The 286145-nt window shown below is 52.3% G+C and overlaps 1 protein-coding gene and 1 long non-coding RNA gene across 2 annotated transcripts; one reads left to right on the plus strand and one right to left on the minus strand.

The window, feature by feature from the left end:
- Window positions 1-9600: 9600 nt before the first annotated feature.
- On the minus strand, window positions 9601-224343 carry TRABD2B (TraB domain containing 2B). Its single transcript, XM_030326609.1, has 7 exons — window positions 224242-224343; window positions 221628-222188; window positions 45824-45970; window positions 39283-39457; window positions 23668-23758; window positions 20306-20575; window positions 9601-11730 (listed from the first exon to the last, which is right to left on the minus strand). Exons 1-7 carry the CDS (start codon window positions 224341-224343, stop codon window positions 11511-11513), a joined length of 1566 nt encoding a protein of 521 aa, XP_030182469.1. The 3' UTR covers window positions 9601-11510.
- A 1085-nt stretch (window positions 224344-225428) lies between these two features.
- On the plus strand, window positions 225429-228210 carry LOC115521402. Its single transcript, XR_003971060.1, has 3 exons — window positions 225429-225548; window positions 227005-227208; window positions 228183-228210. It is a non-coding gene; the product is annotated as an uncharacterized LOC115521402 (long non-coding RNA).
- Window positions 228211-286145: the final 57935 nt, after the last annotated feature.

The raw sequence follows: 286145 nt of genomic DNA on the forward strand, positions 1-286145 counted from the left end.
GTCTGGGGTCTGTAGTACGGCTTGGAAATCCCTACTGCACATTTTGGATTTGATCGATGTGGAGCTGGAGCTCCTGCGCCCTGGAGAAGTCAATGGCCCTTCTACAAGACAGTCAGGCTGCTGGGCTGCAAACTGTTAATGGTGGCAGCAAGTCGGTGAGCTTTAGCATGTGGCCCAAACCAACGCTTTAGAGCAGGTGTTTCAAAGCCGAGGAGCTGAGTTGAGAGGTTGGAGGGTGGAGGAAGATCTTGACGTTCCAGCCTAGAAAAGCTAGGAGACTCTTTAAAGATCATCTGCTCTAAGTTCTGCTTTTTTCACATGGGGAAACTGAACTTCAAGAAGGGGGTGTCATTGGCCTAATGTTACGATCAGGTCCACGACAGAGCAGGACTGAAACCCACTTCGGGGCTTGAATTAGCCATAATCTTCCACTTATACCCCTTGGGGTCCCTGAGTGAAGATTGGGGGATGGTGGAAGTTCAGGGCACACGCCCCTTTCCTCTTTCAACCCTCATAATAATGCGCATTGATGTTGCCTTTGCAGAAATGAAGCACTTCTGAGCCGTCATCTCAGTCACCATTACAAGCTACAAAGTAAGTTATCTTCATCCCCATTTCCTGGACGAGGCAAATAAGAATGAAGGTTAAGGGACATGCCCGATGAAAGGTGACCAGTAAACAGCCAAAGGGAGTCTTGGGTTCAGGCCCGTTGCTCTTTGCAATGTATCACTCTACCTCCCTGCTCCTTGAAGGGTGCTACTCTCTTTTGGAAAATCAGGCAGAAAAGGCTGGAGTAGAAACTAAGGTAAAAGGACGTTAGCTGAAGATCCTAGGATCTGGCACAATCTCTCAGGACTTCTCATTTTTCATGGGTGAAAGAAATACATAGAGCAGGGTTTCTTAGCCCTTCCAGGTTCAATGTCCCATTTTATTACAAATATTTTATAATGTCCCCTTCTATACTGACATATCCTAGGCCCTCATGGTAACTCTGTGGGATCAGGGCTATCCTCTCGCATGCTGCTGATGGGAAAACTGGGACTCAGTGGGAGGATGAGATTAGGCCCAGGGCATCAGGCTTTTACACAACTTCATGCCACTTGGTGCTAAAGCTTCCTGGGCGGCCTGCTGTCCCCAGGGCAAAGTCCAGTGCCACAGCTGGCAGGTGACAGCCTCTCACACCGGACTCCAGCCACCGCCCGAGCCCAGCCTCCTGCCACAACCTTCCCTGCACACTCTAGGTCCGAAGCCAGTGGGTCCCTTCAGTTAGGTCCCCAGGGATGCACTGTTCGTCTCCTCCACCCCCACCTCTCCTGAGAACTCAGGCGCGGGACCAGTCTCAGGCATAGACTGCAGTGTGAGAATCAGCTCCTGAGAGCCGGCCCCCCTCCTTCTCTGCCCCTCTTCCTATCTCGCCCTAGGCCAGGACCCACCCACCCCTACCACCTCACAGGGAAGCCGGGGTGGTTAGCAAGGCCACAGATCCATCAAAGACGATAATGCTGGCATGCCCTGACTTTTTTGTGGCAGACATGGCTCTCAGCACCCTGCATGAGTTAGCTCACCGAATCCTTGGGCGACCGCACACCAGAGAGCTCCAGGGACGTGCTTAGGGTCACACAGCTGACCGCTGGCTCCCGTTGGCTCCCTGATACTGTACCAGTTCCTAGATGCGCACAGCAAGTGGTCCGGGCCTGCCCTGGCTCATCTCTCTGGCCGTATCGTCCCTAGCTGCCGCCTTGCACCCTGCTCCCGGGCACGCCGCAGCATCTGCAGGCCCCCGGCTTCTTGCGGGCTGATCTCTGCTGCCCGCCTGAGTGGCAATCACAGTTAACCTGTGTGCTGGGCCTTGGTTTCCAAAGCATTTTTTCCTGCACCAGCTCATTAAAACCTCACTGTAACCTGTGCCAGAAGCAATTTTAGTATCCTCATTAAAGAGATGGGGAAAAAGACACTGAGAGGGGAAGGCGATGCCTGGAGCCAGGCCCCCCGGCTCCCTGATGACCAGCCATACCCCAGGCTGAGCCTGGACAGTCCTGGTGGGGAGAGGGACAGGGGATGAAGAGCGAGGGGCTGTTCTACTGAGTCTGGGGAGCCAGGCAGGCCCTGGAAGCAGTTCGTGTTGTCAAGTTTCCCTGGGAGGAGTAGAGGGCTTGCTCCCAGGGCCTTCCCCTAGGGGTCCCTACATCCTGCCCCCCAACTCCCGCCCCGTCCCAGCCTCTGTCCCAGGTCCCAGGCTCTTTGGAGAACCTGATGTGTTCCCATTCCGGTGGGCCTGACCCTCCGCCTTGACCTTCTCTCTGACTGCTCGTTCCTTCTCCCCATTCCACCTCTCCAGCACCGTCGGTCTCTCTCTCCTCAGTCCCTGGCTCCTTCTCTGGATCCTCACCCCGTCTTTCTGTGTATTGTTCCTTTTCTTCCCCAGTTCCTCCCTCCCCCCTCCCCCCACCCCTTATTGCCACCCCCTTCAGCCCCTTCCATCCTTCCAGAGTCTTGGGGAAGACAGGAGGATGAGAGTTAAGAAGTGTCCTTCGGGCGCTTGCCTGGGGGCTGGTGTGTCCAGGTCAGAGATGTTATCATTCTTTTCTTGTGACTGATCAGGGAGGAAGAAATGGAAAATATGAAAAAAGAAAACACAAGAATTGTTTGTAGCCCAGAACCAACATGAAAAAGGTTTTATGAATATTTTCTGAAAATAATCTCTTTTTACGGTGCCGTAACAGCGGCCGGCCCAGCTTGCCTGGCCCCACGGAGCCCGGCCCAGCCCCGGTCAGCCAGGTCAGGGTGCGCTCTCCGCTGTGGCAGGCCTGGAAGTAGTGATGTCGGGGAAGCTTTCCTGCCTGGCTCAGGGAACCCTGGAGCTCCCATAGCCCTTGGCCCACGGAAGCCCATGGCCCATCTACGCTTAGTTTTTCTGTCTACCTGTAGCCCGGATGTGGCTCAGGCATTCCTGCTCCAGCATGCCTGGTTAGGATCATCCTGGACACCCAGCTCTGTGGCTGAGGTCCAAGCCCTCCCGGAGTCCCTGAATTCCCGGGGGGCTCTCACTCCTGTGCCCTTCTTGGCCTCCAGCTCCCTGTCGTTGACCTTGCCACATCTGCCTCACACCGTGCCAACCTGGCCATGAAATCAGCCCCCTTCCGTGGTTCTCCCCATCCCAGATCTTTACAAGTGGCGGGGAATGTTCTGGAGATTGGCAGGGCAGATGGAGCTGGGGTTCCCACGGCAGCCAGGAAGACGACCGCCATCTGCAGGTTTTCTCCCCAGTGGGAAGGCCTCGTTCCCACCGCCCTCGGTGCCTCTCCATCCTCTTCACTCCTCGCCCCTCGTCCTTCCTTCTCTCCATTCCTGCTTTCTCTTGCCCTCCTTTTCAGGAACAAAATGATGAAACTCCTCCCTTGAGCATAAGGAGTATCTTCCCTCCCCCTCCTGTGAAAGGGGGAGGCATAGTTTTCCTTTCGACCTCAAACCCCCGTGAGGCAGTCTTCCAGAGGTGTTGCTCTTTCTCAGAGGGATTTAGTGAACACAAGTTGTTCCTCCTTCCATGCAAAAGAGGAGACTGAGGTCCAGAGAGGGGCAGAGCTCGCCTAAGGCCACACAGCAGACCACGGCAGAGCCGAGGCTGTGGTCCTCATTGCAGGGGTGTGGGGGGCGGGCAGGGTACTGTCTGATGGTGCAGCTGAAAGGTTTGGCGGCAGGGCTGTAGACGCGTTTAGGGGTGGGAAGGAGGGCATCAAGGAATAGAAAGATGGATAAGGAGTGAGGGCACAGAGGTAGGTATGAGACAGCAACAGGGACAGGTAGAGGAGAGGGAGATAGAGACGGCCTTGGCCAGCCTCTACGCTGTGGTGGGAATCTCTTCTCCATTGAGAGTTACCCCGTCACACACCTCCCGTGCCAGAGAACTTACTACCTCCTCGGCACTGTGACCTGGTTGTGGGGTGGGGTGTGGGGGCAGGATGTATGGGCCGCTAGGGACAGCTCCTGGGAGCTGGAAACTTCCCGCGGCTTCCCCCACGGGCTCAGCTCTGAGTTTTGTATCTGTACAGAGAAGCCTCCTGTCTGGAGCAGCTCTGCAGAGATTTGGGGCTGAGACAGGGTTCCCCTGCATCCAACGCTCGAATATGAGACCGGGCAGCCTGGCCCTCTCCAGTAGAGCACCTCAGAGGGAGCCAGCTCGGAGCAAGGGACTCAGTCTGTCAGGGCAGGAGGGGGTGTTGGGGCTCCCAGGTTAGGAAGCGCACACCCTCGAGTGTACGGCGTACAAACACTTGAGTGTTCCCTCTTGCCACCTGCTTGTCCCCTTAGTCACCCATTCCATCGTTTCTGAGACCCCGTTCCTGGCCACAGCTTGTCCTGCAGGGAGCACTTCACGTGAGGACTATGTCTCCCAAGGAAGGGCAAGGGCTCACTCTCCCACTGGGCTTCTAGGCAGGTAGAGGCAGGAGCTTCATTTCATGAAAGCAGCTGGTGTGTGAGGGCCAGAGGACACAGGGGTCACAGGCCACAGCAGGACTTCTCAGACCGCTGGTATCAACCCCGCAGACCAGTGTGGCGGCGCGGGGCAGGGAGCAGGCGAGGCCCCTTTGTGCACCTCCATCCAGAGTTGGGTGGGTGGGACGGAGGTCTCGCCGGCCTCCACGATGAGAAAGAGGCTCGTTGCACGGGGCCGCGGATGGGTCCCGACCTAGCCCACCTGGCCTGTGCGATGGGGACGCAGACACCCCCTCGCCCTCCTCACGGGCCGAGCCCACACGTGGCAGCTCAGCACAGCCGAGTGAAAGAGAACACAACAGTCTTGGGGCTTGACTCCTTGGCGCTCCAGTCTGGCTCCAGCATTTACAAGCTATGTGACTGTGGTCAGGTTAAGCTCTCTGCGTCCCAACTCCTTCATCTGTAAAATAGAGACAGCGGGGAGTAGTCGTGAGAAAGAAACGGTTTCGGGCTCGTGAATGTCTAGAACACTGTGCATCACAAATGCGCGCTACGCGTTAGCTCCGGCCGTATGGTCTGTATTACCTTTTTCTGGAGGTGGGTCCCACACGGCCGGTCCGTGTAACTCTTGGTAGGAGCCAGCGAGAATGCGTCGACCACGGCCAGCGAACCACCTCTGGTGAAGGCCCTGTGGTTTCAGAACACGGGGAGGCTTCTCCCGCTCCCAGCGTCTCAGGACCTGCCCCCTCTCCCAAGGCCCGGGGGTGAAGTCTTCCCTCTGGGAACTTGTGCAGGAGCACCATCTGGAGAGCCCAGCCCGCTGACGCTTGAACTATGACGTCGGTTGTGATAGAGAAGGAGGCTTTTAATCGGTTTTCCCTCCCGTTCTTCTTCCTCTCCTTCCTCCTTGACTCCACCGTTCTTCCACGGGTACCCACTAGCTGTCAAGTCCTGTGCTCGGGGCTGAGAACTCAGAGATGAACAGCCACGGTCCTGGCCCAGGAAGGGGAGGGGAAGGGCAGGCACATCGTGTCATTTGAGCACAAGCCAGGTGCACAGGGAGCAGGTGCTGTGGGAACAGGGTGGGGGAGGGGGAGGAGTGGCCACCTCCGCTCAGGAGCCTAGGCTTCCTGGAGCGGACACCACCAGGTCTGGGCCACGCAGGATGTGTAGGAGCTCCACAGAGCAATGAGCAAGGAACGGGGGAGGTGCGGAGGGATGGTCAGTGCTGGGGAACAGCATGTGTGAAGGCGAGGGGCGGTGAAGGCTAGGATGAATTTAGGAAACATGGAGGGAGGCAGTAATGGGAGTGTTGAATACCAGGAAAGGAATCGGAAAACTGAGAACTTCACGGTAGAGATGCTTCATGCCGGGAAGGGGCCAGGTCACAGAGGGCCTGGCGGGAGGGGGAGGGGACTGCGGAGCACAGCTGTAGGTGGCAGTGGTTCAGGAGAGGGCTAAGATGCCTGGGCTGGGGTGGAGCAGTGGGGGTGGAAAGAGGGGGAAGGTGAATAAGGAAGAATTGGTTGGTCTTGGTGAGTGAGGGAGTGAGGGAAAGGGGGCCCTGAGGGTGAACCCCAGATCCCAGCTTTGTGGCTCACGTGGGCAACTCCTTCCCTGGCCCCGTGGGCAGCTCATTCTGGCTGGACAGGGCTATCTGGATCCCACTTGGCCTGAGGCCTCTCCAGTCACTGGACCCCTGCCCACGCCACCCTCCCAGAATCTGCCCAAGTTTTTGTATGGAAAATGGGGCCGTTCCAGCTCCTCCAAACCACTGCCTCCGGTCTTGGACCTCCAGAGGTGATTTCCCCAGATGTTCCCTGGCAGGAGAAGGGGAGCCACCAGCACACAGAGACACCATCCCGCGGAGTTCATAATGTCTTTTATTAATATATTATGCTACAAAAATATTTTTGGCAAAATAACATTAATAGCATCTTTCTTTGTCTTCTGTATTCTTAAAGGACTCTTCATGATAAATCACAGAGGTGAGGGGAAGAGGTGGTTACAAGAACAACATCACCAGTATCTTTCAAATACATTAAGAGCTGAAGCTTGTGTCACATAATGAGTCAGCAGGGGACCTTCTGCAATCTCTTTGAGGCCCGGGAATGGGGCAGGAGCTCTGTCTGCCCCTCCTCTGGGCTGGAACCTCCCTTGGCCAGGAGTCAGGCCCTGCTGCCCCAGCCATTGGGGCCCAAGACGTCCCACAGCCTCGCCGGAAATGTCTGAGACTCGGGTCCCATCCAAAGCCCACTTTGCCCGCAGCGGGTCTGGCGACGGAGCAACCCTTAAGGTACGCTACTCCACCACCTTTCCTGCCTGTGACATAGTCCCAATCCCAAAGTGGCCCGTGGGGCCCGGGAGGAAAGCCGATCGCTGAGCCAAAAGGGCGGTGGCACCTCACCTTCATGGGGCCCTGAGATTGCACACAGCACTCCTGCGTGCTAGAACAGCACAGGCAGGAAACTAGGTCTCCATTTAACAGATGAGGAAATGGAGGCTCAGAAAGGAGCAGAGACTTGCCCAAGGTCACCCAGCAATGTGAAGGAGTATCCAGAGCACCTCTGGAGAGGAAGAGCCAACGTTCGGATAAAGGACGGGGAGATCCGAGGGCGGGTTGATGCTCCCCAGAAAGGGCCAGATAGGGGGTCAATCAGTCCTCACGGCTCATCTCTTCCCTCCCCACATGCTTGAGAGCAGGGAGGGAAGCAGCTCCGGGCTGAGGCCAGGGGCCCTGGGTTCCAGTGCAGCCCTCCCCCACCACCCACAGCCCCCCCCTGCCTTAGGGTAGCAGGCAGGCCTGCCAATTCACGTCAGGCCTGGCTGGGCTGCTGAAGAACGGGGGTGTGAGGCTGGACTGATTCCTGAACCCTACTGGTTTAGACGGCCAGCCCGGGTGATATTTTTGGCTGCTTAGATTAATTTTTGGAAAAATAACAATGTTCAAAGAACCTGAGCGTTACAGAGCCAGGAGGGACCCTCAATGTCATGTACACCAGTCTCTTGCCAAGACTTCAGCTCTCATGCCACATCTCCAGCCAGTGGGCCTACTGCCCTGCTCACACCTCTTCTGACAGGAAACTCACCACCTGCAGGGGACAGCTTTGGCTTTGTAGAGATTATTCCTCTAGCAGAGCTAAGGTCCGTCTCTCTCCTTTCCTCTCTTCATTCCTTTCATCCTCCTTCTCTCTCTACACATCTCCTGAGTGCCCCCTTCATGTCAGGCGAGGATACAAAGATGAATTTACGTGATCCCTGCCATCAAGGAGCTCACAGTCTGATAAGAGAGCAGGTACAGTATTACACAGTTTCAACACTGATCAGTGGGTGTTGTGATAGATGTGAAAAAAGCACAGAAGAATCACAGGGGGCTTCCTGGAGGAAGTGCAATCTCAGTTAATCGTCAAAAAATGAGGATCTGGGGAAAGATAAGGGAGTTTCCAGGTCCAGGAAACATCTGTCTATTCTAGAAATGACAAATAGGATGGCTAGCAGAGTCAGCAGGGTCTGATCACGGAGGGTCTGGAAGGCCAGGCCGAGGGCTTCCGTTCTTATCCCACACTCGCTATCACTGGCCCCAGTTCTGTTCTCACCACACAGGATACCATCAAAGCTGCAATGCCCAGGTGGAACTTCTCTTGGCCTTCCAGGTGGTTTTCACAAACTTTCCTTGTGGTGGAGGACTGTTCTTTGGGATCCATTGTGACAACGGCACCGGGCTGGAGACTGGGCAGGCAGAACAAGGGTCCTGAGCCCTGAGGCTTGCCCAAGTCTAGCTGAGGCTAGGCAGGAGATGACAGAGCATTTCATATGAGAAAAATCAGCTCGTGGTTATTTGGTGCAAAGGTAAACTTTCCAGTCAGTGCAAGTTTCCACGCTTCATAGACTCCGGATCTTTGAATCTCAGTGCTGGAGGGGCCCTTGGTGGCCCTTTGCAGCTCCCGGCAGCCTAACATCTCCATTCTCCCTGCCTTCACCTGGCTGCTGGTGCACCAGAGCAGCCTGGAGGAAAACCAGAAGTGCATGGCCATGCTGACAGCTCCCCGAATGCCCCTGGGTCATTTGGTCAGTTTTCCTGAGACACAGGGGACCTAGGGCCATCACTAACATGCTGCCTAATCCCAGACAGGTCACTTAACCCACTGGGTCTCAGTCCTTCCATCTTCTCTGCCACCTGAAGGTCAAACACAAAAGCCGTAAGAAAGGTACACAGATGCTCTCAGAGCAACAGGGGACTTTACGAGGCTAGACACGTAGAACGTGCCGGAAAAAAATGTCAGCAGTGGTGGACAGATCGTGCAAAGTGTGTAAGTGGCTACTGACGGAGTGGTGGTTCCCTGGCCCGGGATGAGAGAATTCCAGTGCCCCAGCTAAGCGGATTTCCACAGACGCCTCAGGTCTTCTGGGACATAAGTCAGCAAGCTCAGTTCATTTCAAACCCTGGCCGGTGGGTGGGCCTCAGGGATCGGTGAACTTAGGCTGTAGATGTCGGGTCGACATGGACTCTGGCCTGTCCCGTTGGCACATGCCTACCTAATCAGCCCGCCTACCCTTCTGCCGCCATCCATCTTTCTCTAAACACTTGAGTGCTTGCTTGAGGGAAAGTTTGGAATCTCCCAGTCTGTCCAGAGGAGGGATCTGGGGAAGGTGAGGGCTGAGTCTGTCTGTGGTCAGGGGCCTAGATAGGAGAACCTCTAAAGTTGCTTCTAGGAACGTAGGACTGGTCTGCTTGTTCCATCGCGATGATGAGGAGTTCCTCCGGGACAGGCAAGGTGCATAGATTAGGCCCCAGCACAGAGCCTGGCACTGTGTGTGCTCGATAGTCACACACTGTGTTAATTTACCTCTTTGGCCCCATGCCTGGCACAGATCTGGGCATGTAGTCAGGTACCTGGACTGTTTACCCAAATGCTTCATCTTTAATTAACCTCAAGCTCTATCTCGGTGCATCTCATGCCACACTCTGCCCTGAACAGAGGGAAATCTGGCCTATGTATTTCTAATTCCTTTACACTTATCTCATCCAAAGAGTGCTCTGCACGATCTGTCTGATGTCCAACAGGCCTTCTGTGCCTGCTTTATAAGTCAGCTAAACCCTTTCCCGCTCAGAAATAGGAAGTCACATTTCTGCCAAAGATAAACGGACTCCAGCCCTGGTTGGGGTCAAGTTCAGTTTATAGCGTGGTGCCCATGGGGCCGGCTGGACCCTCTGAAGCAGATCTCGGGGCTCCTGCCAGATCTCAAGCTCAAACACGTCCATCCAGGGCTGAGATGAAAAGAATTTAGCTGCTGGCCTAGATGCTCATGGCACTTCTGACCATCCAATAAGCTGCCCAGAATTCCATCTCAGGAGGGAGACAGCTGCTGGACTGGGCATAATGGCATTGGGTCTAATCAGCCCATGCCAGGCCTGCCGGGAAAACCCACGGTGCGGTGATGCTGTGTAGCACGGGGCTCGGAGTCAGCAGACCTGGGACTCCATATTACTCTTACTGGTATTATCTGTCAAATGAGGGGCCCTTTCTGCTCTCAGGTTCCCAAAGTCTGTGAGGAGTTAGGGCTGGAAGGCAGCTAACCTCAGGCCTCTGCTTTCTCAGCTACCGCCTTGGAGGCAGAGGAGGGAGGTCAGTCTCTCTGAGTCTGTTTCCTGCCTGCCCCATTTGGCTGCTCTGCCTCCCCGACTCCCCACACCACAGCCTCTCATTTGATAGGAAAGCCTCTCATTGTCTCCGAGATAAGACAAGTTGGGGCATGAGACACGTGGCACAGGCTGTTGCTAGAGTCCTTTGTTCAGGGGGCCAACATGAGTGACTGTGGCCAAGTGGTCTCTTTGGCTGGAGCAAGAAGCTTGTGCTGGCCCATTTGGGTGAGATCTGCCTTCCCTGAAGCTTCTCTGTGCAGAGAGAACATGGCAAAATATGGCCCAGGGACAAGCATCATTTCTGAATCATGCTGATCTGGGGCCATGTCCCAGCTAAGTGACCTTGTGCAAGTCGGTTGATCTATTTGAGGGGCTCAGTTTCCTCATCTGTGAAATGGGGACAATCACATTTCACAGAACTGGCATGAGGATCAGTGATAAAGTGAGTGTGCAAAGTGCCTGCCACGATGCAGTCTTTGGATAAATGGTGGCCTTCATTAGGGTTATTATTACCATGTGACTCCTAGAGCCCCTGTCCCTACTATGCCCACTCCTGTCCTTTGGCCCAGCTCACTCTGTTTGGCTATGACTTCAACAGGTTCTTCTGTAAGCCAAGCTTACAGAAGATGAATGATGCCAGAACAGAGGGGTCTGGATTCACATCCTGGACCTCCTATTTGCTGCATGACCTTGGGCAACCACCTTCCTCTCTTTGGATCTCAATGTAACCATTTGACACATATGGCTGGGGGATGACCTCCCTCAGCGCCAACATCCCTCCCCTCCTCCTGTGCTTTGGTCAAAACACTTACCAAGAACTCTGGAGGGCCAGTTCACAGACACTCAGGGTTTTCAAAATAGCAGCATTCTTTTCCTAAAGTATCTTCCCACCCTAGGATGCATCCACGGGAGGGAAGGATCGTCGGCGTTCACATCTCTGGCTCCCCAATCCAGCTTCACAAAAGCTAAGCCTGTCTGCCTGCCCCTCTCTCTGAGGACCCCGTGGCGGGAGAAGCCAAACCGAGGCACCGGAGGCTTCTGCCGATCTAGGAGCAAGCCGGTTAAAAGCCACGGTCTGCATGAGGTTGCAGGTGTCCTGGCAGCCTGGGTTCCCTTCCTGGGTTGGTGTTGGGGCTAATTAAAGGGTTAACATAGGCCACATAAAAATAGTTTTATCGGTAGAATAAATACATTTTTCTTTTTTAATATGGACACATATTTTACAAAAGAGCCCCATAGCACTATGGGAAATTAAGATCCTTCTACAAAAAAGAAGATGTAACTCGGGTACGATAAAGCTCTAATGTTCTAACGGATCCCGTCTGGACTGCCCACGAGGTGTCGGGCACCCTGGAGGTGGTGGCACGGGCAGTGGGGTGTGGCCGCAGACCCTCCTGTGGTTTCTCTGGCTTCTCTGCACTGGTGACCAAGGTCAGGAGGGCCCACGGGTGTGCAGAAGGAGGGAGGCTGTGATGCTGGCCAGGATGGCAAGGAGGAGGCCCAGGGCAGGCTGTAGGCGGTGGGGCGCTGAGCTGCCGGTGGGCCCCTGCTCTTCCTGCTGCTGAAGCCGCTCTGAGAGCTGCAAGGGTGGCCCTGCGGTCCCGGAGCTGTGCGTGGGCTGCAGCGGCAGCGGGGGTGGCGAGGCAGCCGTGCTGGAGGGAGACAGAGAGCAGAGAACCATGGAGTCACCTGTCAGTAGCCTCATCCTGGGATCTGGCCTTGGGTTCCGAGGCGACAGTGAATCTGTTTTCTTCTCATGTCATTTATTTATTTATTTATTTATTATTATTGTTTAGTGTTTTTTCATTTGTTTTGAGAGAGAAAGAGAGAGAGAGAGAGAGAGAGAGAGAGAATCCCAAGTAGGCTCTGTGCTGTCAGCACAGAGCCCGATGCGGGACTCAATCTCACAAACCATGAGATCATGACCTGAGCTGAAATCGAGTCGGATGCTTAACCAACTGAGCCACCCAGACGCCCCTCTGTTTTCTTCTCAGAAAATGGAGAAGGAGACAAGGGGCCGGGCAGGGAAAGTGAGTGGCCCAGAGCCACACAGCCAGCCGGCTGGGTTCCCGAGGCCTCACGGGTAACAGCCTGAGATGGGTTCCAGGGCAGAAAGAATTACAGTGCCGTGAAGGAGCTGGGTCTGGGGTCCCACTGGGGCAATCAGCTTCCACACCTGTGTCCTCAGGTGCCGTCCTGCGCCCTCCCCTCCCGCTGGAGATAAACAGGAAACAAAACACCGCCAAACCCCACCATCTCCTGGCCCTGGTGATCACAGCTACCAGTTATGGAGAGTCTCTCTGGCCTCAAAACAAACCTTCACAGTGGGGCTCATCACCCTCTTCACCAGATGAGAAAGCTGGGGCTCAGGGATAGATGACACCAGGTCCCAGGGGGAGGGGGCAGCACCCCCTGGGAAGGAGCCCTGGGTCAGCTGTCTTTTACACAAACACAGGGAGTCTTAGTGAAAGGTGTGATCCTTCATGGACTTATAAACATAGAATCCGGTTTTGGAGGCAATGGGTGAGATTGTTGGCTGAAGAGAACCTATGAAAGAGAGAGGGAGGGAGAGACGGAGAAATAAAGAGAGATTAAGTACAGAACAAACCGGCCGGCTGAGGCCAGGGCCGGGTGTCGCGGGGAAGTGGAGGGAAGGGCAGGGCCAGGTGATCGGCTCAAGTTCTGGAAAGAAAGAGATAGGAGATGATGAACAAAGAGAGGGAGGGGACTGAGTAAGAGAGGGGTCAAGGAAAGATAAGGACAGAGGCATAACAAAGAGAAGCCACCGGGGGGAGAAGCCTCCAGGATGAAGAAAGAGGTGGGGCCCCAGGGGCGTTGGGCCCACACCTGCTCTAGTGGAGCCCTGGCAGGGGAGGCAGAGAGAGGATCCAGCAAGTTCCATCACAGCACAGGGGCCCCATCCAGGGCAGGGCCAGGAAAGCCTCCCGGAGGAGGTGACAGCAGCCAGCTGTGAAGTCAGAGTCGAGCTTGCACGTGGCTAAGGGTGCTCCTGGCGGTCAGAGAAGTACTTACCCTGGCTGGCGGCAGCTCTGTGCCAGCACTTTGCACACATTAACCTCTAATCCTCATGGCAACACTACGAGGCAGGTCCGATCTAATCCCTGCGTTACTTACGAAGAAACCGAGGCACGAAGAGGTTAAGTAGCGTGCTCCAGGACTCACAGCAAGGCTGGGATCTGAACTGGGCACACAGTAGGTGCCCCCCAGCACTTGATGCGCGGGCAGAAGGCTTGCCCCTCCCCGGGTGTCTGTGGTGCGGGCAGCCTCTCCCCTGCGTGACACGGCCCCCTTTCCAGAGCTTACTGCCCCTGCCCAGTACTGGGTGAGCAGGGAGCCCCCTGCCTTGCCGGGGCCTGCGCTTCCATGTGCTAGGACAGGGTCGCTGCATCATGTGAGCTCTGTAATCATCACCACCACGGTCCAGCCCCACTGCCATCCCGGCCGGAAGTCTCTTACACAGCCTGGCTCGGCCTCAGGGCTGGGGCCTCTGCTCTGGGAGCGGGCGTCCACATGCCCTCGGTCGAGGAGGAGGTCCTCGCTCCCCGGCCCGTCCTCCTTCTCCGCTCCTGGTCATGCTCCAGCCACAAGAACATGCCACATCCTCACACGAGGCTCTCCTTGACCTGGTGGCTACAGCCGCCACGTGTGTTCCTCAGTCTTTAGAAACTCCCAGAGCAGCGATCAGAAAAGGAGGGAACAAAAGTGTGTCATATGCCCCACGCACAGAAGGAAGATGCTCCTGGATAGACGGTGTGCCTGTGGAACAGGAGAGGAGGGCAGACCAGGTGGCTCTGAATGTCCCTCATAACCCACAACATCTGGGGTGATGCCCACCCGTAGCAGCCCGCAGAGCCCCCAGACCTCGCGCCATCTGGTGCCGGCCAGCCTCAGCTTTCCGGGCTCTGCCGGCACACACCACCCTCTGCGATCGCATCGACGGTCCCGCTGCCATTTCCGGTCCACCTTCGAAGGCCTGGCCCAGCGGCGCCCCCCAGTGGAGGCCCCGGGGAGAGTGAAGTTGCCCACCAAACGTCGCACGTGTCCCACTGATCCCGCTGTGTCACCCGCAGGTAACTACGTGTGCACGGGAGGCTTGAGCGGGCTTCCGGACGCGAGGCGCTCACAGCAGCGCCTGGCACGCGGTGGGCACGCTACGTGGCGCTGGCCACCTTTGGCGCCGTTATTAGCATGCTTGTGTCTGCCTCTCCCACTACCAGCGTCTTCTGTTTGGGAAGCGCCTCCCCTGAGCCAGCAGACACTGTGATGCTGTACGCGTGTCATCTCATTATCCCCATTTCTAAGGTGAAGAGACAGCCTGAAGGGGATTAGGATACAGAGGTGCCTGGAGGGCACAGGAGCTCGCGTGCTGCCTCCTGCTGAGACCTGGAAAACCTGTGCGTGGAGGCCTGCCAGGGTGGGAGGCGAGGCCTCCCGTGGCCTCGCGCCATTACCTTAGCCCCTTCCCTCCCTTTCTCTTCTAATGCAAAGAAAACCTCTGCGCGCTACGCAAAGCGTCCGTGATGGTCCCTTCCTGGCGGCTGCCCCATCCTTTCAGCTTGAGCAGCCAGGAGGCTAGGAGGCCTGGCCTCAGGAGAGGAGGCTATGTGCCACTTGGGGTGCCTGGAACCGGGGGCCCAGGCTGGCCGCAGGCAGCCCCGCCCTCAGAGGGAAGGCCAAGTGGGAGTTATGAAAACCGTCTCGAAAGGCGCCCAAAGGCATTTGCTTTCACACTTTTAAAACCAAAGATGCACACTCCCCCTTGGAGCCTGAGCGGGGGTTTTATTGCTTGGAAGGAGTCCCAGGGAAACGGAGTTGGGGGGGGGGTGGGGAAAGTCCCTCCAAATGCCCCCGCCTCCCGAGCCCACTCTGCTCACAAAGCTCAGTCCCCCAGTCCAGATCCCCCCACGCCCCCGGGCCCGTGCAGGGGAAGAGCGTCTCATGGCAAAGTGGCCTCGAAGCCAAAGCAAACACCCTGAGAGTGTTCCCAGGCTCCGCAGACGGCTGGCACCAAGGGGCCGAGTCTGCTCTGAGCCGACAGGGCCCCTCATGTGGGGAAGGGCCCCGCTGCTTGGGAGGAAGGCTGAAGCCCTGTACTAGCTTGCCCTATGTCCCTGTGTGCCACGTGGCGTGGGGCAAGTCCTGTCCTCCAGGCCTCAGTTTCCCCGCGTGTACAATGAAGGAGCAGGTACAGACCCACGGACGTTAAAATGTTTTCTAGTAGCAGAAGCTAGAAGTGAGATCTTAGGCAGAAGTTCAGGGTATAAAGCACAGAAAAGGAGGGCCGGTGCCTGCGATGGTGTCAGCTGTCTGCCCACTGAGGCCCCTCCAGAGGCTACCTGGAGTAAGAGGCCAATCCGTGTACTTAGAGGGTCTTGAAGAGCCATCTGGGGCTGGGTTCTGGGGGTCTCAGAGGCTGTGGCTTTCTTTCCAATACTAGGGACTGCTGGCTGTGCCCTAGGTGACCTCCTCAGAGGCTTCCAGGGAGACAGTGTGGAGATGGGCCTTGGGTGAGGGGGACCCACCTGATAGCCTATCCTGCTGCCTGAGGGTGCAGCTCTCCCTGTGGTCCGCCCAGACGGCAACTCCGGTCTGGCCTCAGCCTCTCCGGGCCAAGCAGGTCGGAGACCTGAAGCGACAGGTCTGCCTGCTGCCTGATATCCCAATGTCCGAGGCCCACGCCAGCCTCCACGCCTTTGGCCTCATGGCCCCCTCTGCTGGGAATGCCCTCGTCCTCCCCACAGCCCTGGCGGACCAGTCCCTTCGCAGGTGCAGGAAAACCGACTGGGGCTCCAGGGCTAATTCAGCCACAGCGTGTTAGGGAGCCGTCCCTGCCTGGCCACGACCTGAGACTTTTTCTGTTTTTGTCCCCACCAGCTCTCAACACGGGGCTGGGTAACCGGCACGTGGCCAGTGTGCTCCTGTCAAGCGGGGGAGTGGGCAGCACCCACTTATGCTTGAAACCTAAGACGTGCGAAGGGCCCATGAGCAGCTCCTGTCGGGGAGGGAGGAGAGAGGGAGAGTGGCATCTTAGACCAGACTGAGAGTCCCACCAGCAACTCTGGGGACAACTGTCACCAAGTGTCACCAGGGGTCTGGGGCCAGCTTACCATTCTATAAGCATCATCTTGTTTACTCTCTAATCCTCAAAGCGAGCACAAGGAAGGGCCGGGGTCTGAAGCCTGTTCTGCCTGAATTTGTCTGTGCTTTTATGCACAGAGCGGTCCTGCTTCCCATTTCTCATGGGGGAAGAGAATCCCCCGTGGGTGGGATTCCACCTCGAATCCCATAGCATTCCGTCCCCACACAGAGACACCACCACCCTGGAGCCCCCTGGGAGAAGGCCTGGCTTTGCTAAGAGAAAGTGCAGCCGGGGAACCTCAGGCAGGATGCCCCCCTGGGCGGACCAGAGAGAGGTCTTCCTCTTCCAGGGGGCCCTGGCCATCTGCTCAAAGCTCGGGGAAAGTGAGGCCCAGAAAGACAATGACACGCTCTGTGTGTGTGTGTGTCTTGTACCCCCTGCCCCTGCATGGTGCACCCACAGGACTCTGGGTCAGTACTGATGCCCACCTGCACCTCGCTTCTGGCCATGCCCAACACTTCCCTGCACCCACCTCCTCATGACTGTCCTTCCATCCAGCACTCTGACCCCTTGTTTATCCAGCCCTCTAACCCCATCATATGTGCACATACCCCAGCCATGGGCTGGGGGAGCAGCGGGGCTGCCATGACCATCATGGACCTAGTCAAGGCCCTCACTGCACAAAAAGAGAGACCGAGGGGACGCCTGGGTGGCTCCACTGGTTAAGCATCTGACTCTTGATTTCAGCTCAGGTCGTGATCTCACGATTTGTGGGATGGAGTCCCGTGTAGGTTCCACGCTGACAGTGCAGAGCCTGCTTGGGATTCTCTCTCTCTCTCTGCCCCTCCCCACCCCACGCCCCAAAATAAATAAATAAATAAATAAATAAATAAATAAATAAATATTTAAAAGAGATAGACTGAGGATCGTCACAAGTCTCATTTCTCAGTGGGGCAGTGTGTAGGCACACAGCCAGCATGGGAATGAACCCTGAACTGCTGTCCCCCCTCTTGGCCCTTAGATGTGGGGTTCCTGAGAGTTCTGTGCCCCTGCTGTACAGCTGTCTGCAGACATGCACTTGGCCCCTTCCACAGGGTCCTCATTAATCACCCTGCCAGGGCTGCTGCTTCTCTAAACTTCCTCCTGTGTGTTTACATCTTGGGTAATGAGGGGTGAGTGGAGGGGAGCTCATTCCAGGTGGTGGTCTGGCCAGCCTCTACCCCCAGTTCTCTCCCTCCTTGTCTCACTCAGGCATGCGGTCAACAAACCCTCACGAGGCCCCCGGTGGCCACAGAAGTCCAGCCCAGATCTGGTGCCTCCCGGCCTCCAGGCCTTGGGACACAAGTGAGGATTTGCAGCCTGTGTGACTGTGCTAAGACTGGGGCACCTGCAGGAACTGTGGGTTGTGGGGGAGGAGAGAAGGGACACTTCAGCCAGTGAGGATGGAGAAGATGTTTGCCAGGCAAGGGTGGGGCATTTGTGTGGCCATGGGCAAATGTGACCCTTAGCATTAGACAGACCTGGGTTGTGGGTTCTGACTCCACAGCTCACTTGCTGTGTGGGTTTTGGGCGTTACCTGACCTCATTGGGCCTCAGTTTCCTTGTTTGTCAAACAAAGCTTACTTCCAGGACTACTGACAAGACTGGGGACATGAGGGTTGTAAGAGCCTCGTGCCTCCCCCACCCAGAGAGAAAAGCAACGGCATAGGTGGGAGATGGGCTGGGCACGGCCGACTGAGGGGCAGCACACAGCTCAGTGAGGACAGGGCCCGCAGGAGAGGCAGCTGCAGGCCGGAGGGAGCCCATGCTCTGTGTCCAGGCTGGGCGGCAGAAAGCTCACTGGGCAGTGGCAGGCAGCACTGGAGAATCCCAGGCTGCTGGGGCAGTGCCCTTGGGCAGGGGCCCTGCTGCCAGGTCACGGGTGTAGCATGAGTTGGGAGAGGTGATGGATGGCACCAGCCAGATTTGGGGGCAAGAAAATGAGAGAATTCAGAATGGAATCACAGCTCCAAGGAGAATGGTTTTGTTAGAATGGCCACGAATGGGCTTTAGGTCCCCCCTTGGAGAGCTGTCCTCTGTTCCCTCTCAGAGAGCTGGAAACTTGGAAAGCCTAGGAGGATGGGGTGAGTCCCCTGGGAGTGACAGAAGCTCAGGGCCTGCTTGCCTAAGAAGCATCGAGGAGCTCAAGCAGGGTGCCCTTCCGGGGAAACTTCCTTCTCCAACCCAACAAGATGGAAGAGAGTTATCCAGCCACAATTTACCTGTTAGGTGGGAGAAAGGGCTCCCTCTTGCCAAAGAAAAGCTATTTTCTTATCCTGAAACTGGGCTCTGTGTTTCAGAGCTACATGTTGTGGAAAGGAAACTGCTTGGAGTCGTTTGCCGAAATTTACCTTTCAGAAGTGGTTAGGGCTGGGGGGTCAGTCGCTGGAGCTGACAGCCAGCCTCCTGTCCCCTCCTGGGCTGGGCCCGCCACCGGCTGGGTCTCTCAGTCACCACAGAAGGTTGTCGAGGGCCCGGAGTAACCCTCTGATTGGAGCTTTTTATGTGCTGCCAGCTCCGGTACCGGCCCTGCTCCTTCCTGGCAGCCTGTGAGTGCTCCCCAGCACGGAAGAAGTGGCCCTCTGACGTAACCCCATGCCCCTGCTCCTGGTTTGGAGGGGGCGCCCATGCTGGGCACACGAGCCAAACATGTCACGGCTAATCTAGCCATAGCAATGCCTCTGCCTTCGGTGGGACAGGCTGGCCAGGGCTCTGCAGAAGTACATTTCCCAGTAACCCAAGTCAGACACTTTGAAACCAACGGCCCAAAGGTGCAGTGGCCTCCACTCTTACTTGCTGGAAGTCTTTTCAAAACAGTGTGCATCCTAAACTTTAAGACAGTGGACTGGACATGTCAACCTTTTGTCGATGACTCAGAGACCTGGCTGCAGGAGGACTGTGAAGTAGACAGTGCAGGAGGCAGCCCCCGATTGCTTATGTGACCTTGGACAAGCCCCCCGTCCCCAACCTGGCCTTGGTTCACCATCTGTAAACGCAGAACTGGGTCCAAGTTCCCCAAAGCTGCTGCGAAGACTCTGCGGCGCACATTCAACCAAGTGCAGACTCAACGCTCAGCTTGCCAGCCCATGCCCTGCAGGTGCAGGTTTATGAGGTCTGCAGTGGGGCCTGGGCATTTGTTTGTTTATAAGTAACCCAGATGATTCTGGGCATTCTGGGGAAATCCTGGAGGATGATCTTGAGGGTTCAGGTGAGACTTGGAGTCTGCAAGGGCCCACTGCTGGGGTACGATGTCCAGGGCTGGGCTACCGCGGGGGGTAGGACTCTGACCTTCACTGATGGCCACTCCCTGGGACAGCCGGGGTGTTCTGGTGACACTGCTCATTACATATGGAGATTCCTACCCCAAAGCAGAATCTAGGGAGACTGCTCTATACTGAGTCTATAGGTGGAAATTGGGAGACAGTATCCTGGTTCCATCAGGAGCTTTGGAAACAGACAGGCTGAGAAGGTGGCACAGGGGTGGCAGGAGAACACAGGCAGGGGACAGATACCTATCTGCAGAGCAGGATGATTTCTGCACCTGCCCATATTCGACATCATTTATCACAGATTCCCCTTCCCCTCCTGAGAGACAGCCCACGGCAGTAAGGCTGTCCGTCGTCACCTGCCATCTCTTTCTGGCAGAGTGAGGCCCTCTGCAGCCTTCCTGCCAGGGTGTCGGCCACTAAGACCTTCCAGGCGCAAGGGAGCTTATGACGTTTCGATGTATCTTCTCCCAGTTTCACCTTCTGGCCCATGGGACAAATGGAGCTAAGGGGAAAGCAGGCTTTTGTCTACCGCACCTGAAGGAAGTTTCTATCTCCTTGCCTTTAAAATGCAGACAAGTGTGCTTGTTCTCATTTTGAGAATACAAATGAAAAATCATATGTGAGCATGCTCTGTAAACCCTGACGGATGAACAGGAAGAGACTTTGTGAATCGGGGGGTGAGTCAAGTTATCCCAGAAGTTTCCACCCAAGCACCCACCTGGCTCACTTCCTCCGAGCAGGGCCCGGGATGAGAGGGTGCCCCGGGCTGACCCGGAGAGATGCGCGGCTCCTGACAGGCCTGCCCCTCCCCCCGCTCACCTGTCCTCGATGCGGACCCAGAGGTCATTGAACTGTCGTGGCCGCTGGTGTTTGTTCTGCCTCTTGTGCCACTTCTTCTGCCGCCCAAATTCCTCCAGCTGGCTGAGGCTGTCGGGGAGCAGGAGGTGTGGGGACAGGGCTGGGTCCTCCTCCTCAGGCGGGACGGTGGGGGTCGCCGAGGGTACTGCGGGGAGGGCGGCGGCTGGGGTCACCGGGGCCGGGCTTGCCGAGGTCCCCTCGGGTGGAGGTGCGGGGCTCCGGGCGGCAGGGCTGGAAAGGGGCAACAGCATGTGAGGTGCACGTGTGGGATTGTGTCAGTCACGTGCGACAGGGAGTGCAGCCCAGTGAGAAGGTTGTCACAGCAGGGGAAAGGCTGGGTGCCCCTGCTGGGCCCGGCGAGAGGAACCCAGGGAAACCACTGTCTCATGTCCAGAGATGGAATTTTGACCCATTCTTTCTTTGATCGGCTCAATAAATGTCTCCTGGGCACCCGCCCTGCACCAGGGACCTTTCTAGAAATTGGGCAGAAGCGGTCACCAAATCACGTCCCTGTTCTCTTCGAGCTCACACTGAAGTGAGAGCTGGAGAATAAGGATGTCAGATGGTGGGAGCCGCTGGGGAGGGCAGGAGAGGGAGCTTGAAGGTGGAGGCTGCTAGGCTGGCGGGGGTTGCTTCTGGTCAGTGCAGGGTGACACCTGAGCCCAGGCTAGTAGGAGGTGAGGGAGTGAGCTGTGAGCAGGCCCCGGGGGCCTATCTCGTCTTCTTCGGGGTCTTTCATTCCACAGGCTCTGGCTGAGGGGCTTGGGGCAAGTGACCTGACTTCACTGTGCCTCATCTCCGTCTCTGCAGAATGGGGGCGCTACAGCCTGCGCTTCCGAGCGGCAGCATGAGGATCTCCTAAGTTACCACAGGCAAAGCCTTGCGAACAGTGCCTGGCAAATAGTAAGCCGTGGAACTGTTTTAGTAGTTAACAGTATTAACTAAAAATTATAAAATATTAATGCGGTGGTTTGTATCATTCACACAACCAGCCATCTGTGCATTCAACAGCTATTCCCTGAGCATCTTTCTGGGGAGGCAGGACAGTGTTAAGCAGGTCAGAGCTCCAGCTAGAGGTGGACAGACGTGGGTTCACATGCCGGCTCTTGGCTTACAGGCTGTGTGACCAAGGGCAGGTGACAAAGTCGTCTCAAGCGGCAGGCAGCTGTGAGATGGGAGTAGTCACAACACTCGCTTCGTAAGGTCGTCATGAGGACGAATGAGATGAGGTCCTAACACAGTGCCTGGCACACAACAAGCCGTTCTTTGATATTGGCCTATAAGCACATGAACCTGGCTGTAGCAGGCACTAAAGCACTGATTAGGTGTGTGTGTGTGTGTGTGTGTGTGTGTGTGTGTGGAATTCACTTCCCATGCAGTGCTATATACACAGGTCTCTTAGCCTGGGAACAGCCTCTGCTCCTTTCCCTTTTATTCGTTCCTCTCTGGGGCCCAGGTGGACTCCCTCGGGAGGACCTCAGACCCTGGCAGAAGGCTGGACGTGGTATCGGGAGTAGAAGGGCGAGGCGGCACCCGAGGCGGCGAGAAGCCTGTTCTCTTCTACCCCGCACACACAATGGGGTGAGGGGCTTCTCTCTCCATGGGAGGGGAAGGCCATCAGCTCAGCCTGTCCGTCCCCAGCCCCCACAGCAAGCCCAGATTCCCAGGGCCCAGGAGATGCTGCAGCTGCTGGGGAGATAATTCAAAACAGGCGGACAAAAAGATGGGTCCAGGAAGCACCTGTGGCCGATGATGGCTTTTATTGTTGGGGCCTCCCCAGCATCCCAGCTCCTCGCCCCACCCGCAGGATTTCGGTGTGCGCTGGAGCCTGGGGCTGAGAGCCCTCGGAGCAGGGCCGGGCGGGGAGGCGGGAGAGGCGGGGGACCTTCCTCTGATGCCTGGGCTCTGAGATGAATAGGAGTCGAGGCAGCAGCGCCGGCCCGTTTGCCCGCCCCGCCTGGCCTGGAAAGACACAATGAGCTTCAAGGTGAAGTCCTTGGGCCTGTGAAGGGGAGCATGAGGAGTGCCTTGTCCCCAAGGCTGCCTTGGATGCCTCACTCCTCCAACACACCCCTGCCCTGGCCCAGGGCAGACCAGATTTGTGCCGCACTTAAATGTTCATCAGTCTCGTCCGGTTGACTCAGATGATCAAAAGAGGAAGGAGTCCAACGTGAGCGAGTTTTTAAGTTCCTCTAGAAGGGTCATGGAGACAGGGGAGAGCAGAGAGTGCTGGCCCAGAGCTAGGAGGCCGGAGGCTCAAAGCTCTGGGGGGGCCCCAAGCGTTGTCTGTGCAGAGCAAGGAGGAAAGCCTTCGTTGTTCCAAGCACACCCACCCCCTCCGGCACCCAGGGAGGGGACAGGGAGTAGTTAGGAGCTGAGGGAGGCTCTAGAGCCCGGCTGCAGTGACAGAAGCCGGGTGTTCTGCAAGTGACGTCACCTCTCTGGGCCTCAAGTTCCTCAATTTTAAGATGGGGGTACTCCACGTTCTACCTCATAGAGCTCTTGTGAGGATTTAATGAGCTAAAAGTGCTTAGAGCCCAGTGTATAAAGATTCACTGTGACCATTCAAGCTTCTTTCTGACTCGAGTTCTCGTAATGCCAGAGACTGGGGCTGAAATCGCTCTGTGGTCGCCCTTGGGGGGCCAGCGAAGAAGGTTCCTGTGTAACAGTTGGAGGGCAGGCTGCAGAGAAACACCCTCCTGCCCCGGAGCTGCCCAGAGTGTGCTGACACCCTGTCATGCCCACCCTGGCACCGTGGACCACAAGTGGACCCAGCTGACCCCTGAGCACCTAGTCCCAGCCTAGGGTGGGGACAGGAACCCTTCTGAGGAAAAGGATGGCCACTAATGGCTATTTGAGTGGAGTAGGTGTGCCCTGGTGGGAAAGTCTGGGGTGGGAGGGCCCCCCAAGAGGTGTGGTCAGAAAAAGGTGAGGACCGGGTGTGGGCAGGGCTAGGCATCCCCAGTTCTCTAGGAGTCCCACAGAGTCCTTCCACTCCACCCACTCACCCGGCCCTAAATGCTGAGCAGCTCAGAACCTACCCCTCCTCCTGTTCCCACTGCCCCACCCCTCAACCTCACCTCCCCCAGGTTGCCGAGATTGCACACCAGCTTCCTTCTCGGTCCCCCCACCTCCAGCCCGGCCCCTCCACTCTTGGCTGCCTGGTGAAGGCCGGTCCCTGCAGGGCTTCTTCACAGCTTGCCCCGCAGGCCCGAGCAGAAAGGCTGGGTGCAGGCTGGCCACGCAGCACGGGGTCGGGCATGGTTCATGGATGGTGGCAGCAGGCCAGCCGGGCGCGTGCCCCCGATGCCTCAGCTGCTTACCTGTGGATGGTCTGCCCTGCGGGCGTGTGCTCCACCTCCAGCCCCGCCTGCCGGAGGACGTCAATGACTGTGTTGTTTCCCAGAAAATGACCTGGAACACAAGGGACAGAGTGGGCTCAGCCACCTGCCGAGTCGGCAGCAACCGGGACAGCCTCAGGCCAGTGGCCTACACCAAGGGCAGTGCAGTGTAGCTGGAAGTTGTGCTGGAGCCACCCTGCCTGGGTCCAAATCCTGGCTCTGCTGCCTACCAGTGGTACCTCCCCAGGCCCAGTTTCTGTGCCCCATTCCCAGCTGTAAAGTGGGAATGATGGTGATAGCGGCCTCCAGGGTTGTTGCGAGGCCCACGGGAAGAGTGGCTGGCACAGTAGCGAAGGTTCACAAGTGTTTCACGTTGCATCGTGCCATTAAGCTGACCCCAGCCCCAGGCTGTAACAACACCCACAGCACAGTCTTTGTGCAGAGGACCCACGCCCTGGCTGCAGTCACCGCAAGTTTTATACCAGCAAAATAAAGCCTGTGTCAGCCTACAGTGGTCGTGTAAGGCCCAGCTCTGAGAAAACCTCCTCCAGGAAGCCCTCAAGCCTTCAACAGGTCTGTGGCTCATCTTTGTGAGTTCCACCAGCAACTTGAGGTGCCCTTCCTTAGCACAGGGGTGGGTTCTGCATATTCATGACTGTCTCCTCACCAGGCTCCACTGTTCTCTCAGCGTCGGCTGGACCCGGGCTTTCGTGGATTCATTTGTTCACCTCTGATCCAACATTTAAAGACCACATATTTCAACCCAGGCCCTGGGGTGGCCCCAGAAGACTCACAAGGTGTAAGATGCTGGGGAAGGAGAGAGCAGCAAATGGTTGCAATGGTTACAGGGTCCAGCGGGCAGCGGCAGTGGCACAGAAGAGGTCCAAACAGAGAGCGGAACACCACAGAGGTGGCCCTGCTGTGTGTGTGTGTGTGTGTTGGGGGGCGGGGGAGACGGGGGTCTTCATCTCACGCAACCCACGAATCATTCACTCAACTAAAGTTTATGGTGCATTTGCTCTGTGACCAGCCTTGTGCCGATCGCTCAGAATGCAGAGACCCACAGCCCCAGATGAGCCCAGAAATGGCTCTACTGCAGCAGGACGTGGGCGTGAGGTCTAGGGACACAGTGAAGGCTCTCCTAGGCTCTGGTTAGGAAGAGTCCTCGGGAGGCCGAGTGAGTGGAGGCGGTAACTGCTGGGAGTCGGCACGCTGGCAAGCCCCTCCTCCTCCCCGGGCCTCAGTCTCCCCACCTGTTCAATCCGGGCAGAGTGGCAGTGGCCCCTTGCGGCCTCCTAGCCCGTGTGCCTGCCCTGCAGCCCCACTCACGTGGGCAGCACACTCTCCTCCACTCCCCATTCGCCCCAGAACCTGGGGAGAGATCCCTGTACCATTACTCTAATCGCCTGTGACAGGTGGTGACAGGTGGGGAGCCAGAAGGTCAGCATGTTGACAGCCCCAGGGAGGTCTGAGGAGAACAGACAGTGGACAAGCTGCGCGGGAACGGAGAGGCTCCGGCATGGAGGAAGCGAGGCTGGGAACGCAGAGCGGGTGGACAGAGGGCAGAGCCTGCAGCGCTCTGCCGGACGGCCTTGCACACCTCTGGGCTGCCTTCATGTCCCTCACTGGCCTGCCACGGTGCCTGGAATCCACCTTGGGATCACCGCAAAAGACTACCGGTCTGGGAGTGACAGACCCGGGTTCCAGTCCAGGACCCATCATGCTCACTCTGAGACCTCGGGCAAATCCATTACGCTCGAATGCTCCCAATGTCTCTGTGTACACGGGAGGGATCCGCCGGCACCCCCACTCTCAGACTCTATGGAGAAGGCTTTTGTTTGACTTCGGAGACCCCTCCCTTCTTCCCTCTCTCCCTCCTGTTCTTTACCTGCTCAGTTCATTAATCTGACAAACACTGAGCGAGTGCATATCTAGTGCTAGCCAGTGGTGAACAGACGGGGACCTGTTCCAGCCACTCCGTCTCGAGAATCAAGGTCTTTTGATCTGGGTTAAGTACTAGGCAGAGGGAAGCACAACCTCAAGTCAGGGAAGACTTCCTGGAGGAGGTACTGCTAGCGGAAGGGTGGGATAAGAATTAGCCAGGTGAGGGGCACCTGGGTGGCTCAACCGGTTGACTTTGGCTCAGGTCATGATCTCACGGTCCATGAGTTCAAGCCTCGCGTCGGGCTCCGTGCTGACAGCTCGGAGCCTGGAACTGCTTCAGATTCTGTCACTCCCTCTGTCTCTGCCCCGCCCCACTCACACTGTCTTTCTCTCCCTCTCTAAAATAAGTAAACATAAAAAAAAAGATAATTAGCCAGGTGAGGATGAGAATCGGACACAGGCTGGGGGGCTGTTACAGCCAGGGGGAACAGCATGTGTGAGGCTAGGGGATAAGTGAGGCTCATTTGGGAAGCTGGCTATAGAAGTCACACAGACAACACAGGCATGAATAGCCCCTCCCAGGGCTCCGGCCTTGACCCAGTCCTGTCGAGGACAGAGACCCAAGCTCCTGTCACGTTTGCGAATCTCCTGAGCAAGTGGGCTTCCCTGCCCCCAGCTTCAGTCTTCCTGTGTGTCAAATCGGCATTCATCCATTTGGTGGGGCTGTAAGGTCCCAATGAGGCAGGAGGAGCGAATGCCCTTTGGAAAAGCCCAGCGTGCACTCCGGAGTGAGGAGCTAAGCCAGTCCCTGGTGGGGCCACAGAGTCATCCTCACCCGTGCCTGCCCCCAGAGTGTGACGGAGCTGGAAGGGGGCCTGGGCACGGTGGCCTTTGGCACACGGGTGGCAGGAACCCCTGCCAGCAGTTCTTGGAACTCACTGCTGGCAGCAGAGGCGATTCCTTCCCCACTTCCACGGAGACCCTTTAAAGGCCAGGGCCTCCAGGCCCAGCAGCAGTCCGCCGGAGGATTTCAGGAGCCACCAGGGGAAGCACGACGGCGGCACGGGAGCAGCACTGAGTATTTACTGAGGCCGTGTGGCCACTCTGAAAGGAACGTTCCTGGAGTGGGCGGAGGGGGTGCTTGAAGGCCCCGAGCCTTACAGAACTGTGGCTGGATCCCCAGCACTGCCTGACAGCGTTTCAGTGTCCAGTCAGTGCCCTGTCCGTCCCCTCAACCTCAGCGGTGCTAGCCCTTACTGTGCCACTTAAGACCTTGAGCAGGAGACTTCAGACACTTTGAGAAGTTGGAAGCAATCAGCCATGAGGTTTTTCAAATTCCATCTTTCCTTCTCCAAGCCACGCCCACCTTCACTTCCGTCCCTGCAGGGCAAGGAGACGGTGTCCGTCCCCCTCCTGGACGTGGCTCCCTGCACAGCACCAGGACGCACCCTCCCCATGCAGCCTGCGCCCCAGGACTGTGGGCACAAGCCATCGGTTCCCAAGCCGGGTCCCACCATGGTCCCCACCCCACCCTCTCTGGGCCTAGTTTCACAGGACCCCACGATGACACCGCACTATCCTGCTTCTCTCCGTAGCCTTACCACTGCCCTGTGCCCACCTTCTTGGTGGGTTCCTCTTTCTCCTGCCCAGTAAGTGTGGGGGCCCCATCGCCTTCTTCTCACGCACAATCTGTGGACAAATCACACACCCATATGGTTGCAATTACCATACAACACAGACCACTCTGGAACTACTGCCCTAGCCCAGGCCCGTCTGACCGGCAGCCTGCACGTCTCCACCTGACATCCGCCAGAGCCTACAAAATCCAACTCACCCTCCCCTCCTGGGATGTGTCTCAACTGAGCTCTGTTATCCAAGTTGGATGGGCTGTGTCCCGACTCTTCGTCTCCCTCCTCATCCAGTCACTGAAGTGCCCCTGATCTTTCCTCCTAACCATGCTTGACCAGCCCAGGTCACCAGCAGCTTCTGCCCGGAACCACTGCAGACACAGTCTTCCTTGTTACCTCACTGCAGCTGGAATGATCTTCCCATACCCCAGAGCCGCCCCTGTCAGAATGTGCTCCCAGCAAGCCACTTGGGAGACTGTGAGTTTTTTGAGGGCAGGAGCCATGCCTGATTCATCCTCGACCCCAGCGCTAAGCCCAAGTCTGGCACACAGTGGCGGCTTGGCGAATGTTTGCTGAATGAATGAATGACAAAACCTGTTACTCCACATCCTTGTCGTGATCTCATTCTATCCCCAGAAGACTTGAGCTCACAGATCCCCTCCCCTTGTCGCCACCGCCCGGCCTCTTGGTGATGCTCCTGCAGATTCCGCCAATCCCAGGAGCTTGGGCCTTGCACCAGCCTGAGTCAGGGCCCAGTGCCTTCTGTCCCCAGACGCTGGCAGATGGGGCTTAGGCTTGCCTCCAAGGTCACAAATCCTGAAAAAGTCACCACACCCATCCTGGAACCTGGAGGGAAGGTGTGGAAAGTTTCCAAAGGGGCCCCAAAGCACTGGGGCTTAGCCTGCGTGGCTTGCCCAGGCTCCTGGGGTCTCCTGGCCACTGCTCCGCAGCGACTTCCAGCACTGACAGCTGTTTTCTGGCCAGCTCTCTGCAGGAAGGCACGTTCTATTTCATCTGCAGAGGCTACATGGGTGAGGAGAGGAGGAAAGAGAGGGAGGACAGTGAGGGGGTAGGGCACACAGAGCCACAAAGACAGAGAGTAGGGGAGAAGAGTCTACAGAGGCCGAGAGAGAAGAGAGACACCCTCAGGGAGAGACAGAGAGAGGAAAAGAGCACCAGGACACAAGGAAACAGAGGACAGACAGATGAGAGTGGGGAGAGAGGGGCTGGGAGATAGGCTGTAAGAGACACAGAGACCTCAGGAGGGAGAGAAAAAAGGAGAGACACTGAGACAGAAAGCAAGAGATAGAAGAAGACAAAAACAAGGGCAGAGATACAAAGAGACATAGATTGAGGAGAGAAAGAAAGAGGAAAGAAGAGAAAAAGAACCTAGAAATGAAAACAAGGGGCATGCATGGTAGAGGAGAGACTGATCTGAGGATATCATGGAAGACTTCCTGGAGGAGGAATTCATGTAGCCAAGACTCCCAGGATGAGTAGGATTGAGGAGACATACATGGAGTGGGGAGGGGGCAGGCCAGGGCTAGAGGAGGTGGGGCTGGTGTGGCGATTATCTCTCTAAGCCCACAAGCGAGGGTGCCACTTGAGGGACATTCATAAGCAAACAGGGAAGGTGTCCTGCTCTTCATGGGCACAGCCCCATGACGTTTTAGTGCAGAGAAAAGGCTCCCCTTCTTCCAGGTGTAAGCAGGCCTGTGCCAGGGCACAAGGCTCAGCAAACAGAGCACAGGCTGGATCTAGCCTTTACCCATTGCTGGCCACAGCCTGACAGCCCCCATTTACCAAGAACCAAGAGCCAAGAACCCTGATCTAGGGGTAGGACAGAAAACCTGGCTCAACAGCCCAACTGGCTATGTGACCTCAGGTAGTGTCCTTCCCCTCTCTGTGCCTCAGTTGCCCTACATGGTCCTCTGGGTCTTCCCACCTCTACGATTCCATCATTTGATAACCTGAACACAAAGTCCTACTGAGTGAGTCTCCTGGGTACACAGTGCTTCTCCCGTGTCATCTCACTTCATCCTTTTGGGAACCTGTCGAGGTACCCTCACAGTTTCCAGACAAGGACAGGAGAGCTCAGAGACAGGAAAGGACTCGCCCCAGGTCACACAGCTGGTAAAAGGCCAAGCTCACTTCCATCCGGAGACGTCATAGCTCACGGCACGCTCTCATACATTTGCTCCGAAGCATTAGCATCTGCAAGGGATCCTGAGGTCACATTAGGGGGCAGGGAGCTGTCAACCACATGTGGCCTCTCCAGGGTTCACCAGATCGGAGGGAAAGGCGTGTGAGCACTTAGCAAGAAGAATACACCAATTAACAAGGTGATTTCGAGACAATGTTGGGGGGCCGAGCAGAGGGGAGAACCAGATGTTCCCCCAAAGGTTCCGAAGTAACACGGGCTCCCCTCCACCAGTACACATGTTTTCTCTCCAGTGAGCTCGCTGGGTTTCCAGCATTTTCCTCCTGGAGGAGGGATCCCAAGCTCATATTTATGTTCTGTCTGAAATTAATGCAAGGGAAACTTTCAAATGCTAATCTATCTTCCAGGATTAGCCGGCCGGATGTCAAGTGACAGAGGTGTTTGTTTTCCTGAGGAAGTGTGACAGGAGGGCTGCATGGAGGGACTTTGGGCTGCATGGACACTGGGGGTACCACAGGGCTTCTGATCTCCCAAGGAAGGTCTGCCTGGTAAACTGGCAGAGCTGGGTCCTTTTTCTCCTGTTTCACCAGCCAGCCCAGGGCAGGGCGGGGGCATTTTCTGTTCAGTAAGGGCCAGGATGACGCCTCCCCTGCACCCAGTCTTGTGCTAGGAACTGAGACACATGGTCCCCACCCCGGAGGAGGTCACAGTGCAGGGAGGGGAGGGAGAACAGGCAGGCAAACCCTTACAGGGCAGTGAGAGCGCAGCAGTGAGGGAGGGCCACCAGGGGCTATGGGGCTGAAAAGGAAGGGCTTTCACGACAGAGGACATAGCACATGCACAGGTACAAAGGGAAAAAGGGTGTGGGTGTGCAGGCCACCACCAGTGATTCTGGGTGTTGGAATATAAAGTGAAAGGGGAGGTGGGCGATGGTGAGGGTCGGAGCAGCAGGACAAGACTAAGGGGGCGGGTTTCAGCTGGGCCCGAAGAACACTTTCCCAGGCAACTGTCCAGTTCTGTAAGGGAGCGAGTGTTCCATCCCTGGAGGTATGTAAGCAGAGAGGCAATGAGTGCTTGTCAGGCTTGCACAGAGGGGATTCAGACACCCTCCAGGGTGTCTGGGTGGAACCCGATTCTGCCCCCTTTGCCATCTACTCCTCTCTGGAGGTTGCCAGAACCCAGGATGTTAGCAACAAAGAGCCCTGAGCCTTCAGCTGGTCAGCTCAGCTCTGCTGTTAAATAATGGGAGGATAGATACAAATACCAAGAAAGGCACCCCCGCCTGCCATTTCTCTAAAAGTCAGACTGAATTAGACTCTTTGATTCATAGTCTCACCCGACCTTACTAGGATCCTCCTGAGGCCACCAGAACCTGCCCAGTGTCATACAGACAGAAAGCGGCAGAACCGGGGTTTGCCTAAGCCTGTCCATGGCTTGGAGCGTGTCTGTTTAAAGGGCGCTTTGTGGATGCAGCTGATGAGGCTGGGGCTCCCTGGGCACGGGCAGGCTCCCTCTGGGGTTGGAGCTGCTTCTGGGCCTCTGACACCTGTCTGACAGTTGCCCAGTTTGGGGGTCCCCTTCAGGACGTCCCCCAGTTGTGTACTTCTCTTAGAAGCATGCACTCCCACCCGCCACCAGGCCCATGCCTGCAAGCCAATCCTCTTGGTTCTTTTAAAAGCTCCAGGGTTTGAGCCTTTTCATTCTCTTTGGACCAGATCCTCTTTCAATTAATATTGTTTAGAGGTGAGGAAGCCTGGTGTCTGTACCCCACCCCATCAGTGAGGGCATAACTCCTGGGGGTTTAGGTCAATCTGCACCTTGAGGGGCCTGGAGCCGGCAGCTCCTCCTCTGCAAGCTCTTGCTGGGACCTCTTGGCATGTCCCAGGCCTTGGGAACCCTGAGATGGGTCAGTCAGACATGGAGGCCTTTCCTCCTGGGGTCTGACACGGCCTTAGCCCCAAGCAGTGGCTGTGCAGTGGTTCAAGGTCACCAAGAGGCGCTGGGGGAGAGCCCCAGAGACAGAGCCTGCAATGGGTTCTGTGACTGCAGGGGTGGTGCCCGGCCCAGGGCTCGCTACGGCCAAGGTAACTCTACAACATCCAGAGGCTCCTTTCCTGGAGTTACAGCACCCGGGACCCCAGGAGAACTTCCCGTTGGCCAAGCTGCTCCTGAGCCTCGCTGTTGCTTGGAGCTGAAGCCGGCTCTGGAGGTCTCTGTGTGGTGTCCAATCTGGGTCCTCAGAGGCTCAGAGGCTACTTCTGCCTCCCCCTGCCACCCCCCACCCCATCCCCATGATGGCCCTGCTGTCTCCTGCGGGGAGTCCTGTCCCTGGGGGACTGTGGGCCCCGAGGGGCCAGGACTCAAGTCATAATAACAAGAGGTCACATTATCCAGTGACGGCGCTGCCCCAGGTACTGGCCAGTACAAGTGCAAGCGCACCGACTCTCAGGCTCAATTTAGAGAGGAGGAATCTGACATCAGAGAAGTGAAGTACCTGGTCTGCCCAGGCGACTTCCTCTACAGAGAAGCACTAGCTTTCTAATTTAGGCAGGCTGGCTCTGAAGCCCACGCTCTTTATCTAGGCCATTTCACCTCCTGCCTTCCCCACACGGCCCGGCAAGAGTGCCGAGCCCGTGGCTGATGTTCCGTAGACCCTGGCTCACCGACAGGTCCAGCCTGGGACACAGGTCCTCCAGTCTCCTCTCTCCCCCATTCCAGAGGGCAGGGTTGGCTCCGGTTAGGGACAGGCTAGCAGATGGGATGTTCCTCTGGCTGGCTGGCTGCTCTGGGCTGAAACATGAAGGGTGACTCTGGCCAAGGATCACAGCCCCGAGGAGGCGTGCCAGCTGCCAGATGTGCACATGGTGGGGAGGAGGGCCCTTTGAAGCACCGTTGGAAATTCTGAAACACTTCCGGATGCTGTGGCCTCGTGTTCCAGCGAGGGGAATGTGGCAGGCCGTGGGCGTGCCCCTGGGAGAGGAGAAAGTGGCTGGGCGTGTGCTGCCTGTTCGTTGCATCCTGTGTTTTTAAGGTTTAAAAGGCCCTACACGGGACATGGCTGCTCTCCTATGCTCCGCCACGAGCTCCGAGGAGCTTCTGTTCCTGAGGCTATCGTGTGGAGGACCCAGGTGGGAGGGAGGTGGGTGTGGGTATTGTCCTGACGACTATGGGGATGATGAGGAGCTGGAAGGCAGCTGGAACTGCAGCGGGAAAGTTTTAACTGGTTCCCACCTCCTCCAGGAAGCCTTCTCTGACTTACCTTCCCTTCTAGACTGGGAGATGACAGAGTGCTCAGCACAAGCAGGCCTGTGATAAGGAAATCATGCAGGGCTGTGAGAGCCCAGCTCCGAGGTCGTGGAAAGCCCAGGCAGAAGAGGAAAAGGGCACTCTCAGCAGAGCAGAGGGCCCAAGCAGCAGCTGGAGTTTTCATTTTGAGGGGAGGAGACTGGCCATCAGTAAGAATGACCTATCAACGTGACCAACATTTCAGTCCGCTTCTGTTTCTCTCACTTCCTGTCTGCACCTCGACTCACCCATCTGCCAAATGGAATAATAAATACCACCCTGTCTCCCTCCAAGAGGAATTGAGGACATAGAGGTCATATGATCCTTCAGGCAGGATCGTACCACCCTGCAGACAGCTATTGCTGCTGTTAGTAATAAAAAAGATGTTACTGGTGTTTGATGCGTTGGGATCCCATTCCTTCTCTCAGGCCCGGGGCTTCACGACCAATCAGCTTCTGTGTCCCGGCCCCCCGGCGTGTTTCTGAGTACGGGCCTGAGGGCTGGGGTGAGAAAGGCTGAGTGGCCTGGAGGCCGGGCGAGCTGGGTGTGCGGGCACTGGGGCAGCAGCTACCACGTCTGTCTTCGCTGCTCACACAGCCCGCCCAAGAACTCTTCCAATCTCGCTTTGTGCCTGGACCTCTGCTTCCCGTGGGTGTAGGCGGCAGCCGCCCTACAGGGAGGGATCTCCAGGTGCCGGAAGGCTCTTTGCTCCAAAACCCTCCCAAGGGATCCAAGAGTGACTGAAGCAAATCAAAGCAAAATGTGGGGTTCTTAGGGCCACCAACCTTCCAACAACAGGATCAAAGGGCTTGGAATGTCAGAAGGTAGAACCATACTCAGATCAGAGCACTTTAGGATTCTGGAATGTACGGGTTACCACCGGCTCTAGGGTTTTCAGTGAATGGGCCCTAGCGGTTATCCAGTCTGCCTTTGAGTCTGGCTTGTACTCAACCAAGCTCTGCCAGCTCCTCCATTACTTATTCTATCCCAGATTCCAGGTTAGCCAATAAGTAAACATCTCAAGAAGGACCAGTTTCCTGGAGCTAGGGACAAAATGGTCATTTTCTTTTAGTGCCTGGGACTAAGACCTCCCTATCCCTCTGAGGCCTGGGGGACTAATGGAATGACTAAACATAATGAACTTGATTCTGGGTGATTTGGTCCACTATGTCTTTGCAGAACATCCCCTAGCTGGTGGTGATTCTGAGGAGGTAAGGACCCTGCCCTGGAGTGGTTCACATACCCTGGGATGCCCATGAAGCAGTGGGTACTAGGATAAAGTCTAGGAGAAGGCCTGGGGGACAGCACTGACATTTACACTTCAGCGTTGCTGTAGAAAACCTTGCAACCCATGACTAGAGACCACTGTGGGTTTGTGGGTTCGTGGGTTCGTGGGCCCTCAAATGCCAGCCAGCAGTCTGTGTTCCAGGCAGTCAGAACAGATGTAAGGCAGGCATGTGCCCGACTCCTGGTCAGGCACACATCACTAATCAATCACGACCTCTTCTCTGCTGAGCCCCGATTCGGTTTTATCACCCCTTACACCATCACACTCCGGGTGGCCACGACCACTCAATGCCAGCTGTCCCAGGAGATGAAAGCTATTTGACTCCCTGTCCATGCCAGTTCTTATGGCCAGTCTTGCTTGCGTTCATGTCAAACGTTCTTTCTGGAAACCAAGAACCCTCCACTTTCCTCTTCTTTCTCTGCAGATGCCTGCACCTGCTACCTTACAGAGCGGAGCTCTGATGAGAAAGCCATCAGGTTACTTTTCCACTAGCAAATGATTCGTCTGCCAGCCTCCTCCCTCCTTCCAGTACAGGTAAGGAAGTGCTCTTCTCTACCCAGGCCAGACCCTCTACCTGAGCTCTGCCCCCACCCTTCCTGCCTTCTTGCAAGACTGGGCTAGTAATATTCCCCACTGAGCAGCCTCACCCCTCCTGTGTCTTTCTTTCCATCATGTTTCAGGCATGCTCAATTCTCTCCCATGGTAAGAACAGCTGGGTGGGTAGGGCCAACAATACAGCTACAAATTTTTATTTTGCCAAGTAAGGGCTCTGAAAGGTCCCTTTGCCTTACATCACTATCATTTTTTTTTTTTTAAAGCGAAAGATGTTTAACTTCAAACATGGTAGAAAGGAGATAATTTCAGAGTATTAGATAAGCCTGTAAACTGAATAAATTTAGTTAATAAAAACTCACCACCTAGTACCTATTTTATAAGTTGTTTATAGAGCAGAAGAAATCCAAGAATCTGCACAAGATCTTTGGAGACCCTTCAGCTTGTCCTTGAGGCTGGTAGTCAGGAATAGGACCTTCCCTCCCCCTGGACACTCCTCTCCATGGCAGTGGCCTGGGCCATTCCAGAATGTCTGGGTTTGCACACTGGCCACAACCACCTCCTGGAGGACAGGGCTTCTATCTGATGTCACCCCCAGATGTCCCCCAGGCCTGGTCAGAATTGTCACGCATGTTCACACCCCACCTGCCCCTGAGCCCACCGAGTAACCTCCAGAAGAGGTCAGATCGTGGCTCGCTACAGAAACAACACTAAGGAGAGTACTCTTCTGTGGGATGCGCCACCTAAAACGATACCCTTCCCACAAACCCATCAACATTTCAGGAATTCTAGAGCAAGGGCACCATGTATGGAGGAAACGGCTAGGACTAGGGACCCTAGAAACCAGGATTCCAGTTGAATATCTGCCTGCATGGCCTTGAGGAAGCCACTCTTCCTCTCTGGGATTTAGTTTTCATCTGCAAAATGAGTATAATAAAACCCATCTCGTGGTGTTATTGTGAAGGTCAAAGGTAACGTAGGCTAAGAGCATGGAGTGGTGGTTGGCACACAGGAGGAGTTTTTATTATAAGGATCTCTCCACTATGGCAGAGAATTTTAATCCTGTGATCTAAAATGAACATATTTAGCACAACCTGATGAAGCAGGTGTATTATCCCCATTTTGCAGGTGAGAGACTGAGGCCCTTGGAGGTGAAATGGCTTTCCTAGCATCTCTTAGCTGACGGTGGTAGAGCCACACTTTATACACAAGCATCCTGACACCAAAGCTCTTACTCTTTGTACTGAATCTCTGTAGAACAGAACAGAACAGAACAGAACAGAACAGAACAGAGGAGGGGTAGCCAGACTGCTATCAGCACTGGAAATCCCCGTCTGTACCTGTGGGCTTTCGGGAAGGGAATCTGGAGCAGAGGTGGGCTGAGGAAGGGTCTGGATGGGCACGGGGGTGGGGGAGGGGTGGGGCAGGCAGGTGGAGGCTCTCTTGTGTGCCTTAGCTTACTCCTCTGGAGCCACGGAGCCTGAGGCTGGCCTAGAATGGCAGACCCCAGCAGGGGCCTGGCTCAGACACCAGGCAAGCCCCAGCCGGGGCAGGGGGGGTGGGGCGAGGCAGAGGTGTTTATCATTATGTTTCTGTTTTCTAAGGTATTTCCTAGAGACACCCACTGAGCCTGGAACTGAGAGACCTTTGCGTGAGCAGACACATCTGGGGGACGGCTGGGAATATTTCCAGTGGCATAGGTCCTCCCTCCCTCCCATGGCCTTGGGGACACTGGGCCTTCTTTGATGACCAGACAGAGGATGGTCTGGTGAAGAGTCAGTGCCTGATGGTCTAGGAAGGACTGAGATGCGACTGCAGAGGCCCGCAGACAGAGGTGTGTAGAGGGGAGTGGGGGTATCTGCAGGTTGCACACTGCCCAGGAGTGCCGGTCTTGGCGCTGCACACAACTCTTCAGCTGCCACAGGACGTGGGACTTGGGAGTCACGTGGCCATAAGAACGCAGAGGGAGGCATGGACTCTTCTCGCTCTGGGTTGTGCGCGGACATATTCCATGACAATACAGTGGTCATCACAGGTCTATACAGCTGGCTCCCTGACTGCACATGAGAACAGAGTTCCTGGATCATAGCTCCTGGGCCTGAGGTCCAGCCCTGCCTCTCTCCCTGACTTGCCATGGACTTGACCCGTATCTTGACCTATAGGGACCTCAGTCTATCCAGAGCTCAGATGAGGTGGACAGACTTGAGCCTGGAGGCTGCATCCAGCTTTGAAATTCTCAGGTCGAGGGTGGATGTGCAGTGCGGGTACTGCACATTTGTTTTAGGAGTGGCCGAGCCTCCAGTGCAGCTGCCAGCAAGGTCCGCACATGGCTCTGGGCTTGTTGTTGTTGGATAGCAGGTCCCCGAGAGCTGAGGTGGGGCTCATGTTGCCCTGACGTTCCTGCTGCCCTGTCCACCAGGCCCAGAGGAGACCAGGAAGGGAGGGTCTGGCCAACATTCCCACACTTGTTCGTCCCTTCCCTCATTCTTTCTTCCATACACTCATGACACCTATTACATGTCACTACAAACACAGGATGATTATGTGGTGTGTGCCCTCCTGGAGCTCAAGGCAGGGTGCGTGGGAGACAAGAGCCAGCAGCAGCCACCGGCTATGCTGTGGGGAGCAGTCTGGAGGCGGCAAAGGCCGAGCTGGAGTGAGGAGGCTAGAGCTGATGGAGGCTCGGACTGGGACAGTGGTGATGGGGACGGATGGAGCAGACGGACAGGAGTCGTTTCGGTGGTCTGTCAACAGGACTGACCGGGGACCAGCTGGATCTCAGACATGGGCAAGAAGCTAGAGGAGGGCATGGTGCCTGCATGCTGGCCGAGTGCCTGAGTGGACATTTGGGTCCCCAAGGACTTGCGTTTTAGGAGAAGGCGGCCAGGATCCAGGGCCACCCATGCTGCTGTGATTTTCACCTCCAGGCTTTCTGTCTCCTCACCCACAGGAAAGAGCTAGCCTCAGACCCTGGGTGGTTCTGGTCTGGGGCCTTGGACAGGTGGGGCAGGGAAGCCCTACCACTCAGATGGGCCATGTGGAATGCTGGATCTTTTACTGGACTCCCTCAAGGATCAGGCTTGGTTCCTCCTAGGCCTGGAGAGATGCCTAGAGGTTGGCTTGGTTTGGAATGGTTCCCTTTTGTAGTCACTGGGGGATCATTCTGGAGCAGGAGCACTGCCCAGATGCTCACGGGGAGAGGGCTAGGGTGGCAGCTGGATGGTGAGTGAGAGGGTGTGTTTGGGAGCACTCCCTCCCCTGCACCTGTCCTCAAAGCTGTCCTGACTCATGCCAGGTCCCCAGTAGGTATCTTGCACCTGGAGGCTAGCCTTGCCCTCTCCACGTAGTCAGTCAAGGTCCTACTCCTGCCGGCTTCTCCAGACTCTCCTACAGGAATTCCTCTCTTCTCTGAAAACTGTTTGAACAGCTCCTGGAATCATCAATGGCCCAAGTGCTTTCTGATGACTTCTGTTCAGATGAGGAAACCGAGGCTGTCAGAGGGGAAGGGATCTGCCACAGGCCACACCGGGCCATGGCCGCCCCAACATGAGCCTGGACTCTTTCTGTCCAGCTGCAGGTGTGGCCTCACAGGGGCTGACTCACGAGCCTCTTCCATGCTGGAGGCCACACAGGAGGGAAGACGGGCACAGTCAGAGGACCCTGGCTCTCCCCTTGATGGGTATGGGGTTGCATGGCGGTGCGGGGGGAGGCGGACGTCACACAGGGGTACGTGGACTGCCTGACCCGATCCACGCTGGCCTGAGCAGGCAGGCAGTGCACGGGCAAGGGGCTGGGGAAGGGATGGCGGAGAGGCAGTGGTAGTGAGTTCTCGCCCCCAGGAGTGGCGCCTCTGGCTTATTCTCACAAAGCAGGAGGTGGACTGCACCCACATGAGCAAGAAATACATTTCTGTTGCTGTGGCTCTTGGGCAAAAGCTGACTAATAAAGGAGGCAAATGCAATCCCCTGGTCCCATCGTAGACATCGCTGTTAGCATGGGAGACGGCCGTAGGGAAAGAAAGAAGGAGTCAGGGAGAGGAGGGAGGAACAGAAAGGAGGGACAGTGAGGGAGATGCCAAGCAAGCCCTGAGACTGGGCATCTAGACCTCTCTCTACACAAAGAGGCTAGAGCCCTCAGGAGAAGCACCAAGTTCATGGCCCACAGTGGGATGACAAGCCTTGTATTAAGTCCCATGAAGCTGCTGAGGATGGGGAAGGTCGCTGCCATTCTGAGTTCCCACCGTTAGGTTATTTAAATGTTACCGCTAATCTTTGTAAGTCTTCCATAAGGTAGACATTTTCAATTCATCAAATAGTCATTGCTGTCCTGCCCATTCACAGACCAGGGGCCTGAGACCTTGCTGGTGGTGTGCCAAGGTCACGCGCCTGCAGGGGGCTGGGCTGGGCTGTGGAGCTGGGACATGGGGTGCCGGAGCCTGCCTTCTCCCCAACCAGGCTCCACGGTGCTCACGGGCTTGTCCCTGGGTTCGTGGGAGACGCGGGGCTCAAGAGACTGGGTGGGCAGGGGAGCTGGCTTCGGTTCTGGGCTCTCAACACAGCCTCCTGGGGCAAGAATGAGCGACAGAAGTTGTCCTGGCCTTGGCAAGGTCACTCCGGCCAACCGGGCCTGTTACAGAGGAGCCCTTGGCTAGAAACAGGAGAACGGTGCTGTGTGGCCTCTCCCGCTCCATTCTGGGCCTCTACTTTTTCCTTCCTGAAGTTGAGGTCAGGGGAGGGGCTCACAAATCTCTAAGCCCTTAAAGAGTCTGCAAATAATCCCTTCCCCACTCCGGCCCAAACCTGCTCCGAAGGCAAAGAAGCAGATCTTGTCTTCGTTCTCCCGCAGAAGTGCCATGACCCTCTTCCCCATCCGCTCATTCCTCTTGTAGATGAGCTCGTGGCGGAAATAGCTGTCAATCTCCTGTGCGGTCACCTGCTCGTGCGGTGGGAGGGTGGTGTTGATAAAGCTGGGCAACTGTAAAGGCAAGACAGAGGCTGCCTTCAGTGCTCTCCGGGGCAAGGTGGGCTTTGAGCAAGCACACACAGCCCGGCCAAGCGGGCAACTTACCTTTATTAAGTGGCCCCTACGGGGGGCTATCCATTTTGCGTGTGCTTTTAATCAATCCAAAAATGCTTTGAGAGGAGTTGTCATTCCAGTTTTACGAGTGAAAAAAGCAAGAGTGGAACGTTCCAGAGACAAGTGCAAAGTCACACAGCTAGCAAAGTAACAGCCCAAGGAGGAGAGCCCTGGGCTGCGGCCTCCCACGAATCGCGCCTGTGTCTCTCCCTGGTTGACCCTCAGCTTCCAGAAGCGGAAGGCCTGGGGGGCGGGGCAGCTCTCAGCTCCTTCAGTGTCCTGCCTCCTGCACCCAGCCCGGTGTGCAAGGAACTCAAGTCAGCAAGCGGGGCTGGAGGGTCAGCTCAGTTGCCTGGTGCGGCAGAAAGGCCACAGGGCACGGGATCCGGCTGATCTGGATTCAGGCCTGGTTCTGACACTGTGTGACTTTGGCCAAGTTACTTAACTTTTCTGAGCTCTAGTTTCCTCCTGTGTAAGATGGGGATTCTCTGTGATGGTGGGTGCTGTATGGACTGTGTTCAGCCCAGCCCACCCTCCAGAGATGACAGGAGAGGTCACAGCCTCTGGTTTTCCCCATGCCTGAGCCCCGGTTGGCCACTACCATCTCCCCACTCCCAGCTCCACTATTTCCCAGGGCATAACCAAATCCCTCCATCCGTTCTTGAAAACTTCAACTCCAGGACCGTGGCTTCCTCCCATAATGAGGGTTTATTCAACAGCCTGGCTTGGAACTTTCCACACTTCTCAGCTCTGAGTGCACTATCCGTACCCTGTTATGTGGCCGGGGGTAAGCTTCACTGACATGTTATTAAATGAGGCAGAGAGCTCTCTGAGTCCAGGGACAGACCCTTTGTCATTCCTGGGCCCCCATGCCTGACCCAAAGTAGGTGCCCAGTAAGGTTTCTGGAACCTTGAACATAAAGTTGTTCTGTCCTTCCTCACTGCATTGTCTCCTCCTGGGTTCTTCCATTCCCAACATCTTGTCTTTCCAGCCTGGTTGTTGGGTCCAGGTGTTCCAGGACTGTGGACTCCCGTGGTGGGTGGGGCCTGAGAAGAAGCCAGGGGCCACTGAGGAAACTGAGGCAGTGAGTCAGAATGTACTATTTCCCCATAATCCCTCATTGTCATTCCACCTTCCAAGCTCTGTGCTCAGACTTCCATCTGGAGTCCTCTCTTCTATTTCTCTCTCTTCATCAACTCTGGCTAAAGCACAGGACATGAGGCCTAGCTGACTGATGGGCGAGCTAGATGGAGAGTCTGGCATGAGGAGACTAAATTCCTGCAGGGTTTAGCCCCCAAGGGTCATGCGGCCCAGCTACGTGGCTTTTAGAGCCACTGACAAGTTGTCAACACTCTTTCTGAGGAAAATGGAGACGTCAGCAGAGGCTGAACCTTCAGGGATTTGGACAGGGCTAGGACATCTGTCTCTGATATCTGCTGGGATGTCTGTTTCTGATAGCTACTGGCCAAGGACCAGTGTGCTCCCCAGAGTGGAAAGGGAGGGACTTCTCCACCATTAAGGCCTGATTCGCTGTTCTGGGATGACAAGGCACCAATATGACTAATGTAACCTAAACTTGTTCAGTATACAACCTGCACAACTGTATGCAGCAGTCCTTCCAGGGCCCAATCAGAGTTGGTGCCTGGGGACTGTTTGGCAAATGGATAAATGAAGGCATGGAGCTCTCACCTCCTCCACCAATGATGGAAGGGATGATTGGAAGCCCTGAGAAAGCAGGCCACATTTGGACTTGATGCAGCTAGGAAAGGCTTCTGAGTTGGGGAGGAACTGTGGCTCAGAAGGGTTATTTCTGGAAACATGGCCCTCTTGGTTCCTCAGGTGTGGGAAAGAATGTGGGAGGATGTTATACCAAGAAATAAACATTTGCTCAATCAGTGAACGAATGCATGGTGGTGGTGATGAATGTGGGTCCTGAAGTCAGATAGCCAGGATAACTTGGGTTGGAATCCTTCTTTTGCCACTTACCAGTTGGGCCGCCTCTCTACAACTAGCAAGTTACTCGTGCTGAGACTCGGTGTCCAAGCTGGTAACATGGGAGTAATATATGCTGTGGTAGGAATTAAGTAAGAGCAGCTTTAGAAAGTGCTTATTAGCACAGTGCATAGCACAGAGAGAGTCCTGACTAAATGTCAGCTTTGTGGAAGTAGCCTGGGGACGGATCTGGCTTCATCACTTCACCCCTGTGACGGCAGAGGCTGCGGGGAAGGGTGGCCTTGGGCAGGGGTAGAGATGGAGATGACAAAGAGAAGCCTTCAGAATCATCAGAGAGCCATGAAGGCAGCATTCTGCTTCCCTTCCCCTCTCCCAAGGGTCTCCTCTGCTTCCTGACCATGAATGTGCATTTGTGGAAAGATGAATCTCCATTCATTCCTTAGGGAGCCAAAACAATTTAACAAGGACAAGAACCAGAAAGTGCAATGTCAAAACCACAGAGGAGCTGGGCTAACCACCAGGGTTTCCTGGGCTGTCCGGCAGCTGGCTGACATTTTCTGCATGTTTCGTGCTGATGGGCCCTGGCTCCATGCCAAGGATGGGACTTGGGTTTGGGCCCAGGCTGAGAGGGAAACAAATTAATGATGTCATTAGTTTTGTCAGGAGCCTTAAATCTCCCATGATAAGTTTAAGTGCAGGATGCACCATAGAAGTTTAAAGAGGACATGTTAGGTCCCCAGGGCCTTAGAGCCACGGGTCCGAGGTGGGATGATGAGATAGGCCAGGCAGAGCTGCGGTGGGGCTGTGGGGAGTGCCTTCAGCGTAGGCTCCCCTGGCCTACAACCGGGACAGCGTCAGGTCTGGTGGTCAAGTGCCCAGGTCTACTGATGTCACTGACCTCAGTGGCCTCATTCCGTCTCTTTAGTCCATCTATCCAACAGACATCTTCCAAGAACTTCCATGGGCCTAGGATGCTGCCCTGGATGAGGATCACAGCCCAGTGAGGGAGTCAGGGCATGCTGTGACAGGGATGTGGGAGTCTGGAGTAGACACCTAGCAGATAACCATGAGTCCTTGTTTGTCTAGGGTGGTCTAGGTTCATGGCTAAGGTTGACTTCTCCATGCCTGTTCATGACTCAGCCTCTTAAATATTTTTGACCTTTCACTCTCTAAAGTGTCTGGGTCTGGATTATAAATATATGGCTGCCTCACACCTAACACAGGCTGAGGGCTCAGACAAGGCTTCCGGGGAAGGGGCCTTGGGGTCACCCTGCTGATTGCAGGGCATTGATGGTGTCAGCGACCTGGGAGCTTCGGGAGGCCGAGCCATGAGCCACTTCTGAAGGTGGGACGGTGGGGTGGGGAGGCAAGGTAGATCAAGACTGGGGGGCACCCAGCCCCTGTCTCCCATCCTGAGCCCTGCACCTGTCCCGCCCCAGCCTCTAGAGGCCCCTTCATCATCCTCTGCACTGAGGCCAGAGGCATCTTTTGGACCACATCACTCTCCAGCTCGAGCTCCAGGTCTTCTGCCCCTCAGCAGGCATTTTCACCCCCACCCCCATGATCTGCCCCCCGCTCCGCAGATCTCTCCCCAGGACCCCCCCCACCACATTCCCACACCCCCACCCAGGCAGCCTGCTCTGCCTGCCAGCCCCTCCCATCCTCCCCTCCTGGTCGACTCCATTCTCAAGCCCAGCCCCACTACCACTTCCTCCCTGACTATAGGCAGTGACTGTCCCCCTTCAGCCCGCGTGTCCTCAGCCTCCCACCGCCTTCCTGGCCTCTAGCTACAGATGTAGCCCCATGTCACCTAGACCCTTTCTCCGACAGAACAGGAGCACTGGATGTAGACTTGCTACCCTGACTCTAGGCTTTTCTGCATCTGGGGACGGGGCTGTCTAGTCCCTCCCTGCCTTTGTACCCAGAGGGTACAGGGAATGCAGCATGGGGTGCTATTCTAACTTGGGTGGGCCAATCCAACCACACCCTCTGTCCTACTTCAAGTACGGGCACCACCCAGAGACCCCAGTGTAGTTCACCTGCCAGAGACAAATCAGTGGTTCTGGACACAAGCTCAAAGAAAACCTGAGCTTACTATGCCCTGAAGTCACCCCGTTCCTCCCTCTCTGGGCTCAGCATCAGCCACAGGCATAGCAGGGCCCTGTCCTGCCCAGCCCAGCCCAGCTACTTCATGGCCAGGCTGTCCTGAGTGCTGGCCAGGTCCCCTCGGCCACAGTGCTCACCAGCCTCTCTCTCTCCCAGCAGATGACACAGGGCAGGACTCTGGCTCAGAGCTCTCAGACACCCAGACTCAGAATCGGAGCTCTCAGAGTCCTGAGCCCCCTGTACAAGGTCTCCAGATCCTTCCTTTCACTGTCTACACTGCACAGAGCACAACACAAACCCACCTCCGCTCCCTTGACAGCCATTCCCTGATACTCACTCTGAGCTGTGCCCTGTGCTGGGCACTGGGAGGGAGAGACAGGAGCGGCACACTCTTGCCTCAGGGAGCTCCGGGTCTAGAGGGTGGCCTGCACACACAGAACCTCTTGGCCTGGTCCCTGGCTGCACCTCTGGACCAACCCACGCCCCTCCTTCTGCTCTCTCTAGCCTCTGCTGGAACATTCCTCTTCCTCCTGTCCGTGGCCAAGTCAGGCTCTTCTCTGACCTCTCACCTTGCAGGCATCCTTCCTTCTTGCCCCAAGTCCATTTAACCTCCTGCTCCTGCCAAAGGCCCCGTTTGCACCCTCTACTCTCCCTTGGAGCAAGGATCACACTTAGATGCCATTGCTTGTGGAATGTCCCCATGTCTCCTAGGAGACTGGCAGCCCCACAAGGACAGCTATCTCTGCATCCGCCCTCCTGCCCCATATCTCTTTTCATCGCACTGTTCCTGGTATTTACAGACAATTTCATTCATTCCTTCAGCAACTATTTACTGAGTCCTGCTCTGTGCCAGGAGTTGCTTTAGCTGATCAGAATATACTGATAAACAAAACAGGTGCAAATGCCAATCCTCAGAGAGCACATGCTCTAGGGGGGAAGGACAAACAACACAATCACTTATCAATGAATCAAAAGACGTAAGTATGTGAGAAGATGACAAAGACCATGGCGGGGTGGGGGGAAGAGGAGCATAACAAAGGGGTAGAGAGTGGGGGGGGGGTCAGGCTGCAATTCTATTTCGGGGAGTTGGGGCCCATCTCACTGAGACGGTGATGTTTGAGTTAAGATGGGGGTGAGCTGTGGTGATGGCCAGGGAAGGGCATTCCTGGAGGAGGGAACAGCCAGTGCAAAGGTGAAACATGCCAAGTGTGCTCGTGGAACAGCTTGCAGGCCCATGTGGCTCCAGCGGTGGGTGTGAGCAGAGGGCAGAGGACATGGGGTCGGGGGTGGGGGAAGACCCCGGGGCCACAGAGGCCATTATAGACACTGAGAAAAATGGGGAGCCGCTGCACTGTCCTGAGCAGGGAAGTGGCCTCTTCTTGAATGAATGGTTAGCCAAGCACTGTGACAGAAAGCACACTGGGCCTAGAGGGGCCTAGGGGAATATCTAATTCCATCTAGGCAGTCAGGGAGGGCTTCTCAGAGGAGGTAACAATTGACTGTGGCCAAGCAGGAGGAAAGGAAGAGGGAGGAGCCTGAATAAGGGCACAGGGGCATACACGGGTCAACGGCATGTAGTACAGGTCAGCAGAACAAAGTCTATGTGGTGGGGCACCTGGCTGTGACAAGGTCAACAGAGGGCAGGACCCAGAAGGCCTCGAGTGCTAGATGAAGTATCTTGGAATTTCTACTGAGGGCAATGGGGACACACCTGGAGGAGTCCTGCTCAGCTCCCCAGGGTGCCTCTCACTTTCTGCCCAGCTTGTGGTAGTCTTTCCTCCGGGACTTGACTCAAGACAGAATGCTCCCAGCTGGACTCCAGTGCAAGGTCTCACCATGAGCTGTTCTCCCCCCTGGGCTCTAACTTCCCCAGATTGTGAGCTGAACTTCTCAGAACCTCCCCATTCTTAGAGGTTAAGCTTCTCCCACACACACCAGACTCAAGTGCTGCTCTTGATTACTTGGGAACGCAACAATGAAGTGGTGTGGGTTTGGGCAAATCTCTTTGCTTCCTTGAGCCTCAGTTTTCCCATCTGTAAAATGGAATACCAATAGGTCCTGGTTCCCATGGCAGAAAGAAGATTGCCTGCACCTGGCACATAGTAGGTGTCTAATAAATGCTAGGTAGGTTCATAGGTTCATATGGGCCTGGCCGTTGGAACTGGGGACCTGAAAGCTATCCACGGAGAGGAGAGGTGCCTCACCTGGGATGTGTCGTGGTTGAAGATGACAGCATTGAGATCCCCACAGTTGTAGTGCTTGATGAGGTCCTCCGTGGTGTAGGGTGCCTGCAGGCTCCCTGCTCGCACGCTCTCGTGCTGCAGCAGGGTCTGGTTCAGGGCAAACAGCACCTGTGCAGGGGAAACAGAGACGAATAAGGGCTGTGCTCAGGACCCCTGGCTGAGGGCCTTGACACCTCCAGGCCTGGCCCTTCTCGCTCTGGACTTTGGGGCAACAGGCCTGAGACAGAGAAGGCGTGTGGGGCCTGACACCGGCTGGTGCAGCCTGAACGCTTCCTCTGGCCTCCCACCGTGTTCAGCCTGTTGTCGTCTCCAGTCCTTGGCCCACATGGGTCCCCACTCCTGCTCTGGCTATCAACATCTTATCTAATAACATGGCAAAATGAGACCCTAGTTGTGTCTGGGTTTTGGAATGATGGGTGAATTTTTCTTTTGACTCCTTTCTTTTCCTGTGCTTAGGAAAGTTCTAGAATGAGCACAGACTAAGTTGGTAATCAAGAGCACTGTAAACGAAGCAAGACAAACAAACAAAATAAACCAAAAACCTACTTAGATGTCAAGGCCCAACCCAAATGCCCCTTCCTCCAGAAGTCACCCTCACTCCAGGCAAAGGCCTTAGGAGCTGGGCCTCTCTGAATCAGGACCCTGCTGGCACTCAGCATGTATCCTGAAGCTCCTCTGTGCTCTTGGCCACCATTCCAGGCCCTGGGAATACAGCTGCGCTCTAGCCAGACCTGCCTGGCATCAGGATCACGTGGGGTGCTATGCGAACGTATCAGATACCCCAGTTCTCATGCTCAGAATTAGAATCTCTGAGGTGAAGCCCAGGATGTGTATTTTTAACAGGCTCCATGGGGGTGACATTAGTGTTCTGATTGCTTCTGGCATGGGGACCATGGCTCTAATGGAATACGGCCTGCCCAAGGTAAGAGGGCCCTGAGAAATCTTCTGAAATGTCCCATTTTAGAGGCGCCTGGGTGGCTCGGTCGGCTAAGCGTCTGACTCTTGGTTTCGATTCAGGTCATGATCTCACGGTTTATGGTTTGAGCCCTGCATCGAGCTCTGCACTGACAGTGTAGAGCCTGCTTGGGATTCTCTCTCTCCCTCTCTCTCTGCCCCTGCTCACTCTGTCTCTCTCAAAATAAATAAATACACTTCAATTTTTTTTTTAAAAATAAAATGTCCCATTTTTAGATGGGGGGAACTGAGGCCCCTGAGGGGAAGGGACTGGAGGTAGCTTCATGTGATGGCATATCCCAGACCCCTTTAGCACCGATATAGGGAAATTCCTGTGCAGAAGGTCAGGAGACAGTGTCAGGCCACCTGTCCTTGCTGTTGCCCGGCCCCAGCCTGCCCACCAGTCCTCATTGCTCATTCTGTTTGCACATTATCTGTTTGCCATCTTGGACCACAGTCTCTGGCCTCTCACCACCCCGAGCATCTCTCACTGGGCCCATTGCAACCCATCCCCTCCCTGCAGCCCCCCCCATCACTCCCCCATCCCATAGTCTTCTGCCACAGTCACCTTTCTTTTAAGTATAAATTTTGGTTAGTTAACCTACAGTGCAATATTGGTTTCAGAAGTAGAATTCAGTGATTGATCACTTACATACAACACCCAGTGCTCATCACAAGTACCCTCCTTAATACCCATCACCCATCTGGCCCATCTGCCACTCACCTCCCTCCATCAACCCTCAGTTTGTTCTCTATCAAAGCACAAATCCGGGGGCGCCTGGGTGCCTCAGTTGGTTAAGCATCTGACTTCGGCTCAGGTCATGATCTCATAGTTCGTGAGTTCGAGTCCCGTGTCAGGCTCTGTGCTGACAGCTCAGAGCCTGGAGCCTGCTTCAGATTCTGTGTCTCCCTCTCTCTCAGCCGCTCCCCTGCTCTCATTTTTTTCTCTCTTGTTCTCTCTCAAAAATAAATAAACATAAAAAAATTTTTAAAAATCTGATTGTCTTCCCTTTTTTTTTTTCTCAAAACTTTCACAAGTGCCTCCTGTCCTCAGAATAAGGGCCTACCTCTTCAGCAGAGCCTGCAAGGCAGTGACCTGGACCCTGCTGTGGTCAGTGACCTCATTTCCCACTCAGCCTGCATGTCTCCAAATACCCAACTACTCAGCACTCTCTGTCTCTGCGCTTTATACATGATGCTCTCTGTTCAGGAAAACCTCCTGCCTCTGCTCTCCACTTGCAAATTCACACTTGGCCTTCCAGGCTCTGCTCAAATGTCTTCTCCATGAAGCTTCTTGGACCACTTGGGGGCTGAGTTAGGCCCCTCCCTGGGGCCCCCACAGTCTCCTTGTGTGGCAGACTGATACTGTGATGGCCCCAAATCTTACCCTCTCCATGTATTCATGCCCTTGGCCATGGAACTCTTTGGCTCCCTCCCATTCTGACATTCTGCCCTGGACTTGCTTTATAGCCGATGGGATGAGTAACCACTACGCACAGAGGCCTGAAAAGCACCAATGGCTGCTGTCTCCTCTTGTCCCTCCCCTGCCCTGACAGCGGCCCACGCAAGCCCACTGGAGGCCGGGCAGAGATGAATTGCTTCATTTGTCCCACCAAGGCCATCCCAGTCCAGCCAACGGGCAACGCGAGTAAGCCCGGCTGAGCCCGGCAGGGCCTACCTGCGACCGGATCCGGACACCTGAGCAAATGCTCGGTGCTGTTGCACTGAGAGCAGTGTGGTGGCACATAAGTGACCCGCCGTGCTTCTTTCCACTGCGGCGGGGACATTAGACTGTAACCACCATTTAGCCACCTGGCTCTCTCATTAGGCTCTGAGCTTCGTGAGGATGGGACTTGCATCTTATTCCTTTTGTATCTGCAGATGTCAGCACAGTGCCCGGTAAAGCGAGGATGTCACTCCATCCTTTCCCTAGCACCTTAGTGCCACCTAGTGCCACCTGCTGAGGTCAGCCACTTCATAGTTCAAGGCTACTCATTAAGCCCTCCAGACTAGCCCCTAGAACTCTGGCACTCTGTCTGCGTTTAGAGCATGCTGCTACCCTGTGGCAGAAGTCCCCACCAGTGACATCAGTCACATGATTCCGGAATACATAATCTGAACAGAAAAGCTTATGCAATAAGGTACTTAAAGTACTGACATGGACAATGAGGCCAAGCCCATGCTCAAGAGATCACCTCTGCCAACCCCCTCCCGTCTTTGTTTCTGGCGGGCAAGGAGCTGGATAGTGCTAGGGTTCAGCAGCCCAGGCCGCTACCCTAACGAGCTGGCTGGAGATGAGGTCAGACCCCACCTCCAGGCCTTCTCCAGGCTCTGGCAACCATTCTGAAATTCAATCTGCAGCCACCTGGTGCAGAGTGTCAATGGCAGCACGGTGGCCGTGATGAGTCACAGGAGGCAGTGGCCCTGTTGCCGTGGACATCACTAAGGCAACAGGCACTTCCTCCCACACGGAACATGCCTCCCTTGAAAGTGTCCATGTCAAGCCGGAGTACTCTCCGTCTCTGAACGGGGGGTGGGGGGCCGGGATATGCGGGCTTCCCGTGACCACACCCTGCCCCTGTATACCCCTGCAGCTCTTCAGAGTCGGCACCACCTGGACTGCGGTGAGGTCACCCGTTCGGGTGCCCAGAAGACCTGGCTGGAGGGGAGATGGCTCCCCTGGGCCTCCCTAGACACATGGAGTCACTTCCGCAATCATGTGGCTTTTGTGAAGCTAGGAGGTGTTTCAGTTAAGTGTGGTACAATCTGTAGGGTGCAAAGAACAGGCCTGGTATGTAGTAAGAGCTGGAGAAATGCTTGGTAAATAAAACTCGGAAGAAAATAGTCAGAAGAAAATAGTCAGAACTTTGCCAGATTGGAACTGGAAGGGCCCCTATACGTCATCTGGTCCAGTGGTTTTTAAACCTTTTTTGGCCATGGGATCCCTTTTTATTGTTATTGTTTTCTAAAGGAATCTTACTTGGAACTCAGTATGTGGAGTAGATAAAAATGGAAATTTCCCTGACTGATGTGAGGAGACAAGCTAGAGCCTGAAGTCCTACCAGTTCAATGCTCCACTGTAGGAGGGACCCCCAAGGCTTCTTTGTGGAGGCCGTGGGTTCCCTGGAGCCCAGTCTGAGAACCACTGATCTCTTTCTGTGCCTTCACCATACAGAAGAGGAAAGGAGACAGGGGCCCAAAGTGGGCAAGAGAGAGCTCACCCAAGCCCACACAGGCAGCTGGGGGCAGAGCAGACTCGAAGCCAAGCCTGACGCCCGGCCCAAGACCCTTTGCGGTGCCACAGATTGGGGCTGGATTCTGGATGTTCACTGGCACAGCCCACATTCATCCCACACACGTTACCACACCTGTCTTCTTCCTGGAGCCTTGCGAAATAGCCAGAAATAGCCATGGAGTATTTATTATTAGCATGCTGCATACAGAAAACTGAGATCAGGTCACTGAAGAGGCATTCCCAGTGTGGCCCAGGCAGTGTCGTGGGGTCGGGACTGAAATCCAAACCCATCATTCTGGATTCCCCTGACCCCCAGGCGGGGGTTGGTGCTTCCCTTGGTCTTGGCACTTAGCCCATGTAGCCTCCGTCTCAGGTGATTCCCCGTTTCCTGCCTGTGTAGACCAGGAACTTGGTCAGGGAGGAAGCCTGCCTCTTTGTTCACCGTTTACTGTCGAAGAACAGATTTTCTGGAACTGTTTCAGAAGGAGGACCGCTGACCCGAGTCACATGCCCCTTCCCCACACCTCCCACCTGGCGCCATCCTTTGTTTGCATCTTTCAAAGTTCATTACCAGGGTCGCCATGTTTATCGAGCACTTACTATGTGTCAGGAATCTTCTATGCTTATATTAATTTATTTAAGCTTTATAGCAACTCTGAGTTAAGTTTAGTATTAGCTCCAATGAATAGATTTTAAAAAACCCTACAGCAAAGAGATGTTACATAACTCACTAAAGGTGAGAAAGCTGGTGAGGGATGGGACACACATTCAGGCTTGGGCAGGCCAGCCCTGGAACCCATCCTCTTAGTGGACCACTGCCCTCTGGGGCTTCCCTCTGCTCTCCCTGGGAGACAGCCGGCGGGATGGTGTCCCTATTCATAGACAGGAAGGCAAAGAAACAGAGGGGCCCCAAGGCCCCGTGGCTCGTAAAGGGCAGAGGTGGGCTTTGAAATGACATCTGTCTGGCTCCAGACCAGGTTCCCATGACTAGAACTTCAAAAGAATACGTGCTTCTTCATAAGCATTCTCGGCGCTTCCAAAAGATATAGGGAAGCTACACTTATTCATTCAACGAACATTTACTTTCTGTCGATTCTCTGCAGGGATGGTGGTGGATGAATTGGTTTTGGTTTCCACCTGTGCGGAGCTCATTTCAGAGGCAGGTATCCCAGTTGGCTGTGACAGTGGAGGGTGTGGTAAGTGGGACCTCCAAGACCCTGTGCACAGGCACGGGAGAGCCTTGTCCTGGTTTCTGCCTCCCTCCCATTCACCCTGAATTCCCAAGCCTGGCGCCGCTCACGGACTCCTGGGCCACCACGCCTTCTGCTCCTGGCCACTTTAGAATAACAAACCCTCTTTGCCCAAAGCCTCCGTGTCCCACTCTAGGATAATGTTTATGAGAAAGCTTTGACATGAAATAACAAACACTGGATGGAGGCTAGAGCCGCCTCGCTCCCCCCCGGAGGGCTGCGTGTGGAGACAGAGCCATCAGGAGGACCTGAGCGTCCCAGTGCCGCCCCCCTCGCCAGTGATTGTCCGCCAGGAGCCAGCCTGTGGCGTCTGCTGAGTGTAGGCCCAGAATTTAAACACATCTTCAAACACAGGCTTAGGATGGAGTGAGGCAGGCGCCAGGAGGGTGGGGACAGGTTTATTGTTCCAGATTAGTCTAGTAAACAGTCCTGAGTGGGCTGGGATGGTGAACACTGAGGCCTTGTGCTCACGTGCTGGCCTAGCACTGTCAGTGTGAAGAGAGGCGGCAGGACTCCCTTTGTCAGAGAACATTCTGCAACCCTGGGCTTCCTGGGACAGACCTGGCCTTCAGACTGAGGTTCTGAGGTGGATGATGAGCACTTCTCACCCACGCTGAAGCACCGGGAGATCACAGCCAAGGCCCTGACCCACTCAGCAATGCTTACTGACAACCGGCCATGTGCCAGGCACAGTTCTAGATGCTGGGAATTTCGTTAGGGACAGACCAGACCAAAATCCTGCTCTCATTGGGCTTACCTGCAGGGGGTAAACAGAGAGTAAACAAAATGATCAGTAAAGTATTAGCATCTGGCATGTCAGATGTACAGAACAATGATTCCATTGAACTGGGGATCAAGACTGCCCCCAGGCCACTTTGAGCTCCTCCCGCGTCTGAATCAACAGGTGAAGAAGGGAGTCACTGTGCTCGCTGGCGTGACTGATCCTGACGAGCAGGGAAAATGGCCTGCTACTCCACAGGGAGGTAGAGGAGAACACGTCTGGAGCACAGGAGATCCCTCAGGGCGCCTCTCAGTATCACCCTGCCCTGTGATTAACGAACATCAATGGAAAACTGCAGCAACCCAATCCAGGCAGGACCAGTAAGGGCCCAGAGCCTTCAGGAATGAAGGTCTGGGTCACCCCTCCAAGTGTGAACCAAAACCAGCTGAGGTGCTCGCTCAAGGTAAAGGCATTACAGTGGTGGTAGTGGAAGTAGAAGAAAGTAGTTATAAATACCAGCTATGAGCACATGACAAGTCACAGAAACAAAAGACTCATTGTCGAGAGTATTTCTTCTTTATTTTGTTGAGACTATGTGTGTATGTAGGAAACATTCTCTTCTCTCTCTTCTTTTTCTTTTTTCCACCCTAGCATAAGAAATAGTGACTTTGTACCACAGTATTTAAGTATTGTTAACTTCGCATGATAGTATCGAAGCTTGGTATATCAAGGAGAAGAGTAAACATCACCCAAAGGCTTTGCATCCTCATCTGGAGAAGGCATTAAGGCATTTTGGTTGTACGCAGGATCGCTGTATCACATGAGGTGGAATTATGATCTTGTTATTGTCTTTATCTGTTGTTAAACCGTATGTTATGAGTATGCTTTAAGGAGATGTTTGTGGGTGCCAGATTAACAAGGGATGCACTTATGATGGTGAATTCGGTCAACTTGGCTAGGACGTGGTACCCAGATATCTGGTCAAACATTATGCTAGATGTTTCCATGAAGATGCTTTTGAGATTGACATTTAAATCAGTAGACTTTGAGTAAAGCAGATTATGTTCCATAATAGCTGGATGAGGGTGGGCCTCATCCAATAAGTTGAAGACCTTCATAGGAACAGACCAACTTCCTTTGTCAAGGACAATTCTGCCCGCAGACTGTCTTTGGACTAGAACTGCAGCATCAGGCGTCAGTGCTTCTTCACTAGGTTTCCAGCCTGCCAACTCACCCTGTGGCTTTTGGACTTCCCAGCCTCCACCATGCATAAGCTAAGTCCTTAAAATAAATGTACCTATCTATCCATCCTATTGGTTCTGTTTCTCTGGAAAACCCTGACAAATACAGTACGTGTTGCAGAGAGAAAATAAAGCAGGAAAGGAGGCAGGGAGTGATGAGGTAAGGGGGAACAGCAGGTGCAAAGGCCCTGTGCATATGTGAGGAGCAGCAGAGGCCAGGGTAGCTGGAACTGAGCAAACAAGGAGGACAGCGGATGGGACATGAGGTCAGAATTGATTAGTATGCCGGGCTCAATGGGCCACTGTAAGGATGTTGAGAAACCATCCCTTAACATAATCCTTCCGGAGAATGGATTGTTATTCTCATTCAACATGTGAGGAAACTGAGGCCTTGAGGATGGTGAAGTCACTTGCACGGGGTTCTCAAGTTGCTAGACTGGAACTGGGATTCAAATTCAGGTCCAGGTTCTCTCTGCTACCCCAGGGCCTGACCTGCCAAGCTACCTCCACCCAGTCATTGGGAGGAAGAACAGACATAAACAGACAAGTAGGGATGAGTGTGGGAAGCCTGAAGTCTGAATGGTCAGCTGGGAAGAAGGAGGGGTGCTAGAACCTTGGCCTTGGGCCCTGTCAGAGCTACATATGAGGAGAGGCAGGAGGTCACCCGTGTCAAGGTAACCTACCTGGTACAGGACCTTCCCACGCTATCCCTCTTTGCCCCAGCCTGATGGAGCCTCGTTCAGATTCTCATTTGTGCCGAGTTCTTTCCAGCCTAAGGCCCTTCCCCTTGGTCCTGCTCTACCTGAAACCACCTTTCCACCCATCAGTTCACACTCCCCTTTCACCTGGCTGCAGGGGCTCCTTCCTCAGGAGGACATCCCTGGGCCGTGCACTAGGCGGGTTCCTGTTTATCACCCCCAGGGCACCCAGGATTTCTAGGTTGCTTGCCCTCCTCAGCTTCATGCTCATCCTTCCTGCTCAACAGTGACACGCCAAAGGCAGGCAAATCATCTGACTTGGTCACAGCTATTTCTCCAGCAGAGTGCACAGCGCCCGACAAGCAGTCAATGTCTCAGAAGTACTTGTAGAATAAATGAATAAAAAGCTGAGCAAGTTAACCATCCCAGAATCTCCATCCGGAGCAGCTCCCTGCCGGGCCGCAGTTCCTCCCCAGGGCACAGAGCTGAGAAAGCAGAGACCCGGACCCTTTGCCACATCAGTCTGTCAGTGCCCTGGGCTGGGGGGGGGGGGAGGGCAGCTCAGCCTCATGGGAAGGTTTCCCTAGCCTGGGGAGGATTTTCTCAGAGGTTAGAGCCCACCAGCCTCTGGCTGAGTTTTGTTTGTTTATTCTCCTTGCCCCATCGACAGCACCAAAGCAGTGCCGATGACTTCCCTGCTTCCTGCTTAGTATTCAGGGTCCCCTGGGCCTCCGGCACAGAATCCTGTCTCCGGACACTGGGCTACTGAGCAGCAGGCCTCCAAATAAACACAAGGTTTCCTGGAGCCATGGGCTGGCTCTGGGCTGGCAGGTAGGACCAGAGACCTAGTCTCCATCTGAATCTATACTATTAAGTCCTGGGCTAGTCATTTTCCTTCTCTGGGCCTTGGTTTGCCCATCTGGGAAACGGACCAATTCACACATTCACTGAGGAAGTATTTGTTGAGAAGTTATGTACCGGATGGTGTTCTAGGCCCTGGAAGTACAGCAGTAACACAACAAGTAAAGATCTCTGCCCTAATGGGAACTTTCATCCCAGTGGGAGGAAGAGGACAATAAACAAAAACAATCAGCAAAGCATCTATGTTAGAGAGTGATAGTTGCTAGGGAGAAAATAAGGAGAATAGGAAATTGTGTGTGTGAGTGTGTGTGTGTGTGTGTGTGTGTGTGTGTGTGTTAGGGGTTGACATTTTAGGGATGATGTCCAGTAAAGGCACAAAGAGAAGTGATGTTTGAGAAGAGATCTGAAGGAGTTGAGGGAGGTGGTCCTGAGAGAAGACTGTTGTGGGCAGACGCAACAACAAGTACAAAGGCCCTGAGGCAGAGGTAGGCCTGCTGGGTGTGAGAAACAGGAAGGCCAGTGTGCCTAGAGAGGAGTGAGCAAAGGGGAACAAGTGGACGAGATCCCTGTGTCAGGCAGGGACCTAACAGAAAATAGATGGCGCATGGTCAATGAAGTGAGTTGCAATGAAGTGAGTTCAACTACAAGGGGAATTGAAGCATGTTGAGTGACGGGAACACTGACAAAGGTGTGGACGGGGGATGCTGGGGCACTGAAGAGCAGCAGCGGTGGGAAGCTTTCCTGCCCCTAAGCCTTGAAGGGAAAGGGGCAAGGGGTGAGGGACCTGAACGCTGGAGGACGGCACAGCTACCTCTCCATGGCCTGGGCCACGGAGGCGGGCAGGAAGGCAGGGTGGCAGAGGCACAAAATATCCCAACTCCCTTCCCCTCCCCCCATCTATCTCTTGCCAGTGCTTCCCACTGACATCAGGATAAGGGAGGCCAGGCGATGCCACCTCAGCTCCTGGCTCAAAGCAGGGAGAACAGAGGGTCCATGTGGAAAGGAGAAGGGATTTCCAGGACATGGTCAGAGGCATGGCAGGGTGGGCAGTGGGGAGCACGTCCCTTGAAGGCCTCTGGCCCCCCTGAGAGATGGGCAGGCCCGCAGAGTGTGAGCGGAGGAATGCTGGGGTGGCCGTGCTGGTCTGGAATCCGCGGGGACAGGGGTAAACAAGATCAGATGGAAGACGAAGGCAGCTGTGTTCCTCCTGAAGGCGGGGGGAGGGAGCAGGCTCCTCCCTCCCCCTCACCGTCCCTGTCCCAAACCCCAGCCACAACCCAAAGAACCATGGACTCGGCTTCCAGCACAGAGGTCCGTCCCAGCTCCACAAACGCCCACCAGTCGGACCCCGGCGGTGCCGGCCACATCCTCCACATCCGCACTGCAGCGTGGGCTGGCCTAGCCCTCTGTGCTTTCCTGGGCGGGCAGCAGAGGCTGACTCACCCTAGCTTTCTTTCCTTCTTTTCTCCGAACGCCTAGTTTCTCCACCCAAAGACCACCCTTAAAGATCCCGGAGTTCCTCTTCTGTCCTTTAAGTCATGCCAGGAAATGCTCACAAATCCGGAGCCACCCACACGAGAAGATTAGCACTCCGCTGGGTAGGGAGGCTGACAGCAGGCTGGGTACGGGGGAAGGGGCACACCCAGAGGCTTGGGGTCTGTCCCTGGAGGACAAAGGGGTCCCTCGGCTTTCAGTTTTAGGCACAGATAAGCCTGAAGCAGGCTGGAGACCCAGATTCTGGTGCTGCCAACTCTGACCCACATCACTCGTGGGACCCACTGTCCGGGTCACAGGGTCCCTCTGAAACGAGAGAGTGTGGGAGTACATTTCAGCTCTGGAAGTTATGTTCTATGAGCACAGCATTTTCGAACAGCCATCCCCCCATCATCCCACGATTTAGACAGTCTGTGATTCTAGGCACTTTGCATATGGAAGCTCATTCATTCTTCTTAACAGCCCTGTGAGGCCACCATCGGTGACCCCATTTTACAGACAGGGAAGCCAACCTCAGAAAAATAAGTGACATCCACACTCCCCACGGTCAGGTCGATGTGGCCCAGTGCCTCATCTCTGCCCAGACTTAGTGCCTCAAGCTCTCCCTGTCCTGGGGCCACTCTCTGCTATGACTCTCTTTTGTTCCCCAGTAACCACTTTTGATTTCTTAAATTGAATACACGCTGCATGTGGAGAAAAAAAAGAGCAAAATGTATCAGAAAGACCCAGAGAATCATCTAGGCCAACCTATTCTCATGCATAAAGCTTTGAGAGACACCAAGGTGGTGGAGGAGATGGACAGAGACACTGGTAATTATAAAACTAAGGGGTAAATTAATGATAAACAGAAAACACTGGGGACTTCGGGGTCACGGAGGGAGTTTCTTTTTTTTTTAATTTTTTTTTTAACTTTTTTTTTTTTTTTTTTTTTTTTTGAGACAGAGAGAGACAGAGCATGAACGGGGGAGGGGCAGAGAAAGAGGGAGACACAGAATCAGAAGCAGGCTCCAGGCTCTGAGCCATCAGCCCAGAGCCCGACGCGGGGCTCGAACCCACGGACAGCGAGATCGTGACCTGAGCTGAAGTCAGACGCTCAACCGACTGAGCCACCCAGGCGCCCCACGGAGGGAGTTTCTGACACAGCCGGGATGTCAGTGAAGGAACAGGCTTCAGGCTGGGCTGTGCAGGTCGGCTGGGGCAGGGAGGGAAGCGTGGTCAAGGTGGTGGGCATGGAAGTACGTGGTGTTCTTAAAGACGTGTCAGGTCAGGCCAGGCCAGGAGAGGGTCCGGCGGGGAGGGCCTTCAGTCTCAGCCATGGCTCTGCACTCCAGCCAGCTGGCTTCCTCAGCCCTTCTCTGCCAGATCTTCAGACACGGGCTTGACAGCTGTGAGGCTGGGAACCCCAGATGCGCAGACGGAGACCTGCAGCGGGACAACGGTCCGCATGGTAGGCGGTCAGTCAGCAGTGGCCACGGTTACCGTCGCCACCATTATTACTATGAAGTGGCTGCATCCATTGGTTGAAAGCTGTAGTTTTTCTTTTTCCTGCTGTCTCAGACCTGCCTGCTGACACAGCTGCCTAGACTTCAAAAGGCATGTCTCCATTTTCATTCGCAAAATCAGTATGAAATTCCTCGAGGGCTTGTCTAATTCCTTCTGGTCTGACCGCACGGCAATTACCAATTTGCAGGGCGGAGCGGGGTGTGTGTGTGTGGGGGGGGTGTCTCACAGGCCCTCCAGCTGAGTGAGGACCTCCGCTCTTGGTGCTGGGCAGCGGCCAGGGAGGGTGGCATCAGAGCGGGCACCCCCAGGTGGCCCGGGGTGAGGGGTGCTCAATGCTGACGAGTGAAATCGTTTGTCTGCTACGTCGCAGGCTACCAAGTGCTTCAGAGACCAAGTGTGCATAGCAGCAGAAAGGGCAGGGCTCTGGTCCAGGATCAAACCTGGGTCCTGCTAACATGGCTGTGTGAAGTTCCTGCTGTGGCTTTTCTGGTGACGGGCTGCTATGAGAATGTGGGACAGGCCCTTCTCTCCAAGGCTCAGTTCACCCATCTGCCGAGTGGGGAGAATAAGATTTGTCCTCCCTGGCTAGTGAGCTAACACCCTAAAACCCTTGTAAACATTGCTGTCCTTCCTCAGGGCATTTTAAGAAACTTCTGTTCCCAAAGAGCAGCAGGGTGGCTTTGAGAAGGGGCAGGCGCCAGCACATGTAGACTGGATTCTCATTCACTCCTCAGTGTTCAGTATGGATTAGTGCCAGGCTCTGTGTTGGGTGCTGGGACCACAGAACCAAATCAGCATCATTTCTATCCTCAAAGAGCTCAAGGTCAGGGGTGGGGTGGAGCAAGGAAGGAGGTGCTCAAGGAAGCCTTGCAACATGCTAACACACCTGTGAAAACCAGGTACCGGGATGATTTCAGGGCTGTGGGAGCAGCAGCAGGGGGGACTCATCCTTCGGAGTCGGGGAGGAGTGGGGGCAGGGTCACTTCCGGGATTCAGAGGAGGTGTTCTGCAATGGTGCCTGTGGGGGGAGGTTGCCTTTGTGATGCAGAAGAGAAAGAGAAGGAATTCTGGGTGGTGTCATGTCCATGTAGAGGTGGGGAGAAGCTGGCCACTTTGGGGAAACGTGCGGATGATCCCCTGGGCTGGAGTGCAGGGCCTGGCTGGTGAGGAGTATGAGATGGGAGGGAGCAGGCACAGAGGGGGGATCTGGAGCTAAGACTTCATGCAAGGAAAGGCCAGGAGCCCTCAGGCTTTCCATTGAGAAGCTGTCCTCTGGCTGCTTCCTGGCGGTAGTCTTAGCTGGCTCTGGGCCAGGAGAGGTGAGGAGTCCCCGCCTGGGTCTGGGGCTGTGGGGACTCATGGAGGGAGTAAAGCAGGCTGGGATTCCAAATCCTTCCTGGCTTAGATGCTCTAGAACCCTCCAACTCAGGGCTCTGAGTCTCTTTCCTCACCCACCACTGCCCCCTCTCTCCTGCTGTGAATTTCGGGGACTGGTCCTCCCCCGCCCTCCTCCACTTTAGGAAGTTTCGAGCCGCTCTCAGGGGAGCAGCTGGACAGAGGAGGGGCCTGTGGCCTTGACAGTCAAGGGGGTGGACACTCTTGCTAGCACACATCAAAGGAGACAGCTGCACAGAACCTGGCCTCACAGACAAAACTAAAATGCAGTCCCAACTTCTCCTGCTTTTCACCTGTTTAAAGTCACAGGAGACATTTCTTGGCAACAGGATGGGAAAGCCGAGAAGATCAGGTGAGGGAGGGTTCATTAGGTCCTGCAGGGGCTCCTCACTCCATGAAGAGGGCGCTGAGGCCCAGAGAGGGCAGGAAGGTGCCTAAAGCCACACAGCAAGTAGGGGATGCAGACTGAGGCAGGAGTGAGGCATCTGTCTGTTTTCCTTGGGCAGCTCGGGTCTCCTCTGCCCCCTTATTCCTTCTTCCCCCCACCACAGAAAAGGAAAATGTTTTTAGACCTGAGGCAAAAGAATGTGAAACTGAAATCTGAGCCTTGGGTCTTGGGAAAAGAATACAGAGAAGTCAGACACATTCTGGATGAGCAAAGATCTGCTTATTTTACAGACGGGAAACACTCAGGGCTACCCAAGGCTTCTTTCTGTACCCCTCTGACCCGGGAGGCAGGCCGAGTGTGGGCCGGTGGGGACAGAGGAAGACCCCCAAAAGTGCTGGTTAAAGGGCCAGTCGGCTTCCAGGATCCACTGTGGGCAGAGGGAGGAGTGCTCCAGCCTCTTACTTCGCTGCCTGCCTGCAAGCTTCTCAAGGGGCCTCAGGCCCAAGGCGGCATTCCACTGCCCTTCCTGAACTGGCCGCCAGGGCCCCACCAGATCGGGCGGTGGGGAGGGGGGAGGTCAGGGTGGGGGGCAGGGCTCCTTGTTGGCCCCCATTCGTCCACACCCACTCGTGCATCCTGCCCCAGCTCACCTCCTCAAGGAGGCCTCCCTTCAGCTCCAGCCCGTGTCTGTCTTCTCCTTTTACGAGCTTCTTCAATTGGGAAGGGCAGCAGCAGGCCAGGGGTGTCAGGCACTCTGAGTGACCAGGAGTTGTGTAGGAATGTGTGTGTGCACATGTGTGTGAAGGAGAGAGATGCAGATGGAAAGAAAGATAAATAGATGATAGAATGACAGATAGATGATAGATAGATAGATTATAGATTGATAGATGATAGGTTCAGGACACGAGTATGGTCTTCCCTGTGCACTATTCATGCCGTGAAGAGGCCTAACCACAGACTGACCTTTGAACACGTAACAAAAATTGCCTCTGGGCCAAGAGCCGTGCAGCAGTCCCGGGGAGACTGAAATTAGCATGACTTCAGTTCCCTGCTTCCCAGCACCAAGCGGCTCCATCGATCGTTCTCCATGGTCCAGTCCTAGACCTGGCCCTGCCATGTTTGTGTCTTCAGCCTCATCTCTCTCCACTCAGTCCTTTTTACTATTATTTCTACTTGCTGTTGGAGGGTGCCGCACAGGGTGATCCTGGGCCTTGAGGCCAAGGGTGGGCTGTCTGTTATATATACCCTGAACATGCTTGACCTGACTCAGGCCCCGTTGGTTCTGGGCCTAACAAGGAAAAGAGATGCTGCGTGTGGATGTGAACTTAAAAAAAAAAACATAAATGAGATCATGGCACTCCCAGGCTTAAACCTTCATGGCTCTGCTCTAGGAATAATGAATGACTTCTTCAACACGGCCCTCTCAGCTGTGCTTGGCAGGGCCCCACCTGCTCCTCAGACTCATCTCACTTCCTGACCTCCTTGCTCTGTGTTGTCAACATGTTGCCTTTACAGAGTTTTTCAGAGTATGTTATTTCTTTCCCACTTCAGGGCCTTTGCACAGGCTGGTCCTATTGCCAGGCCTGCCATTTTCATCACCCCTTTCTTTTGCTCCATTAATTCCTATTCATATTTCAGATGGTGGTTCAAGCCTTCATCACCTCCTGAAAACTCCTTCCTTGATGCCTCCAGGGGCCCCCATTCAAGAGTACACCCTGTACTTTTTCTTCAGAGTGCTCAGAGACTGTCTTCATATATTCATGTATGCAACCATTTGTTTAATGTCTGCTTATCCTAATAAGAATTTTAACTACCACTGACTAATCATTTGTTCCATGCCAGACACTGCACAAAACTCTTTTCAAACATCATTTCACTGAATCCCCCAACAGCCCGGTGCAGTAGTTATCATTTCCATCCCATTTTACAGATGAGGCAAAGGAGGCACGGAGTGGCTAAGTGGCTTCAGCTAAGTGGCTGAGGTCACACAGCAAGTAAGCGGTAGATGAATCAAGGTAATTTGGCCATTTTAGCCACGTACCAGGATTCAGCCCACTGCTGTGCAGACACAACGGAGGTGGGGACCATGTCCGCTTTGCTCCCCTTCACGTCCCTAGGACCTACTCCAGGACCTGCCACTCTCAGCTATCCCCTAAAGGGAGGGAAGGACAGAGAGGTGGGGCTGCTCGCTGTAGAAAGACATCCTTGGATAGCCAGGTCTCCAGGACAGGCTCCAGCCCCCTGGTTCCCGAATTGGGAAGACTAGGGTTCAAAACCAGCAAGTATGTTTTTTCAAGTAGGATGGAAGGAGCTGGGGGAACCCAAATGTTGAGCCAGAGCCGGGCAAAAGCCCAAACATGGGCCAGAGCCTCGGGATTAGGTGGGGCCTCAGAAACAGGACAGTCTGAGGGTTTTCAGCTCCAGGATTTTCTTCCAAAGGCCATTCCACTCCAGGTGCCTGCCACATCTCTGTGGGGACACGCCACAGTAACAGAGAGAGGGGTTGTTGGCGCTGTGGCCGGGAGCTCATCGTCCACTACCGCAGGACCATGCCATCTCGGGGCATGGATTGGGCTGTGGAGGGGGCCTTCCTTATGTGGCCCTAATGTCTGCCTCCTGGAAGCTTCATCTCCCACTGAGGCACTGACTTGCTCCTGAGACTGGCATCTGTGCTGGAGATGAGGGCCCGGTCCCTTCACGGGACCCCAAGGGGGCCCCTGGCCTCCCTCCCCGCTGGCTGCACCCGGGCCCGAGCAGCCTATGGCCAGCCCTGTGGTCCGGGCCCTGGAGCAGGCCTGGGAGTCAGCAAGCCTGGGATGCTTCCCCCCAGCTCCCTGGCCCCCCTTTGAAGGGGATCAGGTTCCCCCACAAAACATAATTGAAACGAAAATATGAGAGAGAAAAGGTCTTTGTTCTCCCATTTACAGCGTCAGAAAATATGTAACAAATTAGCCGTTTATGAGGTAAGAGAACAGGGCTGCGCGCTGCGGCGGGGAGGCACGGCGGCCGCACAAGGGGGCCTTTCAGCATGCCGGGTGTGGGGGGGCAGCCCAGCCAGGGGAAGGACGGGCTCTGCCCCGGGCCTGCCTGCCTGCAAGCATGGCCTGGCACCAGCAGGACGGAGGCGGGCCCCGTCTGACCCTCCGGCTTGGTCTGGGTGAAGCCTGGAGAATGGAAATGCAGCGCCAACCAGGCAATGACCAATACAGCCCTTGGAGGGGTCGGGCGGCTGGACAGCGGGAGCGGGGACCGGAGGCCTGACTTCCAAACACCTCTGACAGCTTCCCTGGAGTGACCCTGAGAGATCTCCTCTCCTACTGGGACCTGCTTTTGCAGGAGGGTGTTGTTCACAGGGATGTCTCAGGGCACACACATCTTGCTGCAGAAAGGCCCTCCTAATTTCCCTGAACCTTAGGACTGGGGAGGTGGTTCTTGGCGTTGCATAGGGCTTTTCTCTCAAATACCTTTGATTTTTCTTCCGGGGTTTGATCAAAACTAGCAGCTGATGCACTGCACAGAGGATGTCGTTAAGGCTGAGGGGGGGGGCGTAGTGGGAACCAGGGGGGGCGGCTGGCTGGGCAGGAGCAGCCCCCTCCGCAGGGAGAAGGGGGAGCAATGCTGGTGCTTTTATTTGCTCCCCGGTGTGTCCAGAATAGCGAGGGGGTGGGCGGAGAGCACTCCGAAAGAGGTTCTCTGGGCTGCCCAGCCTGGTGATTCTCTGAGTTGGGATTTAACGCCCTGACTTGGCCCTCTGCAGTTCTGACGCCTGAGGACCTGACAGTCCCCAGTGTGGTACTCCCATTCTAGGGCTTGGCCTCCTACAATTGGAATTTCTGATTCCGGGTTACACCATGTGTCTCTAGGCCTCTGCTCTCCTGACTTTCACACCGCTGTCACTGCAGGCCACGAAATGCCCTGCAGTCGTTCAGGGCTGAAGTCTCCCCTCCTGTAAGCCAAGGGCCTGGGACTCTCCTCTGGGTCACACTGTGCTCAAGCCCTGCACTTTCCTCTCCCGTCACACAGGGGCAGGACGCTCCCGAAGGCCCCAGGCCTCAGAGAACACATGCCGGTGAGATCATGGGTTCGTGCCAGTCTAGTGTAAGGAATCCCTGCAAAAAAGCGGGGTGCTGGGCTTCAGCATGAATATCCTGAGTGTTTCGTTTGCAGTCACAAACACATCGCTTTCCTGGATCTGATTTATTTATTTTGATTGGATCTTAACGCTCTTTACAAGGCTGAAACTGAAGCCCGCCCGGGGTCCCCGGGAGACTTGCGAAAACTTCAACTGCACCCAGTTTAGCAGAGCAACTTGAAAGTCAATCAGCGGCGAGGGACAATTTGCCTCATTATTTCCAGCCCTGGAATTTGGCAGCAGATGGAATTCTGGGCCTGGTGTGGACGCGGTGCTGGGCAATCAACACAGCAGGGTCTGTCGCCCCTGGGTGTGTCGTCCAGGCCAGGGCCTGATGGACTGGCATTCCCTCTGAGGGCGGGCTGTGCCGGGAAGGATTTCCCATTCCGGGGGAACACGGGTGACAAGGCCCCCCTGATCCCAGGTTCAAGCCTGCTGCTCCAGACACATCTGAGCCCCTATGTGGGCTGAGCCCTGGCTGGGTTCTGAGGAAGCAGAGGTGGAATCAGACATAGTTGCTGCCCTCCAGGAAGCAGACCAGAGACACTGGGCTACCCTGTCCCAGGAAAGAGCCAAGGGAGTGCACAGGAGGGAATAGCTGTGCCTGACACCCTCGCGTTAACCTCGCTTTCTCAGTGGGGTCCACGCCGCTCCTTGGATTGAAAATGGTAACCCCTTCCCAGGCATTCCCAGGGCCATTTACTCTGCTGTATGTATGTCCATTCACCACCTTCTAACACACGATGCTAGTTGCTCACTGATTACATCTCCTCCCACTAGAAAGTAAGACACTCCACGAGGGCCAGGATATTTGTTTTGTTCACAAATACCTCTCCAGCCCCGGCACGTGAAATACACTCAGTAAATATTACACACGAATGACTGAATGAACCTGGTGGCATTTTATTACCAATGACCATTTCCAGGTCCTCCTGTGCAAGTCCAGTGACCCGGGGCCTCTATCCTTTCAGCCTCAAGGTGCTGGTGCTGGGGAGAAGGGCTCACATACCACCAGGCCCAAGTCACTTGGCAAACAAAGCTCAGGACAGGGCAAAGGTCTGCCCAAAATCACACGGTGCAGGAGCACGTGTTCGGATAGACCGTAGGATGTGCCCGTGGATCATCTGCTCCTGAGCCAGCCGGTGAGGTCCTGGCCCACTCCAAGCCCATTGGGGCACCTGGCAAGAGCCCCCCCCCCCCCACCCCCAACAGGGAGAGAGGACTGGGAGCTCTGGTGAGGCCCGCGGGGGTGGGCAAGGCCAGGGCCCAGGTCGCTGGGCTATCTTTCCCACCCTGCTTCTTGCCCATCCTATCCGGCCGGTCCCGCCTCCCTCCTTATGCTGGAATGACCACAAGTCAACAGATACTGTTTTGTTGCATCCTGAGAACTTTGTACACACACACACGTATAAGATCTCATTTCCTCCTCACCCAGTCCTGCAACTATGAATATTTCAGCTTTAAACACAACACAACTAGGGCTCAGGGAGGTCAAATACCTTGCCAAGGTCATGTAGGTAGGGGCGGGAGGGTTTTCTTTGCTCCAGGTCTTTGTGCCCCACCCTCCAGGTGTGTGTTGTGTTGTGTTGTGTTGTGTTGTGCAGTGCTGGTGCCTGGGATTCCTTCCCCTCCTCCCATTGCTCCCCTCCTGCCCGAAGTCCCCCTGATGGGCACAGACTCTCGCCCTCAGACCTGGCAGGGCCCCAGTGAGAGAGGCGCCAGGGCGACGCCACCACACATCCATGCTAATCATAGGCATTAACAGCTAATCGTGCTGTTCTGCACGAGGCTCTGTGCTATGGAGCCCTGAACGGTGGACAGAGAATCACATTAGCAGTAGGAGGCTCTGGGTTCAAGTCATGGCAGATCAATTCACCTCTCTGAGTCTTCCGTATCCTTCTCCGAAAAATGGGTATAAGACCGCCCAGGGCCATTTGAGAAGTTGTGGGGGACCCACAGGAGCTCGAGTCAGCTCCAGGGCTTGGCTTTGGAAGCAGGAGCAGGAACTAGAACTGGAAGGAGCCCTCCTATTTCCCCAGACCAAGAGGTACCCTGGTAATGGTCTGCCACGCAGGTATGGGGGGCTATGCCCACACCTGTACACCAGAGTCAGCGCTCCTGAATAGCCTGCTACACACCTCCATCCCCCAGACCACTCCAACTTCTAGAAAGTACTTGTCACATGGAACGGGACCTTGCCTGCCTATCTTAGGCCAGTCTACTGGCCCCCCAGAACTCATCTGTGCTCTGTGATCTTGGAGAGGCTGCAGAGATTCAGGGTGGGTCGGCCCTTCTACAGGTGGACAGCCCCTCTCAAGACCTGGTTCTCAGGGCACCTGGGTGGTTCAGTCAGCTGAGTGTCCGACTCTTGATTTCAGCTCAAGTCATGATCCCAGGGTTGTAAGATCGAGCCATGTGTCAGGCTCGGCACCGAGCATGAAGCCTGCTTAAGATTACGCTCTCTCCCTCTGCTCCTCTCCCATACTCGCACGCTCTCTCTTTCCTAAAATTAAAAAAAAGGGAAAAAAGAGAGCCAGTTCTCTCAGGATTGGCATGATTCTAGATGCCCCCAACCCTGGTCACCCTCTTTGTATACCCTTCAGGCTGTCATTATCCTTCTCATATGCTGATGCGGACATGGGAAGAAGAAAACGTTCTACAGGGCTTGGATCAACGAGGCCCCCGCTGATTAGCTCTCAGCCAACCAGAAAGTGTAAGCAACCTGCCTGCCCAATCCTGAGCACCGGGGTAAGGTGTTCTCTCTCTCACGCAGACTCACACACACGTGCATGCACACATTCTCACTCATTCCATGCTCCAATCACGTCACCGAGACCCTGTGCAGTCTCATGTACAGACACACCTGAATGGACACACACAGTCACACACATAGTTACACACACAGTCACACATACATAGTTACACACACAGAGACACACAAATACACACAGTCACATACATAGTCACACACACACACACACACACACAGCCACAACGCAGTACACACACACACTCTCATCCAGTGGAGATCCTGCTCCTCCTGGGCATAACAACGCACTACGAGTCGCTCTGGGCTCTCTTCCTCTCCCACACATGGCAGGCTCACTCCGGGGAGAGACCTACCTCTCTACTCCAGGCATCTACGAATCCCAGAAACCGGACCATTGCCTGGCTCTGAGGTTCTGGCGTGAAGTGCGGACCCTGCATCCGCCACCTTGGGCTCTATCAGGCTGGTGTCGGTGCACCTCCCACCAGGCTCCCTCATCACAGGTGGTGAGGGGGGTGGGGCACAGACCAAGAATCTGGCTGTGGACTCAAATGTCACTCATTCGGTGACAGGGGCTGGTCCCTTGACCTCTCCAGGGTATCTCCTCATCCGTGAAACAGGGACTTCTTTCTTGCAGGGTTGCTGTGAAAGCTGAAGATAACATACATACTATGCTTTTCATTTGTTAACTCTTTTAATCTCATTAACATCCCTAGAGATAGGTGCTGTTATTGTCACCATTTCAAGATGAGGAAACTGAAGCACAGAGACATTAAGTGGCCAACAGCGTTGTGATCATTATTTGTGGCACTACCTTTCCCCCAGGTGACTTTGCAATTTTGTTCCAGCACTGGAGGGTCAGGAAACCAACAATTAAGAGCACCCTTGTGAGCGTTATTTAACCCCTGATCCAGGTGGTCTTGCAGAAGGCTGTGGCCCCATCAAGATGTCACACAGAGAAAGCGCCATCCTGGATGACAGCCTTGGGTCCTGGAGCCAGCGCCACCCCGGCCCCTGGTTTCCCCGGAGTGGGCCTCGTTTCTGTAAGCTGGTGTTAGGGGCACGTGAAGAATCAGGAGTGTCTGGAAGCAGACAAGCAACCTTGATGATGTCGCCAGGGGCTGCGCTGTCAGCATCTCAGCAGGCAGTCCCTGTGAAGCCAGCCCCTGGGGCACGGGCCTGGGGACGCCTGTGAATTCACAGCCTGGGGGCTGGGACACTCGGCTCTCCGTGAGTATCTCCAGGGTAGCATCTGCCTTGAAGACCCTCCACCGCAGGGGTGGACTTCTCCTCCCCGAGGGAACAGTGACTGAGGAGTCACGATGCCGGAGAGACTTTTAGGGAGTCGAATGCCAAACAGTGCTGGCCCGGCAGAGCCATCAGTGTGATGCAAGTCTTGCTGTTGCTTGTGCATCCCCTGGGACACCGGGGTTCTCCCCGGGGACTGTGCTCTGGAGACCTAGTGCGAGCCAGGAAGGCAGAAGTACCGAACACAGCGCTGTAAGGAGGAAGCTGACGGCGGAAAGCCTGCCACGTTGGTGTAGCGTCAGCACATTCTTGGAGCAAATGCACTGAAAATCATGTCCTCTCAATTCACTTCCAAGTGAGAATTAGGGCCGTGCTGCCCCAGCAAGGTCATGCCTGGGTCACTGCCTGGGGCTGGAGGCTTTGGCAGGGAGGGGACAGGCCTTGGGGGCAGGCGCCTCCTGGCCTGCCTGACCGGGAGCACCTGCCTCCACTCACATCGCCCTGTGATGAGGAGCTGAACGAGGCCCAGGGCTCCAGGGCAGGGCGCTGTCCAGTAGACACGTCTAGTTCCGGAGAACGCAGTGTGCGTTTGCAGGTGCAGAGGGAGTAGGGAGCTGCTGGGCCGGGAGGAGAGGGGAGACATTGCCCCAGACTGAAAACGGGGTGGTGGCAGAGAGGGCTTCAGCCCAGCCTGACAGAAGAGCGGAGGCTCTGCTACAGAACGGCACTGTTAAGGCTGCAGAGGCCCGGCAGGTCTACCCTCCGGGTTTTCACCTGGCCCAGAATCAAAGCCTTTGAGTTCCTGTTTGGAAGTCCCACTGGGAAGCCACGTAAGGGGTGGGACTTGAGGGGCTCCAGTAATCACCCCCACCCTCGGTAGGGTTTCCCGGGGCCCAGCGGAAACAGCACAGCACCCCTCTCTCGGGAGGGTTGCAGGTACAGCTAATGCAGATGGCTGCCTGGCTTCCCTGCCACAGGCCCTGGGGCCGATGCTGGTGATTCCTTCATCCTTCCCGGGCCTGGATTTCCTCACCGTAAAGTAGAGGCTGTTAATGCCTATCTCACCAGGAGGCTCAGTGACGCACAGGGAAATCACCTTGGCCCAGGGCTGGCAGGCAGGGGGCTCAGGCTAGGACCCCTGGTTGGGCGAGGTGTCAAAGACTGTGAGGGAGGGGAGCAGTTGCCCAGGTTTGCTGTAACTGGGAGGGAAGGGGCCCCGGGGCCGGGAGCCTAGCACCCACCAGCCATTCCTCGTGCCCCTCCCCTCACTCCTCTTTTTTCACAGGCCTGGGTGATCGGCCTCCTTAGGCAACACAGACCAGTAAGCCCAATCCCCTCCAAGGCCGCAGAGGCAGGGCCGGAGGGGAATCCTTCAGTGCTGAGGGTTATCAACTCCCCCTCGACGGTCTGAAAATACAACGTTGGATGCTACTGACCACCTACTGACACTCACCCCATGCTCCCATTGATCCTTACAGCATCCTGTGGGTCGATGGGTTGCCCTCCCCATTCCACAGGCGAGGACACTGAGGCCTGGAGAAGTGCAGCCACATGCCCAGGCACACAGCTCACCTAGCAGGTGGAGGAAGTGGCATTGAAACCCTGTCTGCCTGACTTCGAAGTCACTGCGCTTCTGAAGCTTGCTGGATGTAGAGGAGGCAGGTGGGGAAGGGCTGTGGGAGAGAGAGCCCTGAAAGGAACAGGGACGGCACAGGTACAAGAGGCAGCACGAACGACTGAGGGCGACACATCTTTCTAGATGAAAAGGACATTTCCAATTCTACCATTGTTTTTCGGTTGGGTTTAACTCATGATATAACCTATTTAATGTAAAATATATTGAATTCATATCTAATGTATTTTACATACACAACTTATTTCAAAATATATATTTACTTTGAATAGGTAAAGGAGGGTCTGAGATGTTTCTGTTGAGTTAGAAGGAAGGAACCATGCTGTTCAGAGTTGAGAGGCACTGTCCTGGGTGAAGGGATGTTTCTAGGAAGACATTCTATAGAAGACGGTGTTCAGGAAGTATCTGGGCAGGGTCCTGAGTCCCTCCTGTAGTGACCTTATATGCTGGGAGTCTTTGGGAAAGGATGGGGAAAGTTTGGGGCCTCAACATCCAAGCTCCATGAAAGACCAGGTGGGATGAGTGTGTGGCTGCAAAGTGGGGAGGGTGAGGGCACTTCAGGGGCCCTTACCAGGGCTGCTCAGGGTCCACCCAGGTTTGCTTGCCCCCTTTCACACCACCCATCACAGCAGGCTCCCCAGATCTAGCCTCAGGCGGCTGAGAAATGGGAGGCATGTGATGGTGGAGGCAACCAGGGAAAGTTCCAGAAACGTGAATAGATCAGGCGGGCTGCTTGAGTTCTCAAATCAAGAGGCACATTTAGAGCATCTGCACGCATGTGCTCCTCAGCCAGACCCCCTGGGTTTGAACGCTGGTCTCCTCCTCTATGTGGCTCATGGCAAGTGCCTTGGCCTCTGCCCTGCATGTGCGACCCTTAAGTGGCCAAGAAGCATCGGCGTAGAAACGACTGAGCAGACTCCCAGAAGGCCCAGAGCCTGAAAGAAGCAGCTCCTTCTCCTCAGATCCCTGAGGCACCTGACTTGTCTTGTTGTGGCAAGGTCAAGATCTCTCAGAGCCTGGGGAAAACAGAGGGCAAATTGAGAAAGGGCCTCTTTGGGAAAAATAATCCGAACAGCCACTTATCCCTGCTCAGAATAGGAGCTGAGGCCCTGGAGAGGGACAACCACCAACACTTTGGACCACAGTGAGGCCCCTCTTTTTTTAACAGGAGGGATTTAAATACATGATTGACTCAAGCTGGGGCATTACCACGTGGGTGGGACAGCCACTTACAGGTGCCACTGCAAGGCTCGGTCAAGAAGGCTGGGATGCTGGGGATTAAGGAGGTGGGGGTCCCAGGAAGGTCAGACAGGCACTGTGGCCTCAGACCAGGGACCCCTGGCTGTGCCTCAGTCTCCTCATGTTACCTTCTTCAAAAGCTTGCAAACAGGGCCACACACAGCAGGTGCTCCAAGTGAAGATGTTCCCTCCTTCTCTCTCCCAGGCTCAGTTCCCACCCTCTGGACTTGTGGTTCAAGGTGACCACAACGGAGCAGCGCCTTCCCCCACCCTGCTGGCTATTCCCTCGGATTCTGGAGTCTTGCAAACTTCCCTCCTTCCTCCTAAACAGGCCCCTGATGAAGTGAAAATCCCCCACCAAGTCTGGCTGGGGGGCCCTTAGTCAGTAATCTGGTCCCCCAGCAAGGGAGGGGACAGTGTGGGCAGGAGGGCTGGGGAGTGACAAGTCCTCTCCCTCCTCCCTTTTCCACTGCATCAGGGGCTCACTGTGAGTGGCCACTAGGCCAGCAGCTGCTGCAGCCTTTGAAAGGACATATGGCCTCAGTTCACAGAAGAACATTCATCAAATGGTCCCCTTCTGTGGCCAAGCTCGTTGAGGCCAGTGGTGCAAGTCCCCTTCATCAGCACCTCTTTCTAAGTGGCCCCTTGCAGGATGTGGGCTCCCCAATGAGCTCTCCATCCCCAGGCCTCTCCCAGGAGCTGCCTGCGGTCTTTCCTATTCTAGATGGGCTGAATTTATTTTATTTTTTTAACATAATTTATTATCAACTTGGTTTACATACAACACACAGTGCTCATCCCAACAAGTGTAGATGGGCTGAATTTAAACCAGTGACGAAGTGAGTCTCAACATCAAGAACCTCTATCCTAGAAAGTGGGGTTCTTAAAAGATTCAGGAACTGTACCTGCTCACGTGACATGTGCAGCCAACAGTGGTGTCACCGCAAGCAGGCAGCACAGGCAGGGCCAGACCCGACCCGTTTATCACCGGTCCCTCTGCTATAACAGGCCGCGTCCAGCTCGGTGCGCCTCCTTTGTGCATTATTGGGTGACACGCTATCAACAGAACAGCAGGGCTGGTGGGTACTGTGGTCAGAAGATGACGCTCTCATCTGATGCCCAATGGGAGAGGGTCATCTCATCTCTGAGGCCTGGAGAGGACAATAACTGGTCCAAGATGACCCAGAGAAATCTTGTGCCAGCCTTGTCCCTTAGGCTTGGACATTAGAAGGGGCCCAGCCTTAGCTTTTCAAATTCTTACAAGAAGCTAATTTTAAACATCCCAGGGGGCAAGACCCAAGGAATGTGCTGGGTTCTCAGACCTCAGAAGCTGCCCACAGGGCCCTATTTGGCCTGGAGGAGAAGCCTCTGGCTTGTTCCTTCTGGAGCCCTATAGTCACTCACACCCTCTCCCTGCCCCCAAAGAGTCCAGCTGGGGTGGTGCGGGAGGGGGCCAGAGGCACTCAGGAGCTGCTTGCTTAAGGGACAGGGGCTGAGGCTCTGTTCTGACTCTGCAACTATTCACCATGGAAAGCTAGCATGTCACTCCTCTATGACTCGGTTTTCTCAGCAGTCACACAGGGCTCAAAACCCAAATCCACCTGCAGGAGCAGCTGCCCCGGTCCTCAGTCAGCTTGGACCCCACATCCTGGTCACTGCCCTGCATTGGGTCCCCAAGCCTACCTCCCATCTCCTCAACCTGCCACTCCTCTTTGCCCCCACTCCCCTGTTCAGGCTGTCTCTCTGGTCTTCCCTCCCTTATCTCTGTCCTCTTCACTCCATTCTCCATCAACCCTAGGGTCCAAGTCAGAACCAAGCACCCACAGCACCTTCAGTGGATATCCCATGGACAAATTCACACACGGCACTTAAGACACTCCGAAAAACCAGGAACGGCCAAAGGTCCTTTGCCACACCCCATCATTCTTAGGAACAAAGCTGAGTTGTCATTGAGCGTCAGGGCCCATGGCCTCTCCCTTCCCATCTCTCATCACTGCTGACCCCATGGCTATGCCTCAGTTGTTCTTCCAAAACATCTCTGGCCTCTGGTCCTTGAACTTGCTTCTCTCTTCCATCCCCTCTGCCTAACTTCTGTCCACCTTTAGAAATCCCAGCTGAGCATCACTCCTGAGGCCCCTTCCTGCCTGGTCAAGAGTCCTCTTGTGCCCTGGGCACTCTGGTCTCTCTGGGGTCTCACTGCCCTGCCCTGCCCTGGGATGGCCCTGTCACTGGATGGGACCTCCCTGAGAGTGGCAGTCTGACACCCACATTCACTCCTGGCCTTGTTCTCAGCCCCAAGGATGGGCCTGGCCGACAAGATGCCCTCAACATGCCTCAGGTGAACAAGCGAAAGCCAACTCACCTGCAATGACATCAAAGTAGGTGGTCAGGACAGAGGGAGCTCAGGGGTTTCATACACACAGGGCACATGCTTTGCTACTGAGAGATGAAGCAACTCAATACACTCACTTGAATGAGAAAACCCTCCAGGCTGCGAACCAGAAGAAGCTGGGTTCCAGACCTAGTTCTGCCTCAAAGCTCAATCTTTCTCTAGGGCCTCAGTTTCCCCCCTAACATAAAGGACATGACCCCACTTTGCACATCTTTGAGGATCAGACAAGATAAGGGTGGTGAAAGGGGCTTTGACGAGTACAAAGCTCTAGCTAGACGTATAGGATGACGGATATTATTCAGGCACAAAGAGAGGTTTCTTCAAGGCCTTATCTCTTCTTTATTTTCTTTCAAGGAAATGGCTCAGACCAGCCCGCCTGCATTATTGTTGGCACTGTGCGCCAGGGAGAGAGGGAGGCAGAGAGGGAGAAGGAATCTTTAAGAGAGACTCTCTGGGGGACACTAATATTTTTAATAGTTTGTGGGTTATGAAGCAAATCTCTGTTCTCCGTATTATATATCTCGGCCGAGCCTGAAGAATGTTTCCAGAGTCTTTAATGAAACTGAAGCAGTAACCCAGCAGAGAGAGAGAAAGGCAGAAAGAGGAGATTTATTTGCAGAGATGTTTGCTCAGAGAGAGGAGAAAGCAGCTAGAGGCAGGGGGCCGGCTCAGCCACATTCCCCCAGCCATCCAGTGCCCCGATCCTATCCTTGGTGGGGGCCAGACCACCTGTCCTCACCTTTGAAGAGCATAGGCTGCGACCGTGCACATGGCCTCCTCTCCCACGGCTGGGTAGAAGGGGGGAGCCTCTGTTTTCCCCTCTAATGTCTGGAGAGGAGGGTGAACTCGCCAGCAGTTGGGGGGGGGTGGCTTTTACAGCACATAAGAGAGCCGGCTGCAGCCCAGAGCCTTGGTGGGAGAGCGGAATTATTAATAGGTCCTACTGAGGCCTCGGGAAAAATGCAGGACTGCGTGGAGTTTAAAAGGTCAGCGTGAATAACAAAAACAGACTTTCTGGGGAGTCAGAATGGATTTAAAATACACTCCGAGGGGCCTGGGGCTCCTTTGCTGTGGCGGGCGCAGCATGACCGTCTTTGTGTGTTCATGGGTGTGTGCGCACACCTCTGGGTTCTGGAGACATTTGTCGGCTCCCAGGGAGCCAGTACAGGTTTCTGCCTCACAGGGTGTGTGCTCTGGGCGACTTCTGAGCGCCAGGAATGGCAGCTTGGCGGCTGGACTGCCGTGCCGGGGCAATCACTCCCCTCTCTCCATAAATCGAGGAGACTAGGTTACCTGGCCCTCAGGATCTTTTCAACTTCGACAGAGTGCTGGAGGACAGAGAGAGCCTGGCTCCGGCACTGCACTGAGCCGGGTTCAATCCTTAGCTGGTCATGTAACTAGTCAGGTGACTGGGCAAGTCAGGTGCTTCCCCTGGGCCTCCGTGTCTAGTTCCCACCTTGCGGGGTTGCTGTGGGGATGAAGAGAGCAGGGTCTGGAACAGGCCGGTGCTGAAGTGCTGAAGACCCATGGCTCTTTCTTCTCAGACCAGGCCTCTTTGGAGTCTGCCGTCACACATCCTTTACCTGCATTCTAGAAGATTCCTTCATCCTATTAGACCGGTGCTTATTGAACACCTACTATGTGCCAGGTGCTATTCTAGGCATCAGGATACAGTAAAAAAAATTCCTGCCCTCTGAAGCTCATGTTTTATAGGTGTCTCCTGTCCTGGGGTGGAGTGAGTCAGACTCTTACAGGAGAGTCTGGAGGTGGATGCAGTGCGGGGGAACCCTGGGTCTTGGGACCAGTCAGACTGACACTTACTGTGACCACAGAAGAGGCACGGCACATCTCAGAACCTTGTTTTCCTAACCTGCAAAAAGGGGATAGCAACAGCAATCCTCTTTGGGGGGTGATCTTATATGCACAACGCTTAATAAATACCTGTTAGTGAATGGCTAAGAGGTGTGAGAACATTTGTAAACCTTAAAGGGCTATAAATCCTTCCTTCCCTCTCCCCGTTTCATAGTCTTCTGCACACATATTAAGCCTGCGTGTTAACAGATTGTGGTAAGACTATCAGGAAACTCTAGCAAGTCCTGAGAACTTTATAGTGGAGACCAACATTACTTGAGCACCTGTTGTATATAAGCTCTGGTGCTGGGTGCCAGGGACATGGAGGTGAATCTGGGAGGTTCTCACCCTTGTCATATTCAGTGTGGTTGGGGAGACACAGCTGCAAACAGGCACTATGTGTGCTTAGTTATAAGGGACAGAGTGAGGCACTAGAACTCCTGGGAGCCCGGAGAGCCATCTAACCCTGCTTTGAGGAGCTGGGAAGACTTTGTGACCCCTTGGAAAAAAGACCCCCACCCAGCTGGTCACAGTCCTGGGCTCTGAATTTCAAAGGCTTCTTACAGACCCTCCCCCTTATTTTACAGGTTCAGAAATTAGGACCACATAAATCGTATTCTTAGGGCATACATATGGTAAGTGGCAGAACCCACCAGGTGTGACTTCCAGGCTAGTAACCCTTTGGAACTTTCATTTAAGGAAATCAGAATTTATTAAATACAGATGACTGGACAAGGCAATAATTTAGTGATGACGGCAGAACTCCAGGCACTGTGGGAGATGGTGGCAGAGAGGCTCTGAGACGGGGAGTCCTGATCCGAGACCAGATTCATCCGGTCCTGAGCTCAGATCAGCAGGGGAAAGGAAACACCACCAACCAGGAGAAGATGGTGCTAGGTTTTATGGTAAAGGCTTAGGTCTTACCAGGCTGAGTAGGTCAAAAGGTGCAGCCTAGAAGAGAGGCTGCAGTTTTAAAACTACAACCAGGTCTCCCAGAGGGAGCAGTGGCATTTGGTTAAGGTCCTAGTCGGAGGTCTGGCCAGTGAATGACCACTTGTGTAAGAGATTGTCAGGTGATAGAAGATGCTGGGATGAGTGAAGGCACCTTCCCTCTTGGCAATCATGGCAACCCAAGATCTCACCTCCTTCAGTAACATTTACCTATACCTCATTCTACCTTGATCATACCCCCCCCTGAGAATTCCTATGACTTTTGTTATAACCATGCCTTTTGACACTTAGTAGATCCTCAGGATATTGCCTTCTGTGTTCTCTGCCCAACTTTCCTCTTCATGCCCATGTATCCTGCCTCCAGGCAAAAGTGCAAGGAGCTGGATATCAGTGAACCATTTGGTGAAGTAAAAACCTCCAAAAGACTCTCTCTTCTATAAAAGCAAGAAGAACACTTGAAACTCTAGTCAGCATCAACTTTTTCAGAACTCTGGAAGTTAATCAAAGTCTTGCAACAATCCAGGGAACATTTATTCAAGAAAAAACAACTGGATTTCAGTAAAAATAGAAATTTCTGTGGCATTTTAACTTGTCCTGTTGTCAGCCCCTACACTCTTCTGTGGTAGCCTTGAAAACCAACACCTGCAATCACAGTGGAAATCAGCAGCCTGGCAGCCGCTGGAGGGTACAAAACCGTGTCAGAGTTCCTTTAGAGCCTCATTCCTAGACAACAGTCACCTGAGGACCTGCCTGATGATTCCCTGGAAAACCCCACTCTCAAAGCTGTCTGTCTGTATTTGATCTGACTTGGAGATTGCGCAATGCTAACAGATATTTCCTCAGGGGTATTTGTTGAAAACAATCAGAGGTAATAGTTTAGCATCAAAGCAGTCTGAGGCAGTGGATAACAGTTGGGGCAAATGAGCTCATTAGCTGACCATTAAAGCTAACTGAGCAGAAACTTCCAGTGGCTACATGTGACAAAGCATTTGCACTTTACAGAATTGGATTAAAGACATTTTCTTAATGTTTATTACTTTTGAGGGACAGAGAGCATGAGCAGGGGAGGGGCAGAAAGAGGAAGACACAGAACTGGAAGTGGGCTCCAGGCTCCATGCTGTCAGCACAGAGCCCAACGCAGGGCTCAAATCCACAAACTGTGAGATCATGACCCGAGCCAAAGTCAGAGGCTAGACCACCCGAGTCACCCAGGCACCCCCAAAATTGTTTTAGAAAAGCAAACAGTAATAACAACAAACAGCAACAACATACCCTGAAGTGGCAGGAGAATCTGATTTCCAGAGTTGTCAAATTATATTATTTTAAATGCCCAGTCTTCAACAAAAAAATTATAAGACATTCATAGAAATAAGAAACTATGGCCCATAAACAGGGAAAAAAAGCAATCAATAGAAAGTATCTCTGAGGGAGTCCAGAAGTTATACTTATTAGACAAAGACTTTAAATCAGCTATTTTATATATGCCCAAAGAATTAAAGAGATCATGTCTAAAGAAATAAAGTATGGGAAGGATGTCTCATTCAATATAGACTATCAATAGAGAGACTGAAATTATTAAAAAAAAAAAAAACAGAAACAATCACATCTTATAAAGTTGAAGAGTACAATAAATGAAATGAAAAATTCACCAGAATGGCTCAACAGTAGATCTGGGCAGGGAGAAGAAAGCATCTGCAAACTTAAAGATACATCAACTGAGATTAGACAGTCTGAGGAACAGAAAGAAAAAAGACTAAAGACAAATGAACAGAGACCTATGGGACACCATCAAGTGTGTCAATATATGCATAATGGGAATTACAGAAGAGGAGACAGAGAAAGGGGCAGAAAAAAAATATTAAAGAAATAATAGCTGAAAACTTCCCAAACCTGATGAAAAGCATTAATCTATACATCCAAGAAGCTCAATGAATTCTAAGTAGGATCAATTTAATGAGAATCACACCTAGACATATCTTAAGCTGTTGAAAGCCAAAGATAGAGAGCCTTGAAGGCTGCAAGAGAGAAATGACTCATCATACTTCTCAATAAGATTAATAGCTGATTTCTTATCAGAAACCATGGAAGCCAGAGGCAGTTGGATGACATAATCAATGTACTGAAAGAAAAGAATGTCAATGAATTCTATATCCAGCAAAACTATCCTTCAAAATTGAAGAAATTAAATCATTCTCAGATAAACAAAAACGAAAAGAATTTGCTGTCAGCAGACCATCCCTACAAGAAACACTAAACGCAGTCTTTCAGGCTGAGTTGAAAGGACACCAGACAGTAACTTGAATCCACATGGAGAAATCAAGAACAACAGTAAAGGTAACTTACAGGTAACTGTAAAAGACAGTATAAATGATTTTTTTTGTTTGTAACTCTTTTTTTTTCTATTATCTAACTTCAAAGGCAACTTCAGAAAGCAACAATTTTAAATCTGTTTTGATGGGTTTTATACTAAATTACTAAAGGATATAATTTGTAAGACAATAACAGCAAAAAGGAGGGAGAGGAGGGAAAGAACAAAGTTTTATATGCTATTGTAATTAAGTTGATACTAATCTGAACTAGATTGTTATAGGTTAAGATATTAATTATAATCCCCAAGGAAATCACTAAGGAAATAACTCAAAATGCAAGTAGTTCCAGACCTGGGTTCACATGGCAGAGCTGTCACTTCATCCCTAGATGACCTTGGCCAAGCTACTTCCCTCCTTGAGTCTTGGTTTCTTCATTAGTCAAATGGCTATAATTAACCCACAGGTTTACCCATATCCCCGATAATGAAATTAATGTGTTGTGCATGTTGGAGGGAACAGAAGCCACACTGGAAACTTGGTTGTGGATCTTGCTCCTTGGCCTTCTTATGTGTGTGAGTTTGGGCAAGTTATTTAACTTCTCCAAGCCTCAGTTTCTTCTGTGCAATAGTCAAACAACTGTTTATGTGGAATTAAATGGGGCCATATGTGTTGTCCCTATTCATCGGAGTACCTGGCATATAGTAAGTATCCAATAAATGTTGGTGATTATTCTGAACTGTGAACAACCCAAGGGCAGAGACGCACTTTTAATCATTTCTGGGTCCCTGGGGCCTAGTGTAGAGTAGCTGTCCAGTAGATGGAGTGTTTGTTAAACCGAACTGAAGTTTGCTATCTCTTTTGTCATCCAGATGGAAGGCTAAGATCTTGTGAAAGTTCACACCACAGGGGAGGGGCCTGGGGCTCAGGAGGCCAGGACTGGAACTAGAGAAAAAGTTGCTGGTGGGATCCATCTCTGTCCCCTGCTGGGCTCTGGGAGTCCATGGCCAGGCCCACAGTACAGTGGACTTCTTAGCAGGAAATGTCATGACCTCAGCACCAAGACGGGTGGGATTTGCGTTTTTCCCACATTAGGACATCTTGCTAAGAATGGGTTCTTGGCCCTGAAAGATGTTTGGGATTCAAGGGTGACCAGGCCAGTTTAAAATCTCTTAAAGGGACCACCACAGCCTTCTTCAGCCCTGTACCACCTACTTCTCCTCCACAGCCAACCTTCCTGACAGTCTCCACTCCCCTCTTTCCCTGTCCTTCCCAGGCCACTGTATCTTCCTCCCCTGTCACTGTTCTTGTACAAGTCCCCAAGAGTTTCCTCATGATGGAAGCCAAGCCCCGAGCCTTGGACCCACCTCCTGGTTGACTATATCACTTGGGCCATCTGCAGGGCCTGGAGAGAAGCTAACTGGGCTTCTGTGCAACACACCTTCCATGGCTTGAGAGCCCTTCTGAAAGGTCTAAGAGCGAGGAGTGAAAACAATCCAGAGAGCGATTATTGCCCAAGACTCATACTGCAGGCCAGTGAGTAGGGAAGTAGGAATCGCATTGCTCACCAAGAGCCAGGCCCTTCCAGGCTCTTTCCATGGGCTTCCCAATTTAATACTCACAACAGCCCTATGAGGCAGATACTAATACCATCCCTGATTCATCCCATGAGGAAACTGAGGCACAGAGAAATTAAATAATAGGCTCAAGTCACAGAATGAGAGTCAAGGCCAGGAATGGCATTCACGCAGTCTGGGGGCAAAGATCATGTTCTTAACCAGAACCCACTTGGCCTCTCAAGGTGGGACACATGCCTGGGAGGGCAGCAGAGCCCCGGACTTTGCTTAACTTAGGGCTAATTCACAATTTGGGATTAAATTTCAGGAAAGCAATCAGCTTCAATGAAAGTAACACCAGGGGAAAGCAGCATGAGAGAGAAGAGGGTGCAGTTTGCTTGCAATCAGATTTGGCCTTTATCCTCCCTTCTCACCCTGCTGGGGACACTCACTTATCAGACACCCATGGCTAGATTCTGAGCCAGGGCAACCTTCCTAGAGGTCATTCACCCAGGGACCTGGAGACATTCTAGCAAGAAAGAGTGTCAGTTGTCTTGCTTGGGTGATGGGACGTGTGAGGAAGGCTGAGGCCTTTGAGGGAAGCTTCCCGAGGAGGGGTGAGCACTCTATCTCTGGAGGGGGCAGTGGAGTTCATATCCCTAACCAGCAGGGCCACAGACCACCTCTGGGGTGCCTGCTGGCTCTCTGAGGCGCTGGGTACCCACAGCTCCCTAGGTGGCCTTGGGGATTCCATTCACCTCTCCGGACCTCCTGTGTCCTGCTCCTGCTTTGAATGATGCTTTCTAGGGTCAGTTAGGGTCACAGCTGGCAGGTTTAGATATTCACCCCCAAGTTATCCCCTGGGGAAGACTAAATCCCTTCGGTGGCACTACTAAAGAGATGTAGCATAAACCACAAGCCACCAGCGCTGGCAGGAACTCGTCTGGTGCAACCAGATGGGGACAGAGGCCTGGGAGGACAAAGGACTAACAGAGGGCCATGCAGCAGATTCGGCGCATCAGGGCCCTGACCAAGTGCGTGGGAAGGAGACACAGGAATTAGTGTTTCAGGCAGAGTGTCAAGACTGGTCCCCAAGTATTCCCCAAAGGAAACAGGGATGGCAAGCCGGCCAGAGCTGGAAGGGCACGCAGCCTGCTGCCTGGCAGGTTTCTGTCAGCCCCTGACACTCATGTGTGGGGGATGTGGGCGGGGCACACACACAGTCAGGCCTGCTTTGCCCTGAGGAGGTGGCTCTGGGTCTCAGGCCCTGCAGAACGGGGGTCAGGGCAGATCATGGGTGCAAAGCATTCTCATGACAGGACATGCTACACAATGTTGTAGGCGTACCCAAGAGGTCACAACCCCACCACAGACTCTGTTCCCAAAGAGCCTGCTGCCTAAAGCGTGGGGCTCTGGCAGACACAGCCATGACCGATTGCAGGGACAGGCAGGGGACACACAGGATCAGCCTTAATCTGGACCATCCTCCTCATGTGCCAGGAGTCTGGCTTCTCCCGTAGTCCTGTCTCCTTGTTCCCTACTTCACACTCATGCACGTACACACACTCATGTGTGCAGACACACACTCATGCATGCACACACGCTTATACTCACGCATGCGTGCACACACACAATATATACACACACACCCACACACACACATACAACGTGCAGGCTCGCACACACACGCACACATATGCACGTGTTCATCCAACCAGTCTCCTGGTCAAGCCACGCAGGCCTCTTACATATCTCCGGATGCCGTGGCCTTCTCTTTCCCAAGCTGGCAGCACCTGCCTCAAGACCTCATTGTCTTCCACCTGACCCGGCCCATCGACCTGCTCGCTGGATCCCTACGGTCCATGCTCCAGCCTGCAGCCAGAGGGAATTTTATCCAGTGCAAATTACACCTCAGAGGGGAAGGGAAGAGGGAGGAACTAAGGGGTTCAAACCCACCAGCTCCGGAACAGGCTCAGCTCCCACGTGAAGTGCTCGGTGACCCGGCTAATGCTGGCAGCGGCTACCTGTCCCACTACTGCAACATGCCAGCAATGCGACACCTAATACGATAGAGTCAGAGGACCACGTGCTTGCCATCTGCTGCACCCTGACCTCTCTGGGACCGTGAGCTGGGAGGCGGAGGCCCCATCTACCTGGTAAAGGCGAGGATGCTGAGGCAACCGTGGGCAGCAGGCAGCACAGCGTCTGGCCCTCCAGCGATGGCCAAGCTTACTGCCATCACTGCTGTCCCCGTTCCTGTAAATCCCGGTGGGTGTGGGCATCCCCCCATGCGCTGTGGGTTCCTGGAGGGATTTATCTCCTTGAATTCAGTTCTGGGCCCTGGGGTGCAACTGAGGACCTGGCCGGAGCCCATGTTTGCTGAGAATCTTGTTTGACTCTCTATCAGCTGGTTAGAATTCAAAGGGCCAAAGAGAGACCAGAGGGCAGGGTTGGCAAGTCCATTTCACAGATGAGTAAAGTGAGGCTCAGAGCTATTTTAGGATGGGCATGTGCTTTCCATAGCAGTTATTCCTTATGGGGAGTGGCTGCTTTGCCTATCTGTGGGCGCACATCCATGTCGCAGATGAGAAGGTTGAGCAGGCCCATGCTGGGGCTGTCCTTTTCAGAAGCAGAGACTAGACTCCGACAGTTTCAGTAACATGTTCGAGGTCACACCAGTCAAGCCGGTAAGTGGCAGAGCCATGATTCAAACCCAGATCCCCTGAGTCTCATATTTTTTCTCTGCTCAGACAGAACGCACAACCCAGCTCCTTGGCCCTCCCTGAAGCGACGCAGGAACTAAAGCAGGCCTCAGATTCGGTCCCCAACATCCCCTGGAGCACTCATGTTTGAAACAGAATTTGGCAGGCCCACTGGGATTAATTAATTACAGGCCTATCTCCAGGGTGGCCCGGTCGGCTATCGAGGCTGCTGCATACCTGTTGATTGCATAATCCATAAATACATTTGACATCTTTAATTGGAATCAGGCCCCCCAGCCCCTGCCCACAGTTGAGTTACGAGCTCCAAACTCCCAGTTGGCAGTCCTGAGCTTCTGCCTGAATCAGGGCCCGGTGAGGAGGAATCAACTTGGGGCTCGATGTCATTTATCTGGGATTATGAAGCAGAGAAAAAAATCAGTGTTCCACTGTAAGGATGGAGATCTCCCTCTAGCTCTGTGGCTATGGACCACCTCCTAATCTCATCTTCTCAAATCCAGAAAACCTTCCAAGGCCTTGCGATCCCCGGGCTGCCAGATCCAAATGAGAGCAGAACAAGCATACTGGGTTTGACATGGGGGCTTTTGGGGTTCTTTCTCACTGGAATCCCACGGCAATCTGCCTCACCTCTCTCATCTCCCAAGGTAGGCCCAGGCCAACACACACATCCAGATGCTGTAGCAACAAGACAAGACCCCTGTCTGACTGGACACTGCAGGAGTGCCCAGGCTCGACTCTGAAGCCCAGAAGTGTCACCTACCTGGTGGGTAACTTTGCACTAGTCACATAAACCACCGGGTCTCCATGCGCTCATTCATTCCCTCCCTCCCTCGGTATCTCAGATACCGCTTGCCAGGATCTGAGAGGTTCCACGCAGGGATGGAGGGGAGCTGTACCTGCCTTGGAGCACCCTGTCCAAAGGAGTCCACAGCCCAGAGGGAAAAGTGGGCAGAGGGGCCACGGGAGGCACGGGCCAGGGGGCAACTACCTCAGCTTGGGGAAGGGTGAGAAGAGGGGAGAGGTTCCCCAGAGCTAAGGACCCAAGCTGAGCTAGTCTTTCTGGACAGACCCTGCAGGGCCTACCCCACTTTCTCTTCTGCCTTGTTATCTTGATAACAAAGTGGGTGTGGTAAAAATTTAAACGAAAAACTTGTAGAAAGTCCTTGGTACGATGCAGCTATTTGACACTGGGTTCCCTTTTCAGGCCTCTTCCCTCTAGACTCAGATGGAAAATGATGACATTGGGCACACTGGGAGGAAAGGCAGGAGTTCTGGTCACCCCTGACCTTGGGCAACCACCTGAGGGCTCAGGGCTCATAGTTTGGCTCACCTGTCAGGAAGCTCTGTCTCCGGGCATCATATATCCTCAGGCTGCCTCTAAACGTTGGCCACCCTCCACAGAGCAATCCCCAACCTCCTGCTTTGATTTCTCACGCTGCCTGGTCCCTGACTGGGGCTGTGACCTCCCAGAGGGAGGGGACTGGCCCTACCTACTGAAGTCTTCCCTTCCTCCTTCAGCACCAGACCTTGGTAAAGCTTCCAAGTGACACGGTTTGGAAGACCAAACTCTACCAAAAAAAAGAAAGAGCACGTTCTGTGACAGGACACAGCGACCAGAGCTGGGTTTGGTTCCCACGATGGCTGCTCACTAGCTGTGCAAACCCAGGCAAGTGGTTTACTTCCCCGAGCTTCATTTTCTTCCTCGGCAAACCCTTACCAAATGGTGAACTGGATGATTCATTCATATGCATGTGTCTACTCCATTCAGAAATTGTTTCAGATTCCAAGGATACAGCAGTGAACAAAACAAACTCTCTGGCATGCTGAGATTACGTTCTAGCGGAACAGACAGGAATTGACAAGTAAACATATTCGTACGCTGGGTGGTGATCACCACTATGGAGAAACACGAGGCAGGGTAAGGGAAATCAGGAGGGCATGCGCAGGGTGTGCATTTTATGTAGTGTGGTTAGGGAAGGCTTCCCCGAGACGGAGACACTGGGCATAGACCTGAAGGTGGTTTGAGAGCAGCCGTGGGGGAGACCTGGAGAACACTGGAGACAAGCAGGGTCTCCAACAGGAAGAAGGAACATGGCTGGCATGGCTGAGGAACAGCCAGGAGGCCAGCCTGCAGCAAAAGGGGTGAGGGAGGAGAAGGCACCAGGTGAGGTCAGCATGGGAACAGGGTGGGGATGGGGAGTCATTACAGGCCACCGTGAGGACACTGGCTTTCCTCAGAGTGAGGAGGAAGCCATGGAGGATTTTAAGCCAGGACTGGTAAGACCTGACTTGCCCTTTAATTCTTTTTTAATGTTTATTTTTAATTTTTAATGTTTTATTTTATTTTTTGAGAGAGAGAGAGAGAGGGAGGGAGAACACGAGCAGGGGACGGGCAGAGAGAGAGGGGGACAGAGGATACTAAGAGAGCTTTGTGCTGACATCAGCAAGCCCGGCGCGGGGCTCAAACTCACGAACCGCAACATCATGACCTGAGCCACAGTCAGGCACCCCCTGACTTGCCTTTTAGAAGCAGACTCTGCTGTGTGGAGGACAGAATGCAAAGGGACAAAGGCAGAAGGAGGGATCCGGGGAGTGAGGTCACCTCGGTGATGGCGGGTGAGGATGGTGGGTGAGGAGGTGGGTTTGGGGCCAGGGAGGCAGAGGAGAGACGGTGACGCTCTGGATCCACCACGGAGGTAGAGCCAGTAGGACGTGCTGGCCAACTGGATGTAGGGTATGAGGGAAAAGAGGAGCCGGGAGTGAGGCCAGTTGCCGGGGCCTGAGCAGCTATCAGACGGAGGCTCCATCTTCTGAGTCAGAGAAGACCAGGGGAGGAGCAGGTTCGGGGGTAGGGATGACTCGGGGTTTGGTTTGGGGTCTGCTAATTTTGAGGCACCTGCTAGACAAGCAGATGGAGATGTCAGGACACAACCGAACACAACCGTCTGGGACTCAGGAGGGAAGTCCAGGGCCGAGGCAGACTTCTGGGAGGTGGCTTTGACGACGAGGGAGAAGGGAGAAGGGACAGGTCTGAGGAAGGAGCCCCACAGGCCTTGGTGCTTAGGGGTCAGGGACACAAGAAGGAGCCAGCCGGGCGGCTGTAAAGGAGTGGCCAGGCAGGCAGGAGGCAGAGAGAGGGTGGCCTGAAATTCTCACAGACATTTTTTGCAAGAAGAAGAAATTACCAACTTAGTCAAAAGCTGCTGAAAATTAGAGACCCTCGCAGGAGAAGACAGATGAGGTGTGCGTGGGACCTGAAAGCAGAGGGAACGCGACACAAGATCATTTACCTCCCTCTCCTGAGGTGCTAACTCAGAATGGGTCTCTTTGGAAATGGAATGGCCAGAGTTGTTGAATCTCTCTGATGGGCTCCCAGCCCCAGGCCCATAACCTGGGGAAGAAAGCCCCAATAGAAGCCGACTTCAGCACTAGCTCCTGGAATGCCTTTGAACCCCTCATCGAAAAGCGGGAGCTCGGAAGCAGGTAATTTTAGCCAAGTGCACTGTGTTTGCTTAGAGTTTGGGTGCAGCAACCAGTTAATTACGCAGGTAAATCATGTCGCCGTCCCTGCAGCCGCAGAGCAATAACACCGTGCTGACCACACTTTTAAGGGTGATATAAGCCTCTGAGTGCGAGCTAAGAGGTTTTATAGGCTACCCTTTGAATGGGCCTCTTTCTCCCAGAGCCCACAGGAGTTGTGTGTGCCCACGCCTGCTCAGTGGTGGGGCGGGAGGGTGGCTCTTTTCTTAGACAAGGTCCATATGACTTGGGACCGGTCCAGGGCTGGCTGGCGGCCCAGGCGGGAGGTGGGAGAAGTCCATCTTTTGTGTCTGTGCTCATATCATCATGATGTGTTTCTCCCACTGCCCAGACACTGCCCGACCTTCCAACTCAAACCCATGTCAGCATCACAAACATCGACCGGGCCTGGCCCTGTGCTGAGCACTTAGAACCCAGGTGTGCCCAAGTTCATCCTTGCCCTCCAGCCAGACATGAAAGATGGGCTGAAAGTCTGCTCCTAGGGTGCAGCAGAATGAACTTAGTACTTCCTAAGAGTCTGGAGCATAATGCAACGTGAGCACCAAGGAGGGGATGGCGGATTCTGGAACATCTGCTCCTGCCATGCCAACAAGGATAAGATTTCAAGAGGCGGGATCCAGGGATAAAGGCGTTCCAGGCGGTGGAAGCAGCATGAGCAAAGGCCCGGGACTGGAGTGTACTCTACACTGGGACACTCACAGAAGCTTGCGCCCCTTGACTCAAACACTCAGAATCCAAGACCCCCAGGTTGCTGAGTCACAGACTGATGAGACCCCAGAATGCAAGATTTGTGGCTCTTTGAGCAAGCCAGAGATGCACCTGGTCAGGTCTCCCCTCCAGGGCAGGAGATCTTGGCACTAGTCACCAACCGGTGGCATCTTGTGAGATGGGAGGCCCATGGATGTGGGTGAGGATCCATCTTGCAGGGTACTTGCTCAGCCTCTCTGTCCCCATCCGTCAATCTCCAGGCACTGACCAGAGGTGCACATTGTGACCAGCTTTGCCCACCATGTTCCGATGCCTGTGAGGAAGGTTCCCCTTCCCATCAAGATGGAGTTGTCATTGCGGGTGAGGGAAAGTGCCCTGTCCGTTAGCGTGCTAGTGACTGATAACAGTCTGGCATCATGGTTAGGATTTTGGTCTCTGGTCTAAACTTCCCTTCGCATATTTTACTTTCCTAAGCCTCAACTTCCTCTTCTTTAATATTAGGATAACAACAACAGTGAGCAATTATTTTGTTCTCACTAAGTGTCTGGCACTGGGTTAAATGCTCCTTAGGCATGACCTCTGCTAAATGATCTATAATACAGGCACTGCTATTCTCCTTTTTCATACTGGGAGGCTGAGGCACAGAGAGGTAATGTAATTTGCCCACGGTCTCCCAGCTAGTAAATGGTGGAGTTTGAACACGGACCAAAGAAGTCTGACTCCAGCACCTGCTAACAGCAAGGAGAATAATTAACAATACTAATAGTAATAAAGTACTATCCTTTTCCAGGAGAGTGCGTAGCAAATTCATTGTCTGAGTGGGTGTTTAAAGTCTATCTTTAGGGGCTTGGGGTATAAAGTATAGGAGTACGTGGCCCGAGGGGGTGTGGCTGCTGAGAAATTGTTATATTCTTTTTGTGGCGTGGAATATACTTTTATAATCTGAGTAATTTCCTCCTAATGTGTTTAGCCTCCATTAAACTGTGGGCTTCTCCAGGGAAATGAACATGTTTTATTGAACTTGGAAGTCCCCAGAATGATGCCCGGGACATAGTAAGTGCTTAGTGGATGCTAATCTCCGTCCTGGACTCACATGGGGGCGGGGGCTCCTTTCTCCAGGGCTGACCTGCACACTGGGCACATCAGGGATGGAGGGGTGCACCTGTCGTCACGCATTTGCAAAGGGGGGGTGGTCTGGGTGACTGACCAGGCACTATGCATGTCCCATGTCTGACTTTCTGGCAATACTTTAACAGCTGCTGTGCAAAGACTCCTAAAGGCTCTCGATGCAGGGGCAGAAAGAGAAAGAAAGAAAGAAAGCAAGAAAGCAAGAAAGCAAGCAAGCATATAGCTAAGATGTGGTTAATACCTTCAGCATGCTTCCCTTTCCAGTTAATTAGAAAACTTTATTACAGGAAAGTTAAAGTGGCTTTTCTTTCCAAGGCAAACGTACCAACTTCTGAGAAGCAAGAAAGAGGCGTGCCAAGAGCCGCTCCATCACCGTTTCCATCATGCTCTCCTCTGGGTTTGCCGATGCTTGCCCGGCTGCTGTGAGTCCGGCTCACATGTGAGGGGGGGCGGTCAGCTGCACCTGGGCCATGAGAAGGAACCGACCTGGCAGAAAGGGCGTGTGCCCGTGCAAGTATTGGGAGGCCTGAGTTCTGTCCTGTCTCTCCGATCTGCTGCACACCAGGGCATGCAACTGCTCTGGGCTTGGTCTCCTCTCCTGGTCAAAGAATCGGTGACCGCCCTGACCTCTGAGGCGTCTGGGAGGTGAGCGAGACAGGGAGTGAGGCTCGTGACGTATGGAGGCTGGGTCTCAGGGACACCCGCACGGCTGCTCAAGTCAGGGAACAAAGGAAAATAATCCCTGCTGGGGCTCACTAAGTCCTACACAGCAAGCGTCTGGAGGACTTGCCGAGTTTCTGACAGTTCAAACCACTGCGGGGCTGGTACGTGGATAATGGTTGACCATACGGGGCTGCAGCACCCGCCCGGACAGGCGTGATCCACATCCTGTAAGACATTCTGGCTTAACATAATGCAGGCCAGGTGAGGTTAAAGCACACACTCACTCAAAAATGAGGGCTGGGTGCCCTCTGACCCTCAGTTCAATAGCTACCTCCCGGGCAGTGATCCTAGGGAGATAGGAGTGTCCACATCAAAGGATAGAGAGGGACAGATTTATGGGCGTGCAGGGGCTCCTCCCAGGTGTTTCTGCTCCCACCTCCTCCCCACTGGAGCAGCTGGAGAGGAGGCGTTGGCCTTGGAAGGGAGAAAGGGAAGGACTGTTCCTGGAGCCAGCTCCCCTGGAGTGTCTTGGGGGACCTTGAAGGTGGTCTTGCATTCAGGGAAGCTGGGCCCATTGCCAAGGACCCAGATGGAGTTGAAGGGGACATCACCTCCACTGACAAAGTCTGAAGTGGGTCTTTCCTGGCCAGGCAAAATGATTTCTCCTTCACAGTGGTCTTTGTAAGCGCTTCCCCTGTGAAGCCTTCCGTGCTGCCCTCTGAGAGGACCAGTCACTTCTATGTTCTCAAAACATGCAACCACTTTCAGTCAGCTCCTCTTGGAGGGAGGGCTGGTACTGAATTCATCTTCACGCCTGCAGTGCCCAGCACAGTGCCTGACACAGGGTAGGTCTGCACAAGAGAAGCGCGGGGCTGCGATGAACGCAATTGTTCTTGACGTCATTCTGTAGATTGTCTGAATAGTGCCCTCTCACTGGAAAGATGGGGAAACGAAGGCCCAGAGGGAGGACATCACTTGCTCAAGGTGGCTGCCAGGAGTCAGCACCCGACGTGGGACAGATTTCAGGATTCCCTCATGGCCACTACAGTGCCGCGTGGCCCTTGCACACTGATCTGAGCTACAGAGGAAAGTTCTCCCTCCCTGCCTTGCCTTAATCTACTTGACCACGCTGTGCACAGCCCAGCCAGGAGGGGGAAATGTCTACATTACAAAAATCATACGAAAGAAATTATGGATGGAAAAATCATTACCTTATAAATCGGCCGAGCTGTTCAGAACTTGTAGGAAACAGGGCATATAAAATTCATATGGCACGTTGGGGCTTTGATAGCGCCTCATTACAGCCCTCAGACTCCAGTGAAAAATGTCCTCACCCAGAGAGGGCTAATTTTCCTTTATTAATGACATGGGGTGGGGCTGACACCATAAATTCCAGCTACCTGAGGGCCCTGGAGCTTGGGACAAACTCTTCTGAGCAACATATCTCTCAAGGCTGCACTTCTCCAACCCTGCCTAGCCTCTGCTGCACCCAAAGGAAGCAAGACAGGGGAAGATGGCCTCCCCCAGCCCCAGGCCCCCCAGCCTTCAGACGAAACACAAAGGGGCAGAGTGGGTTGGGGCCGTCTCTTCTCTGATGAGGGCCCCACCAGAAATGTTAACTAAATGAGTCCCTCAGTGGGAGATGGAGTGCTGAGGAGAAGGGGATCCACATATTACCCCACATTTTAGGTGTGATTCCCATAATGCAAGTGGCATGCAGTATGAGGTCCATACTCCAGTCTGTGACCAGGGTCAGGATTCAGGCTCTAAGCAGGGTCTGTACTCAGGCTGTGACCAAGGTCAGGGCTCAGGCTGTTTCAAGTGGGCAGGACTGGACCTTGGTCACAGGCCCTTAGAGAATCCAAGAATCTAGAGTCACGGTCATAATACCAGAGAAGAGTCAGCCAAGCCTGGCCCCGGCAAACAAAGCTGGCTCCCAGCCCGTGGTTTTGCCTTTGTTACAAACTGCGGTCAGCACCCAGGCTTGCACAACTCTGAGAGCTTCTAGGTTCAATTCTCTTCTTGCCCGTGACAGAAACGAGGAAACTGAGGGCCCACAAGTATTCCCGGAATGCCAGCAGAGTGACCTGGACAAGGAGGGAAGGTGAGTCCGGGCCACCTGCTTCCTCCTGACGTGATTTCCCAGCCGCCCACACCTCCTCTGCAGCAGAGAATCATGATAAATCATGCCCGTCACAGCCGGGCCCACGGGCCTAGCTCATGACCATGTGCCCCAGGAGAAAAGGGAAGGGAGAGATCGTCTGTCTTCTCAGAGAGTCACATGCCCCCAAGACATCTCCTCTATGGCTTCCCGAGATGCCCCAGTTGCCTTGGTTGTCTGAGTCCACAATTAACATCCCTTCACACCTGCGTGGTGGTTCTGGGGTGCGTGCACGTTGCCTAACCCGAGCTCCACAGCGGCCTTCGGGCTGGGTTACAGATGAGAAATTTGAGCAGAGCAGTTGGTCACACGACCAACCCCTTCAACCTGATATGCTGACGCTCTAACCCAGAACCTCGGAATGGGACTATATTTGGATATAGGGCTTTAAAGGAGCAATTAAGCTAAAATGAGGCCTTTAGAGCGGACCCTAGTCCAATTTGACTGGTGTCCTCACAGGAAGAGATTAGGAGACACAGGCACTGGGCCTTCATGCACAGAGTGAGCAAGAGGATCTGTGAGCCAAAAGAGAGGCCATGGAGGAGGCCAGCCCTGCGGGTACATTGGCCTCAGACCCCCGGCCTCCAGAACTGTGCAGAGTGAATGTTGGTGAGGCTCCCAGTCAGTGATATTTGTTACGGCAGACCAAGCTGACTAAGGCAGTGGTGTGCCCAAGATTTACCAAGATGAGACTTGCATCCACGTATCTGATTCCCAGATCTGATTCTTCCTTACTGACAATAGGCACCTCTCAAAGCCCCGGATAGCTAGAACTCTGAGATGACAGAAATCGCATCTTTGCCTCGATATCTCCATTGCCTGGCTCCCAGCCTGGCAGGCGGCAGGGGTGTTGACTCTTTGCTGTTTTGTTGAACCATGTGTGAGCTTCTGAGGTCGGTTTGCTGGGTGATGGGATGGATGGGGCTGCTCTGGAAGCCGGGGGAGGGGAGGGAGCACAGGGCATGCTGGCCTCTGAAGGCAAACTCGGCCCCCACCCAGCGCTTTTGCCTTTGTTACAGCTGCGGTCAGCACCCGGGGTTACACAACCGCTTTCTTGCTCAGTCCCCACCCACTGTGGCCAAAAGCAGAATCCCCTGATGGGACATTTGGCACAACCGAGGGTTTCACAGGCCTGTTCCTTCCAGAAGAAGCTGCAGACCCAGCCAGCACTGGCCCACAGACTCACAGGAGAATTGCAAAACGAAGGCACTCACCCCAGATCAAATTCCTCCTCCTTGGGTCTTTGAGCTACTTGTGTATGCAGAAGAAAATCTATTTCCCACCCTCAGCAAGGAGACAGCTGGACACAGACAACTGTGTCATTAGGGTACAGCACAAGAGGTGTGCCTTCTGAGGGAATCTTCCACCAGCCACAAGTCCTCAGAGGATACTGCAGACTTCTCTGGCCCAGGCCCTCTCACCCAGGGCAGGGACAAAGCCTGGACACAGAATCAGTGGCCACAGATGACAGTGAAGTCCTTTCTCATAGTCAAAGCTGTCTCATGATGGGGCAGGCTGTCCCCAGCAGTGCTGGGTTTGCTAAGAGGGGTGGTAGGAAAGCTTCTGCACATCATATGAGGAAAGGACCCACAGGTCATATGGAAGGTGGGCCAAAATGACCCAAAGGCCTCCCTCTGCCCTGAAAGAGTAGTAGTCTAAGAATCTAGATTCATCCATTCAATGTACCTGTGAGCCCTGTGTTGTGACGAATGAGATCTGCCCTAAGGAGCTGGAGGGGACAGCAGGAAACAGACGATCACAGTCCAGAACCATGTGTGCAGTGACAGATGGATGTCCAGGATGCTTCCTCGACACTACCCCTGCCCTGCCCATGTCCCCTCCCCTTAAACACTCCCAATCAACTTCCAACTGCCAGCTCCTGCGTTCCTTTGCCTGAGGCCCTCTGTAAGCATGAGATCCCACTCTGCCTGAGCAGGCCAGTGCTGGGGATGAATATTCCCTCTGGACCAATGACAGACAAGAACAGGAATACCGATACATCAGCTCCCCTGACTCTCGGGTGGCTGAGTCTAAGGGGCATGCTTTCATCATTCCCAGCATCCCAGAGGATTGTGCTCCTTCTGCCAAGTTCATTTCCCCAACTCCTAGGTTCAGGTCACCAAAAAACTTCATTTAGGATCTGCAGCGTTGAGTCATAGGTTGGGGTTGGGCAGAGAGACAAGAAAAGAAGGGGAAAGGGGGGAGGGAGAGAGAGTTTTGACGTTATGTTCAGCAAGAAATCTTCCTTTGAGTTACACTTAAGCTGAAGAAGGATCAGATAGTTTTCTAGAGTTGGAGGCTTCTGTTCAAGTCCTTCCTGTGACCTGCCAGGTGAGTGAACTCGGGCAGTGAAATCAGTATCACCAACTACAACAAGAGTGAGAATCTCCTCCTCACAGGTCCAAGATGAAAATTAAATGAGATGACAGTGTGTGTGTGTGTGTGTGTGTGTGTGTGTGTACATGTATCTCACAGCTGCTGAATTAAGTTCTAGACACAAGCAAATCATCCCACATGCATCACTTGCCTAAATCCTTCCACTGACCCTACTAATAGTATTTCCATTTTACTGATGAGGAGACTGAGGCTCAGAGAAGTGAGTATCCTAAGATAACTCAGCTAATATGTGCCAGAGGTGGGATGTGAACCCATGCCATGTGGCTCCAGAATCTGTGCACTTAATCAACGTGATTCACATAGTAGGTCCTTGAAATGACAAAGGAGCATCCAGAAACCAGCACAAGCCAAAGCAGGGGAAGATGGCAAGGGCCCTTTCAGAGCTCTTTGCTAAGGGCTAAGCTGAGAAAGCAAAACAGAAAGGCAGAAACTGTCCAAAAAATAACCCCAAACCCAAACACCCACAAGCCGCAACGGTGGCCGCTGGCACGGCTGAGCTCCCAAGAAATCTCGGGTGCTCTGGAACTAAAACTGGACCCAGAGAGGAGCAAGGGAGGTGATGAGGGCAGAGCTGCTTGGGGAGTCCTGGGGGCTCCCTGCCTCGAGGAGCCCCACTCATAAGGACTCTCAAGCCAGGCCATCTTTGTTGCTGTTGGAGACCAAAATTCCAGGCCACAGTAACAGAACTGACCATGAACAGAATTGAGATTTGGTTTCTCCCCGCCTCCCCACTCACTACAGAATTCATTTTCATGATCCCCTTTGAATGATGGGAGCTGGAGAAAGCTGGAAACAGGCCTTGTGTGGCCACTCAGGGCCAAGGATCTGAACCATCCCTGCAGCCTACAAAGGCCGCCATTGCCAGACAGGTCAGCCAGAAGTCTCTGGGAACTTCAGCTCAGGGCAGAATCAGCGAACTCTCCAGCACACTGTGACTGCCCCTGGCAGGCTCCCACTGAGTCAACCCGTGTCTGCTCATCGAACACCAGCTATGTTCCAGGCACTTACTAGACATTAGGTCTCTCGATCTCGCTGCTGTTGTCTCTACCCGGCAGGTGGGGAGGTGGGGCAGGGGGAGGTGGTGGGGTGGTGAGGATGAGTAATTTGTCCAACTTCACCTTCCCGAGGTCTGACTCAAAAGCTCTTAACAACCATGATACTCACCCCCAAACTGAATGACTCCAAGTGTATTTTTCTTGGTTGTCTCTAAAATGAGGGTGATGGGGACTGATACCTCTGCAGAGGCCTGGCTGCATTCTCATATTCTCCTTGACGTTGAAAAGCCCCTCTTCCATGGGTTCCCAAAGGCAGCCAGCATGGGTGGGGCAAGTAAAGGAGTGTGGGTAGGAGAGCTCCCCCTCCCACCCTGGAAACACGCCCAGCAGAGAAAAGCCTTTTCTAATGAGTGTTAGCTAAGCAGAGCAGCCCCTGTGCAAATAGCCCGAATGGGGGGCTTGGCTGGTACTGGGGCCCAGGGCCACTCACAAGGGGTGGTCGAGCTGGGGAATGTCAAGCTCTGGGGGATGAGCAAACAGATTGCTGTGGAGTCCACATTCCTTGGCCTGCAGCCTAGGGCCCAGAGCCACCGATGCACCCTGGCATTGTCTGGAGGAGGCCTGGCCTGGGTAAAGGGGCAGGGTCAATATTTGCTGGTACATATTGTACCCCACCTCTGGCGGCATCTGTGTTTGGACAGCCCTGCCTCCCACTGCCCAGCATCTCCTTCAAATGCACTCTGGGCCCCGCAGGTCCCCACAGGAGGGTGGTCACTAGACTTGAGCCTCGGGGCTGGGATAACTCCAGAGGGATTTCCTACAGCATCTGAGCTCTAACTTTTCCCCATAGGTCAATACTAGGAAAGTCATGCAAGAAAGAGTCTTAAAGGATGTCAGGGTGCCTAGCACAGGGACTCCTTGCAGACCATGCTAGTTAATATGGGTTATTCTGGAAGTCATCTTTGATCCTTATTCTCTCTTTCCAGATCCCACCATCCATCCGTCCATCCATCCATCCAATATTTATTAAACTCCAAATGGCCCTGAAAGTCTGTCTTCTCAACTGTGATTATCCTTGGCCACACCCAAGCTCCTCCTGCCTGGATACTGTAACAACCTCCCGCCAGGTTACAACCCGAACCCACTTTCTAAACCACAAAGATGATCATGTCTCTGGTGCCTGAACCTTGCCATAGCTCCCACACCTGCAGGACCAGCAACTCAGAAGGCTTCTAGAGACCTTAGTGATCTCACTGCTGCTTCCTTCTCCCTTGGCCTCACTTGGAACGTCCTCCCCCCAACAATAATACGATGTAATGGTTATGAGCAGGGCTTTTGGAGTCAGAAAGAGGGCTTTCAACTCCGCCACTAACTAGCTATGCCATTTTGCGCAACTCTCTTAAATCTGAGCCTGAGAGGTGGGCTCTTGAGCAAGAAATTAGGAAAGTGTATTTTAAATTCTCAGCACAATGCCTGTGACCCCCAGCAGTGGCGGGATGAGTCACACACTACTACCAAGAGAACTAGGAGGGGGCCACAGGAAGATGTCTGAATGCCTCACCTGCTCTCAGTCTCCCCCAAGACTTTCACAGCCTCTGTCCCCTTCCTTCTGCTGAGTTCTCCACTCCAGAGAGTCTACCTCCATTTTGAGCAGAGAAGGAAAATACTGGGGACGATGTCTGGGGAGTCCTTCCTCTGAGGACACACGCGTATCAAGGTGCAAGTGGAGCTGAAATGTTTCAATCGGCAATGAAACCGAGTCACTTTGTTAACTGCCTGGGATAAGCCACAGACCTCTATGATGTGACTGAAGGTGAGGGTCCCAGCAGCGTGTAGGTGCCACAAGCACGTTAGCAAGTATGAGGCGCACAAGGGCATGTGAGACCCCGCTGGGGAAGCCACCCCACAGCTTGCACTGTGCAGTGAGGGCGAGTAAAGCTCGGAGAGGGAAAGGAGCTCAGCCAAGGTCGCTGCCAGTTGGTTGCAGGCCCGAGATTCAAGGTCAGGCTCTAATGTCTCCCCCTTGAGCCGGTGGCTCACATTTCGTTTGGTGTCTGAGTTGGTAACATTTTATGGAGAGAGGCAGTCTGTGCAGGTGGTGAGAAGTAGAGGAGACAGCGTGGCTTTGGGGTCAGAGGCACCAGAGTCTGAAGCTGAGATTTTCTGCCCACTAGCTGTGTGACACTGGGCAAGTTGCCTGCCACCTCTGGGTCTGTTTCCTTATTTGTGAAATGAGGTTCGTAGGCCTTGTTCTTGGAATGAGGGGAAGATTTGATGTAAAAAAAGGTCCAGCAGGGCACCCTGCATAGGCCTGGAATGTCAGAGGCCCTCAGACACGGGGTTCGTGCGGGTTTCCAGTCAGACCGTCTGTTTTGTTTAAACATCTTTTATTTAAGATGAAATATTTCACCAGAGAAACCGAACCAATATGTATGTATATACCACTGAGATGTAACATACACTGATCTTCTGTATCTGCATCACACATTTTTTAAAAGAAATAAAATCGTAGCATCAGCAGTCCCTTTGCCCCCTCCTTGATCCCATTCACCTCTTTTCCCCTCCAGAGGCAACCACTTCTGAGGCTGGTGTGTCTCCTTTTTGTCTGCATTCTTATTCTTTTGTTATACGCATAAGTGTGTGTGCACAATATGGAATACTGTTCTGGTTTTAAATTTGCATAAGTGGTGGAAGACTGCATAGACTGTTCTATGATTTGCCTTTTAAAAATTTTTTGATTTTTTTATTTTGAGAGAGAGTGTGTGAGCAGGGGAGGGGCATAGAGACAGGGTAAGAGAATCCCAGGAAGGCTCCATGCTGTCAGCACAGAGCCCAACGTGGGGCTCGATCTCACACATTGTGAGATCGTGACCTGAGCCAAAATCAAGAGTTGGACACTTAACCAACTGAGCCACCCAAGCGTCCCTATGATTTGCCTTTAAAAAAAATTGTTTTTAATGTTCATTTATTTTTGAGAGAGACAGAGAGACAGAGCATGAGTGGGTAAGGGGCAGAGAAAGGGAGACACAGAATCCAAAGCAGGCTCCAGGCTCTGGGCTGCCAGCACAGAGCCTGACGCGGGGCTTGAACCCATGAACTGCGAGATCATGACCTGAGTGAATGAAGTCAGGCGATTAAACGACTGAGCCACCCAGGTGCCCCCCGCTGCCGTGATTTGCCTTTTTAACCCAATGTTATGTAAGTGAGACTCACCCGTGTTGACACACATAGGTCATTCATTCTGTGTTCCATCATATGAATAGAGTACGCTTTACTTCTTTAAAAAAAAATTTTTTTTTAACGTTTATGTATTATTGAGGACAGAGAGAGAGAGAGCATGAGCATGGGAGGGGCAGAGAGAGGAGGAGACACAGAATCTGAAGGAGGCTCCAGGCTCTGAGGTGTTAGCACAGAGCCTGATGCGGGGCTCGAACTCACAAACCACGAGATCGTGACCTGAGCTGAACCCAACTGAGCCACCCAAGGGCCCCGAGTATGCTTTACTTCTTCATTTAATGGACATCTCCCCAGCCCCCTGCCGTGCTATTCTGACTAAAGCTTGGTGAAGAAGAGAAATGGGAGGAGAGAAGCCACTTTCCCTGAAGGATGGACAAGACATTCTCTGAGCATGAGGCTGGCTCACAAAGCAAAGCCCCTGAAATGCTGTTCAGCCTGGGTGAGTGCTCCTCTGGTAAGCAGGGGCTGAGGCATCCTCCACAGGGGGTAGAGAGAAGATCTGTAGGACTGCTGCCCGCTTCCACACACACTCCCTCCATACCCACTCTGGACTGGCCCCCGCTCTGCTCTGCGGGTCCTTCTGCTTCCCGTGCTCCCCGCAGACCCAGGCTCCCTGCTCTGCCACTGACCCAGGCTCAGTGCTTGGCTCCCAGTAGGTGCTCAGGAAATATTCGTGATGAATGCCTAAGACGATGAAGTGAGCAAAGACGCGTGTGGATGATGAGAGGCCTAAGTGGATGGGTGCAACTAGCTCTCAGGTGTAGAGTAAGTTTGGCCTTCCAGAGCCTTCCCTCTCGACCTCGGGAGGGCAGTTTGGAGAGGCTGAGAGCCTCATCCTTGGTTGTCAGCTCAGCCATGCTGCTGAGAACACGTGCTCCCCCACACTGCCCAGAGGGGCTCCCGAGGTCTTCCCGGCCTGGCCGTGACGCTCCGGTTTTGGGCGATGCGGGGGCCGCCTCACTGCCCCCATGCACCCACCCCCGTGCCCGGGTACACACTGTCCGCACACACCCTCTCATTTTTCAAGAGCACAGTCTGGGATGAATTCCTTGCTCACCAGCAATGGTAAAGGAGATTTATTACCCCCACGAACTCATTTTATCCTCCTCCTTCCCAGAGACTTTGATGGATTTTATCTTGATAAATGATGAGGCCCCGGGCCCTGCAGGCCACAGAGAGGAGGGCGGGGAGCTGGGAGCCTGGAGAGGAGAAGGAAGAGTAGAAAGAACTGGAGGCTCTTGGCTGTTGATGTTCGGGAGGGGCTGTCACTCAGAGTTCTCCTAGGCTGGGAGATGGCACTTGAATAGGACAGTTGGGGACATTTTGGCAGAGTTTCAACAACTTGCTGGGTGAACATGTTGGTACTGCCTTCTTAACGGTGGCTTCTGCGCTCGGACGACTGTCATGAAGGCAACTTCTGCATCTAAGTGGTCAGTCTTGGTGCAAGGCAAGGATTTTCCTGAAGTGGCCTCTCCTTCTCTCAGACCTGCGCCCTTAGCAGGTGCTCCCTAATCTGCGGCCTGTTTGTGTCCTGAGCTTGCTTCCTTCCGGAAGCTACTCCCACAGGTTGCTGCCCAAGTGCTCAGGGCCAGGGCACAGTTGCAGCTTTGGCCCTGCCCTACTGTGTGTACCCACCTGGCACCTTCCTACTCATCTTTCCAGGGCCACACACCTCTCCTTGGGGAAGCTTAAGGGCCCCTTCTCAGTACCTACTCTGGGTGTCCCTCCAAATTCCTCCTGGCACTCTGCCTGAGGCCTGACTGCTCACCTGTCTTTCCTTTAGGTGACCTCCTGGGATACCCGGTCTGATCCACGGCAGTGTCCCAGGGCCCATCCCGGCACAGGCTGTGTACAGGGAAGGCCTCCAAGCATGAAAGAAGGAGTGGGGGAGTGAGAGAACTCTTTGGGGATCCTGCCCTTACCCTGAGTGGCCAGTTGCCTGGACACAGGGACTGTCCTTAAGTTCTCTTAGCATTGTTTCTGCCACACAATGAAAGCTCAGTATGTGCTAACTACTGCTAATGTGCGAGATGCTACAGCAACCGCTTTATATCTCATTTAAATACTCCTAACAGCCTGCAAAGTAAGATTTATCATCCCCCGTGGCAGATAATGAAGACTAACTTGAGTAAAGGAAAGCAACCTCCGAAGCCACACGGCTTGTGCAGATACAGACTCAAACGTGACCATCCTGCCCCAGAAGCCCTTGGTGTTTTCCCTCTGCCTCATCCTGAAATGGCAGACAGCAAGCAGTGCGGCCTCTTCTAGAAGCTGGCCAGACTGGGAGGGTTTGCCTGTGCCCTCTGGAGCGGCTGAGCCAGCAGACTCAGGCCGGGGGGCCTGGTGGGGGACTGCAGGGGTGTCTGGGCACAGTGGGGACTGTGGTGGTGGTCACGGTGGTAGCCTCATCTGGTCTGTGAACCAAACGCAGCCACAAACACCCTCCCCGTAGCGCGCACACATACGTCCACTCACACGGTTCCTGGAGCCTGCTAGGAGGCTATCTTCGTGACCAGGCAAGCAATGGCCTCTGCTCAGCCTGGTAAGGAGCACAGGGGCTCCTGCTCGGAGGTCATCATTTTCTTGAGATACGGGGCTGCCTGTCCTGAGGTTGGCATCATGCTTTGTTTCAGCAGACCCCAGATTTTCAAGGCCTTCCTTCCTTCCTTTTTCCCCCTCCTGCCCTCTGTCTCCCATCTGGCCTGCCCCTCCCACCTCTGGATGCCCTCCTACTGCCAAGGCTGTGGTCCGGTGGTTACCCAGAGCCAGCCACGCACGGCTGAGAAATGGATGTGGCTTACCAGGGGCCCATCCGGCCTGGCTGACCCACATGAGCTCCAGTCAGACCCCAGCCCCTGCATCCAGAATCAGCCCCAGAGCTCAGTTCTGCCTCCTACCCTCCACTTTTACCTCTTCCCAACAACTACATCTGAGAACAGGCTCACGTGCCCGTAGGCATTACCTGTCTTGGCCTTGACTTGTAAAGCTCTGACCATGGAATTCAGAAAAGGCTCTGCAGCGGCCCCTTTCTGGCCTGGCCCTGGGGTCAGGGGAGGCCTCTGCACGCACCAGCAGGCAGGCAGGCGGGCACAACCCGGGTGAGGGCCTGCCTTAACTGCGGCCCACGCTGCTGGGAGAAGAAGAGATCACACCGCCTGGCCCAGAGCGGCACGTGTCCCATCATCCCCACCTGCCCAAATGGGACAAGGCTCAGCCCAGCTGCCCCCTTGAGGGTGAAGTCCTTGGCACCTCCAGCCCTGGCACCTCTATCCCACCCCCTGGGGTCTGGTGAAGCCCATTCCTCACACCGGGCGGCTCCACACAGTTACCCCACCCTCAGGAGCCCACTCAGTTCTCACACAACCTTGTGGGGCGGCTGACGGTGGGGTGCGGGGGAGGCAGCCCAGGTAGGGGCAACCCGGCAGGGGTGTGGGGGAATGAAGACGTGAGTCTGCTTGGTACGAATGCACTGCACCCCCCACCCCCTTGAGATCCGGTCCGACACGGGGGTCCTGAAGCTGACCAAGACAGTTCTTGCTGGTCCTTGCTGTCCTGTGGCCACCGTTCTCCTGAGAGCTAAATGCGGGATGATCTGAACTATCAAATCACTGCTTTGTGCCCTCATTCTTGTTCCTTTGCTTTCCTTAAACTCCCTTTCTAATTCCCAAAGGCTCAGCTTGAGTCTCTTTTCTCCGAGAATTCTTTCCTACTGAGACCCGCATCTCCCTCTGGACTAGCACAGCTGCACAAGCTCCCCCCGGTTGTGTGCACCCAGCCTTATGACCCATGTGAGTAGAACCCACTGGAACAGCCCTGTCTCCTCCTTCCCCTCGTCTCTTAACTAGCACCTCCTGGCACAGCACTGGGCGCCCAGAAAGAATGCCCTATAGACTAGCCAGGGCTTCGAGTCTGTGTGGGAAACGGTGCCAGTCACTGAATCTTTGTTACAGTGACACAGAGAACTGATGAGTCCTGGGTTCCTGAGTGACAGCAGGCACCTTCCTTTTCTCCTCTGGGTCCCAGCATCTTTTAGTCAAATGAGGCTGTCACCGACCAATGGAATGCTAGCCTTGTGAGCATCTCTTTCAACCCCTTGTGCTGCAGGGAGCAGACCAGGCCCAGAGTTGTTTGCTGGTTCTGGAAGAACCAGGGCTACAGCTGGTCTGGCCTAGGTGACCTCAACAATCCCTTCTACATTGAAATTCTTTCATTATCTGTAGCAGTTTAATTGCCTGGGGGAAATTTTGTGTCCCTGCCCGCCCCCCCCCCCCCACACCTAGGAGACATTCAGCCATATCTAGGGGTATTGCTAGTTGTCACAAATAGGGGAGGGTATACTACTGGCATGGAGTTGGTAGAGGCCAGGGATATAAAACGCCCTACAGTGCACAAGATTGGGCAAATAAGTGAGACTCAGTTTCCCCAGTAGCTCCAGGCCTCCCCCTTCCTGTCAAACACTCCTGAACCCTACCCCAGGTATGCAGGGCCCTGACTGCCCTCTGCTCCAGGCATCCCATCTCAGGCTGGATGCCCAGTGTTGGCCTCCTTGCTCTTTGATCATGGGGGGCAGGCTGGATGTATAGGAAGGCCTGACTGCTGGTGGGAGGGAGGGCACAGGGGGTCCTGGGCATATGCTCTAGCAATCTACTCCCTTCTCAGAAGCACCTCTGTTGAGCGACAGTCCTGCCCTCAACATCACGCTCTATCGTGGGCCTCCTCTCCAGTGGGTATCCCCTTAGCTTGCAGCTGGGACCAGGAAGCCAGGAGTGGGGAAAGAGGCCCAGCTTCCTCCTTCCTGGTGGTCTTGCCTCTGCTGCCTGGCCTGCCATCGCTCACTCCTCTCTTTCCATAACTTTACCTATAGGCCTTTCTCCTGCAGTGCAGGTTTATAAGTACTGACCTTTCACCCGACACTGGTGTATGGCCTGTTGGTGGGTTCTTTGTTGACCCAGCCCATCCATGCCTGTGATAAAGTTTCACCTGAGCTTTCACAGTATGGTGGGATTTTGTTACACATTTCATGGTTCACCTTTATAGAGAAGAATACAACTTACTGGCATGGGCAGTGTCCCAGAGAGTCCAGGAAATACAGTTGTGGAAATTGAGAAGAGGAGACACTGGTCCTCCACCCAGCTCCAGGTCCCATCCTCTCTCTGGGCTTCCTTTTCTCATTTGTAAAGTGGTGAGTCCAGACCAGTTGGTTTCCAATGGCCCTCCAGCCTTGCATCCTGGGCTACTGTCACTTCCTTTGAATGGCAGTGATACTTCTGGCCAGACCAATGCTTTGAGTTAAACACATGGACCAGGAGGGAGGCAGGCGCTGTGAGAGGTGGGAGGACTTTGCTATACAGGCAAACAGAGGATCTGGAATCCTGCAGGCTTGGGGGAAGTCTCCACTTTCCACTTGCTAATTGTCCTTCCGTCTCCTCATCTGTGAGGGGCCTAGAACAGCACAGGGGCTATTATCACTATGGCGACTGCTAATCGCCACCACAAGTCAAGGCACTCTTTCCCATTGACCCTGTGCTCGGCCCTGTGTGCCAACAGGAAGGTAAGCCTTGTCCACATGCTAGGGAGCCCCCAGTGTGGCAGGAGAGCATCCTTGACTTATGAAACATCATAGATCAGGGTGCAGTGTGCACACCTAGTTTCTAACAACAGCGTTGCATCCTTCAGAAGTCAGAGTCCCAGGGGGCAGACGCAGGCCAGTCGTCTCAGCTCAGGGCTGGCTGAGATCATCAGGTGCAGAGAGAACAAATTTCTGTTAAAGTCCCCACAGGGGACCTTGAATCCCTAGGAAGTCAGAGAAGCCTCAAGAGATATAATTTGGCTTTGGGAGTCTTGAATATTTCTCTACACCTGACCTCCTTCAGGGCCACTTGAGGCAAAGAGAGAGCCCATACTGCCTGTTCCCCAAGGATGAGGGCCATGCTCTGGAAGAGGGACATTGGCTCGGTTTCCTTGAGGCTTCTAAAAGAGTGAGTGGCCCAGCCAGGACAGCTTGCCAACCCCACTGTCACCAGCACAGACCCCCCAAACCTTTCCTAGTCCAGGAGAGTCCTGGAAAATTCCCAAGGCACGTGCTGGGATGAGGGTGAAGGATAAGCCAGGAGGCCCCTTGGCTGTGTTCCTCCTGTGCTTTAGAACTTGGCTGAGCATGTGATGCAATTCAATGGACCCCTCTCCACCCCAGCCTTCCCGTCCAGGCCTGTTATTCCTTGACTTTCTAACAAGTGCCCAAATGAAGGCAGGCTGAAAGGCCCCGGGGGCCTCTCCGTCCAGGCACGGGCTATTAGTGGATTTCAAAGACCCAGATTTGACTGCAAAGCTGCAGCCAGCTAGACCCTCATTCTCAGGCCCTGTCATAGCTAATCTGCCCCTCACCAGCTGGTAAGAGATTTCCCCGCACTTAGCTATGCGGTCAGACTTCAGAGCCACCTGCCTATCTCCTGCAAGGTAGTAAAATGCGTCATGACAAGTGCATTTACAGAGCTGCCCTGGATTGTGGACGCAGAGGCTCTGAAATCATACTTGGCTGTGACATCTGCAGTGGCACATCCGCTTACAAATGAGAAAACGTGGTCTTCAGCTGAGCCGAGAGGGAAGGCGAAAACATTAGCCCTTTCCTGGCTTGCACGGATACCCAGGCAGTGTCTACATCTTTTCCTGCACGGCAGGGGAGCATGGTGTGGCATCGGGGCGTGACTCTGGGAGGTGCTGGCTGGTAGGGAGGGAGCAGACAGATAAAGATGCAACAAGGTGAAGGCTGCCTCTGGCGTTTCCTAGCTGGGCGACCTGGGTCAAGTTCGTCAGCCTGTCTGAGCTTCAGAAGGGGCTGTTGTGAGGATTAAATAAGATAATGTTTGTAAAGTACTTAGCATGACATACACTGGCTTCCTTCCATTTTTCTGGAAGGAAGGAGGGAAGGACAGAGAGAGTGAAGAAAGAAAACGGTGATCCTTTCCAAGGACAGACAAGCATGCTCAATGGACATCAGAAGTGTAAAATTGTGTTTGTGCAGGCTGCAGAATAGCTTTCCTGTGACATTTTGGGTTTTAATGGATTCCAGAAACCTGCAGTCAGAACAGGATGTTTAACTTTTGTCCTTCATGGAAAAAAAAAAAAACAAAAAACCCAAAAATGATGCACTAACTAATCTCTCCATTCACTGGAACGATGTGGGAAACAACGAGAAATGGGGAGAAAAAAAAGAAAAAGAAAAGCCAATGCAAAAAGGTTTGTTTTTACATATGAGCGACCAACAAGAGTATTGCAAAATGTGGCTGGAATCAATAACAAAACTTTTGGAGATGAACCATTGAAAGTGATGCTTTATCAGGGGCAAAACACTTGGGAGGGTCCAATTTTGGAGGCCTTCAATGGGGTTTGGATTCCTTTAGTACCTCAAGGGCAGGAAGAGGAAATGTTTTTATCAGAAGGGGGTGGGAGGTGAGCTGGCCAAAAAACACCATCTATGAAATGGGGAGAGGAACCATTTTACAGCAAATGTCAATGTGGAAAAACCCAGCAGTCCCCAAGCCCCTCTGGCACTTGGTATCTGCAGGGATAGTATCATTTTTTAGCTTAAAATAACATGAATTCCTGAACTGGATGCTTTACGAAGCCAAGGCCTGTTGACCTTGCACATCGCTGTTCCCGGAGTTGCACAGCACCTGACGTATGGCTGGTGCGAAGGACACACTTCTGAACGAAGGCAGGAAGGACAGACGGAAGAGGAACTGAGATCATGGAATGTAAACTCAAAAGTGTGGCCCAAATCGGGGGATGTCATTCCACTCAGCTGTGATGAGCCTAGAAGCAGATGGGGATTCTGTACTGTGAGGCCTCACCATCCCCAGCTGGGCAGATGTCCTTGGTCATTTTTGTAAAAATCAAGATGTCCTTCTTTATTTGTTGGTAACCAGGGAACTCTTAATCCCAACCATCCTTTCTCCCTGGGGCCTCGCTCTGGACTCTGCCCAGGAGCATCACACAGTAGCCAGGGGAGAGTTCAATGGAAAGATTCCCCAATCGATCCCCCTTTGTCTTTCTTCCTTCTCGCCTTCTCCCAAGTGAGCTAAGTTCATCTTCTGTGTTTTCCCCAAAGAGCCCCACATCACAGAACTATCTCTCTCTTTTTTTAAGTTTATTTATTTATTTTGAGAAAGAGAGGGAGAGAGAGTGATCAAGGGAGGGGCAGAGAGAGTGGAAGAGAGAGAGAATCCCAAGCAGGCTCTGCACTGTCAGCACAGAGCCCAATGGAGGGCTTGAACTCATGAACCTTGAGATCATCACCTGAGCAGAAACCAAAAGCTGGAGGCTTAACCGACTGAGCCACCCAGGGGCCCCAGGAATTGTCTCTTATAAAGTGTCCATTTCTCCACCTGAAGGATGGGAGCTGTTTTATACATATTCATGTTTCCATTGCCTAGAATGTAGTTGGTTCTCAGTAAAAGTTTACTAAACGAATGGGCAGATGTTGCTACGATAAGCTGGGGACAGAAAAGGAAAACTCTCAAGACTTGTTGAACATAACACACGACAAAATATTTTCTGATTCTGAGCAATAGTCCCATCGAGCACTGGAAGTGAACCTGCCATGCCTACAAGGGCAGTTCACCATGACAGGCGGGGTCAGAGACCCAGCAGGGGGCAGCGGGAGCTGTTCTGCCAAGACTTGGGGCTGTCGTGTTGACCCATTCTTGGCCAAGCTGCTTCCTCTTTGTCAAAAGAGAAGCAGAGAGGGCCGGAAAAGAAGCCTTGAAGAACATAGATTTGAGTCTCAAAGGCCATCAGATATCACTCAAAATCACACTGCCTTTGAACACAAGAGAGCTGGATCAGAAACACATGGCGTCTATTCCCTCCCCGTCACACACGGTTTGAGAAATCAAGGCAAACCAAAGAGCCCTTGAAGGCCACAGAGGTAACCAGAGCAGGGTCCCGGTGGCCATTCTAGAGAAGGAGAGCCGGGCTGTGGAAGGGGAGGTTCTCTTTAGATCTAGCCCATCAGAACGATAGGATACTGGAGGCCCTAGTCTATCAGGTCAGGGTCCAGTCAGGAGACTGAATGTTTGTGCCTTTCCCCCCAATTCATATGTTTAAAACTAATTCCCCAGGTGATGGTATTTGGAGGTGGGCTTTTGGGAGGCGATTAGGCCATGAAGTGTAGCTCCCGTGAATGGGATTAGTGTCTATAAAAGAGACTCCAGGGAGCATCCTTGTCCGTTCCACCACCTGAAGACACAGCTAGCAGACAGCCATCTAGGAACCAGAAAGCAGGCCCTCACCAGATGCCGAGACATACACTGAAGGGGAGAAATGGACAGCCCCCGCCCCCAGGCCTTGTGCTCCAGTCAGAGACACAGTCCCTGCCCGCGAGCAGCTCAGAGCCTGGTGGCTGGTGACAGACACACGAGGACATAGCAGACAGCATGATGGACGCCGAGCGTGTCCAAGTGCCACAGGAAGCAGCCTCAGGACACGATCGACCTGCCCACCAAGGGTGTCAGAGAGGACAGATCAGCCTGAACTGAGTCTCGATGAAGGAGTAGGGACCTGTGGGCAGATGAGACAGAGGAGGGTGTTAGGCAGGGAGGACACACGCGTGGAGGCACTGAACTGCAGGGAGCCTGGCCGCCAGTTCCTTAGGGGTAGAGCATCATCACGATCATAACCACAGCAATAATGAGGGCCACACTCACACATTTTCTGTATGGTTTTCTGTATGCTGGACAAGATTCGAAGTGCTTTACACGTGTTAGCTCTTAATCCTCACAAACAAGGCTATGAGGTAGGTGCTATTGTTTCCCTCATACAGTTGAGTAAACTGAGGCACAGCTGCTTACCCAAGGACACCAGCAGTAAGGGGCAGAGAGTTACTAGAGCTGAAATCAGAGAGGGGGGCCCAGGAAGCCCCTGCACACCTGTCAATCAGAAAGGCCCTCCCAAGTCCCTCCTCCGTCCACTCTCCCTGCTCTAACCAGGACCAGACCTGGATCGGATTTGAAATCTGATAAGAGGCAAGATGGCTTAGAGTCAGCAAGGAAATACATTTGCTTTCAAGAAAATTACATTGTTGTTAAAAAAAAAAAAAAAGAAAGGAAAAGCACTCCCTCCCCACCCCCCACATTGATGTGACTAAAGAGAAAACTCTCTAGCCTCCTGGAGGTGAGGACCCTTCACCCTTGGTGGGCTGGTTGCTGCAAGATTCACACAGGCTGCTCAGATGCTGGGGGCAAGAAGGTCAGGGCAGGTGAGAAGATGTATTAGAGGGGCTGGTCCTTCCCCCTTGCTCATTGCTTCACAGATCCCCATGATCCCCATGACCCCCATGGGCCCAAGCAGTTAGTGGTGGGGCCTGATGTCCACTCCATGCTCTCTCTTTTCCTTGTATGTTTCACTTCCTCCTAGGCCCCTGGAAGTCCTTAGCTGTCAGCACCAGCAAGGCCTGGATCGTGGTTCAAAGGCAAAACGGTCTCTGTAGTGATCAGCGGTTTCTCTGAGGACAGGGAGGGACCAAGAGGGCCAACAAGTGCCTGTGTTTCTGTGCACAGCTATGCTCCCAGGGTATCTTGGATTTGAGTTATTCCACGTCTGCCCCTGGGGGAATAAGTGTCTACCCACGACCCATTGGACGGTGGGCTCCTGGGAGGCAAGGCAGCTCTGTGTTCAGGTGCATGTTATACCTATGACACCCAGGTGTGTAAGCCCAAAGCAGCCTGATGCTATGATCACCATAGGGAGGCGGGCAATCTGTAGGAAGTCACAGCAATGCTTTTCCCACACTCCCTGGGGAAACCTGATTCCATCAGCTCATGTCTATTTTGCCACATACTGTCTAGCTCCCGCCCCTCTAGACCTATGTCTGGTCTTCTGGGATGACTTTCCACTCCCCTTCCAGGACATGACTCGGGCTGTTGTAGTTTCAGATGACCTTGACCAGGCTGCTGCATCCCTTGGCCTCATAGACCTCACTCTCTGCCACCATCCCTGCCACCCAGGGATATTTGGAAAGAATAACATCTGGAGGAATGAATGGATGGACGAAGAGATAAACGACAGGCCCAAGGCCCCACTAGGAGCAGGGGCAGAAAGAGCGAGAACCCAAGGGTCCTGACTCCCAGCCCAGGTGGGAGTTTCTGCTCCCCATGTGGGCTCCAGGAGGCAGCTGAGCAGAGATGGGCGGGGAGTCAGTATGGCTGGGGTGAGGTGGAGGGTGGGGTAAAGGAGGGGAAGGCTAAGGGACAAGCAAAGTGAGAGAGTCGGAGGACTGAAGTGTCTGCTAAGAATATTCTTAAAGCCATTTGGCCTGGTGTTAATATCTGACCCAGTGGCCAGACTACCTGCCCAGACTCACTTACTAGTTGGTGATTAGCAAGTTACTTGACCTCTTGGTGCCTCTGCTTCTTCATTTGTAAATTGGGGACAAAGTCACAGCCTACCTTATGAGGTTTCTGCGAGGCTAAGTGTGTCGATACATTTTAAAGTACTTAAGACAGAGCCCAGCACACTGCCGGATGAGCGTTTGCTCTTGGGTTAACTATGAGAGGCTGGGCATCAAATGCCGTGCCTCCTTGAGGCACCAAGTGGGTGAGTACGTATGATGTCAGCCCACGGCTGTTACTCTGGTGCTGACCAGGTCCCACCCAGCACCCCAGCCTTGCCTTTCCCAGGCACCTTCCCTGCGGACTGCTCTCAGAAGGGAGCATGCCTGCTGCGGGCACCAGCCCTAGCATGCAGCCCAGGAGCCCCGGATGTGTCTGCCAACGACCGGCTGTGCTGGTGGCCAGGCCGCCCACAGCTGCCTCCTCTCTAACAACCACCTGCTAGCAACACAAGCGTTTCTGCTCTTTGCCCCATGTGCTTCTCAACAGCCCATGAGGAGGGCGGGATGTAGTGTCATCTTTCACACGAAGAAATTGAGGCTCTGAAAGGTAAGATAACTGTTCAAGGGCAGCAGAGCCATAAAAGCCCAGTGGAGGATGGAGGTGTGGTTTCAAAGGGCCCGGGAAGGTACCACCAAGGTCCTGTGTGAACCAGTCCTTAGAAGCTATTGTCTTTATCTTAAAGGAAAAGATGAGGCTTGAGGAGAACCTGGGCACAGAGAAACCCTTGAGAAGCTTGAAGGCCAGGGGAAGGGGCGCAGGGTTGGGGCCTGAGACATCAAGCCTGGGAGTGGGGGGCCCTCGGGGCTCCCATGCCTGCCAGACTTCGACGCCTCCCACGTTTGAGCTCAGGACCCAGGATGGGGAAGACGAAGGTGTGTGGCCTCCCCAAATGCCACAAAAGGGCTTTCCCAAAGTGCCTGCCGTGGTGATGCCAGGCACAGTCTTTACCCAGTACTCTTCACCGTATTTACTGGGTGGAGGCATCCATTTCTGGCTTACTCTCTAAAGCTATCCAAACACACACCCCTTACCACCAAGACGGGCAGGGTCAGCAGCCAGCACATGGCTGGAGAGAGGGCACTATGCTACAAGGGCAGACCCCCAGGGCCAGGACAAGGGAAGCAGGGAGCCAGCTGGGATTCAGGGCACGGCATCATCTTCCAGGTGTGTCTACACCAGATTTTCCTGTGTAGACCATGCAACTGATTTCCCACTAGAGGTGGAAAACTGGGAAGGTCTGAACACATTTCTAACCACGCAGGGCCTCCATGGCCCCGTGGAGCCTGAGAGAGCGCCACACCAGCCAGCTACCGTGTGCCAGGCCCTGGGGACTAGAAAGCTGCCTGGCATGCTGTTTTACTAGGTCAGAACCTGCAGAATGAGTGCAAGGGGCAGAAGACCAGTGGTGCACCTGGGGGCCATTTTGACACTAAATCAAGTCTGTCTTTGCTTTCTTTCCTTTTTAAGAGAAAGCAGTGGATTTCTACATAAGAACATGGGCTGTGGCGCCTGAATGGCTCAGATGGTTGAGCGTCTCTGGCTCTTGATTTCGACTCAGGTCATGATGACACGTTTGTGAGTTCAAGCCCCACATCGGAATGCTCTGCTTGGGATTCTCTCTCTCTCTCTCTCTCTCTCTCTCTCTCTCTCTCAAGAATAAATAAATAAACTTTAAAAAAAAGAACATGTGCTATGAGGGGATGCTGATGCCAAGGGGACAGGGTGACGGGAAAGCTTGCTGTCACATGCCTCAGAGCAGAGCAGGCCACGGCCAGGCTGTGGCCTTGTCATAGAGAAAGAAGACGGCGTGGCCAATAGAGGTCAGGAGGCAGAGCCCCACTTGCAAAACCAGAAACTTGCCAGAGAGCCCGGTCTAGTGTGGGAGCAGGGGGTACAAGGGCCGAATTCCCAATGGGCAAAATGGGTAATGAGTGAGCCACTCACTGGGCCAAAGGAGATCAGAGGAAGTGGGCCTGCGTGCTGGAGTTTAAAAGAATTTACCAGCAGTTCATGAGGTGGAAGGGGGGACAGACCGTTCACAAGTCGGTGTGCACTTGAATGAGAAACCTCGTGCAGGCTTAAGGCTGGCTGGGTTGAGACAAAACCACAAATTCCCTCCGCTGACGCTGGCCTTCCGGATCTTCCGATTGGTACCTCGGTGGCGTGGCTGAGTGTGGAGCCCAGGAATGGTTAGCAGGCCTGGCACCAAAGCCAGCTGCTATTCAAGGAGCTGTGCCATGGAGGGCAGAGCCTCAGTTTTCCCAACCACAAAGTGAGAACAAAAGTTCTGTCCCTTCCCCCTCATCTCCCTACATAGTAAACAGAGCTCACTGGAGTTTTTTGCAGAAAAAAAACAAGAGACTGGCTATAAACATGGGACAATGGGACATCATGGCCACACATACTCACCTGGCTATTCAGAGTCTACTGAGACATGGAGCAATTGAAAACCAGAGCTGGAAGGGACCCTAGAGATAAAATAGTTATCTCTTCCCTTGCCCTTCCATTTTAGAGATGAGAAGACTGAGGCCCAGAGGTGAGCAGGGGTTATTCTCATCTCCCCACTCACTGTTCCTGAACCCAGGAGCTGCCCCACCTACATCTGTACACAGGCTTTCAGATCCTGAAGGGGTTCTGGTGACAGATTTAGTGCCATCACCCAGGGCTCTGTACGCCGAGGGAAGGTCGGCACTGTAGGCTCATGGGTGCAGACTGAGAGGTTGGGAATGTGTCTCTGGGGTGGGCTGAACCTTAGGTGTTAAAAGGAGGTCAGCCCTGCCTAGATAGGAAATACTCTCTGCTCCAAGTTGTTAAAGGCACGTTAGCACCCCGCTGAGACTTCTTCTGGAATCTAGTGCAAGCCTGAGGCTTTCCCATTACGATGAGGGCAGGGAGCGTTCTTTAGTATTCCCTCCCTTCCTCCCTCTCTCACTCTCTCACACACACACACACACACACACCCAGCTCTGAGTATGCTGCCCATAATGCCTAAAGCTTACAGCTTAGACGCCACCAAGCTTTCTCTTCAGCTAAGAACAATGATTGATCTGTCCCTGGGGAGGCCACTACACTCCCCCAATGTCCCAAGCCCCAGAGAGTTCTGATCTTGACCTCCAGCTGAGGTCTGAAGCCAGCCACAGACCAGTTGCAACTCTGGCCACAGTCGTGGCCTCTCCGTACATTCATGTCCATTCTTATTCGTGCTGCCCACTGACCTTCTACCATACTTTGCACCACACATACACTCCATATATATTTATGAAATAAACATGTGAAAGAATAATGTCACAAATCAAATGCAAGACAGATGGATATGCTTTTCCACAACTGAAAACCAAGACTGATGGAACACCAGAAGGAAATGGACCCCGGCCCGATAGCGTCCCCCGCCTCCTAGAGGTCAGCAGGAACTGAGTTCATCCACTTCGCTATTCCCACCAAAACAGTAATGAAGAGTCTGTGTTCGCACAAGCCTGATTTTGTCACTTAGAAGCTGTGTAGCCTTGAAGCCAGCTGCCCTCTCTAATCCTCAACTGGGCAGAACAGTCCTGAGATCTTAGAGCTGCTAGAAAAATCAAATAAAACGACTCACAGGGAGCCTTAATGCACCCTAACTCAGAAACATGTGATGTCATAATTGCCCAGAGTCTGAGAGCACAGAGCAGAGATCCAGTGAGGGGGACCCCAGCCCAGGTGACCCTGGAACGGTAACTATTCCTGACTCCTGGCTCAGGGCACAGACCCCCAGTTTGGCCAGCCCATCCCAGTTCTGGAGTGCTCAATCATTAAGTCAGCGGGTCAAGCGGTCTCCATGTGGAAGACAGGCTAAAGTGCATGGAAGCTGTGGGTGTGGCAGGACAAGGGCGGAGAAAACCCCTGCGTCTCCAGCATTCAGACCTTCTGCAGACGCAGCCACAGGTCCATGTAGCAGGGGACTGCAGTCCCGTTTCCCAGAAACACCCCAGCCCAGCACTGGCCCACGGTGTCCAGCAGGGCTGGGCTGGTCCTGAGCGTCAGTGCGTGTTGCCTCCTGCCCAGAGATCTCTGATGGTGGTGCTCATTTTTCTACTTTCTCCTTAAATATGCACACACTAAGGGGCGCCTGGGTGGCTCAGTCGGTTGGACGTCCAACTTCAGCTCAAATCATGATCTGATGGTTGGTGGATTCGAGCACCATGCCGGGCTCTGTGCTGACAGCTCAGGGCCTGGAGCCTGCTTCAGATTCTGTGTCTCCCTCTCCCTCTGCTCCTCTGATGCTCACATTCTGTCTCTGTCTCTCTCAAAAACACATAAACATTAAAAAAATTTTTTAACTATGCACACACTAAGCACCAACTGTGTGCTGCGCTACATGCTAGGTCATTCATTCATCCATCCATCCATTCATCGATCATTCTTCCAGTAACAAGTGTTTGTAGAGTTCTTACTCTGTGCCAGGAACCAAGTGGGTGTCGCAGTGGATGAATCACACATGGCCTCTATTCACATTAAGATTACAGGCAGGTGGGGAAGGGAGACAGATATATGTTACAAATTGTGCTGAGTATCACAAAGGGATCTAATTAGAGACAAACAATAATACTGGCGACAGGCAAGAGGCACTACTGAATCAGACATCTGAAAAGCACTCTCTGGTGGAATTCAAGGAAAGGTGCAAAGGCCAGAACTCAGCTCCCAGTGTACTGGGGCAGGCAGATGGGGCAGGGTGGGACGGTGCTCCTGGTGGAGGAGACCCCTGTGAAGGCCACTGAGGCCATAGAGCTCAGGGTGCTGACAGAGCTCACAGAAGGCCAGGGTGGCTGAGGGAGGGTGAAGGTGGCAGGGTCGAGGGCCGGGGTCTCTGGGTCCGCGTTCTACTCTCAGGGCGCATCCAGCTTCAAGTGACATCAGCTGTGGGCCCTTAGAAAGAGACAGACACATGTCGTCTGTCCACCTGTCTCCCCTCCCCATTTCTTTTTTTTAAATATATGTTTATTTTTGAGAAAGAGAGAATGCGTTTATGTGTGCGCATGTGCCCACATGAGTTAGGGAGGGATAGAGATGAGAGAGAGAGGGAGACAGAGAATCTCAAACAGGCTCCAAGCTGTCAACACAGAACCTGATGCAGGGCTTGAACTCATGAACCATGAAATCATTACCTGAGCCGAAGTCGGATGCTGAACTGACCGAGCCACCCAGGCACCTCCTTCCCATTTCTAATAAATGGTGTCCCGAGTTGGCAGGCTTTGAAAAATCAGGGATTAGCAGAAGCTTCCTGGACATTATTTTGCTATCCCTATCAAAACCCTTAAAAACATGCACAGTTTTTGGACGAGCAGTTTTGCAGCTCAGAACTCCCTCTAAGAGAAAGGCCTGAGAAGTTTGCAGAAAACACCAGAAGGGATGTTGTATAGCATCAATGAAAGAATTATACATAATCCAATAATAGGGAAGTGATACAAAGATATGGTCTTCCATAAATAAGATGTTACACAGCTCCTAAGAACAGGTTTGTAAAACGTGTGAAGTGAGTAGGCGAGGATGAGACAATCATTATCATACGGCATATCACGCTGCACGTCCCCAGGCTGGGAAGAAGATGGGCTGCTGGCACAGGCAACATCGGGGCAGCTCTCAGGGCTGTGATACAGAATGAAAAAGCAAGTCCGAGAAGCCTATGCACAGCATCATCCCCTTGGTGATGGAGCTGAAAAACACAGGCAGGAGGAGCCTGGGTGGCTCAGGTGTTAAGCATCTGATTTCGGTTCAGGGCATGATCTCACAGTTCGTGAGTTCGAGTCCCACATCGTGTGAGCTCGAGGCCCACTTCAGGTAAATCTGGAGCCCAGGTGAGCTCCGCTTCTCTCTCTCCCTCTCTCTCTCTCTCTCTCTCTCTCTCTCTCTCTCTCTCTCTCTCTGTGTGTGTGTGTGTGTGTGTGTGTGCCCCTCAATCACTTGTGCCCTTTCTCTCAAAAAAAAAATAAAAATAAAAAAGATAAGATGGGCAGAGGGGCATCTATGTGGCATAGTCAGTTAAGCCTCTGACTCTTGATTTGAGCTCAGGTCATTATCTCACAGCTTGTTAGTTCAAGCCCCACATTGGGCTCTTTGCTGACAGCGCGGAGCCTTCTTGGGATTCTCTCTCTATGCTGCTCTCTGTCCCTCTCCCTGCTTATACACATTTTTTAAAAATAATAAAAAGGCACCTGGATGGCTCAGTTGGTTAAGTGTCTGAATTTGGCTCAGGTGATGATCTCACGGTTCATGAGTTCGAGCCCCACATTGGGCTGTCAACACAGAACCAGCTTCAGATCCTGTCTCCCCTGTCTCTCTGCCCCTCCCCTTCTTGCACTCTCCCTTTCTCTCTCCCTCTGTCAAAAAGTAAACGTTAAAAAATTTTTTTAAAACAATAAAAACACAGAATCAAACAATAAACAGCATCTATATGATACAGATATATTTTTAAAAATGAAAGGAACAAGAAATACACAATTTAAGACAGAGTTATCCCTGGGGTGACAAGGGCCAGGAGAGAAGGGATCACATAGGTAGATGTGCGTCACTAGTAAAATTTAGTTCTTGGGTTGAGTGGCAGGTTCATAGATGTTTATTACATTATTTACAAATGAAGCAAAAATAAAAAAAGGTCAAGCATAGACCAGTGATGACAATGTGGTATAGAACAAGGATTATGATAAAAACTATACTGGAAATTTATCCATGTACTTTTCTAATTCTACAATAAGTTTACATTTTGCAACTAGATTTAAAGAGAGATGGCCAATTCAGACGCTGTCTATAACTTCTCAGGGGGCCCAACAAGGGCCACAGGTGGTCCGGGCCCAGGGCCCAGAAGGTAGCCTCGGCTCAGGGCTGTACTGCTGTGACCGAGATGTGGGTAGAGAAGCATGGCAAGGCCACCCCCATTGCAGGCCAAAGTCCAGGTGCATTTTTTAGCCCCCACTTCAGATACTAGTGTCTATTCCTTGTCTACTGTGTCTCCCCATTCCCTCCCCTGAACATCCAGAGAAGAGGAACTCCTGGAAGAGATGAATACATCTATCAACCAATCTATCAATCACAAAATTCCTTTTGGGTGAAGGTATTTATTTATTTGTTTAGATTTTATTTTTAAGTAATCTCTACAGCCAATGTGGGGCTCAAATTTATAATCCCAAGATCAAGAGTTGTATGCTCTCCCGACTGAGCCAGTCACCCCGATGGTTTTTATTTTTATTTTTTAAATTGGAAAACAATGATTACACAGGGACTATGAGACAATCAGTGTTGTTCTCAGCTGCCAAGTTGCGGTCGTGTTGTTACTCAGCATAAGACAAGGACACGAGGTCAGGATTGGGGCCACGGGAGGACAGGGCAGAGGCGGCAGCTGTTTTGACTTCAAGGAAGGCTTTAAGGTGGAGGTGCGTGAGGAAGGATATGGCAGGGTGGGGGGAGGGGAGACAGCACGTGCACACGTTCTCTGCCCTCCAGGCCCCAAGTCTTACCTGGACAGACCTTCCCATGCAAGGTGCCTGTCCTCTTCCAGCACTGTCTGGAACTGCATGGTTAAGCCTGCCCCATTCTGGGATCTAGCTAGGTGACCTCTTCATCTCTTGCAATAAGTTATGAGCCCCAACCTGAACTTTCTCAGCAAAAACTTTATACTGGGCCCCCATCTGCCATCATTTCCTTTCATTTCACAATGGTTTACAACTCAAGTGGAACTGTTTTGGGGACCCCTTAGGGCAACATGGGGAGGCAGAGGCAGAGCACGGAAGGTCATTAAATTCAGGCTGGGAAGACTGGTTCTTGGCTTGTAGGTCCATGACGTACAGAACAGTCTGTGTGTTTTAGCGGCTAGAAACCACACCACACAGTATGTGCCTCCTTGGCCAAGAATGCCTTTGGTTTGCCTCAGCTCTGCATGGTTCAGTCGTATGCCTGCAATCAGCTTGCGCTGTGGTGGTGGTAGTGGAGAAGGGGGCGTGGGTGCGAGGTCTACACAAGTTCGTTTGTAAACCCCTATGTATATGGATCTGTGGTTCCTCTGTGTCGTGTGGTCCATATGTGTCTTTGTGTGTCTGAATATATCTGAGCGTCCCATTTTCCATATGAGCTCCTGGTGAGAGTGTTGAGAGAAAAGAATATCAGCTAATGTTCTTAGTTAGCACCAAGCACTCTGCTAAGAACTTTTTGTTCTCTTTCTCATTTGCATCTTCATAATGACGCCATGAGATTGGTGCTACTGTCATCCCACTTTACAGCTGAGGAAACATAGGCACAAAGAGGTTAAGACACAAATCCAAGAGAGAGAAGTCAGGCAAAGACAACTACTATATGACATTCCTTATACCTAGAATCTTTTTAAAAAATTTTTTAAATGTTTATTTTTGAGAGAGAGAGAGAGAGCATGAGGGAGGGGTAGAGAGAGAGGGAGACACAGAATCCGAAGCAGGCTCCAGGCTCTGAGCTGTCAGCACAGAGCCCGATGCGAGGCTCAAACTCACAAACTGCGAGATCATGACCTGAGGTGAAGCTGGACACTTAACCGACTAAGCCGCCCAGGAGCCCCTAGAATCTTAAAAAGCCAAACTTGTAAAAACAGAGACTAGAATAGTGATTATCAGAGGTGGGGGGTGGGGCGAGGAATTGGAGAAACATTGTTTAAGGCTATAAACTTGGAACTAGTAGGTAAAGACCACAGCATAGTGATTATAGTCCACAGTACTGTATTATAAACTCCAAAGTCGCTGGGAGACTAGATCTTAATTGTTCCCACCACAAAAAAGAAATTATGTGATAATTATGTGATGTGATAGAGGTGTTCACTAGCTAAGGTAATAATCATATTGGAATATATAAATACACCAATCAACATGTTATGCCTTAAACAATGCTATATGCCAATTATATTTCAATTAAAAAAGAAAGAAACCAAAGTGTGGCTAACCAGGTATATCTGTCCCATTTCCCACCTAGCCCCACCACCATCATGATATAAGAAAGGAAGGGCGAGTGGGGTGCCTGATAGGCTGAACAGGGCAAGTAGCGAAGAGGAAGGGAAGGGGAAGAAAAGAAAAGAACCCGGATGGAAAGCAAGGGGAGGGAAGCGGAGTGGGGGGGGGGGGGGGGAGGGGAGAGGGGGGGAGGGGAAAAGAAATCCCAGGTCACACTTTTAGCAAAAGGTACATCCAGGAGCAGCCTGTGGGGTTCTATTTCTGAAACCCCATCCAAGCATGTCCCTATGAGTTTGGGTGTGTGACCATGTGCCCAGGTCCCGAAAGGCACTTGGGCCAGGCCTATCTGCACATGACCAGGCTATGCTTGTTTGGCCGTGCAGGCCCCACGTGTCCACGTAAAACTGTGTGTGTCCGGGTGGGCCAGTGCTCCCCTGCCTGGATCGGTGTCTTTGCGGTCCTCCCCGGCTATCTGTCTGTGCCGTGCGCCTGCTCAGGGGGAGCCGGCGGGGCTCGGAAAACATCTGGCTCAGACGCGCTGCCTTGTGGGGAGACAGCGGTGGCCACACTAATCCCCGTCGTGGGAGCCGTGTGCCTCCTGCCCTGTGAGGCCGGAGGAGCCCGGCCACCGCCCCACCGCCGCCCCACCGCAGCAAGGCAGGCGGCACGCTGCTGGGGGCCTGGCTGGGTTATTTTCAGCGACCGAGGAGGCCCTGCGGCATTTAATTAATTCCACTCCCTGTGTAAACACCAGCAAACACAGGGTTCCAAAGGCACAAACGTGTCCCGCCTCGCGCCCCCTGTGGCTGCCACCGCGTGGGGACGTCACTGTGGTGACTGCACACGTGTGCTTGAGTGCCTGCGGAGACCATCGCCCCTCTTCTGCCATCAAGTCTCCCCAAGGCCTGCTCCCTGAGTCTGTCTCCACCTGTGGCCCATCTTCACCCTGGGGCATATCCTCTGGCTCCGGCCTCACCAGCTCTAGCCTGGGCCCCTACAAAAGTCTCATGGGGCTGGCAGTGGGGGGCTGCCTATTCTCGGCTCCGCTGCCCCCCGCACCCCAGCACAGGGACCAAACTTTGAAAAGCACAGGCCTGTCCGATGTCTGGTTCAGGTGGAACAGTCTATTGGCCTCGACATGCACACGGCGTGTCTGCACGACACCTACATGAGGGTCCGGGGCTGGTTTCACCAAGGATGAGCTTTGCCGGGTTGCAGACCTCCAATCAGGTCGTGAGGCAATAGCCATAAGTGGGCAGTAATGGGGAAATTTTTCTTTTGTGGAGCCAGGAAGCTGGGAGTGAAGAAACAGGCACCCGGGGAGCCAAAGCTGGAGATGGCTCTTGGGCAGGAGGCTGGGGGGAGGTCCCTAGAGGGAGTTGGGGACCCAGGGATAGGGAGGAGAGTCTCAGAGAGGCTGCTCATTCCCAGAACACCTGCAGGTCCTGCCCCACCTGGTGCTCATGGTGTGACCTGGAACAAGTCACTTAGTGGCCTGGCCTCTCTCCCCAAGTGTGAGTGTGCCTTTACTCGACACACGCGGACCATCACTCCAGGGGCTCCCGCCGTGTAAGACACTGGTGCTTTCTGTGCCTCGCCCGGCTCATGGCATCCCCACCCATTCCACCTCCGTGCCCCAGGCTACGGAGGAGGAAATGGAGGTTCAGGGATGTCACCTACCTTGTCCAAGGCCAGCCTTCCCTAGTCAGGCAGCAGAGTCGGGATGTAACCCCTGGTGTGGCTTCTCCCAGAGCTCTTGCTCTCATACTGCCACAGTTCTGTAGCTCAAAACATGAGTATTCTAGGCTTGATGTTCATGCCCATTTTCAGTCATTTGGAGAATTTTTTTTTAAGTTTATTTATTTATTTTGAGAGAGAGAAAGCATGAGCAGAGGAGGGACAGAGAGAGAGAGAGAGAGAGAGAGAGAGAGAATCCCAAGCAGGCTCCATGCTGTCAGCGCAGAGCCTGACATGGGACTCAATCCCACGAACCCCAAGATCATGACCTGAGGAGAAATCAAGAGTCGGACGCTCAACCAACTGAGCCACCCAGGTGCCCCCTACACTCAGACTTACTGGCAACAAGATAACTAGGGGGTACCTGGAAGGAGAAAAGGGAAGCTGAGGGACGATGGAGTGGAGGAGATTCAGTGATAGAAGAAAGCATGGCCCAGGGTCTGGGAGCCTAACAGGGAGATGGCCTGGAGCCTTCCCTGCAAACCTGGAGGGACCAGGAGCCTGAAGCCCTCAGCCTTGTCACAAAATCAAGACTTGAATTAACAAGACACAGAGTAAATGGAATGCCCCAGGGCGTATGTCACATCTGCGCCAGAGCAGAACACTCTTCCAATCATGTTGTTCGACTCCAGGGAGGCGGGTGCTCCAAGGACTTGGACAGGCGTGGCAAAGGCAGACCCACTGCCCCGTCCCGACCGTGTCTCGCTTAGATGGGGAAATACTGCCGGCTTTCTCTTTATATAGCAAGTTGCTTCCATTGCTCCTTTTACGGAAAGTATCAAACATGCACGGAGCATTTAGGAGGTCCACACCCACCCCATCTTTCCCAAAGTTTCTGAAACAGTAATTCTTTCTCCGTGGGGATTTTAGGGCACTGAGCCCGGCCGCTTGGAAGGGATGGCTGGGCCTGCCTCTCAGGGCTGGTGGGAGGATGGAACGTGCCCAGGTACATGGAAATAAATTCTAAAAGCAGCAGGCCGACCTTTGTGATGGTTATGTAACGAGAAAGCCGCACAGTGCTGGTTGTTAGGAACATCCACAAATAGTCTGGGTCTGCAGTTTTCCCAAATATGGTGGCACTTTCTTACCCTCTTTGAAAACAGAAGTGGCCATTTCTTTGGACACTGAAATGTGAACGGAAATAATGTGTGTCACTTCCAGGTGGAAGCTTTAACATCAGTGTGAAATTGGCTTGTCTTCATTCTCTCTCCATGAGGCTCTGAGGCCCCTGGCTGATTTGTGACTGTCACATAGTATGGCTGAGAAATCAGACGTTGTTGTTTGAAGCTACTCAGATATCCAGAAGCAAACCCTAGCCATCCTGACTCTAAGCTCCCACAATCCATGCACTTGCTGGTGGTCCCCAGAGGCATGGTGTGAAAGGCGTCTGGTTCATTCCTGTCCTTCTGACGATGGCCAGTCCAGTCCATATGCTGCCCATTCCCCACACAGCAGCCAGGGTCGTCTTCTTAAGCCACAAACCTAATCACAGCAGGGTCTCAACTCTCCAGGCCACTTAAAACCCTTTAAATAGGATACGGTTGAAAGACTTCATGGAAGTAGCCCCCGCTCATCTCTCCAGTCTTGGCTCTTGCTTCATACTCAAAACTCCAAAATTACTTCAGTCATTCAAAAGTCCCATGTTTTTCCTCAACCCCAGAGATGTCACATCCTATTTCCTACACCTAAAACACTCTTCTCTGCCCCCATCACTTAAGCAACTCCCACACATCCTTTGGGCCTCAGCTTAGGTCCCACCTCCTCCAGGAAGCCCTCCGTGACACCCAGGCCAGGCTGGGTGCCATCTTGGTGCCTCCATGCTTACATTTTGTATCCCTGTGTACTGTTTATTTGCTTGCAGACCTCCTTTTGGACAGTAGATTTGTTGAAGGCAAGAGCTGTGTTTCTTTTGTTCTCCACAGTATCCCCAGTGCCCATCACAGCACCAGCCACTTGGTAAATCTGAAGCACTACTAAATGAACAGACAATGAGTCCCTCCAAGAGTGGGTCCTCTGACTGTAGGAGTGGGCAGGCGGTTAATGAAGCAGGGGAAGCTTCCATATGCACCCTAACCCCAAATCACTGGCTTGAAGGGGGAAGGCAGGGAGTCCATGGTGATGAATGGAGACCTTCCATGTGGCTCAGTGGCCGGGACACTCAGAGGGCGGCAGCCTGGGGCCTCCTGGGGAGCTAACGGTTTTTAGAAGCAATTTGGAGATGAGTCCCACAAACAGCCAAAACAAAACATAACCTCTTCAGGCCCCCTCTGTCCTGAGTGCTCAGTCAGAGAGAGCTCAAGGAGCTTAATGAATTATTATGTCCACATTTCTTGCTGATAAATGACAGTCTCATGCTCCATTACCAAATGCTGGTTGTAATATTTAATCAAAGTCTAGTTTCACGCACCAGTTGGTTTTGGAAATAATATTTACGGGTCTGGAATGCCTTCAACCTTCAAGCATATGGCTGAAGAGAATCGCTGTTTTGTCGCTACTGGTCAAGAGTATAGGAGTGAATTAAAGAAGCTTTGAAGTTCATTGTTGCCTGCTCAATGCTAAGTCCTCTACTGGATATCAGAGATGCCGGGATGAATACAAACTACTTCTTTCATGCACAGGACCCATCCCTAGGTCCAAACCTTTGTCATCTGGTACTCCAACCTCTCCCAAATCCAGTTCATCACCCAACCCAGCAGCTTAAGTCCTGCCTCCTCCAGGGAGCCCTCTGTGCCCAACCCACCCCCAGGGAACTCCTCCTCCCTAAGTTCCCCTTGCTGTCTGCCCACCAAACAGGCCTACGAACTGCTCTGCACCACGGTGCACTTAACCCCTGGAAGTCCAACAGGAATGCAGACAATGGACTGTGGGCTCCCCTGAGGCACAGGTTTACTTCTCGTCCCTCTGCACCTCTCCTCATGCTGGACACCTACTGGTGTTAGTGTAAGTCCACTTGACTGGACGGAATTGAATTTATGGCCTTTGGATCCTGCACACAAAGGGAGTTTACAAGTGATCTGATTCTATTATAAATCACTCTCTGAATTTTGTTCTTTTCCCTGTGCTCCCTATTTCAGTGACTACGCCAAGCCAGACACCTGGAAGTCATCTGTGGGTCCTCCCTCTGCCTCTTTGAATTATCCATTCATTCATTCATTCATTCACACACTCATTCATTCTTCCATTTCTTTAACAACAACAAAAAAATGTATTATTTGCTTACTCATTGCCAGGCATGTGCTCAGGGCGGGAGACAAATTGTGGTGAATTAGCCAGAAATGGTCAAGTGGGGATTTTACCTTCTAAATAATTGTTCAAGTAGTTTTTCTCCTCTACATTCCCCAAGGCCACTGCCTTGGTCTAAGTCTCTACATCCCTAATAGACTTCTAATCAGTCACCTGCCTCCAATCTTCTGTACCTCCACAACATCACCCATCACACCTGGTCAAGTTTTGAGACCATGGAAACAGGAGTAGGGTAGGGAGGAGAAGCCCTGAGTGGGGGTTCAGAGGGCTGACTTCTAATGCCCTGTGCAAAGCGGGTAAGTCTTTCCCTTCCCTAAGCTTCAAGTCCATAAAATGTCAAGTGGGCTACTAATCTATACCTTAGTGTGGGTCTACCTTGGAGGCAGATCTGTTAGAAATAATAGGAATGATTTACTGAACAGGCCAAGCATGTCATTACACCTGTTATTAACTCCCAGCATTAGCGATGGGCAGCCATTCCTCTTAGTCCTATTCCCATTCTGCAGGATGGAAACTGAGGCTCAGAGAAGTTCAGTGGCTTTCTCCAAGTCATACAGTTCTAAGTCATGTAACTGGGATTCCACACACAGGACTAATTGACCCCAGAGCCCCAGATCTTAACCTTGACATTTTGCTGGCTCTCTCAGTCTGCAAGTGTGTATTTATTATGACTAAAGGCTTCATCTGTGGCTCTGAGTGGAGTGGGGCTCGAGAGTCATGACTCAGTTTCCCCTAAATAGAGACAAGAGATATCCTGTCTTGGGAGGTAATCATGCTTAAATCTATGACTTGTCAAAGCGTTTTCAGATTCTTCACCATAAGTGAGAGATGCGAAAGCCCTGGGAGGTGATTACATGATAAAGGCAATAAAACAGCCTTAACGTGAGCATGGCACGTGGATCTTGCCAAGGGCACCAAGTGCCAGTGGTATTACTGCCGACAGGGGCACCCTGGGGAAATGGGTCTGCTTCCTCTCAAGGCTGGAGAACGGCGCAGAAAGGATCAATCAGGAGGGAAGCGGCCAGGTTCCTGTCTCCCAGAATTGCCTTTAGGCCCCTCCCCTCAAACCAGTCCTGGGTGCTCCCCGCCACCCCCGGCAGCTTCCTCTCTCATTAGGATTTCTCTGACAACCCCAAGGATTTACAACGTGAAATGTTTCCATTTCCCTGACATGATGTCTCCGCTTCAAAGCACCCGCGTCTGCCCTCTGGAGCCTGGGATGGAGGTGATTTTGAGAGGGAGACAAATGAATCAAGGGGCTGACACCCATCCCTTTCTTTTCCCCCCATAATACATCTGTTTATTATTGAACGGGGGCTCGCGTGGTTCTGTGATGAATTGTCTTCTCCTCCGTAGCCATGTCCCCAGACGGCCTTCCAGGAGCATCTGCTTTTGATCTCTCCGGTCCTTTTAAATCTGGGGTTAAAATCTTTAGCCTGACGGGTACGAAAGGCAGTTTCTAGTGGCGAAGGAGCCTTAAAACCCCTGGGGAGGATCAACTGGGTTCTGGGTTCTCTCCAGAGTGAGCTCCATAGGACTCCCTCCTCCGTCCGGCTGGAAGTGGAGCAAGGGGCCCTTCTGCCTGAAGGAAGCCCCCACTCTGGGTCGGAAGGTGCAGTTCTCATCTGCAGGCACTGTGACCCTTGGGACCTTGGGAGGACCGTGGGGCTCAGGCTGCTCTCCCAACAGGGCTGGGTACTGCCTGGAGAGAGGCTGGGCCTGATCGCCCGGTCTCCTCCAAAATGCCACTTCTTTAAAGAAATTGTTCTTTAAATTGTTCTGCCAAACTGGGTGTGGCAGGGACTGCCACCTGCCCACCAGACCCCTGTCCTCTTCTTCCCGGTGCCCAGTGCCTCTCCAGTCTCCTTGCAGGTGGCCAAGGCCGTGTGACTGATTCTGCTCAGTGGAATGGAGGCTACTTGCCAGTGTGTGTGGCCCTAAAGCCAGCCCCTGTGTGATTTCCATCATCCCTTCCCACAAATGCTGCCAGGTGTCCTCGCCTAGGTCCCCTGAATTTGTCCCGGGCCAGGCAAAAGTACCCATGCAGGGGCTGTGAAGCCACCAAAATGTGGGGTTTGTGGTCACACCATTAGTGTTGCCCTGGGTTTGGTCCCCGTGCCAACCCCCCTTAGCCCCTGCCGTTCAGCACCCCTGACCATCATTTCATTCTCTGCGGGAATTTGCGTGCCGTCTCTCCCACCGGACAGCGTCCCACCTGAGGGTGGAGACTGTCACAGCAAGAAGCCAGGGCACAGCTATAGGATGACTGCCAGGTGATGGTGTGTCCTTCAGAGACCCAGCATGCTCCTCGGTATGGGAGTGGACGTATCAGTGGAAGCCACACAGAATGTGAAACCGGGGGCCCTGGCTTAGGTTCCAGCCCTGCCGTGCAGGAGCTGAGTGTCCTCCGTCATTTCACGTCACCTCTCTCTAAGCCTTAGGTTTTCTTATCTGTGAACTGGGAATGGCTGAAATTCTCACACCTGGGGTTTGGGGAGAATAAAGGGTGGGGAGTGTGTGGGGCTGCCCAGTGCAGTGTGTGGCTTCTGGGTGCTCAGCCACATGGGCAGCAGGTACTGACCCTTCGAATGCCAGGGGTGGATGGAACCTTACGGTGTTAACACTGACCCGGGCCGGTGTGAGTTCTCCCATAACAAATGTGCACGAGGCGAGGCACCTATTACCAGCAGATGGTCAAAATAAGACCCAGAGAGGTTCAGCTACTAGGTCTAAGATCCACAGCTGCTGAGAATCGGTGACCAACATTAGGTTGGAGGGTTACTACGGACGTCTCTGGAACCCTGGACTGGAGACGCTTCCACCTCAATACACCTTCCCTGACCCCTGAGGCTTGGGCCCTAAAGCCAGGCAGTACCCTGCCACTTGATCAGCTGGGCAACCTCGGGCATAACCTTTACCCTTTCTGGGGCTCAAAAATGGGGGAGACAACATTCATGTCTTCAACATTCATGTTATTAAGTGGTTAAAATCTGTGCATGTGCCTAGCACACGCTCTGATCTGGAGGGGCCCTTTGTAATTCAGTGATTAGCTCTTTCTGTTCTCTGAGCTTTTTACTGCTTGGGTGGCATTGTCTACACCGCTGAATGGCTCTGCCTGAGTCTCCTTTCCTCTTCTGCAGGAGACGCCCCGCCCACCTCCCAGCCCGCTGTGGCCTTCAAAGCAAGTGCAACGGCACCCTACCTATGTTAGTTAATAACAACTACTAGCCACGGCGATGATAATACCAGTGGCTGTGGCTGCAAACGGTAGGAGTCACTGCAGCGGAGCTGGGTGACAAGTCGGGGCAATGTCAGGGGCAGCGGTTGCACAGGACGGGCTGGCAGGCAGTGCGACAGGGGTGGGGGTGACGAGAGCCCCGGAAGTGGCAGCAGCAGTGGTTGTGTGCTGTGGGTGGCAGTGCCGGCCATGACGGCATGAGGGTGACGGCGGTGGCCGTGGAGGTGGCGGTTACACTAGGAGTGGAATCAGCGATAGGCCAGTGGCAGAAGAGGTGACAGAGGCGGTTGCTGTGTGCAAGCCCCCCACCCCACCCTGCCCCTCCCAGCCTGCTCTCCCAGGACATGCCGTGGTGCTGTGCCCTCCCAAGGTCAACATCCCACAGTGGGAGCAGGCAGTGGGAAAGCGTTCCTTCAGGCTCCTGCTGCCCAGGGAGCCCAGGTGTCCATGGGGGACTGAGCGCCCAGAGTTGTGCCAAAGGATCTACGGCCCCAATACTCCAGGCCAAACACCTCCTCAAATGCTCGCTCAAAAGGGGCTTCCTTTAGAAGGAAGTACATTTAGATTTCTTGCCTCCACTGTCCCTGAACACTCATGGATTCACTCATGGAATAAATATTCACTGGAGAGCTACTATGGGCCCTGGAGAACAAAGTGGTTGTAGCCAGCTTTAAAAGGCTACGGTCTGGCCAGGAATCTCACATGCACCTTTGTTCCAGGAGGTGGGTTGCTATGTTAGGGACACTTACATGGCTGCCCTCAATATTCTTAACGTCTGGTACACAACAGACACTCAGTGGCTGGATTTCTTGCATTCAACCATGAAGAAGCATAGGGTGTAGTGGTTAAGAGCCACTGCTCAGTCCCAGTCCTGGCTCTGTATGACAGTGGGCAAGTTTCTTCATCTCTGCCTCAGTTTCTTCAACTGCAAAATGGCAATAATGATCGTTCCTATTTTACGGGTTTGTCATGAGGACTAAATTAATTGTTCTCACAAGTGTTTAGAATAGTTCTCAATGAACACAGTAATGCTATAGAAGTGTTAACTACGAAAATGTGCCAGGGGACCATGCTGGGGCACTGGTCACATAGCAATGAGCAAAGCCAAGTCCCAGCTCTCCTGGAGTTTGTATTTTGGTGGGGGAACAGATGACAAATATGTATGTCAGGTAGTAAAAGGTACTATGGACAACCAGGCAGGGTGTAGAGCTAAGACAATACTGGGGGCTGCTAGGTAGGTAAGGAGGGATGTGACATTTGAACAGAAGCTTGGCTTAAATGAGGTGTAAGCCATGTGGCCAGTTGGGGAAAGTGTGTTCTGGGAGGAGGGAGAGGCAAGTGTAAACATCCTGAGGCAGGAATCTGTTTTGTGTGTTCAAGGAGGAGCAGGGACCAGTGTGGCTAGAGCCGGGGATGGAAGTGGTGACAGCAGTAGGAGATGAGACAGTTGGGATCAGATTAGGCAAAAGCTCTCATGCCACAGTGAGGATATGGCTTCTATGAGGAGCAAAACTGGGAGGCCACGGAGAGTTTTGAACAAAGCAGCATGAATTGCTCAGATGTAATGTTTTGAAGGATTGTTCCGGCTGCTGTGTGAAGCACGGACACTGGGGCTGGGTGACGGGTGACAGGAGGGGGAGTTTAGGAGACCAGTTGCTGCCTGGACCGTGATGGTGGCTGGAGCCACCGCATGTAGCAGGAGAGGCGGGAAGAAGCCTGGGCGTCCCGACGTATTCAGAACATGGACAGGACAGAATCTGCTGGTCGACCATGGGTGCAGGATATGAGGGAAAGGACCCGAAGACTTGTGACCTGAACAACCAGCAGGGTGGGGCGGCCACCTGCTGAGGTGAAGAACCGCCCATCTGACGGTGGAGTCTGAGGTGTGTATTTGCCATCCAGGGGAAGCTCTACCACATAGGTGGGTGTATGAATACAGGGAGCCCGTATGAAGGGTGAGTTTGGGCTGATGACAGAAGTGTAGAGCCCCTGGGTGCAGAATAAGAATGGGAATGAGAGTAGGAAGGGCCGAGGACTGAGCCCTAGGACCCTCCGAAGTTTAAAGTCAAGGAGATGAACAGGAACCAGCAAAGGAGACAGAAAGCGCATCCAGGGAGGTAGGACGAGAGCCAAGAGAGGGTGACGTTCAAAAGGAAGTGTTTCAGGAAGGAAGGGGTGCTGATAGGTTGAGGAGGGTAAGGGCCGCTGGCTTTATCAATGCACACGAGGGGCAGGAGGTGATAACAGCTGGGTGGGGGGCATCACATAATCTGGAGGAAACTGACACCATCATGTCTTCCGAACACAGGCCAGCCCCGCGGCTCCTGGAAGGCCAGTGCAGTGAAACAGTGGGTAGGAACCAGGTCTCCAATGTTAGGGCCCTGGGAAGTGCAGTCTGACATGCAAAGCTTTTAAAATTTTATGAGGGCACCGAGAGGAATAGGAAAGGGAAAAAAGGTAAACCAGCGGGGACTGATTTATGCTCACTGTGGGATTACATAAAAGGTGCCGAGGGCTCTGGACACCCTGCAAAAGCCACCATGAGGTCAGTGGAGGAAGGGTCCCACGGAGTCCATATGGAGTGGCGTCGGGCCAGATGGCTCCTCAGCTGGTGGCCGTGCCTCATCCCCCAGGGTTACCAAGCCGAGTGGATACAGTTACTGACTTCTTTATCATTTTCTGTTCCACGATTGGACTCAGTTGATTATATAAACAATTTTCAAATGCCTAAAAATAAAAGATTTGTTTTCTAGGAATTGTCCTCCTCATCCCTGGCTTTGCTCAGGACAGACGGTTTTCTCAGGGCCTTCAGCTCCCAGCATGTGGACGGCAGACTCGAGGGCACATCCTCCCTGCATCGCTTCCTGGCCGCGTGGTGTTGGGCAATTACCAGCCTCGCTGAGCTGAGTTTCCTGGTTGTTGTCTTTTCAGGAAAGCCCGGCTCCCATGCACCCTTCCCCAGGCTGGTGTAGGCTCCCTTTGTGGCCCTGCTCCTCCCACATTTTGCCGTTATGCCCGCATTTTAACTGCCCGATAGCCTGTTGATAGCCGACTGTCAGCCCCTCGAGGGGAGCACCCTTCTTTAATTTGTCACTGCATACACTATGCACAGAAGCCACTGAATACCTAGTTGTTGAATAAATGGGCCGTTGCTACCTTCCAGGGTTGTTCCAGGGACGAGAGGAGAAAAAACATGAGAAAGTCCCCTTGTCCACAGTGGGACAGGGCAGAGGCTCGGCAGGCTGTGAACTGCCTGGATTCATCAGAAGGGGACACTCTTGGATTCTGTGAGGGCCGCCTCAGGATCCTGGCTTTGGTGATGAGTTCCTGAAAGTGACTGTGGGGAGACAATGACCCTCCAGGCATGGCACTGCCTTCACAGTCGAGGACAGGTCTCTCCTACCCCAGCCATCCCAAATAGCGCACTGTGGATCCACTCTCCGAGAATTAATTACGCTCTTCCTTGAGCCTGCTTGTATTCTTAGCCTATGTTCATTAATTCACTCACTCACTCACTCATATTTTTTCTTTTCTTCAAAAATTCAAATCATATGGGGCAACTGGGTGGCTCAGTCGGTTGAGTGTCCGACTTCGGCTCAGGTCATGATCTCACGGTTCACGAGTTTGAGCCCCGCATTGGGGTCTCTGCTGTCAGCGCAGAGCCTGCTTCAGATTCTCTGTCCCCCTCTCTCTTTGCCCCTCTTCTGCTCATTCTCTCTCTCTCAAAATAAATAAACATTTATAAATAAATAAAAATTTACCTTTAAAAATAATAATTCAAATACTATCCGGAGTCCTTAGTGTATGTGGCATGTTTCATATGCCAGGGATGCAGCAAGAAGCAACGTGGGGTGAGGGTATTGTGGACACACACAGCAAGAACACTAGAGATTCTAGAAGTGAGAGCCAAACCGCTGGCTTCACTCCCTGGCTCTGACACTTCATACTGTGATCTTGGGCAAGTTACTTAACTTCTCTGTGCCTTCCATACCTGTGTCATGGAGACAGAATGGTTCATACCTCACTGGGCTTAAGGGGATAAAACGAATCAATCATATAAAGTGCTTGAAACAGTGCCTGCCTCCCAGTACACGCTCAGCAAGTGCCGGCCATTCTCCTAGCAGGGAACGTGACACGTTTTCTGTCCTCACGGTGTTTCGGTTCCAGGGCAGACAGACAACAAGCACATCGACCCCGAGCTACATGATACCCGGTAGCAACAAGTGCCACCAAGAATAGGGCGGGACACGGGAAGAGAAGAAGGTGACCAGTGCGTGCTCCTGGAGACATGGTGGTCAGGAAAGCTGTCTGAGAACAAGGCTTCTGGGCAGAGGCCGGGTGCCCAGGCCCCGTGAGCCCATCCACAGGGGGGAAGCAAGCCTTTCTTTCATCTCACCTACCTTCCCTTTCTCCAACTGGGCACAGCACTGGTGTGGACGGGTGGGATATCGAAACGCCTGTCACTCAGCCCACCTTGTCCTCCCCCGTTGCTATCTGTGGCTCCCACCCCTGCCTTTCATCCTCCCCAAGCCTGGGGAGGTCTTGTGTTGGTTGTGGCGCCGCAGAGTGGTGGAGGGCCGGGAGCCTGGGCCCTTGGGCTTCTGCTCGGCCTTATTTTTCCCATCTGTGAGCCAAGGGGGCTGCGTCCTGGCAGCGTGAGGACGCGTGGGTCTGTGATCTCCGGGGTGGTCCTGGCAGCAGGCACAGAATGACTCTGGAGCACAATTAGTGGATTCCATGAAGAGCATGTCACTCGCAGTTGTCCATCCACACAGTCCCTGGCACGGGATGAAGCCACATCACCTGGCAAACTTCACATGCGGGGGAAAGGCTCTGGGGACACACGGCACCAGGATAAGCCTCAAGGTCAAAGAACTTGGGGGACAGGCTGGCTGGTGGCTTATGGTGTTGCTACAGGTATTTTCCGAGCATCTGACCGGTGTCTAAGAATGCCAGGGGGGTCTCTGAGGGCATCTCTGTCACGTCTCCGGCAGGGGAGGCAGAACTCTGGGGTCTTGACCTGGAATCCCAGCTCCACCATACATTCAGTGTGAATCACTGGGAGCCACTTCTCCTTTTTTGGGCCTCAGTGTGCCCATCTGAAAAATGGGAGCAACGATCCCTGTTCGTCCTGCCGGAGGGAGTGGAGGGCTAGCCAACAGCAACGATGATAAGAGTGACATTGCCCGTTCACATCTGCCACAAGCGTGACAGCCCATGTACACTTCAAAGGCCACGTGGACCAGATGCATATTACTGCATAAAATGACCCTGGGGTCAGAGGGCCCAGTTCCAGATCCAGCCCTCCCATCTGCTAGCTGCGTGTTCCTGCCTGGGTCACATCTTATCTCTGAGTCTGAAGTTTAGCATCTGTAGTGCAGGCTCTCGGGGCTGCTGTAAACATGAACTGAAATGCGTGGGAAGAGCTTCTTCACGAGCTACAAAGAGCCTCGTGCGTGTTAGCAGCTATTATTATTGTAGCAGTAGATCATTTGACATAATTGACAACAGCGGGGGAAAAGGGCCGCTCCATTTGTCATGGGATGCTGGGACCCCGGGGCTCTGCCCACACAGCCCAATGCCTGTGGGATGTGGGAAATTCTCTCATCTGGGAATGAGGCTCAGGGGGTGGGGCACCGGGAATATTTGAAGTGCTGTGTCATGCTGGCTTTGCATGAGACATGTGACCAGGGAGCACCATGGGCAGAAGAAGGAGCACCGAGGCATGCCGGCTGTAGACACAGGCAAGCAGCTCCTCCAGGAGGGGCATGTGGGATGCGGTGAACTAGAAAAAGGAGCATGTCTTTCTAGTTGCTCAGCCAATTCTTCCTGGGACCTGCTACAGGGAGACCGTGTGAGTGATGCAGAGGGAGGTCTAGTCTGCCTTTTTTTGGGCACCCCCAAACAGACCCTGAGGGAAGGACTCAAGCAGCTACTCTGGGATGTGATCCCAGGAAGGTGGCAGAAAAGTGAAGAATTGAGACAGGGGAAGGGAAGAGCCAATAGAGGGTCTGTTCTGAACAGATATCTTAAAGCACATCCTAAAGGGGCTGACAGATTCTGCAAGAGCCCTCAGGACAAAATTAGCTGGGGTAGCTCCCACCCCACCCCAAGGCTGTAGATTTGACACTCTCCAGGGAATTCCCAGGAGAGGAACACTGGAGTTTCAGAGGACACTCCTCATCACAGCTAGAGCCCCACTCCCAGGCACAGAGGACGAGCTCAGGGAGAGCGGATGGTCTCACGCGGTCCACTCACCCCGCCCCCAGCTTGGAGGCCCAGCCCAACACCCGCTTCTCACTGAAGTTCCCATAAAGCACAGACTGTATCTGGTCGCCCTGTGTGAGCGCTGCAGCGGGCTGTGGATTGCTCTGTCGAGTAGGAGGAAGCATGCACATTTCCAAGTTCAACAACCCTGCTGCCTGGCAGTGGGTGCCCTGGGACTGCCCGGCCCTGGACCCCGCTGCCCCTTCCCACCACAGTCAGAGAAAGGCTCCTTGTTGAGCAGAGGAGCTGGTACGGCTGCCTCCATGTCTCGCTCCCTCAAGGACCAGGTGTTTTGCTCGGCAGCAAACCAGAGGTGTCCTGGCACCAATCTTGTTCAGGCTTTGTCACCCCGTCCATCACCCTGGCTTGGCTGCGGGGCCCACAGTGTCAGGAGACGGCATTCACTCCTCATTTATTTTCAGCATTCCTCTCCGGGGAGGCCGAAGTAAAAGTCCCTTGGCATGACGGTAGGCCTGGGGTCATCCTCTCTCCTGATGGGGACCCAGAGGGCAGAGACTTCCTCAGGGCCCACAGCTGAGGAGGGGGCGGCAGGGACGCAGCTGGAAAAGAACCCATGCTCCCCCACCTTCCGGCCCTGCCTCATGGTACCCGTGTTTGCCTTCCTCTCGGGCCTGCCCACGTTCCCCATCACGGGGACAGGCCCCACCAGTAGAGAGGGAAAAGCTACCTGGTACTTCGGCCCCAGGCATCAGGACTCACTCCAGCAACGGCCGTTGGAGCACAGCACCCAGCACAAGGCCGCAGAGGCACACATCGTGATCTCCAGCCCCAAACCGCAGGCTGTCCCTGCATCTGTCAAGTGCGACCTCTCTCGGGCCACCGCCAGCCCCACTAAACAAGCCATCTTTATGAAATAAAATGACTGCTCTTAATATATGAAAATAACACCTCCCCAGGAAGGACCTTGTGTCAGGGCTGCCGCACAAAGGGACATTCACAGGCTGGCAGAGGGAAGCCGGTGGAGGCTTGGCCTAGGGCCCAGAGGAGAGAGAAGATGGGGAGCCCGGGGGCTCTGGGGTTACAGGCAGGAGGGCGAGTTAAGGGGAGGCAGCGTGGGCTGTGAAGCTCAAGGCTAATAAGGAAATGCTGGGCTCAAGCAGGCAGGATAGCCCACGCCAGCTGATGGAGCAGGCCAGGCCTCCCTCTGGCTGGGGCTATTTCTCACCTGCTCCCTAACGACATGGTTTACACTGCCTAAACCCCTCCTGGAATGCAACAGGGACCCTGGCAGGGAGATGGGAGTGGCAGAAGTCTCAGACACCACCGTCTGCTTCCCAAAGATGCTTCAGCAAGAGTGGGCACTGAGGCCCAGACCGGGGTCCACAGGGATCAGGTGGGCTTGGGCAGCCCAAGCTGGCCACCTTTCTGCGTCCTGTGTGCAGGCTGGGCTTGCCACCTCCAAGGTGCCGTCCCCCTCAGCCTGGACAATGTGGTTCTAGATTCACATCGACCTGGGTTCTGAGCCTGGAGCCCAGTGCTGCCTCTTCTTAGGCAAGAAATTCCACTCTCGTTGGCATCAGTTTCCCTGTCTGAAAAGTGGGGATCAAGGAGATGAATTCAAAAGATGTGTCGTGATGGTTAAACAAGAGAGTGCCAGTAAAAGTAGTGCATGCAATAGGCATTCAGGCTGGTTTCTTACGTGCCCCCTGCGTATCAGGATTTTCAAATAAGCTGAAATAGCGAACTCAGCTCCCTCCCAGAGCTCTCAGCCTGGAGCTAGTTACAAAGGCTGAAAAGAACATTTAAAAGATATATAAAATATAAACATAAATAAATATTTTATATACACACATATATAAAACCACTACAGACAGAAGAGGAAGGCACTAAGTCAAGTTTCTCAGGCATCAGGGAAGGTATCATATATTAATTCAAGAAATGTATACTGAACCCCTACTATGTGCTGAACACTGTTCTAGGTATTGGGATAGTCAGCACACAATAGACCAAAATCCCTGCTCTCCTGGATCTTACAGTCTATCGTGTGTCTGGGGGGGGGGGGGGGGGGAGACAGACAGTAAACAAGAGACATAAAGTCAATCGTGTACCCTGTTTGGGTGGTGCGGGTGGGGAGGTACCATGGAAAAAGGGAAAGATGGGGCAGGACAGGGGACTGGAGCACTAGGGATGCAATTTAAATATAGTGCTCGTCGAGGTGACGTTTGAGAGACGAGGCCATGCCCCTTTTTGAGGGTAATGTGTTCTAGGCCTAGGGAACAGCCAGAGCTGTCTGGCCCTAAGGCAAGACAGTGCAAGGAAGCCAGGGCGGTGGAGGGTAGGGTGGGGGGTAGGGGATGATCAGAGAGACAGAGAGAGCTGGGGCAGCTCAGCATTTTGAGCTTGTAGGCCACTGTACAGCTATTTCTTAAACTGTCAAAGAGCAGTAATCTGCAGCATGGCCCTTGATGGATGAGGAAGTATTCACCGAGCCAGGAAGCCAGGAGGCTCGGAGGTGTGTCCAGAGAATAGACTCTCCCACAGGTGGAAGTCCCCCAGAGAGAGGCTGTCAAGACAGAAGGTTGGCTTTCTTTTTAAGTTTATTCATTTATTTTGAGAGAAAGAGAGAGAGAGAGAGAGAGAGAGAGAGAATGCAAGCATGAGTCGGGGAGGGTCAGAGAGAGAGGAAGAGAGAGAATCTCAAGCAGGCTCTGCACTGTCAGCCCAGAGCCCGACGCAGGGCTCGAACCCACTAACAGGGAGATCACGACCCGAGCCAAATTCGGACGCTTAACTGACTGAGCCACCCAGGCGCCCCTCAAGACAGAAGTTTGTGCTGTAAGTTTTGGCAAACAGCAAACTGCCTCCGAGAAAGAAATAGCTCATCTCCGTTTAGGCAAGGTGGGCCCACCCTATCACATCCACTGCTTTCCTTCCCACATACACTCCTGTCCTCATTTCCTTCACAGGGTTGTTGGTACGGATTAAATAACACTTGCAAAAAGGCCTTGCAAACCACAGCATCTTATCTAATACAAGTTTTAGATGTTGATCCGATACAAGAAAAAATAACTGAAATTTACTTTTATCCTGACAGGGTTTTCCTTCAGTATCTATACTGCTCCAATTCACTGAATAATCCTAACATCATCACCCAGTCATTAGACACATTGTACATGCTTAGGACCTTGTTGGTTGAATGAATGAATGAATGAGCCAATGAGAGAAAGAAAGAATCCATATATGAAAGCATACAGCCCCCAGCTGGGACTGGTGAGGGCTGTGGAAGAGGCAATTTGTCAGTCAGGGCTATGACAGTGCTGGAGCCCCGGGCCCTAACAGAGACTGGAAAAACAGGCACAACCTTCCGCCATCCCCATCCCTAATCCAGGCTGCTCTGGCTCTCCCTCTGATAAAAGTCACTACCCTCTCACTTAGCAGGTGCCATTGGAATGCTAATAATGTGTGATTGGACCTGATCTGAGACTCCCATCTCATTGACCTCAGCATGGCAGAGGTTTGCCCTCAGTATGGCAGGTTTGCCCGGGAGGGGTGTGGGGGGGGGGGAGACAGAGAAAGAAACAGAAAGAGGAGAGACCCAAGGAGCTGAGGCCCAGCTCAGGATCAGAAGGGAGTAAGGGAGTTACATGCAGCCCAGTCAGGGTTTGGTAGGTGCTCTCCGCCTTCAAGGAGACTTAGAAAGCCAGAAAGGACCTTGGTCCCCACTCCCTTACTGGCAGTTCTAAGGATCCAGAAAGCACTGAAGAGCCACGGGTCTTTGGTAACCTGACTTTAACCTACACAAGGCTATACAGAGCCTTGGTCTATCCCACTTTTGGTGAATATGCATGTTTTGCTGCAAAACTATTAATGTGTTTGATTATGGTGGCTGTTCCCAGTCCCAGTGGGGTGTTAAAAGATAGATGGATAATGCACCATACTTTGGTCTCTAAAATCCAAAGAATACTGAATTCTGAGACAAACAGGGGGTTGGGGATCCATTCTACTCAGCTGCAGATTTCTTTAATTGCTTGTTCACTCACTCATCCATTCATTCATCCACTGAGCAAGTCTTCACTGCCTTCACCACCTACATTTATCCTTTCGCTATTGGAGAAGAAAGCTCTCATCATCTGCTTATTCACTGGCAAGCACCCACTTGATTGATGGGACTTGCATGATGTAACCATGCTGGATGTGAGACCCTGAGCTGGGCCCAGAGGAGCTCATCTTGCACATCTCTCTGTTGCTGAACTTCTCCCTCTGGGCTACCGTCCTCTGTTTCCACGTGACCTCCACTCCAAGCTGGGATTCCTATGAGCACAGGGCTGCGTCTCCTACTTGGCCCAACAGAGCTTGGCAAGCACACAAGCAAAATCAAATCGAGTGTCCTCAGGGACCTCCCACAGACATGGAGAAGGCCCAGGCCTTGCTCTCTAAAGTGCTCAGGCACACCCAGAGAAGCAAGTCCCCCAGAGTGGGACCAGCAGGACAGGAGGAACCAGCCAGTGCTTCAGGCTCAGCTCCTTCCAGTGCTTTGGTCCCCTCAACCGAGGCTGTGCCAAGGTCACCTGAACATCACTGAGACCCACTCCATAACACAGAGTGCCGGTTACTCTGCTGTCTGGGAAAAGGAAATCTACTCCTGGCATTGTACCTAAATATCTCAGGAGTAGAGAGATACAGAATTTGTCCTTCCTAACCAAGGAAGGCTTTCTGGAGGAGGACATATTACAGCATTTCAAAGAAAGAAAGGATTTTGATAAGACTTGTGCATTTGTGCAGCGGCGGGGTGTGTGTGTGTGTGTGTGTGTGTGTGTGTGTGTGTGTGTGTGATGTATGTGTGTATGCGCCTAGGGTGGGTAGGTACACTATTCCAGGAAGCACTTGGGAATAATCCTGAGTTCTGGTTGTGGAGCACAAGGGGGATGCGGCCCCCAGATCCCGCCTCAATGCAGGACTGCCCCAGCTGCTGGCAGTGCTGTCAGAAAGCAGGCTTTGAGGCTCGCCTCAGCCACAGGGCCACGGCGCTCAGGTCCCGCCCTTCCTGGAACACCCCGCATCCAATGATGCATCAGGGCAGGTGCATAAAGACCTAATCAGCTATCTCAGATCCAAGCTTCCCCGTGGAAAGCGTTCAGACCTGCATCTCCTCTGCCCAGTTTGCTTCTTCTCCGACCCCCTTTCCAGACAGAGGTGTTGATCGCAAAGGCTTCCTTAATAAACACTGGGCACAAGAAACCATCTCAGGGGCTGCTTGCCAGAGATCGCAACCTGTGACACCAGAAAGCTCACAAAAGGGTGCATGAGAGGACATTAGGCTGGGGAGGCCGGCAAATGCTACCCTGCCCTTCATGTCCCAGGAGCTGGCCAGCCCATGGTGTCCCCTCCCAACAGGCTTAGGGTTCTCAGCAAAGGGCCAGCCTGCTCTCGCGGGAATTCAAGGGGCGGTGTGAGTGCTGCGCGGTGGCATGAGCTGCGCACCTGTTATTTAGTGAGGTCTTCGCGATGACTCTACTAGTAGATATTGTAACTACGAGATCAGCAAACTGAATACTGCAGAGGCTCAGCAGCTGCCCCAGTCACGCAGCTAGAAACTGAAAGCAAGTCTGACTGCAAAGCCTCTGAATTTCCCCACAGGAGGCCCCACCCCTCTGCAGAGATAAAGCACGGACATCTCTAAGGTCCAACCCTGTTCTGATAACCTAGTTTCCCTCTCTCGATGCGCAGAACATGGCTAGGGTCAAGGCTGAGGCTGGGGCTGGGGTCGGGGCTCAGTGCCTGATCTGGCGCTGCGCCCAAGTGTGGGGGGTGGGCATTTGGGTTCTGTCTGAGACCATCTGACCACATTTTAGTTTCTGTAAGATTAACTAACCATGACCTCACTGGAGCCATCCCGCTCTCTCATCCCAAATACCATCTTTTAAGAGCAAAAGAAAGCAGAAAGCGGTGGGAGTGAGCACCAAAGATAAGGACACAGATTTAAGGGTTCTATTGAACCTTTTATCCGTCATCAAAACCCTCCATCATTAGGATAGCTGTGCCCGTCTGTCCCATAACATTCACAGACAATCATAAAAGGGAGGGTAATGACTGCAATTACAACTGAAGGACTGGTTTAATGAATATTAAACAGCTTTGAACATCAAAGTATTGACTGAAGTGGAAACCTAATATCTCTCCTTCCAGCCCCTTCCGCCCTGCGAAAGGGCAAGGCAGATGGCCTGGCCTTCTGTGGGGTTGTCAGGAACAATTTGCACGAGTTACCAAGGGGCACTTGGAGTAAGCCCTTCTGCCTAGAGGCCGGCCCAACAAATAAAGGGGTCTGCCATTATCTTCTCTGCAGCAGTCAACCAGCAGGGGAGGAGAGCACCCTTGTCACAGAGGAGACGTGGAGCCCGGGAGAAGCAGACAGGGGGTCCCTTCCCAGGGGAGTCTGCTCAGGTCACACTGGGTGGGGTGGGGGAGAAGATCCTGTGGCTTAGCAGGAGGGAGCAGGAGCCGTGCCTGTTCGGCCTTCTGTCATGTCCCCCAGCCCTCACGGGCCCCCTTCTGGTTCTGTCCACCTGCACATTGTCTGCCTGCAGACGGGGTGGCCACAGAACAGGCTCAATCCTCCTGCCCTCACTCATTCATTCAGGTACCTGGAAGCTGAACCACACAGCCCCTGTGCTCAGACAGTTTACAGTCTAATGGTGGAGACAGAGATACAAACAGATAGTTGGATGCGGAGGGATAACAACGGAGGCAGACCCACAGGGAAGAGAGGGAAGCATGGTTCAGGCCAGGGAAGAGCACAGTTAACAGAGCAAGTCTGGGCCCTCAAGGAATCCAGGGTCTAGTTAACGAGGTGGACATATCTGCAGTCTGTGGGACTCGTGTCTGGTGAAACCCAGAAGGCTTCTTGACCAATCGGGGAAGACTTCATCGAGGAGGTGACCCTGGAGCGGAGCACAGAAGAGGGAGAAACTGATCTCTGGGCCAAGGAGGCATTGGGCACCCCAGGAACAGGCAGCTTTCTGCCATGCTCAGCCCCCTCATCCTGCTCACCTCCACCACTCCCACTGCTCCAACACACCCTTCATTTGGCCCGTTCCCCACGGTTGCCCCGGCATCTGTTGTTCATGAACTGCCAGACGACTTCAACCAAGCCTCCACAGGCTGCGTCCTCCTGCGTTGGCCCTGCCCAGCCTTTACTGAGAATTTACTGCCAGGGGTGGGGTGGCGGGCAAGTGCTGTGCTTGCTGCTTTCTCACAGGACCCTCTTACTCTCATAGCCTTGACATTCCTGGGGAAGCTTCTGATCCCCTCCAGAGGCCAGGTTCTCAGTATACACCTCTCTCGTGACCAGCGATAAGGGGCACAGCATAGGAGTTCATAAAGCGGCTGGGGAGCAAAGGAGCAGCCTCCGTGTTTGAATAGATGGAGGTTCTGGGAAGAGCTGACACTCTCCCTCCCACAGGAAGGGGACCCAGAGTCCTTCACACATCACTCAAGGTCCTTTGCAGTCTGACCCCAGTGACCGTGCAGGCTCTCCCCCAATGATTCCCAGCCACTCTATACTTTAGGTCAGCGCTGGACAATCCAACTTCCTTGGATGATGGAAATTCTATAATGCAGCTGTGTCACCAGCCACATGTGGCTGTTAAGCACTTGAAATGTGGCTAGTGTGACTGAGGAACTGAATTTTAATTCTATCTAATTTTAACCAATTAAATTTTAACCAATTAAAATGTAACCAATTTAAATTTAAATAGCTACATGTGGCTAGCGGCTACCAGGCTGGAAGGCACAGATCTAGTCACAAATTCCTCATGGTCTCTCACACGCCAGACTTTTTTCACACGTCTCTGGGCCTTGGTACACATCATTCCCTCCGCTTAAAATGTCATTTGCCTCCTCTCTGGCTGGTTTCACCACACAGCTTGAGATCACCTCCTCTGAGGAGCCTTCCCCAGGCTGAGTGGGATGCCCCTCCTATTTCCACAGCCCCCGGGCCTCCTCTAGGCCAGCAGCCACTGTAGTGCTGCCTACTTGTCCATCTCAGCTTCCAGTCCTGTGATGTCTGTTGGGGGGTACACTCTGAGGGTGTGCATCAACTCACCTGGGGGCTCTGCACATCTACACCTGGGGCCTCTACAAATCCCCTCCCCTGGGGCCTCTACACTTCCCCACCCCTGGGGTCTCTGCACACCCCACACCCGGGGCTTCTGCACATATGCCCCCAGGGCCCTGCACACTCCCTACGCCTTGTCCTTCCCCAGAGATCCAGCTGTGCCTCTCCTCCTCCCCAGCTGAGCCCCAAGTCCTTTCAGACTCGGCTGTGAACCACGGTGCAAGAAAAAGGGCTAGGAATCATTTCTCAGAGCAGAAATGAGAAATGAGAAGTTCCTTGGCAGGAAGGAACTATGTCTGCCTCACCTCTGCGTCCCCAGTGCCCAATATTAGAGCCAGGCATGGAAATGGGGTGAGGAGTCTATGCGGAGGGAGCCAGGGAGAGACTGAGAACTGCCTGGGGTGGAGTCAGGACCAGAGAACCCAAGAAAATAATTAGAAGCTGAAACTCCACCTCCACGGGGCAGTTGGAGTCTGGGAGGGGGAGAGGGTGTCTGAAGCTGGTCTAAAGGCAGGTGGGGGGGCTCCCTCCCCAAATCCCCCAGGGTCGCACATGCCTCCCATTACCATAAATGAGAATGGCTGTTAAATCCTGCATTAGGCTAAACACTTAACACCCAGTAAATATTTATTGATCACATGCACCCCTGATTAACCCCTGCTGTGCCAGAGGCTGCACCAGGCCGGGCTAGAGGATCTGTCTGCCTCCTTGAGTTAGTGGCTTTCCCTTACCTGCACTCACCCAGCATGCCCTCTGGGCCTCACTCAGAGCTCCTTCAAAAGTTCACTCTGGGGGGAGGAGACAGATGGATACTTTCCCCCAAAACCTAACTTGAGCATAAAATAGCACGAGGCATGCAGAAGAAGCCGTAACAGGGCGCTGAAAGAAGGCTGATGTTTGCAGCAAGGAAATGAAGGAAGGCTTCCTGGAAGAGGAGGGATCTGAGCCTGACCTTAAGGATGGATGGGATGGGAAGGATGTGGTAATGGGTCTGGATCAGGGAGGCCATTAAAAGGAATGAGAGCAGGGTGACCAAAGGCTAGGATCGGGGGAGCACAAGCTGTGCGGGAAGCTGCGAGGAGCGTTTGAAGCTTGGCGGGGAGGGAAGGAGGCAGGAGGAAATGAAGGTAGAATGGTCACATGGTCCACATTCGGAACACCAGGCAGGGGAGTTTAGGTTTCTGTAGGTGAAGATATCTATATTGTGAGTCCTTCCCCATTTCAGGCAAACTCTTGTTGGAACAAATCCCCAATCCCTGCAGGAAACCACGTTACTGTGGTTATAGCAGTAGAGCCAGAAAATGGTGCCACAAGAAAGGTCCCCTAACCAAGTGCCTAGGATCCCAGGATCCCTTCCCTCTGCCGGAGCGCCCCCAGACAACTCCCATGGCACTTACCCCACCATTAGTGCCACCCTTTCACTTGAGTTATGCATTGCCCTCCATATATGATGCGCTCTGCTTCCACATATTACCTCCTCCCTCCCCTTTCCCGGTATAGCTGACTCCTAATGCTGCAAGTCACCTAAGCTGAATCCAGTAAACCTCCTGCAGATTAACTAGATTTAATTCAACAGAAGTGAGTCAACCTGCTGACTCTGGAGCCTGGGGCTTGGAGGACACACAGACCAAAGGCCGAGCCTGCCCTTGAGAAGCTCCTGGTCAAGAGCAAGGGGAGGAGACGGGGGTACAGATAACTGGACCTAAGAAGAAATAGAAGGTGCCAGATCAGACATTCATGGGGCAAGAGGAGCTTAAAAGATCAAATTTATGAGAGGCAACACATGTGTAAGTGCTCAGCGCATGCCTGGAGGGCGGTAGGTTCTCTATAAATGGTTGCTAAGTTCAAATGCCACTCCTTCATTTCCTCAAAGGATGATCCAAGTCTTGGGGAAAACTTTGGTGGGAGGAGCAATGAGAACCAAATTCCCAGAGGAGCAGGTCCGGCCAGGCCACTGGCAGCCCACTGGGGACAGGGAAGGGGGCGCTAGCTAGATGTCTGAACGGGAAGACGTCTGAAGATTCCTCCAACACAGCCCCGTTGGGCCTGTTTCTGGGTGGAGCTCTCTAGGGACTGAGCACCGCCACCTCCCTATCCCAGACATCAGAAATGAATTAGCACCTTGCAGGGACATGGTTTCCCCCAGCCCCCCACCGGCCCCGCCTCCCATGGCTGTACCTTCCACTTCAGATGGGAAATCCGCCCTTGCACATTATTTTGGGCCAACCCCACAAGTCCCCAGCTCTGTTGTGCCACATAAACTCTCATCTTTCTCTCATTCTCTCTTTGTACGTCCATGTCGCCATCTCCCTCTCTTCTTCTCCCCTCCCTCCGTACTAGATCTTTCCCCTTTTCCACTGCCTGCTCAGCCCCTGGTCTGTCTGGCATGTGGGGGGGGGGGGCGGCGTACGGCACACATATTTGGGAGTACCGCCTTACATGTTTGCAACACTAAACCTGTGTCAGAGGGAAAGGGAAGGGAAGGGGTACAAAAGGAGAGGCTTTCATTCTGGGCCAGGCCTCCCTCCTAATCCTACCTGGAATCTTACCAGCCCCCATCCCATGTACCCGCCACTCTTAGACCCTGGCACTCCTCACCCCTGGGCTTAGGGGCCTTCACAGCACCACTGTGCCGAGAAGAGAGTTAATGACGGCTCAGAGTGGTATAGACCTGCCCGAGGTCATGCCATAGGCCCATGGCAGAGCTAGGATCGGAAGCCAGATTTCCTGACTCCCAGCTCTGAGCGCTCCCGTTCCAACACCCCCCTAAGGCCCCGTGAAAGAAAAACAGTAACGGCAACATCAGTGCGGTGCTTGCCACATAGGATGCATGGGGCTCAGTGCTTCGCACGACTCGTCGAGGAAACGCATATCTCGTTTCATCTTGGCAGCAAACCCCACGAGGTGGACACCACTCTCCTCCCCACCGTACAGAGGAGGAAATCCAAGGTCGGTGAAGTGCAGGAACAGGCTGACGGTCGGCATCGAGTACGTGGTAGAGCCAGACTCAGCCAGGCCACCTAACGCCCAGCTCCGGGCCCTCTGCGGTGGAGGACCTTTCCGAGAAGCCAGGAGTTCCGATCACGGTCTGACATGTGCCCTTCCTCCCGATAGCCTTGGAAGGTGGCGGGGCTCCATCAGCCTCCCCATGAGGAGGAGACCCATTCTCCAAGTCTGGACCTGCACGGCTGCAGCCCCTCTTGGTAGCAGCCTGGATGGGGGCTGTCAGCCAGCTGTCAACCACCCCGCAGGGAAAGTGGGATTTCTCCACATTGCCCCTGTAGTTCAAGGGAGAGGGGCCCAGAATCTTGGCTAGGATGGCCCGTGTTATGACAGGTTCGGGAACCTTAAAAGCAAAAGACGGCTTAATAATGCAGCAAAGAACACATAGGTCCCTTGGCCTGGCTCCTGAAGGTAGCCAAGAGCTTGGCGGGGCGGGGGTGCAATCCCTCGTGGAGCTGGTCCCCTTTGGCAAAGGCATGACGTGCCCTCGGAACACACAGGGCTTGTCCAGTTTCGGCCCCTTTTGCAGACAACCGGGGCCTGTCCAGCAGAGTAGGCTTGGAAGCCTCCTGCCTGTACATGACAGGCAGCCCACATGAGTACAAGCCAGCACTGGTGTGGAGGAGTCTGGCTCCAATAACACACATGTTCCAAGGGCAAGAGCATGCATATTCAGGCAGAGGTGTCATAACCTCCAGCAGCTGGGGCTGCAGGGCCCAAGCCACCTTGGCAAATACACTTTCATGCTTATTGGAAACACTTTCTTTCATGATGGGGGATTTGTTCACTAGTTGGGCTGGGCCACGAACACAGCTTTTTACAAGGGAGTGTATGGTCACTGGATTCCGACTTCTAAGCTCTCTTCAGCCACTGAATAAAGGGAATATTTAACCAGGAACAGGCGGTCTCACCGCTCTTAAAGAAGATTCTCTGAGGGGCAACAGGGTGGCTCAGTCGCTCGAGCGTCTGACTCCCGATTTTGGCTCAGGTCGTGATCTCACGGTTGTGGGATGGAGCCCTGCATTGAGCTCCGCCTTGACCATGGAGCCTGCTTGGGATTCTCCCTCTCTCTCTCTCTCTCTCTTTCCCTCTCCCTCTGTCCTGTCCCCGGTTCACACGTACACATGCTCTCTCAAAAAAAAAAAAAGAAAAGAAAAAAGAAAAGAAAAGAAAAGAAAAGAAAAGAAAAGAAAAGAAAAAAGAAAAGAAAAACAAAAGAAAAAGGAAAGAAAATTCTGAGAATAGAAACTACTATAATTTCAAAAAAAATTTGTTGAGTGTCATTCCATTCTGTACCATAGACCCACCAACCACCCTTGACATTCCCTCTTTCCCTTCCACTTAACAGATAGGAAACTGAGGCTCAGACATGAGCCAGGACTTGAGGTTACCCTAGAAATATGGGGGGAAGCCGGGATCTGAACCTGGTCTGTCTGACTTTTGGGTCTGGTGCCTTTTCCATCACGCCCTGTCAAGGTGGAAAAAGCTAGTGCCCACTGCATCCCTGCTTATTCTCCACCTGAAGGAGGAGGATCCCAGGAGCCTGGAGACCGTGAGAAATGTAGAGGAAGGAGTTCCTATTCCGGGAAGCAAGTTGGCAGGAAAACCCTCATGATGTTTTGTTTGACCTTTTTCCCTTCTGTGTAACAACTGACCTCAAGAAATGTGCTTCCGGGATCCTTCTAGCCATAAAGTTAGGTAACTGCAAGATTCAGTGGAGACAGGATGGCTTAGAGCCCACCCGGTGAGGCCAATCCAGGTGAACAGTATACTTGGGGAGTGAGCATGAGAGGAAAGAAGGACTGGTTAGTTTTTGGCTTTTTACTCACTCCAAAGTTTCTGGATATCTTTTCTTTTATCATTACAAAGCCGTCTTGATCAACGTTCTCTCCTGTGTGCCTGTGGAAATTTGGGAATGATGTAAATGTGCTCTGTGACCACTAGAAACGATAGCATGGCTATGTTTTCACCGCAGTGAAAAGATGTTCATGATATATGGCTGACTGAATAAAGGGCAGTCTGTATTGTGATGATCCCATTTTCATAAATACGTATTCATGTACATGCACATACATTGAGAGAGACAGAGATTTGCACGGGGAAATGTCAGGATAGATATCCATCAAATGTTCACAGCGCTTACCCCACCAGAAGGTGGAATTTTACAGTTTCTTGTTTGTATCTTTGATAAAGATTACATACTCTATAATAATACATACCGATCACTGTGAGTTGTTGTTTTTTAAGGGAAGAAAATGAGAAAGAGAAACCTTCAGAATCGGATCGCTAATTGGGTGAACTACGAAAGTCACAGATTCCTCAGAGCCTCAGCTTCTTCATCTGCGAATGGGGCTCATGCCCTCCCTCCCACCACCTACAGGGTTGATGCTGTCCTGTTAGATAAGCTGAGTGCTCAGGCTGTCCTGGCTCCTACTCTCTGCCTCCTGGCCTCTCCCTCTCTCCCGGTTCCAATCTCGCCCCACCTCTTCTGTCCCTTCCCCTCCTTCCTTTCTGCAGAGCTCACCTCCAAGCCTCTACGGCTTTCGCCCCACCCCATGCTCACAAGGAGCCAGCTCAGCACACACGAGCCCACCAATTTCCCCACCTGGATGGGAGGAGCAGGTGCACTTAGCAAAGCTGCAGGACACAAATCGAGGCCAGCAGAGAGGGGTTGAGGAGGGGGACATCTTCCCTGACCCCTCTGCCTCATCTCCTGCTGCCCCCAATCCCCATCTTCTTATCTAGCCTCCTGAGTAGACTACACGTTGCTCATCATTTCGCCTTTGCTCCTGCCATATCTTCTGCTGGGTGTGCTCTTAAATGGACATCTATTAAATATCACAGATGTGTTAGAATTCTCACTTTAACTGCATGAAGTAGGTACTCCTACTATGCCCATTTTACAGATGAGGAAAGTGAGGTTCAGAGAGGTTAGACAACCTGCCCAGGGTCAAAGGGCTAGGAAATAACTCCAATTCATCCCTCAAGACTGGCTTTCCGAAAGCATGACTTCTTCCGAAGGCCTTTCCTGACTCCCCAGCCTGGACCAGCAACCCTGTCAATCAGCCCCTATAGCTCTGGATCTAGTAACAGGATCATAGAAACAGTAGCAATTAAGAGCCAACAAGGTTCTACGGTGGCCAGGGGAAGTAGGGAGTGTCCTGTCCCTCGGTAAGTATGAGAACAAGTTAGTAACTGTTAGTTACAGGGCCTTGCGGGGGAACTGCACATGGGTGATGTACCCTCTCTGTGCTTCCCTGGAGTCCAGGAGGCTTCTTCCCGAAGCCTGTACCCCCAGAACAATAAAGCAGTGTGGGTACTTAGAAAATGCCCAGACCTGTATGCTGCAGGCCAAATCACTGCTCTCCTGAGCCTGCGGCCTCATTCATAAAACTGAGATCAAAGTACCCACACCTCACATGGCATAGACCTGGCTTTCATCCCCAACATCCATTCTCTCACTTTTTTTTTTTATTTTTTTTTCAACGTTTATTTATTTTTGGGACAGAGAGAGACAGAGCACGAACGGGCGAGGGGCAGAGAGAGAGGGAGACACAGAATCGGAAACAGGCTCCAGGCTCTGAGCCATCAGCCCAGAGCCCGACGCGGGGCTCGAACTCACGGACCGCGAGATCGTGACCTGGCTGAAGTCGGACGTTTAACCGACTGTGCCACCCAGGTGCCCCTCACTTTTTTTCAATGGCAATAAGACTCCTGATTTTTGCTGAGCACACGGTCACCCAGAAGAGACCCCATCTCCCATCTCCCTTGCAGTGAGGTGTGGTCAAGGATCCCAGTTGTGGCTGATGGGATGTGACAATACTGACAGGTCTAATCCCACACCTGCCCCTCTCCTTGCCCAGGCCCGGAACACTGACGCAGCCGTGTCCAATGCCCCCGGATGAAAGGCAGCACCTTCTGCGGCCAAGTCAAAGGAGGCTGGGTCCTTCCTGGGGCAGGCATCCGCCCAGCCAGGACTTTTACAAGGGAGAAGATAGAGCGGTGTCACCTAAAGTCACTCTACCTTTAGGTTGAATCCCTATTCCTTCCAACAGCCTTATAAGGTGGTTGTGACAACCCAGTGAGACAATGCATGGTAGGGGACACCTTAGTGGGGCATAACATATGGGCTGCATTCTGATGGTTAAAAATGAATTTTCTCCACTGGAGTGACCCTTGGAGACCCCCTCTGGACAGGCCTGGGAGAGACACCCATCAAACAAGTGTCCTCAGAATCTGCAGGTACCCACTACAGTTTACTCTCCCAGGCAATCTTAGGATAGGAAGGCACAGACATTCGGGAGCAAGTGTCTTTTGTTTTTAGGGTGAAAGAAAAGGCCAAAGACCCCTGAAGTCATTGAAGCTTCTAGAATCACTTAAAACAATGCACTGTCAATTCTCTCCTGGCACACATCCACTTGATGAACACTAACCACACGCGGACCCGTCCCCTACAAGGCTACATGCTCCTGGGAGGGCAGGTCCTGGCCTCCTCTACCCCCTTGTCTCTCCTCCAGGACCCACTGCATAATTTGCAGGGCCCAGTGCAGAGTGAAAGTATAGAGCCCCACATTCCTGAATTATTAAGAATTTCAAACCAGTGACAGCAGAGCATCAAAACCAGCCCTGTGTGGCTCCGTGGGTCCCATCCCTGCCCTGCACGTGGTAGGCAGTCAGTGAGCAAATGTCTGGAGAAGTGACAAGAATCTGTGTGGACGGGGCAACTCTGGTCTCCTCATCAACGTGACTGGGCTGAAGGTGGTTTTGTTTTCTTTTCCCCAGTCTCCATTCTTTACATCTCTTGGAGGAGGGGGCTGAGGCAGGCACAGGGTTCAGGGGCTAGAGGTCATGCGGAAAACACGCTTCCCTGGATGAGTGAGTGGGCAGGAGCGAGCAAACAGGCATTTCTGAGCCCTTCTCCTTCTTGTTCCTTGCCACAAGATATAAACTAATCTATTTAGTTAGAAAAACATGGGTTATTGCAATCTAAGTAATTTGTATTTCTTTTTCTACCACAAGATGTAAACTAATCTAGTTAGCTAGAGCAAGTTGGTTTAACTGAATTCAGAGTAATTACCCTCCAAAGCAAAGCGATGTGTGTGTTTTTTTGGTTTGCTTGGCTTTTTTTTTTCTTTCCTTTCCAGTATTCAAAGGTTGAGACGTATGTGCACTTATGATTAAATAAAACCCAGCCGTCTTTTGGTTTGCCGGGGCCTTGGCCTTTCTGGAGGGTCTCAGCCCCCATCTCCACCACCTGGGATTTCCCGAAAATGTGCTGGAGGTGCCATGGAAAATCCAGTATGTGCTCTGGTGGAAAAACAATTTGTAACAACATTTCCTGGAGCGGTCGAGTTCCAACTCATGGGGAGGGGATTTACCATACACAAGGGAGGGCTGACAGGGTCGCCCAAGGCTGGGGGGACAGGACACTGGGGCTCATCCGGTCACTCCAGGCTGACAGCCTCCAAGGTCGGCCCCTCTGTGCCCGGGCCCGGGCGACAGGGAAACTCCCTCCTCCCAGGTGTAGGTGTGTGTTTGGGGTGGGGGGCGAGTTGCATTTCACGCCCCCCAGCCATTACCCTTCCCGAGGGGCGGCAGAGAGGACAGAGGCTCGGATGAATTGTCTGGGGCCACGAAGCCGGGAAGGGTGCAGCCGGCCGGGCAAAGGCCAGGCCGCTGCCCACTGGCTCTGTGCAGGTAGCTGGCTAATCCCTGAGGGGCTGGCAGCTGTCAGCTGTGAGAAAGCCAGACCTCGCTTTCGTTGTTCCCCACCAGGCCCAGCTCCCTCTTCCGAGAGCCGGTCTTGGCCTCTGGTCCAGGCCAGCGCTATAGGTATTCTCCCCAAGTCTCTTCTCCATGCTGCCCCTGCTCCCTCAGGCCCTGAGGCTCCTCTGCTCCCCACCACCCCCTCCAACCTGGTCTAGACACAGACCCACTCTCTCCTTAGCACTCACAGGCACTGGGGAGGGCACGGCCTTCTCTCCCACAGGATCTGTCTGGAATAAGCCAATATGGTTCTCAGTGATTATCCCACCAGGAGAGGGATACTTGGGAGTGACCTAAATGACAGCATTTTAAATGGTGGAGAGACAGCCACTAAGAACCTTTGGCTCAGACACATCCAGCTGGAGGCTTATCTGGTGTCTATTCTGCCCTTCATGCTTGGAACAGGTGCCCACCCTTCCCCACTTGACTTTAATAGATGATGTGCCAGGTGGCCGCACTTTTTTGTGTCTTGAGGCCCCAGCACAGATGCAGGATGGGAACTGGGGACGGCCAGCACCCCACGACCATGAATCCCTATCAAGGTGTCCAGCACAGTGCGGAGTCCCCACTTGCCTGCTCTCCTTTCCTTTCCCACCTGTCATGCTGCCCCATTGCCTGACTCCAGAAGAGCAGACATATCCCTTCTGATCAAAACATCGGGAAGGGCAATGAGCAAGCAGATACAGCAACGTGGAGAGGAGGGGACGAACCTACTGTGCACTTCCACAGGCAAATATTATCTTGTGTAATCTTCACAGCAGCCCTGACGAGAGGGGAACCCAGCCCTGACTGTCTCCAGACTCTGTGTCACATCCACAGCCCCAGGTGGCCTCCCACTTTGGGAAACTCCTGACTTTCGAGGCTTCCAGATTCTTTGGAGACTTCCTGTGTTCCCAAACACACCCTGTGGCAGGGCCTGGATAACTGGAAATGGGAGGAGATCATCCATCTTTGAGAAAACTTCTGGTTCCTAGCAGGTGAGGCTGTGAGCCCCAACCCCGATCCACGTCCCCGCAGGCTGGGCCCACTGTCACAGACGCCTTCGTTCCTAGTCACCTTAGCAAAATGAGTCCGGCCCGACCCTCGGAACGCCAGAGCCAGCCTGGGAACACAAGTGTGAGGCAGACCCCGGAGCCTCAGGAAGGCGCAAGGATCTAACTTGAAGCCTCTTACCACCACCAATGTTTTTCTCAGGACGTTTTCTCCCCTCGCCCCCTTCTCTCAGGTTCCGGTCCTGAGAACCTGGGCAGATTCTGCTGAGCCTGCCGTGGGAGGAGAGCAGGCCTGCTTGGGCGCCACGTGATGGACTGTTGGAATTAATGAAGGAAGGGGCCCAGAGCCAGCTCGCTTGCCCACGGGCAATTTTAGCAGCAGTGTGCAATTGGATAATTGAAATCAGGGGTGAGTGCTGGCATGCAAGGGGCCTGCTTCCAGTACAAACACAGGAGACCACTGCAGCACCCACCGGCCTCTGTCACTCCATTGCCAAACTTTCCAGAGTGTCTGGACCCAGCCCCCTCTGAGGAGAGAAAGTGCCCGTGTGTTGGCACTGCTGAGGGAGCTGAGTCAACAGAATCCGAAACTGGCCGCGGTGGGAGAATGGGGATGGAGTTACCCTTCCAGCAAGAGCCACAGGGGAGCCAGGCTTGCCGGGACGCTTCACCTGTCCAGCCAGCGGGCACCGGCTGGGCCCTGAGCCTCCCAGGCTCCCAGAGGGATGCTGAGGTTCCATGGCGAATCAAACAGACATGGCCCTCTGTGCCCGGTGCTGCGGGGAGAGACCTGGTTAGACATGGTGGCTGACCTCCAGGAGCTCAGTCATGGGGAGGACAGGTGTGCGAACATCACGCCCCAGGACAGGGAGGTGTCACAAGGCAGATGTGGGAGGAGACGGAGCTCGCTCACCTGCATATCTGAGTGCTCAGAGCGGCCTGGTGCCTCGTCGGTGCTCAGTGAGCATGCCTTGTGCCTGAGAGGGATGAGACGACTGAGGAAGGCATTCCAGGCAAAGGGGACATCACACACCAAAGCCGGGAGTGGTAACAGATGTGCCGGCCTGTATGGGAGACAAACAGCACCTCCCTAGAACTGGTCTCAGGAGGTCAGAGCAGTGGGTCGAGGCTACAGATGCCTCTTAAAGGCTTCTGATAGTTAAACATGCCTTGCCTAAGTTCAGACGCAGTCCCTTAGTGATGGAATCTGGAGCCCGAGGCATGGGGGCTGACTTTTAATAACAGTTTTATAGCCCAGGCCCTGCGCTGGGGTCATTTATACACATGCACATATAAGCTACCACCCCTAGTCCCATCCCTGAGATGAGAGAATCTTTACTGACCCATTTTACAGATGAGTAAAGTAAGACTCCAAGAGGAAAAATAAGATGTCTGGGTTCACACAGCTTACAAGGGCCTAACAGGGGATTAAAGCCAGGTGATTAGGACACTCATGGTCTCTCACTCCCTGGAATGGAGCAGAAGTCTAAAACAGTGGGGTAGACATGACAGCCATGCCTTCGTCCATGCCTAGCTGTCCCCCCAGGGCTGTCCCCAACGAGGACCCAGTTGGAGCTGGAGTGCCCTGGCTCCCCTGGCCTGGGAGGTGATGTTCCGGTTAGTCACAGTCTCCTGTGACAAGGGTATGAGGTGGCTGCTGCGCCCCATGCTGGGCCCCAGGAGCTGAACACACCCGGTGAGCCCTGCCACGCCCCCACCCCTCCCCTGCCCCCAGGCGGTGACCCCAAGCTGCTGCACAGCCTGGGCTGACAGGTCTCTGGAAGACACCTGTTTTTCATTGCAAGCCCTTGTGGCTCTCCGGCAGCGGCTGTGTTTGCTTTGGGGGGGGGGGCGCGGCTGGGCGGGAGGGGAAAGTTGTTTCTGCGGGTCTGCAAGGACCCGGGGTTGCTAAGGAGGCCGCAGACAGCCCTGAAGGAAAAGGAGAGCAGGGAAGGCATCCCTGGTGCGGCATAGACATGGCCAGGCTCTCCGGCCCCTCACTCGCAGAGGGGTTACAGGCTTGTGGGGGGAGGGCAGGAAGCAACAGAGGGAGGTGAGAACTGCTGGGACAGGCCCTTAAAGAAGCCTCCCCCGCTTTACTGTCCCCCTCGTGGTCGTTCATTCATACATTCATTCATTCATTCAACATTCAAACATTCACTGGGCATGTAGAAGGAGCCCACCACTGCCGGAAGCCGGGAGACACAAAGATGGGTCCCACGTGCCTGCAGCCTCAAGGGCCTCCCAGTCTGCCTGGTGAGGGGACAGCTAAGCAAACAGACCAGCCGTGCTGCGAACGGGGTAAGGAGAGGGCATTCAGGAAGGGAGGGGCTAACTACTAGGGACAGCGTAGGTCAAGGAGGGCTTTCAGGAAGAGGAGGCACTTTACAGAGTGCAGAAGGTCAAAGTTCGGGTGGAAAAGGAGAATGTGGCATCTGACACAGGGTGAGGAGCAGCCGCTGAAGCAATGGAGGTGGAACAAAACTTAGTGCAAAAGGCCAGAAACTCCATGTGGCTGGAGAAGAGAGCACTGGGGAGGCAGTAGGACCTGGGGCTGGAAGAGGAAGGGGGCAGGAGGGCGGCTTGTCCTCCCTCCTTTAATGCCCTCCTATCCGCCCTCTTCTCTTCCCCTAGTGAAGCCCACTCTCCAAGCTTCCACCCTGCCCCTATCTCAGCTGTGACAAGAAGTCACATCTCGAGAGCACCTACTATGTCTCAGGCACTGGCTGGGGCACGTGACACAGTTCAGTGTGGGCACTGACAACCACTGGATGCAGTGGGTATTATCTTCCCATTGACAGAGGACGAAGCAGGCCCCAGGGGGCTCGGTAACTTGACCAAGGCCGCCAGTGGGTGCTGCAGAGCAATGGACGTATCCAGAAGCCACGCGGTCAGGTGTCACAGACTGAGCCCGGTGCACAGAGGACCAACCCCAAACATTCCCTCGGAAGGCACTGTATGGACTCAGGAAAAAATAAACAAAAAAACCTCCCATTTATTCGGCATTCAAGGCCTAGATTGCTGCCTTCTTTTTAGAGCCTTCCATGGCTACTCAGAGTGCCCTGAGGGGACCTCAGACCCAGGCTCTATCAGGCTGCATGAAAAGAGCAGCTTCACCTGTGCGTCTCATGTGGCTGGGCTGTGAATGCTTTATTTGTCTGGATCCCCACACCTCGCGGGCAGTCCATCACGTTGGAAGGGCTGGACAATTACGCAGCAAGTGGATGCATAATAAAACACTTCCCACCATATTTTGAGAACCTCCGCTGTGCCAGAATGGGCGTATGAATAATGCAATCTGCCAGTTAGATGCTATTAGTCACATTTTACAGAGAAGGAAAGAAGTTCAAAGGGACCCATCCAAGATCACATAAGTAGTAAGCGGCAGAGTAGAATTTGAATCCAGGTCTGTCTGATTCCAGACACAGTGGCCTTAACTGCTGTCTTACCAGATAAAGACATTTTTGTTGACTTGACTAATCCTCCCTCCCACTCTCCTTCTCTTCCTTTCCTCTGAGGCAGGCAAGCAGTAGTAAGAGGAGGCCGCGTGCAAGTATGCACCCCAGATAATCATCTGGAAGACTGGCCATAAGCCAAGATGGGACTAGAAAGAAAGAAGACCAAGCTCTTCGCACCCAACCAGACTTACCACCTCCTGCACCCCCACACAGCCTGGGGAAAACTAGAGACTGCAGCCACAGAGCCAAGGCCAGAGGTGAACAGATCCAGCTGGAGCTGGGCCGCAGCCTGCACAGGGCTTCCTTCTGCCCAGGCTGAGGGGGAAGAGGGATTTTGGCAGCTCAGGTCAAGCGGCCCCGGAGAACCTCATTAGGAGCTAACGGGCAGTCCTTCCTCCTCTCCCACCAGGAGAGCTCCTGCTCATCCTGGGAGGCCTCCTTGGATGCCACCTCCACTGGGTGTCCCCTCAAAGCCCGCCCTCCTGGAGCCTGTCCCCCCGCTCCAGGCTGCCCGCTGTCTGAGACAATCATTTTGTGCTGCAGCGGTCTGTTTGATTATCCATCTCCCCAGTGAGCATGGGCTCAGTGCTCTGCGTTTGCTTGTTAAATGAATGGATCAATAGACAAGTAAGTGGGCCAGTGAGAAAATGATTAAATGAGCAAGTGAAAAATTGAAGTAAATACATAAAGAGATGGAAGAGAGAGTGAAAGGGAGAATGAAGGTGGCTGGTTGGCTGGCTGGGCGAACGAATGAACGGCATGGCCCTTCCCAGAGCGAGCTAGCCAAAGAGACTGAGAGATCTCTCTGCCACAGGAAGCCCCGGAAATCTTTGGTGAGCTGAACGGTGAAGTCTCCTGAGGGCTGCCTGAGGCTAGTCCCCCTGCAGGTAGCAGGAGGCAGATGGCAGTGTCCTCAAATCCCTCCCAGGGAAGCTGGAGACAGCAGCTGGGCTGCTGGTGGGCTCCACTATTACCTGCCAGGTGCCCTGGGGGAAATCAGTGCTTCCCTATGGGCCTCAGTCTCCCTCTATGTAAAACGAGAGGACTGAACCAGACCAGACAGCTCCCAAGGACCTTCTACTAGAACCATGCACAGGGTAAGAGTGGTAGGGAGGATAACCCCAAGGGACGAGAACTTCACTGTGGCACCCCCCCCCCCCATGCTCGAGCTGGGTCACATCTCCATGCCAGGCCCTGTGCCCGAGCTGGGCCACTCTTCTAATCAGCTTGTGTAAACAGTGCCTCCCACACAGCACACCAAGCACACGGTATGAGTTACTGTGTGCAACTGATTCTCCACAATTGTAGGAGCCCAGAAGGGAGGGTATCCAGGAGGACTTTCTAGAGGAAGGAGCACGCTGGTGCTGGGCCAGGAAGGTTGGGAGGACTGAAACAGGTGAAGAGGTGATGGGAGCGCTTCTGGGGGTGGCAAAGAGCCTAAGCAGTGCTTCCCTCGGTAATGGGGGACGGGGGATGGAGAGGGATCTAGGAACAAGCAGACAGGCCTTAGCTCCCTGAACAGCCCTTTCACAGAAAGCTCAAATGCCTTTGAGACAGGGTCTGCCACCTTCGAGTTGGTGAGACTTTGATGTTTTTATGGTAAAATGGGAATAACCGTGGTATCTGTATCAGAGCTTTTCCTGAGGACTAGTGAGGTAATGTGTGTCTGATACTTGGCACATAGTAAGAGCTCAGCATCTGTAGGGACAGGGAGAGGCAGGTACTATTATCTTTCTTAGTACGGGGAAGGCAGTGAGATCCAGAGTGGGGAAGTGATGTACCCAAGGTCACACAGCAAGCCAAGCCAAGTTCTCTGGGGGCCCCCAGGCCTAATTCCCAGAAAATCAGAGATCAACAGTGCTGCAGGTTAGGACACTAGCCTCTCCTGTCCTCAAAATGACGTGTGACCTAGACCACGTGACTCTGATCACACAGCACTTTCACCCAAAAAGAGTGCTGCCTGATGAAGGTGGCCTGTGGGGAAGCTGGGTGGCTGCCCTAGGGGCTTCTCCACCCACCCTACCCTGGGGGCTGTGGCCTCTGGCTCTGGTGGCTAGAAAGCAGTCCTCAGGAGGGCCCTGAAGAGGGTAAACTTAGGTCTTCTGAGTCTGGTTTCTGGAAGTAGCCAAGACCCTCGTAGTCAAAGCAGGAAGAAACAGAATGCAGCCACACTGTGCCCTGTGCCCGGTTCCCTGGCAGTGCCTGTCCCCGTCCTAGACGGTAACTCCTGAAGACAGGGACCCTGTGTTCCACAACACCGAGCACGGGCCTGTGCGCACCAGATGCTTCAGGATGAACAAATGGAGGACGCTGTGGGTGACCTGGGGTTCCTCTTAGCCGTCACTTGGCTTGTCTCCGATTTTGTGATGGCCCAGCTACATGAGGGTGGAGGGGCTTCCCAGGTTCACAGAGTCAGAAATGCATCCAGAACTGCCATCCACCTTCTTGGACTCCAATTACAGTGCTCCTTTCACTGCACAACCCGCCCTGACTACACAGCCACTCATTTCATTAGAGGAATCGAGCCACACCTATGAGGTTGGCATCCTCAGCCTACTGACCACGCTTAGCCAGCCACGCTCACTCAGCGCCTGTCAAACTGGACCTCAGCATTTCACGTGTGCTTGGAGCTTGAGAAACCTCTCCCCTGGTGGTGTCTCTCCCCATCCCCAGACTCCCCAGGTGTGCCAGGTCAGGGTGGACCCGACCGCTGGGTCAGGCTGACCTGTGAATTTCCCGAAGTGGAGGCATTTCTGGGCTGGAGACCGTGATCTCTAAAGATGCAGAGCTGCACGGGGCTGGCAATGTAGGAAGGCAGGCCCTTGGTGAGGCTGGCAGGCAGAACAGAAGCTTCCTAAGCCCTTCCTGACTCTTCCCAGCACCTTGTAGGCTTCCAAGGAATCTCTGGACTGTGGTGTGCACAGTATTCGTCACAAGATAGGAAACACAGAGTCACTGTCCCCCTCCAGGAGCCCCACATGGATGCCTCAGTGCTGGGGGCTCTCTCTCTCCCCAATCCACTCCACTTTAAAACAGATTGGATTTTTGCTACATGTTGCAAAGATGTTTCTGAGAACATGATAGTGTGGGGTTTAGCAGGGCCAACTGTCTCTGAAACCCCCTGTGGCTCCTTTTATTTGCAAAGCATGTACTATGTGCAAGGGACTGTGCTAGAAATTCTGACAATGCCAGGAGGCTCTGGTGGTCACCTCTTATCCCCGGTATCCAGTAAAGGACCCCACATCCATATACGTAGTAGCTGTTCAATAAATGTGTGCAATAAAAGTTAAAGGACCTGATATTTATGGAGTACCTAAAATATGCTAGATTGTATACAAACAATATTTCTAATCCATACCTCAACTATAAAGTAGGTCCTGGGGTCTCCAACTGACAGTAAGGACACATTCTCAGAGAGGCAAGGTAAGCTACCCATGGCTACACAGCTAAACGGTGGCAGAGCTAGGGTTCAGACTCAGGACTGTCTATCTGCAAAGCCATGGCCTTTCTGCTGTCTGTGCTGCTGTAGCCCCCAGGGCTCCATGCAGCTGGCCACCCTCTCCTCTGGTGCCCTGGATAAACAGCAGTGTGAGCTGACCAGCGAGTTGGGGCCCAGGGCCAAGCCTGGTGCCAGGCACAGAGCAGTGGCTTGCTTCCTATATGGAGGATGGCAGAATTAAGAGGCTTGGGCAGGATGACACAGAGGCCAAGAGTAGGACTGAGTGGGTGACTACTAGGGTCAGGGAATCGCTTAGTCCTTGGATGCAGCCAGAGCTTAATCCCAGAGTCAGGGCTGAAGCTTGTGGTCAAGGACTCAGAATGGGCGAGATGGGTCACAAAACGGGATCTAAGCTTCAGCTTTATTAGCACCACACAGAACCAGTTGAATTAAAGAAAACCAGCCTGAAATGTGCCAGGGGTGAAGTTTGGTGGGCCTGGGCTGCACCCCAGCTTTGCACATGACTGGTTGGGTAAGCTTGGGCAAAACACCAGGTCTCTCTGGGCCTCAGTGCCCCATTTTATAAATGGGGGGGGGGGGTAACTGCATGCATCTTTGATTCCTCCCTTTTCCTCATCTCCCAGGTCCAAACAAACATGGGTTTCTGCTGAGTCTCTGAGATGCTCCTCAAACGTCTTCTCCGCTGTCCACCCCCATGGCACTTCCTTGGCTTAAGTCACCACGGTCTCCCCACTGGAAGTCTGCAATCACCTCCTAAGGCTCCCGATCTACTCTAACTCTTTCCAGGCTATTCCCTGCAGTCCACTGATGGCAACTTGCCCAAAAGGACAAATCTGCTCAAGTGACTCCCTTGCCTCAAACCTTTCAGGGGCTCCTTGTGCCTTTAGGCTACAGTTAAAGATCCTGAATGGGCCTAGAAAGCTTGGAGTCCTGCCTCTGCCTTCCTCTCCAGCCTCAAAACAGGTTCTCCCTCACTTGCACAGTACACAACCTGTGGATACTGCCAGCTTCCCTCCAATTCTCAGAACCCTTTCCCACCTCACGGTCTTCACATGCGTGGCTCCTTGGCCCCAAACCCTTTCCTCCACCACCTTCCCCTACCCCCACCTGTTTGCCCTTCAGGGCTCAGCTTGAATGTCACCTCCTCAGAAATGTCCCCTTCATCCCTGACCCTGGGCCACGTCCCGTGCCAGTCGTCCTCACACAGCTTGTCCTACTTGTGTTCTGAGGGACTCACCACCATGAACACTAAATAGGACAGATTTGGGTAATTACTCATTCAGTGTCTGTCTTCACCACTGGATTCTTAAGAGGGAAGAGACTGGGGGTGCCTTGCTGGGCCTAACCCAGCTCCTGCCACAAGGTCAGGGTTCAATGTAGCGTATTCACAGGATGAACCAATTAGTCCTGGCCACTCCCAACTATTCCACAAGGCTGTCAGAGGATCATGGGGAAGAAGGGCTTAGAAAGGGGTTTTTTTCATTAACACTGGCTCTTCAGATGTGAAATGGTGTGATGGTAAACTCTTCGTTTTATTGGCTGGGTACCCAGATATTCGATCAAACGTTATTTTAGGTGTTTCTGTGAAGGTATTTTTTTTTAGAAGAGATTAACAATTAAATTAGTAGACTTTGAGCGGCTCCTGGGTGGCTCAGTCAGTTAAGCATCCAACTTCAGCTCAGGTCATGATCTCACAATTTGTGAGTTTAAGCCCCACATCGGGCTCTGTGCTGGCAGCTTGGAGCCTGGAGCCTGCTTCAGATTCTGTGTCTCCCCCTCTCTCTGCCCCTCCTCTGCTTGTGCTCTGTCTCTCTCTGTCTCTCAAAAATAAATAAACGGTAAAGAAAAATTTCTAATTAGCAGACTTTGAATTCCATAATGTGGGTGGGCCTCATCCAATCAGTTGAAGGCATTAATTAAAAAAAAGACTGACTTCCTTGGATGAAGAAGGAATTCTGGGTCGCCTGGGTTGCTCAGTCAGTTAAGTGTCTGACTTCGGCTCAGGTCATGATCTCACGGTTTGTGAGTTCGAGCCCCGTGTCGGGCTCTGTGCTGACAGCTCAGAGCCTAGAGCCTGCTTCGGATTCCATGTCTCCCTCTCTGCCCTTCCCCACCTGCGCTCTGTCTCTCTCTCTCTCTCTCTCAAAAATAAATGAACATTTTAAAAAAAAGAAGAAGGAATTCTGCCAGCAGACTGCCTTTAAACTCAAACTGCAGCCAATGCTACCGGTTCTGTTTCTCTAGAGAACCCTGACTTATGCCTGGAATTTATGGTCTAGAATGTTCCTGAACTTTACTCAATAGACTCCCACTCAGAGGGATAGCTGCAGAGCCCAGGGTCTGAGGACTCAGGGTGAGAAATGACCATGCCACTGAATACATGGTGGCCTCCCTTGCTCTAGAGCTCTGGCTGGGTGCCCACAGGTGAAAGGGGTCCCAGAGACACTTGCCCTGTTTCCTTGCTCCCCACAGGGACTGTGACATGGGATCAAAGCAGAAGACAACACGGCAGTGCTTTGTGAGCCGAGAAGCTCTTCACTCCAGCTGACGTCTGATGATCAGTATGTGGACTCCTGCCCTGGAACACGGCCCGCTAAGGAACTCAAGCCATGCCAGCTTCCCCTGAGAACAGGAATGGCAGCGACCGGGTACAACCTAGTGATAAAAGACGACCCCACTCGCCAGGACAGAGCCCCCAGCCCTTCGAGCCTCTGTCTAGTCCCCACCTTCCCCTACTTGCCCCTCAGCTGAAGTGGGTGCTCCTGGAACCCGAGATGGGCCGCTGGACAAACGGTGTGGCATTTTCAAAGAGTAATTCTGCCTGCGCTTAGCGGAAGGAGGAACGGAAGGAACCAAGGATAGAAAACACAGACTCGGAGCCTCTTCCCCCTGTTCTGCTTGCACAGCTGCTTCTTTCAACGAAAGGGGTTCTGGGTGGTGGCAAGGACCGGACCGGTGCTCCCCTGCCTGGTGGTGGGAAGGGTGCAGGAGTCATCCTCACCCTTGGTGGTTGTGCTCCCTTAGTGACTAAGGACCTGCAACTGTGAAAATGGCAAGATTCTGCCAGCGGCCAGAGGCAGAACTCGGGCTCAGCTCAGGCCCAGGGTCAAGTGTCATGTTGTGACCCTAGATGGTTTTGATTCTTTGATTCCTGAGAAGTCATCCAGCCCAGCAAGTAACTGTACCAGTCCCCTAACTTTTCCGGCACGCTGACCAAGACTCTGAAAGCCAATCAGAAAGTTCAGCTTCTCTACCTCATAAAATAGACCAGAAACCTCTCATGATTCTAGTTCTTATTGGTCCTACACCTCCAATTCCTTTACTGTCCCTCAAAAACACCTCTATTCCACCCTCTGGCCTCCTCACAGTTCAGGGGAATGATACTGGAACAGACTCTAGGGACTGAGTAGCCCTTCACAGAGCCTTTTCTCCTTTCTAAACTGAGCAGAACTGAAAAAGCATCAGATCAGAAAATCAAATTGAGAAAAGGAATGACAGGGGCGCCTCAGTGGCTCAATCAGTTAAGTGTCCTACTTCAGCTCAGATCATGATTTCGCAGTTCGTGGGTTCGAGCCCTGCGTCGGGCTCTGTGTTGACAGCTCAGAGCCTGGAGCCTGCTTCAGATTCTGTGTTTCCCTCTCTCTCTGCCCTGCCCCCACTCATGTTCTGTCTCTCTCTCTCAAAAATAAATAAACATTTTAGGGGTGCCTGGGTGGCTCAGTCAGTTAAGCGTCCAAATTGGGCCTGGGTCATAATCTTGCCAGTTCCAAGTTCAAGCCCCACATCAGGCTCTGTGCTGACAGCTCGGAGCCTGGAGCCTGCTTCAGATTCTGTGTCTCCCTCTCTCTCTCTGCTCCTCCCCCACTCACACGGTCTCTCTCTCAAAAATAAACATTTAAAAATTAATTTAAAAAAGTAAATAAACATTTAAAAAAAAGAGAAAGGAATGATAAAGAACAGGGGTTCAAAAGAAGAACTTTTATATTTTATATTGAGAATAATCCTGGTTAATATTTTACTTTATGAGATTCAAAAACTGAGAGCTGAGTGAATGGGAAAATATCCGTAGAGCAGCAGTGGCAACAGCTAACATTGACTGACAGCCGATAACTTTACCAGGGTCTATTTCATAGGAATTCTTTGATTTAATCCTCACTGAACACATCCCACAGAGGTGACTGCCACTATTATCTCCATCATATGTGGTGCAGAGGAGGCTGGAGCCTCATGGACTGCTTTGGTTTAGATTAGATCTCAGGGGCACAGAAAGTCTTGGGGCCACTCACTTTATTCTATGGAGTGAAGTCTTTTCTGGGGTACAAGGAGATGGAGTTAATACTTCCTCAAGCATTTACTACACGCAAGCACACGCTAAGCCATGGGTATTACTTTGTCCAGTTTTTGGATCAAGTCGCATGACAAGTATTATCCTTTTTTTACGGAAGGGAGGAGGGAGTGCCCCCAAAGTCTAAGCCTGTCAAGGTGCAGTAGGAAGAGGACCAAAGAGGAGGATGGGTCCCTGCCGATCAGCTGCTCACCATGTTACAGAGGAAAAGACACCCAAGCCTGGGAAGACACTGGGGAAGTGACATGTGACGCCACGGCACGGCCCAGTGCCAAGGGTACATCTGCTTTCCCTCTCTGAGATTCTGCCCTGCCCAAGTCATGGCGCCTTGGGGTTGCTGAAGCCAGAAAGAGGTGTTCCGGCCTCTCGAGGGGAGCTAGGGCTGCCTGGGGGCTCTAGCTCCCCTTAAGGAGTTCTTACGCCTCTATCCTACTGGATCTGCCAGGGCTCTCCTGCTCAGGGCTGTTGGTGCTGGCAGCCAGAGGCCAGCCTGTCCTTCTATAACCTCTCCCCTGGCAGACCACCCAGCCTGCCTAAGGTCCTGCCACTGCACTAAGAAGCAACTGGCTGGGCCACGAGCTGAGTGGGCGGTAGGTCCCTTTCCAATTGGAAGGTGCGGTCACTGCTACCCAATGGCCACGTGTACCGAGGGATTGGGGAGAGTGGGGGGGGGGGGTGGTGGTGGGCGGGGCATAGCTTTCAAACATTTTCACAAAGGAAGAAGGCCAAGGTGATTTCTCGGGGGCATGCAGCGCTGCAGGGTGGTGCAAAGTTTTCGGCCCATCCCTTCCCTCCTCCAGCCCCCTGCTTCAGAGAGCCCACCCTAGCAGCCTTTTGTAAGTGCTGACTGTGTACTGAGCTGAGAGGTGCAGACGCAGTGTATATACTAGTACCTAGGTTCAAGAAGCGAATGAAAACCAAGATCTCCCCACAAACAAGTCCATGCAACCCGTGTATATACACAAGGTGCAAGGTTAGGCAAGTGCTGGACTGTATGATGGAGGGAAAAATGCAGGTGGGTGGGAAAGCCCCCTGGAAGAGCCTTGGAGGGCCTGGAAGGACCACGACTGAGAAGGGCGGGAGTCGAGAGGGCTTTCCTAGAAGGGGGACCAGCAGGAGCTAAAGTGAACGCCGACACCGAACCGGCCCTCAGAGGCCTGGTGCGTGTGCACAGTGGCCCCGAGGGCTGGGGGGCACAGACCACCAGAGATGCCAGGTGCAGCCTTCCTGCTCAGAGTGACTCAGTCCTGCAGTCCCGTTTCCCTGACGATACAGGTAAATGTGGGGCCTGTAAATCCATCTGCAAACATTCACCCTTCCAGTGTCTTCTCCCTTCCAAGTCAACAAGTCTAAAGCCATCCCAGAGGATGTGAGCATGGCGGCACCTTATGGAGTGGCTGCGGGCATGACGACAGGCTTCCCAGGTGTAAGCCAGCTCCTCCTCCAGGGCTCCTCCCTCCAGAGAGTCCATACCCTCCCCAGGCCACACAGGCTGCAGGCAAGGGGTAGGCTGACGCCCCAGCAGCCACAGAAGATGCTGTTTCTTTGTCCCATTAGGAGAAATGTGGGGCCATCCATGATGGGAGAGGCCTATTGAAGATGCTGACCCCCGAGGGACCAAGAAGAAGAGGATGGTTAAGGGAGAATGCCCCCCCACCGAGTGCAGATAAGAACACCGGCCAGACATCACCAGGAGTGGGCAAGCCCGGTGCCCTCTGAGCCTCCAGTTCTTCTGTGAAGGGGGAGACAGCCTCGTTGCCCCGACCTCTTCACAGAAGCTGAACGGAATGGAAAGTTATGTCTTGAATGATCCTGGTTTGAGAGGTGCCTCCACTCCTCTCCCCAGCAGGAGGCAGTCTCTGTGGATAGGTGGGCCCTTGGCGAGGACCCAGCCCTGGTGCTCCCAGTGTAGACCATGGACCAGAGGCATCGGCATCGCCCGGGAGCTTGCCAGAAGTGCCAACTCCTGGGCCCCACCCCCGGCCCTTCTGAATTAGGATGTGCATTTGAACAAGATGGCCAGGTGCTTCATGGGCACAGTGAAGTTTGAAACACCTTGTTCTAGTCCATTGAGGCCAACCCCTTCGTGTTACAGAGGAAGAGACTGAGGCTCGCTGGGACTAAGTCACTTGCAGGGCACACCGTTAATACGTGGTAGACATGGGTCCTGGTAGCAGTGTGGTGCAAAGGAAGGATCACACACCCTGAAATCAGGGCAACCTGGGTTCAAACCCTGCCTCTGCCATAATACGCTCTGTGACTTGGGAGAAAGCAAATTTCTCTGAGCTTTAGTTTTGCGGTCTGTAAAATGGCTATAACAGCTTGCTACCTTTTATGATAATGGTGAGGATTAAAATGAGATGATATGGGGGCGCCTGGGTGGCTCAGTCGGTTAAGCGTCCAACTTCAGCATCAGATCATGATCTCACAGTTTGTGAGTTCGAGCCCCGCGTTGGGCTCTGTGCCGACAGCTCAGAGCCTGGAGCCTGCTTCAGATCCTGTGTCTCCCTCTCTCTCTACCCCTGCCAACTCGTTCTCTGTCTCTCTCTCAAAAATAAATAAACATTAAAAAAAAATGAGATGCTATGTCAGGCACCTTGCACAGGGAGTGTCCTATGCCTGGCGGTCACAGTGTGTTTTTTCTACACTCTGCTGCTTCTGAAATCCATATCCCACGGTTGCTGTGCACGAGTCTGCGAAAACACTCTACTGTTTTCTCTCTATTCCAACAGTACAGACACACGCAGTGGACTGAGGAAAGGGAAAGATTAGGCAGGGGGCAGCAAGGCTCTTAAAGATCTCCTTATATTTAAAGTTTAGATCACCTGGTCCTTTAAATTCCAAGAAGTTCCCAATCAAACCCTCTAGCAAAAAGCTAATCTACAAACAGGTGCTGCGTGGCTCACTAACAGTGTCCAGCATACAGTGCACGTCAGCTTGATGCACGTGTTGCTGAACCGTCCCCCAGGCCCTCATTCTGAGCTCAGGCATTCTTGCTCCTCCCATTTTCATGATTCTACTCTCCCTTCAGGGCCCAACCCAAACATCATCCACTCCAGAAAGTCCGTACTGATCCTGTCAGAATGATCTTCCCCAAAAAACCTCTAACTGTTCTAGAACTTACAAGGCTCTGTCTACGTCTCAGCTGCACATTTTGAACCTCTTTGGCTAAACACATGACTTGTAGTTCTCCGAGTGCGGGTGCCTCTTGCCTCAGAGCCTTTGCACATGCTGTTCCCTTTGCTGGAAATGCTCTTCCCACAAGCCCCCTCTTCATCTAATTCCTACTCAACCTTTATACCTCAGCCTGTATGTTAGTTTAGAAATTATTTCTTTCCTGGAAGGCCAGACTGGGATAAGGCAAGCGAGGTACTGAGATTACAAAGTCTACAGAGGCCCTGGCTTTCAGGGGCCGACCCTGTACCAGCAGCACCCTGAGAGGATGAATCTCCTTACACTGAGAGTCCTAGGCGTCTCCCTCCCTCGCCCTAGTCCCTTCACTGTTTCCTTGAATCCCCAGCTATTTCCAAGCCGCCCCCCTCAGCGCTGTCCCCTCATCGTACCCTTTCCTGAAGAGTACTGTCCTTGCCTGCGTGTGTATCAGTCTCCCCTCGAACTGTAAGTTCAGGGCCACTTCCAGCTGGCTCACCACTTTAGCCCAGACCCCGGCACAGAGCAGGCACTGAAGCAATGCTGCTGAAAGGACATAAAAGTTTGGTCACCCTCCTGTCCTCTCCAATCCCACTGGAAGTACCAGCGTCACCCGCTGCCTTCTGCTCCGTACAACTGTCCCCGTCTCGCTGGACGGCACTCGTCTATGTGCCCGGGACCCAGCACACGCCTGACACAGAGGGGAGCTCCTAGAGTGCGGCTTCAGGGGGGTCTGGGCGCCCCCGGCAGCCAGGGCTGGGCTCGGTCTGGACACCACCGCCAGCACCTCACCCGTGTCCTCACCTCTGGCCTCTCTCTGGCCAGCCAGAGGGACCCGTGACGATCTCTCTCCACACTCACCTCGGCCACTTCCTGCCAGGCCGCCTTCGCCACTGGCTTGCCAACCCTCAGCTGCATGGCCTTTCTGTCCTCGCCCCACTCCACCCCCACCCCCGTTGTCTTCACACACGGGCATACGTAACACACTCACCTGCGGTGTTTCACACACTTGAGCCTTTGCCCACTTTGATCCTTCTGGCTGGAATGCCCTCTCCCCAGGCCCCCCCTTCAGACTCTGGCTGGGCACCTTCTTTTCCAGGGAGTCTTCCCTGACACTCCATTTTGCCTCTGGGATTTTGCATAGGCTGTTCCCTCTACCTGCATACTCTTCCTGCTGCTTTTCACCTGTATATTTGTTTCTCATCCCGCACCTTCCTTGAGCCAAAAGCCCTCTCCCAGGATCCCCTGCACTGACTCCAGTAGGAATACAGCTGGTTACTTGTGTAGACTTCACTCCCCACAGCCCCCAGTTCCATCCACCCACACACACATCGACTCTTTTATACTGCAGGGCTCAAGGGACTGACCGACTGTCCCTCGTCCCCGATTCCCCAGCACCCAGCCAGCAGGTGGCTCAGGTGTTGGGAGAGGCTGCACTGCAGACCCCTCCAGTTCCCTGCAAATCACACTGCGACCTTCCCCTCCTCCCTCCCAGAACGTGGCTCCTGAGTCACGGTCAGCTAAGGTTTAGTGTTCGATTTCCCGAATGCCTTTTGGTGTCTGACAGAAGACCCCAAAGAAGAAAGAGAAAGACCAGGAGGCTACGTGATTTATGAGGGAAGTGCTGGCTCTGACAAAGTTTGAGCCCCAGAGATTAGGGCAGGCAGGAGCAAAGGGTGCCGCCCCTTTCTGACGGGCGGTGGGATTTTTCTGGGTATCCACACCTTGATCCCTTTGGATCAGGGTCTGGCTCCTGGCTGACTCCAGCAGCTCCCTGACTCCACACCCTGAGACGGAGCAAGGCCACTGGCAGTTTGGGGCGGGGGGGAGGGAAGGGAGCCATGGGTAACCAGACCCACTTTGTCCACCCTCCTCGTCCCCACTCTGCCCTTCAGGGGCTGCTGGTGGGCGCAGGAGACTCAAAACCAGCTGTGTGACGGGGACACACACAAATCTCCGCGTGTGGTGGGCAGCACGCTAATGGAGACTGGAGACTAACGACGGAGACTACTGCCCATTCATTCCCTGCACTCCCCCCAGAATCACTTATCCCCCAAAAACATCTTGAGGCTTCCAGTCCCATAAGTTCTGTTTCCCTCCCTCAGGGACCTGTGTCTTCAGAGCCCTAGAGGGTCAGAATGCCATCTACAGCCAAGTCCTTCACTTTATACATAGGAGAAGTGAGGCCCAGAGAGAGAAAGGGTCTGACCCAGGGGCCCACAGCAGCTTGTGCGAAGAGCTGGGACCAGATCACACATCTGTGGACTCGGGTGGCTCCCAAAGACCACACCCCAAGGGTCTTTGTCAGCCCACCTGTCCAAGTGGAGGACACATAAGGCAGGTGCACCCGGGCAGGAGGTGGTGGGGAGAGAAAGGTCTGACCATAGCTTCATGGGGCTGAGTTAGAGGCTCTCTAAAGTTCTCCTGACTCTAGAACACTCTAGACTCCACACAAAAAAGCCAAGGAAAAAAAAACATCTCAATATTTTCAAATAACGAACCCAAACCCACACACGATAAATGGGTCATTCTACACATAACCATGCATTCATTCGTGTATTCCCTCATTGGTTGTTCTGATCCCTCCTACGTGCCCAGCAGTGATTCAAGTGCTAGCGATAAAGCAGTCACTAAAACAGAAACTCAGCCCTCGCAAAGCCTACATTCCAAGGAATTCCACAGGACACGGAAAAGTAAGCAGACGCAGCAAACTGAAGGTGGCCACGAAGCCCCTGACATCGCCCAACAGCAGGTGAGGTCTGCGCCCCCACTCCTGGAATCTAGGCGGGTTCTGTGACTACGCTGAGACACAGGTGGAAGCTCCACGGTGCCAGTGTTCTGGCCCAGGACTCCAGAACACCGGCAGTTCGGCTTCCTGTCTCTTAGAATGCTCACGCCTGGAGTCTGGAGCCACCACGTGACAAGTGCAGCCATGCTTCCAGAGACACCCCGTGGAGAGCCCCTGAGACTACGCAAAGGGGGCGAGCGCCCCAGCCGAGCCGGTCTTCCACGGCACCTGCCTTCTAGAGTGGGCTTCCTCGAATTCTCCACACCAGTCCCACATCCAGCTGAACACCCCCCGGGTGACCTCAAAAGATGGTACTTGGAGTAGAATGGCCCAGCCGTTTCCTGTCCAAATCCCTGACCTACAGGTTGTGAGCACAATAAAAGGACTGTGAAGCCACTGAGTCTAGGATGGTTTGTTATATGGCAATAGATAACCCACTGGCCAAGTAGTGACAAACATCAGGAGAGAAAATAAAGCAGAATAAAGGAACACAGAGTGAAAAGGGTATTACTTTCCAAGAGCGTACCTCTCTAGAAATGTGATATTTGATTAGAGGCCTTAACCAAGGAGGGAGCCGGCCATGGAATGATCCAGGGAAAGAAAATGCCAGGCAGGGCACAGTAAGCCCAAGGCCCTGGATTGGGAAGGAAATCAGCTGGGTCTTTCTTTCCAGGAATGGCAAAGCAGACACAGAGGCTGGAGCGGGCAAACAGAGGTGGGAGACATGGCAAGATCCAGCAGGATCAGGTCACAGGAGGCCTTACAGAGCACGGAGAAGGCTTTGCACTTTATTCTAAGTGTGAAGGGAAGAAGCCATGGAAGGATTAGACAGGGGAGCCATATGATTGGGAGGAAGGAGGATCCCTATGGTTTCCATAGGAGGAGAAACTGCAGGCGGCAGTACCAAAGCAAAGACACCCATTGGGAGGTTACTGCGACCGATACGGGTGGCCTGGGTGAGGGTGGTGACAACGGGGAAGGTGGCGAGAGACAGGATTCAGAATTTAGGAAGAAGTGGTGCTGCCAGGACTTGCTGGTGGTTTGGATCTGGGGGTGGAGAGGAAAAGAGAGAAATCAAAGATGGCGCCCAGGCTTTCGAGCCATTCACCTAGACGGACTCTTGGCGGGGCGCTGGAAGGTGCAGGAGGGGTACCTGACATCAAGAGTTCTTTCACAGACATGTGAAATCTCAGATGCCTGATAGGCATCCGGGAAAAGTTGCTGAGTTAACACTTGAACATACTAGTCTAGAGCTCGGGAGTAATCAACACGGCACTAGCTAGTTCCACACTTACTGAGTCCTTACCAACCCTGGCCCCAATTCTAAGACCTCTACTTGCGTTTGTGATAGAAAAGAGACGAAGCAAGGGGAGTGCAAACATGGTGTTGAGGACCGTGGTGTTGGACGAGACTACCTGGAATGCAGATAAAGAAGGGATACCAAGGAGAGGACTAAAATGATGGATGCTTTGATCTGACAAAATGGAGGTCATGTAGTGGCTTTAACGAAAGTGGTGTCAGAGCAGCAGTGAGGATACAATTGGCTGGGAAGGGAGTGGGAAGCAAGGCAGGAGCAGTGACTAGGTGAGTCAATAGAGGAGCTTAGCTATGGAGGGAAGCTGAGAAATGGACCAGGAGCTGGGGAGATGGTTTGAGTCGAGAGAATTGTTTCTAGATGGGAGACACTGCGACACGGGTGTGAACTGAACAATCCATAGAGAGGGGAAATGATGCAGGGAAGAGAAGGGATATGCGCAGGAAAAAAATGCACGCGGCAGGGGAAGGCGTTTGTGAACAAGGAACCAAGCGACCAAGCAGGTGCAGTTAATCCACTGTGACAGCCATAAGACAGCAGGGCTCTGGTGCTCAGAGACGAGAGATCCCAGGTGGCCAGGCCCGGCCCGGCCCCAAGGCTGGGTACCAGGCTGACTCTGGACAAGTCACTGCTTCCTCATCTTCACATGGGGGTTCATTACCCCTGTCCCACAGGGCTGTTGGGAGGGTAACACAAGCTATCAGCTGCCAAGTGACTAGCTTAGAGGACGGTGGCTGTAGCAGTTCAGGCCCGGGGCATGCAACACCCCTCTGTGGGTCTGAGCTTTCTGTGGTTCAGCACTGGCAGGGGAAGGGGGAGCGAGGCAGTTAGACGAGGAGTGTTGAGCCCTGCCCGCCACCTCCTGACAGGTAGGACCCTCCTTGATGTGGCCCCTGTCTCCTGCCAGTTCCCACCTGGCACTCCACACTTTGCTAGTGATGAGCGTGCACGGAAACACACACACCCAGTTTTCCAGCTTTCTATCTGGAAATACAGTTCCCTCAGCTACTCGGCCTGGAATGTCATTCTCCACCTTGCGTCCTCTCCAGATCCGCTCAGGTATTCTCCCTCCAGAGAACCTTCTCCAACTCCCTGTAGGTGTTTTTAGGTGGCTCCCTCTGGGCCCAGCGTCTTGGCATTGCTGACACTGCTTGCCCATCTCCCTTGGCAGACCGTGTGCTCCTTGAGGGACAGAACAGAGTTTCAATAATCTTTGTAGCCCCAGGGCCCGGCCCAACGAATATCTGCTGGGGCAAACTTTTCCCAGGTATCAGACGGACCAGGGGACTGTCCAATGGAACATTCTGCAAGGATGTGAATGTTCCGTACCTGTGCTGTGCTGTACGGTGACCACTCAACACGGGAGAGCGCTACGCAGCATTTGAAATGTGCTGGTGCATGTGAGAAACGGACTCAGTTGAGTTGAAATTTCAAATGTCACCCATGGCACAGCCCGGAGAAGGGGCAGAAGGGAGGGCCAGGGAGGACTGACGTCACGAAGCACTTGCTGTGCACCAGGCCTTGCACTTGTTTAACAGGTTCATCTTCACAACGGTCCTGGAAGATGGGAAACACTACTATTCCCACTTTATATTCAGGGAAGCCCAGTCTTGGGAGAGGCGGTGACCCGCTGCAGTCTCTCCTTTTGAAAACTGCACAGCAGGTCTTCCGACCCCCGCGACTCTGGTCCTTGCCAGCATGCTAGGCTGACCGCATGCATCTCCGGGGCCTGGCCCTGAAGAAGCTTCAGCGCAAGACCCCTCCCCACTCCGATGCCCTCCTCCCACTGTCCCTGCAGTGCACATGAGCCGGGCAGCACTGCTGTGGCCCTGCTCGCGGCGGACGTCTGGGGACAGGGCCTGAGTGTGGCGGGGCGGGAGGGCCCCCGGCGGTCCGCTAGCATCCTGCTCCTTGGATTCCCACTCGCGTGAGCAGCTTTGGGGAGTTCTCCGGTGCTGTTGTAATTTATTGTTTCTGCTCTAATGATTGCTCCATGTCTGATTATAAATGCCTTCTGGCTGGGGGCCCAGATTCAGAAAATTCCCATGATCTGCTTCCAAAGTCGATGGAGCCACAAACGGGACTCATGTCTCCGTTTCGTCATTGGCCGCATCTCCGAGGTGGGGGGGGGGGGGGGGGGGGGGGAGGTTCAGAGCCAGACACGGGACACAGAGTAGGGTGGCTAGAGGAGGAATCTGGCGGCCCAAAATTCCAATAAGAGCCCCAAAGAGGCGCCTCCTGCACCCTGAAGAACCTTCGAGGTGGTACTCGGATGAGCCTGCTCCACTCCTCTCAAAATGAAGCTGAAGATAGAGCTCCTAGTGAAACGGGCCGCTGGAGAATGCAGCCCAGCCCTGGCAATGCCCTTGTCCCTATTCACTGGCAAATTCCCACTCACCCTGCAGGGGGCAGCTCTACCGTCACCTCCTCCAAGAGGCCTCCTTGGACTCCCCAGCAGGTGGTTAGTGACTGCTCCCTACAAGCCTTCTCTACTATAGGACACAATACGAGCAATTACACCTGCTATTGCTTGAGGCTCTGTCTTTGTCAGAGTCTGTGTTGGGTACAGTATGCCTCTTATCTTGTCTACTCACCCCATCCCTGTGGGAAGAAACTGTCTTTATCCACGTTTTATAGAAGAAGGAACAAAAGCTCCGAGAGGTTAAGTGATTGCCTAAGGTCAGTCAGCTGTCAAACAATGGAGTTAGACTTGAATTCAGAAGATTCCAACACCAAACATCAGCCCCACAGCCTGTGCTTTCACACCTCATCACTATACTGCACTTGGCCGGAATAGAGCTTCCGGGCGGAGGGCGGTGGGCAGCGGCAGGTCCGACCCCACACAAGGCGGGTGCTCAGGAAGTGACCGCTGAGTGAACTTCGTGTGAAGAAAGTCCTGCTGTGCAAAGTAGGTAATACAATTAGGGGAGTCACCTATCACTGGCAGGATGTTTAAGTCGACTAAAAAGGCAGTAGACAAATGCTTAATGAGCAAGCAAGATATGACTGCAGACAAAAATGCTACATCTCTACAGGGACCAAAAGACCTCAGTGTTCTGGGTTAGTCCTAATTTCAAATATCATCTCCCACTAGCCACTTACGTCACCAGAATGGCCTAGAAATCCCAATATTTAGGTATCTAAACCGTATCTCCTAAATGATTACTCATGCCTCGAAGAGGCATCCCAAAGGTCCCATCGTGCCTTGTAATTGCAGATTTGGGAAATAAAGCCACAGAAGAAAAGAACATTGACTTCAGAGGCAGAGATCCATGCTCAAATTCCACTTCTGCCGCTCTTTAGCTATGTAATCTCGGACACATTACTTCCCTTCTCTGAGCCTCAAATGCAAAAATGGCCCTAATGACTGCTGCTTTGCGGGGCTGTTAGGAGGAGTAAACAGGAGAAGAAATGGGAGAGCACCTAGGATGGTGCCTGGCACCCAGGAGGGGCTCAAGAATTATGAGCTCTCTCCCCATCCCTCAGATGAGGTCAGGGAAGAGCCCTTCCTAGCAACAACTCAGGTGAGTGCAGAGGGCGCGGTGCTCTTGAGGATCAGAGAGAGAAACTGGCTTCCCTGGGGCTGACACCATGAGTTGGATACTTCATCGCTTACAGACTCACAAAGAGTGTGGGTCAAACAACAGTCTCCCCTAAGACCAGCCCTACACCAGGGCAGAGGGAGGCAGGGAGATGGCCAAGATCCTGCCCTCCTCCCAGCGACGAGCTCGGAGTGTGCTGGATGCAAAAGCAATAAGAAAAAAGAATGGAGGACCTGGAAGGTGTGAGGGAAGGACAGACAAACACGTGGGCACCCAGATGCCAATGAGGAGCTTTACTAGGACTGGAGAAGTCAGGAGCTCATGGAAGGGCTGGGTCTTAAAGAATAGGTAGAACTTGCATGAAAGGACGTCTCCAGCTACTGCGGGACGGTACACAAAGCAGGAGGCATGAGAAAAAGATAAGAAAAATTCAAGATTAGATTGCCATTATATTTTGACTTAGAAGGGAGCTTAAAACTCCACTGCACTCCCTTGTTGTCAAAGATATTCTGCTTCTCCCATTTACGAGCTGTGTGATCTTGCCAAGTTAATTACTCAATGCCTCGGTTTTCTCATCTGTAGAACGGGGATGAGAATAGTGCCTACCACATCGGATGCTGTAAGGAATAGGTACGTGGAAACCATTTACAACATATTGGCCAGTACGTATGGATCATCATCATCATCATTACAGATGAGGAAACTGAGGCCCAAAAGAGGGAAGGGATTTAGAGGGAGTTTGAGGCAGGCTCCAACACTTTTATTTTTCTAACAAGGACAGGATTTTTAAAAAACAAGCTTCCTGTGACAAGTGGAAGCCCAGAGATCCCCGATGAGGGAGCAGGGTTCATGGAGACCAGGCCAGTGTCTACCCAAAGGCATCTTCTCTCAAGGCCGAACTTATTACTGCCTCCCGCCTTGCTGGAGCCCACTGTCCTTGAGCGAGGCTCTCACCATCTGCAGTCGGCGACAGAGGGCAACATCCCAAACCTAGACACCAGGGAGGGAAAACGAACACCCCAGATGCGGTGAAGGGTTGTTGAGTGGGGGGGCACACATCTGTCATGACTTCCCTTTCCAAGAGGAAACGGGAAACCCCCAGCTCCCACCCCAATCCCACAGCGGTCTCCAACAAGATTACCATTCTCCAGCTCTACCACTCATTATATTTTTTGCCAGCCACAAACGGGGCCTAAATTACATATCATAGCCACTAAACCCCGGGCACAGGCCCACAGAGCAGAGCTTGAGGGAAATTAGGTGAGGCAAAAGGGAACTCAGGACTGGAAAAGACCAGAAGCCAAACAGAAAGGGACACACAGACCACTCACAGGCTCTTTCTTCCTTTAGGGTGCTATACCTGTGACTGGGGTTCAGGCTACAGGTATAGACAGGGCAGGGCAGGTCGAGGACAGAGCAGAGGGGCAAGTGAGAAAGAAGGGAAAAAGCTCAGAATTAAAGACTCACAAGACATCTGGGCTATTCTAGACCAAGCTCCATCCTTCTCTGGAATAGTCCACAAACCTTTTCCCCTGCCCATCTGTTTATCTGAAAACTATGGTCTCTTGTGTCTTGAATCCTAGGCCAAACATAAGTGGCAAGTGGGGGGGGGGGAGGGGAGTACATGAAGACACATGTTTCAGTCTGTCTTCTTTCTGGAACCACTAGGAAAAGATAGCTTTCTCTCCTGCCTGGATAAACCGTGTTTTCTGTGACTTTCCCTTACTAACAGCCTGGGGAAATCCCAGGTGAATCCTGCTGTCTGGGACAGGGGCTGTGGGAGGGAGCAGAGGGTCTCCTACCTCCCTTTCAGTGGGATCCAGTGTCCCTATCCGTAAAATAATGGTCAGGCTGGATTCAATTCAACTGAAGCATGAAGCAAACGACACTTGAGAAGTGTGGGGTGGGGGCCGTGCACACAACGGGAGAGAAGGCTTCTTGGAAGACGGGGGATAAGCGGTTGACTCTGACAGGCTCTGAATCCCACAGATAGAAAAGTAAGAGTGTGTGCATTTGTACGTATGTGCCCGCACATGTGAGAAAGAAAGAGAGAGACAGGCAGACAGACACAGCGTGTCAGGAGGAAGAAAGAGCTTAGGAAAAGATCTATCGGGAGGCAGGAGAGAGCTTTCCAGCTTCAGTGCCTGGGGTAGTAGCATCGCGGAAGAGCATAAGGAGCAAGGCTCTTGACATCAAATTCCTAATGCCCCCCCCCCCCGCGGAGATTCTCTCATTACTGTTAATTAATCAGGCAGAGAGTTTTAAAAGTTTTGGGGAGTCAAAATCCAATAAAATTCAATATGACAAGGAAGAGAAGGCACTCAGTGAGCAGCGTAGGGCATGGGGGATAAGGATGTAAGGGTGGATAGGGTGATTTCACCCAGGGAGTTCTACACATTTTGTTATCATGGAACGGTAAGAAAAGATTTTAAATGACAGTAATAATAATAAGGGGCCCCTGGGTGGCTCAGTCGGTTAAGCGTCTGACTTCGGCTCAGGTCATGATTTCTCAGTCTGTGAGTTCGAGCCCTGTGTCGGGCTCTGTGCTGACAGTCAGAGCCTGGAGCCTGCTTCGGATTCTGTGTCTCCCTCTCTCTCTCTCTGCCCCACCCCCATTCTCTCTCTCTCTCTCTCTCAAAAATAAATAAACATTGAAAACAAATTTTTAAATAAATGACAGTAATAATAATAATAAATAAACAATAAACAGTGGCAATGAGAGCACAGTCTTGTAGGCTTGCTATGGGCCAGGCGCTGTGCTCTGTCTGGCTTTCTTTTTTAATCCTCTTAACAAGCCCTTCAGACAGGTACTCCTGTCAACCCCTTTTACGGATAAAAATCACAGTGGCATTGAGAGGCTGAGTAACTCATCCAAAATCACCCAACCCGTGAGAAGTGGGCCAGGAGTCTAGCTCTGCTGTTAATTATGAGACTATTTCAATGTCACTGTTAGAGATGGAAAAATTGAAGCCCTCAGAGGATACCTGGCTTACTCAAGGTCACACAGTAAGTCTGTCTCCTCCTTCCCACATCTTTCACTGAAACTTGTATTCAGAGCATCTTACATATCAGGGCTCACCGTAGCCTAGGACTTCAGGACTCCTCTTCTGGACTTTTCCACAGCTTCCTCCCTGACCTTCCTGCCTCCAGCTTTTCCTCTCTATTCCACCTTCCACACTGCACCCAGAGTGGTCCTTCTGAGATCCAAACAAAGTTTAAAAACAAAAAAAAACTTGCAGGGCCTCAGTGCCCCCATGGACAAGCTCTGTCACTGAAGGCCTATCACGATCTGGTCCCAACTTCATTTTCCAGCCTGAGGTCCCACACTGTCCCGGATGCCCCTTTACCCCAGTAGCTTCCCCGTGGCCCCGGGCACCGTGCGCTCTCTAGGGGTGACTCTGCTCACGCTCTCTGCTCCTCTGTTTACAACACCCTGAAGCCTCTTCTCTGTCCTGTCAACTCCGACTCTTCAAGGAACAAGCTTGGAAATTCTCCTCTGGCTTCCAGGAGGAACAAAAGATGCTTGCCAGCCCACAGCACCCTGTAGGAAATCCAGTGCAGCAAGGTCCCCCCCTCCTTGTCTCACCGTTACGGGCCAGTTACCTTTCCCCACCGTCAGACTGCGAGCACCTCAAAAACAATGAAAGGGTGTTGGAATGCGCTGGGGATTACTACGGACAGGTACCATTAGAATCTCACATATTATCTCAATTTTCATTCACAAGGAAACCGAAGGCACAGAAGGATAAAGGAGCCTGCCCAGGCTTGCGCACGTTGGAAAGCACCGAGCTGGCGCAGCCTCTCCCAGGGTGACGGTCACCACACATCCCTCGACGAACAGCAGTGCCAGCCCCGGAAGCTTCCTATGCCCCACTTCTGTGCCCTGCTCCCGTCGGCCAGCCTGACTTCCCGGGCAGGCCCTTGCTGCCCAGCCATGAACCGAGTCACATCTTCGCAGTCACAGGTTCCCAACACAGACAGCAACAAGACCTGAGCCGGCCCTTCTGTGTGTGATCAAGGGACAGAGGCGGTGAGCGGGAATAAAAATAGACAGGCTTCAGTCAGAGAGAAAAGAAAGTGAGCAGTGTGGGAGGGGAGCTTGGGGGGCATGGCAGTCCAGGAATTTGGAGGGGAAAAATGCCCATAATGGCATATTTTCCAGCAGTGAAAAACATTAAGACCCACTTTAAAAATGTAGATCTTACCACAGCTATTCCTGGACGCCAGCCCAGAAGAGCAGTCGGGGCGTATGAATGACACTCCCTGCCCACACTCACCCACTGCTGGCTGTCTGATTCAGTCCCAAACATCTTGTTCTTGGGGCACCTCCCCAGCCCTACCCACTCCTGGCTCCCTGCAGCCCCTCAGCGGCACAGAGTGCCAGAGACCCTCCCGGCCAATCCCTCATCCTAAGCCAGAGACTGGGAGGAGCAGAAGGGACCTGCTCAAGGTCCCAGGACCTTGGCGCTAGAGCCAGGATGCTTGCCTAGGCTCTCAGGTCAGAATCCCTCAGGCTCCATCAGCTCCCATTGTGTCGCATTACCCTCTCTAACCCACCGGACTCCCTCCTAACACACACACACCTGTGTGCACACTCAGACACACATGTGCCTGTGAGCACACAGAAACACACATGGACACGCCCGCAGACACTCACACTCACAGGTGGGTGCACACACACACACACACACACAGCCAGACGCAGGAAAAACTAAACTAAGAGCCAGGGAACCTGAGTTCCAATTTAATCTGGCTACTGACTAGCCGTGTGAACCCGCCACATCATTTCGAAGCTCCGCTCCTCCTATTTACAAACCCAGCTAATAAGCCTTGCCTATCTCAAGGTGGAGAGAAAGCCTGCGAAGTACCGCTGAACTGTGCTGACCTGCCTTCATCTCCCGAGAGACTGATGGCGTGGTAGCTCTGAAACCCAGCTACTTGTATTTGAGTCCCTTCTCTTCCACACACACCATCTGTGTGACCCTGGGCAAGTTACTTCACCTCTCTGTGCTTTAGTTTCTTCATGGGCAAACTTGGGATAATCACAGAACTTACCCACTGGGTTTTAGTGTGAGGATTATATGGATGCGCAGCTGTGAAGCTCTTAGAACATTCTAAGTGTTTGACAGATGTTAGTCAATAGAATGCCACTGTCCAATTAATACTCGGTAATTTCGTTTTGTCTGATGCAGCACAGGAGCTCGGGGAATGTTTGCATGAACACCTTTGGGGAAAAGGGTAAGGCAACCAGATTCCCTCACACCTGGTAGTGGAGAACTGGTCTGAAATGACCTCGTCCAGCCCCTTCGCCCTCAGGCTCCCTGACTCACTGGGGAAGCCAAGAGTTCCAGGTATGCCATTCGTGTGGTCCCGTTCTCTCCACCCTCTTGCACTCCTGGAGAAAAAGCAGGGCATTTCCTGGGCTCATCAGCCCAGAGGACTTGAGTACTTAAGCACTTAAGATCAGAGTAAGGCCAGGGTTGGAAGGGGTAGGGCGGGGTGATGGGGCCAGAGCAGAGGAGGCAGTGTCTCCACAGCTGGGGTGTTTATACATTTTCAGGGTCCTGCTCCAGCAATCATCAAGCATTATTCCAGGAATCTCTGGTCTCCCTGGCCAAGCAGGGCTCAGGCACCGTGCCGTCCCTCACCATGAGTCAAATGGGCTGGACTGCAGCCTGACAGCTACGATGACAGCCCCCAGAAGGACATCCCTTGCCACCCACCTAGTGCCCTCCAGAACGGAAGAGCTAGCAGAAACCCACCAGGTCCCAGGATTGGATCAAAATAATGATGGCTATAATAACGATAATAACAACATTACTGATAATAATTCCCAACACTTCTGGCACACTTACAAGTTACCAAGCAGGCACTACTATAAGCTCTCTGCATACTAACTTAGTTAATACTTACGACAGCCTAAGAGGTAGTTGCTATTATTGCACCCGTTTCACAGATGAAGAGATGGAAACAGAGGAGGTTGAGGAATTTGCCCAAGACCAGAAGGCTAGTATAAGGGCACAGCTGGGATCTGAACTAGGCTGGCTCCTTGAGGGTACAGGCTCCTCACTTTCTGGGCCTCAAGCACTCCCTGAATTGTCATTTCTAAATAGAGTTACCTGTTGGGCTTTTGTTTTCTTTTTTTGAAAGCCTGAAGGCAAAAGCACTCGACCTCAAAAGAAGAGCACAAAAGCTCTGGAACCAGGGAGCAGTGGGTTCAAACTTCAATCGCTGGGTCCTTCCGAGCCTTTAGGAAAGTTCCTTCCCCTCCCTGAACCTTGGTGTCCCAGTCAAAAACACGAGGATAACACTGGTTTCCCTAGAATGGGGTTCTGAAGATTCAGTGAGAGCCGGCACACAAGATGATGCTGGCACACAGCTAACATTCAAGCAACACCGGTTCACATCCCCCACGTTTGACAAGAAATCTCAAATGCGGGGGACAGAAAACCTATGTTCCCCCGCAGGTAAACCATAAAAGGGAAGTGATACCGAGTTATAAAGTGTTTACTCAGCATCTACTCTCTACATTACAAGTCAATATGGTGAACTCTCAGCCTGCACAGAGAAAGGAGGTGGAAGTAGAAAAAGCACAAATAATCTCACAGCAAAAAAGCAAATCCAAGTTCATGTCTATCGCTTCTGGACTTCATCGCAGAACCTTAGTTGCATAAGCGCTGTGAGAATCAGTCTGATTCTCTATCACAGAGGGTGACCCTGAGGCCCGGAGAAGGACAGGGTCATGTATCAAGCTCCTGGAACAGCCAGCACTCAGGTCTCCTGACTACAGACTGCAGCCCTGGACGAGGCATGGCCGTTTGTGTCCTGCGTCTCAGGAAAGAAATCACACAACACAGAGGGCTCCACCGACTCTCTCTTTCCCAACTATACGAGATGTAGCAAGGATAAAATAAAACAAGACACAGAATACAATAGAAGGAATCATCAGCCCCCATTTGTGAGATACGACATCAAATGGAATTTACTAGAAATCCGCCATAAGCATTTACCATGCACCTGCTGCCTGCCAGGCCACATGCTTGTTGCCTTACACACATTACCTCTTATAGTCAATCCCGACAACAGTTGTATGAGAGTCCCTCAGACACCCAACTAGTAATTTCTGCACCCTAACATATGCAGTCACAGAGGCCTGGTGCCTTCACCTAGAGCTCATAGAAGGCCCCGAAGGAGGAAGCCACTGAGGCAGTAAGAGATGACATTTTGAGACCCGGGAATATAAGAGCCCAGGAACAGATGGGCCACAGGGCATGGAATTCCTGTGTGTGTTTGTACTGGGGAAGGCGGAGGCAGATAAGTTGGATCCAGCTGGGTGCGTTGGGAAGAGAGCCACCTTGCCAATGAGCTGTGGATGGTGGGCACGGTGAGTGGTGGGTGGGCCTTGAGAAATATTTGTTGAATGGATGCAGGAATTAAGAGTCAGTGGAGAAAGAAGTAAAGAGCAACAGAAGGAATAACCAATGAGAGGTCCTTCAGGAAACAGAAGCCAAGACAGAGGTAGATATGTGAGTGACTTACTGGGGTAATGCCCGCCAAAGGTCAAGGGAGAGGGGGCAGAGCGGCCAGGGAAAGGCTTCCGTGCAGGTCGTTCATGGTGAGGGGAAAGGGTAGAGGGGCCAAGGAGGACTAAGAAAAAGAGCAACGGACCAAAGCCACTCAGAGGACGTCCCTGCTGACCCAGCAAAGGTTGCAGAGTAGGTTGAGCAGGCATGGCGAGGTCCCGGCACAGATGCTGGGCTCTGTTGGCTGGGGCTGCCCGGGAGGAGCACAGACTCGGCTCAAAGGGGCAGATCCCCAAGGTGCTGCAGCTGGAGGCCTGGAGGCCATCAGTTCTCTGCACTCCCTGGCGGCAGGCTTTCCCCGGAAGAGAGATGTGAGCCGCGCACGGCCATGGCCACCCGTCACAGATGTGATAAGACACTGACTTGGGAACAGCGAGGAGGAAGTACGCAGCTCTGTAGTGGGAGGACTCCCCAGGAGGGAGCACCTAATGGAGACCTGGAGTCTGAATAGATAGAAGAAAGAAGGCTGGAATTCTCAGAATAGGGAACAGCCCCCAAAGACACCGATGTGGGACCGAGTCTGACTTGGGCAGAAAATACAAAGCAGGACAGTGTTCTTGGAGCTTCGGCAGGACCGGGAAGCTAGGTGGGCAGGGAACAGATGGCAGGGGGCCTACTGAGCCACGGGGCAGATTCAGACCTCACAGCACAGGCAATGGGGAGCCTTTGGAAGGAGGGGCTCTGTTGCATTTCTGCTTTAGCTCTCTGGGGGTTGAAGGCAGGAAGGAGGTGGGGGTGGAAGGCGGGAAGCAGGGAAGGCAATGAGGAGGAGGGGGCTGTTGCCATGTTCCAGAGAGAGGAAGAAACCTCCAGAGTAAACCCCTTACCTACTCCAAAGACCTTAAAGCTTTTGCTAACCTGGTCTTGGAGCTCTTTTTTTTTTCTTCATTATTAAGACATACTTTACACAGTAAAATGCACCCTTTTTACTGTACAGTTCTTTGAGTTTTGATCAACACAAATAGTCATATAACCACCCAAATTGAGATATAAAACAGTTCCAACACCCCAGAGAATTCCCCTGTGTCCCTTTGTAGTAAACTCATCCCCACCCCCCAACAGCTGTTACTGTTTTCCATCTTTCTAGTTGTTCCTCTCCCCAGGGTGTCACACAAATGAATCATACGGAGTGCAGCCTTCTGCATCTGACTTCTTTCGCTTTGCATGATGCATTGGAGATTCATCTGCAGTACTGCCTGTCTTAGTGGCTTTTTCCTTTTCATCACTGAGCAGTATCCCATCGTATGGATGTGCTACAGTTTGCTTATCGATTCCCCAGTTTAGGGACATTTGGGTTGTTTCCACTTTGGGGTTGTTACAGGTAAGGCCACTTACAAACGTTTGTGTAACGTTTCTGTGTGAACATAAGTTTTGATTTCACTTGGGTAAATACCGAAAGTGGGATTTCTGGGTGTGGCAAGCGTATGTTTAACTTTATAAGAAACTGCATAACTGTTTTCAAAGAGTGGCTGAACCGCCTTGCATTTCCGGCAGCAACATATGAGCGGTGTAGTTGCTCCCTAAACTCGCCAACACTTGGTATTGTCAGTTTTATTTGTAGCCATTTTAATAAGTATGTAGAAGCATCTCATTGCAGCTTTAATTTGCATTTTCCTAATGACTAAAGACATTAAGCATTTTTTCATGTAATTATTTGCCATTCTTATATCTTCTTTTGAGAAGTGTTAGGATAGTTTGCTCATTTTTTTTATTGTACTTGTTTTCTTATCATTGAGTTTTGTGAGTTCTTTATATATTCTGGATATGAATCCTTTATCAGATATATGATTTGCCTTGTTCCTGATCTTAGGGAAAATACTCAACTTTCACTCTTATGTTTAACGTTGGTTGTAGGTCATTTGTAGATGTTCTTTATCAGACCAAGAAAGTTCCTTCTCATCCTGGTTTACTGAGAGTTTTTATCATGAACAGTGTTGAGTTTTGTCAAAGGCTCTTTCTGCCATCTACTGAGGTAATCATATGGGTTTTCTTCTTTAGTCTATTGGTGCGGTAAATTAACACTAGTTGACTTTTGTTTTTTAAAAAAATTTTTTTCAACGTTTATTTATTTATTTTTGGGACAGAGAGAGACAGAGCATGAACGGGCGAGGGGCAGAGAGAGAGGGAGACACAGAATCGGAAACAGGCTCCAGGCTCCGAGCCATCAGCCCAGAGCCCGACGCGGGGCTCGAACTCACGGACCGCGAGATCGTGACCTGGCTGAAGTCGGACGCTTAACCGACTGCGCCACCCAGGCGCCCCAACACTAGTTGACTTTTTTTTTTTTAATTTTTTTTTTCAATGTTTATTTATTTTTGGGACAGAGAGAGACAGAGCATGAACAGGGGAGGGGCAGAGAGAGAGGGAAACACAGAATCGGAAGCAGACTCCAGGCTCTGAGCCATCAGCCCAGAGCCTGACGCGGGGCTCGAACTCGCGGAGCGCGAGATCGTGACCTGGCTGAAGTCGGACGCTTAACCGACTGCGCCACCCAGGCGCCCCATCACTAGTTGACTTTTGAACACTAAATCAGTTATCCCAGGAAAACCCCCCATTTAGTTCTAATATATTAGCCTTCTCTATACTGCTGGATGTGGCTGGCTAATATTTAGATGAGACGTTTTGATCCACCCACACTGAGGACATGAGGAATACTGATCCATGGTTTTCTCTTCTTAAAATGTCTTTGTCTGGTTTTGGTACCAGGGTGATGCTGGTCTCACAAAGTCACGAGCCGGGAAGAGTTCCCTCCTCTGTCCTCTTGAAGCTTTATATTGTCACTTTCTTCCCTCTTTGTGGTCTCTTCCATCTGGGTTATTAGTTTTGTCAATCCAATGAATTTCAGAGACTAGGTTGTGCTATCTACAACAGGGTGCACAAAGATAAGTGAGACTAGGTTTCTTCGACAAGGAGGTAAAGAGAGACAATAACAAGTACCATTTATTAAGTGCCTGCTCTTTTCCATGCATTTTTCTAACACTAGCACCAAACCTTGCCGCAGTCCTGTTATGCCGGTTTTAAGGATTTTAAGGATGAGAAAGTGGAGGCTCAGAAAAGTTAAGCAGCTTGCCTAATGTCACACAGCTGTCATGGGGCATAGCTGTGGCTTGAACCTAGCTTCAAAGCTTATGTTCTTCCCACTTTATTTTGCCATCTCTCCTAATATTTATGTGTGCCTACTAAGTCCCTACCAGCTTCTTTAAATGCTTGAAGGCTAGTATTCTGTCCATCACTAGTCACTGCGACTTTATGAGGTATGTGTTACTTTCCCCTAGGTTAGCAGTCAGGAAATTGAGATTCGGAAAGACCAGGGACCCGGCCCAAGGTCAGTTAATGCTTTTAGACACCAAAGACCCACAAGTGACGGAGGCAGGAGGTAATTAACATAATAACATAATTAACACATACATATATAACCTGTATACAAAGCAGCTTTGTGGCATGCTGCAACAGAGGCACGAACAGAGGAGGTGAAAGCAGAGGAGGTATGAATCGTGACTCGGGCACTCCTGGAACATGCACAGGAAAGCCGAGAAACAGTGAAACCAGAAGAGAGGGCTGAAGGAGCTGGGGAGTGGATTGAGTTAAAAATCTGGGTAAACAGCAAAGGGTGGACACGGCCCATGGAGCAAATGAAAGCCAAGACAAGCAGGGCACGTAGCTGGATTTTCCAGTGTCACGATGTTGATGCTGAGCAGGGCTGACAGGCACTAAAACAGGAATAGCTCACATCTGCAAAGCACTTTCCTCCCCAACACTTCGTCTTCCCAGATCCTCACAAGCGCCCCCTGAGGTCATTTGTCCCCCGTATTTTACAGGTGAGGACTCCGAGGCTCAGCCAGGCGGACAGCTTATTGGAGATGAACCTCAACCCATCAGAAGCCCCAGGGCCAGGCCCGATTCCTAGTCCAGGATTCCTCAGGCAGAAAGGCAAGGGACAGAGCAGACCAGACAGCATGGGGTAGAGGTCAGAAAAGTACCTTGGAAGGCTCTGAAAATTGTGGCAACCAAACTTCTCAGTTTGAGGACCATGGGCTCTAGAATCTTGAAGTGGAAAGTCCTGAAATCTGATGGCCTGGACTCTGCAATCTTGAGGTCCAAGACTACAAAATAGTGGGCATGGGCTCTGGGAGAGTGGGGACAAGGACTCTTGGCATCTTGGGGCAAAGGTGCTGTAATCCTAAGGGCATTCTCTGGATGACGGCGTGCCAGGGATGTTCTTTAGGGGGAGCAGATAGGGGCTAAAGACCCCGAAGCAAAATGGTGCCATAAAAGGTAGAAAGGGTGGAGTCCAAAATGAAACTTCCACATCTGTCACCCCAGCCGACCCACAGTACCTGGAGTAACTGGTGGTGAACACACCTCTCTCAGGCTATTAATGCTTCACTTCCGGATGCCTCTGACCAAAGGGCAAGGAGACAGGGTGTGAAGAACGGCCTTCAGATTCAGACTCCAAGTGTGTAGCCCTCCCTGCCTCTCTCTGCTCCTTGCATGTAAAAACCAGGACCACATCTGGATGTTCAGGACGGTGACAGAGAGGAAGCCCAGCTCAAAGACCTCACCCCCAATCCTTTTCCTGGCCTTTGGTCTGTCGGGAAGGGAAATACAGGCTCCTTACCCCTCCATAAGTTTCCCAGACCTTCCCAAGGGGCAGAATAAGATGCTCTTCCTCCCTCCCCTCCATCGTGGCACCTTAATCTCTGCATTCCTCCCTCAAAATTCTGAGATGTTTCCCTTTCTCTCGGTTATGTACACTCCCCATTTCCCTGGGCCCTAAGTCACTTCCTCTTCCTGGCCCCACCCCACCCCCAGCCTAGCCTCCTTGCTCCTCTCTCCCACCCCTGGAGTCTCTCTCCTTTGGCCCATGTCTTCAGCTCCCATGACCTCACTGAGCACATGAGGTGTATTTTTTCACTACATCCTCATGACTAACATAAGGGTACATGGGCTGTAAATGTCAGAGCTGACTTGGAATATAACAGTACTGTTACTCCTATTAATAGTAAAATTGCTAATAAATGATAATGCTAATAACAGTAATTATAGATAATGCTAATACGATGCTTACCATGGGCCAAGCATCATTCTAGGTACTTCTTATTTATTAAGTCATTTACTCCTTAAAACAATCACTGACGGTGGTACCGTGATTAGTCCCATTTTACAGATGAGAAAATGGAAGCAAAGAAGCTAAGTAAATTGTTCAAGGCCCCACAGTCTGTCTGCCCCTGAAGCCCGGTCACCTAACTTCTCTGCACAACTCTGCTGGCCTCTCCCCGTCAGTCTGCACTATGACTAGAACTTTCTAGGTCATGGTTCTTCAGATCTCTGTCCTCGGGGTCCCAGAAACTTGCCAGAGGAAACACTAAAGTATTTTGAGAAAAAGTCCCTGAAAATTAATACATAACACTTCAGATTTCATTCATTCATTCTAAAAATATATATATTTGCAAAGCTCCTCAAATGGACTGGGCAAGGAGCTTACATCCTAGCGGGGGAGAAATACAAGTAATTATATAAGTACTGTGATTTCAGAAAGTGACAAATGATATAAAGAAGGGGAGAGAAAGGTAAGGAGTTAAGGAGTGTGGGTGGGGGGAGACCACTTAAACTGCATGACCCCTGCCCCCCCCCCCCACGTCCATCCAATATCTGTCAAGGACCAGCCACACCAGCATCAGAGAAGAAAGTCTCAGGTGGATGAGCTGCAGGTGCAAAGGCCCTGAGACAGAAATGACTTTGGTGAGCTGAAGAAACAGCAAAGCTGGAATGAGGCCAAAGAGGGGAAGTATCTGTGAAGCTGGGGAGGCGAACAGGGAGCACAAAGAGGCCAGGCAAGACGTCGATTCTACTCTTCGTGAGGTGAGTGGCTTCAGCCAGGTTATGACGTGGGTGGGAAGGGAGGCTGTGGACAAGCAGACAGGGAATACTGAGGTCGCCAGTGGAGGCTGTCCTGCTCACCCTCAGCTTCTGCTGACCCACTGGTCCTTGCCTCCACCCAAAGTGGTGAAAAGGCGCAGCCGCACATCTCAGCCACAGACACCTTACTATGCGAACCTAGCAAATCACCCACCTCCTTCGCATCTCCATTTCTCCCTCCGCGAGATGGCAATGGAAACTCAGCGGGCAGTGGCGGGAGGCGGGCCCGGGGCTCATCTGAGACCTGAACGTCAGCCTCCCGCCAGGATGGGGAGGGCTTCACCTCTGCGGGCACAGTGCCTGGCACAGGGTGTGCTCTCAACACATGTTTGTGGACTAGGGCTCCAGAGTAGCCTAGGGGGTCACAGGGGTGCGGCACCCCAGAAGGCCTGCAGGGCTGGTAGGCCGGGCTGGTCAGACTGATCAGCCAGGGCCTCCTCAGGCGTCTCCTGCCCAGCAGCCAAGTCAAGCGGGCAGCGGCAGGCCCACTGGACCAAGGGCAGACAGGCGGGCGGGTGGGGGCGAGCTGTCGGGCACAGGCAGAAAGGAGGGCATTGTCTGCTGAAACCCAACCAAGGGGCCACGGCCACAATGCAGGGGATTCTTTCGGGAGAAACAGACATGCCTTTCTTTTCACCAACCGCTGCTAAAACAGCCCATTGGATTCGATTCTCTCCCATTTCGCCCCAAACAAATGATAAATAAATAAACCTCGGTGAGCTCAGAGCGCTGGAGCCAGGACCCTGGGCCTGGAGCAGGCTGGACGCCGTCCTCCCGGGGCGAACAGGCTCCTGTGCCAGGTGGGCCTGCCTGCAGTGCTGCTGCCAGGCGCGTGGGTGAGTCGGCCCCGGGGCGGGCGGTGGCGGCGGGGGGGGGTGGGGGGGGGCAGGCTCTGGCCATGTGGCCTGAGGAAGTCCCTCCAGATGTGGGGTGGAGCTGGCCAGCGTGTGCTGTCCTCAAACCCAAGGGGACAAACAGTGGAAAGGGTGGGGAGGCACATCAGCGGAAGGGCTGGGGCCTGGCTGTGGAGAGCAGGCTGGCAGTTCCTGGTGGGCACCAAGTTAGAAAAGGTCCCAGCGTCTCCTGAGCCCTCATGTTTGTCTGGAGCTTTTGCTCTGGAGTGACTTCACTGTCACCATCTGTCCTCCCAAATGTTCAGTGAGGTGACAGGTGCAGCTGAGTCCCGGGAGGGATGTGCCTGGCAAGGTAATCACAGAAAGCCAGAGGTCCCCCGCAATGTCCCTGTTTTCCAGCTAGTCAAGTTGAGGCACAGAGTGATAAAAGACAACTATTCTGACACCTTGACTCAGACACTCAGTATCTTCAGCACCTGACCACAGAGCAGCCACTCCTACTGCAGGAGCTTTCTCTTGACCCAAGGAGGGATCCCTGGCATTTTTTGGCCCCTTTAACAAGTGAGCTACAGCCTCATCGAAGGTGCCAGACATGGTGCCATGCGCCACCGCAAAGCACCTCTCAGCCTGCCCCCCGTCCATGTCACAGTCCTATCGGGCCCCTGGTTCTGTGCTCTCATGGGGTTACTGTCCTGCTTTCCTTCCTACTTGCCCAAACCATCTCCTTCACGGTAGCTTCAGATAGATATACTTCCTCCTCCAGGAAGCCTCCACTAATCTAGCCCTCCCTATAGCCTCTACTGCCCGTCCTGGCAGCTGGGCTCCACTGAGACCTCAGGCAAGGACATCTGGTGACCCTTAGGTAGGGTGCAAAGGGCAGCCACGCCTAAACTCGCCCCACACCAGGAGCATACCAAGCTGTTTCACCAGGCTGGTTCTATCCACTGGCTATTATTCCTTGTATCTAAGACACTCTTTCTCCTCTTCTCCGTAAGTCAAACTCCTCCTCCTCTAGACTCCTTCCCCAAAACTAAGGGCCCTCAATCACACCTGTCACCCACTCCTGGACTCACATGTGCATACCTGTCTCTCCCACTACTTGGTGAGCCCCTCAAGGGCAGGATGCACAGTGCAGAGAGCAGAGCCATTCCCAGGGCTTCTGGATCTGTGCCTTTATCCACTCTTAGTATTTGCTGAGCTCCTAATGAGTAAGACCAATTACCTCTGTGCTTATATAACTGCTCTCCCACATGACTTGTCTCCTGTCTGGGGACACTGTGACCTCCCCAAGGGCAGGTCCCGTCTTTCTCTTCTGGCCCTTTCCTGCTATTAGTTCCCACGGGGGAAGGCCAGCATCTCCTTGATGGCCTCATTCTGCTGTGACAGCAGAGAGACTCTCTGCCTGGTCTGCACCCCTGCCCCAGGTCCCCAGCTCAATCTGCAGGCACCTCAGCAGCCCCCAGCTATCACTCAGGGTTGGGGAATGTTTGCTGCGTCTCAATTTTCTTAGTGCCTTACTTAGTGCCTTAGTGCGTGATTGAAAAATGCCATTGAGGCCGGCACCACCAGCCCGGAAAAATGGGGCAAGAGAAGCCAGGCATGCAGGCTTATCCCAGTGCAGATGAAGCACACAGGGGCCTGGACCAGCTCCGAGGAATAACCAGCGGCTTTTTGAGAGAAATCAGGACAGCTGAAAATTGAACACATACGTACGTGCAAAAGCCTAATTCCTTCCTTGGAGCTTTGGAGAGACACTTTCATAGCTTTTCATGACATCATGTCAAATGTTTCCAGGCATCCAAGACAGAGTTTGGCCCTAAACACTGTGTATTCAAGTCACATGGTCCCTTGCTCTGAGAATCATAGGGCTCAACAGGACACGGGACTCCCTCCCACTCTGTACCTTCCTGAAGGCTCACTCTTGCCTCTTCTCAGACACAAGCAAACCTTTTCTGCTTCCAGTGGCTCACAGGGCTGTGAGCCGGCCAGGCGTCAGGTGTTGACGTAGCTCTGCACTTGGGAGAGAATTGATCTTGGTAGCAAATAAGGAACACACAATCTGGCAACCCGTAAAACCTGCCAGCTCTGTGACCTTGAGCCACACTTCACCTCTTGCAACTTCACACGATGCTCTTAAACAAGATGGAGATAACAAATCAGTAGAGGAATGAGGTTGCTCTGTGGATTAATGAAACACAACGCTGTTTGCTGAAAGCAGCAAGCTTCATGCTTGACTTCAGAAGATGCTTAGAAAATGGGACTCACCCGGGGTTGGTGGCTGAGTAGGGGCTGAACCCCCACCCAGGGCTCCTGCCTCTCACTCTGCGTGCTTTCCAGTCGATGGCTCCCTTGTACGTGTTCAAATGACTTCAGAGAACAAGACGCCCTGAGCTCCATTCTTCCTCAGTTTGCCCTCTCGCTTCTCACTTTACATAAGGCCACAACTCATTCAAAGAAGCATTTTCTGAGGGCCTACTATGTGTCCAGCTACAGGAGAAGTTCAGGTTACAGCTTCAAAAGACCATAGAAAAAAGAGGCACCAAGGAAAAGGCGGGCGAGGGGCCAGGTGGACAGCCGGTGACAAGGGGTGTGTCCCCCTACCTTCCATGCAGGTTGCAGCCTCGAAGGCCAAGGCTGAGCACCCCCACAAGGGCTTTTCCAGGCCTGTATGTGCCCCAGCTCCCTGCTTAGGCCCTCCCTGCAACCAGCTGACCACCTCCAGCGTGCCTGCCTGCACCGAGGGCTCTGTAGCACTGCACACCCAGGGAACAGACCTGCAAAGCTCGCAGTCTGGTGGGGAGGCCCTTGGATAGCACAGGGAAGTGCCCCATCATCTGAGTGCTGGAGCGGGTGAGGAGGGGCTGAGGGAATGCAGAGGGACAGTCACTAAAATGGCACTTGGGGCAGGGAGCTGGGCGGTGTTCCAGAGGAGATGATACTTGAGCTGGCACTCGACGGAGGGCCTGGGGTCGAGCTGTGAGGCGTGCAGGGGTGCACGTGTGTCGGGGGCCATGGATTTCAGCAGAGGGCCAGCCTGGACAACTCGGCAGCAGCTGCAGGGCCACGGTGACCAGGCCTCCGAGGCTGCTCCACCGCCTCTCTCTCTCCTTGGCCCCGAGGATGGCTACTGTCCCAACTTCTGTCACTGTCTCCTCTTTCTCTCTGCGCATCTCTCTTCCCCGCCCACAGCCTCAGCCCTGCCCCCAAGGCCTCCTGAATCTTCATCTCTGGCCCTGGAGCCCCACCGCTGACAGCCTGTCCACTGGGGCCCTTCACGTTCTCCTCGAGTCCTCGGGGGGGAGTGGAATTTATTTCTACCCACGGGGGCCTCGCCTCCCAAACTGCATGCCCCTCCACACACACGTGTCTTCTGCATCTCATCAGCCACTAGGCCCAATGGCTTCTCCTTTCATGATCTTTCTCCTCTCCCTCCTCTGCTCACTGTTCCTCCTGCCTCCACCAAGGCCTCTGCGCTTTGCAGGCCATTGGTTACAATGACTAAGCTAAGAAAGTCCAACCACCTCTCATCATCTCCTGCCCCAAGCTCTTGCTCCTCCCACCGCCCTTCCAGAGCCCTGCCTCTCCTTCCCGATCCAGTTGTCTCCAGCACAGAGATACAGGATAGTAGAGACCCTGGGCTGCCACGTGATTCATTGCAAGTCTGCTCCAACCACAACCAGTGGCTCTTCATCACTAGCGTGGCTTCTAAAGCTGCCTTGCCCCAGCTGTGACTCCTCAGTCTGATCCCGGCTTCTCCCCTACATGCACAGGCCATCACTGTGCTCCAGGCACACAATTTTATTCCTATTTCTGGATCTCATCGCACACAAGCCCACTTCAACCTTGGCTGGACTGCCTACCCCTGCCGGGAATGCCTCGGCTCTGGTCATCCAAGTCCTGACTCCCTTCATGGAGCCCCTTCCATCTTAGCTGGTTAGCCTCGGGGGTCTCCAGGCCTCCTCTCCACCTGCCTCCCATTCGAATGCGGGTCACTGAGGGCTCTGCTCCTGTGATCCTCACGCCAGGCCTGGAGTGCACGGATCAGCAATGCCAGCGGCAGGGCGTGTGGTCTGGGTGCCACACACCTGATTTCAGTCACGCCTGCCAGAAATGCTGGGCAACCTGTATCAGACTTCTACCTCCGTTTGCCTGGTGGCCACTAGACAAATCACTGGATCCTGGCATACCTAGTGGGCTCCAGACTGCTCTGCCTCATCTTGCCAGTTTCCTGGATGCTGTTTGTTATATTACCTGCAATTCAGTGTGTGTGAGTGTGTGTGTGTGTGTGTGTGTGTGTGCTGGGAGGCAGGTATTTGCTGCTCAGAACCAGAACCAGGAGGAGGCTGCTGGCCCCCCAAATTTCACCTATGACCTTCTGCCTCTACCACTGTAGACACCCACCCACCAGGGAAGAACTTGAGGGCTACAGAGAGCTACAGCCTCAGAAACTCAACTCAAACTGACCACAGTGCACCAAACGATCTCTCTCCAACTGCACCTCCCCCTCCTTCCACCCTCTCACCCCTCCAGAAACCGTGCTGTCCTACGGCTTCTCTCGACACTCAGATCCCGATACCTGTCCCTCTCCCCATAATAATAATATGAAAAAGAGCTAATAGTTAATTAGTGCTCGCTCTGTTCCAGGCACTGTTCTGAACACTTTATACATATTGACTCATTTAGGCTACACAGCAACCCTCTGAAGTGCGTACTAATATGCCTCCAGGTGGCAGATGAGGAGACAGAGCCCTGGTACCACATGGTGACCTTAGCACATAAACGTAAGCGCTCCAGCTCCGGTGTTTGCTCATCACCCCTCTGTTTGCCCCCATATCCCACCCCAGCGGGCAGGGACACCGCACACACTGATGCAGTCTGACTCCCGCTCAAGGGATTCCACGAGGAAGGCTGCAGGCACTCCGCGGGGTGGGTGTCTATTTCCAACACACACAGACACACCATGCAGGTGGTAACAAGGTAAGGCTGGCTGCTGATTTACCTCTGAGTTGGAACTGAATTCCTCCTGTAATTCCGGCATCAATGCATTCATTCAAATACGGATTGTAGGCCTGCCACTGCTCAGTACTAGCTGTGTCCATTCCGGGACAGTGAGCATAAGTGGACCGAAACAGATGTCTGCATTTATCCAACGGACTCTCCCCCAAACAGGGATGAACAGGTTCCTGAGAGCAGGGAACACCTTCCAGACAGGTGCCTGGCAACACACGTTCACTAGGTGTTCAAAACGTGCTTGCTGAAGACAGCGACAGACAGCAGGGCAACACCTGCACAAGGCTTGTATATCTTTTACTGCCCATCCCTCCCCCTCCAGGTGACAAGCGATAAACAGAGCAGAATGCTGGGCACCAGAACTCATCTCTCCTGACCCCCCCACTGCTCGGAGCTGCCTCCTCTTGGAGAATAGGAAAACGATCTCCTCTCCCCACACTCCCCCCACCGCTCCAAAAGCCCTTCAGAAAAAAATAGCAGGCCATTCCTTTAAGCAAGAGCCCGAAGCGCCAGAGCAACGTCAATTAGTCCCGAATGTGGGAAGAATTCTGAAGGTCAGAGGAACGGAAAAGGTAAGTTGAGAAAAAAAGTTGGCATTTAGCAGTGGAGATAAACTGAGCTGATAAACGGCCTTTGAACACTTGGGTTATTTATTTATTTGCTTCCAGTTCTTGCACGGTTGTTAATTCCAGCTAAAAGTCCCCAGTGCCCTGCTCACATGTGTGGTGCATTATGTACCCATCTGGCAGCAAGACAGACACCTCCCCTGGCAGCCGTGCTCTGACGTTTCAGACACACGTTCACGTTTGTGTCCCAACAGCAACAACGCAGAAAAGAAGAGCCGGGAGTTGACTGCACTGACTCTCTGGCTGGGCTGCGGGTTAACAGCGTATTATTTGCAGTGGGAGCTCCACTCACATGCGAGGAAGTGAACTTGGGCTGGGCCCAAAGCTGGACCAACCTAGACCCCTCGTGAAGCGAGAGGGACGCGGGCCGTGGTAACTGTGAGGCTACCATCTGAGGTTCCCTTTGCAAGATGAAGATCGTCTGTTCTGGAGATCTTTTTTTTTCTTTCACATTCCCTCTGCTTAAACAAATCCTGCTGAAAAGAACCCCTCTGCTCTGATTGTCCGTGGAAAGGTTCCCTGGAATGTTGGACCAAGTCTCTGGAATGTATAGATTTAACAAGCCAATTTGGAAATTAACAGAGATGAAAAAGCAGTGTTCTGGTTACATTACACACAGAATCCCTACCTGAGCGAGTGCAGGGGGCGCCGAGGGCACCTTGGAGCTTCCTGTGAGCGGGCTTAGCGCTTTTCAGACCTGAAGTCTTGGACACTCTGCAATTTTAAGGTTGGAAGAGTTGGCAAAGATCACCCATAGTGTTCTTGAGGGAAGGACATAACCTTCGTTAAGAATTCCAAAATGCTGGAAGCATGGTTTCTCAACTCTTTACTGAGCAAAGACCTTCCCACCCAATGCCTGTTGAGTGTCATGTTTTGAAATACCTCCCGTGCTAAACAAACTGCATCCTTGAGCCCAGTGATTTTGTCAAAATGCCAGCCCAGGCTTCTGATCAGGAAAGAGAGAACAGTTGGAGCCATGGATGGCCATAGATTATTTGGTGGGGGAGGGGGTAAAAACTTGCCATTTGAGTTACCTTTGCAGTTTTGCTTCTGATAAATACAATATTGCTTTAGTTGTTTGCTTAATACTGAACAGCCTTGGGATTTCTACTAGTATCCTCTACACAGCTGAGGAACATGGGGCCCAGGCTGGGTGCTCCCTTCACGCAGCCTCTCTCATGCTGCAGACGGGTGGTGGCAGTGCAGGGGAGGGCCACAACACCCTTCACCAGGTACTGTGCAGGCAAGGCCCACCCCCCCCCCCGCCCCCACAAGGCCCTGCCCAGGAAAGGTACCGCCCCCTTCCACAGGCAAACACCACTTCTCATTCCAGAGTTCTACCCGACTCTCCAGCACCTTTCCCACCATTCAGGGTGCTGAGCCAGCTGACCTGGTCTCCAAAGAACACGTCTTTTTTGTGTGGAAACGTACTCAGGGACTTTACACACTGCACATGATTCCTTCTCAACAGCCTTTGATTTTTCTTCCAGGACTAGATCAAATAGGTTCAACTCAAGCCCCAAGTCCACGTTGTGGTTTCTAGGCCCTGGGGAGGGGAGATGCCTCCCCAGATGCTATGGATAACATAGCCTATCAGATGGGAGGGTGAAGCGGTTCCAACAAGGGCATAAGTCTGACTTTCCTGGGAACTTAGGGGCCGTATCTTCACATTACAAAGTGATGGGAATATCTCACAGGGTCCAGGACCAAGTTACAGATCCAGACTTTCAATTAAGCATCCTCCTCCTCACAAAAAAAAAATCCACTTTGGGGCCAGAGATTCTACTAAACTCCTGCAGAAGATGTCAGGGCAGAGAGGGCCAGCCAGATGCCCTCTGGCTCGCCTTGATGACATCTGACATCTGACTGCCCCTTCCCTCCCATGATCTGAGGGTCGCTGACCAGCTGACCCATTCCCCAACCCAGGAAGGAAACTGACCTCCAGGGGAGTCTGTTTCGGCAGGGCCTCTGACAGTTACCACATCTCTAAATGTGACTTCATACCCTCTTCCTACTTCAGTACCTGGGAAAACGGGTTCTACCTGCCCTCTTCTTCTTCTTTTTTTTTTTTTTTTTAATGCTTATTTATTTTGAGAGAGAGAGAAAGAGAATGAGCAGAGAGGGGGGCGGAGAGAGAGGGAGAGAGAGGATCCCAAGCAGCCTCTGTGCTGTCAGCACAGAGCCTGACGTGGGGCTCCATCTCACAGATCCAGAGATCATGACCTGAGCCAAAATCAAGAGTTGGATGCTGAAGCAACTGAGCCACCCAGAGGCCCCATCCATCTACTTTCTTGACAGGACTTGACCTGGGGCTGGCTAGAGTCAGCGAGAGCCCCTCCCACCTCTAACCTCTCAGCCTGGGCATTCGAAGTCACAGAGAGCTGTGGTACTCCAAAAAGGATTTGGACTTGGGGCAGTCCCTGAGCCATGAAGAGCAGAGCAGGGAAGGAAGAATTCCCTTCCCTCTACCCTCCCTAACCCACCAAGAAGACAATTTTACAGTCAGACACTCCTCACTGTTTACAAAGGAGGGAATGAACACAAACAAAAACCCAAGCCACTCAGCATCACAGCCACATGAAGCAATACATGTCACTTGAACAACTGTTTGGTGTCGTTTACAAAGAGGCCTATTAAATCCTTTTGAACATCAGCACAGGGTCTGAGGGTTTGAGTCAGCCACAAACAGCAGGGAGGTGGCAGGGTTGTACGTTGGGACATCTGGAAGCTCTCGCCAGCTCTGGCCACGGGAGCCCAGGTGGCTGCTCCCCAACAAGGACACATGCCACCCAGAGCCTTCTGGAAGGCAGCGGCCCATGCTGGTCAGTATTTATGGCCTTAAGGCTGGGCACTTGACTTGCCCAGCTGTCATATATGACAGCAAAAGAAATGTCATCCAGTTTTAGCCGTTTACGATGAAGGTCTCACCTTAGAAGTACATCTACATTCAGCTTTCAGTGAGAATGATGAAAGGAGGAGCCCCCTAGACTGCCTGATGGACACATGGTAGAAAGTTCAGTAACTGAGCCTCACCTGGAAAGAGGGCTGCCAAAAGAAAACATCAGAGAGGAGGTAGCCAAGGTGACAGAGTATGCTTTCTCATGGTTCTGGAAGCTAGAGCTCCGAGATCAGTGTGCGGGCAAGACTGGGTTCTGGGGAGGTATCTCTTCCTGGCTTGCAGAGGGCCACCTTCTGGCTGTGGCCGCACATCTCAGGGAGGGAGGGAGAGAGACAGAGAGGGAGCTCTGTTGTCTCTTCTTAGGAGGGCACTAATCCCATTGTGAAGGTTCTACCTTCAGGACCTCATCTAAACCTTCTTATCTCCCAAAGGCCACTTCTCCAAATACCATCACATTGAGGGTTAAGAATTCCATGTACAAATCTGGGGAGGATACCAACATTCAGTCCACAACAGTCATCAACCCGAACTGCAGGATGCAGCGGATATGCAGACTTATATTGGGATAATATAGCCTTTCCCAGTCTCAAGAACAGATTTTAAAACAATAATCGGGCCAACCCTTCAAATATATACAGTTCAGTACACATTGATTATACTTTAACAAAGTTGACAAATTAAAAACATTTAAAGACCCGGTCAATCACTTGACAGATGTTTAAATGCCCTCAACCATGTGCTTGGATGAGTAGGTTACCTGGCCTTTGTTGGAACAGCTCCTATGATGGGAACTCATGGGCCCCCCAAGGGAGCCATTCGACAACCAGATTTCTCTATCAGAAAATTCTTCCTTTACAGAGCTGAAATCAGCCTCCTGGAAATTTTTTTATGTTTATTTCTTTTTGAGTGAGAGAGAGAGAGAGAGAGAGAGAGAGACAGAGTGTGAGCTGGGAAGGGGCAGAGAGAGATGGAGACACAGAATCTAAAGCAGCTCCAGGCTCTGAGCTGTCAGCACAGAGCCCAACGTGGGGCTCGAACTCAGGAACTGTGAGATCACGACCTGAGCTGAAGTCGGACGCTTAACCAACTGAGCCACCCGGGCACCCCAGCCTCCTAGAAGTTTTGATCCACTAATCGGGGCCGTGAAGAACACACTGGATCCTTATTCCAAGAGAGAGCCCTACAGAAACTGAATTAACTAATTACCAGTATCTCCCATCACACACACAGGCGCGGGCATGCGCATGCGCGCGTGCACACACACACACACACACACACACACACACACGTGGTGATAGTTCGTGTATCCAGAAGTCCCCTGTCTAGTAATTTCCCATGTCCAGAATACATGTTCAAACAACAAAATTGATACCACACCACATTCATGCACTTGACTCCTAGGAGAACGCTTCAGTATTCTCATCTGAAATGAGTTAGCTTAGCTTTGGACTCACTTTTAATAAATCTGGTTCTCCAGCTTCCTACTTCACAAAAGATTAAAAGCAGCCAGTAAGTTGAAAGGATGCTGAATCCAGTAAGAAGTCACAGCGTGCAGCCTGACTCTGGTGGGGGAGGTGGAGAAATGGTCAGCAAGACTCAGAGAATCTAAGGAATGACAGCAGCCCTGGGTCATCTGCTGCACGCACCTCATCGCGTGATGGCTGGGGCCACCAGAGAGGACCTCTCCGACTGAAGAGTCTGCTGTTGTGTCTGACAGACATACTTTTGAAAGCTTCCCATCCAAAGTGGGTATGTCAGCTAACATCATGCTGCCTAAGGGTTATGATTTTATTATCCAGATAACTCATTTTGGGTGGGAGAGACCACTCTAAACTGAGTGAGGTGTCACTGTGTGTTATCTCACAGGGTGCAATGTGGTTGCCAAGGACCAGTGATCCCAATGACTATATACACGGTGCAGTGATGGGCACGTGCTGGGCACCACCCTGGTTGGCTGGTTCCCATGGTAACTGGAACCAGGCAGGAAAGTACCGTTTCGTCAGGACACTTACATTACCTGCTCTCAGAGAGATAAGAACTGGTGAAATTAGCATGTTAATATTTGATTCAAAACAAATAATATCCCTGTCTTGTGATAACTCCATGTTCATGACCCAGATGCACACTTCCTCATGAATATTTATTTTAAATTCTAATTTGCTCAGTACACCCTTCTCCAAGAGAGCCCAAGGAGGCCGACGGCAGGCTGCTCCTATGACAATAATTGCGGTTTCAAGCCCTCCGTCCCCCCAAACGCCCAAGCCGGCTGCCAGAAGGCCAGGACCTTGGGCGTGAGCGGCCAGGAAGGGACAATAACTTAGTTATCTGGGCAGCTAGGGAAGTACAGCTAATGCCAAACAATGTTTAGTCCAAAGTCATTCATCTTGGCTTCAGGAACACAGAATGACACCTTCATGTGCATGTGCACAAGGGCACACACGCCTGCATGCACACATACGTACACACATACTCCAAGACCACAACACCCCTTAGAATCACCCTTGTGGCTCAGCGTGTATGAGCCCCAGGGGCAGAAGCACCCACAAGTTAGGGGTCAGATGCTGCTCTGAGTATATGAGACGAGACTGAGACTGGGGGTCAGGGTAGGTGTTCTTCAGGGTCCTCCTATCTTCACAGCACACGTTACCTTCAAGCCCACTATTTTATTCACTTATTATGTGTACTCTTTGCCACATGTCTGTTCCCACTAGAATGTAAGACGCACGAGGGCCCCGACACGGTTTCATTTTGGAGTGGCAATTTCAGCACCCAGGACACTCCCCAAAACAGAGCAGGTGCGTCAGTAACAATTTTCTGAATGAATGATAAATGGATGGCTGGCTGACCCTGCAGCTGAAAGAAAGCTATCCGCCCTGGAAAGCACTTGGTACGTCTCCCGCCTCCAGTTTCTCCTGTGCCCATCATTCTTACATCATGGTCCTGTGTCCCAATAAGTGCAAGGGAGCCTCAGAATCATTCTCAACCCAAGATTTCAGGCAGCCACTACCATTAGCTCCTCCTTAACACAGGAAGTGGACTCTGCTTACATTCCTGGCCTATGCTATTATCACTGAAGCCTGGAGGTTTTGTTTGCTTGTTTGCTTTTCTTGCCTCAGCGGATCCACAGGTGGGGGTTGCCATCCCTGACCTGGGGCAGGTGCAGACAAAGGGTCACTGGGGGAGTCCGCTCTCACCAGCAGGATGCGGGCCAGGCGGGCCGTAGCAGAACAGGCTTCTCTTCATCTCAGCCAGCTTTGGGCTCTTTCTAATAGCTGACACTCTTGCTTAGCCTCTGTCACACATGCCACAGCGAGATCTTCACACCTTGCAAGAAAGGAACCACCAGACCAGCTTTCAGAGACTCCTCAAGTAGTGACTTGCTCGAGGTCACACAGCCAGCAAGGCACAGACTTGGGATTTGAACCCAGGCCTCTGGATGACCATTTTACAGAGGAGGAAACAGGCTGGGAGAGGGCCACGATTTGCAAAAGTCACACTTGAGGGATTTATGAATGACTGGACCTTGCATGCATTCCTCTAAGCGGGGGACCACCTCCCGGTCGTCGACATCTTCCCCTCACCCAGCCTGGGGCCCAGCCCAGGCAGACGAATGAAGGACAGCTGCGGGCAGAAAGCCTGAAAAGATCAGACAACTTAGTCTAAAAGGAAACCTGAATTCCCAAACCTAGGGGTCCCTGCAGAACTAGTGGTGGATTTTAGCGGAAGCACAAGCAATGTTACTAGGTCCCAGGGGAAGCCAGTAGCAACTCTGCCCACCCTGACTGTGTCCTCATGACGAAGAAAGGAACACACGCCCACCCTCGAGGCTACCCCTTCCCCACGCCTGACTCCACTTCCCCCACCGTTCCTCACTCTCACATCCCAGTCCTTCCTCCCTGGCGGCCAGACCCCTTTTCCAAACTGTACGGGGAAGAGTCCTACAGGTCTCTCCTCAGTCTCTGTCCAGCCTTGACCCAGACGCAACCACTCATCCACTTGAAGACCTCAACACACACTGGCGAGCAAATAAATGAATGGGTCAATGGTTGAACTGTCAGAGGCTTCTACTGTCTCAAGCCCTCGTTATCAACCCCCTGGGCAATTTTGTTATACATGTATTCACTCAACAAATATTATTAAGTACCTACCACATAAGGGGCACAGTGCTAGGCTCTGGCACAGAGCAGGCGGCAAAGAACAGTGTTTTCTAACAGGCCCGTGGGCCTTGGTTTCCTCTTCTCTACATTTTCACCCTCTGTACTTATCTTCAAACTACCCACCCTTCTACAGCTGGCTTGGGTCTCATCACTCTGTACTCAACAACTTTTAGCGCCTCCCACTGCCTGGAAAATGCTCAAATTCCTTACACTGACATTAAAGGCCTTCTGAGACTTAGCTGACACCTTTACCTCTAGCCTCACCCCCCTGTCCTCCATGCCCTCTTTCCCTCCATTCCATACGGGCCAGCCCCTGCCCGAGGTGCTCTTCTTATCTGAACCCATCAGCTACTGCTGCGTAACAAACCTCCCCAAGACTTTGCGGCTTAAAGCAATAACGGCTTATTTTCACTGTGGGCCAGCTGGGGTTGGCTGACGAGGGTTGAGCCTGGCTGGGCTCCAGCCGCACATCCATCTGGGCTTGGCTGTTTGTCGTGGGTTGGGCTCGGGTGTGCTGTGTTCATTCTGGGACCCAGGCCAGAGGGGCAGCAGCTACCTGGGGGATTCTCCTCTCATGGTGTTGGCAGAGGCATGAGAGGGTGCTTGCTTCACATCTAGTAACATCTCGTTGGCCACAGCAAGTCTACACAACAGAGCCCGAAGTCCAGGAGCCAGTAAGACATTTTCCCTAACATGAAGCCAAAGCAAGTCACGTGGCCAAACCCTACATCCAGAGCATGGGGAAAGGAGGAGGCAGGGAGTGAATATTTTTTAACAGTAATCTAATTTAACACCCCATTTCTGCCTAATGAAACTGGGCAGACGGCAAAAGAAACCAGGCTTTGGAAATGAAAGGCCTGTGTTTATATCAAGGCTACATGTCCTACTGTCTGAGGACCTCCAATACAATTTATTCTCCAAATACTTCACCCGCTCAACACGTATGCACTGAGAATCTACTCTGTGTACGAATACCATGCCAGACCCTGAGCCGGACGGGTGAATAAATCAGTTACATCCCTGCTCTCCTGGTGGTATGAATGAAGCTCTCAGCCCTCTCTGAATGCCACCTCTCTCATCCACAAAGTGGGGAGAAACAACCTGACAATGCACAAGAAGATGGCGGGAAGCAGGTGGCCAGTTATTAGTACATATATAAGTACACATATATACATATACTAATCAGTACATATGTGGTACAGTTATAAGTGGAGAAAAGCGCTATATCAAACACCATTTCTTCCATGATGCCCAGGCTAGCGAATCCTGTAGGAAGTGATCATTCACCCATCTGAATCCTTAAAACAAATTACCATTTGGCTAAAAGCTCATCCAACCAGTGAGAATTTACTGAGGTCCACCTTGTGCCAGGTAGGCCTACCTGGCCCAAACCCCCTGCCCTCACAGGTACTAACTCCTAGAAGGAAGACAGGTGTCTTCTTCCTGCATTCCTACAGCACCCAGCCCAGCATGCCCAGGTGAGCCGTACCCATCCGTGCCCAAGACTCCAGAACCTCTTCCGTCACTCTCATGATTTCTTGGGAATAGCCTCAAAGACCGAGGTTTCCACCAAAGCCCCCCCCTCACCCAGAAAGAAAAATGCAGTTAATCAAAGCAATCTGGACTTTCTTTCCATTCCCACCACCCCTCCACCCCCACCCCAGAGTGAGACCTCCCTAAGTGATTAAATGTTACCATGAGGATCTGGCATATTGACCTTGTCAGAAAGTGTGCTTTTGTGGTGTCTCATGGAACACAAACAGATTAAAGAGCCAACAGTGAGGCAGATTATCAGCAGAGACCAAGAGGAAAGAAAGCAACAAAACCTCAAGATAAAAAAGCCCCTCTTAGTCTCAGTCAATAATCTGTAATCACACACAGACAGGGGCCAAGCATGTAACTAACAGTGCCTTCCCGGCAAAAATAATGCTAATTAAGTAGTTATAAAAATTATTGTTATTAGAAGCAGTATCGTTATTATTATAATAAATTAAATACTGGCTAGAAATTCAAAAGTCTGTCTTCAGGCTCTGATTCCTTCCACTTTTCATAGTCACTGGGGGTAGCTGGCAGTGGTTCCCCACGGCCCACAAGGGACACTGGGCTCCTCATCTTTGTATCAGGCACCCTCCGGGCACTCCCACCAGCCTGCTTTCCAAACACTCACTCATGCAACAGTTTCTGAGCACATATTCTGCCCCTCACACTGGTAGATGGGCCGTAATTTGACTTTTCCAGCCCTTCCTCCCTCCAATTCCCTAACAGAAACACCGGCCACATGGTCCAGTCCCCTCAGGGCCCTTCAGATTCACAGCTCTGTTCCCACCTCTTCCAGGGAGTCCTCCCTGACTGCTCCAGGTATCCCTGGGAACATGTTCTTTCTCCCTGCTGGCCACTATACACATATGGTTGTGTACTTTTTGCCCATACTCCATCACCTCAGTACATTTATATCTTACCGACTCACCTATACAGGGACCACAGCACATGCCTAAAACAGCATTACACAGTAGTTGGTGTTGAACCACACCAACACAGTAGTTGGTGTTGCTGACTGGCACCGCTGCGGACGTAATTCAACACAAACCAACACACGCTTCCTCTGCGGCGGCTGGGATGGGGAAAGATCACCTCCCCCGGGCCGGGCGCGGGGAGAGGCAGGAGGGCGTCCCACACAGTGGCCGGCCCGGGCTCAGCAGGAAGCAGCGGGCAGCCAGGCCCTGCAGTAGCGGCTATGCTTTGCATAACCAGACTGCCTGCCGTGGACGTGTGCCGTCCGCATCTCATATGTCAGCAGTGTGAACTGCTGAGGAGGACAGCAAAGCGTGAACCAACAGAACGCCATTCCAATCCTGGCAGGTACGTGATACAACCCAGAGATGCTGCTAGCACTGGTCCTGACAGAGAGCTTTCCAGCAGAGCTTCTCTGCTGGACCCGCAATGTCTGTACTTTTACCATCTAAACTTGCTCCCTCCCCAGCCTCCCCTAATTTCAGCTAATAGCACTGGACCCAAATGTGCAAGCGTGCACCCGGCTTTTTCTCTCTCCACGAGCAGTTCATCGGATGCATTGTCAGTTCCACCTCCAAAACGGAGCCAAACTCACCTTCCCCTGCTCCCAGCAGGTCCAAGACACCATTATCTCTCAGTTACATCCACGTGGTCTCCCAGCTTCCTCTGCTCTTGCCCCAAGGAGAGCCCATTCTGCACACCCTAGCCCCGACTGTCTTTTATATATGAAAGCAAACAGGACTGCACCTGCTTCAAATCAATAGTTTCAACCGTTGGAAGAAACTGCAAACACTTTCCTAGATTCGGTAGGCCTGGCAAGATCTCAGCCCACCTCCTCTCTGCTCCATCTCCTGACAGCCGTGACATGCAGGGCTCCGGTCACAGCGTTCTTCCTGTTCCTTAAATGAGCCTCAGGGCCTTGGCATCTGCTGTTCCTTCTGCCCAGAATGGGCCTTCCCCAGGCATCCATGGCTGGCTCTTCCTCACCCTCCTGGATTCAGCTAGAAAGGCACCTTCTCCCCAAAGCCCAAGAAAACAGCAGCTGCTCCTCTCCCGTTCCCCGCCCCACCCCTGCCCCTGCACCCTGGTCTCTCCCTAGCTTATTGCCTTTTTTCCCCCTATGCCCCTTATCACACTCTGAAACCATTCACTCATTCATTCATAAATCCTCTCAAATAAAAGTTTCATGTAGGACAAGAACCTTTTCTGTCTCCTTTGCCACTATCTTTTCAGCATCTATAACAGTGCCCAGCACATAGTAATGCTGGGATGCTCATCGTGACTGTTTCCCAATGTGCATCGTAAGGACAGATGGGGGGAAAGAGTAACTTCACAGTGGAGAAATCTAACAAACACTGTCTCGGCCAGCTGGTCAAGATCAGTATCAACAGTGGTCAGTCAGGTTGATAGTGTGTGCTCTTGATATGATAGGATGGAAATGGTGCTTTATCTCTGGTCTTCCTCCCTTGAATGCATTACATCTAATAATAAGAAAAACATCAAAGCAAGATGGGGTGTCCCAATTGAGGGACACATATCTGGTGAATATTCCATGTCAAGGTCATTGAAAACAAGAGAAGTCTGAGAAACTGTCAGAGCCAAGAGAAGTAAAAGGAAAGATGACAGTAAATATAATACGACATCTTGAATGGGATCCTAGAACAGATAATAGACAGTAGGGGAACACTGAGGAAATCCGAAGGAAGGATGGGCTTTCGTTCATAACAATGCATCAGTATCAGTGCATTCATCATGAGAAATGTACCATATTAATGTTGGATCTCAATAAAAGGGCAAACCGGGTACTATCTTCTCAATAATTTTACAAATCAAAAACTGCTCTAAAATTTAAAATTTTTATTTAAAAACACATGAGGTAGGGGTGCCTGGGTGAATCAGTCAGTTAAGCGTCTGACTTCAGCTCAGGTCATGATCTTATAGTTACTGAGTTTGAGCCCTGTGATGGGCTCTGTGCTGACAGCTTGGAGCCTGGAGCCTGCTTTGGATTCTGTGTCTCCCTCTCTCTCTGCCCCTCCTCCTCCTCCTCCTCCTCCTCTCTCTCTCTCTCTCAAAAATAAATAAAACATTTAAAAAAAAAAATTTAAAAACCACGTGAGGTGACTGTACATAAGATATTTTCGTGTAAAGATGTTTCGTGTCTTTTTGTAAGAATTCACTGAGCACAGACTGCAGCAATGATGTCAGAAAAGAGAGGAGCCCCTGGAGTCTGTTAAGCAGTCTAGGGCTACTGCTGTGCGGCATCGCCTCGTCCACCACGCGCTCTGAAAGGCTGTCAAGGCAGACTTCGGCTCTCCCCTAACTGAACTTCCAGTGGTTCAAAATGAGGACAGTAGGGGTCAATGAAGAAAAATAACAAATCCCGCCTTCTCTGAGGATGAATCACATTTTTCTACTGCTCTTAAGTCAATCCAGCCCTAAGCACTGCTTTGGCTTAGCAGCCAGCTCCTATCCTGGATGGGGGTTCAAGTGCCACCCACAGTGAAGCTGGGCCAACACAAAACTCTCTCCCAACGGGTCAAATGGTATGGTACAGACTACAAATGGCACAGATGTTCGGAGAGGACTGACTGTGGGAGCTGGGGCAATCAAGGAAGCCTTCCTGCAGGAAGGGCCAGGCTAGATCTGGAAGAAGAAACAGGATTTAGAGAGAGACAAGAGGAAGACGAGAGTGCACTCTGGGCAGAGATCACAGCATAAGCAGAGCTAGGTGTCCAGGTCCACCTGCGGGGAGCAGTCTCATGAGGGCTGCGGTGCCCCCCAGGAGAACCATGGAAGAGGAAGTTGGTAAGTTGAGCCCCACCGGACCAGAAAAAAAAAAAACTGAAATCCTCCCAGACTTTTAAGGCCAGGAATCAACACCTCCTCCTTCCTTAAATGCCTTGGCTGCAGTAAGCCCTCCCTCCTCAGCCCTGCCACAGCTCTCATACTTGGCTTGTTCTTCCTTTTCACATGCTGTTTACATTCTTGTCCTGTCTTTCCCAACTACCCGTAAGCCTCCTGGGGCAAGGTCCTTTTCTACCTGCTCTAGAGGGTCCTGCACAGAGTGATGGCTCAAAGAAATATCTGGTGAATGAATAAAAGGAAGAGAGCATTAATGATGGGTTACAGTCTAAACCACCAGGACTCTACCCTTCATACACCTGTGAGGTCTGTGGACAGTCCACTCTAGATAGAAATGATGACATCTACACCAGCCCCTCCCCCTGCACTGCTTTCCTGTAGCACTCACCCTGCCTTGACCTTGTTTCTTGTCTGTCACCTTCAGTCATTCAACAAACATTAGCTGCACACCTACCATGTCCTAGGTGCTACGGATATAGACAACACAAAGATCTCTACTCTCATGGGATCGACATTCCAGTGATCAGGTGAAGGGCAAAAAAACAAATAAGAAAGTAAAATATAGGGAACACCAATTGGTGACAGGTGCTATTGGAGGAAAAAGGGAAGGACAGGGAGTTCAAGGGAATGATTTGAAATTTTGAATAGGGTGGTCACAGGGAGACCTCATTCAAGCAAAGGCCTGAGGGAGGTAGGGGCAGGCATTTTTTTTTTCTTTTATGATCACTGATCTATGCCTAGTACCTAGAGCAGGTACCTGGCATGCAGCGGGCATGGGAGAATGAGTATGTTGTGAAGGTTAATTCATTTTTTAATTAAAGTTTTCTTTTTTATTTTGAGATACTATAGATTCACATGCAGTTGTAAGAAAGAATACCCCTCGCCCAAGTTCCCCCAATGGTGCCGTGTTACACATGACCATAGTACAACAGTACATAACCTTACACTACATCTTACACATGACCATTGTATAATATCCAATCCACTGAAATTGACTCTGAGGCAATCTACTGATGTGATTCCAGTTTCGCCAGTATGACATGTACTTATTTGCATATATGTGTGTGGCATATTCAGCGTTATGCAATTTTAAGGATTAATCCATTTTTAATGTGCAATTAGGAGGCCACTGGAAGTGTCCAGAGTTGAAGGAAAATGGGGTGGAACATAAGAATGGCCTGAATAGAAAAGCAGAGGAAGCAGGAACCCAGCAGAGGGCCAGGTTCCAGCAGACACTGGAAAGGAGAGCAAATGAGGAAGGGGCTAATCAGGAGGTCTCTGGGAGTCTACGTTAGAGAGAACAGAAGTACCACTCCTGGAAAGAGGACTGGAGAGCTAGAGGGTTCTAGAGGAGGAGAGAAGGCGGATGTCCTGGCTCAGCTTGGGTCTGCTATGTGGTCTTGGGCAAGTCAATTCACATCGCTGGGCTCATGTTCCTCACTGGTACGGGAGTGACAATGGCCACCTGTCCCACTTGCTCTAAGGTCAAAGAGAGATGAAAAGGTAGCCCTGTGCAAAGCAAAAGTGCTAGACCAACTGCCAAAACCAGAAAGGACTCAACCCAATGGCCCAGACTGCCTGTGGTCTCCCAACTAGAATGACTGGCTCGCCTTCCCAAAGATAAAAATGCAGAATTTAGGTCAGCACACACAGAGAATCTCTCTTTGTTTATAAGAGACCGAGGATGTGTTCCTATTAAATGCCTTTAAATCTCAGCGATGATGAGAGACCCAAGGCTGTTTACCACTTTGGATATTTACTTTTCTCGTATACAAATCAGCTCGGGTGCCGTCAGAGCTGACGGCACCTCACAGGGCAGGCCTCTGACATCCTGCTCTTCCCCAGTGCCCACACATGGTTTGAATTTATTGGTTTTAGCAGCTTTCATTTATATTGTGTGAGGATCACAGAATGGCCAGCAAACAGAAGCTCTGCTCTGTGCCCTGGAAAAAACACGGACGTGTGAGGAAGGAGGGTGGGGGGGCCGGGAAGATCCCTCCAATCCCAGGAAAATCAGCTCCCACCCACAGGGTGGCCCAGTGGAAGCACTTAGGCCCTTGTGGGAATGAAGGGCCAGTGGGAAACCACAGCCCCACCAGGAGATGGTTGTAACACGAGGGCGAGAAGGCGCTCAGGAGTCACGGCTGCTCAGAGCCAAATGCCTGGGTGCCACAGTGGGAAATGCAGGCCACTGCCTAGATGTTTAACCTCCTGGAACCAAACATCTGGAAATCTGGGAACAATGTGGGGTGCGGTTAGGGACTTTCTGCTTTCCACCCGGATACTCAGGCGATGATGTGTAGATACAGCCAGTAATTTTACAGCTACACACAGATCCCTGAGTGCATACTTGGAGCCAGGCCCTAGGCAAACCTCATCTAATGATGAGGCTCCTGCCCTCAAAGAACTTCAGTCTCTGGAGGAGACAGACATATAAATATATAAAAGACAATAAAATTAAAAATGCCCTTTCCCAGTGAGGTCAGAGCTGGTTTAGAAAGTGGCTTTGACTTTACCGCGGCGGGGGTGCGGTTTATGGTTTACCAAGCACTCTCACACCCTCTAAGGGCTGTCTGTGAGGGGAGGGAGCTGCCTGAGCTCATGCTGCTGGACTCCCAATCCAGTGCTCTCACTATTTAAGGGCTGTGTATAGACCACAGATCCCTCCACCCCCCACTTCTGCTTGGGGAGCATTCAGGAACCTCTTGCCTCACCCCACCCCAGGGGAACAGGTGGACTCCCCCAGGTCAGCCATTAAAAGGGTCACATGAAATGCAGGGACATGTTGTCCTACACTACGTACTTTAGAAATGGTGGTCAGGGTCTCAGGCTCCCCCCACAAAAGACCCTGTAATATATAGCTACCGCTGGTCTCATTCAGCTGCCAGACTACTTTCAGGATCTAGTTCTAAGAGAAAACATCTCTAAGTTCCTATTCCAGAAGCTGAGAGTCCTCCTCGGGCCCAGCAGTGAGAACATCCTGGATCTGATGAGACAAAAGAACCTCATATGGCAGCTCCTTCCTCAAGCCAAGGGACCTGAGAATTCCCAGGCAGACTTGGGTGAGACCCTCCAGTCCAATGAATGAATGAATTGCAAAGTATGGGACTGGGGGACAATGGCCCCCCAGCACACCTGGATCAAGCCCAAACTTCTCAACTGGTTTGTGAGGCCTCCATGAGGTGGCCCATGAGCCTCTATGGCCAATTCCCTAGTCTCCCATACCTCCCGTAAACATTTTCCACATGTGAGTGAGGACAGTCCCTCAGTTGGGATCAGCGTCTCCATCACGCCCCCACCCCATACATGCTGCTCCTCCTGAACCGGAATGCCCATTTGTCCTTCAATACTGAGCTCAGGCGACGTGACACTAAAGCCAAGCCAGGTCTGATAAGGAGGGGGTCTGTCTAGCATCTACACATGGAGCATCTTCACCAGCCAAGACAGTTCCTGGACAGCAAGGATGCAGTCCTCTCCACCCTGGTAGCATCTGTAGAGCCTCCAGAGTACCCGAGCCCCTGCAAAGGCCTGCCACCATGGGGTTGGAGGCGCAGCGTCAGTGCTCAACAATGACACACAAGTAGGTGCTGACATTCTGTCTAGCTACTGTTGCACACTGAATGGGGACCCCACAGGACTGGAGGCTGGGGTGGCCCTCTCACATTTCCTGCTCCCCCATCCACACTAGGGAGCCCCACAGAGAAGTGTCCCAGACATGGGTGACGTTACAAACATACAGCTTCCTCTTCTGTTGGGCCCTCAGCCTGCCCTGCCATCCCCTCACCTGCCAATGTCAGCTTCTGCTCTCAGTCCTCAGCATGGCCTCTCTCCTCCCCCCTAGGTCCTGGCCAATGGACTGACCAGCTCACCCTCTCTTCCCAGAGCAGAAATCTTAAGTCCCTGCCCCCCCCCACCAAAATTTTATACCTCTAGTCTCAGAAAAAGACCCTCCCCCCCCCCCCACTATCACACTCCAGTTCCTTTTCATTAGATGCAGAGGGGTTGAGAGCACAGGCTCTGAAGACAGATTTCCTGGGTTTGAATTCTAGATCTTCCATCCACCGGCTGTGTTGCCACAGGTAAATGAATTAAGCTGTCTGTGTCTGTTTCCTCACCTGCAAAATGGGGCTGGAACACAGTACAACCTGACAGATGGTCATGGGGGATGGATGAGGCAGTGCCTGTCAAGGCCTCGGACCCATTCCTGGCATTCGGCAGTGAGGCACCTCTCTCCTCATGTCTCCTCACCCTTCCCTTCCCCACCAGCCCCACATTCATCTCTGAACCCCAGAGCCTGCACCTGAGCCTGGCACAGTGTCGTTCCCAGCAGTGCTTGTCAAACAAACAAACGAAGGAATGGATGAAAGGATGAACAGTTTCATAATAACTAAAGAGCCTAAATGTCCATCAGCTGACGAATGGACAAAGAAATTGTGGTTTATATACACAATGGAATACTACGTGGCAGTGAGAAAGAATGAAATATGGCCTTTTGTAGCAACGTGGATGGAACTGGAGAGTGTTATGCTAAGTGAAATAAGTCATACAGAGGACAGATTCCATATGTTTTCACTCCTATGTGGATCCTGAGAAACTTAACAGAAGACCATGGGGGAGCGGAAGAAAAAAAAATGGCTAGAGAGGGAGGGAGCCAAAACATGAGACTCCTAAAAACTGAGAACAAACTGAGGGTTTATGGGGGGGTTGGAGGGAGGGTTGGGTGGGTGATGGGTATTGAGGAGGGCACCTGTTGGGATGAGCACTGGGTGTTGTATGGAAACCAATTTGACAATAAATTTCATAATAAAAAAAAATCAATTCGTTAAGTACTTACAGGGTACAGGCATCCCCCGCTTTTTGAAAATTCACTTTACGCCAATTTGCTTTTACAGAAGACCTACATTAGTACCTGTTTTCGCCAACCGAAATCCGAAGAGGATTTCTTTATGAAAAGGGGCGTCAAGTGAAAATAGCATGCAGTGTTTGTTTTGCAGTGAGCCATTAGAGAGGCAGCAAGCACTCAAGCCACCTTAGCTTCAAACTGTGTCTGTGAGCATCGGTGCTGTATGTCGATTTATTTCGTGCACCCATTAGCAAGATGCGTCCTAAGGTATCAGAAAAGCTTGAGAGATTATATTCTGGGTTTGGGAATGCTCACAAACTTTTCCATATAAATTAATGGTAATTGCTTCTTTGCTTTACACCGTAGGCACTCTCCCTTGTTGGATGGCAGGACAAACCCATATTTCTCTCTGGGAGAAAGAAAAGAGGAAAAACACCTGCACCCTGAGTACTACTAGGAACATAGAGCACTTAGGGGCTAATAAAGTCCTTCCCAGGCTCTATCTCGTGATTCTCCCCAGGACTCTGGAGTTGCTGCTAGTAACATTCACCCCATTCACAATGAAGGGAAAGGACCCTTAGGTGGGGAATCTCCCCAGGTCATGGATCTAACCAGTGCCAGAGCTGGGCTTGGAGCCTAGGTCTCTGGCCCAAACGTTTAGATCCCTCCTTCTGATGTGTCCACACTCCAGGGAACAGTGAGAGATCACAGGGAAGCCGACCCAGGAAGAGTACAGTCAGACATTACACATCACCAGATGGTCAGCAAAGAAATGATCACGCTCTGGGTGGTCGGGTCACATGGTTTCAATCAGGTCAACCAAACATACCCATCCCTGCTCGGTGCCTGAGAGACTGAGGGATCAAGAACCATCTTCTCTACGGAATGGGTTTCACCTCAAGACACAAACAGTGTGAAAATGAGCCAATCACAATAATTAAAATGACCACGACTTCAACTGCCCCAGCTAACATTCACCACCTCCTACTGAGTGCCAGGCGCTCAGCTAGGTGGTTTATATGCATTACCTCATTTAGTCTTCACAACATGTTGGGTGGGCGGGGAATACTGTGAACTCCATTTTTTCAGATGTGAAAACACACCCCAGTCATCTAGCCAAAGTAATGGAGTGGGAATTCCAACTCCAGTGCAGTCTCTCTGCTCGTCTATCAGAAGATCTAAGTAGAAATCCTGGCTCCACCATTTTGCACAAAGTACTTAGCTTCAATTTCCTCAAAATTGGAGAAAATAATGGAGAAAATAATACTTGCCTTTCAGGATTGTTTTAGGAGTTTACTGTGATAAACCAGAGGCCCAACACATAATAGGCACTAAATAACAATGGCTCTCTTGGGATCTTGATTAGGAAAAGGAAGGAAAAAGTCAGTGGAGGGAGGAGTAGAAACACTTTTCTTTGCATACCCTCTGCATGTTCCCATCCTGGCACTTTCGCTTAAGGGTCTCCTTCCCCTGCATGGCTTTTTCCACTCCCATCTCCAGGGCCCTGATCCTGTTTAATCTGCATCGTCTCCATCAAAAATCCTGCACTCCTTTCTCACCCACCGTCCGGCCAAAACTCTACTGATGGAATCAGAATAATATAAAATCACCTGCAAGACAACCAGCACGCCTAAACCTGGGAGCTATGTCACGCTGGGTCAAGGAAACATCTCAGTCAAGGTCAAGCACAATGACCAAGCATCATTAGCACTGAGGTCCTGAAGTATCTCAGTTAACCCTTCCTGTGACCAATCCACAGCTCTTCAAGCTTTCTCAGCCCCAGTAGAGTGTCTCCTGCTGGAAAATGTCTCCTAAGCCAATGGATGTTTACAGCCACCCAGCTGGAGATGGAGGGGGAGGGGAGCACTGGAAGTCCAAAATCGGAGGCAGGGACAGGAAACTGAAGTAGGCCCCTAGTAGGTGTCCTCGTGGGGGAGGGGAGGAAGGGCGGTAATGCAGGTAAAAGACTGGAAATTGCAAAGCGCCGCGCAAATGGTTGAATTACCACTGCTAATGACGCTCTTGTCTTGTCTCAACCTCAAGGCTGAGCAGTTCAAGAAATGGAAACCCTGTGTGCTAAGGCTAAAAGGCTGAGCCAGAGAGATTTCCAAAAGGCTTTCTCTGCCGCATCTTCCTTTTCAAAAAGGGCTTTAAAATGGGACGGAGGTTTGAATTACCAAGGGCCTAGCAGGCGCGTTAAGTCCCTAGGAGATAAAACTGGCCAGGAAGCTTTAAATAACCTTAATAGGGAGGAAGCAGGTAAGTCCCTTAAACAGAAGCAGCGGAAACAAAAAAGGCCTCGCCTTTTATCTTTGCCCTGCGGCTTCCCGGGCAGGGGGAGGGCGCGGCTCGCCCGGAGGTGCCGGTGCCACCCGCTGCGGTGGCCCTGCAGGCCAAGGGGCGGGCGTGGTGGCGCCCAGACCCACCCTCCTCCGCCCTTCCCGCGCGCCCGCGCTTTTAGGAAACTTGCACTTGCGCTCCCGGAATCGTCCCGAGATGTGGCCGCGGGACCGGGCAAAGCGGGCCCGGCTGGGTCCTGGCCCCGAGGGGCGCCGGGGTGCGGCCAAGGTGGGCATACCTCAGGCAGGCTGTTTCACTCGGCCTCGTGTGACCACAGCCCACGCAAGAAGGGCCATGCTGCACTGCAGACAGCCCCAGACACACAGCCAGCGCCTGCCCCCCGCCCCGTGTAGGCCCCGCCCGTCTCCAGAGCCTAGCACCCCAAATGCCCACCTGCTGACTTTTTACTCCTTCAGATCTAGGCTCCTCCAGGAAGCCTTCCCAGGTCTGCCCAGGACTGAGAAGTTCGCAGTCTTCTGTGTTCCCCACACCGCCTTACCTGCCCTGGCCTCCCTGAACCTCCTCCCCCTACACCTCCTCCCCACTCAGAAAGCAAGCAGCTGGCGTGGGGGGGGGGCGGGGACAGCATCATCATTCTTGCTCACATTTCGATCTCCAGCACATACCCCCATGTCTGGCACAAAGTGGGAACCACAAAGCATTTCTTGAAAAATTGTGTAATGATGTTAATTTAAAAATCCAATAATAAGCATGAGCTAGTGTTTACAAAGAACAGGTTTTGTGTCTGGTATGGCACTACAGTGCTTTACGCCAATCCATAAATCCTCACAGCAGCTGGATGAAGTTGACTGATGAGCAGACTGAGGCACAGAAAGGTCGTGTAACTAGTCCAAGGTTACTGACACTCTCTAGAAGTGCAGTGATCCTGGACCCTGCAGGAGCCCTGAGCTGTCCTGGGCCAATGCCTGGAAGCTTTGCAGTGGTGGGGGTTCCTGAGCCCAGTCTGTGCCATATACATAAAGACTAATTCTTGTTTCTAAAGGCAGAATCAGACCAGGATGTTCCTCTGAATGAGGGAGGTGGGGAGAAAGCTTTACACAAAAAAAAGCACAGGCTCACAACTTAAGAGCAAATGAAAAGTAAATTTTAAGGCTTCCCCTTCCCCTTCCGACCCAATGGCAAGAAAAGAGTGAACCCGGAGAATAAAGGGTGTCAAGGTTTCAGCACACAGGGCAGAGGGATATTTGCACTGCCTGCAGGGGAGGGAGGTGGTGGTCAGGTACTGATCTGAAAGCTGGCAGACCCCCCCTCCCCCCACCGGGAAACAACCTCGCCTAGTGAGGGGGGAACACAGACTCTATCACAGGTGCCTCCACCGCAGACACTGCACACGTTCTAAGGTCCCAGGCTGTCACCGGGGATGGCCCAGGGCTCTGACTTGCACAGGCCTGGTCTGGCGACCTGGCTCTTTTCAGGGGTAGTCAGGCACTCAGGGCAGCACAGGTGCAACTCACCCACTGATAGAGACTGAATGTGTCCCCCTCATCCCCAATTCATATGCTGAAGCCCTAACTCTCACAATGATGGTATTTGGAGACAGAGATTTTATGAGATAATTAGGTTTAGAAGAGGCCGTGAAGGTGGGGTCCTTGTGACAGGATTAGCGCCCTTATGAAGAGACACGGAAAGCTATCTCTTTCCCACCTTTCAACTCAATTCATCTCTCTCTCTCTCTCTCTCTCACTCACTCTCTCTTTTCACCTTTCCCACCCTAATCTCAGACTTCTAGCCTCCAGAACTGTCAGAAAGTAAATTTCTGTTGTATGAGCCGCTCTATGGTAGTTTGTTATTACAGCAGTCAGCAGACTAAGACATCCACCAATCCTTTTAAAACACAATGTTATTTCGCAATATATACAAATATTGAATCAGTACGTCGTATACCTGAACGTGACGTCAATCATACCTCAATAATAAATAAATAAATAAATAAATTAATTAATTAATTAAATAAGACCCGCAATGCTGAAAGCTTTGGATTTAGGTCCATCACTGCACCCAAATTTAAACTGCTGAGTTATGATCAGGTCGCATCTGCCCATAGGTACAGTCCAACCTGGTGACCAAGGATAAAAGTCTGGCTATACAGCGGCATCTGAAGAGTCCAGACTTTTAAAATGACTGCCCTCAGGAATTCTTACCACTTCAGAGGAGTGTGAGTTAGCCAAACAATAAAAACTGGGAAGGGCTCTCAGGTAGGGACTGGCACAAGGAAATGTATGGAGGCACGACCATACATGTATGGAGGCCTGCGGGAGGGAAGGAGGAAGAACTAGAACAGGTCAGCATCATTGGGGCCCAAAACCAAAGTAGCAAGTCGGGGGTAAAATTAAACACGTTGAAATGAAAATAAAGCAGGAGGGTGGTGAGTGAGCCTGCAGAGATTCACGGGTGCTCTGGGTGGTAAAGAAGAGGGGAAAAAGGAGGCCTTTGTTTGCAAATAACAGATGAGAAAGAGAAGACAACAAAGTGTTCCAGGATGGAGAGAGAAATCCAACAGGGCCCATGGATGTCACAGCGTCCTAACCAAATGGGCCAGCAACAGTGCGCTCATCTGCTGCAACAGGCAGGACGTCTGAGGGCTTTCTGTGCATACAGAGGCCAAGATGTGGCCCCTTTTTAGCATCCAGAGCTGCCAATACCCCAGCCACAGAACACATCACAAAGCCCCAACTTTAAAACTGGAGCACATTCCACCTAAGTTTGTAATCAACTGTGAACATATCTGGAGCTAGATTTTGAATCGGGCTCTATTGGGAAAGAAAAGAAAAGAATGTCTCAGTCATATTAATAATATTAAGTAAAATACAGAAGCACCAAAAGAATATCATAAAATGTCATAAAAACAATTCCACTGGGGTGCCTGGGTGGCTCAGTCGGTTAAGCAACTGACTTAGGCTCAGGTCATCATCTCATGGTTCGTGGGTTGGAGCCCCAATCAGGCTCTGTGCTGACAGCTCGGAGCCTGGAGCCTGCTTCGGATTCTGTGTCTCCCTCTCTCTGTCCCTCTTCCACTTGTGCGCGTGCTCTCTCTCTCTCTCTCTCAAAAATAAATAAAATGTAAAAAAAAAAATTAAAAAAAAAATTCCACAGAGGGAAAGAACATATGTGGCTGGGCCATCAGGGAAAGCAGGGACCAAGTCTTCCCAAGCAGATTAGATTTAGGAGCATTCTGGGAAGACTTCCTGGAGGAGGCACAGCTTTGAGCTGAGCCTTGGAAATCTCCTAGGATTCAGAAATAGAAGAGAAAGGAAGGAAATTCCTGGAGAGGGAGGGGGCTCAGCAAAGCAACAGCGTTTCCAAGCTTGGGGCAACAGTTCTGTGTTCCAGCGGATATATTGCGCAGATTTAAAAGGATCCTGGAGGAGCTGCTCGGCGAGACGGCTTGGCAGCCGCTTAGCACAACCGAAGGCTGGGCCACCAGCTGCCTGTGGATTAAGTAGGCGGACAGAGAGCCAGCGATGGGGGATAAAAGGAGTGAAGTGGATACTACTTAGAGGCAAACTCAGGAGGGAAGAAGGGCGGCGGCCTGGCCTGCCAGCCGCCGCGCTCCTCACATTCTTCAGTTTCCTCCCGAGGAAAGCTGCATTACCAGGCGACCTCTTCCTAGCTTTGAGAGATGTGCAAATGGGAACTATTAACAAAGGCACACTCCCATTTTTATCTCCGTCACACAGTGCTTCCCTGCTCAGGCTCTCTCCCTTTGGCCTGAGATGGGCTGGCGGGTCGTCGGAAGGAGATCAACGTGTTTGCTGATGGGGCTTTTTGGAATTCTTGAGGACTGGTCCCTTCCAACTCCAAGATTTTAAAAGTCTGTGTCTATGAGCTGAAAATTCTTCAAAGCTAAGAGGCTAGAATTTCATGATGTGAAGATTCTTCGAGTCGAAAAATGCATCTGAGCCTAATGTTCTAAGATTTCACCATTCTTAGATTCCCTGAGCCTCTGAGTCCTGGCTTATGATTCGAAGAGTGTGGAAGTGTGGAAGACTTCATGCTGTGAGCTTCTGATTCTGAGACTAGAATATTTCATGACATCGTGGTCACCTCTGGCTTTATGGCCTCCTTCTCCTTTGATGGCCGTACCTAAGCCATCCTGTGTGTCTGCTTCTGAGTTTGTTTTCCTCCCCCCATATGTTGGAAAAATATATTCAATATTAAAGTCTGAGTTAACCAGGTCAGAGAGAGGGAATAGAGACTGTGGAGCCAGCAGGGGTTCTTTGCAAACAGCTCTCGGTGCACACAAAGAATCTGAGAATACACATGCCTAGGGGTCAATGCTGGGGTTCCCCAGAGGGTCTCCCATACCATGCGACAGACATTTGCTGAACAGCTCCCAACCACAGGGCTCCTGTGGGAGACACAGAGGGCACGGCAGCCTACAGAAGCACGGGGTGGAGGCGGGGCCAGGAGAACCTTGTTTCTCAGTCTAGGATCTGGAGTTACATGGTGCAGACAAGGCCAACTTGCCCTGATCCGATATTGACTGAGGGGTTCGCACTCTCTGGAGTAAACTTCTGGGGAGAAGAAGGCTCAGCGTGGTCCAGAGGCCAAGGGAGGTGTCTGTTCCCTTCGCTCTGGGGAGGGCACGTAGATCTGACAGGAGGCCATGAGCAGGGACCAGTGCTATGGCTCCAGGGGCCACAGTGGGTGCTGCTGTGGCTGCCATGGAGGCCCAGGGAGGGTGGCAGGGCTTGAGAATGGCCATTTCTGGAGGATGGGAAATGAGAGCCGGGTGCTGAAAGATGGGGGCATACAACAGGAAGAGAAAGGAAAGACAGTCTGAGGGTGGAGAATCAGGTCACAGGAGGGACTGATGCACGAGATCCATGCCTGGGTTGCTATGGCTGCAAAATAGGACTAATAATAGCCACTCTCCCTGGCGGGGCAGCGAACCCTCTGCAGGTAAAAACTAGGCCATTCCCAGGTCTGCCCCCAGCACTGCACTGGCCCAACACAGTAGGGCATTCTGGCTGAATGAGGAAGCGAGAGAGGGAGAGGAACCCTAATGAAGGAGAGGCTCCAAGACCGGGCAGGTGTCCAGGGGCTGTGCCACGGCAGGCTGCGCTCTCTGCTCCGCAGACTGGCAGTGGGAGGCAGTAGGATCACCCACTGGAACCAACAGGCTTCCAGAGAATTAGGTATCAGCAGCGGCCTGCTGAAGACCAGACTGTCAGCCCTTCCCAGGCTCAAAATCTCAGGGTGGCCCAGGGCCTTTAAGATACGGGGGTCATAGATGAGCACCACAGAAGTCAGAACTGGGTCGACCCTGGAAATCATCCAGCTAACACTCGAGGGACAGAGGGAGCAATCGAGGCCCAGAGAAGGTAAAAACTAGCCCAAAGTCACAGGTAAGGTAGGAATGGAGTCAGGGCTAGGGTCTGCTTGTGAACTACCTACCCACTTGATGTCGACATTTTGTGTCCCTGTAGGAATGCACTATTAAAGCTATATTAAAGTTCAAGGAGGAGGTTCTTCACTGTGGCTTACACAGTCTCCATTCACTCATTCATTCATTCATTCATTCATTCCACAGTGCTGGATGGCAGAAGGGAAACAGGGATGGTCATATGGTGGTTTCTCCAGTTATACAGTCTCCGTTCATTCATTCATTCCCCGAATATTTATTGAGCACCTAATAATATGTGCTGGCCCCTCAGGATATATATACAGGCACTGTGACTAAAAGGAGACGTTTCTTTATTTAACTGTGCTGGCTTAGCCAATCTTAGGGGCCCATCATTCCAAGGAAGCAACTGGTACCCAGAATGTCTTTGGCAACTCCCATTTTAGAATCACCTTCAGATCCAACTTACAAGTCAAATCAATTTCAGCACTTTTCAATGATCTCTATCATATTTTATTTCATTTCATTTTTTTAGCAAAAAAAGATGATCTCCTCCAATTCCAACACACGCGCGCGCACACGCACGTCACCAGATAATGTCATCTCACTATTAAGAACAAAAATGAATTCATCTTTAAGATGTCTGAAAAGCTGGGGCTTTAGCGTCAGACACAACTGAGTTGGAATCCTGGTTCCACTGGCCTAGCTGTGTAATCACAGCCACGCGACAACTTTTTTATTGTCTGTAACAGATATGACGATATGACTTGTCACATCTCTGTGAGGATTAAAGGCGAGGTCGTTGTGAGGTTTTATGCAGTGCCCTGTGTGGAGACAGAGCTCACTCAGTGATGGTTTTGTGGTTTCTAACTCCCCACTGAGGGGGCTGCGGTATTTTACAAACATTTTGGATGCCCTCAGCGGCTGTGCCCAAGTGCTCAAGCTTTACACACATTGAGTGGCTAACATTGGCATGTTTGTTAAAACGCGGCGAAGTACAGAATGGCAGGGTCCTTGCTATATTATTCCTCAGGAAGTACAGGACTTCAAGGTATTCTCAGCCAGTGACTCCACCACTCTGGGTGGGGGAGGACTGACGCCCCCTAGAGGGAGAAGGGCGTCTCCTAATCAGGTCAGCTGTTGGTGGCAGCCAGTGCCAGTCCCGGGAGGCAGCCAACAGAGCCGATTGAAATCTGCAGGTCCCAAGATTGTCACAAGATCTGGGCTCAAGGCTCAGGCATCCCCAGGCCCCTGAGGACAGGGGCCGCCACCATCTCACTCCAGCTTTGCGTTGTTCTACAAGGGATGGACAGTGGACACGGCTGATGGGGAAAGGTGCCAACAGAGCAGAGATGAGGCTTCCCATGCAACCTTCCTCTCCCCCTGTCCTGGAGCCAGCCTGAACAGTTTTCCAAGCACAGAACCTACATCGAGGTAGTCATTTTATACTCTCTCCAACCTCCCACAAGGAGTGTCTTCTCATATCCTCACAAAACCAGCTCAATTGTGAAAGGCTGGTCACTACTGCCCCATTTTATAGATGGGAACACGAAGTTATACACAAGTCACTGGCTTTAGATTCAGAGCAGGGACTGAAACCTAGAAGTCTGCTCTCAGCCACTATGTGAGCCGTCTGTAACACATCAGGGCCTTTACCATCCTCTCACAAGCCCCACAGCCAAAGGAAATACCTTCTCTGTAATTATAAATTCTTCAAGAAGTAAAATTTTAAGCCCTCAGGTCCTAATGGAGAGAAAGAAACAGCAGAAAGGACTGAAGGAAGAATTGCAGGACATGAAATACCTAGTCAACATGAACACTTCATTTAGGGGCAGGTAGAGTGGCTGTTCCTTATGAGCCACATGACCTTGGGCAGGTCATCCAGCCCTTCTGAATGCTCACCTGGGAGAGCACCCAACAAAATGGAAAAGCATGCCTCCTTACGGGCAGGGTGCCTGGCACGTGGAATTGATTATAACTGTCCCTTGAAATGTCAGGACTGGAAGGGGCTTGAATAATGACCTAATCCCGGCATCTCATTTCACAGACAGGAAAAACAAGGCCTGGAGAGGGGAACGGACTTGCCCAAGGCCACGCCGCAAGCCCATGTTGATGCTGGGTCCCACACTCTCTGTTTATACGGAGATCAGAGACCAGAGACTTTTTCATTGGCTCCTCCCACCCATGGAGTCTGAAAATGTACGCTTTCTTTCTTCACTTAGCAAGGAAAAATGTGGTATTTCTGCCTAGAAGAAAATACAAACATTTGAGAAATACTAAAATTAAAACTAAAATCCCAGCGCTTCACAAAAAGGCTCTCTCTTTTAAGGTTTCTTTTTCCCGCCTTCCTCTCTCATTGTTCCCCCCCCCCACCACCAAATATTTTGCAATAACAGTAATGCTGAGAGGAAAGAAAAAATAAAAATCTGATGCACTTAACAGATATTTCGGTACAATAATGCATCACAGATGTTCATATCAAACTGTGCACGCGCACATACGATTTTACTGAGAAGGCTGTTCATTTCTGACTTTGGGGTTGAGGACCCTTAACACCCCCATCCACCCAGGCTCTGGAATCCCTCCTTTCCCAGTTAGCCCACAGCTGCCCACAGGGATGGAGGAGAGATTTCATCACCTCGCTCCAAAATGATAACAGGACAAATTGGCGAGGTTGGACGTTCTGGCAGGTGGTGAAGGGTGTACAGATTAGGGAACCAAGAGGAGTCCTGTTCTCTTTTGTTCTGGACTTGCTTCCTGCAGCCCTCTTGAGGAGCTGGACCCAAGAACAATTTTAAGAGCGGGCCCAGGCTGGTGATGGGGTGCGTGCATTTTTGAAACCAGAGATTTGAGTCCGTTTGATCTTCAAACATGGGCTTTGGAGACTGTCAGCGGGCTCCTTGCTGGCCGATAAATGGCTCTCAGGAACTTTTCCTAAAACATAACTTCACACACTTTCCAGCAAATGTTTTCAACCTACCAAAAGCCGTCATTTGGTTGAGCAGCAGTGTTTCCAGACGCCGAAGAAAGATAGTTTTGTTGTTTTAAGAGAGACAGATTAAAGCCAGGGGCTGTTTAACCAGAGGGTTTGTGTGCTCGCTCCAGCTCTCCTCGGATTCCTCTGTGGTCGGGTACAAAGAGGGTGCGGACAGTGATGCTGGATGCCCCACCTCCCTGGCCTAAAAAAGATATCCAGGCCAGACGTGAGGTCTCTGAACAGAGAGGCCTCCCACAAACCTGCCTCTAAAATGAGATGGGCGGTGAGCGCTAGGGAGCCCGATACAGATAATATCAGCTCCCGAGGCTGGCAAGGGAAAAGTCACTTCAGAGGGAGAGAGCCGGTATGTTCAGAGGATTCAGCGCCCGGGCCAGAGAATGCACAGGATTTTCCCCCGTAGAGAAGGAGTCAGGCGTAGTCAGAACCCTGCGGGGCGTGACTAACTGCCCCAATATTCCTGCCACCGGGGCCCTCTGGGTAAGGACTCCACAATTATGGGAGAGCCAGCAGGGGAACCGACAAACCCGCCTTTCATTTGGCCGGCAAATCAATCTGGCTTCTTACCTCCCCGGGGACAATATTGCATTTCCCCTGGAAAAACAAAGGCCAGAAGATCTCCAAAGGGGGATCAGTTTCTGCCGCTGTTTCCCTGGTGAAGAGTCTGCAACATCTCGGGAGCAGCGAGCAGGTCTGGTCCCAGTGGTGGAGTTTCTAGCCTGGCCAATTTATGAGGCTGTCTCCTTAATGGAGGAACACATCTTGGGGGCCACACCTCACCCAGGGCATTGGCCCATGCCTTGTTTTGGGGCCTCCTTGCAGGAGCCACCGGCCCTGACGCAGATCCCGGATCTCAGGATTGACAGCCTGTTCTCAAGGCACAGATGTGAACTCATTGTTCCCAGGGTCTCAGAGTTGAGTTTGGGGCCAGTGAGTTGCAAGTGACCTCTGCCCATGGAGATGGGGCTTTTCATGACATTTTGCTGGATCAGGTCTCTGGCAGCCAGAGACTTTAAACCTCCTAAGCTCTTCCCTTCTCCCTGCCCCCATTCTTGAGGTTCAGAAATCAGAACGGTCAACCTTTAAGTGAACACATTTCTCTGAAATTATTAACCCCAAAACTATCCTTGTTGACTTCCTCCAGGCCTAGGGAGGAGGTCCGAGGGCCGCCTAGAGCAATGCAAAGGCCTGGGTAATTCAGTAGTGTTTAACCTTCAACAGCAACAAGCCAGAGTCACACAGACACCAGGTCCACTGCACCTCCCCTGCCTGCAAAGCCGCAGGAACCATGACTCTTACTCTGCACATGCACGCTGCTGCCTGGGGGGGTGGTGCCCACACAACAGCTTCAGGACAGCCTCCTGTTCTGGAGACCCCAGGGCCTCGGGAAAGCTGGATGCAAACCCGCAACTCACTCTTTTTGTTTTCCTCACTCTGATGTTCCCGGGAAAATTCTTTCTGCTCAGGCAAGCACAGCAAGTGGGGAGTGTATATCCCCAACAGGTAGCACCACTGAGAGAGAAGCAAACACCCAAACGCTCATCCCTAACTCTAGCACACACCAGTTTGCCCTCAACCCACCCCGAAAGCAGCCAGAGAGCTGCCTCGCAGCCCGAAAGAGCCTCTCCCATTGGAAGAAGGCCAGGGCTCCGGATACAGCAGGAGGAAGGCAATCGGAGAAGAGGACAAAGGGGCTGGCCGCTTCTGGGGGCCGGGGAAAGCCAAGTGCCTACCTGGGAGAAGTTGAGCCCATTAAGCGGGTGGCACTGCTCCTCTACCCGCTCCACGGCCCCGGTGCTCTTCCTCATCTTCTCGGCCTGCTGGGCCAGGTAGAGGTCCAGGACGGGCACACCTCGGGAGCGCACGTCAGTCTCCGTGAGCGAGTTCACCATGAGCATCACCCACACGGGCCTCTTGCGCTCCCAGTTGCCCGCGATGGCATTGAACAGGTAGTCTGCGTACAGCCCCTTGCCCCGCTGTGCTGGTGTCATCCACGAGGGCATCATCAGCTTCACGTAGTCCAGGTGGCGCTTCAGACGCCAGTAGAGCTCCCGAGGCAGGACGTCCTGCAGGTTCTCCCCGTGCGGCAGCAGCTGGCAGCTGGCCAGGGCTGAGATGGTGTAGGGGTCCGTCAGGTCCAGTTCGAAGTAGACACGAGCGCTGGCCTGGAAGGCTGCCTTCGAGTTGTCCGGGATGAAGTCCCAGACGCGGGTGTAGGGGACGTGGATGGTGCCGAACAGGTAAGCGGGGGGGTCACGCCGAATAGTCCACAGGAAAGAGTTCAGCTCCCTCTGCTGCAGGGGAGGGGGGGAAGACAAGGCAGGCAGTGAGGCTAATGGCAGGGGAGTAAACCAGGGGTTGCATAGACAGAGGCAGGTGGAGGTGGGGTGGAAGGCAGAGGCCTACATGGGGCCATGGGAAAGAGCAAGGGCTGTGGAAGCTGAAAGACCCAGATTCGAAACCTGTCTCAGCGGATCATCTTAAGCACGCTGTTCCACTTCCCAAGACTCAGTTTCACCATCTGTGAACTGGGGGTGAGAGCAGCTACCCCAGGGAGGATGAAAAGACACAGTATATGTGAGTAAGCCCTAAGAGCAGCACCAGGCACAGAGGAAGGAGACAACGAAGGAAGCTCTCTCGTTATGATTAGCTTTCCCCCTTGAGTGCCAAGGACTGCCACAGCACCTGAGAATATTCATGCTCAGCCAAGCCAAACCTTCACCGGTGGTGTTTCATGTGGAGGGTGGGGAAAGGGGGACCAAGAGTCCTGCTCTGGCAAGAAGGGAGGAAGTCATATAACTTTTAAACCCAACCATTAGAAGATACATGCCAAGAGCACTTTGAAAGCAGAACACCTATTAAAAATAGCACACCTATTTAAACAGCTACTTCCCATTCATTGGGGTGGATACGGTTTTCTTGTTGGAGGGCAGGTCTGGGGTGTCAGCTACTCTGCTCCACTGCAGATGAGAAAGCGCTTTACAAGCTGCAGCCTAAGTAAAGTCACAAGGCCCTGATTTGGGAGGGGAAGATTCCCTAGAATTCATCCCAAGAAATGTGCTTCAGGCTCCTCCCCTAAAATGCCGTACCTGGCCTCCACCCCCCCACTCTCGGGCATCTTCTCAGACAGAAGCTCTGATCAGGAGTGTGCACAGGGGCAAAGAGGGGCATGGAGACAGGGATCCTTTCTCCAGATCTAGCTGAGGACCAGGGGTTAAGGGGCATGAGAAAGGGACTATCATTTCTCTCAGGCAGTCATTTCCCATCCAGAAAAGCCCCTGGACTGATCACTGACCACCTGCAAACTTGAGGTCAACTCAAAACTTTTCTGCCTGCTTCTAGCACAAATGAAAAGTGTGTGATGGGGTGAGTGGGGGAATAGTACCTTTTTTTTTTTTTTTTTTTTTTTTTTTTTTTTTACGAACAACCAAAAATCGTGGATCCCAGCACACTGGAGCTAGACTAGCTCTGCCCTCCCCGTTCCCACACAAGTCAGGACAGCAGAGGTGCACCTTGCCCAAGGTCAACTAACTCCCTGCTAACTGGGCAGTGAGTGAGGACCCTATACAACCTTTTCCTAGTCACTGGCCTCCAATTAAGGGTTATTTTCCATGTATTAATTTACACTTTGAGGGAGGGATGCTGAGAGAAATCAAGGGATTCTGTAGTTGGGAAGGAAAATTAGGAGAACCAGTAATTATTCAACCCCCAAGGAGATATTAGGCCAGCTTGCCCTGGCACTTCCTTTTCCTCTCCTCTGGAATCTTCCCCCTTTTTGTGAAATGGGGGCAGTTGGAGGATTGGGTGCCGGGGGCCTGGGCTGGAGAGGGAGAGAGAGGTGGGAACCAGCACCAGGGAGAAAGCTTGCTTTAGGTCAGAGTGGGAGGACAGGGGAGAGGAAAGCCTGTCTGTAAGGGGGACAGAGTGGGAATGGGAGAGCGGAAAGGTCTGATGTAAGTCAGAGCAGAGTAAAGCAAGGAATGGGAGAAACACGGTCAGGAGTGGGTAGAGAGCAACCAGAAGGGTAAACAACGGATAAAGTAAGAAAGACGCGAGTCAAAGGGGCACAGGGAGGAAACGTCCAAGCAGGACCGAAAGTCGAGGAGAGCCCGAGAGCGTCAGCGTGCGGAGAGGGAGCTGGAGAGGGAGCGCCCCATCTCGGCTCCCGGCACGGAGCTGGAGCCCGGGCGGCAGGAGGCAGGGAAGGGCGCCCGAGGCAGCGCCCGGCGGGCGGAGGTGGAGCGGGTGGGCTGAGCTGGGTGCGGAAGGCAGGACCCCCGAACCCTCGTCCCCACGGGCTGGAGTGGCCGGACGGCCGGGAGAGTGGCCGGGCAGGCGCTCGCTCACCGATCCGGGCGGCCGGCACTGTCCTCCGTCCGGGGGCTGCGGGCGGGCGCGGGCGGTGGCGAGGAGGGCGGCGAGCAGCGGCCCCGCCAGGGCGGCGTGCATCCTGCCGGGGCCCGCGGGGCGCGGGGACCCTCCCGGGCGGCGCCCTCTCAGCGGGGCGGAGAGCCCCCAGCTGGGCACGGAGGTTCCTCTGGGGCGCGGGGCTCCAGCGGCGGGATGCTGGGAGCCCTCTGGGGCGGGGCGGGGTGTCCCTCCCGGACCCGGGGGTCCCTCTGGGGCGGGGCTCCGTCTGCTGGAAGAGGGGGACCCTCTGGGGCGGGCCCCTCCCCAGGCGCGCAGCCCCGTTGGCGCAGCCCGGGGTTCTGAGAGCGCGCGGGTCCTGGGGCGCGCCGACGTCCCGGAGCTGCGTCGCGGTCCAGGGGCGCGCGGGGTCCCGGGGCGGTACCGGGCTCCCAGGGCGCGCGGGGTCCCGAGTTACGCGGGCAGCCGGGCGCGCAAGGGTCCCAGGGGTGCGCGGCGCTCCAGGGGGCGCGCGGTGGGACAAGTGCGGCGGCGGGCGCGGCGGGGCGGGGGTCGGGTCTGGGGCGCCCGGCTGCCCCAGAGCCGGGCTCAGAGGGGCGGCGGGCGGCCGCGCGGCCGCTGCCCGGGCTCCGCCATGCTGCTCCGCGGCCGGGAGGGAGGGAGGGAGGAGGGCGGGAGAGCGGCGCGGAGCCGGGCCGGGCGGGGGGCTGGGGCCGCCGGGGCGGGGGGAGGGGAGGACCCGGCGCGGGGGGCGGGGGGCCGGGGCCGCGCCGGGCCGCGCCGGGCCGGGCCGGGCCGCAGGGAGTCGGGGCGAGCTCCGCGCCCGGGCGCGGCGAGGCGGGGTCTGATGGGCATGGCAGGCGCTCGCTCGCTCCTCTCTCGCTCCCTCGCTCGCTCCCTCACACACGCGCGGAGGGAGGCGAAGCCCGCAGCAGCCACTTCCCCACTTTCCAAACTTCCCAGCGCAACTTTTTCCTCTCCTCCCCTGCCCGTGCCTCCTCCTCCCCCATCGCTCCCCCTTCCCCTGGCCCGCTCCCCGCCGGCCCTAGCTTCGGTGCGCGGCCGCCAGGGGGCGCCCGGGCCGAGGCCCCCCGCTCGGCCAAACTCTGGGATCTTCTGTGGACAGGGACTAGGCTAGGGGACGAATTCCGGGGACCTGGGCCAGCATCGCCCAAAGCATCTGATGCGCAGGTCGCGGAGGGAGTTAACAGCGAAAGAAGCAGGAGTGGGCAGGCACTCCCAGACTGGCTGGGAAGGCAGCACTCAAAGGAAATCCAGGGAACCTGGTAATTACAACTTTGTATCATACAGTGCCTGGCTAACACTGGCATGTGCTTAGTACGTGCCCTGCAGACACCAGGTGAATTAAAACAAAACAGAACAGCAAAGTAATCTTCCTCACAATTCCTTGGCACCTCCATTTGAACAATCTTCTCCCATTAACTTCCTTGGACCCACATAGGATCCCTGTAAATGGCCAGGGAACAGGGAAGATTCATATCCCAAATCCTTACACCATGGGAATTGAGAGAACCTTTAAATCCAATTTTCTGTTCCTGAGGGGCAAATGAAGCTTAGAGAAAACCAAGGGACAGGGGCAAGCGTCTGCATTTTCAGCAAATGGGGAAACAGTCACAGAAGCCTTGCTTAGATCTGTTAAATGAAAAGTTCATGACACCTATGCTGACAACAGAGATTGAAGTATGAATTAGGTAGAATTATCAGAAGCCCATAGCCCAGATAGGCAGACAGGGACAGACATGCAAAAAGGCCATTAAAACCAGACAATGAGGGGTGCCTGGGTGGCTCAGCCGGTTGACCGGGCCGACTTTGGCTCAGGTCATGATCTCACCGTTTGTGAGTTCAAGCCCCGCATCAGGCTCTGTACTGACAGCTCAGAGCCTGGAGTCTGCTTCAGATTCTCTGTCTCCCTCTCTCTCTGCCCCTCCCCCACTGGTGCTCTGTCTCTCAAAACTAAATAAAAACATTAAAAAAAAAGTTAAAAAAAAAAAAAAACCAGACAATGAGTACCAGGAGAGACAGAAGCAGTGAGAATGGGAACAGAGAAGAAGGTCTCCCAACACAGCTCAGACGCTCAGGGAAGACTCCTGGGAGTGGTCTTGAAGGGTAAGTCACAGGTAGCTGAGTGAAGGAGCCACACAAAGTCTCTCAGGTGGAGGAAGAGCAGGTCAGGTGCAGAGCCAAGAGAGCATAAACTCCTCCAGGGGACTGCGAGCAGTTGGACATGGCTGGAACAAAAGGCCAGTGGCAGGAGCTTCAGTTGTGTCTTCTGGCCAGACTGAAGAGTTTGTACTTAACATACACTATGTGACAGGGAGACATGGCAAGACATGAGTTAGAGGGTGGCTGGAGCTGATCTGTTCTTTTAGGAGGCATGACTGTAGGGGGTGAGTTGGGGGCAGAGAGGTCAGTGAGGAGACAGGCAGTCAGTGCAGAGGTGACCTGACTCCTAGCCCAGTGCTTTCCCATCACCTCTGGAGCACTCACGTCTTCAGGCACCAGTGGAGCAGCTGGAGAATGGCCACTCTAGAAGGTTGGGCAAGGAAGACAGCTGGCCCGGAGGGGCAGAAGGGCTCAGAGCACAAGACCTGGGCCTTTGGGCAGAACACAGGAGGGAAGGAGGGGGACACCAGACACTTGCAGGTTGAACTGCGTTAGACTGTCATTTTTGTAGGCCCCAAATAACTGATGTTGGCCATTTCATATGGTTCAACCAACTAGGATCCAGAGCAACCTCGGTCTCAGGCCAGCATACATCTGGTGACAGATGCAGAGCAGGCCAGAGTGCCCGGATGGTGTGAGACAACAGCGTGGCTCCGTGTTTCCCACACACAGAGCTCCGAGACCACAGCGGTGACAAAAGAGAAGTCCTTTGAAGAGTCCCTGCTCCCCATGGCTCCAAAGCTGCCTGCTGTGAAGGAGTAGGTAAGGATGTGCTCGCTCGGTAAGGGTGAGGTGAAACCGTTGAGAAGCGGGAGAAGGTAATTCCAGTGAGAGGCAGTGTGATGTTCTTCATGGAGAATTAGAAGACTTGAGACAGATAGAGGGTAAGAAGGGACCTGATGGCATTAAAAATGGATCCATATCATTAAAGTGATGGTGCATGTGTGCATGATTTTTAAAATGTTCCGAGACTTTTTTCCTAAAATTATAAAAGACTCGTCGGCTAATTGTCACGAATGCCAGCTATGACTTCTTCCTTCATGGCCCTAACCTAGGGCTGTGTGACCAGGGTCAAGACACTTAACGTCTCTGTGCCTCTCTTTTTCCACCTAGTTTCCTGTCCTATTTTTCTGAGTCAATGTGTACAATAATACTTTAGGATCTCCACCAGCCTTGTTACTGATATTATTAATGAGGTGCAAGAACAAACAGGTTTTTCCATTCTTCAGTGGAGAGTTGAAACATTCATCCACACAAGGTAGTGGTATTATTCAAAATAGCTAAAAGGGACAAGCAACCCAAATGTCCATCAGTAAATGAGTGGACACACAAAATGTGATATATTCACATGATGGAATATTATCTGTCCATAAAAAGGAACGAAGTATTTATACATGTTATGATATGGACCAGTCTTGAAAACTTTACACTAAATAAAAGGAAGCCAGTCACAAAAGGGCATATATAATACAATTTATTTATATGAATTGTCCAGAAGCAGCAAATATATAGAGGAAGAGGGTAGATTAGTAGTCGCTTAAGGTTAGAAGGAACAGGGAGATTAAGGGACCTTGGCTGAATGGTCCTGGGTTGCTTTGGGGAGTAATGAAAATAGTCTAGAATTAATTGTGGTAAAGTTTGCACGATGCTCTGAATATACTAAAAACCATTGAATTATACACTTTATTTATTTATGTATTTATTTATTTACTTATAAATGTTTATTTATTTTTGAGAGAGAGACAGAGCACAAGTTGGGGAGGGGCCAAGAGAGAAGGAGACACAGAATCTGAAGCAGGCTCCAAGCTGTCAACACAGAGCCCGACGCGGAGCTCGAGCTCACAAACCACAAGATCATGACCTGAGCTGATGTCAGATGCCTGACCACCCGAGCCACCCAGGTACCCCTGAATTTTACACTTTAAGTGGGTGAATTATATGGTATGTGAATTATATTTCCATAAAACTGTTACTAAAAAACAAAGAACAAACAAGTTTAGAGCCCCAGGAGACAGTCCTCATGAACAAAGGTCTTAGTGCTTTCCAATAATTTTTTCTCCCACCTGGTATAGTGAGAGAAGCCCTGGATGAACACCCCTAAAAATCCTAGAGAGTCACTGTGCTTTTGCTTATGTCTCCCTGAGCAGCTGTGGGGAGTTCCGTTGGCCTCACTGTACCTCAGTTTCCCTGCCATCAGTATGAACAAGCTCGCGGAGCAGATAACCTATAAGGGTCTTCTGTGTCCCACACAAGAGTGCAGCATCCACGGCCCCTGCCTGCCCACGGGCCTGTAGGCACAGGGCTCAGGAAGCAGGCAGTGGACGCAGCCACCTGCCCCCTCTCCCAGGGCACATCCGGCCCACTTTCCTTTTATTGCAATTTAATTGATGTTCAATCAGATGAGTACCAGGAATCTGTAGGCTATAACAGCCTGGGCAGAAACAGAAGCCTTGTAGCGGAACTAAACCAACAAAATCTGCCTCTTGAGCAGATCCAGGAGCCCTGGGTCCTGCCACAGGGCGTCTCTTAGGGAAGGAGATGAGGGGCTCCGCTGCTCAGTTGACCTCAAAGGAGGCACTTTGCTCTGGGCCTGAGGGCTGCCCTCAGCCTGGCCTGATGTTCAGTTCAGCTCCTATGCCACGTGTGCCCATCTCCTACCACCCCAGGCTCTGCCTCCTCCACCCCAGCCCTCCTTGTCTGGAAGTGAATCCTTGGTGACTGAAAGACAGGACTGCCTTGGGGATGTGGTGGGGGCAAGGACGGCAGATTCTAGGACCACGCAGCGGTCAGCCATGCTTAAGACAGTCTAGAGTGATGGAAACAACTAGAAAAACATCAGACACTGAGGTGATTCAGAAAAGAGCCTTCCCTCATGGAAGTAGGGAAAGAGACACAAGATCATAGAAGCACAACAAAGGATCAGAGTTGCTATACAAGATGGCACTCTTAAAAAACAAACCACCACCGGTGGTGCAGCTCGATGAGTGGGGTGTGGAGAGCACAGAGGGATCGGCTCAGATACTGTCCTCACAGAGCCTGCCATCCAGTGAGGGAGACAGATGCAAATAGTGCGATTTGGGAGACAAATGGGTGTGTGTGTGTGTGTGTGTGTGTGTGTGTGTGTGTGTTGGGGGAACAACCTTAGGAGAGAGGACCTCAGCAAAGGTCTTTGCAAGAAGGCAATATCTGAGCTGACCTTTAAGGATGAGCAGGATTTGGACGGGGAGGTTGAGGAGAGGCAGGTCATTTCAGACAGTGGGAACAGCATGTGCCGTGGCATGGAAGTGTAAGTGTCTGACATATTTGGGGAGCTGTGAATAATCATGGGGGGGGAGAGAGAATTCAAGAACCGTTGGGAAGGGCTGGAAATAAGACTACAGCAGGAAGGGCCATGCATGATTGTGGAAAGCCCTTCATCTTGGCTTTCAAAGGATATAATCTTCTTAGCTTGCTCTGCATAAATTGCAGGTGCTGGTTGAAGGATGACTCAGGTTCTAGATGAGATGTGTGCAGACAGAGGTGATACAACAACAATCGTGTGTGTTGACTGTTAACTCACCAATGCTTATTGGGTCCCCAGGTGTAGTATATAGTGTGTGAGGCATGAAGGAATATAGTCCTGACCTCTGGCTACTTGCAATTTTGGAACAAGATGGAAATACTCAGGTGACTAGTTACAATGTATTTAGGTGCTAGGTGAGTGATGTAAGAGTCCAGGAGAAGTCAGTGGGAGTTGAAGCGTCAAGGACATCTTCCAGGAGCAGTGGGGATTTGAACTAGGCGGCGAAGGAAAGGGAGCATTTAAATAGACGGAGAGAGAAAGCAAAGGGAAGAGAACATCCTGGCTGGAGAAGAGGGTGGCACCGAGAGCGGGCTGGAGTGGGGGGTTGGGTGACATGGTCGCAGGCGTCGGCAAGTGCAGAAGGAAGGGCAGCTGGGAGTTGTGGTAGACCGATTAAGTGCAGGACCTTTTATCTAAAGAGTCTCAGCAACACTGTGAGACAGACATTTTCACACCCATTTTAAAGATGAGGAAACCAAGTCTCAGAGGGCGCACATGGCATATTCAAGTCACACGGTTGATAATTAGAGGCCTGGACTGTCTACGTCTTTCTACTTAACCACTTGCTTCCTTTCAGACACAGATGGGAAGGTGGTACAGGTAGCATGGGCTGACTGGGTGTGGCTTCTGCACACACACACACACACACACACACACACACAATCACTGGGGGGCCAATTCACACTGCATATATGGCCCATCCTGCACTGTGTCTCCCAACCTCATTAGGACATGGGACCATCGTCATTTAGGAGACTTTTGCCTTTCACTCTAGCCCAAGCTGTGCCATGCTCCATACCTCCTTTCAGGATTCAGTAGAGGTATGGAAAGGGGAAAAAGAAATGTGATGCCTGAAACAAAATACCCCATCGAGCTGACCACTAAATAGCACTTAGACCCCAAGTATACACACAGCTGCTTTATGTAATGAAGGCTATAGACCATGTTCCTGGATATAAAATAACAAACCACATATAACGTTCTACATTGCTATGTAATTAGCACGGATCTGTGAGTGTGCGAGCTGACCAGGGTGAGGGAGGGGGGCTTGGGCCTCGAGCACAGTAAGCCGTGGAGAAAAGAACATGTGCTGTGGGGCCAGAAAGACTGGAGTTTGAACCTTGCTTCCTCTCTTTGTATCCCTAAGACCGTGGGCCACTATTTACACTCTAAAACTTCTAATTCATATCTGTCAACAGGAGTAAAAGTAATGCCTGTAGAAAATGGTTGTGCCCTTCCTGTCCCTTCGGGGACATTTAGTGATAGCTGAAGACATTTTTGGTTTTCATAACTGGGGACGTGCTACTGGCAGCTAGTGGGTAGAGGCAGGGATGCTGTTAAGCATCCTACCGTGAGTAGGGCAGTTCCCACAACAAAGAATTAGTCCACCCAAAATATCAGTCATACTAAGATTGAAGAATCCTGCCTTACAGAATTGCTATTTCGAGGACATAATCTTTACTAACTTGTATTGAGAATGACTGTGTGCCCCGCACCATTCTATCACTTTATTTAAATGTGTCCCATCTCACTTGTTCATAGTCAATTGATGAGGGAGATACTATTATTATCCTTATGTTACAGGTGCGGAAACTGAAGCCCAAAATCTGCCCAAAGTCACACAGCTAGTTATCGGTGGAGCCAGGGTTTGCCACAAGGCAGTGTGGCTCCAGAGAAGGATGGAGCTCACGCTTAGCAGGTGCCTGCTTCAGGGACTGGTGCTTGGGAGTGATGGCGACTATCAGAGAGCATGAGAGGGGTCATTCATTCATTTATGCTTTGCATGTGTGTTGCGAGCCTAATCGATCTTGGTGCTAAAGAATTGGTGAACAAGATAGGTAGAGTCTTAGCTCACACAGACCTTACTTTCTAGTTAATGAAGAACAATAATATAGAAGTAACCATTACCCGTGGAGATAGTAGAAGTGATGGAGTGTCTGGTGAATGATGAGAAGTTTGCCAGGAAAAGATCTGGGGAAAGAACATTCCCAGCGGAGGGTGAAGCCCTAAAAGAGAAAGCCACGTTGGCGTGTTTAGGAAACAGAGAGAAGTCCAGCAAAGCCAGACGTGTAGGGCACAAGAACACATTTTTAGAACATGGTTCAGACTGTGTTGTGGAGGTGGGTGAGGACCTTCAGGGGTCCAGGAAGGGCACTAGGGCAGTACTTAGGGTGAGGATGGTGGTGGCTCTGTCCACGGAGCAGATTTGGATCATACAGAGTTAGAGCCAAAGGTGGCACATGTGACATGGGGGTGAGGGGGACAGGAATCAAGGACAATGCTGAGGTTTTTGTTCCGAGCAGCTGGCTGCATTCACAGAGAGGGGAAGGCTGAGTAAAAGGAAGGTAACGAGAATCCAATTTTAGGTCATGTTGGATATGAGCTGCCTACTGGGGTCCATGTGGCAATGCTGGGAGACGGCTTACAAATGAGCCTAGAGCTCAGCGGAGAGGTCCAGGATGGAAGGATCCCTTTAGGCTCCATTGCATAGGATGATATTTAAAACTAAGGGCTCATCTGAAAGACAGAGATTGAGAATTAAGGAAAGCCTGCGTCTAAGCCCAGAGGACCTGATCATTTCTGGTTCGAGAGAGAAGACTTCACCCAAAGCAACAGAAGTAGAAGAAATCCCAGGAGAGAGAGGTCAAGATATCCAGTGAAATAAACCAGGGAAGTGAGCATTAGATTTGACTACAGGAAGGTTGCCAGGAGCCATTTCAGTGGACGGCCGGGGACAGAAGCTCAATGGGTTGAGAACAGAGAGGGAGGAGAGGAAGCAGCAACAACCAGTTCAGACAACTCCTTCTTGGGTTTTGTGGAGAAGGGTAAAGCAGTGGAGTTGCATAGGAACATAGGGTTCATGGAGAGACTTTTTAAAACATGAGTCTTATATCGTGTTTCTATGCTGGTATGAAGCATCTAGCCGAGAGGAAGGAACTTCCGGTTTTAGGGAGAGAGGGCTCCACTGGAGAAGGCCTTGATAAGCACTAGAGAAAGCAAGGGGCTTGAGATCCGGAGACAATGGGCAGGCTAATCCTTGTTAGGACATTTCATTCTGTTGTTTACACCAGGGAAGGCAGCAAGTATGTGAATGATGTGCATGGTGGATAAAGTCATTGTGAAGTAAATACTTGTACTTTCTCAGAGGAACATCAGCACCCTGACCTGGGCTATTGGTCAGCCTCTAGCCCTGACCACCGATCCAGACTGAACTCTGCCCCCTGGACTGAATATCTAATCCTATCAACCATCTCTCTTTGTTCACAAGGGAGCCACTGGGAGAGCCCATGGATGATGACTCAACATAACCCATCTGTATAGCTGAAAAGAATGTTTGGGACAGACGTTCAGCCGCACCAGGCTTCATCAACAGATGAGGGCTGCCTTCAAGATAATCTCAAAAAGGGGAGTTCCCAGGACCTGTCAGAGGAGGGGCTGTTCTGAGTAGAACCATTTGTGTGGAGTGTCTGAATAGAAGGAGCCAAGAACAGAAGGCTATCACAGTGGACCAAAATTTGGAATGGGAGACCCAGGCTGAGGCAGGATAGAGAGATTATAGAGATTGTCAGTAAGGACTCAAGCAGAGCTAAGTCAAGTGTAAAGGGGTTAAGTGGGGCTATTGGTGGTTCAGCTAATTCTGGGAGCCCTGCATGCTTATCCACTGTTTCCTTTTATTTGGGCCCTTGCAGGATCAATGTGGTTTGTGCAAGTCAATGTATACATTTCCCTGGTGATTAGGAGTTTGTAACTGCAAAATACGTGCTAGCTTAATCCCTCTAGATCTCAATTTCCTCATCTGTGAAGGGAAAACAATAGCAATGCATAGCTCACAGATTGGCATGGGGGTCAAGCTGATGGATGTGAAAGCACTGTGTGTAAAGGGCTGTGAATATTACTTTTATGATTATTAGTAATAATACCAATAAGAAGAGAACTCAAAAGTATTTCCTCTTCTAGGATAAACATTTTCATGGTCTTCTAGAATGTTATAAATGAGCATGAGTCCTGTGCGACGTGGACACTTTATGAAGAAGTTGTGGGTGTCTGTGGCATAGTGGCCCGCACTGGATAGTTGGGTAGGTTGTACCATGCACAAGGGTGCTCTGCTGAGCAGGTGAGTGGGCACTGACATCCAGCCAGCAGCAAGTGGGCTGCATCTATGTTTGATTCCACAAGGCACTCTACAAGCCAGCAGTGGCTCCAAGGGCACCCACCAGCACACTTCTGTAAATGTTTAGAATCACTTGTCCTTTGCTTGCCAAAACCGGTAACGGGGAGTCAGTTGACTTTCTTCAGCGATGGACATTTTCATAACAACTTTCCCATCTGTATCTCCAGTGACAGGCAGTCTCTCCTCTACTTACATGCCCTGCCTTCCTTTCAAACTCACCATATCCGTATTCAAAACTCCACTTTTCTCAATTCAGAATTTGGGTTGGATTCTCTACTTCTCACCTGCTGTGTTTGATACTCCTTTTCATCTATCCCACCTGAATGCTGCTTATGACATCGAGTGACAAGAAGCTCACTACCTTGTGAGGTAGCCAATTCCACTTGTAAGCAACTCTTAGCACTCAGAAACTTCTACATATTGAATCTGCATCTGCCTGCCTGAGGTATGCGTCTCCATACGTTATAACAGCCAGTTGCCTCGCTCCCATCCTTGGGATCACATGGAGCAAATATTCTCTATTTTCTTCATGATAGCTAGTCATACATTCACAGAGACCAGGTCACTCTGTGTCTCATTGTTCTTTCCTCCATTTCTTATATAAAAGATTTTGCTTCTTTCTACTGTCCTGATCACCATTTAAAAAATTCCTTGTGTCTAGAACGTTGCTTCCAACATTCTCCAGTTTTCTCATTCATTGTTTTACTAAGTCATTAGTCATCTGACATCTACATGCTCAGGGATTGGAGGTTAAGAGAGACGAATTGATTTTCCAAGATCTTACAGCTGCTAAGCTATTCCGACTGTAACTCCTGTTCTTTCACTGCCTCCGTAGAGATGCAGTGGCCTTGGAATCCAGTCAGCCTTCGTAGTGGCAGAGGTGCCCCCGATTAGTTGAATTCTCTGCCTCAGAGCTTTTTCTTAATCTGCCCAGAGTGTTTTAGCAGTCCCACCTCTCTCTTCTCCTCTCAAATCAGCAGCTCATGCTCGCGGTTTAGCCGAGTCAATGCCAACTGTTTCCTCACGGTTCTAGATCCTTTTTCCTCCAGACTTCCAGACATACCACAGCTGGAGTGGTCACTGTTTCCAGCTATAACACAAAACATTAGCTCAGGGCTGGGAAAACAGGAGTTCTTAAGGCAGTGAAGTCAAAGGATTGTCACATACAAAGGGAGAGAGTATGGCTAGATAGAAGCTTCATGAGGGTAGAGACCGTGTCTGTGTTTTTCATTTAACTTTGTGCATAGCTCATGTTCCTGATGGCTGCTACGACTACTTGGGAACATACTAGAGCACTCCACTGTCAGGCATTTAAAGAAATGTGAGTTGGGAGAGTTCCAGCTGTTTTCCCTCCTCACCAACACTTAACCTTGCCCATTTTTGTAATTCTAGTCATCCTTGTGGGTGTGAATGGTACCTCATTGTGGTTTTAATGTGTGTTTCCCCCATGACTAGTGATGTTGAGCATCTTTTCATGTTCTTATTTGACATTCTTACTTAGTGAATCCTTTGTTCAAATTTTTTGCTCGCTTATTACTGTGCTATTTGACTTTTTACTGGATTGTGATGGCTCTTTCCATATTCTGTTCACAAGTCTTTTGCCGAACATAGTTGTGCAGATATTCTCTCCCAGTATATGGCTTGCAGTTTGATTTTCTTAAAAATGCCTTTGGGAGAGCAAATATTTTTAATTTTTAGGAAATCTAATGTATCAATGTTTTTGTTTGTTTTATAATTTGTGCTTTTTGTTTCATATTTAAGAATCTTGGCCTAATCCATGGTCACTAAGGCTTTCTTTCCTTTGTTTACTCCTAGAAGTTTTACCGTTTTAGGTTTTAGAGTTAGGTCAGTGATCCATTTTCTATGAGGTGTGAAATAAGAATCAAGGGCTGCTGCTTCCTTTTTTTTTTTCTTTTTAGAAATGAATATCTATTGTCCCAGTACCATGTGTTATAAAGATTATCCTTTCTATATTGAATTGCCTTCGCACCTTTATAAAAAAGCATTGGTTATTTATATGTGGCCCTATATTTAGAACTCTCTATTCTGTTCCATTGATATATATATATATATATATATATATATATGACAACACCACTGCCTTTATTATTATAAGCTTATAATTAGTTATAAAACTAGGTGGTATAAAGTCTTCCAACTTTATTCTTCATTTTTAAATTTCCTTAGCTACCTTAAGTCATTTGCATTTTCATACAAATTTTAGAATCAGTTTGTCAATTGTTGCACAAAAGACTGCTGAATTTCTAAGATTACAATGAATCTCCAGATAAGTCAGCAGAGAATTTACATCTTTAATAATATTATCTTATGGTCCATAAACAGGGCTTATCTTTCTTTAGATTTTCTTTAACTCCCCCAGCAATATTTTGTGATTTTCAGTGTATATAACCTATACATCTTTGATAAAAGTTTTTAACCTAAGTATTTGGTAGTTTTTAATGCTCTTATAAACAGCATCTAAAAATTTTCCAGTTTATAACTCCTTTGCAAGTATATAAAATACAACTGAATTTTGTAAATTCTTATTTCCCACAAGTTTGTTTTTTTGTTTTTGTTTTTGTTTTTTGGTATCTATTGAGATGATCATATGAATCTGTAATGATATTCCCTGTCTATTCTTGTTATCAGTAATTGAATGTATTTTTCATTTGTGTATGTTCTTAAAAATACACATTGCTATTTTGTATGCATGTATTTTTTTAATGTGTGTAAATGGTATTGTTATATTAGTCCATTTCTTTTTTTACTTGTTTGCACCACAGAATATGCTCTTACAATCAATTTCTATTTCTTCTGATGGCTACATAATATGCAATGGTTGTATCCCATACATTTTACCTGTTTGCTCTCTGAGTGATGGTCTTGCAGGTTGCCTCCAACTCCCTGACTCCACAAACAATGCTGCAATGAACATCCTTGTACATATTCTCTTATAAACCTGGATTATAAGTTTTTGGGAGTATGCATACCCAGGAGCTGAATAGCTGAATTATAAAATATGCATATACTGAATTTGGCTACCTGAAAGGGAATGTTCTCCAGAATAGCTCCACCATTTCATAATCCTGCCAGTCTGAGGGATATAGGGAATCCTATATCTCTGCTAACCTTGCCAATATCCAGCCTTCTCATTTTTCCTCATGTGAATTATAGAAAATGATATCTCATTGTAGTTTAACTTCAATCTCTCTGATTGCCAATGGTTTTAAACAGTTCTGCATATGTTTTTTGCCTTTTTTTGGATTTCCACTCCTGAAAATTGCCATGTAGATCCTTTGCTTTGAGTTTTCCTTTTTCTGGTTGATTTTCAGGAATTTCTTGTATCTTCTAAATGTTAATCTTTTGTCCGTTTTAAACATTGTGAACTTTATTTATTTATTTATTTATTTATGTATTTTCTGCATAGTCCCCTTCATTGATAAGAAATCTTTTTTTTTTTTAATTATACTCTTGGGGCGCTTGGGTGACTCCATTGGTTACGTGTCCGACTCTTGATTTCTGTTCAGGTCATGACCTCACAGTGAGTTCGAACCCTGCATCGGGCTCTGTACTGACAGCATGGAGCCTGTTTGCGATTCTCTGTCCCTCTCTCTCTCTGCTCTGCCCCATTCACATGCTTTCACCGTATCCCTCAAAATAAATAAACAAACTGAAACATAAATGATATAAGAAGTCTTGTTTTAATAATGAAATCCAATTCGTATTTTTTTCCTTATTGCTCACTTCCTTGTTTTTTAACATTTTGTGTGGGAAATTCTTCCCCATATCTAAGTCACAAAGATATTCTTCAACGTGTTCCATTTATGTTTTTGCCTTCTTCTGTTAACTTTATTTTTTACCTTTCTTATTTGTCCTTTTAATCCACGTAATACCACCTCTGTATGTGGTATTCAGTAAGGGATCCGGTTTTCCTCTTCTGGTCTTTAAGAGAGGAATGTGTCCTGGGCCTACATGCAGCCTGGCAGGGAGAGAGCTAGGACATAGCTATCCCTCTTCCATCTCCTTTTCCCTCCAGTGTCCCTCCTGTACCTCTCGATGGCCAAACTCAGTTAGGAATCACAGGGCAAGGGAGTAGTTAATGCAACGCAGAGACGCCAGACTCTTGGCGCAAGAGTAGAGTAGAGCAGGGTGGGGAAAAAACCAAAAAGGGTGAACAGAGAATATCTATCATGACACACGTGTGAGAGTGAGTGTATGTGTCTCTGAGTTCTCTATTCTTTACCGGTGGTGTATTGGTCTATCCAGTCTTGTGCCAGTACTACAGTGTGTTAATTACCATGTTTTTGTAGCATGTCAGCATCTGGAAAAGTGAGTTCTTCTCTCTTCATCTTTCTTTTTTTATGTTTAAAGTTTTTAGGTTAAACACATTTGTATTCCTCCATGTGCCTTTTGGAGTATGTGTATTGAGTTCTCAAAAGATCAACTGGAATTTTGATTGGCCTCGTATTAAATGTTTATATTGATTTCAGAGAAGGGACTTTTTTTTTAAATGTTTATTTTTGAGAGAGAGAGAGAGAGAGTGCGCGTGCACAAGCGGGGAGGGACAGAGAGAGAGGGAGACAGAATCTGAAACAGGCTCCAGGCTCTGAGCTGTCAGCACAGAGCCCGATGCAGGGCTTGAACCCACGGGCCACGAGATCATGACCTGAGCTGAAGTCGGATGCTGAACAGACTGAGCCACCCAGGAGCCCCTTAGTGTTATAATTCTTTATGGTAATACCAAGGATTAAGGCTATTTTCTCTCTTTGACCTTTTTTTCCCCATCCAGTGACTAACTTTTTTGTAAACTAGTGTTCATTCCATTCTCACATATCTCTTCCTTCTGTCTCAGCTCCACCGGACGCCCACACCCAGCAGTTGGGAGATCAGAAAGACACCATCTGCTGATTAATAAACAGACATGTATTCACTTATAAGTTGATTGAATCAGGGTGTCTCTTGATGTCCCTGTTCTGAATGTTCATACATTCCACCACATACTCCCTTATCTAAGTCACACCCAGAGGCTATGTGGCTCGGATGAATCACATCTGAACTGACCATCCTCCCTGGAATCCATGGGCTGCAGAGGACGTGAATTTAGCCAAAGTGGACACCTGCCATGGACTCAGAACAGGAGTGGCTCTGGAGGAGCACATCTGTACAGAGTCCATTTGGGGCCCTGACCGCAAGGCCTGAGGATCATGGATGGTGCTTCTGTGGAACACTCCCTGCATGCTCAGTCCTGGGATGGGCGGAGCATGTGGTGGAACCAGAATAAATCAAGAGACCTGGGTCCTAGCACCTCAGATAGAAGAGAGGAATGGTGGCTGGTTTGGGACAGCAAGTTAAGGCATTTCGTGGGCTTTTTATCTATCTAGGCCAGATTGGGACCTAGCACCCCACAATGTCCCCCAAACGAATTAATATTCTGCCTCAAGATCCACAAATCTCTCCAGCCCCTCTGAGCTCACTGACTTCCGCTCTCGCTCTGGAGCGTGTTCATTTCCCTGGGCATTGCAAGCGCTTGCGCTCTCAGGGCTCGGCTGGGGCCTTGGTCTGCCCTCCTCCAAGTGGAGACGAAGAGCTACAGAGGTACGTGGGTCCCTCAGCCATTCACCTGCGGTATCTCCAGCTCAGTGTCCCAGAGACATTAAGAGTCAAAGGGGAGATGATTTGCTTTGTTTTTTAAAGAGATGCTGAAGAAGCAGAATGAAGCACATACCAAGAGGAGCCCATCATTCCACTGCCCAAAGGTTTACAGGCGGAAAAAAATCCTTTCATGAGAAGGGTACTCACACCAGTTTGCAAGGCACTTCCAGTTTCCAGAAGGGACACCGAGGCCCCCCGGTTTAAAAGCGCTTGTCCAAAATGTTGTACAAAGTCAGTGACAGAACTGAGACTAAAATCCGTGTACTCTTTGTCCCAGTCTGAGTTTCCACCCTGCGCAGCTGGTGGGGGCGCTTAGGACAGACCGAGAAGGGGGATGAGTGGCCCTATGTGGGCAGGCGTGCATCCGAGAGGCCAGGACAGAGCCGGGGGCTACGGTCAGCTCTCCAGGGCCTGCATATCTCTCGCGGGGAGCTCAGGCCAGTCCTTGCTTTCTGTCTCAGTCTTCTGTCCTGCAAGCTTGGGCTTTTCAGAAGTGCTACCATCAGCACAGCAGGGCTGATCCAGGGTGGCAACCAGGGGCCGTGTCTGTTGGTACGTGCCCGATCGCTCCAGACCAGCTCCAAGCTGCACACCCACCCACCACTGAGAGCAGGGGCCGAAAGCCCCTGGTGGTTACTGCCACTGCAGCTGGAACACGAACGTTAGGACAGACCCAAATTCAGAACCCAAATCTTACCTGTTCCTAGTCGTACCAGCTTACGCAAGCTGCCTTCTGAGCCTCGGTTTCGGAATGTGATTTTCACACCAACCCAGGCGAAGAATGCCTGTTAGGGAACCGAGAGTCCAAGGTGGATCGGCCGCACCGCCACCACACTGACCATATGAAGGGTGGGTCATGGCCAAGGGGGCCGTCGCTCCCCTGCGCCGTGCATTAACCCTCACACCGGCCAGCTCAGGGAGGTGTGATGCTCGTCCCATTTTACAGATGAGAAAACAGGCTGAACGGGTGAGCACTATTTTTGCTATCTTGTATGTTCGTCATGTGTTTCCTGAGATAGGCAAGGAATTCCCTCCCACTGTACTGGGGAGAAGCTGAGGCATAGAGAAGATAAACGGTGTGCCCTGGGGGTCAGCAAGAAGGAGTCGATAGAGGGGCTGGGTCTGAGTCCAGATTCCCCGGCTCCCATCTCAGGGTCCCCCCGCCCCAGCCTATCCTTGCTATACAAGCCCCGGGGAAGGCATCCTGCCCTGGAGTGGTGCTCCCCCAGGCCAGCCTCACCCCTCCCGCCAGGGAAGCACTGCCCTTATCCCCCTGCCAGACAGCCTTGTTGCCCAACTTGCGGGCAGGAGCCAAGCCTGGCAGCCTTTGGTGGGCATCCAAGTCGAACTGCTCTTTCCTGCGCCGAGTTTAGCACGCAGCACGGCTTCATCATCCAAATATGTCCTGCCAGACAGGCCTCAGCTGCTGGCCGCCGGGGCACTTGGCGGCCTGAGAGAGCTTGGCGCTAATTGGGCCCAGCCAACATAAATCGTGGCTCTCATTAAGAGGAAGTCGAGCCGTTCTCTGGCAGAAAAGGGGTGAGAGGTGGGGAAGGATGGCAGGGTCAAGAACCTCCCACCAAAAGGGGGTTGAGTCCTGCAGTGGCCCTGGGACCTTAGCAAGTGTCCGGATCGCGCTGGCCCTCTCTGTCCATCTACCCATCTAAAGGTTTCGGAGGCAGCACCCAATCATCTCTGATAGTTCACACCAAACTATAGAGCTGTCCTGTTGCTTTGGGGCAGTGGGGGCTGGGGGGCATGTTGTTTTTCCTTTCTGCTTGGAACACCATCAGGGGTAAATCTTGTTACATTCTGTGGAGCGGTGGGGCTGTGTCTGCCACTTGACTTGGGGGAGCTGAGAGAAAGTCCTCCCCACAAACGAGAGATCTCCCTGGGGCTGCTTTGCTGTCTGGAACCTTTGTAGCAGAAGGCCCGGATTCCCCCTGAAACAGCAAGGCGCTCCGGCAGGGGCACCTTCCCAGCTAAGCCGGCTCACTCACTGACAGGCAGGCAGGAGGCTGCTTCTTGGGGTCTAAGAGCTGTCCTGAGCTGAAAACAATGGTCAGCTGTGCTGAGACGACTGGAAAATATCAGGTCAGTTTGAAAACAGTTTATACCAAGTTTGCAACTTCTGACCCTGCCAAGCATGCATGCACTTAACCACCCATGTAACCCACTGCTGCATTCACTCACACCGTCTGCATTTATGAAGCGCTAGCTGTGTGCCCAGTACCATGTGGGGTGCTGGGAATATTGACGAACCTGACTGAATCGTCACCTTATCCAGAGTCATGGTCTACGGAGAAGGACACACAGCTGGAAAATCAATGCCGATCCTATACCAAAGATACGTGCGAGGTCCTCTGAGGACAGAGGCAGAAGTTACGGGCTCTGACTCAAGGGGGAGGTGGTGGAGGGCGAAGACCGCGTTCCCAGAGAAGGTGGCATCAGCAGTGCCTTGGAGAGTAAGTTGAAAGCACAGGAGAGGACAGTAGAGGAGAGGGGAGAGTGTGAGCAAAAGCTGAGCAGAAAGACAAAAGGGATGCTCTGGTCAGAGAACAGAACAACGGAGTTCTGTATAGTTAGAGGGAGGATGCACAGTGAGGGAGTGGGGGATAAAAACCGTAGCTGAGGCTGAGGCTTGGGCTTAAACAATGTCCCAGCTGGGGTGGGGGGGGGGGGGAGGTTTGTTCCAGTGATATTTTACATCAGTTCCCAAATACTGTGTATCAGAAACCCCTGGAGAGCTTTTGCAAAATACAAATCACCAGTCCCTACCCCTGAGATTCTGATGTAGCTGGCATGGTGGGGGCCAGCAGTCTGCATTTTTAAACCAGCTCCCTAGGTAGTTCTGAGGTAGCTAACTAATGGCCTAGCTTCGCTTAAAAATGCAAGACGCTGATAAATGCATCAGAAAAAAATAGCAGAATTGGGAGACAGAGAATTCTTGAAGGAGGGGGTGGCAGAATTTTAAACAGCAAGGTCAGGGAATGGAAGATCTGAAGGAGTGAAGGAGAGAGCCATGAGGAAACCTGGGGGAAGACCACTCCAGGAAGTGAAAACAGCAGGTGCAAAGGTCCTGTGGCAGGGCTGACTGATGTCTTGAAGGAAGAATTAGGAGGCCAGTGCTACTAGACTACAGGAGATGAGGTCAGAGAGGCAGTTGGGGCAGGCAGGTTGTGTAGGGTCTATTCTCCAGCCTTTTTTTTTTCAACAAAAAAGTTTTCTTTAATGTTTATTTATTTTTGACAGAGACACAGAGCATGAGTGGGGGAGGGACAGAGAGAGAGAGGGAGACACAGAATCCGAACCAGGCTCCAGGCTCTGAGCTGTCAACACAGATTCCGACTCCGGGCTCAGACTCATGAACCACGAGATCATGACCTGAGCCAAAGTCAAGACGCTTAACCGACTGAGTCACCCAGAAGCCCCCCCCCCCACCCTGGCCTTTTAACACCATTGATTTAGTCCCACCATCTAGTGAAGGAACAGGTGTGGAGAAGGGACCTTGAGCAGATCCATCTTCTCTGTGTCTTTCTTTGGCACAGGGCCCCGAACGAAGCTGTGTGGCTGGGTGGTGCAGAGGAGCAGAGGGAAGAATAGAATGTAGTTTTCTTGCCCCCAGGATCTCAGTGCAGAGGGGGGAGACGCCAACTCATACCATCCCCTCCAACAGATGGCAGACTGTAATGGCTGCTAGTATCCTGATTCCAACTGTAACAGAAATAGCAGTCCCAGTTTGGGGGTGTATGAGGGAGGTGGGCATGTGACTGAACAGGCTGTAACTGCGTAGCACCTGGAGGGCGGATAGGACTGCAGCAGCATGGCAGGAGGCAATCGCCGGGCGTAGCAGAGCAAGTGTGTGGCTGACAAGGAGCTGGAAGGGAGGTCTGTGGTTTGGGGAAGGCAAAACGTGGGGTCACAAAGTCCTGAGTTTCAAATCTCCCTCAGCCTTGAAATTTGAGGCCAACTGCGGGCACGTGGCTTTGCCTCTTTGAGTCTCTGTGGTCTCCATTTTCCCACCTTTCCCACAGGGTTAATCCCTCCTCCAAATATTGGCTCTGAATGTTGAGGAAGTCGTGCCTGTGCCTGTGTCTACAAGCCCAGGACGTGGCGTGGAGTGTGTGGTCAGGAAGGAAGTCTCGCATCGCCCCTGTGAATGGGTGGAGCCCTCTGTCTTCTGCCTCACCAGGCTGCTTCCATTAAGTGCAGGAAGAGGAGGCAAGCCAGGTGCAGAAGGTGAGAGAGCACCATCTGGTCTGTTTTCCTCTCCACGTACAACACCTCTTTCCAGCTTCACGGGAGCAATTGTGGGCAAGTGCCACCGAATGGTCCACTCTCATGATTTGCACTGAACTGACCGTGGTGCTCCATATCTCAACTACCTCCTGGAAGAGGCGCCGTTATTATTGCCTCTTTCACACAGTGGGCGTGTGGAGGTGGGCAGACATCAGTGAAGGAGCCAGGGCTCTGTGTGTTTGTTCCTCCCTACCCTACTGACCTCCATAGCCAGGCCAAGGGCAAACAGACCTCTGAGGGACCTAGCAAACCAAGCTGAGCTAGGAGCTGCTGAGCAGGTCGAGGAGCTCCTAGCTCCCTCCTTTTATGGGAAGGGGTTATAGGTGAGGGTGGTCTCTTGGCCCCAACACCTCTGCCCCGCCAGGGCTTCCTGGTTGGCCATGCCCCAGCCTCACCCTCTAGGCCCAGGCTGGCTTGTGCAGCCTCAGGGAGGGAGCCCAGGCTGGGGAGAGGAGGCTCACACATACACATTAACCCTTTCTCTGCCAGGCAAGGAACATTTCTGAGGCAATGTGGTTAGATGCAAGTTCTTTATTCTCTTGATCCTTCATTCTCTCAGGAAGCCCCTCCTTAGGTCTCTTGGGCACTCCTGGGTTGAGCACTGGGGATAAAGAGGCAAGTCAGACCGAGTCCTTGCCCTGGACATGCTCACCATCCCTGGGGGGACTGAAAGGTGGGCCCACGATCACTGCTGTGCTGAAGGACCTGAGAATGTGTGCAAGCCCTGGGGAGATGCCAGGAGCAAGAGACGAACTGTAGCCCCAGAAACAAAACATCCCCTCTCCTTCTGAATGGTCATTCGTTCATTCATTCATCGTTCACTCGGCCTGGGCCCTGGGGAGGCAGGGATGACCCAGACCGTTCTTGAGAATCTCAAAACTGGTGAGGCGTGAGGATGGGCACATATTCGACTTTGAAATTGACCATTAAAGAGGGGATGGCAGGGAACTGAGGGGGCGGGGAGGAGGGTTAGACTGGCGTGTGCTCCCTGGAAGAGGGGGCATTCACTTAGGCCTTGAAGAAAGGAAAGCCTTTGGCTACTTGGAGATACAAAGCTGGGCTCCTGTGGAACCACATTTACCAGCTGCCGTGTGTCCTGGGATAGTTCCTATTTAAACGATCTGGGTTTTATTCGAACTGAAATATCAGTTTGGGGCTGACCTTTGCGATCATTTTTATAGAACAGTCTCTTCGCTAAAGGCTACGTGTACTCACAAACTCTCTGTGATTTGATTGCTCTGATCAAACTTTTCAGAGAAATCAATGAATCAAATAAGAACAAATCCTTTTTCAACCACATGTCTTGATTTCTAGTTCAGAAATGCTATCTCTGTGCTTATAGCCACACAGCTAAGGTCTACTTTGACCTTCTAACCCGACCACAGTGTGCCCTCTGGAAAGATTTGGTCTCAGTCACCAGCCCTGAAGTGCAGTGGGGGCTAGAACAACAGAGAGAAGGGTAAGAAAAGATGAAAGTTCCCTGGTCCCCTCACCAGGTGGAAGTTTGGGGTGGCAATAGCATTTTTGGCTTGAAATGACCCAGGCCTGAGAAAGGAACTTTAAGGATCGGGAAGGTTTGGTTATACCTGTGGTTAAGAACAAAGGATTCTGATTAGTTGTAGCTGGGTCTGATCCTTTGCTCAGGTACACGTGCCTCTGGGCAAGTCAAAACTAGCGTACCCCGAGTTTCGTGCATGTCTGTAAAATCGTTGAGAGCCTTCTGTGCAATAATGTCAAATGCTCAGCCCTCTCTCTGTCGCTTAGTAAGGACACGGGGGACAGGTGGCTAAGAAATTAGTAGTAGTAGTGAAAGCATGGGAGCCTGCAGTGAAGGTGACTTTGGGGACAAGAACCTTCACAGCCTCAGAGATCCCATTACCCCCAAGGACTGTCACCCAGGCTTCCCTCACCCCTTCCAGTTCACACACCTGAGCAGGTACAGTCAGAGGCCAAGAAGCTGAAATGACCCCAAATCAGAGATTAAGAATGAAGACGATGTCGGACCCAGGGCTGCCACTGTGGCAATCTGAGACCCCTAAGTCCCCCCAGAGCCAGCAGGATCTCTCTGGTCACATACTGCGGACCGGGGCCCTGCCCCCTCTCAAAGGCCTCTTCTCATCTTTATTCGGCTGCTTCTCTCCATTACCCCTGAATGGAAATGGAAGCTTAATTTTTCTTGCTCGAAGCCATTAACACTCTGGGCCCTTGACAGGAAACACAGCTCAGCTTTAATTAGCCACAGCAAACTCCCCGCAAGAGCTTCTAGCACAGCCCGGGGACTTCAAAGATAAAGGCTTCCCCATTCTCTCTAATCACAGCTATTAATGAGCCAATTAAGGCTTTCTCTGGGGCCAGGCGAGCGGCCTGCTCAGTGCACAGGCACACAGCTCCGCCGGGCTGCTGGGAAGCTGGAGAATGACGGGTCGGCAGTCCCAGGTCTGCACCTTCTCTGCTGTGAGTCTTAGGATGGCGCAAATGTCCTCTCTGGGCCGCTTTCGCCAACAGCGGAGAAAAACACTATTTCTCCCGAGGAGCAATTATTGCAACAGGAATGATTACAGGTCAGTGGTTCTCAAACTTTTGCATGCTTCAGAATCACCAGGAGGCCTTATTAAAACGCTTTGCTGGGTTCCACCCCAAGTTTCAGACTCAGTTGGTCTGGGAGGGTTGCCTGCAACAATTTGCATTTCTAACTTGCCCCCAGGTGGGGGTGTTGCTGTTGGTCAGGGGACACGTTTTAAGAAGCATTGCTCTGGACAACAAGTGTGAGATATTACTTGGAGATTTGCATTACACCCTCATCTGTAAATGTCCCATCACCCCTTTCCTTCACCTGCTTCATCTGACAGTTTCCAGAAGTCTCCAATCTGGGCTGTCAACGCTTGGACACAACAGCATTTGTCACCCTGCGGTGGCCTGACAGCGTATAGTACTCCACGTGTGCTCCTTCGGGAGGGGAAATGGATCGGGACACCCTGATTCCAGAGAAATCAGAGGGCGTGGAGTCCTCGAAGCTGTGTGGTTGGGTGTTGAGATGGAGGTGTGCAGAAAGGAGGGCGCTTCAGTGGGGGAACATGTGCAAAAGATGGCACCAGGATAATGCCTGTGACGTGTGGGAGACTGGTTAGGATCTTCTGGAGGCACCTGGTGGCTCAGTCGGTTGAGTTTCCGACTTCTGCTCAGGTCACAATCTCACAGTTTGTGAGTTCAAGCCCCACATCGGGCTCTGTGCTGCTGGCACAGAACCTGCTTCAGAATCTCCATCTCCCTCTCTCTGCCCGTCTCCCCCTGTCTCTCTCAAAATAAATAAACTTAAAAAAAAAAAAAGAATCTTCGTACTGAAGTCTAAATGAGGTCCCTCATGCTGCATTTTGCCTATTTTCTTAGCAACTGAGGCAGATTCATTCAACTGCCTCTTGCCTGCAGTGCCCGCAGCATGACTATAGTCACTGTGCTTGTGGCTTCAGAGACAGACTACTCAGGTCCAAGTACAGTTCAGGTCTTTAGGATGTTGGGTCTCAGCGGGGGCTGCTGCCTCCCTGCCTGGACCCCTCATTCTGCTCACTCCCACCTCCTGTGCCCTCACTCTCGTCTGCCTCGGCCTTCACAGCCGCCTTAAGTTCCTCTGCTGGCTTGTTTCTGAGCACACTTTGGCCATCTCTGCCTCCTTAGATAGCACATCCCAAAGTACGTGCCCAGGGGCCCTGGGGGATACTAGCAGCTATAATGTGACTCAGGGAGTGCTGAGCTAAGTCAGGAAACTTCTCTGCAGAACTTCTCAGAGCCTTGAATATGCTACTGTACAGAACCAGGAAGGTTGCTTAACAAGCAGAATTTTCCAAACTAATTTCACCACGGGATGTATACTTTTTCCTAGGAGGATCTGGCTTTGATACAAAGGAGCTGGCTAAGCTTTGGATTCCAGAAGACTTGGGCTCCAGTTCTGGAACTCCTACTCCTTCAAGCCTTAGTCTTTTCATCTATAAAATGGAGGTAGTGGTCCTTCCCCTGGGGGCCCTTGAAAGGTCTAAGTGAGGTGACATATGACAGGTGCTCAGCCCAGAGTGAGGTATACAGCAGAGGCTCAGTAAATGTGTATTTTCCTGTCTCCCTATTGCCTTTCCTGGTGCAAGCTTACAATCCGAGTGTGCTGCAGGTACCTGGCGTATGAGAGTGAAGCCACACTCAAATGCGACAGGGTTGGAGGAATGAGAGCTCATAAGCAACCAGGCCATCCAAGCAGGCTTCCTGGAGGAAGTGAGACTTTGCTAGGCCAGATTCTGAAGCCAATTCTCCAAGCAAAGGCCTGGGGCGGGGGAGGAGGTGGGGGAGGGGGGAGGCTTTGAGAACTACACCTCTCTGCAAGCATGCTACAGCAGGACTCCTTTGCTTTATTTTCCTTTTCCACCCTGGAGGCCCATTTCCCCACCAAATCTAGCCAACGCAGCACTTGCCTTCCCCTCCCACGGCTTGAACTTGGCCAGCATTTCAAGTTCCTGAGGTGTGAGCCTCAGAGTGGGGCCCCCCTGGCTTGTGGAAATTCACCGGGCCTACAGAAGCCTACTGCACCAATGCCCTCAGGAAGCTCGGGTCAAACTAGGGTGCTGGCCCAGACCCCATCTATCCAGCCCTTGCCAAGGGGGTGGGCAGGGAGGTGTTGGTCAAGGCTGAGGAGGAAGCATTACTGCAGATTTTCTCTCCCAAAATTCTTTGTCACCCCTGCGCTGGGTGCCCACTGAGCAACCATTTCCAGAGACCCTACTTTGAATTTTTTTTTAATGTTTATTTATTTTTGAGAGAGCAGGAGAGAAAGAGAGCGAGAGAGACAGAGTATGAGCAGGGGAGGGGCAGAGAGGGGGAGACACAGAATCTGAAGCAGGCTCCAGGCTCAGCTGTCAGCACAGAGCCCGATGTGGGGCTCGAACTCACCGTGCGATCATAACCTGAGCCGAAGTCGGACACTTAACCGACTGAGCCACCCAGGAGCCCCAGAGACCATATTTTGAACCAGGCTCATTTCATTTAACCAACTCACTTAATCTCTATAACATCCCTAAAACCAGCATTCTATTTCTCATTTTCCTGATGAGAAAACAAAGGCTCAGAGAGTCAGCCTGAAACCAATCCCATCTGGTCCAAAGTCCAAGCTCCTCCGTGGTTGCTACCGACCCATTTTTATTTCTCTTTGTGTATTTCCTAGTCTGGCTCATCCCCCACCTCCAGAAAGCCTCCCTAGTCATCCCCTGAGGCCATGCTTATCTCCACTATTCTTGGGTGTCCACAGTTGGGACCACAACCTTCCCCTCCCTTTAGTTTGTATTTGCAGGAAGGAAAGGACTGGATCTATGTCCTACACTGTGGCCCTAGTAGCCGGCACAGCACACATAGCAATCCCTGTTGAAAGAAGGGATGAAATGTAATTTCTGAGATGACACGGACATGTCATGCGCATTGCATCCCTGTGCCAGTCCTCAGTTGCCTGGTTTCTAACAACTCCACCCCTGCCCTTCCTCACACCACCCCAGGCTGGGCTCACGGGTACTAGATGACTCAACTTTCAAGGTGTCATCCATTTTATTCTCCTGTGACCCAGCTTGCTTCCTGGACTTCAGCAGAACCCCAAATATTCATGAGCAGACCCCTGTGGCTGGACACTCTTGGAGGGGGGGATTTGGTGCTTTGTAAGATCTCAGCTCCAATTTTCCTCCTCCAAACGGGCTGCGGTCCACACATCCTCATCAAACCTGGAACACTCCCCGCCACCTACTGAAACCCGCTTCAACAAGTAGACAAGGTGCCAGGGAAGTTATGAAAACCATGTGACAGGTCAATGGCGGTACCTGCAACTTTCTTAGGTTTCAAAGGGAGGACAGCTTGCTACAGCATGTGGGCCGAGAATTCAGGCTTACAAGCACTTTCCAGAAAGCCCAGGGACAGCAGACCCTTACAGGATTCTGCTTTTCCCTTCAGTGGAATCCAACTGGGCCTCTCTGCCCCTGGGGACCAAGGATGGTCATGGAACAGGCTCCATCCAAACACTGTGGCTTTGTTCCCTTGCATGAAGAGCAGACGTGCAAAGAGGTTCTGAGCAGAAAAGGAGCAAAGTAATAGGTTGGGGGGGTTCCAGAGCTAGAAAACACCTTAGGGCACTAAGTCCAATCTTTTCACTTTCTAGACAGGGAAACTAAGGCCCAGAGCAAGGTGTCTAACTAGAGTCAAACAGCTTCTTGGAGACTGAGCCATAATTAAAATGAACACATCAGTATCTGTCCAAAATCTTAGAAAAGTGAGTGATAAATGGCCATGAAGAATTGTGTCCAGAACCTTCTATCTGTATTGGCTGATAGAGATATAACAGATATGTGGGATCGGGCTTCCTCTATCTGTGGTAAGACTGGACATGACCTGGTGAGGTATACAAAGACAGTGAAGGTTGGTTGGGATCCGTAGCCAGAAGCTTTGTCTACCAGCCTCTGGCCACCTGGCCCTGTCTCTCAGGTACCTTGATGCCCAGAGAGCTCATAGGCAGGCTACATCCCAGAACAAAGCTCAACCTGGGTAGCAAGTTACCATTGGCACGGGGAGAGGAAAATCTCCAGTTGTTACATATCAGGCTGTTTCTATAGAAACAGTAAATACCTGTAAAAACATTTTCCACACCTGGATAATACTGGGGGTCCTATGGGTGGTCTTTATATAAATGTACATTAAGTAACTCTTAGATGTGCTAGCACCTTCAATATCTCCCTATTGCTGTAAGAAATAGAGACAAAGCCGTTCCCAGGTGTTCAAGACCTTTATGTATTCCTCTGACCGACCTCTCACTTGTCTCTAAAAATTCATCAGTACATACCAGTCATAGCCATCATGCTGAAAGCACCATCCACTTTTTTGCCCCTGAATGTTTTTAACAAAACACTTTCTGGAATGTTCTTTTTTCTCCATCTGGAAGACTCCTCATCCTTCTCTATCACCCAAGAACCCAGAGGAGTGTCGCCTTCTCTGTCAGGTCTTCCTTCTCCCAATCCCCAGGCAAAATAGATCTCCAATCTGACCCTTTTTACCACCTGCAGTGCTACCCCCCACGTCTGCCACCTCATCCCTTGTCTGCTTTGCTCCACAGGCTATTAACTCTTCTCCCTGCTTCGGATCTTTTCCTGCTACAAAGCATTCTCTATGCAGCAGCTCAGGTGATCTTTTGTACATCATAAATCCGATTGGATCGCTTCTGTGCTTAAAACCCTCAATGGCTTCTCACTGCAAAACTTACCATGGTTTGTAACATCTCCCCTGCCTGTATCTCTATTGTCAGATCTCCGTTCTCTGCCTTGTTCTTTGTGTTCCAGCCACAGTGGCCACCTTTTTGTTCCTTGAACAGACCAAGTTCATTCAGTCGCACTTGTTTTGTGTGTCCCTGGGGGCTTCTCCACCCCACCCGATCCTTTCATGGCTGGCTTCTTTCATAATTCAGGTCGTGGCTTAAATATCACTTCTCAGAGAGGCCTTCCCTGACCATTCTATCTAAAGTAGCCTCCCAGTTTTATTGTCTTTGAAGCAATCATCCCTAAATCAAGTGATTTTATGTATTTATTTGTTCTATGTCTCCTGCTGCGATACAAGCTCAATGACAGCAAAGATGTCAGCTCTCTTTATTGATGTATCTCCAGTGCATAAAACAGTCCAGGTATCGAGTGGGTCTTTCGATAATAAACATCAGTGAATGGCTGCCTTCAGTGGTGCCCCAGCATGCAAAGCCTTGTGGGAGAAGGAGATCTGTGTGGGCTTCCTATGGAAAGGGAAACCTGGGTGAGCTGTAAAAAGCTTGTAGGGTTTGTGCAGTTGGAAAGAATTAGAGTTGGTGTCCCAGAAAGCAGGCCTGGCCAGGAGCATAAACTGAGTAGTTGGTAAGAGAGGAAGATGCAAGAGAGAGAAAGCCTGGAGCAGGAGAGGGGCAGACTATGGAGGCCCTTGCAGGCCAGACAAGAGAGCCCCTTTCCTTCACTCACATTTGCACTATTTCCAGATCCGTTCCCCACAGCCTTCCTTTGCATGCACACAGTATTACGTGTAATCGAAAAGGTAGACAGGAACCACAGGAACTTAGGGTGTCACCTAATATCCTCACGGCAAATGGAAATGCAACTCACCCCTGCTGGGGCGGAATGATGTTTGTGCCAAGACAGGCTCTCAGTGAAGCCGGGCAGAATTCGTCCAGATGTGTGAGAATAGCACGTTATAGAGTCTTTGCCTGTGCATGGGCTCAGTGGAATCCAGCCACAATTCTTTGAATCACAGACATTCAGAAGCCACTGCTCTACAGGATCACAGTGGCTATCCAGTGCAACCTCCAACGCCCTTTATCATCCCATTGAAAATGACACCAGGTACTCCTTGCACACCTCCAATGACAGAGAGCTCCCCACTCATGTTGCTGGAAAGTTCTGACTCTCTGAAAGTCTTCCTGACATTGAGATAGATCTAGTCTCCCCAGAACACCCTGAGTGGACTTCACTCTGACTCTGGGGCTGCCCACTCTGCCCCCAGGCGGCATGGTGAACACACACACGACTGCCGTCTTAACGCCAGACTTTCTCACCAGACCCTGTACTTGGGGCTCTTCCCTTTCTCCTCCATGTAGCTTCAATCCCCTCCTGGCCCTCAGACCTGCCCTGGGCTTGCCCCACTTAGTCACTACTCTGCTTCCCTTGCATTGGAGGAAGTCTCCACAGGAGGGTGCCAGCCACCCTAGGAGTCCATCACACCCTTTTAACTCCTACGTCAAGACCATATGGCATGGCTGGTGGGAATGTAAAATGGTACTGTCACTGTGGAAAACAGCATGGTGGGTTCTCAAAAAAAATTAAGTAGAACTCCTCTATGATCCATCAATTCTACTTGTCAGAATATCCCCAAAAAAACTGAAAGCGAGGACTCGAACACTTGTACAGCAACGCTCATTGCAGCACTACTCACGGTAGCCCAAAGGTGGAGACAACCCATATGCCATCAACGGTTGAATGGAGAAACAAAGTGTGATGGGTACATACAATGGGATGCTGTTCAGCCTTAAAGAGGAATAAGATTCTGATACATGCTATGTGATGAGCCTTAAAAACAATATGCTGAGGGAAATAGCGGGGCACGAAAGGACAAATGCTGTATGATTCCGCTCCTGTGAGGTACCTGGAACAGGCAAATTTTTAGAGTCAGAAAGTAGACCGGTGGCGGTTACCAGGCACTGGGGTGAGAAGAGAATGAGGAGTTGCTATGTAATAGATACAGAGTTCCTGTTTGGGAAGATGAGAAAGTCCTGGGGTTGGATAGTGGTGATGGTTGCACGACACTGTGAATGTTCTTAATGCTACTGAAGTGTGCACTTAAAAATGGTTAAAGAGGCAAATTTTGTGTTACATATATTTTGCCACAATAAAACATTTTTTGGGGGCGCCTGGGTGGCTCAGTCAGTTAAGCGTCTGACTTCGGCTCAGGTCATGATCTCACGGTTCGTGGGTTTGAGCCCCGAGTCGGGCTCTGTGCTGACAGCTCAGAGCCTGGACCCTGTTTCGGATTCTGTGTCTCCTTCTCTCTCTGCCCCTCCCCCACTCACGCTCTGTCTTTCTCTCTGTCTCAAAAATAAATAAACATTAAAAAAAGAAAAAAAAATTTAAAAAAAAACAAAACATTTTTTTTTTAAAGCCCACACGTAACTACCCTCTATCTCCTGCCAAATAGTAATCAAGTACCAGACATGTGTAAAATAGTGAGGGCAGGGACTGTCTGACACACTGTGGGCCATTGGGATTAGCAGTAGAGACGGTCCTTGCTCATAACAACACGAATAGCCAAGCACTAGGTTAAGCAAGTAACATGGACTGCTTTATTTAATCCACACAGCCTTCTCCAGTAACTATCGTTGTACCAATCTGACCAATGGCACCGAGACTCTCAGGGGCTAAGCAGCTTGCTCCAGATTACACGGGGACAGATTCCAGATTCAAATGTGCATGTTTGGTTCCAGAGGCGAGGTTCCCAATCATACTTAACTACTGCTTCAAGAAACTTGGGAAGTGCTTAAGAGCAAAAAGACACACACAAACCATACCCAAGATGGTTTGCTAGTGACATGTGGGCAAAGGTTTTTGTAGAAAGGAGCAGCCATTAACTCTAGGAGTGCGCTCACCGGTCTATCCGTGATTGATATTTATTGAATAAGTAAAGCATTGAGCAACCACCAGTGTATCCTGAAGAAGTCAGGTTTCCTGGGGGAGGTGGCGTTTCAGCTGGGTCCTGCAGTGTGAGAAGAAGGGAGGGGAGAAGACCTCCAACCTCCACTTTGCCCAGAAGCCTGTGCTGCCGCCTGGGCTGGGCTTCAGGGCATCTGTGCCCCTCCACCCTCCTCCACTCCCAAGCTTCCTTGTTGATGGCGCCCGTACCATCGTGGGCTGAGCTACTGGGTTCTCTGGGTACTGCTCCACTGGATGGGCATTCGTGACCCTCTCTGTGCCCAAGCCCAGCCCAGCAGGGCTCTGGGCTCCTCACTTGGAGAGATGACAAAGGGAGGGCGCTGGAGAAACCCTCCAGAAAAGTTCAACCTTGAGGGGCTCTTGTTCAATTCTCCTTATTTCCCTATAATTAGAACCAACTCCCTGTCAGCTCGGTTTCCACTCCCGAAGGTGGAAGGAATTCAGGAAACTTCTCCCAAGATGCCGAGTCCCGTTCTCAGTCTGACTGTCTAGACATAGGACCTGCAGGCTGCCCTTGGCGCAATCTTGCAGAACCGGTGGGGGGCTGTGGCAGCAGCTGGTGCGTGTTACCTCCAGGGCTGGCGAGGCCTTCCTTTCTTCCATTCTCAGGGGTCCCTGCCCCGAAAACAGCAGCCCTGCCCCAGTGGCTGAGGCTCACACCTGACTGGCAGTCGCTTGTGCAGGGGAGGGCTGGGCCACTGCTGCAACAAACAACCCTGGGGGCACCGTCCACATTGAAGGTAGAGCAGCTGGGGTTCCCTGGAGGTGTGCATTGCGGCCACACCAGGGCAGAGGTGAGGCTGCCGGGGCAAGCCTAGGGTCCCAACCCCGCAGCTGCCCTCAGAGCTTGCCTGCCTGCTCTCTGGCCTGTGGCCTGAATGCCCCACTTCCGGGCCTGCACTGTACTTGGACTTAACCTCTCTTGCCTCCAAAAGAGTGACCCGAAGTAGAGGAAGGAATATAGGACAGACTTGACTTCAAACCTAGACTTGTCACATTAGTTGTGTGGCTGTGGATAAGTTATTTCGTCTCTGGTTGGAGTTTCGGCCTTGTGATTTGCAAACTGGGGAGAATAAAGCTTACTTCTAAAGAAGATTAAAGGAGACAATATTTATAAAGTGCTTAAAACAGTGGCTAATACAGGTTTATATAACTGTTAAAGGAATATACATTTTTTAAAAAGTTTATTTATTTATTTGAGAGAGACAGAGATGGTGTGAGTGGGGGCGGGGCAGAGAGAGAGGGAGAGAGAGAAAATCCCTAGCAAGCTCCATGCTGCCAGCACAGACCCTGAGCGGGGCTCGAACTCATGAAACCATGAGATCAAGACCTGAGCCGAAACCAAGAGTCAGATGCTCCATACACTGAGCCACCCAGGTGCCCCTAAGTGAATATAAATTTACCTCAATATCCCATGCATCATCCTTGGGAACTTGGGAGACCGTTTCAAAACAAACCTATGAAAAGGTTGTAGGATAAATGAACAAACCTATGAAAAGGTTGTAGGATAAACGAAGCCCTGAGGCCTGGATATGCGTCCTACCCTCACCACAAACATATGGTGTGACTTTGGATAAGTGCTATGCCTTCTGGGAGCCTCAGCTTTCTGTTTGTACAATGGGGGCATGTGACACATTATGCTGAAGGTGTCCCGTGGCTTGAAGATACTGGGACACAAGAGCTCTCGGCCCCAGATCCCAGTATCCATCGTCGGCTGGCTCTAGCCTTGGCCGGCTTTGTGCCCAGCTACTCCTGATCCCTGGAGGATCTGGGACTTCTGTGCTGCAGAGCCCAGGCCTCTTGGAAACGCCTGGGCCAGGGATTGTCAACGTGGATTAGTTCTGGGAAACACAACAGCCAGCAGAGTGTCCCCAGAGAGGATGCTTATCCTGCCTGGCCACTGAGGGGGTGGGCTGTGCATTCCAACCGGCCAAGTGGCCTCAGGGGAGAGGTTAGAGAAAAGGGCAGTGGGAAGCTGGTGCTGGAGGTCTCTTAATCCCAGGGAATTTAGAGCCACCGCAAAGTGGGCTCCTAAATGAATAGGGATTTGCTTTTCCTCCTGGCTTCAACAGACTGCTTCTGCAGAGAGAGGGGCTTTAAATAGCAAAGGTGACTTGGCTTGATTTGGCCAAGCTTGCAATTGGACACATTCCACCTTTGGTTTCCAGGGCTCAGAAATAGCCTGCTGTGGGGATGGAGGTGAACTTGGAGAAAGGAGATGGTGGTCTTTTTAGGTGTCCCCGATAAAGGACATAAGATACCCCCAAATAAATGTGGAACATTTATTATGGGGACCATTGTGGGACATTTTATGGCTTAGTAGTCCTCAGAGTTGTCTTGCATGATTCTCCTAGATGGAGAAACTGAGTCCCATGGAAGAAAAAAAAGACCTGCTCAAGGTCACTCTTGAGCAAAGTAAGACAATCGTAGAGCCAGGGCTAAGACCTAGGTCTCCTTACCCTAAAGTTAGCTGATCCTTACTCCTTAGACACACAGTTTCTGTACCAGTTACAACCAGCATAAACCAGTGCATTTTATTCAGTGTACATTTCCTGGGACTTTGCCATGTGCAGGTCTTCAGCGAGGCACAGGGAAGGGTGGGGTTGGGATGGAACAGAGATGACCCAGGTGCCACATCTCTCCTCCAGCTACTGAGGCAGGGATGTTAGCAGCCCAAGAATACATGTTTTAGGGAGGGGGAGCTGAGGAAGGGGTATGCATCTGGCCGGAGAGGGGAAGGGACTGGGGGCTGGGAGCTCAAAGCTGCTCCTGTTTTTTTTTTCCTTTAAAAATTTTTTTTATTTGATACTTTAAAAAATATTTATTTTTGAGAGACAGAGACAGAGCACGAGCGGGAAAGGGGCAGAGAGAGAGGGAGACACAGAATCTGAAGCAGGTTCCAGGCTCCGAGCTGTCAGTGCAGAGCCCGACGAACAGCGCAGGGCTCGAACTCACGCACTGCGAGATCATGACCTGAGCCAAAGTCAGCCGAGATCATGACCTGAGCTGAAGCCAGCCACTTAACCGACTGAGCCACCCAAGCACCCCGCTGCTCCTGTTTTCTGTTTTCTCATTTTTACTGGTCTTATCTCCCATGCTAGCCCCAGAGAGGGATTAAGGTTCCCTCGTCAGCCACAGTGCACCATCAGGCCAGTTCTCTAAGGCAGCGGCTCCAATCCCAAACCCAGTAGGACCTCCCATTGACTCTCCTTCCACTGGCCCTCTGGTTGGTCCCAGCCTGGATGTTGCCTGACTCGGGTGAATCATCACGCACCTGGGTATGCCTGGGATTCTGGGCTCGTGTGTCCTGCTCATGCTGTTAGAGTAGCCTTTCTGCAGCAAAGCATCTTCAGGAACCGAGCTTTGTGGAAACCTGACCTCGCTCCCAATTCTCTTCGGAGCTGTCCTGGGACAGGTGCAGCCAGAGAGGCTCCAGTGGCCCCAGGGGTCACAGTAAGGGCGGGGGGAGCTTCAACTCCATTCCACCAAACAGTACAATCCACTAGCCAAAGGGTCCAAGATTCTAACAGGCTGCTGGGGTAGGGAAGGGAAGAAGGAAGGGAGAGTGGTTTCCCCAATCTTGGGAGGTGTTTGAGCAGGGTCTTGAAATGCTGTTGTTTGCTTAGACATTGTAAAGGATGTTTAGGCATCAAACAGGCACCAAATTCCATACCAGGGCCTAAAATTGTGAGTGCTCCAGTGCCCTGTCTCTGCTTCCGTGTCTGCGTCCCTTCTTGGGTGAGGAGCAGTCTGAGAGCATTTGTGGCTGCAAATAAGCGTGTGGGTCTGATTCCTGTTAGCCTCGTTAGCCCTCGGCACAGAGCCTGGCGCTTGCTAGTTCAGAAGTGCTTGCTGAGTGAATGAATGACTTGTGAGCTTCTGAGATTCCAGAATTACTCCAGGCCCAGGCCCAGCCTCTCCAGCAGAGGAACGTGGGGACTTGGTGTGGATAAAAGGCCCCCCTCTGGCCACCAGTCCCTACAACCTCCCCCACTTCAAAGGACTTGTAGATAAGAAGGGCTTTCTGGGCTAAGTGAGATCTGGCCCTCCCTTGGCCTCCTCCCCACCCCACACCAAATGTGCACACAACAATCCAGCTTCCTTATCTGCCTAGACTCAGATTCGGCACCCTGGGGCTTGAAAGGCTGAGAGAGTAACTGATATTCCATCCAGATGTCCTTAAAGGCCTCCAGCTGTGGACCACAGGACATTGTTCCTTCCAAGGTGCCAGCCCCAACTTCCACCTGCATGAAGGTGTGAGGCCCTGCTTGGATGGGAATGAGAGAGGCTATACTGGAAGGCAGAGGGTCCTATGAGAGTGACAGACTTGGCTAGAAGGATCCCAGAAGAGGAAAGAATACAAGAGGACACAGAAGGTGGAGGCTCTCACCTTTGAAGGGGGATTTCCCTAGACAAGACAGGGTCCTTAACTCACTTGACAAGTGGATGATGACTGGATGGTTGGAAGGATGGATAGCAGGAATGGATGGTGGTCCATTCAAGGATTTATTGACTGCTTCCTCAGATTCTGTGCAGTGAATCAGATCCAGCCTCCATTCCTAAGATGCTCACAATACATAGGCGGTAACATCACAGTTATAATTCAACTTGGACATGGACCTGGAAAGATGGCAGGGGTTGTGGCTACATGCCCAAGACAAGATTGAGCAGAGTTCTCAGTGAGGTTCAGGCATCACTCCTCTGGGGTCTGAGATGCTCCGAGCATGTCATGGCCCACCTTGAGACCAAATTCAAAGTGCTCGAATATCTTGGCTGGTGTTAAGTTTATGGCTTCTTAAATTGAATTTCAGTATGGTTAAGATATAGGGCATAAAAGTTCATGAAAAACATGGAAAAAAATAAAAATTCAGAAAACTGTATCTCTTAATGTGGTCTGTGTGTGTGTGAATTGAAACCTTGGAAGGGGACTGACTCTCTATAGTCTTTTATTTAATATAATCCATGTGAGGATTATTACACACAGTACTCATGTAAGAAGACTTCGGTTCAGGGAGGTTAAGTAACTCATGAAAGGTCACACAGACAAAGCGGCTGGGATCTGGTGCCATAGCTCTGACTTGAAAGTCGGCAGATCTCTCTTATCTCACATGAATCTTAAGATTTATATCAGCAGAAGGACCCCTGGATACAACTCCTGGAACTCCAGACCCCATGGAAAAAGAGATTGCAAGTCTCAAGTCTAAACGAAGACCTGGAAACAGTAGAGACTGGGGTCAGTTCAGCGGAGACATAGTCACTGTTTAGCGCGAGGGAGGGAAGGAGCAGGGGACGAGACTAGGAAGATCAGGCCAGTTCTTGGGGCTTTGAACACCATACCTAGAGCTTCTCATGCTCCCCAGTATTCGTTGGAGATGTTTATAAACCATTGAAATGCAAAAGAAGCTTGGAATGGGGGGTGTGAGATTTGAATTATGTGAATTGAGTTTCTGCTGTTTCTGTCAACAGAATTTCTGACAAGGATGTAAACTATCAGCTAACATTAATTGACTACTTTACTTTGTGCCAGGGGCTGTTCTAAGAACTTTGCATGAGTCAATTGATCCTCGCAACACCCCCGTGAGATGGGTACTGTTATGAATCCACTTTACGTATGAGCAAGTCGAGGCAGGAGTTGTGTACCTCGGACAAACGATATGTCAGCTGGATCCCAGTTTTTACATTCATAATATGGAGAGCTGAGCTAGACAAAATAGCTCATGTGAACATGGCCAACACACAGTTGGTGTGTGAGAAATGTCTGTTGTTGAGTCTCAGTCTGACGTGAGTAAATACATGACAAGACCAATGTTTTCTGACTCCAGACTCTCCGGTTCCTCAGTCACCCCACCTCCCATCCCAAGGGCCGAGCACATAGTAGGTGAGCATTCAATGTCTGTGAAAGGGCTGATAAAATCTTTGTGAATTCCGGGGTCTGCTTTGGACTGGCTGCCTGCCTGCACCTCGCCCGTGGAAGGGAGGGGGGTGGGTTTTTTTGAGCTGGGAAGTTCCCTCCTGTAGACACCACTCTCCTGACTCACAGTGGCCTGATCTCAAAGGGGAGAGATAGCAGGGAGACTCAGGGGAAGGGTGGCAGGGATCCCCTGACAAGGTGATGCTTCCCTTTATGCCGGTGTCAGCCCGTGGGCAGGGTGGATCCCCAGCTCTCTGGGCGGTGTGTGCAAGACTGTGTCGGCTTGCCTGAGAGCCACGTGTGGATGGGGAGCGCGTGCGCCTCCCACCGCTGGGTGTATGTGCAGCCTGTGATTGTCTTAGTGTGAACAAATCGATCTTCGTGCCCAGTTCACTCCTGCGAGTGGATTATCTGGTCCTTCACTTGGCTACAGAAACTCATGTTCTGCAACGTCCGGCTGGGAAGTTCTGACGTGGGAGTCAGACAGGGAGTATCCTGCACTGTGCTCTTTGCAGAGAGGTCTGTCCTCTAGCACCCCTCCCTGCCAAGGATTTCTGCAGAACTGGTGACAGGGCCCTTAGGATAACGACATCTGGCCTTGCATGGTCCTTGGAGGGAGAAAAGGGGTGGATGAGGCCAGTGCTTGAAAGGTAGTACTCCGGAGCACAGAGGATAAAGTGAAAGGGTGCCGTTAGGCAGGGGAGCAAGCCAGTGGGGTTTCCCTGCATTCTGTCCCTCACATGGCACCCAGTGGCATGGTGGTGCAGTGGGAGGTCACGGCGTCACACGCCCTTGGGGATTTCTGCAAGACCTGTGGATTTGCACGGAGTCCGGTAGGTGCAGAGCTGACCAGGGAGGGGTCCTATTGCACCGGAGCAGGGAGGTGGTATGGAGTTATTTTTAGTCATCTTGGTAGCTGAGAACACAGCACCTGGAATCAGCCAGCCAGGCTCTCAGCCCCTGTCCCCGGCAAGCCTGTGGAAGGACATATTCTAGGCCGCCTTGGGGTGGGAGGTCTTCTCCAGAAAGCCCAGCTCACCCTGACCTGTCAGACCTGCCAGTCCCTCCTCCCAGCCCTTCTTGGAACCTCCCAGTTGGAGTCTGTTTGCACAGCTGGGGTGAGGGTAGAGCATGGGTGGGGAGAGGCTGCCCTCTGGGTCCCGAGGCTCTGGCCAAATATCTTATGCCAACTGGAAGTAGCCCAGAGTGCTGAAAAGCGCCCTGCAGATCCATGAATGGGACACAGGGTTTTGGGGCTGTGACTTTCCAGCCACCTCATCCCCAGCAAGCCTCAGGGCTCTGTGGGTTTCCATCTCCTTACCCGTAGCTGGAGAAATAATATACATAGCAGTCTTGGGGGGACTAAAGCTGCCCCATACACAGAAGCGGCCAGCCTAATGCCCGACACGCAGTGGGGGCTGCAAAGGTCAGTTCCCTTCAGTTTCTTCTGTGCCTTTTCCTTGGTTTTGCACTCTGCAGAGCCATTCATTCATTCATTATTCTGATATCGATACACGGAGTGTCATTGGCAGCAGGCACTGTGGACGCCAGTGAATCAAGTGCGCCCTGGCCCTCCAACAGCTTACGGCCTCACAGCAGCGGGCACAGACAGACATAGACAATGCCACACAGAGAGTGGGAACAGGGACAGCTTCGGAGAAGGTGTATTCCCTGTGCCTACCCTAAAGTTTCCTCAGCTGACATTCCTTGTTTTCTTTCTTTCTTCATTTCTTTTTTTTTAATTTGAGAGAGAGAGAGAGTAAGAGCTGGGGAGAGGGGCAGAGGGAGAGAGAGACAATCCCAAGCAGGCTCCACACTCAGTGCAGAGCCTGACACAGGGCTCAATCATCCCACCCTGGGATCATGACCTCAGCCGAAATCAAGAGTTGGACGTTCAACCAACTGAGCCACCAGGCGCCCCTCGGCTGACAGTCCTTAGTGGTCAGATGACCTCCTGCTGCCTGAGCAGGGGGGAGCTTTCATTCATCCTCCACGCACCTCCTCCTCCAGAATGCCATCCCAGCCTCCACGTGATCTCTCGTAAGACACTGTACTAAGCACTTTACCGTCCAGTCCTTGGAACGATGCCGGGAGATGGGTAACATTATCACCCCAGTTTACAGATAAGGCACTGGGACTTAGAGAAGTCAGTGAACAATGGCAGGATGTCATCTGAATTCAACTCTGTCTGAGTCCAGGGTTCAAGCCCTTCCCACAAAGCTAACTGCCTCTTCCTTAGGCCTTCTGTCTACCTTGGCTGCCCTCAGCCCCTCTGAGAGCAATTATCACCTGGGTCTTTATTATTTGTTTATTAAACCGGTGTCTCCACCGGCCTAGAAAAATGCCTCAGGAGTTCGACCGTATCTGATCCCTGTCCGTGAGCATGGTCTGGCGCAGAATAGGCATCAGTGAATGTGTTGTGAAGGAACAAGTTCAGAGGCACAGCAAGCCTGTCTCCCCCACTTAATCGGGCAGTCTGTGTTTGGAGCAGTTGCCCTTCTCTCTGGATTCTGCCCTGGCAGCGTGACGCCCACCCTGTTGGCCCAGGTCTCTCCCTTCCTCCTTTCCTCCTCGTCCCAGGTGCTCTGGAGCCAACAGGATGTGACAGCGCAGGATGTGTGGTGGCCACAAATGTCCAGCCAAGCTGGCCAACCCAGGAGGTGAGGCCATGAGCTCCTGACTCACGCTGAGGTGAGGACGAAGGCCAAGGGAGGGAGACATGCCTGATGAGAAGTCACACCTCATAAACCCAGTGAAACCCAGGAAAGCTTTGGAAAGGAGCTTAAGGAATTTAGGGTTGGGACCAAGCCCTCAGAGAATGGGTGCAAAAAGCAGGAGGCAGATCTGGCTGATTTGTCAGACATGGATCCATCTGTTGTTGGCATCTAAATGGTGGCTTCTCTTCCCTGTCAGAGCCCGGCTACCCGTGGCCCATTTGCTTGAGTCCCAGTGGGCCTTGAGGTCATGGGAGCCTGGGAAGGAGCTCACTCAGGGGAATGACTGACAGATTGTCAGGGGAGTCGACTTTGGGTGGGAGCTTGGTTCTCTGACAGACCAGATGCAGCTGAGACCCCGGCGTGGAGGGTGGGGGTGGGGACCAACCCCAGTGATGGATGCTCTGAGACCTTCTTGTCTGCCTCAGCTCCATCTCCCCTGCTCACCCTCCAACTTCAATCCCACCTCCTCGCCCTCCTCTTGGTCACTGGCCATGTTGCTGGGGGCAGAAGAGCCAGCAGATTCATCAGGCAGGGGCCACGTGAGGCAACTCAGCTCTGGCGCCCCTGTCACTCCAACATGACATAGCGGCATCTGGAGTGGTGCCCAGGGGGTGGTGCTAAAGAAGGAAGCCTCTGGGACCAGAGGATCTGGCCTCATGCTCTGGTGCCTCCACTCACCGCTCTGTGACCTTGGGCGAGCCACTTGACTTCTCAGAGCCTCAGTGTCCTCCTCTGTAAAATGGGGATAATAGAATCCCCCACGCCTAACTCATAGGTGGCCAAGAGGATCGAAGGGAAAGAGGGCTTCAGGTTGCTGTCGATGGACATTACCATCATTGCTAACCACACAGCAGCCTGGTGGCAGAATCCAGCTCCAACCCAGGTCGCCTGACTCACTCCGTCCTATCCCCTCATATTGACCAAGCCTAGGTTTTAGCCTGGTCTGGAGGCTGAGGGATAGATTTGATGACCTCAAGTCTATCAGCCCCTCTGGGTCTGCCCGATTCAGCTCCAGGGACTGGGAGCACGTAAGACTTGAGCCATTGCCATGTTTAACTAATTCAGTGAGTGATCAGTGAACGTGGCCGACTAAACTGTATGTACCAGTGGATCCTTTAACAGATCGCTCCAGGCTCAGTGTGAAGGGCGTATGAGGGAGAGCATGCATACAGAAGCTCCAGCCCTTGAGGAATGTGCAAACTCTTTGGGGGATGCACACCAGTATAAGAGATATTAACTAAAAATATAGGGCAGGGCATCCAAGATACCAGGTCTGGTCTGTTCCTAATAGTGCCTCCAGGGCCTGATGCACATTGTCAGCGTTCCATAAATACCCGTCAAATGAAGGAATAAAGAGCTGAATGGATGGCACAGACAGTCCCTGTATGTTACCCGTATGCTCCTCAAGATTTCTGTGTTCCCAGAAGGTTGGGAGAGAGTGTGGTCTAAGCGCTGACTGCTCAGCTGTCCCACAGTTGTTTGTCACGCTTTTCTGTCCCTGCTCGTGAGAGAGCTAACTCCCCCATGCCGTGCAAACCCTCAGTCCCACACATAAAACTTTGCCCTCTCCTTTTTCCATAAAAATGTAATTGCCCTGGGAATTTTGCCATGTTTTGTCACTTTACCGACGAGTTGAGGGTGTCTCAGGGGAGGATTACCAGGTTTGCCAACTTTTACAGGTCACCCCATAGAACTAACTCCCCACCGTCCAATCTCTGAGCTCCTGACCTGTGCCCCTCCCCAGCCTTGTGGAAAATGTGACCTAGAGGCTACCCCCCGCCCCCACCGCCCCTTCCTGCCCCGAATCCATGGCTTTTCTTGCAGGAAGAGGCTGCCAGCCTGCTTTCCCCTCTCCCAGAGAATTCCAAGTAATACAATATTCTCTATTTTCTTCCTTCCACATTAATCTCCCCAGGCCCCGTGAGTTCCCAGACAAGGTCCCAGAGGGGAGTGTGTCAGGTTCAGACTCTGGGTAGAGAAGCCCCTTATAACACTGAGTACCATTTAGATTGCTTAGAGGTGCTGAGCTCCCTGTCACAGGAAGTGTGCTAGCAGAGTGAGGTCACAAAGGCTCCCTGGGGGTACAGATGTGAATTCTCGGGTATTTATTCAGTGTGGAGGTTGGAAAAGGTATGAAGCCAGAAAGCAAGAGACCTGCGTTTTCAGCCCCAGCTCTCTTACTGACTCTCAGTGTGAGCCTGGTCAAGTCCCCACCTGGCTCTGTGCCTCAGTTTCTCCGCCTGCACAATGGGTGCGGATCCAAGGACAGGGAGGTCAGACCGAGTGCTCTGTTAGGATGCCACTGTGATTTTCTGGTGTCTCAAGAGTGGAAGGTGATTTGTTTTTTCTGCAATAGGAACTGAGTGTCAAGTTTGTGGGAGTTCAGAATGACTGGATCTTCTTATCTCTCTGGCTCCAGGCCCAGTTGGGGCTCTGTCTGGCTGCAGCGGAGAGGGAAGGGGCGCCCCAGACTCCCCTCTGGCCTGCGGAAAAAGGGAAGCAGGCTCTTGGCATCCTGCATGTGGCAGCCCAGCAGGCAGGGCCTGGTGTCCCCAGCCTGAAGACACGGGATGGCAGCAGTGCTGAGCCGTGTGGCTTCTGCATGGGATGGGGGGTGGGGAGCGTGCTTCTGCATCTCCGCGCTGCCGGATGTCAGGGAGGACAACTCTGCTCTTGGGGTGGGACAGACGATGGAGCCCACTCCTGTCTGTCTTCCGCTTGCTGGGCAGACTCCAGGGGAGGATCCAGGAAAGCGTGGCTCTCTCTGACCCTCATTGAGATTTGTCCAGATATTCCATAAATTTTCCCACCTAAGGTCTCCAGAGATCCCTTTAATTATTAGCAAACATATTTTGAGCAACCACCACACTCCAGGTTTTGTGCTGGGCATGGAGATGCTGCAGTGAATAGGAAAGAAATCGCCTTCGGCTCTGGCCCTACGGCATACCTGCTGTTGACCCCTGCCAGCTTCTAGGGCCACGGCTGGCTTGGAGGACACGTCCATTACCAGCAAGCCAGAGGGCCTGCAGTGTGGCCTGGTGGGTTAGGTCATCAGGCACGTTGAGCAGAAGGGATTCCACCTTGAGGCCATGAAGTTCCTTAGAGGAACCTGAAGCAGCCCTACATTAGCCTGTAAGACCGTCCGCTATGCCTGGGGCTAGAGACAGACAGGAACTCAGGGCCGGTTGTGGCTACGGTCTGGGAAGGGCTGAATGTAGTGAGACCGGGTCTGTGATGCCTGGGGAGAGCAATCCAGTGGGATCTAAGCTGGGCACCCATCAAGGACACTTCTGCGTTCGTGTTGGAAGAACATCGTTCATAGCAGTGACTCAGTAAATAGTGCTGACAAAGGAATCAGCCTACATCTTAAGCCTGAAGAACTGGTGACTACAAGCCTTGTGCTTTTCACCAAAATTATGAATAATGGGACAAAGCAGCAGTCCCCTGTGGTACCACCTGATGTGTCCCTTGGCATAGCTCTCCGTTGCACAGATGCAAGATTGAAGCAATAGGATCAATCTTTCTTTTCTAATATCTATTTGCCAATAAGGCCTTTGGAGACTGAGAGAAAGAAAGAAAAAAGAAAGAAAGAAAGAAAGAAAGAGAGGAGGAAGGAAGAAAGGAAGGAAGGATGGAAGAAAGAAAGAAAGGAGGAAGGGAGGAAGGAAGGAAGGAAGGAAGGAAGGAAGGAAGAAAAGAAAGGAGGAAGGGAGGAGTAAGGAAGGAAGGGAGGAAGGAAGGAAGAAAGGGAGGGAGGAAGGGAGGAGTGGGAGAGGGAGGAGGAAGGGAGGAAAAAAAGAGAAAGGATGGAAGAAGGACAGAGAAAGAGAAAGGAAAAGGAGGAAAAGGGGGTCCTATCTGCCATCCAAGTTCCAGCTATGTCGCCACTTTCCAGGAAAGCCTTCCCAGACAGGCTGGGTTAGAGCCCTCCCTGTGGTCCCTGCTGTCACACCCCTTCTCACATTGGACTCTGAGTGTCTGCTCTCCCCACTCCCCCCCCCCCAGGCCACCCTCAGACTGTAAGCTGTCTGGGTGGGGACTGGGAAGGGACAGTGCAGTGAAGTGGGGCAAGGGAAGTGAACTCGTGGTGAATGTTCGAGATCCTTAGCCCTGCATGCCAGGTCTTTTACCATCTGGGTTCCTCTCTTCCTCTCCCCCCGAATTCTCCAGTGTGAACAAGCTATACTCCCTCTGGCCTCCAAGCCTTTACAGGTACAGTGTCTTCCACCGTGGCTGTCCACACCCCTTCGGGAAGTCCAGATGCCCTTCCAGTCCAGTGGACAGAGCCGGAGGACAGGAACACTGGGCAGTGAAGGCTCACTCAGGCTGCAGGGCTGACTGGTTGTTTCCAAGGGCTCTCGGTCTCCCAGATACTCCTTCAGTGATTCAAAGGATTGCCAGGAATAATAAAGGTTGCTGGGCCAAAGGAAAAGAAGGAAGGGTCAGGTCAATAAAGTGGATATTGTTTCCCTGGGTTATGGGGAACACTACTCCCTCTACTGCAAACATTCTCCCTGCTCCATCTCTGCTGGTTGTCCTAAAGCCCACCCTTCCTTCTACCCTCTCTCAACTCAGTGCCTTTCCCCTAAAACAGGTCCTGGAGTTCACTTGGGATCAATAGCATCTCTGCCTGAGGTCCAGAGTTCAAGTCCTCACACTTCATTCATTCATTCATTCATTCATTCATCCATTCGTATCTTATTCCTTTCCAGCTGACCACTAGGGGTACAAGATGGGCAGTCACTGGAGAGAGATATAGAAACAGACAATTGCAGGCTCGTGCCGCAGATGGGATCACAGGGGCTAAAGAAGAGGGGACAAGGGGGTCTTTCAGAAAATGTGGTATCTACACTTACACCTGAAGGATCGTAGGATTTGGCAGGCAAAGGAGCAGTGAGTGTCCTGTGCAAAGGAGCAGGTGTCCGGACACCGAGAACAGCAAATAAGGCCTGGAAGTCAGACAAGGACCTGGTTCCAGGTCCTCAGTGTAAACGGAGTGCAAAGTATCTGGAAGTAAGGGTAGGGAGACTGGCTGGGACCATAGCACAAAGGGACTTAGGGAGTCAGGATAACAAATTCGGACTTTATCCAGAGGGCAACAGAGAGCCACTGATAGGTCTTTGTCTCTCCGGCTGCGAGACAAAACTAACAACCCTTGCCTTTATTCTGCTGCGGAGAACCGCGTTCCAGTGCCTCCTCCATGATCTCACGTGCGACCTTGGTCCTGTCCTTCTCTACCCCGTATCCCCTCCCTCACTCCCAGGTCTCTTCATCTAGAACGTGAGACATTCAGACGAGGTGATCTTTAAGTCTCTGCTAACTCTGAGATCTCTGAATCTAGAATATGCTGTCTGATTAGTTAATCGATTAAACAACATTTACTGAGCACAGATTTTGTGCCAGGCATTTTACAAGAAGATGGGGATCCCACTGCTGCCCTGCGGGAGCTCACAGTCCGCCGGGGAAGCAGATACATGAATCTATACACGTGACACAAAGCGGAATGAGCTCAGAGCTGTGGGAGCACGACAGAGCAGTGATTCATCCTCCCTCAGGGATCTGGGGGCGGCTTCAGAGAGGAGGCAGCAGATGATCTGGGCCTCGATGGATGTGCTGGAGGACAAGGATAGGGCCTGCTTTGTTCAGGAAGAATGAGTCACCTGGGGAGGGCTGGAGGTAGGAAATGAGGCCTGGAGATAGGTAGCCAGCAGGCCCCTGGAGCCCTGAATGCCAGCCTGAGGGTGTGCCCGCCCTCTGCAGGGCATGGGGAGCCCAGGAGAGTCCTGAGGAGGGGGTGAGCTCATTCCCTCTGTCTCTGGGGCACCGGACTGGCCTTTGTTTCATTGACTGAAGTATAATTCATGTGGTAAGACTAGAGGGGTGGTTCTAGAGCCCGGGCGGTAGCTCTGGCTGTGAACCCGGTGACTGAAACATATGACCTTTACTGTTTTAACCTTGGAACGATCCCCCAAGATAGGAATGGTCATTCAGCTCTTCACAGGAGGAAACTGAGCCTTAGAGGGGGAAGCACCATGTGTCAGGCCACACAGTCAGAAGGTGGTGGAGCCAGGACCACAGTCACTCCAGAGCTGTCCTCTTGCCTCTGGCCACGGCGCCACACGCAGCCCTGCGCTCAGAGCTGGGCACTTCCCACTACACCCGGCGTCTGCGTCTGAGCGCTGCCTCTGGTGATGGTGGGGCGTGGAGGGCACCGAGTGCTGGAAGAGAGGGAAGGAAGTGCCCCCTATCTGTCCCGTCACTGGACACCCTCCAAGAATGGGCAGTGGCCTCCCTGCTGCCGTGGATGGGAATAAACTCTTGAACTCTCTGCAGAGATAAAAGGTGCTATCTCCTCCCAGCCCTGAGTGTCGGCAGATGGGACTCTCGGGCTAACCTCCTGAGGGAAAGCTGCCTGGGGAGGGTGAGGAGGCGGGCCTCTGAGATCCTACCCTCCTCCCTGGAGATGCCGCACCCCTTGCTTTCTAAGAGTTCATCTGCACACCCCTGACCGATAGAGCCGAGAGTATGAGAGAGCTGAGGCAGGAGTGGGTTCACGACCCAACTCAGCCCACTTTCCCAGAATGGGATGGTGAGCAAATTGCTTCTTAGAGCCTCAGCTTCTTCATCTGTAGAATGGGGGTGCTAATGTCTCCTAGGGGCCAAGTGAAGTTGACGTCTGATACACAGCGAGCCCTTTGCCGACGGACAAGCATTTCAAGGTAGTGATGAAATGGAGCCAGACTGCCTGGACTCAAAGGCCGAGCTCCGGCTTCTGTGACTTTAGGAAAGTTTGCTCCAACTCGGTGTCTTGGTTTCCTCTTCTATAAAATGAGGCTTGTGAGGATGACACAGGTTAGTCCGGACAGAGCGCCTCAGCCGTGCCTGGCACGATGGCAGGTGCTGTGTCAGTAGCAGTTATTGATCATTAGTGCGACTCTCGAATTCACGTTCTGATGGCTGATCTGGGTGTCCCCAGCCTCCCCCTCCTGGTCCTTCCCTGCTCTGGGAGGCCCCAGTGTCCCTTGCTCTCTTTCACTTCTCGTGGGCAAACCTTGCTCCCACCCACATTCTCTCTCCCGTCTCATGAGGAAGGATGCTCAGTGGGTCCCTTCCCAGCGTGTGCGTGGAGGGATTTGAGGCTGGCCGGCACACACAGCCTTTCCGGCCTCGTTCAGACCAGTAGGGAACACCACTCTATCCCCTACCCCCCTGCCCAGTGCTGGGGAACAGACCATCCTTTTCCTCATCCTACAGGCAAAATGCCACTGTAGTGACTCACAGACTCGGCATCCCAGAAAGTCGGGGCAGAAAGGAGACTCAGAGGGTACCCCACCTGCTCTATGCCCTCACTCATCCTCCCCGCCCTCAACAGAAGGCACCAGAACTCTGATACAAGCCTCAAGGCCGCTAGACTGATCTGTTTGACCCTGCTGCTGGGAAAAATGTCGATGGGCCACTAGGTCTGGAACTCCCAGGCCTGGGACAAGCCTGTGTGCCCCTCCACAGTCACAGCCGGGTGGACGGCCTCCGAGCCTCTGCTATTTGAGGGATGTTCTGATAACCTCTGATGGCTCCCCCCCTGCCTGCAAAGCCCCACCTGATCACCCCGTGCTGTGGGCCTCCTCTTATCTCCTCTCTCTAAGCTCCCCATCCATTACTGTGCGAGAGTTTTATCTGAGCCTCCACAGACTGACATTGATTTCTAGGAATAACTGGAATAGCTGGCTGGTGACCCGATGTTGCTGCCACCAGGGTGGCTGGGGCTTCAAAGCTCACAACCAGCTCTTCCTCTCTCTCCATTCCCATGGCTCTTGTCTGGTCCCAGCCACCCTAACCTTTTGCATGGATCATGGTTACAGCTTTCTGATGGCGCTCCCTGCCAAGCTTCCTGCTCCTCCCCGCTCCGCATTCCCCATCATCCACTCCCCGCCAGCCCCTGCGGGGCAGCCAGACCACTTGGTGAAAGCTCACAGCTTCCTAGAGAACACACTGACCTTGACTTGTCATGTAGGGTCTTCCTGGTCAAATCCTGATTTAACTTTTCAGCCTGGTGGGTAAAGATCCACCCTCCGGGTCCCTAAGCACAAAGGAGGCCTTTGCCCACTGTGCTCCCTCTGGGTGTGTTCATTCATTCATTCAGTCATTCAATCAACCGCTGTTGGCTATCTGCCTTGTCCAGGCCTTCCATGGCACACTAAGAAGGCAGATGGGAATAAGGCACAGACCTCGTCCTTAGGGAGCCCATGGGCTGGTCAGAGAGGCAGATTCATAAAGAGACCACCTATAATGGAATGAGATAGGCGTTCTGGAGAAGCACAGGCTTGGATGGGGTGGGGAAGTCTCAGAGGGTCCAGAGGGTCCTAACCCATCCTAGAGTTAGTAGGGAAGGCTTCCTGGAGGAGCGGACCGACTGGGGTCCTGAAGGATGAGAAATCTGGCTCGATAAGCAAAAGAAACTTTACCTGTTAAACACTACTGACCTTTTGAACCAGGCCAATTCAAATGCTGCTTCCTGCAAGAGTTTTTCCTTAATTGGCAAGACCTATACTGCCTGCCCTCCAGGGCCAGCTCCCTGGGCACACACAGCTGATACAGCACATAGGCTAGGGTTATGGAATGGGGTGGGCACACTTGGCTTAACTTCTGCTGGTGCTGTCTTGAAATTACTCATAAATTCAACAATTTTCATTTCTCACTAGCCCCCTCCAAACTATGTAGCCGCTCCCTTCCTTCTCAGTTCTTGTCACTTTCAACCTTGTGTTATGTTATGTGTTATGTTATGTTTCAACCTTGCATTATGTGTTATGTTATGTCGCTAAATGTCTTGTCTTTTCGCTGGGGAGCACTTGCAGTTCTGGGTGGGTCTGACTCATCTCTGTTGTCAGAATGTAGCACAGAGGCGGGCACTAAAGAAGCCTCTCTCTGCGAAGATTTTGGTGACTGAGATCTCACTGGAGCAGAGCTGCTTCATCAAAGCCAGGACATCTCCCATGAAGAGGGGCGTGGTCTAGCAGGCATGTGCTCCAGGAATTCGGAGACAGGAAAGATGTCTATGGCTGGAGGTGACGGGAAGTGCTCCCCAGAGGATCCTCCATGGCTCTCCTGCCAAGTGTCCCTTCTCAGCTGAAAGTCCCTCCTTTTGTCTAATTGCAGTTCTTGCTGTACTGACGCCCTCCTCCCTTCTCGGGCCTCTCCCCAGGCCTCTGGGCATAACACAGAGAAGCTGGGAGGTAGGATGACAGCACCTTAATTTCCCTGCTAATTACAAGTGCTGGGAAGAGGGGTGCTAAATGCCAGATAATTATCCAGGAGGAGACACGCGCCAGACTCCTGGCTGCTCCCAGCCCCAGGAATTTGACTTTAATGGTTTTCTTTTCTTCTTAAAAAAAAAAGAGAGAGAGAGAGAGAGATAAAAAGAGTTAAAGCCTGGCCTTCTCTCTCCTTAACCTTAGGAGGTAAAGAAAGCAGTCCCCTTCTTAAAGCCTTCCCCTTACCAGGAGCTGAGATCCAGACCCTCCACACTGGGTCTGGGGAGAAGGTCGGAGGACTGGATCGGCAACCGCGTTCCTACTTGAGTTAGGCTGAGGTTATGGAATGGGTGGGCAGGAGGAGGAGCCGTGGTCCTCTCCCCACTGCTCACCACCCAGGACACACACACAGACACACAGACACACAGACACCACCATCAACACCACCACCACCACGGCTCCACTTCTGAGAATGGAAAACCTCAAGCGGCTGTCTTATTCAGTGGTGCATGGCATGAGGAGACAGGGAGGGGTCTCCTGGGGTCCCCTCCGTGGGCTCTGCCACTCCTCCTGAGGGCAGGGGGCAAGGGGTTGGCAGTGTCACCAGCTGCTTGGACTCACTCCTGTGCCCTGATGCCTGCCAGCTTTAGGCGTAGCTTGAAAGACTCCCAACAGGAAGCTATTAAGTTGATGCGCATTCTTGTGGTCCTGGATTGATACAGGGACGCTCTGTTTTGTAAAGCTGTTGTAATTTCCATAATAACATTTTCCTCTTCTTAAATAAACTTGGACTCCAGCCCAAAGAATGTGGCTGGCTTTGCCTGGGGAATTCAAGACCTGAGATCATGGAGGGAACACTCCCTGGAAAGGTGGGAAGGGAATAGGAGACCGCAGCTCCCCCAGCTCCAGGGCTGGGACTCAAATGGGCCGGTGGACCCAGGCCAAGCAGGACTCTCAGAAGGACCCAGAACTCAGTTCTGGCTGGGCCAGGGCACTTCTCTCCTCCTGGGTACATTCCTCTCACAACACAGAGAGGCAGCCTAGGACAGTGGCTAAGACTCTCGGCTTCAGTTGTAGGACCGTTGTAGACTACTTGTGAGAGATTGGGGAACTCCCTTAACCTCTCTGTGCTTCAGTTTCCTCATCTGAAAAATAAGGTAGTAACAGTACATAATTTACAGGAACACTGTGAGGATTGAATAAGATAATACACATAAAGCGCCTAAGTATCTGGTACAAAGCATGTGTCCAACCCATCTTTAAGAGAAATCCACACAAATGGCCGTCTCATCGATGATTTTACAATTCTAAGTTTCTCAGGTTCTGGAGTCAGGGAATAATAAAATCTTAGCCTTTTTGTGTGACTGGGGGAAAAATGCCTTAAGACAGTAATGGAATCAAATACTAACTAGCAACGTGGAGTCTTAGGTTCACAACATTCTGAACTATGAAACAAGACAATACATCTTAAGGTCTTAAAGGTCAGCCCAACACTAGTCATCTAGACTTTTCACCCACGTCCCCATGACCCTGAGTCCACTATCTCTGAAGTTTGGCTCCTGGGAGGTTAATGCTGAATACAGATCTGCTTTTTTTGTCAACCTCCATTGGTCCTATTTCTATCTGGGCCACCAGATGCACCTGCTTCCTCTTCCCATGAGAGCCCTGAAAGACTGGGAGAGATGTGGACATCCATGTCTAAGCCTATTCTCCTCTGAGCTGCTTTCTCTCAGACCAAACCTTTCCATCAAGGCACAGATCAAGCCCTACCAACTAATGTCCCTGAGTGAACACCAGGTGAATCTGACCATGGCAGGGCCCAGTGGGATTTGTCACTCTCCATTATCTTTTTTTGTTAAAATTTTTTTTAATGTTTATTTATTTTTGACAGAGAGAGACAGAGTGTGAGCAGGGGAGGGGCAGAGAGAGAGGGAGACACAGAATCTGAGGCAGGCTCCAGGCTCTGAGCTGCCAGCACAGAGCCTTATGTGGGACTTGAACTCATGAACCGTGAGACCATAACCTGAGCCAAAGTTGGACGCTTAACCTATGGAGCCACCCAGGCACCCCTACCTTCCATTATCTTTAACATGCTCTTCCTGGCAGGTGAGCTTCTGTGAGGCTCATCTCCTTCCGCCCATGTCAGTGAATAATGACAGGAGCGAGTATGCGTGTGTGCGCACACGCGCACGAGCATGCACATGTGCCTTTGTGTGTACAGATGTGTAGAAGGTTGGGAAGGGAGCTTTGAGGCCGTATCTCAGAAGCTAAGAATACAAAGAGTACAGAGGGGAAAGAAAGGAAATGAGATGGCTGAAAGTCCTACCGATGGGAGGACCAGCCCAGCCCTGGCCATGACCAGCATCACTGAAGTGGCCCCTGTCTCACATACCTTCCAAATGCAGAACACCCACAGTCACCATGACTGTTTCTTAGTCTTCCCACACGCATCTCCTTTTAGAAGAAGCAAACAGTCCGTTGGTGGAGGGCCCATTAGCCCCTGATGCTAGTGTGACTGGGTTGAAGGTATTTCTCCCAAACACAACATGCAGCATCCTGGGAGGATTGGGAATGATGCATGGGACAGTATGACTGTGCTGTGCCCCACAGTGCATGGCCAAGGGGCAGATTGGGGCCAAGATCCAGCAAGTACTCTGCTCATAAGACACACACCCTGGCATGGAGCTGCGTCTAACCAGAGGAAGGGGCATCTTTTTCTAATGCACACACAGGCATCCTAAGGCTTAGCAGCAGGCAAGGGGGTGGTGGAGTGGGTGAAGAAATCATAAAAAATGTAGGTCTAGGAATATAAGAACTGGGAAGGGAGACAAGTTTCTTTTGCCGTGAGAGGCAAAGGACCAAAGTCAATCCCTTCCCTTGAGGAGCTCCAGACAAATGCAGGAAACTTCCCAACAGACCCTGTGAGATGCCGCAGGAGCCTGGAGGAGGGCCGGATGGGGCCTCCCGCTCTGGGTGCTAGAGGATCAACCAGAGCATGTCAGATAGGAGAGGCTGGGAGGGGAGGCCTTGGCAGGATGTAGTGTTGGGGAACGGGGAACTCAATATTATGATTTGTAAAAAATATATATATTGGGTCATTCAGTTGGCCAAAATATATTCCTTTTGTAATTTTGGTCTTCATCCACAGCTCTCAAAACCCTTGGAATTTCCTGACCAACGGATAAGAGCAATGGGAGCATCTTTTATCATAACATTTGGCCTCTTGTCCTCAGTTCCCGAAATCCCTTCAGAGCCATAAAAGTGAATGGGTGTCTTGTTATTCATAACAAGCCCCCTTCCACCACAACTGGGCTTATGTTAATGAGGTGACTTTTGGACAGCACTTAAGGATGGGGGCTGGTTGCCAGCAGAACCAACAGGGACTGGAGAGTTGGAACTTTCAGTCCCACGCCTTGATTTCCAGGGAGTGGAGAGGGGCTGGAGATTGAATCAACCTGTGGCCAATGATTTAATAAATCCTTCCTGCGAAGTGAAGCCTCCATAACCAAAAGGATAGGTTCCGCCGAGCTTCTAGGTTGGAGAACAAGAACACTATCATGGGCCACTATGATGGGCCCCAAACTCCATGAGGACAGAAACTTCTCTATCTCGGACCTTGCCCTATGTACCTCTTCATCTGGCTGTTGATTTGTATCCTTCAATATCATTTGTAATAAACCAGTAATCTGGTGACCAAATAGGCTTCCTGAGTTTTGTGAGCTGCTCTAGCAAATCAATCCAACCCTAGGAGAGGGTTGTGGGAGCCTCTGATTTATAGGCTGTCGGTCAGAAGTACAGAGACAATCTGGACTTGCGACTGGCTTCTGAAATGGAGGTAGTCTTGTGGGACTGAGCCCTTAACCCATGGAATTGGACGTTGCCTCCAGGTCGATAGTGTCAGAATTGAACTGAATTGTAGGACACCCAGCTGGTGTTGGAGAATTGTTTGGTGCTGTGGGGAACTTCCCCTTAGCCCTCACTGCCAACACACACATGTTGGAATTGTGTGTTGGAATGACTTTAGGAGTGATTTAGTTTCCAGCACAGGGCTTGTATGAAGAAGGCCTTACACACACATCTGATGAATGAACAGGTGTTTGAATGAAGGTGCATGGGTGATTGTGGGGGCTGGAGGGAGGTGGGCAGGACCTGGAGCTGGAGGGCTCCCCGAAGGCTCTACGGGAGGGTGCTCACTCAGACGTTTCTCTTGTTGGTGATGGAAAGCTATTGAGTGACAGGATCAGATTTGTTAGACTAATCGCTTTGGCCCAGGTGTGGATGTGGCTCTGACGGGAGAGACTGGAGCAGAGTCACCATCAGCCACATGTGCTGTCACACTCCGTGGCAAACCCTGAGCTCGTTGCTGAGTGGATAGAACGGGGCGGGCCATGGTGCTGGGAACTCTGGGGCTTGAGGAAGGCAGAGCTGGACGCATGGCTGAGCTGCCTGTGTAGCTGGAGGAGGTGCTGGAGGCAGACACACCCTGGGGTGCTCCTCAAGCCCAGGCCTTGTGGGTGTGGGGCTTCTTCTCCACCAGCAGGACCCTTACCTTCCCAGACCTGAACCCGCAGGTCAGAAGCAGCATCTGGAGCCTCTCCCAATATAGACATGAGACAAACTCCCTCCCAATTCCAGAGCCTGGAACCCAGGGACCACTTGAGTTGCCAAATCAGCAGTTCTGGACCATGTCACCTGCCTCCTCCCACAGGAACTTGCTGGGTTCTATGGAAGAGGAACTGGAGGCTTAGCTGGGCAAGGCTGGCAGTGGTAGAAAGCAGGGATGGGGACTGGGAACCTGAGAAAAGCAAAGCCTGGGAGAAGAGGAAGCTGTTTGAGCCCCAGCTCTGCCAAGTGGCCGTGGCCAGGTCACCACCCCCATCCTGCCCAAATCTGGGAACTTTTAGGACATCAGTCTGAGGCAGGAGAACAAGAAGCCGCAGAGGGCTTGAGGCCCATGGCTTTCCAGCCTGCTTTGGAAGAGGCAGGTGGGCGGAAGGTATGTTTGGAAAAGGACAGTATCTGAAGCACAGAGAGGCCTTGCGGGAATGTGTCCCAAGAGCAAGGAGGGAGCACCAGGTGTGTGTGAAGGAGGCAGGGACTGGGGCCAAGCAGCCATTCTTTCTTATTTCCTGCAGCCTGGCATTCTCCACCCTCCGTGATCCTCCTCACCTGTGTCTGTGGCCACATCTCTAACTTAGCTTCCCTTCCCCCACCCCTGCCTGGACTCCAGCTCCTTACTCTTCTCCAAACACCTCCCTCCCTCCCTGCCTGCACCTGTTCACTCATCCCACGCTCCCTCCCGCGTGTCTTTCCCCATCTGCTTCCGAATGCCCACCCGCCTCCAGCTCACGTGCCTCCCCTGGCCCGCAGCCCTTCCCCCTCTGCTGCCCCCTCTTCCCTCTTCCACTTCAGCCTGGAGCCACGTCTCCCCCTTCTTCACTTAGGAAACACCCTGTTTCGCCTTGAATCTTAATTCTTTGTGCCCACGTGATAGGAGTCGGAGGGCCTGGTTCGAATCCCCGCTCTTGAGAGTGATGTAAATGTGGGCACGGTCCCCCACCTCCCAAAGCCTCCCTGCCTTCGAGGCAGGCCGTCCATCTGTGCTGGCCAGACTGCCACGGCCCCAGGTCATTCCTGTTGTCCTCACCTAGTTACTAATAGTGCCCCCTTTCACTCCCAGAAGGGTCTCGGTTTGTATGATAAATTATATGCTGGCCCTACTCCCGACGCTCTTGTGAAGATCACATTGGATAATCCGTGAAACAGTCCACGTGAAGCCTCAACAGCGCGCCTGGGTGCGGAGTAAGTACTCATCAAACAGTCACTGCTGCTGCTCCTTTCCCGGCAGACCGAGCCACCTGCGGGAGAGACTGTGTCTGATTCGGCTACAATGACCAGATGAGAATGGCCAATCATCCAAGAATTTCGAGGACAATCAAGTCCAATAAACGCTAAAATCACGTTGAGGGTGACTCTCTCTCATGACTCAAAAGCCTGTCAGCAAGGTCATTACTCACCTCCTTTTGTCGCTGTGCTGTGGCCTGGGAGAAGGGGAGAGCCGCATTTCCTGTGTACCTACTTTCTGTTTCTGCCGTGGAATCTTCACACCCATCCGAGAGGGGGTGGCTGCTGAAGGGCCGTGGCCGTTCCGGAGTCGTTCTGTTTCCAGACGATAAGAGACAGGGCCTGAAGTGGTGAGGGAGGAAACGAGGGGGTTAGCAGGGAAGGGGTGAGAGGCACAGGAGGGAATTCGCGCTGTAAAAACCACTGCAGGGGCGCCTGGGTGGCGCAGTCGGTTAAGCGTCCGACTTCAGCCAGGTCACGATCTCGCGGTCCGTGAGTTCGAGCCCCGCGTCAGGCTCTGGGCTGATGGCTCGGAGCCTGGAGCCTGTTTCCGATTCTGTGTCTCCCTCTCTCTCTGCCCCTCCCCCGTTCATGCTCTGTCTCTCTCTGTCCCAAAAATAAATAAACGTTGAAAAAAAAAATTAAAAAAAAAAAAAAACCACTGCAGCCCTTTTTAAAATGTCTGTTTAAAAAAAAAAAAAAGTCTGTTTATTTTTGAGAGCGAGAGCAAGAGCGAGTGGGGGAGGGGCAGAGAGAGACTGGGGGAAGAGGATCTGAAGCAGGCTCTGCGCTGATAGCAGAGAGCCCCGTGCGGGGCTCGAACTCACGAACCGGGAGATCACGACCTGAGCCGAAGTCAGATGTTCTACTTACTAAGCCACCCAGGCGCTCCACCACTGGAGTCATTTGATGCAGCCAGTGACATGGGTGCAGTCAAACCCCTATTTTAGAAGGGTCACACTGGCACTGGCGTGGGGGCCTGGACGGGTGAGGCCAGCCTGGAGAGGAGACAGTGCTAACCCAGGGGGAGATGATGAAGGGCAGGCCAGTGAACTCATGTCTGAAGATGTGGGATAGTGGTCCTCACAGCCCAGAGCACAATGCCTCACGTGCATTTGTTATCAGTATGGATTAATAATAGTATCATTTGTTATGAAAAGAACAGAATAAAAATAGCACCCGTTTGCCCAACATTACGCCCTGTGGTGTAAAGCGTTTTATCCACATGTTTTCCCTTTAATCCTCAGATCCTATCGGGTAGGTGCTGCGACTAACCCCATTTTACAAATGAGGAAACTGAGGCCTAGAGAATTTAGATGTTTCGCCCAAGGTCGCACACAACGGAAAAGAGACAAATCCAGGATGTGAAGGCACAATTGTCCAGGGCGTTTGCTCTCCTGAAGCCGCCACACCAGGGGCTTTGCAGGAATTTCCCAGCTGTTCTGGGCACCGAGGAGGGAGCCAGCAGGAGGAGGCCACGCTGGCCGGCCCCGGAGGAGGAAAGGCAGATGGGTTCGTTGTGAAACCGGCTCGGGGAGTGAAAAGGGCTCCATGGGAGCTGCAGGGGCGCAGACGACCCCCGCTGACAGAAGCCGAGACGGACCCGGGAGGGGGCGGGGTCTGGTCCCAGGTTCCGGTTCTCTGGGCTTCAAGGATCTTCTCTCTTCCTCCCAGCTCCGTGCAACCAAACCGTCCAGCTTCCTCCAGAGACCACCATCTCTCTTCTAATTGGTGGAAAATTGGTTGCTAACTGTCAGGAAATCGCCGATTTTCCATCCATTACTGGGGGGACCAGGGCCGCGTAGCTGTGGGGGACTCTGGGTGGGAAGCAGATGCTGATTAGGCCTTGCAGTTAACGATTAGGTTCGTGGACCTCCTCAGGCAGTCCTCCCAGACTGCTTATTAACTCCCTGCGAAGACCCACTGGGTAGGAGATACTGGTTAAATGGAACGCGGAGCCACAAAAGCGTTACTATTCATTAGGCTTTGGTTGTGGGGAGGGAGGAGACTGGGAGAAAAAACTGTGGCCTCGATCCAGGAATGTTAAACAGCCCCATAAGTTGGCAGAGAACTTTATAATTGCTGCTATTAAAAATATATGTATTTATATAGGTGATTTGTTGAAGGAAAGAATTTCAGCATTCAGGGGCAATCCCTGCTGTGATCTCACCCAGGATTAAGTTGTTAGGGACTAGATATTAATTAAGGCTAAGGGCCCCAATCCCTTCCTAATTAGCTCATGGAGTATAATTTGCCTGCAAATGCTACTGTTACAATCACCTTGAATTTGTCTGGAGCTTTCCTCCAGCTGGATTGGGTGAGCTTTACCCCACTCCAGGAGCGGGAGCAGAGGGAAGATGGTGGGGGGGTTGGGGGCGGCGGGGCGAGAGGCCCGGGTTCCTCGGTTCCTTTCCTACCCTGTCCCTGACTTTTGAGGAAAGGGCTTCCTTCTGTTTCCCCACCTGTAACAAAGGGGTTTTAAGGGAAAGAGGGGGCATATGTCTGAGAAGCCCTTCTCAGCTGGGACGTTCTAAGATCCACAGAATCAATGCTGGCCCAAGGCTGGGAATATACTGACGCCCAGATTCTTCTGGGTTCTTCACAAACTGAGAAATCGCAAGGCCTTCCCTAAGGAGAGTCAGGGAGTTCATTCTTCTATGGGTCCCAAACTTCAATTGTCAACAGTTGAATTCTGAAGATCAGGAAATGAAGGCCATTGTCAGTCTGGGTGATAGACCCGTACACCCAGTTCTCACCGAGGTGGGCCCCTTTGTCCCCTGACCAGCCCATCTCTTTTCCCATGTTCGTGTTCTTCCTGCTCCAGAAAGCCTTCCCTTTTGCTCACTGCCTTCCCTACCAGGCAAGTGCCTGTCTACCCCATAGCACCTAATTCAAATGACCCTTCTTTATTAGACTTTCCTGATTGTCCCAGGCAAGGCTAGTGAGGACCTCACCTGGACTTTTGCTGTTCTTAAGTCCTCTATTCAAGCCTTCGGCTAACCTGCCTTGCAAGGTGATGGTGTATGCCTCAGTTTTACTATCAGACCGTGAACTTCTAGAGGATAGGACCGTACCATGTCTGATGCAACTTGACATCTGCCGTTCATCCCAGAATAGGTACCAAAATTGGTTGAGGTTGCTTTGTGTTTTTGGATTGTGCACTGTCTTTGACAGTAAGTGGTGCCCTGGTTCTTGAATGGGCTCTGGGCTGTGGGGTCCAGGCCCTCTTCTCAGCCCTAAGAAGGCACTTAAGAGGGGGTCCTAAGTCCCCACCCTGCTTAGGGCTTCTGGGCTTGAGGGGGATGGTTTGAGAAAGCAAGGCCTATACCTTTGTCTCCTTCCTCCTGAGATCCCTAACACAGACCTGAGCGCATAGATGGGGTTCGGGGGAGGAAGTGAAGCCGCGTAGTACTGAATCCCATCGGCTGTGATGGACTCCACAAAAGAGACTGAGACAGGCCATTCGAACCCAGCCCCTGCCCCTGCTCCCCGGTGGAGTCTGGCCTGCAGCTCCCTGGGCTGGGGGCCGGGGATGAAAAGCAAGAGGGGTGCTGCTGGCTGGAAATATAAACAGGTTCAAGGAGGGCTTAAAGAAATTCCTGGATGACAGATCCCTAGCAGGTAACAGGTCATTAATAACCATGAAAGATGATGATGATAATCATAATAATTAATAATAATACCACCAAGAGGGCGTGTTTATACTTTTAACAGCTTTTTTTTTTTCTTGCCACTATCTCTCGCTTGGGGGTGGGTGCGGAGGCCCAGAAAGGTGAAGGGGCTTGCCTGAGGCCACACAGCTCGTTCAGAGCACAGCCGGCACTAGCTCTGAGGGGCCATCCTGACTTCCTCCCCGGGACTTCTCAGTGGGTGGGGTAGGCTATTCAGTGACCCCATCATCATGAAGCTTCTATAAGCTTGTCACTCTAAGGTGCGCTCAGGGTCCTCACCTGCTCTGTCAGCGATCTGCCATGTGACACCCAACACCAGTTTTCACTCGCTGCAGTTTCCCCATGTGTGCGAGGTGGTGGTTGGGTATTGCGGGCAGTTAACCTCTTGGATCCACTGTATCCACTCTGAAGTGAGGTGATAGGAGTACCTGCATGAGGAGTAAACAATGCAGTGCGCTGACACGCCTAGCGCCCTGCCGGGCACATAGTGAGCACTCGTTGAATATGAGTTTTGGGCACTGCCTGGAGAGCAGCCCCAAGAAGACTCAGGCTGACGCAGAGCGGACAGAGGGGGCAGTTTATTGCCTTCTGGACGGCTGTCCGCTGTTCTCCCACCCAAGGGTGTCCCACCTGGGTTCTGTGGACCCTGGCGGACTTCTGGGGAAACTTCCTCCAGGTCTGCAACAGTTCCTTCGAAAGTTACTGGTGATTTCTGGTGTCCTGCTACATCCTGAAGGGAGTATTTTACAAGGCAAGCGAGGCTTTGGAGATTTTGCGAATTCACCAGATGCGCTCACTTCTTAAGTGTGTGAGGATATTTGTTCTGAAGCTAGTTCCTCTCGTTTTTGTCCTTGCACTACCCTGTTCTATGGAGCACTTGTCCTCAAGTGAAATTGCGGTCCCCCTCTGGGAGTGAGAGGGACCAGTGCTGCCATCTACAGACAGAAAAGTGATTAGATTCATTTCAAGAAGAGCTTGGAAGAGCAGAGCAGAGATAAGAGAATGAGTTGCCAATCTCAACCACCTCTCATCTTATTGCCCTAATATTTTAGAACCTATCGTTGTTTACCTCAGTAGTTTTCAGATGTCCCGCCTTCATAGAAATTTCTAGCTTCAAACCAGGACGTGTATTGGTTCCATTTCCATTCGGGACCAGTGCTGGAGTCCTGACGCCATCACAACACTTTGTACGGGGTACAAAATGATTAGGTATCTGTTCACTGACTGCTCATTATAGATTGTGGAATTGCTTTGGTACTAGATCAAGATTTGTGAAGGGCCTGTGTGAAGATTTGGTTAAGCAGATCCCATTGGGATGGGAGGATCCAAAGGAAAATGCCAGGAATTGGCCAAATGGGGAATTTTCGTTCTCGTCAGTCAGTGGGCTTAGAGGAGTTTCCTCCAGATACAGCTTGGGCCAGTTCCCAGAGAGCAAAGGGGGCATGTTCTGGGGTCAGAGATGCAATCGGGCTAGTGTGGGAGCAAGGAAGAGAGAAGGGAGACTCTGCACTCCAGGCCTCATGGTGGAGTTGTGATTTACTGTCAGCTTTCCGTGGCCATAAATATTGTGAACAGTAAGTGAACTTATACTGCACAACCTGGGGGGTAAAGAGCAAACACAGACTGAGGAAACTATTCTTGAGGCAACATATGCTAGAGCATCACAAGGAAACCTATAGAATTTTCTTCATGTGTCAACGGGAAAAATGAGAGCTCAGAATGGGACGTGCCCTGCCCAAGGCCCCCCAGCAGGTGGAGGGCCGAGCCAGGACTAGAACCCAGGCTTCCTGACTCCTCACCGAAGGCTCTCTCGGAAGGCTTTCATGGTAGGTGACCTCCTGGAACAGGACCTTGCTCTCCACCCAAAGCTCCCTTTCCCTGAGGGCTACGGAGATGAAGCTTAATCTTTAATGAACTGGCTTTCAGTTTAACTTCCCTTTTGGCAATGATTAATACCCAGTGACCTAGTCTGGCATCTGGTGATCCTGACCAGGACTGACCCATGAGAGCGCTGCTGGCCTCCAGACCCAGATGTGGGCTGGAATTCAGCAGGATGAGGTTTGAGGGGTGCTGGAATGGCTTCTTACCCAGAAGAATCTCTTCTGTGCCATGTCTGGAATTCTGTCATTGGATGTCACTGCTCGGAAGTAGGACGTCACAAATGCCCCTGGTCAGGAGAACTAGGAATACAAATTATGTTTCAAATACTCATTGGGCTATTGATTTGACAGTTCTGAGCTCAGAGGGATTGCAGGACTCATGATTTTTAGTCAAAGGTTAATAGGCGAGGGTGACATCACTGGATCCGCAGCACAACCAGACTATGAGGGAGAGAGTTCCGAGATTCAGAGCTGGAAAGAACTCGTGCAAAGTCTAGCTCTGATAGCCACTAGTTGTGAGAACTTGGGTAACTCCATCAGTTTCCTCGTCTATCCAGTAGAGAAAAGAACACCTCCCTCTAGGCTCCCTAGAGGATGAAAGAGGGAGTTCATGGAAAGTAGCTGACCCAGAGGAGGCGCCAACTAAATAGTGTTTCTTCCCTGCTTTCTCCCTGCTCGGATCCGCCTCAGCTGACCCTCTGCAGGAAGGCAGAGAGGAGTCCAGGTCTATCCTTGGAGAAGCATTTTTCTTGTGTGCTCTGGGATACTTACAAGAACTGGTTTTCTCCCTCTGAGAGTGGCTAGTTAGCCAGGCACCAGGGCTCCATCCTTTCCTGCCCCTGGAGCCACTGGAACCAGTGAGCAAGACTGGGTTCACCTCCCTCATCTCCCTGGGTCTGCCTGCCTTTCCTGATTGTGAGCTGAGAAGGTGCCTCCGTCCAAGTCCATTGGAGCATCTTGCCTCTGTCTTCTGTCTTAGTATCCACTGGCACCAGCACTGGGCTTGTCAGCAGCTCCCCCCCACAGCTGCCTACTGAGCGCTCTCGCATGTTGGCATTCCTGGCTTCGTGTGGGGGTTCCATACATCAGTCTCCGGCCCAGCCTGCTGCAGGGCCTGCTCCTGGATTCATCGTGAAAAGCGTGACCAGGTGAAACCACTAAATGGAACAGTCATCCCCTCCCTCTCTGCTCCAGCCACATGGGGCGGCCCTTGACTGCCTGAAGATGCCCTCCTCTTTCCTGTCTTCGTGTCTTCCCCCTGGGATGTCATTCAGCTCGTGTGTTGCTTCCCTGATCCGTGGACTCCAAGCCCTTCTGCCCATGGCTTCCCCAGCCCAGCTTTCATGCTCTGTGTGGGGGTCTATTTGCTGCCTGTCTCCTACAGACAGAGAGTTCTGAGAGGAGTTCCCAATTCCTGGCCTGGCGTTCAGTGCCCAGTGCCGTTATCCTGGAATCACTGAGATGGAGACTGTGTGACTATAGGAAAGTGGCTCCCGTGACCTCATCGGGGAAGATCGACTGTGAGGCCTGGGCTGGGGGGCAGGCAGGCTGAAGCAGGGAACCATGAAGCCCCCAGCGGAAGCCATGGCTCCGTCTCTGTTTTGGTTTTGCTTTTGTGGGCTTTTCATTTCAGAAGTTAATCTAGTTAACTCCAACAATGTCATTTCGGCAAGCCAGCAATTTCCTTTTGCCCTTTATTTAATGAGCCCCCGCCCCCACCCCAATTTCTATAATAAAGGCATGCAGGTGGGTAATTACAGAGGTGTGAAATAGGAGTGCTGGGCCAGGGCCAGCTGAGCATTCTGGAGCATCCGTTGGGAAGGGTTCTGGGGAACTACCCAGCCCCACTATTCAGGTCCAGGTAGGGAAATTGAAGCCTAGAGAAGGCAAGGAACTTCTATAAAGCTACATAGCAGTAGAAGGGGTGGGGCCAGAGCAGGAATCCAAGTCCTTAACCCCCTCACTGGAGTCCTTTTTGCTGCTCAGTGCCAATCTTATCCCCCTAGTTCTGCAGCGCATGCCATAAGCACTCCCACCTGTCATCACTCCATCTGTCCTCCCAACTACCCACCTACTCATTTATCCATCAATCCATCAATCCATCCATCCATCCATCCATCCATCCATCCATCCATCCATCCATCTATCCATGTATTCTATAGATAATTCCTGAGAGCCCAGTACATGCAAGGAATTGTGACTACAGCAGGGAACAAGAGGGTCCGAACCCTGTGCTCATTGATTGTCACCTCGGATTACAGTCTCACACTCAGCCTGATGGAGGCAAACCATGGGAACAGATCATTTCAATATAGGGTGGCAAGCGCCATGTTTGTTGTAAACATTGGGCCCCTAATTCTCCGTAGAGCGATAGAGAACTTCTCAGAGGAGGAACAGGGCATTGTAATGAGTCCTGAAGGACAGGAAGGGGTTTGCAAAATGCATAGAGAGGTTTTTTTAAGAATCTGGAAGGATATTTACCCACATGTTAACAGTGTTT

This window comes from Lynx canadensis, chromosome C1 (assembly GCF_007474595.2).
Source record: "Lynx canadensis isolate LIC74 chromosome C1, mLynCan4.pri.v2, whole genome shotgun sequence".
Taxonomy (NCBI): domain Eukaryota; kingdom Metazoa; phylum Chordata; class Mammalia; order Carnivora; family Felidae; genus Lynx; species Lynx canadensis.

Excerpts from the sequence above, each read along its gene's own strand:
- TRABD2B (XM_030326609.1), bottom strand. The coding sequence starts at position 224,343 with ATGCACGCCGCCCTGGCGGGGCCGCTGCTCGCCGCCCTCCTCGCCACC. Across the intron at positions 45,971-221,627 it reads ATGGGCTCAACTTCTCCCAG|GTGCTGTTTGCCCTGAACCA; the intron begins GTAGGCACTTGG and ends TCCCCTGCACAG. Across the intron at positions 23,759-39,282 it reads CTTCTTTGCCTTCGGAGCAG|GTCATTTTCTGGGAAACAAC; the intron begins GTTTGGGCCGGA and ends CTTGTGTTCCAG.